This window comes from Equus caballus, unplaced genomic scaffold, assembly GCF_041296265.1.
Source record: "Equus caballus isolate H_3958 breed thoroughbred unplaced genomic scaffold, TB-T2T haplotype2-0000769, whole genome shotgun sequence".
NCBI classification, from domain to species: domain Eukaryota; kingdom Metazoa; phylum Chordata; class Mammalia; order Perissodactyla; family Equidae; genus Equus; species Equus caballus.
The window spans coordinates 1-275,737 of record NW_027221988.1 but is presented as its reverse complement, the minus strand read 5'-3'; the positions used below and the strand labels follow the sequence as shown (position 1 = coordinate 275,737).

General features: G+C 45.2%; 5 protein-coding genes, 3 long non-coding RNA genes and 1 pseudogene across 17 annotated transcripts; 4 read left to right on the top strand and 5 right to left on the bottom strand.

Annotated features, from left to right (window-relative positions):
* Positions 1–20,822: 20,822 nt before the first annotated feature.
* On the top strand, positions 20,823–23,789 carry LOC138922344 (ral guanine nucleotide dissociation stimulator-like). Its single transcript, XM_070259078.1, has 7 exons — positions 20,823–20,984; positions 21,198–21,251; positions 21,670–21,744; positions 22,309–22,341; positions 22,707–22,828; positions 23,035–23,138; positions 23,464–23,789. Exons 1-7 carry the CDS (start codon positions 20,922–20,924, stop codon positions 23,619–23,621), a joined length of 609 nt encoding a protein of 202 aa, XP_070115179.1. The 5' UTR covers positions 20,823–20,921; the 3' UTR covers positions 23,622–23,789.
* An 18,329-nt stretch (positions 23,790–42,118) lies between these two features.
* LOC138922340 (uncharacterized) lies at positions 42,119–44,014 on the bottom strand. 2 transcript variants are annotated; one of them, XR_011435431.1, is made up of 2 exons: positions 43,887–44,014; positions 42,119–43,004 (listed from the first exon to the last, which is right to left on the bottom strand). It is a non-coding gene; the product is annotated as an uncharacterized lncRNA (long non-coding RNA). The 2 variants fall into 2 exon arrangements; XR_011435430.1 differs by having other exon boundaries at positions 43,815–44,004.
* On the top strand, positions 43,788–103,083 carry LOC138922338 (uncharacterized). 8 transcript variants are annotated; one of them, XR_011435425.1, is made up of 6 exons: positions 43,788–44,101; positions 71,581–71,757; positions 100,154–100,214; positions 101,789–101,817; positions 102,141–102,246; positions 102,625–103,083. XR_011435425.1 is itself a non-coding variant. In XM_070259075.1 (3 exons), the coding sequence occupies exons 1-3, from the start codon at positions 43,851–43,853 to the stop codon at positions 100,155–100,157; spliced, it is 432 nt and encodes a 143-aa protein (XP_070115176.1). In that variant the 5' UTR covers positions 43,836–43,850; the 3' UTR covers positions 100,158–100,706. The 8 variants fall into 8 exon arrangements, 2 of the variants coding, with proteins under 2 accessions (XP_070115176.1, XP_070115175.1); XR_011435424.1 differs by lacking the exon at positions 101,789–101,817; XR_011435428.1 differs by lacking the exons at positions 101,789–101,817; positions 102,141–102,246; positions 102,625–103,083 and adding an exon at positions 46,920–47,107 and having other exon boundaries at positions 44,017–44,101; positions 100,154–100,706.
* Positions 80,745–159,858, bottom strand: LOC138922337 (large ribosomal subunit protein uL15m-like). Its single transcript, XM_070259073.1, is given in 10 exon segments — positions 80,745–82,696; positions 83,196–83,319; positions 85,807–85,972; positions 86,573–86,682; positions 86,684–86,731; positions 87,597–88,061; positions 112,799–112,867; positions 144,436–144,561; positions 156,782–156,969; positions 159,789–159,858. Coding segments are annotated over 7 exon segments (1,278 nt in total). The 5' UTR covers positions 112,829–112,867; positions 144,436–144,561; positions 156,782–156,969; positions 159,789–159,858; the 3' UTR covers positions 80,745–82,361.
* Positions 90,211–95,278, bottom strand: LOC138922336 (ligand-dependent nuclear receptor corepressor-like protein pseudogene; annotated as a pseudogene).
* A 20,239-nt stretch (positions 159,859–180,097) lies between the features above and the next one.
* On the bottom strand, positions 180,098–190,101 carry LOC138922343 (ral guanine nucleotide dissociation stimulator-like). Its single transcript, XM_070259077.1, has 14 exons — positions 189,896–190,101; positions 189,341–189,457; positions 188,286–188,476; positions 186,721–186,833; positions 186,226–186,587; positions 185,228–185,443; positions 184,765–184,868; positions 184,221–184,287; positions 182,637–182,690; positions 182,144–182,218; positions 181,547–181,579; positions 181,060–181,181; positions 180,750–180,853; positions 180,098–180,424 (listed from the first exon to the last, which is right to left on the bottom strand). Exons 1-14 carry the CDS (start codon positions 190,028–190,030, stop codon positions 180,267–180,269), a joined length of 1,851 nt encoding a protein of 616 aa, XP_070115178.1. The 5' UTR covers positions 190,031–190,101; the 3' UTR covers positions 180,098–180,266.
* A 21,260-nt stretch (positions 190,102–211,361) lies between these two features.
* On the top strand, positions 211,362–214,197 carry LOC138922339 (ral guanine nucleotide dissociation stimulator-like). The gene is made up of 7 exons (XM_070259076.1): positions 211,362–211,498; positions 211,599–211,652; positions 212,071–212,145; positions 212,710–212,742; positions 213,108–213,229; positions 213,436–213,539; positions 213,865–214,197. The coding sequence occupies exons 2-7, from the start codon at positions 211,611–211,613 to the stop codon at positions 214,020–214,022; spliced, it is 534 nt and encodes a 177-aa protein (XP_070115177.1). The 5' UTR covers positions 211,362–211,498; positions 211,599–211,610; the 3' UTR covers positions 214,023–214,197.
* Positions 214,198–232,513: 18,316 nt separating this feature from the next.
* Positions 232,514–234,409, bottom strand: LOC138922341 (uncharacterized). 2 transcript variants are annotated; one of them, XR_011435433.1, is made up of 2 exons: positions 234,282–234,409; positions 232,514–233,399 (listed from the first exon to the last, which is right to left on the bottom strand). It is a non-coding gene; the product is annotated as an uncharacterized lncRNA (long non-coding RNA). The 2 variants fall into 2 exon arrangements; XR_011435432.1 differs by having other exon boundaries at positions 234,210–234,399.
* A 17,742-nt stretch (positions 234,410–252,151) lies between these two features.
* Positions 252,152–254,722, top strand: LOC138922342 (uncharacterized). The gene is made up of 2 exons (XR_011435434.1): positions 252,152–252,359; positions 254,477–254,722. It is a non-coding gene; the product is annotated as an uncharacterized lncRNA (long non-coding RNA).
* Positions 254,723–275,737: the final 21,015 nt, after the last annotated feature.

Here is a 275,737-nt window from a genome sequence, read left to right as displayed (position 1 = left end):
ATGGGATGGCGCTAGAAACACATTCCCAGGGACGTCTTCGGGTGGACATGTGATAACGCCTCCCATATCTGGGAGGTGGTGCCGCCTGGGTCTGGTCCCCGAACTTAGAGGTGGAAGAATTACAAGAAGGGGTGGATGCAGTCGGGAATACCTCTCCAAACAGGCCTGGATTCCAGCCGTGTGATTTGGGAAAAGTCCCTGCCCCTTGGGGGCTCCTTGTCAGGTCTCTGCACCTTCAAGGGTTGGAAGTTCGAGGAAATTCAGATATTGTCATTCACTAGCATTCAACCTTTCCAGTCTCCTGTTGGCCGTAGAACCAGACCCCAAGCGCCTCATTGTCGGCCTATGTGGTGGGCAGCCTCCACCAAGGGCTCCCAGCGCTCCCTCCCTCCTGCTGTGCACATCCTTGTGGAACCACTACATCCTGAGTAACTGGTTTCTGAGCAATAGAATACAGCCCAGCTGATGGAATGTCACATCCAAGTTTTAATTACAAAAACTCTGTCACTTCCCTCTTGCTTGCTTTCCTGAGTTCCCTCCCTTTATCTCCCCCTCTGTTTCCATCTCTTGCGCTCTCTCTCTGTCACATTTCTGGAAATGAGATAGCAAGTGGCGATGATTTCAGTTGCCCTATGTAGAGGCCAAGGGAGGCGAGATCTGAGGGAGCGCCCAGCCAACAGTCACATGGAGACTCAGACTCTCAGTCCCAATGACTCCTGACACCACCCGTGTGAGTGACTTGGGAGCAAATCCTCCCCTAGTCTAGCCTCAGTTGAGACTGAAGGTCCTGCTTCACGGAGACCTGGAGGCAGAGGCTCCCAGCTAAGCCGTGCCCAATGCCTAGACCACGGAAACCGGGAGAAGTTCAATATTCGTACTTCAGAGGTGCAACTTTTGGGAGCAGTGTTGTGAGAGAGAAACCCAAATGAACGCAGACTACCGGGTTCCCCGGTCTGGCCCCATTAACCGCCGCCCCTGCCGCAGCTCCTGTTGCTTCTCAGGCTCCCTCCAGCCGCCTGGGCAGCTTTCTGACCTCCTCTGCTCACGCTCACTTCTGCCCCAGAGTCTCAGCACCAACAGCGCCTTTCCCCCGACTCCCTGTTCCCGGACCTACGCAGGCGTGGCTCAGTCTTGTCCTTCTGGTCACAGCCTAGGTCACTTCAGTGAGGCCTTTCAGAATCTCCCAGGCACAGTCTCTGCCACCACACATCTCACATCTGGAAGCGTCTTCAATTGTTTCCTCCTTCTTGCTCCCATTTGGATAAAGTGAGCCCAGGACGAGGGGCTGTCTGCTTTGGCTGAAGGAGATGTAATTCCTTCTGGTTACCCCGGGCACACGGCTGTCTCCTCCAGGCTGAGTTTTTCCCACCACCAGTCCGTCGGGAAGGCGCACTAGCCTTCCCTCTCTCCCGTGGGGCAGGTGTCCCAGGAACACGGTGAGCCGTCCTCTCTCCCTGTCATGCAGCACCAGCCCCTCACCCCACGGCCAGAGAACTAGCACCCGGTCTGAGACTCCACCACATCCTGAATTCAGTTACTGCTGAGACCCTCCCATCCATTTGGGGATTCCCTGGTACCTCCTGAGGGCGTCTTTCCCTGAGACCCCACTCCCAGCCTGCCCTTGCTTATTCCAGTAACAATGGCCTTTCCTCAGAGCCCCCCCAGTCTGGAGAAGAAAGGTGTTGAAAGGTTCTCCGTGTTAATTTTCAGGGCCGGGGGAAATTGGTAGAAGTAATTTGGGTGTTTCTGTGCAATAGTTCCCAGGAAGAAGATTCAGCCCTAAAAAGAAATGAACTTCTGACACATGGTACAACGTGGATGAACCTTGCAAACCTTACGCTCAGTGAAATAAACGCAACCCAGAAAGACACCTATGATACGGTTCCCCTTACATGACGTGCCGAGCACAGGCAAATTCATCGAGATGGAAGGAAGAATAGAAGTTCACAGGGGCTGGAGCTGAGGGTCATGGGGAGGCAGTGTTTAATGGGGACAGAGTTTCTGTTTGAGATGATGAAAAGAAGTCTTGGAAATGAACACGGTGATGGTTGCGCAGTATTGTGAATGCATTTGATGCCACTGAATTGTCCACGGAAAAATGGTTCAAATGGCCAAGTCTAGGTTATGCATACTTTGCCACAATCAAAAGGCACTTAAAAATGCAGCGGGGGGTCAAGATGCAGGTTCTGGGGCCCTCAAGTCAGCATATGGGCCAGGTAGGTGTCCAGGGTCTGAGATCTTGGACCCTGGTGAGGCTCTGGAGTGGTCCTGATTGATGCTAGTTTACAAGTTCAAAGTAACAGGATTGGAGCAATTTCACCGATTGGGGGATAAGAAAGGAAACAACTGCATTCAGTCCCATCCAACGTGGAAGAGACCTTTTTCTTAATGGGAAGCAAATGTCAGTCCTTCAAGGAAGTCACTTCTCAACGTCTCTACCCCTCCCCAACCCCACCCGCTACTCCCAGAAAGACGCCGCAGTGCAGAGCTCGGGTACCGTGGTTGTGGCCTCATCCGTGAGTCATGTTTGGGGTCAGATCCCCTGTTTTCCTTCCCCAGCCATGTGACCCTGGGCATGTCACTCAACATGACTGAACCTCCATTTCTTCAACCGTAAAATGGGGAGAATCATCCTGGTAGGGAAATTATGAAGGTCACAAGACTTTCTCAGAGGAGGTAGCACATGGCAGAGGCATTATGCTGAGAGCCGCGCCCCACAGGTCACACGTTTTCTGATTCTGTTGATACGACCTTCTCAAAACAACAGCATTATAAAGATGGAGAACAGATGAGTGAAGGCCAGGGGCTGGCCGGGCAGATGTGACTATGAAAGAGCAGCACGAGGGAGGGCTTGTGGGGATGGGACAGTTCTGTGTGTGGATTGCAGTGGTGGTGGCGCAAATCTGCATGTGTCATAAAATGGCATAGAACCGCGCGCGCGCGCATGCACGCACACGCGCGCACACACACACACACCGCCCAGTGAGCTCATGTCAAACTAGCGACATCAGAAGTCTGCGGTCTGTGGGTTTAACACTGTCAATTCATGTCCTGGTCGTGACACTGTACTAGAGTCCCGCAAGATGTTAACCCCCGGCAGAAGCTGGTGGAAGGGTCCAAGGCACTCTGTACTATTTTTGTTGCAACTTCATGTGCTTTCATATTTATTCAAAGGGAAAAGTTAGCAGTGAAAGACACAACAGGACACAGCCTGGCACGTAGTAAGTGGCAAACAACACGGTTCTCGGTGACAATTCTTTGCGATTGTAATTGCACGTTCATTTCCAGTCTCTCTCCATACACAGTGACCTTGGTGAGGGACGGACACACCTCACTAACGTCGTCTGCCCTCTGCCCAGCACAGAGCACGCGCCCACTCAATATTTGTCCACTAAATCCCCCGTGGTCCCTGCGCCAGGTGTTCTTACGTCCACGTTCACGGACCCTCCACGACAACCTTAGGCAGTGTTATTCTTCGTGCTGGGCAGGTGAGGAAACTGAGGCACAGAGAGGGAAAGTAAATTGTTCCAGGTCAACACACTGGACCGACGAGGAGGTGCCATGCCCTGCTCTGGAGGAGAGCAGAGGCTGTCCATGGCAGCTCCAGGGTCCCTCACGGCGGCTCCTCTCTGCGACTGCCAGGTCCTAACTTTGAGGCCAAATAGCTTGACTTCCTAGAGGGAGCTGGAGAGAGAAGTCACCTACCTGTGGCGCTGGGGGGGGGGGGGGTCGGTGGCACCAGTGGGTTCTGTGGGAGGAGCATGGAGGTCACAGCAGCTGAGGAGAAATGGTCTGGAGTGAGACCGGGGACTCCGAGGGGGGGCATGGAGGCCACCGCGTGCATCTTTCCTATCCAGCCTGAGCCACTGATTGCGGGTCCTCTGGCTTCTTCTCCCGTGGGTGCCCTGGGATGAGGAGATCAGTCGCTCTCCCTAAGGGGCCTGCAGCACACGGTCATCAGAGCCCTGAGGACTCACCGCGGGGAGTGAGGGCTGAGGTCCGCTGTGTAACCTGCTGTGAGAAAAGGAGACAGAATTGGCATGCAAGAGGGGCACGAATGTCCAAAATACAGCCCGAGGACCAGCAGCCCCACCCACAACTGACACTTCCAGTCTACACGGTTCCACATTAGGATTTAGGAGCAACTATCTCTTATTCCTAAAAGGCTGACAAATCAAAGATCCAGTCCCTGTTTTCATGAGTTTGCAATTTATGTGTGAGATCAATGCGCTAACCTTGCTCGAACATGGGTTTGCAAATTGTGCTCTTCAGGTTCCAGAGGTATTTAGAGGTGCTGGCAGGGAGAGAGAGGAATAGCCAGACTCTTGAATGCCCATTGGCTTCAGAGGGATACTCTCTTTCATCTGACTGGAGAAAGGCTTCTGTGCCTCAGGCAAGGGGACGAATCACAGCCCCAGAGTGCAGAGCTGCAAAGGGAAGAGAAGGATTCACAAAGTGCAGGGCCTTGGGGTCCCTGAGCCTTGAGGGAGGTTGCTCAGCTGGAAGACTAGACACACAGGATGGCTCCTGAGGAACACTGGAGAGTGCACATCCTCCTGGGGCCCATCCTTAGCTTCAGTATGGGGTTACTAAATAGATGCTCCCCAACGACGTAGAGGCTGTCGCTGTCCAGGATGAAGGAGCCCAGCTGAGTGCCCCCACAGGTCTCATGTCTCAGCTTCCGTGACAGCCCCTCTTTTTCCAGCTTAAGGCCCACAGTGTCAGGATGGTGAGTGAGGACAGTATCATCTCCGCCGGCTGTTGCAGTTTTCTCAGGCCTGGAGCTGGAGGGACACAGGCATGGGGAGGTGGGGACTCCAGGCAGGGGCGCTGAAACGCCTCCCTGAGGGAGGGGACAGAGACAGCAGGAAGACTGACGGGCAGCTTGGAACAGCCTTGGTGCTGGGGGAGGGTTGTAAGTGAATAGGACAGCCAAGGTCCCTGAACACAGAGGACGTAGCACCTCCAAATGTTGGTGTCGGTGCTCAACTCTGAAAGGACGTTCATGATACGGCAACGCACACCCTAACAACAAAGCATGCGGCAGCGAGCGGAGGAGGACTCTGGGCACAGGACCAGGTGAAGCAAGGCAACATCAAGTTGCTTAAATTGCAGCTCTGCCACTCACTTTCTGCATGCCTCTGGGTAAGTCTCCCAACCCCTCTGGCTCCTTTTCTTCATCTGTCCAGTGAGGTGAGAGTTCAGACCTCACAGCACTTAGCACTAGTAACCGTTCGATGAAAAGCGGCCATTTTCCTTAGGTATTAATAGGGCCCGCATTCTTGGTGTCAATGGACCTGGCAGGGAGAGAGACTGAGCCTTTTGAAGGCAACACTTAGGGCAAGCAGCCGTCCTGGGATGGAGGCGGCGATTGGGCTGTGTGGGATCTCAGAGCCAGAAACATCTCAGGGCCAGTGGAAAGGGAAGACACGCTGCATCACGGCTGCAGGACAATGGCGAGGACCTTTGGAGCTGGGTCGTTTCATCCTCAGACAAACGGGTTCACGACTGGGAGGTTCACACGAGGGCTGAGGCCACCCAAGTGCTCCTGCGGGGGTTCCCACGTGCTGGGGTCCTTCTCACAGTTGGGTGTAAGAAAGGGTGCGAGTCCTTTACCGCTTGTTGTCTACATGTCGGGACCTTTGCTAAGCACTTTTCATTTTCATCCTCACACAAATTCCTCTCCCCAGTGAGAAGCAGAGTCTACTTCCCCATCTCTTGAATCTGGGCTCGGCCACATGACAGGCCTTGGCTAATGGATGTTAGTGAATGTGACGGAAGCAGAGGCTTGGGAAGCACGTGTACACTAGGGCTTGCCATTTCTTGCTGCTCCTGGAACTCGGAGCAGCTCAATGAGCCCAAGGTGCCCACTGGGGGATGAGAGAATGTGCGGGAGACCCGAGGTCCGCCAGCCAGCGGCCGACCGCAGGCACATCAGTGAGCCTCAGCTGAGATCAGCTGAGCCAGCCCCGGCAGGAGAACTTCCCAGCAGCATTCAGAACAAATCACTATCCAGCAGAATGTGGGCTAAATTGGTTCTGCAGAAAAGCAAACTGAGCCCTTCCGATTGACCGATGAGGTGGCCGAGGCACAGAGATGTTTAGCAACTGGTCAGGGACACACAGTCTTGAAGCAGGGAACTAGGATCGGAACACAGGCCTGTCAGACCCCCCAAAAACCATGTGACCACTGTGCTCTACTGCTCAGGAATCCTTCTGGGGGCGCGCAGACATAACTTGGTCTGTAGCACATGTCACATATTTAACATTCTGCTGGAACTAGGCATGTTACACAAATGGTTGAGCTGGTCAGGACGGAGCGGTGAGGAAGTGGAGAGTGTGCATCATGTCTACAGCATGTAGAAAATGTGCAGGGTCTTGACTCACGAAACAAAGAATTCCTGAAGGCGGAATTCAAATTTCAGGACTCCAGTTTATATCCCATGACTCCAGACTCACATGGCAGGATTAAGGGATGGGGAGGCCCAGCCTGGGTCAGGACACAAGCATGAAAAAGACTCATAGACTTGACTTTTTTCTTCTTTTTTTTGAGGAAGATTAACCCTGAGCTAACATGCACTGCCAATCCTCCTTGTGTGCTGAGGAAGATTTGCCCTGAGCTAACATCTGTGCTGATCTTCCTCTATTTTATACGTGGGATGCCTGCCAAAGCGTGGCTTGAGAAGTGGTACATAGGTCCACGCCTGGGAGCTGAGTGGGCCAGTTCACCGGAACCACAGACCGCTGAAGCAGAGTGTGCACACTTAACTGCTACGCCACCGGGCCAGCCCCCATGGACTCAGTTTTAAAAATGAATCTTCAGAGCTGGGGTACGACAGGTTCCACGGCATCAATCAAGCCTCTATATCAGGTTCCTGGAAACTCAGGGGCTCTCAGATCCACACTGGGGCCAGATGAGGAGACAGGGCTAGAGTCAAAGTCATGACTAAGATCCAGAAAGATTTTCTGTCTGTTCAAATAGAACCCACAAATGTGGACACGTACAGACATTGCTACATTCATGCATTCATTCCAGCAAGCAGCATAAAGCGAGTGTCAACTAGGTACTTGGCGCCAAGGTGACAAATGCATAAAGACTGAATACAGCAAATGATAGTAAATTCCATGAAAGAAATACTCAGGGTGATATGGGAAGAGAAAACCTGAGGGCCAGGTGTGTATTCAGAAGTGCTACTTCATAGAAGGTGGTCTGGCAAGGTCTTTCAGAGCAGCTGATGGTTGAGCTGAGATTTGAACGGCAGTGAGGTGCCAGGCATAGCTGCTCTGCAGGAAGAGGCAGGATAAAGGCCTGATAGAGGTTAGGACATTAGTAGAACAGACAAGTGTCTGAAGTGGTTAACGACAGAAAGAAACCGAGAGAAAAGATGAAATGAGACAGCTATGAGGAACAAAGATTGGGAATGTGGAGGTCCTCACACACAGGAGAGACAAGACTGAAATTCTTTTGCTAAACGTTGTTTTCTTTCCTCCTCTTCTTCTTCTCCCCAGTGCCTCCCAGTACATAGCTGTCTATTCTAGTTGCAGATCCTTCTAGTTGCACTATGTGAGACACGGCCTCAGCGTGGCCTGATGAGTGGTGCCAGGTCCGCACCCAGGATCCAAACGGGTGAAACCCTGGGCCACTAAAGCAAACCACATAAACTCAGCCACTTGGCCACGGGGCCGGCCCCCTAGACTGAAACTCTAGCCCAACGCTCAGCAGCCCTGCTATCTCTTCCCTCCAGGGCAAGGGCACCTGCTGAAACGACAAGTGTTAAGCAACCCCAAAAGGACTACGAAGGACAGAGGCATCTCATGAGGAAACAGTGCACAGCTACTGAGCCTCTCCCCACTCTTCTCAGGACAAGAGCATGTTGATCAATCTTTTAGAAGCATTATCTATTGTTTCAACGTGGGAACCCCCGCAGGAGCACTTGGGTGGCCTCAGCCCTCGTGTGAACCTCCCAGTCGTGAACCCGTTTGTCTGAGGATGAAACGACCCAGCTCCAAAGGTCCTCGCCATTGTCCTGCAGCCGTGATGCAGCGTGTCTTCCCTTTCCACTGGCCCTGAGATGTTTCTGGCTCTGAGATCCCACACAGCCCAATCGCCGCCTCCATCCCAGGACGGCTGCTTGCCCTAAGTGTTGCCTTCAAAAGGCTCAGTCTCTCTCCCTGCCAGGTCCATTGACACCAAGAATGCGGGCCCTATTAATACCTAAGGAAAATGGCCGCTTTTCATCGAACGGTTACTAGTGCTAAGTGCTGTGAGGTCTGAACTCTCACCTCACTGGACAGATGAAGAAAAGGAGCCAGAGGGGTTGGGAGACTTACCCAGAGGCATGCAGAAAGTGAGTGGCAGAGCTGCAATTTAAGCAACTTGATGTTGCCTTGCTTCACCTGGTCCTGTGCCCAGAGTCCTCCTCCGCTCGCTGCCGCATGCTTTGTTGTTAGGGTGTGCGTTGCCGTATCATGAACGTCCTTTCAGAGTTGAGCACCGACACCAACATTTGGAGGTGCTACGTCCTCTGTGTTCAGGGACCTTGGCTGTCCTATTCACTTACAACCCTCCCCCAGCACCAAGGCTGTTCCAAGCTGCCCGTCAGTCTTCCTGCTGTCTCTGTCCCCTCCCTCAGGGAGGCGTTTCAGCGCCCCTGCCTGGAGTCCCCACCTCCCCATGCCTGTGTCCCTCCAGCTCCAGGCCTGAGAAAACTGCAACAGCCGGCGGAGATGATACTGTCCTCACTCACCATCCTGACACTGTGGGCCTTAAGCTGGAAAAAGAGGGGCTGTCACGGAAGCTGAGACATGAGACCTGTGGGGGCACTCAGCTGGGCTCCTTCATCCTGGACAGCGACAGCCTCTACGTCGTTGGGGAGCATCTATTTAGTAACCCCATACTGAAGCTAAGGATGGGCCCCAGGAGGATGTGCACTCTCCAGTGTTCCTCAGGAGCCATCCTGTGTGTCTAGTCTTCCAGCTGAGCAACCTCCCTCAAGGCTCAGGGACCCCAAGGCCCTGCACTTTGTGAATCCTTCTCTTCCCTTTGCAGCTCTGCACTCTGGGGCTGTGATTCGTCCCCTTGCCTGAGGCACAGAAGCCTTTCTCCAGTCAGATGAAAGAGAGTATCCCTCTGAAGCCAATGGGCATTCAAGAGTCTGGCTATTCCTCTCTCTCCCTGCCAGCACCTCTAAATACCTCTGGAACCTGAAGAGCACAATTTGCAAACCCATGTTCGAGCAAGGTTAGCGCATTGATCTCACACATAAATTGCAAACTCATGAAAACAGGGACTGGATCTTTGATTTGTCAGCCTTTTAGGAATAAGAGATAGTTGCTCCTAAATCCTAATGTGGAACCGTGTAGACTGGAAGTGTCAGTTGTGGGTGGGGCTGCTGGTCCTCGGGCTGTATTTTGGACATTCGTGCCCCTCTTGCATGCCAATTCTGTCTCCTTTTCTCACAGCAGGTTACACAGCGGACCTCAGCCCTCACTCCCCGCGGTGAGTCCTCAGGGCTCTGATGACCGTGTGCTGCAGGCCCCTTAGGGAGAGCGACTGATCTCCTCATCCCAGGGCACCCACGGGAGAAGAAGCCAGAGGACCCGCAATCAGTGGCTCAGGCTGGATAGGAAAGATGCACGCGGTGGCCTCCATGCCCCCCCTCGGAGTCCCCGGTCTCACTCCAGACCATTTCTCCTCAGCTGCTGTGACCTCCATGCTCCTCCCACAGAACCCACTGGTGCCACCGACCCCCCCCCCCCCCAGCGCCACAGGTAGGTGACTTCTCTCTCCAGCTCCCTCTAGGAAGTCAAGCTATTTGGCCTCAAAGTTAGGACCTGGCAGTCGCAGAGAGGAGCCGCCGTGAGGGACCCTGGAGCTGCCATGGACAGCCTCTGCTCTCCTCCAGAGCAGGGCATGGCACCTCCTCGTCGGTCCAGTGTGTTGACCTGGAACAATTTACTTTCCCTCTCTGTGCCTCAGTTTCCTCACCTGCCCAGCACGAAGAATAACACTGCCTAAGGTTGTCGTGGAGGGTCCGTGAACGTGGACGTAAGAACACCTGGCGCAGGGACCACGGGGGATTTAGTGGACAAATATTGAGTGGGCGCGTGCTCTGTGCTGGGCAGAGGGCAGACGACGTTAGTGAGGTGTGTCCGTCCCTCACCAAGGTCACTGTGTATGGAGAGAGACTGGAAATGAACGTGCAATTACAATCGCAAAGAATTGTCACCGAGAACCGTGTTGTTTGCCACTTACTACGTGCCAGGCTGTGTCCTGTTGTGTCTTTCACTGTTAACTTTTCCCTTTGAATAAATATGAAAGCACATGAAGTTGCAACAAAAATAGTACAGAGTGCCTTGGACCCTTCCACCAGCTTCTGCCGGGGGTTAACATCTTGCGGGACTCTAGTACAGTGTCACGACCAGGACATGAATTGACAGTGTTAAACCCACAGACCGCAGACTTCTGATGTCGCTAGTTTGACATGAGCTCACTGGGCGGTGTGTGTGTGTGTGCGCGCGTGTGCGTGCATGCGCGCGCGCGCGGTTCTATGCCATTTTATGACACATGCAGATTTGCGCCACCACCACTGCAATCCACACACAGAACTGTCCCATCCCCACAAGCCCTCCCTCGTGCTGCTCTTTCATAGTCACATCTGCCCGGCCAGCCCCTGGCCTTCACTCATCTGTTCTCCATCTTTATAATGCTGTTGTTTTGAGAAGGTCGTATCAACAGAATCAGAAAACGTGTGACCTGTGGGGCGCGGCTCTCAGCATAATGCCTCTGCCATGTGCTACCTCCTCTGAGAAAGTCTTGTGACCTTCATAATTTCCCTACCAGGATGATTCTCCCCATTTTACGGTTGAAGAAATGGAGGTTCAGTCATGTTGAGTGACATGCCCAGGGTCACATGGCTGGGGAAGGAAAACAGGGGATCTGACCCCAAACATGACTCACGGATGAGGCCACAACCACGGTACCCGAGCTCTGCACTGCGGCGTCTTTCTGGGAGTAGCGGGTGGGGTTGGGGAGGGGTAGAGACGTTGAGAAGTGACTTCCTTGAAGGACTGACATTTGCTTCCCATTAAGAAAAAGGTCTCTTCCACGTTGGATGGGACTGAATGCAGTTGTTTCCTTTCTTATCCCCCAATCGGTGAAATTGCTCCAATCCTGTTACTTTGAACTTGTAAACTAGCATCAATCAGGACCACTCCAGAGCCTCACCAGGGTCCAAGATCTCAGACCCTGGACACCTACCTGGCCCATATGCTGACTTGAGGGCCCCAGAACCTGCATCTTGACCCCCCGCTGCATTTTTAAGTGCCTTTTGATTGTGGCAAAGTATGCATAACCTAGACTTGGCCATTTGAACCATTTTTCCGTGGACAATTCAGTGGCATCAAATGCATTCACAATACTGCGCAACCATCACCGTGTTCATTTCCAAGACTTCTTTTCATCATCTCAAACAGAAACTCTGTCCCCATTAAACACTGCCTCCCCATGACCCTCAGCTCCAGCCCCTGTGAACTTCTATTCTTCCTTCCATCTCGATGAATTTGCCTGTGCTCGGCACGTCATGTAAGGGGAACCGTATCATAGGTGTCTTTCTGGGTTGCGTTTATTTCACTGAGCGTAAGGTTTGCAAGGTTCATCCACGTTGTACCATGTGTCAGAAGTTCATTTCTTTTTAGGGCTGAATCTTCTTCCTGGGAACTATTGCACAGAAACACCCAAATTACTTCTACCAATTTCCCCCGGCCCTGAAAATTAACACGGAGAACCTTTCAACACCTTTCTTCTCCAGACTGGGGGGGCTCTGAGGAAAGGCCATTGTTACTGGAATAAGCAAGGGCAGGCTGGGAGTGGGGTCTCAGGGAAAGACGCCCTCAGGAGGTACCAGGGAATCCCCAAATGGATGGGAGGGTCTCAGCAGTAACTGAATTCAGGATGTGGTGGAGTCTCAGACCGGGTGCTAGTTCTCTGGCCGTGGGGTGAGGGGCTGGTGCTGCATGACAGGGAGAGAGGACGGCTCACCGTGTTCCTGGGACACCTGCCCCACGGGAGAGAGGGAAGGCTAGTGCGCCTTCCCGACGGACTGGTGGTGGGAAAAACTCAGCCTGGAGGAGACAGCCGTGTGCCCGGGGTAACCAGAAGGAATTACATCTCCTTCAGCCAAAGCAGACAGCCCCTCGTCCTGGGCTCACTTTATCCAAATGGGAGCAAGAAGGAGGAAACAATTGAAGACGCTTCCAGATGTGAGATGTGTGGTGGCAGAGACTGTGCCTGGGAGATTCTGAAAGGCCTCACTGAAGTGACCTAGGCTGTGACCAGAAGGACAAGACTGAGCCACGCCTGCGTAGGTCCGGGAACAGGGAGTCGGGGGAAAGGCGCTGTTGGTGCTGAGACTCTGGGGCAGAAGTGAGCGTGAGCAGAGGAGGTCAGAAAGCTGCCCAGGCGGCTGGAGGGAGCCTGAGAAGCAACAGGAGCTGCGGCAGGGGCGGCGGTTAATGGGGCCAGACCGGGGAACCCGGTAGTCTGCGTTCATTTGGGTTTCTCTCTCACAACACTGCTCCCAAAAGTTGCACCTCTGAAGTACGAATATTGAACTTCTCCCGGTTTCCGTGGTCTAGGCATTGGGCACGGCTTAGCTGGGAGCCTCTGCCTCCAGGTCTCCGTGAAGCAGGACCTTCAGTCTCAACTGAGGCTAGACTAGGGGAGGATTTGCTCCCAAGTCACTCACACGGGTGGTGTCAGGAGTCATTGGGACTGAGAGTCTGAGTCTCCATGTGACTGTTGGCTGGGCGCTCCCTCAGATCTCGCCTCCCTTGGCCTCTACATAGGGCAACTGAAATCATCGCCACTTGCTATCTCATTTCCAGAAATGTGACAGAGAGAGAGCGCAAGAGATGGAAACAGAGGGGGAGATAAAGGGAGGGAACTCAGGAAAGCAAGCAAGAGGGAAGTGACAGAGTTTTTGTAATTAAAACTTGGATGTGACATTCCATCAGCTGGGCTGTATTCTATTGCTCAGAAACCAGTTACTCAGGATGTAGTGGTTCCACAAGGATGTGCACAGCAGGAGGGAGGGAGCGCTGGGAGCCTTGGTGGAGGCTGCCCACCACATAGGCCGACAATGAGGCGCTTGGGTCTGGTTCTACGGCCAACAGGAGACTGGGAAAGGTTGAATGCTAGTGAATGACAATATCTGAATTTCCTCGAACTTCCAACCCTTGAAGGTGCAGAGACCTGACAAGGAGCCCCCAAGGGGCAGGGACTTTTCCCAAATCACACGGCTGGAATCCAGGCCTGTTTGGAGAGGTATTCCCGACTGCATCCACCCCTTCTTGTAATTCTTCCACCTCTAAGTTCGGGGACCAGACCCAGGCGGCACCACCTCCCAGATATGGGAGGCGTTATCACATGTCCACCCGAAGACGTCCCTGGGAATGTGTTTCTAGCGCCATCCCATCGTGCAGGTTGGGAGACTGGGGAGGCCCTGAGAGGCACAGTGGCTTTTCCAGGACACAGAACTGCTAGGAAAAAGGAGATCCGAACTGGGCGCTCTCTCTTCAAAGCTGGGGCGCTGGTTCCGATCCCAAGGAGCTGTGGGGAGGGCTGTGATGGAACTTTCTGTACAGCTCGGGAGATGACACGGGCAAGGAGGGTGAGCGGTCAACAGCCCCGAGGGGGCTTTGGGTGGGTCTGATGGAGGGAAGGGCCCCCCATCCTGGAACCTTGGAGACATGACCTCACTTCCTTGGCGACCGACCCCAACAGAGCTTAGAACTCTGGTCACCAGGCAGCCATTTTGTACACATAGCCCATTTGACCAGAGACACTCGACACAGGAGGATGTGTTCGTGTATCCCCTCTTTGCGAGGCTCTGGCGCACAGAGAGCCAACAATGACAGTCTTCTCCAGCGCTGTCGACATTGGCTGAGACCGCACCTCCAAGACCTCAGGCCATTCGGAAGAAGGAACCCTCAGGTAACACAAGGCAGCCCAGGGCGGGCCACTCCGGGTCAGGCCACAAGTGTGATCCCACCCTCCCATGCGGGCAGCCCCACACCCCTTGACCCTTATTGTGTGTGTGTGTTGGCGGGCATGGAGTGACGGAAGGCAGGGATGAGCGTGGAGCTACCCTGGACGGGAGCAGACGGTTAGGGCTTGGAAGCCTGGCGGTATGTCGTGTTCATATCCCGGGTGGTGGCTGGCAGGATGGAAGGTGAGTGCTGGGAGCCAAGCCGCCCTACCCGTAGGTGAATCCCAAGCCCGTGAGGTGTCATCTCATTCGCTCCCTGTCTGGAGGTCTATGCGGATGCCCCTCTGTCTGTGCTCGGTGTGCGGGAGAGTTTTCCCCCTGTGGGCAAGTGCAGGCAGGCCCCTGCTACCTGCCGCCGCGGCCACCGGACGCTGTCTTTGCAGAGCTCCACCCAGGAGATGGTCCAGGAGCTGGCGCATGGGTCCTACGGCTCCATCTCCCTGGACAGGGGGCAAGTGCAGCAGACCACCGACCTTGCCCGGGGCTGGACTGAGGGGAGAGTGAGTGACACCCGGGGCCCTGAGATCACCGGGGTGTGTCCACAATCCAGAGTCAAATCTGGAGCCCTCCCCTGGACCCGCCCAGGGCTTTCCCACTGGAGTGTCCCAAGGGCCCAGTCCCAAAGGAATCTGGACTTCCACGCCTCCTCACCAGCTACCTAGGAGGGTGGGAAGTCGCTCTTTCCTAACCCTAGGCGGAGTAGACAAAACACTGATGTTTGCGCTTCACACTCGGCCAGGGGCATCTTTGAAATCTGCCATTTTCTGAATCTGAAACCTCTGTAACGAGGGTCTCAAACCTCCCTTTCGTGTAAAAGAAAGAAAAACCAGCGTCCTTTCTTGTAGTCAGCCAGATCCTCACAGCGTCTGTCTGCCCGTGCACTGTCTCCCGACTGGGGAGGGCTGAGGTTCCCACCAGACATTTCCCTTCATGTCAGGAGCACATGAAGCCTCAGGTGGGGGAGCGGGGGAGTCCTGCAGCCCTGGCTTAGGGCGGTTCTCAGTTCCGACGCACAGGACCCTGAGCAGCCACTTGGCAGCCCGAAGCTTCCGTCCTCTCATCTCTAGAATGGGGATGTTTGTGTTGGATTCGCTGGTCAGTGCTCTTAATGCACGCTTTGGTGCGGGGCGGTCTGTCCTTGCCAAGCCAGCCAAGTGTCCTGAGGAACTCATCGTATAATCCTCCCCCCGCCCAAACTCAAATTGGACTTTTCAAGCCTGGAAACCGGTTGGCTGTGGGCAATCCTGTCCCTCCTCTGCACACATCCCTGAGGGGCTCACAGTTCCTGGGGGACCTCCAGACCTTGACTTCCTGGAGGTTCACGCTGGTGCTGGTGACTCTGTGTCCTTCCTCATCTCACCCAGCGCGGAGAGTCACTCGGGCAGCGGAATGAGGCCTGCAGGATGCGGGCCCTCCAGGCAGGCCTGCTGGAGAGGCTGCCGCCGTCCATAGGACCAGCCTTGGCGCCTCGAAACATGGCCAACGTCACCACCATCGTGTTTGACTGCGCGGCTGTCCTCACCTCCCACGGGGTCCTGGACCACCTACTTGCTACGTGAGTGCCCAGCCCCTCCTCAGCACAGTGGTGACTCTGCCCACTGCCAGCTGTGTGTCTTGGAAACGGCCCTCCATCTCTCTGAGCTTCGATTGCTCCTCTGCAAAGTGGAGTGGGAGAGGATAAACTTCATCGGGTTCTGGTGGGCACGAATGGGATGAGCCACGGCAGGTGCTTCCCTGGGGCCTGGCTCTACAGAAGGGGCTGAGAGACGTGCCGTGGTTGTTCCTGGTTATTCTTTCCCTCTCCCCGATGAAGAGCAGTCTGCTCCCCCATCGCTGGGATGGGGCCTTTCTGAGTTTGCAAAGGCACACGGAAAGCACTCTGGCAGGGAGTGTGGGATTCCATGCAGCTGGTCGTGGGGCGGGTCCTTGGAGTAGCCAAGGAGGGGTCTCCGGGGCCGCAGAGGGGCCCCAGGCCCACTCAGCTACCGGGGATGCTTCTGGTTGGAGTTCATTCGAGAACACTGTATATTAAGCACCTGTGACATGCGGGAGCTTTAGAGACACTTGGCACAACGCAGTGAATGAAGCAGACACAGCCCCTGGACCCCCGCAGCAGCCTGAGACTCAGATAGTCACACACCATATCATCCACAGATCCTGTCCCCCGCCTGTCCCAGGGGATGCCCTCCTATGCTCCTTTACGACTGGAGGCCTCTTCCCACGTTCTCATGCATGATGGACCCCAGCGCCAACTAAAGACCTGAGTGTTCTTTGAGTGCCAGACGAGGGCCTCCTGTCTCCACAGAACAGGGCTGGGGGAGAACAAGAGGACAGAGGACTGTGGCTGGGGCGGGCCCGGCACAACTCTGATCTCACTCATCTTTTGATTCCTCTGGGAGGGCTGAGGTCTGATGGCTTCTACTGCAAGGGGATAGGAGTGAAAGAGAGCTGTGGGTGGGGTCCCAGAGCCCCTGGGAACCAGAGGGGAGGCTGGCTTGAGCTGTTCCCTGGCGACCCATCCCCACCACAGTCCCGTCTCCCTCCGCTTCCCCTTCTCCATAGCCACCCCTTCTGACCACCACCAGCAGGCCCAGAAGAGAAGGGGTGTTAGCGAGCCGCTCACACATCGGCCTCAGTCCTCAGTCCACTTGCACAAGGGCGTGGAGGGCTGGGCTGGACTGTGTCCAGCCTCTTTGCGAGAAGAGTGGCAGTGGGAAGAAGAGACTCACACAAACCCCGTGTTCCACCTGCTGGATGAGCAGGCCTGCCACTGCCAGGATGGCCACACAGGAGTCAGCGCCGGGGTGGGACTCCCCCCTGGTGGAAAGGGGCAGGCACAGGGCCCAGACCCAAAGCAGGGTGCCTTGGGAGGACAGTGTGGAAGCGACGGCCAGGCCTCTGGCTCTGTGGCCCAACTGCTTCCGCCCAGTACCGCGTCTTCTATGGTGGGAACCTGGCTGGACCCAATGCAGGATTTCTGGGAGCCCACGCCCTTTCCCTCTTTCAGGATGCGGCTGGCCTCTCTGCGTGTCATCTGGCCTGGGTCGCACCTGGGAGGCCCTGCCTACCTTCCCCAGGTCCAGCTGCAACATCTGGGGCCCAGGAGGGCAGAGCTGGAAGGTGAGGGCACAGCAGTCTGGGAAGACTGTCTGCGGTGGGGTTCACGGGCTGGGGTTCCCTTCAAGACAGCGGAGTCTCTCCTGTCTTGTAAAGTCGGGTACGTAGGTGAAACTTTCTCTTTCTCCCGCTGCAGCGCCAGTTCCAGAGCTCCTGCCGGCTCTAGAGCCAGAGCAAGGGCCAGCTCCGGGGCCAGAGGCAGCTCCAGCTGTAGTTCCACCGTCCGCGCCGGAGCTGGAGGCGGCCTCACCACCAGCAGCCTCACCTCCAGCAGCCTCACCTCCATCGGCCTCTCCAGGGCCGGAGCGAGCGCCATCAGCTTCAGCCCCAGTGCCAGCTTCTGAGCTGGAGCAAGATGCGCCATTGACTTTTGGACGATCTCTGCCTCCAGCTGCCGAAGTCACCGCAGAAGCGAGCGCCGAGCTGAGAGAGGAGAGGCCTAAGCTGCTGGACTTCCCTCCGAAGCTGGTGGCCGAGCAGCTGACCCGGATGGATGCGGTGAGCAGCGGGGCTCTTGGGCTAGGTGGGGCCCGCCTTGGTGGGCCATCAGCTGCCCCAGACCTCCTGTTCCCTCAGCCGCAATCCAACGATGTGGGTGCAAGTCACAGCTCCCCCACTTACCCACCGGGTGACCTGGGCCACCTTCTGGCCCCCAAGTCCTTGCTGTCCCCACATGGACAGTAGAGAGCACACCAAGGGCGGGCACCTGCTGGGCAGAGTGGCTGTGCGGATGGATGAGGTCGAACAGAGAGGAAGCGGGGCAGAGAATAGCCCTCTGGTGGGGGAGGGAAGCTCACTGGAGTGCTGCCAAGTCCTGGGTCACTCACCCATCGGCCCAGGAGGCCTCAACAGCCTCCGTACTTATTAGACACCTAGTGCGTCCTTACCGACATGGAAGACAGGCAAACAAAGCCCATGGTTGTTGCTGCCTCGGGGGAACGTGCAGCTGAAAGGGGAGTGGGACCAGGGGGTGATGAGAACGGGTGGAAGATGCCCCTTGAGATGGGCAGGTGTGAGCCGTGTTCTGGTGCTTGGGGGAAGCAAGACTGGGCTGCGAGCCAATGGGACTTCTCTTCCCCGCCCCTATTGGGTCCTCGGTCATCCTGCGCTGGGCGGCCTCAGCGGACACAGACAAAACCCAGAGACTCCCAGAAGCTTCAGGCCACCTCCTCAGGTTCCTGAGCTGCAGCTGACCAGTGCCTCCTGCCTGGGGCTGCGGGGGCCTGCAGACTCTGAGCTCGGGTGTGGCAGGGTCAGGTGACAGTCCCCATCCTCCCCAGGAGCTGTTCAAGAAGGTGGAGCCCCGCCACTGCCTGGGTTTTGTGTGGTGCCAGCGGCCCAATGGGAGCAAGGAGTACCTGGCTCCCACGGTTCGGGCCACTATCAACCAGTTTCTTCACGTGTCCGGCTGCGTCATCACGACGTGCCTTGGGGACCTCAGCATGACGGCCCAGGACAGGGCCAGAGTCGTCGAGCTGTGGATTCAGGTGGCCAAGGTCAGTAGCGGCAGGGCCCAGGGAGCCCCTCCCTGGAGTCAGGGGGACTGCCCCTTCTCCTCTCGCAGCTTTCAGCCTTGAAGTCGGTGGTCTGGGCCTCGGCAAAGTCCTAGGCCCCTTGCTGCCAAGGGCCTGCTGACCTTGAGTGCTGGTCCCAGTGGTGGGAAGCTCCCTTCCCGCCCTGGGTTGAGCTAAAATCTTCCTGCCCGCGAGCGTTACTCATCAGCTCCCAGGTGTGCCCTCCCTCGCTTCCCTGGGCATCTGCCTCATCCAGGACAGCAGAAGCCCACGAGGGGACACAAGCCAGAGGAAGCAGGGCTCCAGCCCGCCGTCGCAGCTCATTCCCTTCCCTTCCTCAGGAGTGCCGAGTCCTTGGAAATTATGCGTCCCTGCGTGCCATCGTGTCTGCTCTGCAGAGCCCCTCCATCAGCCGTCTGCAAAAGACATGGGGACGAGTTGCCAGGTGGGTAGGCCGTGCTCCATCCAAGCACCACCAGGGCGGACCAGACATCCCCCGTGCGACTGCCATGGACCCCTCATTCAGCTAGGACCATCTGGGAGGCAGCGGACCCTAGGGATGGGGACTGGCCTCCTTGCTCGGGTCTCTGAGACTCTCTGAGACCCTAGGCAGTGGCTCCCCCCTTGTCACATCCTGGATTGAGCCACACTGGAGATTTCCAAGGGTGTACTTCGCAGCAACGGAGCCCTCATCGGCAACCAACGCTGTTAGAAACAATGTGCTCAGTCGGAGTGGGAATGGAGGCCCCAGGTGACCGCAGGAGAGCCTCCACCCGAGTCCCACGGTGACCTCAGAGCTCCGAAGAACCCGGGGAAAACCCTCGTCCAGGCCCCAGGCCCTTTGAACCTTCCGGGTTCTCAGCCAAAGGCATTTCGCCTTCAACCGCCCCGGGTTTTCTTTCCTCCTTTCCTCTCCCCTCAGGAAGAGCTCTCGAAAGTTGAAGAGGTTCATCAAAGACCAGTGGGTGAGCAGGAGGCAGCTGGTGAAGGTAAGACGGAGGCTGCACATCTGGAAGGAGGGGGAGCGAGAGGGGAGGGGACCCGGCAGGATGAGCTTTGGTTCTCCTGTCACGTGAAGTTGGTCAGGAAAAGATGGACAGGAAGAGGGATGTGCTAGCTCCATGGGCAGGTGGGGGCAGTTTGGGACAGGAGGCCAGGGGCATGGGATAGAATGGTGCGGGCTGGACTGTTCCAGGAGGCTGAGGACCTGGCAGAAGGTGCCGGTGTCTGGCTTCCATGCTGCTCCATCAGCTGCCCTGCATCTTCCTCCTGGCCACTGGCTGGAGCGAGTGGGCGGGCTTCCTTTCTTCCGAAGTCAGCCCAGTCTGTGCTCAGGAAGCCAGGGCCCCACTGCTCCTTCTGTCTTCACTGTGCCTCGCAAGAAGGGCACCCTGCCTGCCTGAGGGATGGGCACTGCCGGATCCCACGGGCCGGGGGCACTCAGGGGCTTCCCAGCCTTGGGACGGACACTGGACCTGGGACAGATCTGTGTCCCCTCGGTGACTCCCCACTCTGGCCCCTAAAGTGGGCGCTGCAGACAGTCCCAGTGGGATGCTCACCCAGGTCCTTGTTGGCGATGACATGTGCCCCGGAGGGCAAGGGCAAGTGCCCAGGGAACTGATGGCTTCTTCAGGGATCCTTCCCGCCCAGACGTCAGAAGTTTCCTCGTAAAACAGAAAGGAAATGCCACCCCGCAGTGCCCTGGTCGCCCCCTCCCCTGCTAGTCAGACGTGGCATTCGGGGTCCCCATCCTGAGCGGATGAAGAAAGAATTCTGTGCAGGGGAACTCCCTGAGGGGATCCTAGGGAGCTGAGGGCTTTAGCAAGGCCTTGGCCTCGGCCTGGGATCAGAGACTCCTGGGCGTTGGGGCTGGCAGAAGCCACTTGACCAGGCCTCCTGAGACACCTCATCTCCCTCCATCCGTGGCTCGGCCCAGCTGGGGGCCCGAACACAGCCTGAGAGTCCCGAGGACAGCACTGTGGTCAGCGGCTGGGCAGAGGGTGGTGTGAAGGCAGAGGAGACAGGGCCTGTGGCTGGGAGGGGGAGCAGCCTCTCCTCTGGGGCCCCCTGAGCAAGTCCCTGCCCCTGTGTGGGCCTTGGTCTCCTCATCTGGGAGCCAGAGGGAGATGAGCCGTGGTGCAGGCCTCACAGTGGGTGCCGAGGCTCAAGGGTGGGGAGGAATGTGGGGAGCTTGGACCTGGCTCCAAAGGCAGGCTTGAGCGGAGAGCAGTGATGACGGTCAGATGACGCTTGGGCCTCAGGAGACTGTGGGAGGCAGACAGAGTTCGTCAAACCTTCCAGACGAGGTAACAGGTTCAGGGAGGCCTGGGCGGGCCCAAGGTCACACAGGAGTGAGTGTTGGAGCTGGGATGGCTCTGGAATCAGAGCACCCTGGAGGCGGGAGCCGCAGGGGCACCAGGTGACTGGGGCCACATGTCCAGGGTCCCCGATCTGGGAGGGGTCTGGGAGGACACTTGGAGGGGAGCGTCGGCTCACTGGCCCTGTCAACACCCTGGCAGGAGGCGACCTCTATGTTGACCAGCCTGGAGACGGGCCCCACAGGTGCCCAGAAGGTAAGGGTGCCTGTGGAGGAGGGGCCCAGGAGTCGCAGGAGAGGGGACTCCCCTTCCTAGCCGGAGGTCTCTACCAGCAGAGAGGGAGCCTTTCTCCTCCAGCCCTGCTCCTGGTGCCACAGACCTGAAATGCCTGCATTGGAAGTGACCAGGAGGAGGCCTGGAACGGATGGGCGCACAACGGATTTGGGACAGGGAGGGGCGGGGACCACGTACCCTGGGTTTTGCCAGAGCCGGCTGCTGGGAGGTGCCTGGAGGAGTTTGGGGTTCCTGGAGGAGAGAAGAGGAGGAAATTGGGGGGAGGCCGCCTAGGTGGGTAGCTTGGGCTGGGCAGGAGGCTGGGGTGAGGAGTGGAGGAGAGGTCTTTGACGGCTCCTGAGAGCGGGATCTCATCACCGTCTCCACCCCGCTGGCACAGGGGCTCATCCCCTTCCTTGGCACATTCCTCAATTACCTACTGCTGCTGGACACCAACATGGAGGATTACCTGGAGGTGAGTGAGCCTGGAGGTGGGGCTGGGGATCAGGATTCGGAGATTTGGGAGGAGAGACTTGCACTGAGGCCTGAGCTCACAACCCTTGGCAGAGTCCTCTCGTGAGGGCCTCACAGCCACCCCGGGAGCTGGGTGTCATGGCCATCTTAGTGATGAGTGAATATAGGATCCAGGTGAGCCGCCAGTCCAGGCTGCCTGACTGCGGAGCTGCTGGAGGGTGTGTCTGAGCTGGACTCAGCCTCTCCCTCAGGCCCCGCCCCTGCAGGGAGTGAAGCCAGGCCCCTCCAAGGCAGGAAGCACACGAGTGGCTGAGCATCCCTTCCTGCCTGAGGCCTCAGTCTGTCTGTCTGTCAGAGAGGGCTGTCTTAGAATGTCCCTGAGCCATAGCCCCGTGGCCTCCTTGCTCTGGAGCTCAGAGTCTTGCCCGGGACCCATTCCCGTTTCTGGTAGCGCCTGCTCCCTGGTCGACCCTGCTGGTAGTGCAACCTGAGAAAGGGTGGAGACGGGGGCTAGCTATGGGCTAAGGGGGCTGTTGCTCATGGGCTTTGGCTCTCTGCCTTCCAGGGAAATGAGATCAATTTTGAGAAAAGGAGTGAGGTGAGCAGCTGTGGCCTCCCCGTGCGGAGGGTGGGGCTGTGGCAATCAGAGACTCCTCCGGGGAAGACCTTCTCTGGCCCGATGCCTTGGGCCTTGCTTTCCTTGGGAGAGTTCGGCACCCAGAGCTGGGAAAGCCGTCCCATTGGTGCGTGGGGGAAGGGGCTGGCACCAAGGACACCTTCCTGCAGGAGGAGCTATTTCAAGCCAACTGTGAGAACGAGCAAGTCCTGCACGGAATTGGAGGGAAGGAGGGTTCCCATGTGGGCCAAGACCCCAGACCAGCTCCTTGACCCTCTTCTCACCTGTCTGAGTCCCCAGCACGGTCCCCCACCCAGGCCCCGTCTGCATCATGTCCTTTCTCCCAGGAATTCAAAGTCACTGAGCAGATCTTCCTGCTCCAGGAGGCAGTCCATCTTTACCACATTGAGGCTGAGGAGCGATTTGGGGCCTGGTTCGAGGCCATGGAGCCCCTCAGCGAGGATGAGAGGTGAGGCGGGGCAGGAGTTGGTGAGGGCAAGGCGGACTCTCTCTGATGGCCAGCTCCAGGGAGCCCGTGCCCGTGGCTTCCGGGTCAGTCCCGGGGCTTGTCGCATGGTCACCCGTGGGGCCCTGGGACTCCAACTGCTGGCCCTCTCTGGGAGGGTCACCTGAGGTGTGGCTCCCGGTAGCTGAAAAGTCCCCTCTGTCCTTTAGCTACAGCCTGTCCTGCCACCTGGAGCCCCCACAGGAGAGGGCCGGCAAGATGCGCCGGTTTTTCCTGCCCAAGAAGAACCGCGCGTCTCTCAGCTCAGGGCTCGGTGAGTGTCCAGACAGGCAGGGACTGAAGCCAGGGGCTCCGGAAAGCTTCGGGCTAAGCACGGGCCTAGGGAGATGGACAGCCGGCACGGGGATCCCAGCTCCACTGCTGACCAGGCCTGTGAGGGACAATTCCCTTGACCTTTGTGGGACTCAGCTTCCTCTTCTGTGAAATGGGTGAAGCGAAATGCCAGCTCCCATGTCAGGGACAATGGGGTAGTGTTGACTGAACACTCAGGACAAGGTTTGGAGCAGAATGCAGTGGGGCTGAGGTGTTGGGCTGGGATACTGGTGTGACCCCCCCAATCATCAGTGTCTTCTCTTCAGTCACCAGACCCCTGACGCAGAACCCAGCAACAGTGGCAGATCCCGGTCCTTCCAACAGCTCGAGTGCAGCCTGCTCTTCAGCGGCGGGGACGCGGCTGGGAAACACGCGGGGCCCCAGGCCGGCTCCTCCCATGCTGATGGGGAGAAGAACATTCTAAGCCTTTTCCTGGGAGCCCTGGAGCCCAAGAGGGAGGGGACGACCTCACCCCACAGGCCTGGCAGCTCCACCCCAGCGCCTGTTTACCACTTGGGAAGGGGCCGTATTTCTTTCGTGTTAATAGTTAGTACTAGTTTTGAATTTGATGTTAAAATCCTGTTTCTGTTCCAGCCTGCGAGTCACGGTCTGGTTCTTTCCCCTCCTGTGCTCGTGTCAAGGAGACACAGACTCTCGCGTTCCTCCTGGAATGAAGAAATCTTGCAGGGTCTCGGCTTATTGTATGTGAGAGAAGGGAGAAGGGCCAGGCCCCTCCCTGGATACTGAGGGACACCTCCGCGCCCCCCCTTACTCAGAGGACGGCTTCATTTCAGTGTGGTTCACGTGGGCCAGGAGCAGAGACAGCACCCAGAGCTCCTGGCATTTAGAGGGTGGAGGTACTTTCACAGGCAGAGCAACAACCACTGGAATGCGGGTGTCTTTAAAATGGCACGGGCCAGCACCACGACCTGCCCCAGGACAGTGGCTGCTTTTCCACCCCTTTGGAGGAGAGGCCACGTTTTCGGCTTCTCTTGTGGAGGTTCCTCTTCACCAGATGTTAGGAACTTGTCGTTTTCTAATGAGGCTCTGGACAGCAGCAGCTCTAAGTGCAGAGAACGATGTAAAAGCTCAAAACGTGCATGTGGAGGGTCAAGGCCGGAGAAGGTCATGTGCAGATGGACTAAGGGCAGGCAGGACCCTCCCTCCCCCGGCCCCTCTGGGGGCTCCATGTTCACCCTTCACCTGGATTGGAATCCTCTGGGATCCTGGTCCACGGCTCTGAATTCCTTTCCCTGCAAGTTTGGTATCCAGGGGGACAGATCTGTGATGCAGCTTTGAAGGCTACATCTGGGCATCCTTCCCGACGCATCACTGCTCCTTGTCCACCAGGATTTCCTGCCTCCGTGCACTTCCTTCTGCAATTCTTGGAAGGGCAGAAATTCCCTCGAATGCCTCGGCCTCTCTGTCCCGTACCTCGTGGCCACTCCTCCCTGGCAGGGTCTGACGGATCACGGGTGGAGTCTGCTTTGCAAACATTAGATACCCTAATCCTGGCCAAAGAATGACCTATACTCTCCCTCGCTGCCCAGGGTGACATCTGGGCCCCTGTGGTTCTGAGGTGTGTGGTCTCAGGCAATCACCTGTTCACACACTCAGGCATGTTGTTTCTGACTCATCCTAACGGGGCAGGAGGACCTGAGCCTATAAACCATGCAGCCCCTCGGAGGGCTGTGTTCTCTTGCCCAGCCTTATGCTCCGTTTATGGTGTGGGTGTGAACCTTTCCCGTTGGAAGCTTTCAGAGATGAGTCGTGAGAGGAGGGTGGTTGAGGGGTCCAGCAGGGAACGCAAGCAAACGGATGACGGGTAAACACAGCCTGACAAAATTAAAACACTTAAATGGTTCCAGTCTGGTGGTGAGCAGACACTGCTCCGAGCTCACTCCAAGAACCCACCCGGTGACCAGGAGCTAGAGGGTTACCACCTGGCATTTTGAACGCCCACCCCCCCCACCCCACCCCGGGAAAGACCCTGTAAGACTAGGACCACAGGAAGTGCTTGGCCCTTCTGAGTTCTCCCCTCCTTTCTGATGGCTGCAAGTGTCACCCAGACACACAGCAGCGTGAACCCTGCCAGGGAGGCCTCCTCAGTACGGCCAGCAGCTGAGGAGAAATGCTGGTTCCCAGCAGCCCAGGCCCTTCTTGGTATGGCACAGCCATCCAGGAAGGTGACTTTCTAAATGGAAGCCGGAGCCGGCTGTACCTTCCCGCCACAGAGAAAGAGAAGTGCCAAGTCCCAAGGCTAGTGCAGGCCCAGGAGGAAGACACCGTGTCCAAGGGGTTTCCCTCACAGGGCCGTGAGGCTCCTGAGAGCCGACCCTTTGGTTGCAGCGCTTTGTTTGTCATGAGCCTACCAGACGGCAGAGGACAATAACTCGCTGCCTCTTTGGGCTTCCAATGGCCAAAAATGAACTGATCGCCAGCAAAAAGAGGCCCACATGTGCAGCACCTGTATCTCATCAGTCTTTATGTTACTTTGATATAAATTTTAGAGAGAGAGCTATATATATATGTTCACTCACACACAAATATATCATGCACTCTAACTTATTCCAAACAGAATCAAGAAATAATACTCATACTCCTCAAATGCACGGTTTTGCAGCTGGTTCCCTCTCGGTAGCTGGTATTTATAAGCACCTTCTTCCAGGACCCATTTCATCTTCCCTTCGCCCTCCACAAACCCCGCGGCTGGTCATGGTGCTCTGCCTGGTTAGGGGACCATAACCTGCCTTCCTGAAGGGTCTGGGTCATGGCAGTCCTACCTGGATTGGATTCTGCTCATTCCCTGGGGACTTCAAGCCCAGGACGTGCTAGCCCACAAAACGCGGTCAGGAATCTCCTGAAGTCCACACGTGGGCTTCCTCCTCTCCAGGCTGAGGAGCAGAGGGAAGCCCGAGTCCCAGAGGAACACGAGGGCTCCAGACAGTGTCTGCTTTGCATGTCAAGATGGAGAAAACTCAGGGGAAACTCTGAGGGTGAAGCAAGGCAGTCCGTTGTCATCATTCTCTGCACTGAATCCACCCAGACGGTTCCAGCAGAGGCTCCACAACAAGCAGCCCCAAGCACCCAGGCGGGAGGCCGGCTGCGCTGTCCTGCCTGGGCTTGCCCAGTACATGCATGGTCTACATATTTTGCAAATGACCACAGCTGAAGATGCCCAAGGGCTAAGATTCACCCTGAGCTAACATCCATTGCCAATCTTCCTCGGTTTTTTTTTTTTTTTTCGCTTGAGGAAGACTAGCCTTGGGCTAAGATCTGTGCCCATCTTCCTCTATTTAACACGTGGGATGTCTGCCACAGCATGGCCCGATAAGCGGTGTGAATGTCCACAACCGTGACCCGAACGTGCCAATGCCGGGCCTCCAAAGTGGAGTGGGCCAGTTTAAGCCCTGCGCCACCCTAGGTTATTTTAACACATCACTCTCAGAAACTGATAAATCTGTCACGTGAAGGTAAGCAATTCTAAAGAGGATTTCCATAATACTGCAAGCTCCATCCCTCCAATAGACAATCAAGTCCTAACAAGCAGCGGTTTATTGTCACGTTGCTGATGCCGGAAAAGGTCTCTGTTGACAGCACGATCCCTCAAAGGCCTTGTCCATTTCTGTGAATCCAATTTCCAGCACATAGAGATCTAAAGATTGAGGCAAATGTGGTCTTTCCTCCTTGCAACTCTGAATTAACATGCAATAAAGAGCAGAAAAATGGAGACCTGGAAGCAGACCTCTTATTTGAGAACAGAGATATACCAGCGCTTTTGAAATGATCTTTGGAGTCTACCGGAGTATTGCACAGAAGGAATGATCCATTCCGACTAGGTAGGTTTTACTGTGTCGCTGTGAGGGCGACAACGGAATCATCCCGCGAATCGGTAACTCTCTGTGACTTTCAAGCGCAGATAAATAATATACTTCGGAAAGGAAAATGCGAGAGCACCGTGAAACGGAAAGCCCTCCTTGCTCTACTCAGCTGAAATCCAGTCTCTCCTCCACAAGAAATCCCTGTCTATGCTTCCTACGTCCCACAGAGGAGTTTAATAAAAGAAAAGGATTGGTATGTCTTGAAGTTGCAAGAGCTCAAGCAAGAAAACGTGGGACCCTTCAAGGAGACGTCAGTGAAGTGCCGGGCTCCATCTCAGGGGCACCAGCGTCTCCTCTCTTTCCTGGTGCTGTCAGCACATCCTTCTTGGGCGCTCACTTTCTCTGCCTGGCTGCTGAGCCTGTCCACAATCGCTCTCTCCCGCCCTCTTCCCCGTCCCCTCCTGTTTGCTCAGATCTTCCACAGTCACCAGCAATTGTTGGCCGTGGAGCTATGGGATGCCCAGACCAGTTCCCAGAATCATCTCTGCCAAATCTGAGGAAGGGCAGGGGTGTGTATGGGACTGGACGGGGCACCCCATGCGAGCGCACCCCGCAGGAATTCACCTCTGCTGCAAGGTGCAATTTTGCAAGGCTACGGCAAGTTCCAAAGGGCTTGCCACTTCTCTCCTGCCAGCAGACCTGTTGGGGCTGGTGCCACGTGCTCTCCCAGTGACCCCTCACTGCTGGGTGGGATGGCATTCTAGTAACTGGCCTTCTGAATATGTAACTGCGCATCCTCAAAGAGATGGGAATTCTTAATCCGGGCTTTGGTTTGGGTTGATTCCCACGATCACGCAGCTTCCTCTGCGAAGACTTGACCATCATCACTTCTTTTCCTCTCGTCCTGTAAAAGTAATCATGAAACTGGACCCAAATGAGAAATGAAGCATGGCTTCTTAGGACAATTATCTCAGTTTCCCTGTACTTCCACCCTTCCTCTCTCCCTCTGGAGCTCTTCTGACCTGTGTCCCAGGACATCGTCAAGCAGATTTGGGTCAAGGACAGAAAGCTCAAGGTCAAAACTCAGGACTGCTCCAGATCAGTTTTCCTCCCCCGTCTCGTAACACCCCCTCCTTGTTTCAGTGTGATTTTATTCTCTTTTATTGCTCTTGCCATTCTCATCTGTGCAAGTCCTGGCACTCTCTCTGAGGACACGTGATCCCCCAGCTTACTATAGATCCCAATTCCCAACCTTTCTGTGTTTTCTGACTATTCCTTTGGTTAACCCATTGGCCAGTTGTTGCTCTTAGCCTCTTTAGGGTCTAAATCAATTGTGACATTATCAACTACCCCACTCTTAGCGACTCACTCCCAGGTCCTGACATTTACATAACCCAAACGATCATGTTCACAACTAAATAAGTTAGAGTCCAGCCCCATGGCTGAGTGGTTAAAGTTGCGTGTGTTCTGCTTCAGGGGCCTGAGGTTTGCGGGTTCAGATCCCAGGTGCAGACCTACTCCACTCATCGGCCACGCTGTGGAGGCATCCCACGGACAAAGGAGAGGAAGACTGGCACAGATGTTAGCTCAGGGTAATCTTCCTCCTAAATAAAGAAATAAACCCTTCAGAAAATGTATTCATCCACCACAAATTCCTGATTTCCAATATGTCTTCAAACATTCGTACAGAAGATACCTGTTCCTTCAGATCGGAAGTGATGCCAGATCACCATGTCCTCACTTTAATTTCCTCGTGGACCTGTCAGTCCTACATTCCACGGACTGTGATCTCAATAATTTCCTTGAAATAATCAAAAATTCCTTACCACTCGTCTTATTTGTGTTGTAAAACCCGGGAGATCCTGATTATCTGCTTTGCCATTCTACTGCTAGTCTTATGATAACTGCTGAAGAAAAAGCACACAACACGATATTTTGTCATCACCATAAAGACAAAATCATCTGCATCAACTGGGAAGCATCCATAATGCCTGGACATTTTTTTTCTTTTTTCATCTCTCGGGTCAATAGCAAAAACACCAAGGCACTCAGTTAACAAATGGGCAAAGGAGTAGAATAGCCATTTTTCCAAAGAAGACACACAAATGGCCAACAGCCACATGAAAAGGTGCTCAGCATCACTAATCTTTAGGGAAATGCAAATCAAAACCACAAGGAGATATCACTTGACACCGGTTAGGGCGGCTATTATCAAAAAAAGTAGAGGTGACAAATGTTGGTGAGGTTGTGGAGGAAAAGGAAGCCTTGCAACTGTTGATGGGAATGTAAACTAATACTGCAATGATGGAAAATAGTCTGGAGGTTCCTCTAAAAATTAAACCTAGCGTATAATGTAGCAATCTCACGGTATTGTGTTTTGTACTTCAAATTTCTAACAGAGTATATATTCTGTTAAGTGTTCTTAAAGCAAAATAATGATAATAGTAAAGGGGGTGGGAGGAAACTTTGGTAGATGATGGATATGTTTATGGCCTCGATGGTGGTGATGGTCTCATGGGTGGACACTTATGTTCAAATTCATCAAGTTGCATACGGAAAAGTATGACATCATTACCGATTCTTCTGCACCTTAAAACACAACATGTCCTCATCCAGAAAATGAATATTGACTACGTCTGGGGACAGACGTTAGTTAGACTTATCGTGGTGATTATTTCACGATACATGCAAATCATTATATTGTACAAATGAAACTAATATAAAGTATATGTCAATTATACCTCAATTAACAAGCGCACACATCATACAAGACTATTTGAACACTGTAAACGAGTTCAGTGAATCCCTGAAAAAATCCCATCCCCAAATGTCACAGGAAGCAAGGAGGATGAAGTAAGATGGAAAGTTGTTGTGCAAAGCTGCATGCAAATTAAAATCCTTTAAGTTGCGTTCAGCTGCTGTCACTGCAAACCAAGACAAGCATGGACAGTCCTTGGTGAGTCAGCTTCCGGTCAGCTCTTCCCCAAGGCCCGGCAGTCATGCGCCCCTCCCCTAGTGGGTCACTCTGCTCTGTCCTCCAAAGTGGCCAGCAGGAAACCCTGGTAAGATTCTGGAGGACAGCCGCTTTCTATCCTAGATACTCACGTTTTAACAGACACTCGAGATGAAATGTCAAGACTTAAAAGCATAAGTGTCTATTTGTGTAGTGTAGGGTATAAGGGAAACCATAGGAGGTCTTTTCAGCATCTCTCAACTCATAATGCAAACATAGCCCTGTCTTCAGAAGGACCGTCCTTGGTCTTTGGTGCAGAGTAGGGCATGTCGCAGGTGGCACGAAGGACAGGTTGTAGCAGCACTATCCTCACTCCAACAGAACTATCTCACTGGACATGACCCCGTGGGTCTCCAAAATAAGTTACTGAACATAAAGAAAAAAACCTTTCTTGAGAGGGGCAATTTTACCGATCAAGGGAAAACTTCTGAATTTTCGCATCTTATAACAAATAAATGATATGTCCTATTCTATCCTAATGAGGTAGCATGGGTACTTCCATAATAAATACTTTTCATTTTCAGTTCAAACATGCTCAGCTGCTTTCAAAAACCAAAAAACCAAAACAGAAACCCAGGCATGTAAAATTAAGTGTTTTAACTTGATAAAGTACTAACACAGCAGTGGCTTCTAAGGGAAGAGCTTTCAAACGAAATGATCATTTTTGGTAATGACCGTAGAAGATGGTGCTATCGCTGTGAAAGGATGGAACCAATCCAGAACGAGCCAGCTTTTGATTAAGGACAACGGAATTGAATCAGATGCCAGAAATACTCACTTGGAAATCAAAGTCCCATCATCATCCCTGGAAGCATTTCTGGAACTTTCCCTTTGGACACAAATTTTTGTCTTCCAAAGGAGCAGACATAATACAGAGCAAATAGCAGACAGAGGAAGATGAGTCCCAGTTTGCCAGGCACCAAAAGGGAATTAGTGGCCCTGAGTCACATCTCTAGGAGCCCCACTGGGTGAGGGCTTTCACCAGGACCACACATGTCCACTCAGCAAGGGGAGTCCTCAGGGATGTTCACCTTACTCCCCAGCCCATCGAAACTGAAACAAGACAACCCAGAGAGAGAGAGAGAGAGAGAGAGCACATGTTAAATTCAATGAGTTGGGGGGCCAGCCCCACGGCCACGTGGTGGAGTTCCCGTGCCCCGCTTCAGCAGCCCAGGGTTCGGATCCTGGACAGGGACATGGCATGGCTCATCAGGCCATGCTGAGAGGGCATCCCACGTGGCACAACCAGAAGGTCCTACAACTAGGATACACAACTATGAACTGGGGAGGGGAGGTTGGGGAGAAGAAGAAGGGGAAGAAGAAGAAAAAGATTGGCAACAGATGTTGGTTCAGGCGCCAATCTGGAAAAGAAACAAAAAAAATCAAATGAATTGCTCACGTAGGGCACGCAAAGCGTCTAACTGTGAGGTGAAACAATGGAAAAACAAACTTTCTGGCCTCCTGGCAGGAACCTTGTTCTTTAATGAGCACAGGCCTCGTGCTTCACTGTCTCATCCCCTGGGATGATGCTGTTTGGTGCGACAGAGGATGAACTTTCCCTGCAGAGGTCAACATGCATTTGTTTTTATAAAATCAGGATTCTGCTCTATACTTTCATATCTCGGTTGTCAAATATCCACTGTGATTATAATCATTTTACTATTATTTGAGACAATTTCAAAGGTTACACAATATGCAATCAAAAGAATGTCCTAATTTGTTCCACAGTGGCCTGAAGGGAAAGTCACCAGACAACAGGCGGGGAGGGAAGGCTTACTTCAGCAGCAGTTTGAACAAAGGGATCTCGGAGGACCTGACGTTTTGAACTAAAACGGAGTAGAGAGTAGGAATACGTGTGTGGATCCTGGGGCGGAGATGAAGGGTGACTGCTCAGTGTGCTGGCAGCAGCAGTGCTTGTTCTGTCAGGTGGTTCTGAGAGTTTGCGTTAAACATCACTCCCTGGATGTCAACTGTAGTCATCAGACGAGATCGGAGACCGAGAGGTGAAGGGGTGTCTAGTTGGCGAGGGGGAGTTAACAGCTTCCGTTGGAAATATGTTTGCTTAAGGTGCCTATAACATACACCTGGAGCATTATAGCTCTGAAATAAGATCTGGACGTGGTTTTTAGACATCGTCATCATAGAGATAACAGTGGAAGGCATTGAAGCAATAGAAGAAATGCACAAGAGTACTGAGACAACGTAGGGTCAATGGAGAGAATAGGGCTCACATTGAGTCCTGAGCTTTCGCAATAGTGCTGTGTGAGAAGGACCCTGTGAAGGACACCAGGGAGTGTGAGCTGGTTCACAGGCAGTCAGGAGCCTGAGATGTCGAGAAACGGAGGACAGGGAATCATTCCAAATGAAAATCGTGGCCCGGTTCTGCGTTTGTTCCAAGTAATAGAAAGATGCAGAAACACTCTTTGGATTTAATTATGGGGAGATAGCTGTGATATTATCAAGATTGATTAATACACAGACCATTGTCTGAAGTGTGGGGGAGTGAGGAGCTGGTAATTCCATGAACACTGATCTTTCAGCTTCATTGTGAAGGGGAAGGAAGACGTGGGGCGAGAACTAGAGAGAAATGGGTTCAGGAGAGGCTGTTGTTTCAACAATGAAGAGATTGAATGAGTGAAAGGAATTCGATGGGGGAGGGGAGGGGAGATTGCTAGCAGAGAACATGACGTTTGGAATCAATAATAAAACTTCTCTAGAGAGGAGGAAGAAGGGAGACAATTAGGCTAAACCAAGGATCAAGATGAATTTTCAATGGAATCAGGAGAGGAGTCATTGATGGTTAAGAATGGTGGGATATTTGTAGACTTTGCGGCAGTGAGCTCAAGTATTTCTTGTAATGATCTAACTCATCAACATAGCAGGAGATGACCCCCTTGGTGGAAAGTGAGGGGAAAGGCAAGAAGTTTTTAGATTGGAAAGGCTCGGTGAAGGTCTGAACTGTTTCTGAAGCCCGGAAGGACGCACCAACTATCACGGCGCCGTAGGATGTAAAGGGAAGGAAAAGGAGGACATGTCGCTTCTCTCCTGTCAGGATGTGTGTCTGCTGGCACAGCCTGAGCCAGCAGCTGGGATGGCTGCTTTGTGTCCTGAGAAAACAGGGTCCGAGGTGGAAACCTACACCGAGGACCGGGCCGGGGAGTTCTACGGGAGATGTGCAGTGACATGTGGAGAGCCCGCGCTGCTCAAATCACAGCCTAATGTGCTAATGACATCTGAATCCCCCAATACACAAACACGCACTGTGGTAATGTCTGGTAACACCAGCTAAATTGACAGGAAAAATGTCACAGCTCAGTGTCATAAGATGGACACTGAGCATCCTGGCTGCTAGAGTATTTCGGGTCTTCGTTGTTGTCAATCTGGATGTTTCAGACATGCATCTCTCTTCTCACCACTGAGACTGTGCCTGTCGCCTCCTACTCAACCTCTGAGGCCCCACTGCGATGCCGTCGTCTTCCCTGACGCTTCCTCCTTGGCTGGTTCACCGTGTGCTCTCTGTGCTCCTGACGGTTTGCCCCTCTTTAGAGCTCTTTGCACGTGGACCCAGAGTTATTTCTTTACCCTGCATCTTTCTGGCTGGTTTGTGAGCAGGGTCTGTCTCTTATTCATCTTTGCAGCTCTGTTCTTCCACACAAGAATGCCAGCAGAAGTTGAGGGACATACCCTGAAGGGAAGACTTAGTGATTGTATTATTGGCGGTACTTTGATGTTTTGTTTTGATTTTGGTGAGGGTGCTAGAGGGTGGACTGCCAATCAGTGACAGTCCCAGTCGCTCAGTGCTCAGCTTATTATTTTGACTTGAATTTTACTAATGAGTTTGTGTCATTTACTCAGTATACAACATGCTTGATTGGGCTAAATGAGGAGAATTCCATAACTCAGGACCTGCAGGGAGGCTGATGCATGCACAGCAATCTGCAGTACTGTCCCCAAAGTGGGATTACACAAGTCTGGGCAAAGTCCTCGGAGGACCAGGAGAGGGGGCCCAAGGAGGATGTGGTTGAAAACCAGAACAGTGATGACATCGCTTCACATTTTGCTCCCTTGACACCCTCAGACCTCAGGGCTTTGCTGTCTATGATCATTCTCAGAGTGCTGGGAAGCCCGTTATGTATCGCACTACTGCCGTCCCCACTACTGTAGATTTTGGTAGAGTGTTTACCTTGGCTTTGATTGTGTCTCTACAGAGCCAGCCACCTGGTGGTCTGCTCATGTCGGGTCACACTTGATATTTAGCCTTTTGTGGTCAGAGACAGCGCTGTCCTGTGTATTCATTCCTCTGGGGCCTAGAACACAGCAGGTGTCCAATCACTAGGTGGAAGGCATCCATCCTCATAGAGCCTTCAACTCTGTGCTTTGTAATTATCGACTTTAACAGAAAGATTTGAAAGTACAGTGCTTCGCAGTAATTTTCTGATATTGTCAAGAAAGACTGTCCCATCAAGAATATGAAGCGTATCTTTATGAAGTGTCTTTACTTGAATGGGGATTAAGTTGGCTGCCCTGGAGACATTTTCCTGTCATTTCTGTTCGTCTACTTGCTAGTTGCATTGTATCTTTGATAAGTACTTTCTCAAGATATTGAGCAGTGTTTGCTAAATCTTGACTTCTGTTTCTTTTATAGATAGTCACTGATGATTTTCTCCCATTCCTATCGGTCCAAAACTCTTTCATAAAGAACAGATTTGAGTATCTTCTTATTCACTGTGGAGGCTTTTGTGGTCATGATGTATATCTCATAGACTAGACCTCAGGGATATGATGCTTTTGATTAAAGATGAGTATTTATTATATTATTATGGTGTATGTAGGAGGAGAAAAATTGAGAAGGAATGATGGTTTTCAGTTTCTCAGGTATGTGTATATATATATATATAAACATACATATTGAAAATTTTGGGGGCCGGCCCAGTGGCGCAGTGGTTAAGTTCGCACGTTCTGCTTCTCGGCAGCCCGGGGTTTGCGGGTTTGGATCCCAGGTGCGAACATGGCACCGCTTGGCAAAAGCCATGCTGTGGTAGGCATCCCACGTATAAAGTAGAGGACGATAGGCACAGATGTTAGCTCAGAGCCAGTCTTCCTCAGCAAAAAGAGGACGATTGGCAGTAGTTAGCTCAGGGCTAATCTTCCTCAAAAAAAAAAAAAGTTTCTTAATAATGGACGTGTTACTTTTTAACTCAGGATAAGATAAAATTTAAAAAAAAGAAGCTTGTTTATGATATAAAGGTGGAGTTGAGAACTGGGATATAATGCAGGTAAGTCATACCCAATGGAATTTACTGCAGAGCCGTGTGTTTTCATCCCGCCATTGACAAGGTGGACATTCACGCGGGTCCAAGTCAGGCTGAGTTTGCCTGGTGACCAGCTCTTTCTTCTGACCATCACCTCTGGGATGTGAGTTGCTGTCAGTGGCCCTGCTGTGGGGACCAGGGCCGGTCACAAGGTCTGCTGCAAGCCCAGGAGAGTCCCCAGTGATCCTGCTCCAGGGCCAGAACATCAGCATACCGGTGACTCCGTGTGGCTTTGTTTCCTGGGTGTATCTTGTAGGTAGCCTTGTAGACTCATCGGGTCATATTCTGATCCCTGGAATCTATGACCACGTGGCTCCTCTTACTGAAGAGGAAAAAAAAAATGTACGAAGCCATTGACCTGGACCTAGAAGAATACCGGAATAGCAGCCAGGTTAAGAAATTTCTGTTTGACACCAAGGTATGATCACAAGTTGATGGATAATCTGAACAAAGAATGATGGTAACAAATATTTTCCCAAGGCTTAATTTACTGTGTCCTGTTTATCTGCACATCTTAGAACTGAAAGCAGATGTTAATTCCAAGGGGGACTTTCACTTTCAAGGCCACTTCCCTGTGGTCTAGATCAAGCAGACCTTTATCTGGGGTCCCACTGGCACCGGACTCAGGCACCTAACCGTGGAGCAATTGCTCATTTCACAGATGCGTTTTTCCAAATCAGTTTTCTGGACTCAATCCCAAGCCGGCCTGCAGCCGGTGAGCTGGGCTCCCTAACTGTTTAAAGATTGAGGATAGTCTGAGGTTATTCCAGCTCCATGACCCTAATTGTTCATTTTTCTAGACAAAACCAAGAGACTTAGGGGCTAATCTGTAGACTGCCACGTCACTGCTGCCTTGGTGTAATAAGTAGACCCAAAGCCGAAAGCGTTACTGGCAAATTTAGATTTTTTCCTTTTCCCTTCTCCTCCTCCTCCTCCTCCTTTCTAAAACGCTTGCCTGCTAGGGTGTTTGCTAGCTATGGCTGGTTCCTGGGGGAACAGCCAAGAGAGGGAGAAGCATGCAGAAGAGAGCGATAGAGTTTCTTATCATGAAGTGTAGCTCTTCCTCAGACTAGCTCTACAGCGGCCATAGCAAGATTGAAAACTGGCTCAAACATCTGCAGAGTTCTTTGAAGCCTTCTGAAAAATAAAATACATTTAGCACACAAATTATCATCGCAATGACTGGGATAGAAATTTATAAATGAACCCAAGTTTCTGAAAGGGCCCCTTTGCCATCTAGTAACTGCAAACTTCAGCGACGAGGGGCCCTCGCCAATGGGAGTGGCTTGGGCAGGCGAAGGCAGCAGAGATCTCGTGTCCTGAGGGGAAAGTCCACTTGTACTGTTTGTCCAGACATATCTAAGTGAGGCGATAATTAACTTGCCATTAACCGTGTCACAGATGTACAGAAATTGGTGATGCAAGCAATACAATTCAACTGAGTTTTAATTAAACATTCTTTCATATAATAAAATACTTTTATTTCAATTTAGGAGGAAATTCTAATGCACCTATGGAGGTACCCATCTCTTTCTATTCACGGGATTGAGGGCGCCTTTGAGGAGCCTGGAGCTAAAACAGTCATACCTGGCCGAGTTGTAGGAAAATTTTCAATCCGTCTAGTCCCTCACATGAACATGTCCGTGGTGGAAACACAGGTAACAAACGTGCATTGTTCTTCTGTCCAGCAGCGCCGTTCCTGAGAGCCACATGCCACACAGTAGTGAGCAACTCAGTTGTTAGCATTGAAGTATCACTTTTTTCCAATACAGAAGGGACTGGAACAAATGTCAAGAAACCAACAGGATTTTTGTTCAGTAAAAATCTCTTCCCTCAATTATATGCAATTACAGTCATCAGACAAATAACCATTTGGAGTTGGAGTGATGGGAAATTTTTGAAAACTAAATGGTGCATAAAAAGGCAAGATGGGTTTTACACACAGACGGAGAAGCTACTTGTCTACGGCTGGACTGAGCCGGAAAATCTTTACCCCCAGCGTTGGTTCGTCCATGATGTCTGAAATGAACCCCCTGAAAGCAGCCACCTTAATGAAAATGTTTGTGTCTGGAAGGAGGTGCGTGCCTGAAGTATCGACCTATCATCAGTGTACCTCAAGTTGCACAGAAGGTAGACTCTGAAGAAGGGAGCTCAAGGAATACCTCGGCGCCCTCTCTCCATCCACTGTCCGCTTTTATCGTCGTCTTAGCGCTAATTACATTCTCAAAGATCCTCCTTCCCCTCTGCGTCCCTCCGTCTTTTTGTTTCCATCTTCCTCCCTCCTTCCCTTTCTGGATGGACTGTTCCTCCTCCTCACAGCACACACTTTACATGAGCGCAGGACGGTCTTCGTCTTGCTCACAGCTATGTCCCAGCACCTAGAACAGTTCCTGCCACGTGACAGGTGTGCCTTAAATGTTTGTCGAAGGGATGAATATTTCAGAGTATGGAGTTTTTCTCTGGTGGATTTCCATAATGGCAACCGGAATGGAGCCCAGGGGAGAGAGAAAGATGCTGTCAATGAGCCTCCTTCACAGCTTAGCGTGAAATTGCTCCCACTTTTTGGAAATTTCCAAGTGTGTAATGTTCCCAAAATATTCCTTAAGATACTGATAAGTCCAAAAAGAGGGATATTCAAATTGAGAAGTTCTACTTGTGTTGTGTTTCATAATTACCTCAAACATTCATCATATTTGTATTACCCACAATATCATTCAAGGTTTCATAATTACCCAAATTCATAATAAGCCGACATTAACAGTGAGACACTGTGGTCGGGGAGGGGTGGGGACGGGAGGGGGGATTGGGGGGTCTCGGGAGGGGTGGGAGTGAGAGCAAGCATTCCTCACACTGGGCGCAGCTCTCCGTCCTGGAGACCCGGCTCACTCCGCGTCCTCCCTCTGGAAGAGCTGAGGGAAAATCAGAACGCTTGAATGCGTCAGCTTGGGATTCCAATCAGTTTCTTGATACAAGGCTATGAGAGCTACTCAAAATTTTCTCTTACAACTGAAAATGTTACCTTTAGGTAAAGCAGCATCTTGAATATATATTTTCCCAAAGAAATCGTTCCAACCAGATGGTTGTTTCTATGGCACTAGGACTACACCCATGGATCGCAAATATTAAAGATAATCAGTATCTTGCAGCAAAAAGAGCCATCAAAACAGGTTAGACTTATGCTATTTTGATTGCTGGTTTACACTGGGAACAAGGGGTGGTACCCGGTGGGGCTGTAGATAAAGCAGACACTTTTAAAACTTCACTGTGGACTCTCCTTTTATATGGGCTGCATTACTGACGGTAAACGGTGTGGTTCAGGGCTCTTTACACACACTGTCTCATGAATCCTCCCAACAGCCCTCCCCGGGGTGCAGATTAAGGCGAGAAGAGATTAAATAATTTGCTGGAGGGCACTCAGCTAGAAGTAGCGAAGCCAGGGTTCAAACTCACGTTCTGGAGACCTGAATTTGGGGGAAAATGATGGACTTGGAAACCTCCCAACCCTCCTTCTGCAAAACTCATGGAAATATTGGCCGATACATAAAAACTTTTAAAAGCACAGCTGAACTTGCACGAAAGTAAAGGAAGTCCTCTGGGGTTAAAAATGAAGAAGCTAAACTGTAGTGGAGCGAGCAAGCTGGCACCGGGCTGCCCTGTGGGGACTTGCTCTTCCCGGTCACAGAGCTCTGGGTTTAATGGCCTCCAGACCTCCTTGGAGCACTAACTCTCTGCGTCTATGAGTACAAGGGACACAGACGTCAAAAATTAGAGGACAAGTCCAACACCGAGAGCCATACTTCTCTACACAATCATCCCCACTGCCCTCAATTGTAGCAGTATTTTACCAGTAAAATTTGGGGGTGAAGAAAAGAGGAAGAAGAGTTAGGAAGTTAAATGGAATGCCAGCTGAAGAGAGATGTGTGATTGAAATGTCAAATTCAACAGTAAAGACATGAAATACAGGAAAATGCAGGAATGCATAAGGCACCTTTTTGTCTGTCTGTGTGCTAAACCAGTCCTGCCAACAAAGGACAGTCGTCTGCCACATAATGAGTTTTTCGTCAACAACGGACTGCATGTATGACAGTGGTCCCATAAGATTAGCACCATATCACCTAGGCGTGTGGTAGGCTATACCACCTAGGTTTGTGTGAGTACACAACAATTAAACCATCTAACAACTAAATCACCTAACGATGCATGTCTCAGAATGTATCCTGTCGTTAAGCAATGCACGAGTGTACATCATCTTTATTCACATTCACGCCTTGCTCTGTGGATCCAGAAGACACGGCATGTTCTCTTTTGTGTCTTCATTTATTTTTCATTCCCACTCCATCTCTGGCAACTTTCCCTATAGCCTAGAAGGTTTCAACTCATCTCTTTCTAGACCCCAGGATATCCATTAAAACTGTTTCCTGGGATACCTTGAAAGTTGAGTACAAACACTGCAACATTCAGGTGAAAGTTGAGTACAGCGATTTATTCATATGTTGGTTACAAAAGAAACACAAAACACCAAAGAAATGTGTTCCTAATATTTAATATTAGTGTTTCTAATACTTAATTCGTGAAGCAACCATAAAAGTAGGTAGGTACATCTTCTGTGGTACTCTGGCCAAAAACACATGACCTCTTCCAATCGTGAAAAAACGTCAGATAAACCCAAACTGAGGGACATTTTACAAAACAACTGATCAGTACTCTTCAGCAGGGTCAAGGTCATGAAAGACAAGGGAAGACTGAGAAACAGTCACAGACAAGAGGAGACTAAGGAGCAATGACAAAATGCCGTGTGGGATTCTGCATTGGATCCTGGTACAGCAGAAGGGAAAGAGTGAAATTCAAATAAAGGCTGAGTCTAGTTAATAATATTATCCAATGTTAATTTCCTATTCTTGATAATTGTACAATAGTTATGTAAGATGTTAACATTAGGGAAAGCAGAGTAAGGAATATATGAGAACTCTCTCTGTACTACTTTTGCAACTTTTCTGTAAGTCTAACGTTACTTTAAAATATTATTTAAAAATATTTTTTGAAAGTAGATAATAGTAAATAAGGCAACCACAGTTTTCTTCTTGACTCTATTGACTATTTTAGAATATAAATTGCATGATATCAAGACGCTTACTTATCCCAGCCACCAAATTTCATGGTGGGAAAAAAAAAAAAAAAAGAAAGAAAGATAAAGTGAACACGACATTTGCGGAGATCACTGGGGGTAGTCTTCTCATTAATTTATTCAATGCCTTCTTTTCCTGTGTTTCAGTGTTTGGAACAGAACCAGATATGATCCGGGATGGATCAACCACACCAATTGCCAATATATTCCAGGATGTTATCCAAAAGAGTGTGATGATGCTCCCGCTGGGCACTGTGGACGATGGAGAGCACGCGCAGAAGGAGAAAATCAACAGTGAGCAGGTTCTTGAGGGGGCTTATCTCTCAGTGTGCAAACCACAGGGTGTCCACATCAGTAACCTTCCGACATGCTGCATATTTTAGATTGAATTTATGTCATCAAATCTTCCTGTTTAAATTGTACACTACTTTTCCTCCATTATTTGAATGGAAATAACAGTTTCTCTTTATTTCTTCTTTTGTTAGGTGGAACTACATAGAAGGATCCCAATTATTTGCTGCCTTTTTCCTAGAGACGGCTAAGCTGCATTAACAACGACGGGAACCTTCCAGCTTACATCTGAGCTGCTGACATATCCCCTCTCTCACATCCCTGGACAGGAATAGAATCTAAATATCCAGAGAATTTCTGTCCAGTAAACAATATTTTCCCTCTTTAATACGTCTTTGGACATTTGGACCAGTAATAAACTATTTTAAAGGTAGAGACACTGGAAATGGCTTAATGTCTCTGTTGCACACCTCTCTAAAGTCACAGCTACCTTCAACAACTTGATTTCCCCAAGTCTGGCCCCAGTAGTCCCCGGACTGGACTCATTCTGCCCTTCCAGCACAAGGAGGGTTCTTCGATTAGACTTCTCTTGCCATTTGATTGGTGGAATTGCTCTAGTTTGCTGTGTCCTGAGGTGCTCAGGACACATAATCATTCATCCACTGACTGTCAGTACTTATGTCACCGTTGCTTTCACCACACATTCCTTTTATATTGTTAATAAAAACATTGGTCTACCCCACCGACTACCATGATTTCCCTGGGGGTTCATTTTCAGATGAGTTATTGAAGCGTGATACATATTCACTTCTTGCCTCCCCTTCACTTTTTCCTTTCTTGAAAAGTTTTGAAACAGAAATGACCAATATTCACACTCTTATGCCATTTGGGATTCCTTGTGAGAAGATGCGTCTATCTTTATTCTAAGCCTCTTTACCTTTGCTGTGAGTGACGCCAGCCCACCGCCCCTCCTGCATCCTGTTCTGTCTCACTACCCCATCGGGAGAGGCCACTCTCCCTCTGACACCTGCGCACGTGGAAATTCACCACAGCAGAATCAGCCCTGATGGAATTCTCTCACCCCGTTGGGATTTTACTCAGTGACTACATCTAAATTGTTCAAAGCTTTAAATAGCATCAATTTTAGACAGAGAACTGATCAACCTGACATCAGTAACACATCCCAAATTTGAAGCTGTCAGCTCAGGTTGCATTCATCAGTCATTTCAGTCGACCATCTTGTTTGGCTTGATTGGATTTGATGGTGTAAACAAATAAACAAAAGCACGTAAGTTTTCTACAGCTAAGTATAAGTAAACAAATCACTTCAGTCTTTATGAATTCACTATTTAAATAGCATTAATGGAGAAGAAGTTAAGGGTTTATTAAAAATGTTTCTCTTATGATTCCAAATAAAAACAAAGTGCCACACATTCCATCTCTTTGTGGGTGCTTGAAATGTCAGTTTTAAAGCTTGCTGCGTCATGTCTAAAACGGCTGGATCATGGGGCCAGCTTACCCTGCCTCTTGTCACAGAAACGGGACCCACCTGTGGCATCAGCCTCGCTGAGGCATCCATAAGGAGCCACTTCTTCTCTGGTGCTGGACAACATCAAGTCCTCTTGGTTAAATATTCGCAGGTGTTTGGTACTCGTCACTATTTAAGCACAGTCCATGCTCGCCAGATTTGGTTGAATCTTGTGAGGTTTTCGGATTCCGTGGACCTACCTGATGTATTTGGCAGAGGTCCCAAGGACTAACTGTACACGAGGTTTCTGACGCCAATTTATATTTTAACAAGGGTGTTCATAGTAGTCAATTAACAAAAGTTGGTTGTAAAATATAACCATTTCTGAGCAAGGGAACATCAGTTTTACCAAGTCACTAAATAAGAAGATGTATTTGCTGATCTGCATTCCTGCTGAATCTCTGAGACCTGCAGTGTCTTGGTCAATTATTCAGCTGCCACCAGGTGAGGAGAGGAGGAGGACGAATGAGGTCATTGAATCTAGGAGATTCCAACCCTGGGATGCCTGAGTCCAGAGCCGTGGTTTTCTGCCTCCCCGGGTCATGATGGGTCTCCCCAGCTCTCATTGATGGGTCCACGTTTTCTACCCAAACCCAAGCCATGTGGCTACCTGGGTCTTGCTGTGGTTTGGGAGCCAGATAGGAAGTATTTTCCGGATAGATTACATTCAGAGGGATGACAGAAATCCGCCCAGTGATTAGCCAGAAGACCAATTAACTAGTAATAAGAAGACAAAGAGGTTGGGGATAGAGAAATTTAAGTATTTGCTTTAAAAAATTTTACCAAAGAAGCATATGCACATGGATAAAGATGACCACCCAGTATACTTATTGGGAGTATATAGTGACATGATCAGGAGGGGACGTCATCGTATTGAAGGAGGGCAACATGTCAGGTTTGGGACTGTCCAGGTTTGGACTGTCAGTTAGATTTGGTAGATGCTCTTATGGAAGATAACGAGGACTGGGAATGTTCTTGGTTTTACGTTGTATTCATAAAAATAAACCTTGCGTGAGTGTGTGCTGGACAGTGCAAGAGCCCTGTGGTGACACACGTTCTCTGCACTTGCAGCTGGAGGAAGGCAGTCGGCCACAGACACACAAAGAACCTGGTCTGGGCTTCTTCTCGCTCCACATGTTCATTCCAGCGCATCCCTCCCTCAGCCTCTGTGTTAGCCAGACACCAGCCCAGCCCAGCGCAGCCCAGCCCCCTCTTCTGAGAACTGGACCCCGATCCTCCTGCATTTTTCATTAGAACCCGTTAGAATCCGAATTCGGCTCGTGGCTTCCTAGGGTCTGCGACTCTGAGGACCCCTGCTAGGAGCATCCAGAGGCTGTTCTCCTAACCCGGAGGTGCGCACGCGCCTGGCACAGCAGGAAAACCTCGCTCCGTTAGAGGAGGCCTCAGAGGCGCCGGGCATCGCTTGGGCCGGTGGAGGCGGAGGCCGGCCGCCCGGCCCGCAGGCCTCCGGCTCCCGCCCGGCCCGGGCGCGTCCGTTTCTCCCGCACCGCCCTCGGGGTTCTTTACCGCGGGCGGGCGAGCGAAGGGGTGGAGTGAGGAGGGATGGAGAGGGAGGAGGCGGGATCGCCCGGGGGTTACCCGCTCGGGGAGCCGCTGGAAGTGCCAGGTGGCCTTCCCGGTCAGACGCCGCCAGGCTCTCAGCCTGACGCGCGTCTCCCCTTCCTTAGATTGACTCCTTCGGCTTTCCGTTTTCCTCTTGGGGAGGGGTGGGACTTCCGGTTTCATCACCGGAAGACGACGAGCCGGAGGAGTCCGTCAGAGGGGCCAGCAGGAGCGATTGCGTCGGCAAACGGGTAAGTTATTCTCTGACCGGGCCGGGGGGGGGAGGTTTGGAGGCGGGGACCGTCCAGCGTCTGCGCGGGGCCTGGGGGCGGTGGCTTGAGGGCTCGGGCCGGGCAGCTGGGCGCCGGGAGTCCCGCCAGGGCCCTTCGCTCTTCCTCCTCCCTCCTCCCCCCGCCTCAGCCCCTCCCCCGCTCGCCGGTCCCTCCCGACGCCGCCCAGACTCGCCCGACACCCGCCCGCCGCCCGCGCGGCGTCGCAGCCGCCCTGCCCCCGCCGTCACCTGCTCGCTCCGCGAGCCGGGCTCCCGGGGACCCGGCGGGCCTCCGTTTCCCCGCGGGCCCGGGCTCTCGGCGCGGAAGCGGCGCCCCGGGCGCCCCACGCAGCCCTGCACGCAGTCGGGGCGCTTCCGACCGCCTGGCTTCTCCGACTGGAACGCGGGCGCCCAGGCGGGGAGCTGCCCGGTGGGGGGGGGTTTCTAGTCCGGGCGGTGGTGTCCGTGGCTGCCCGCCCACTCCCTGTTTTCCCCAGCGCACCGATGCGCTGCTGCCACCCTCGCCTCCTTCGGTTGAGGATGCTGGTGCCCGAGAGCACCACGCCTGGAAGTGGACGGTCCTGGCCACTCAGGGTCCAGCTGCTCTCAGCAACTAGCGGGAGACCCCAGGCTGCCGCACGTCGCTGCTGGCAGCAGCGGGATCGTCCCTGGAGATACCCACCTCTTCCTAGTGGGCGAGCACGGCCTGAGTGTGCGTGCCCGCTTTCTGGAGCTTAGTCGGGGGGAGGTGGGTGCCAGGAGCTGCTGACCCCTGCGGTTGCGTTGAGTTTTGAATAGCCTGTTTATTGGGTTGGGGGGTTCTGGACTAGGACATCTTGGCAGGGTTGGCATCTGTGGACACATATGTAGGATTATTTTCTAGGTAATCATAGCCCGAATGGTGATTGTGTCGGGACTTTACAGTCCGTGCCGGTGGAACTAGTTACAGTATGCACCTGGTTTGCGGTGAAGCGTTAGTCCAGATGCAGCACTGCCTGGGGAAGGTCACTAACACGTATTGATTAGAACATCGTTAGGAGAGATTTTGATGCCTTTTGCTTTAATTAGCAAAAGGGAATGAACAGATATAATTGGGTTTTGAAATAAGCCTGTCACTATCAACAAGCATCCTGTTTCCTCCAACTTTGTTAAATGTACTTCTAGAGGCAGAATTCTGTGGAGGGAATGACGTTTTTCTGTTATTGTCCACATTAAAATGTTGCCATATTAACATTAATGCAAATTTTTGAACACTTCAAATAGTTATATTTTAACAGAATTTTGACCTGAAAAAGTCTATAACTTCCGTTCAAAGAGGTGATAATTATTTTGTTTGTTCATGTGAATATACCAAAGATGGAACTTTCACTGCAATTTTGTACTTGTATATTTGTGATAGATTTTTAACCCAGTTTTCAATTAGGAAAGATAAATTTTAACTTTTAAAAGTTTACCAAAATGTATAAACTTTCATGATTTTTGGATATTATGTCTATTTTATTTAATTACTTTGGCTAGTTCTACAGAGTTTACACACATTAATAGAAAAATGAAATTGAAGAAATGGTATAAACTTTTCCAGTGTGGTATGAGATTTCTAATTTTCATTTTTTCTAGTGTAGGAGTATTGATTTTTGTTTCAATATTTTCAATTTAAAATTCTAATTAATTCAGATTTCTCTTACTGAGTAGAAATGTGTAATTATACATTTTCTTCATTTTTTTTTCTAATGATCATATCTAAAATAATTGAATAGTGTAGTTTGGGGAAATGTTATAATGTTTTTACTGAATTTAGGTTTTCCCCCTCTATCCTTAATAGGTACTATTCTTTTTCCCACAGCTATTCAGACAGTGTGAATACTGTCCTCATGGGCCGAGGCAGCTGTACACTTAATAACTTTGGGATTGTCAACATCACCTCTCTTCTCTGAGTGTTATTGAAAAATTTGAGTAATATTTCTGTAACTATACCTCACAGTGATGCTAGCGTCAAATGAGATAATAAGAATGCTTTTTAAGTGGTAAAGAGCTATAAGTTTTACTACTGTATTTTTAGTATCTAATATGTTTACTAATGTTCACTAGCTTACAAGTTGACAATCAAAATGAGTTAGTCATTGTCTTTGAGTTTTGCCCTCTGCATTTTAAATCAATGTAGTGAACCTGAGTGGAGAAGGGAAAAACAGTCTCTGAAAATAAAAGTCAGAGCAGTCAAACTTAGTTGTATAAGAAGGAATAGTTCCAAGTTCAATGAATGTGATAAATCCTTCATTTTACTGGGTAATTGGGCAGAGTCTTTTAAAGTAGCACTCTTGTTATTTTATCTGATGTCCTGTCAGAATTAGACAAGTGGATATGAGTTGTTTCTGTCCATTCCTCATGGACCCATTTCATGGAGAGGGGGCACAAAACTTCAAAATTAAATTTGGATTTTAATTAGTATCCAATTGTAATCTTGCTTATTTTGGTTGGCAGAATAATGCAACTCCTCCTTAGCCCTATCCCTCCCAATACAAAAGATTCCACGTCCTAGTTGCTAGAATCTGTGACTATGTTATGTTACATAGTCTATGGAATATGTAGTAACGTGTAAAATGTAATAATATGTAGTGTTATAATTTAAAGCAAAGTTATTCGTTAAGGTCTATTTCAAAGTGAAATATTTTTTTTGGTAAGGTTGATTGGCCCTGAGCTAATGTCTGTTGCCAATCTTCCTCTTTTTGCTTGTACACTTAATAACTTTGGGATTGTCAACTGACCTAACGTCTGAGCCCATCTTCCTCTATTTTATGTAGGATACTGCGAAAGTGTGGCTTGACAAGTGGTGCTAGATCCGTGCCCAGGATTGGAACCTGCGAACCCCTGGCTGCTGGAGCAGAGTGTATGAACTAACCATTACACCACTGGGACGGCTCCAAAAGTGAACCATTTTATTAATGTTCATTCATTCTGTTTTTTATTGTGAACTTCAGAAGAACGCTAGGTGAGTGGTTTGGCCCTGGCATGCATCATGTATGTGTCCTGGGTTAGTGTTCTGAGGCCTGTATTGGACATCTTTAAAATGTGGTTGTTAGGGAGGCAATGTAGTTAGTGTTAGAATTCTTGGGGGTTCATATTCCAGCCTCTATGTATTAGTTGTAGGAAAATGGCCTTAGTTTCTTCCTCTCCAAGTGGAGAAATGATGTGTCTTTGAGTAGTTGATGAGATAATGTGTGTGAGCGTGGCTTAGAAACTATAAAATGCTGTCTCTGCACAGATTATTAAGACTACTCTACAGTCTTTAAATCCAGCCTTAATACATGCAACGTGAGAGTTCTGCACAACAAGAGGTCGGAAACATGGATTCTGTACCATGGGTTCTGTGGAGCAGGCAGAACCTTACCTTGCTGCCATATTGGTTTTGCCTTCTCTTACTTGAAAAACCAGACAGGCACTTCCTTCCTTCTTTTTAGTCCCATTTGTAAGATTGATTCAGAATGGGAGTATAGGAATTAGTTTGCATTTTTCCAGAACTAATTTGTTACCTTTTTCATTTCTTGTCAAACATTTTAAGTTTAAAGAAAATGATTATTTTCCGTTTATTTAAATTCCCAAAATGCTTTATGTTCCAACAAATTCACTTCATTTAAAATTAATGAAGTTTTTGAAAAGTCTTTGTGCTAGGCACAAAAAGTAAACCATCCCACTTCTTGTCCTTGTAATCTTCAGTAACCCCAGCAGTCAGTCCCAAGATACTGGCTGTAACAGAACATTTGTCAGTGCCAGAGGTGCACGGCGGAGTAATTAGCTTGGCCTGGAGAAGTCACAGAAAATATCACAGCAACGTGGAAGACCCATGGGAGTTTTCTGTGCGGATGTAGGAGGAGAGGGCTTTTTGGGCAAAGAGGGCAGCTTGTTGGAAGGCACACCTGGTTGAGAACCAGTCAGCAGCCTAATGTGGGTCTTAGCAGGGCCTAAAAGAGGGAGAAGCGCCGAAAGAGGACAAGGTTTAGTTTGTCAAGGGCTTTGAATTGAAGGCTGTGTGCTTTACTTGGTACTTTTTCCTATGGTCAAGTTGAAACCGTCAAAGCTGTCAGATCTCCCACCCTCTGGTGTTGTCCCTTTTCCTTAATAGGTACCATTCCCTTTCGCACAGCTATTCAGACACTGAATACTGTCCTCAGGGGCTGTGTGAGAAGCTCGCTTCAGTAACTGAGGCTTTTCTGTGGAGGCCCCATTAGAGGAGGCTCTCTCCCTGGAGCCACTGAGGCACGCGAGAGGCTGGAGTTGATGACGTTCCACATAAGGCAGTAGAAGTAGAGTACAGAGGATAGAGTGGAGAGACATTTTTGATGTGGAAAGGACAGGATTAAGGGCCAGTGAAGGAGGAGGTGAGAGAGGGAGGAACTAAGAATAGTTTAGAGCACTGATCTTTGTGTAGAGAGCTGGCAGACTAGCTCCATGGAAGCAGGTTTGGGAGAGGAGAGCAAGATGAATTTGTTTTTGGTTGTATTGAGTGTTTGATATCTGTAGGTCATCCAGGAAGAGATGCTGAGATTAGAAGTAAGGTAGAGACTGGAAATAAAGGCAATGAGTCCCTGGACCATTTGAGGTGGCTGGAGAGCACGCAGAATGAATGAAGTAGACCAGGGAGGAAGATCGAGGCTGGGCAGGGGAAAGAAAAATACAAATAGCTGGGATTTGAGCATGTTCCTTCTTAGTATATGCCCGATGACGTCTGCAGAGTTTATCATTCCCTTTTAAATAGCAGGGGTCAGAACAAAGAGGACCCGAAAGGCCAGGTATTTGCTTTATTGGTGATTGTGTTTCAGCTCTGTGTGCTTTATGTTTCTCCTGTTGTACGATCAGTGTCTGAGTTGGTGATCTCTAAGCAGACGTGGAACCGTGAAATAGCATATCTCAAATTGCAGTCCAAGTTAGGAAAAAAACACACGAGGGATTTGAAATAAAAGATTTCCAAGATTCTCAAAATTCTAGGACTTTTTATTAAGTCTTGAATATACATTGAGTTGACACCTTCACAAACACAAACCCCTTTAGATTAGGAAATGACGTGGGAACGACGTTACACATTAAAAAAATCGGTCATTATATATTTATTAAAATCCTGAGGAAAACTTCAGATTTATCTAGAGCATTTTAGTATCTTACGTTCCTTTTGTATAATGCAGTGAACATATCCATTTTGTTAGTATTATGTAATTAAAACATAACTTCTATTAAATTTTAAGTCTCTAAGTGATAGAGTTTTTAAAAAAAAATATATTACATAGTTATTTTTTAAATATCCTCCTCCAGTGAGCAGATTTGACCTAGGCATTTGGAAAACTTGGCTCAGGTTGTTTTGTCCTGATAATTAACATTAATCTTTAAATAACTCTTTTGGCTTCAACATGGGGGAAGTTTATTAAAAGGGAAATGTCATTTGCTCTCTTTTAATGAATAAAACAAAACATAATAGCTGCCAAATTTTGTAGTATGTGCACAAAGATACTATATTATAGGGAATAGCCTGTGTTTTAGCAATGTATGATGTCCTACTGTTTTATTACTATTGAGTATGTGACAGTGACCGTCATTGCAAATATTTTAAATTTAAAACAATTTACGCCCTGCGGATAGATTATTGTGCAATAGCCATTTCTTTCTAAATGACGGTTAATGGATTTATCCTTTGAATACTATGTTTAGCATAATATAGCAGAACTAAAAGTAATGATCAAAAGACCAAGGTTAGCATGTGACGTTTCCTAAAGGCTTGAAATAACTTGGCGTTATGTATTAATAACATTCAGAAAACATAGTCATGCCTTAACATATTAATCTGCTTATATATTTCAGCTGAGGTGGTGATTTTTACTTTTGGCCGTCTTATAGAAAAGCTTTTTGAAAAGTTAACTTTCTCACATCAGCTGAAGTCTTTAAAAAATCTGATTAGTATTTTATAGAGAATACTTTCTTGCCTCTTTTGAATAATATAGGCTAATCATAGGCAGTAGCTTCATATATTGTTGGAAGAAGTGTAATTACAAAAATTAACTTGTCATACACCACAGCTCAGCAAAGTAACTTTCTTATAAGTCCATGGTCACAGTATGTTTTTGCAATTCAGCATCTGGCTCTGTGGGATATCGATGGCTTCTATGAAGAAAAGTACCAGGGTGAGCAATTAAATGCAAAATGACAGCATAAAATATGATCATTATGGTTATACAAAAGACGCATTTATGAATTTTGCAGATAACTGTCATTTTTCTGCTCATATTTTTCTGTTGCTTTGTTAGCTTAATAATTTTAGTACAATTTATTTTTTTCTTCTAAAAAATGAACACTGCCATTTTTATTATCCTGGCACTTGTTTATATGTCTTTTTTGTTTGTCAGTTTTGAAGATTAATGATAGTTGTTTCACTGTCTTTTGACACAATACTTTCAACTTGATTTCAAAATTGAAGAATTTAAAAAAATTGCATAGCAGTTGTATTATAAGAGTACCACTTCTTATGATGAGTAGTATTTTATCACGTGTGGTTTGGATAATAATCACCACCCGAAAGTAAGTTTTGCCAGTAGTTTCCTCGTAACATCACGTAGTGTTTTGAAGTATTTTTTATGGTATCAACTCTCTGATTTGGTCCAGGGTAAAACAGTGTTGACATGAGGAATCATATAGCAAAGTTGTTGTCTTTCTTTTGTCTCTTACTTGCAAAATGTATTCTACATGCAATGAAACTGCTGGACGTTGCGGAGAGGGAGTCACTCTGGAGGACTAAGTGTCCGTGTGACCTTTGGAGCATGCCATTGTGTGAAGCTCCGTAATGTTAACCTCCATTTTGTTAAGTTCCATTATGTTAACCCCTCTTGGCTCCTCTGCAGCCCTGCCTGTCTTTCCAGCCTTACCTTTCACTGCTGCCATTTTTGAAAACCTATGTGTTACCCAGTTGCTCTCGTTTTCTTTTACTTGTGCTTATAGTATCCCTGTCTCCCGAAATACAGTAGTCCCCCCTTATGTGGGGGGGATACGTTCTAAGACTCCCAGTGGGTGCTTGAAACTGCATAGTACTGAAGCCTGCATATACGTTTTTTCCGACATGTACACTGCTGTGATAAACTTAGAAATTGGGCAAAGTAAGAGAGTAACAGCAATAACTTCTGTTTGGCATATCCAGATTTCCAGCACGACTGCTCTTACACGTTGGGGAAATTATTAAATAAAATACGGGTGACTTGAACACCAGCACTGTGATACCTTGACAGGCGCTCTGATAACCAAGAGGGCTACTGAGTGACTGACAGGCGGGTATCGTGGATCCGGTGGAGAAAGGGATGATTCACGGCCCCGGTGAGAGGGAGCTAGATGGCACAAGATTTCATCACGCTACCTAGAATGGCGAGAAATTTAAAATTTGTGTATTGTTTATTTCTGGAATTTTCCATCGAATATTTTTAGACCTCTGCTGACTATAAGTAAGTGAAATTGCAGAAAGTGAAACCACAGGTAAGGGGGGGACCATTGTACTTTTTTTAGCCATTTGGTTAAATTCATCCTGAGCTTGAATGTGTGGTTGGAACTCTGTCCATTCTGTGAAGACTTTCTAATCTTAGCAGTCAACAGGAACTTCTTACTTTATGCTCTTGTGGCATATTTTGGGTGTCTGTTGTTATTATCAAAATATGCTTTGCAGATAGAGCATAGCTTAAGTTTTTTTTAATAAGTTTAAAAAAATCGTATTTACTGAAATCCTACTATATGCTGAGTACTGTGCTGGGTTCTGGGATGCTAGTGAAAGAGTTTATTTCTTCTGCTCAAGAAGGTCACATGCCAGTTGTAACGCAGAGTAGTAAGAACTGTGGTCGGGGCAGATGGGAATGTGCAGGCAGAGGGCTAATCCAGTGTCAGGGTTGGCAGTCTGGTTCTTGGAGGAGGCAGCAAGCCTGAGGCCTGAGGACAGCAGAGCACAGCCATGGAGCACGCGCAGGCCTTGCCCACCAGCCATAACTGCTTAGATGGCTTGGTGGATGGACCCGAATCATTGGGGACTTATGTCTCATGATGTTCTTGTTTTTTGTTTTTTTTTTTTTAAATTTAATCATTTTCGTGAGAACCTTTGAAAAAATTAATTTCCTAGTTTTCAACTTTTGGAACCTCTCCATAACCTGATTTAATATTGTCTCAGTGACTTAGGATTATTATTTTGTGCGTTGTCATGTTGGGCTCTAAGAAATCATGTCCTCTGGGCATTTTGACCCAGAGAAGGGTGTTTTTAAATATCTGAATGTTCCCTGATTACTTTTAATTTTTTCTGTCTGCTTTTTCTAGTTTTTCTTCCCTTTTCCCGTTTCACTGCTATCAGTGATCTTGTCTAGAGTAGCACAATTGCTCTCCATTATTTGCCATCGATAAGAAGCCAATGAATCAGGTTTATCAGTAAGTATCAGGAAGGGGTGATGGATCTGAGGAAGGAACTTAGAGACTCACCTTCAATCCCAGTACCTAAATTCAAACATCATCTCTTCAAATATGTTTTGCCGCTCCAAGCCCTTTTGGGCAGGTTTCTTACTTTTAGCTAAGGCTTGGTGGGTGATGTTGCTGCCTTGGTGAGTTTTTGATAGCTGAGGTGTTCGTGTTTCCCTGCATCACGATTCAGGTCATTTTGTTTTCGTTGCTCTCCTGATGTGGTCTAACTGTTTTGTCTGATTTCAGGAATGCTTTTAAATGGTTTATGTTTTAAGAATTAATAGACAAGGCTTATATTATCCATTTGTTCTTATATAACTTACTTCAATTATAGTATCAAAGCAGGCATTTTTTATTGTGATCAATTTTGAAGAAATTAGGTATATCAGTTTTATTTATTCATTATTAATTTCGTTAATAATCAAGTTCATGAATGATGAGTTTAGGAATCAGTGACACCCTCTGAATTAATTGCTTTGTTTATTTGGCAGTAAAGCAAAACTAGGACAGTATTATACATTTGCGATATGTTTCTATATTTAGATAGAGAGAGGTACTATCTGTTGTTATTAATGTTACTGTTATCTTTACCTTTTAAAAACAAATATATATACTAACAAACATGTCTGTGTGTGACTGAGAGAGAGAGTGTGTAAGTGTGTGTTTTTGTGTGTGTCCATACATATCTTTTAGCATTTCCAAATTGGCCCAGGTGATTCTAATCTAACCTTTCTGGTCAGAATTTTAAGTATGTAAAAATTCTGTATGAAAATGGTAATAAAAACGCAGTCATTCAGTTTCATAGTGCAATTACTTATTGTGACAATTCTTGTTCAGGAGGAGTCTGTTTCCACCAGCATTGTTTTGGACAGGGAGATGGCAAGTGTAGACTATACTCTTGAGTCTGTTAGGGAGTGACGCTTTTTCTACTGTAGTGCTGTAATAGCTTTACATTTTGTGATTCTGTGGGCTACGCAGACGTGATGTGTTCAAGATGAATCAGACGATAAAATTGACTTGTTTTCCATCTGATAGCTGGTACTGCTTTCAGCAGTAAAACTGAATTATTTCTACAGATCGAAAAACAATCTATGAGATATGAGGTCATTTTCCTTATATAGCCATAGTTAAATGATTTGTTTCTATGACTGGTTTTTATAGTATAACCTGTTAAGGTTTTATCCCCTTATGCTCAAGACAGATTTAAGACTTAAAACAGACAAATTAGAAGAAACAAAACTAGAGATTTTTTAAAAAGTGTAACTTGTTTACAGAGTTTCCTCACCATTTAAATTTTATTCTTTCCTTTTCAACAGGTGTATAATGCTTATTTGCTTTAAAACCCTTGTTCATTCACTCACTTATTCTTTTGTTTATTTTTTTGCTCAAAAACTTTATTGCAGAATAGTTTACATACAATAAACAGCATCTATATAAAGTGCACAATTTGATGGGTTTTGACAGTTCTATACACCTCTGAAGCCATCTACAGAATCAAGATAAAAGAACATTTCTCTTACCCCCTTAAGTATCCCCATGCCTCTTTGCAGCCCACCACCTCTTCCTGCCTGCCACAGGGAACCCGTGACCTGTTTTCTGTCACTGTAAATTAATTTGCTATATCTTGTCGTATGTGCTGTTGTCTGAGTCTTTGTGTGAACACGTGTTTTCATTTCTCTTGGGTAATTACCTAGGAGGGAAATGACTGGGGTAATGTGATGACTCTGTGTTTAACTTTTTAAGAAACTGCCATCGAGTCTTCTTTAATTTCTCTCAGTCGTGTTCTCTAGTCTTTAGTGCATAGGCCTTGCACATTTTTTGGTTAAATTTATTTTTGCACAATTTTAAATCAAATCGCATGCTGTTAATATTTAAAAGTGCAATTGATTTTTGTTTATTAACCTTTTATCCTTTGAATTTCCTAAATTCATTTAATTGTTCTAGTGTGGGCGTGTGTGTGTGTATGTGTGTATTTTACATCCTGAGGATTTTCTATGTAAACGAGAATGGAAGTAGTTTTACTTGTATTTATCCGGTATTTATGCCTTCACTTCTTTGTTCCTCTTCACTTTTAGTAAGTCTTCTTCCTAAAATCTGTTCTTAGATCTGGCATTCATCTACCCACTCTGGCTGTCCTGTGGTTACAGATTGCATGAGAGTATCATTTCCAGGTTTTATATTTTGAATATATTTGTCTCTGAATGTTAATTGTGTCTTTTATGCTTAGCACATAGTTTTGATCTTTTAATACAATCTGATAATTCTTTTTAACTGTAGTGTTTATTAACATTTAATGTAATGTAGTTGGTTGGATTTATACTATTTTGCTCTTTATTATTCTGCGTCTCCTGTGTTTTCTTTGTCTGTTCCTCCTTTACTGCCTTATTCTGTGTTGACATGAATTCTGTCATCTTCTATTTATCTGGGAATGTCTTTACTGCCCCTTCATTATTAAAGTATAGTTTTGCTGGATATGTGATTCTTTATTGATGGTTTTTCTTTCAGCACTTTGACTGTATTATTATTCTGGCTTTCGGCCTCTGTTATTTCTTCTAAGTCAGCTCTTATTTGTATTTTTTTCTCCTCAGTGTGATGCAAAGTCACCTGTTGAACATGTAGCTGTTCCTTGTATGTGGTGGATTTGATTGCTTTCCAGATTTTCTTATTGTCTTTTTCTTTTTAGTAATTTGACTATGATGTTTGTAGGTGTGACTCTCTTCGTGTTTGTACTTATTCATGTTTGTTAAGCTTCTTGTATCTGTAGATCAATGTATTTCATCAAATTTAGAAAGTTTTCAGCTATTACGTTTTAAAATATTTCTTCTACCCCTTTCCCTCTTTTCTCTGTTATTGGGATTCTTACTGCACATTTGTTGAAATACTTCAAATTGTCCCATAGGTCTCTGAAGCTCTTTTCATTTTCCTTAAAGTTTTCTTTCATTTCCAATCTTCTGAGTCGATAATTAATATCATTCTATCTTTAATTTGACTGATTCTTTCCTCTGCCTTCTCAAATCTGCTGTTTTCCCATGTAATAATTTTTTCATTTCTCTTATAGTGCTTTTCATCTCTAGCATTTGTTTGGTTGTTTTTATCATTCTCATTTCCTTATTCGCATTCCCTATTTGTGGAATCACTGTTATTATATTTTTAAAAAATTTTTGAAAATTTGAAAGAGTTCTTAGAACCTCTTTACAGGAGATACTTGAAGACTTTCTCTGCTACATTGACATCTGGGCCAATTTTCCATTGACGTTTTTCTCTTCCTGAATCTGGACCATAGTTTATATTTTCTTATAAACACAGCTTATGATTTCTTTCTTTGTTGTTGTTGAAAATAAGACATTTTGTATAGTGTGATGTGGAAAGTTTGGATTTTGATGCACTTTTCTAGAATGTCTTTTTTTCCCTTAACTTGCATGGTCTTAAAAGCATAGAATTTTATCTCCCTGTGGTGTACAGACACTGATGTTTATGTTCAGTTTTTAAATGCTTGCTTACTTGTATTTTGCTTTACTCTCTGGGTGTTTCCCCTGTAAATGTAAGAATTAATGGTCACACAATGATTTGGGCAGAATTTGTAGTCAAACACCTTGAGCCCATTATGATCTTTGCCATCTGTCTTTCTGTTTGTGGGTGTACAGGGGGCACATTCAAAGTTTACCTAGTTACCAAGCCTCTGTTCTGGGGCTTTTACTGTCTACCACGTTCCCTCGAAGTTGCTTTGCTTAGTCAACCAGGCATGTGTGGGGAACTTCATCTGGTCCTTTTATTGGCCTTTCATTTATAGGATCTCCTTGCTGAGTTTCTTGCTAGTCTGACAGTTGCCCAGACTGGGCTCATACCTCTGTGGACCAATGTTGTGAGATTTCTTTGGTTGCTTCCCACCAACTTTGGTCCCTTCTGGCTGACAGAGCGATAGAGGTTTGCTGCCTGCTCCAAATAGCTTCCTCCCTCCACCACCTTAGCTCATAGCTCCTCTTTTTGTGCCAGTCATGTGTTGGTAGAGCTAGCATGCTCTCTCACCAAGTCGCGGGGATGGTAGTCTCCCAGGCAAGTGCTCCTTTCTCAGCCTCTTACCTAGGGCTTTGGATAAAGTGCATTTTCCACTCGTTGCCTGAATATGGTTTTCAGAATCATAAAATTGTTGCTTTTGACAGTCCTATGCAGTTTTATACTTGTATCTGCTGAGAAGGTTCACTGACTTCTTTATTTTGCCAAAGCTGGATATTCCTGAGTAAGCCGTTGTTTCTTCAGAAGTGTCTTCTGCTCCGTTTTCTTTCTCTCTCTCTCTTTTCCTCTGGGACTCTAGCTAATTAGTTATACATTAGACCTTTTGTAGTCCTCAGATAGGACCCTGAGAGTCTCTTTTCTTTTTTAAATTTATTTTTTATTTATTTTTCTGAGGAAGAGTGGCCCTGAGCTAATGTCTGTGCCATTCTTTCTCTATTGTGTATGTGGGATGCTGCCACAGCATGGCTTGATGATGGTGTTGTAAGTCCTCATGCGGGGTCTGAACTCATGAACCCTGAGCCGCTGAAGCAGAGTCCGTGAACTTAACCCCTACACCACCAGGCTGGCCCCTCTTTACTTTTTTTTTTAATTCTGTCTTTTTCCTTAGATTCTTTTTGTTAGATGATTGCTGTTGATCTGTCCTCAAACTCACTGATTCTTTACTTTGTCATTTCCATTTTGTTATTAAGCCCCTTTTTTTATTCTAAATATTTTATCTTTTGTTTCTGACATTAACATGTGGCTTTTTAAAGAATAATGTTTATTTCTTTGCTGAAATTTATTATTTTTTTTTCCATTTGTTTCAAACATATTTTCTTTACTTCACTTAATATTGTTGTAACAGCTACTGTATGGTTCTTTTAAAATAATTCCATCATTTTGACCATCATGTTTGCCATACATCTTTTTGCTTGAGATTTGGACACGGTTTTCTGACTCTTCCTAACTCAAGTAATTTTGGTCATTTTGAATTTTATGTTGTGTGGTCTCTGGATTTTGTTGTGTTGCTTTAAATATTGTTGGTGTTTTCATTTTAGCAGGCGGATGACTTGACTACGACCACATCGTTATCTGTCATGTCTGCAGTAGTCAGCCACTCCTATCTCATTCCTGGTGTTTAATTGCAATCTGCTTTCACTCTTGTTCATACATGGTTTATGTTTTCTGGGTTTATTCATAGATTCAGGTGTTCCTTTAGCTCTCTCCTTTATGGTATTTACTTCTTACTCTTCTGTGGCTATCATTGCATTCGGACACTTTCCCTCTGATCCAGAAGTACAACTGGTTTTTCCCTTGTGATTTAGCTGCCTGTCTTTCGTCAGTGGTCTCCGACCCTGGATATCCTCTGGGTAAAGCCTCCCAAAAGGGGAGGCGTGCTGGATTACCTTTTGCCATTTGCTTGCTTTGGGCCTTGACTCCACACTAAAAACTTCCAGCTTTTGTTTAGTCTCCAGAGCCATCACATAGTTATTTTTTTAGTATTTTATCCAGACTTCGTAGCTGTTATTTGTGAAAGGTTTGGTTTGTTAGAAGCTTAGTATTTTGTACCAGAAGTATATGAAGTGAAAGAAAAAAAAACCAAACCTCTTTTTTTTTTTTTTCCAAATTGAGGAAGATCAGCCCTGAGCTAACATCTGCTGCCAATCCTCCTCTTTGTGCTGAGGAAGACTGGCCCTGAGCTAACATCTGTGCCCATCTTCCTCCACTTTATATGTGGGACACCTACCACAGCATGGCTTTTGCCAAGCGGTGCCATATTTGCACCCATGATCCAAACTGGCAAACCCTGGGCCGCCAAAGCAGAACGTGCACAGTTAACTGCTGCACCACCGGGCCAGCCCCCAAACCTCTTTAAAAATAGTTCTAAATTTTGTTGTCAAGGCATTATATGCTCGTTGTAGGAAATTGAGAGGAATTAATAAATTCTAATGAATCTGAAAAAAAATTACCCATATCCACTTTAATATTTTGATTTTTTGGGGGGGTATTACACAACTGAATGTGCTATGCATAATATTTTAAAATCTGCTTTTGGTTAAAATCATGTGAGAAGTGTTTTTCTTTGTCATTAGATATTCTTGGTAGATATTTTTATGGCAGTATAATACTTCGTATGCATGCATATGTTGGTTTATATGACCATTTTTTAATGCTTGTTACGTTGGTTGTTCAGTTTTTTACTTTTATATATGACCCTGTGGTGGACATCTTTTTGTATACATCATTGCAACCTTTTCATATTATTTTCTTAGGACAGGCCCCTAGAAGTAGACATACTGGGTTTCAAAGTGAATGATGAGGTTTTAAAGTTGTTCTTAGATACAACTGAATTGCTTTTCAGAAAGTCTGACCCATTTGACACTTGTGAGTGCTGTCCAGCTTACTGCACCTTCTAACCATTAGCATTAGATTTTTGGTATTTTCTCATTTAATGGATGGAAACTCTCATAATCTGCTTTTGGCAGTTTTTGATGAACTATTTTGGCCAAACTTCTTTATCTAATTTTTAAAAATTTACATCTCTCTGTTTTAAAATGATCCATTCATGTTCTATGCCTATTAAATGTATGTTTCAGTCTATTGTTTAAATAACTGCTTTTAAAACTATTTTAATGGTAGATGAGACAGAACCTAATTTTGTACCTGTAATACTATTAACTATGAAAACAGTTTTTTAGTATATCATTTCTTTTTGACTATCTCTTTGAATATCTTCATGTTTGCGTCTCCCCTTCCTTAGATTGACTCCTTCGGCTTTCCGTTTTCCTCTTGGGGAGGGGTGGGACTTCCGGTTTCATCTCCGGAAGACGACGAGCCGGAGGAGTCCGTCAGAGGGGCCAGCAGGAGCGATTCCGTCGGCAAACGGGGAAGTTATTTTCTGGCCGGGCCTGGGGGGAGGTTTGGAGGCGGGGACCGTCCAGCGTCTGCGCGGGGCCTGGGGGCGGTGGCTTGAGGGCTCGGGCCGGGCAGCTGGGCGCCGGGAGTCCCGCCAGGGCCCTAGGCTCTTCCTCCTCCCTCCTCGCCCCGCCTCCGCCCCTCCCCCGCTCGCCGGTCCCTCCCGGCGCCGCCCCGACTCGCCCAACACCCGCCCGCCGCCCGCGCGGCGTCGCAGCCGCCCTGCCCCCGCCGTCACCTGCTCGCTCCGCGAGCCGGGCTCCCGGGGACCCGGCGGGCCTCCGTTTCCCCGCGGGCCCGGGCTGTCGGCTCGGGAGCGGCTCCCCGGGCGCCCCACGCACCCCTGCACGCAGTCGGGGCGCTTCTGACCGCCTGGCTTCTCCGACTGGAACGCGGGCGCCCAGGCGGGGAGCTGCCCGGTGTGGGTTTCTAGTCCGGGCGGTGGTGTCCGTGGCTGCCCGCCCACGCCCTGTTTTCCCCAGCGCACCGATGCGCTGCTGCCACCCGCGCCTCCTTCGGTTGAGGATGCTGGTGCCCGAGAGCACCACGCCTGGAAGGGGACGGTCCTGGCCACTCAGGGTCCAGCTGCTCTCAGCAACTAGCGGGAGACCCCAGGCTGCCGCACGTCGCTGTTGGCAGCAGCGGGATCGTCCCTGGAGATACCCACCTCTTCCTAGTGGGCGAGCACGGCCTGAGTGTGCGTGCCCGCTTTCTGGAGCTTAGTCGGGGGGAGGTGGGTGCCAGGAGCTGCTGACCCCTGCGCTTGCGTTGAGTTTTGAATAGCCTGTTTATTGGGTTGGGGGGTTCTGGACTAGGACATCTTGGCAGGGTTGGCATCTGTGGACACATATGTAGGATTATTTTCTAGGTAATCATAGCCCGAATGGTGATTGTGTCGGGACTTTACAGTCCGTGCCGGTGGAACTAGTTACAGTATGCACCTGGTTTGCGGTGAAGCGTTAGTCCAGATGCAACACTGCCTGGGGAAGGTCACTAACACGTATTGATTAGAACATCGTTAGGAGAGCTCATTTGATGTATACTCTGTAGACTTCATGTAGCACGGCAGCCGTGTAGGGTCGGAATTACTAGTCCCTTTTCACAAACTGAGACTAAAGTTAAACAGTTTGACCAAAGTTAAGGTCAGGATTAGCGTCTCAAGTGTTTGTTACTCATTGTTTTTCAAGTTTGCTACATGTAAGGTTACTGACTTCTGCTGGCACGTCTGAAAAACACTGAGGCAAGGCTCTCTAGTAGCTGTTGTCTTCTTGCGTGACATGTAAGGCAGGTGTGATTATTACTGATAATACACTGGCTCCTGGTGCCTTTTTTAAAAAACCTGTTTATTTTGGAATAATCTCAGATTTGCAGAAAAGCTGTGAGATAGCACAGAGAGTTCCTCTTGTATTCAGCCAAGCAGAGTGGCTCCACTTGAGCAAACTGCTTCATGCCAGTCACCATTCTAGGTGCTGGAGAGAGTAACACGCTGCCCTAGATGATTTCAAGGTCTGGTGGAAGAGACAGATCCATAAGCAAGTATAGTGCCTTTTGCTCAGTGCTGAAATGGAGAAAGGGGAGCACAGAGTAATTTATGACTGACTGCCTGGGAAGGAGTGGCGCGAGCTTGCAGGATACAGCATTTGAGTTAGGTCTCAAGGATTAGTGGGTATTCACTTGATTGGTGGGACATTTCTGCCCACATTCATGCTACCTAGGTTTGTGTTCGAAGAGAACTCTCTAACCTTTATAAAACGGACTCTTCTTATTTGATTCTCCTCTCTCCCTCTTTCTCACATCTCCCCTGAGAGGTTTTTGTCATAGTTTCCACAGGCTGTGAGAAGAATCGCGGTTTATAAATCCATGACTAGGAGATGAAATTAAGCTGTGTTTCTTAGTAATGGAAGTATCTAGATCTGTACGTTTTAAAATTCTTTCTCTTTCATAGTTGCTGAGTACTTCAGTGGTCTGATCACACACATTCTTTATGCGAGGTTGGAGCACAGTTCTTCTGAACTATGCCCACAGCAGAGGGGTATTTTGAGTGAGTGTGTTGGTCGTTGTGGGCTGCTCTAGGAAAACACCATAACCCCAGGTGGCTGAAACAACAGTCATTTACTTCTCCCAGTTCTGGAGGTTAAGTCCAAGATCAAGGTGCTGATTCCTGGTGAGGGCTCTTCCTTGCTTACAGACAGCCACCTTCTTGCTGTGTCTTCACATGGCAGAGATGGAGAGAGAACTCTGGTCTCTCTTCGTCTTCTTCTAAAGACGCTGATCCCGTCTTGGAGACCCTACCGTTCTGACCTCATCTAAACCTAAGTACCTCTCAAAGACCTCATTTCCAAATACCATCACATTGGTGATTAGGGCTTCGGCATCAAAATTGTGTGTGTGTGTGTGTGTGTGTGTGTGTAGGGGGGGGGTGCACAATTCAGTCTGTAGTAGGTGGGTTTCTTGGAATTTTTGTTATTATGAGGAATTGCTCCAAAATAGGCTTGATAGAGAACTAAATAGGAAACTGTAAAATTAGCGTTTATATGGCTTTTGCTACAGCAAAGTAGTAAACACAATTTTATTTAAAATCAGAAGAAATTATTGTAGCTATGTTAAGTCTGATTCAGAGGCTGGTGGATGCCAAGAAGAAATTTTAATTGTTTCATTTGGATGAAAGAGAGAAATACGTGGTGAAATACTGCAGTGGTGTTTTCACTTTTAGGCCTTATACAAATGAATGCTTTCATGGTTATCAAATTAGGGTGTAAGGACTGTGGTAGTGAGCTATTGCAGTTCCCTCACTGATCAGGAGGCTGAGCCCCACAGAAGCTGAGCGGCTAATGCATTGTAGAGGTGTTAGTGGCAGAGCAAGGATTGGAATCAGGCCTCCGGATTCACGGGGCCAGTCTTTCTGCTGTTCCATCAGTGGTTCTCAAACTGATGGTGCATCAGAGTCAGCTGGGGGGGCTTGTGAAAACGCAGATGCTGGGCTGGGTCTCTGAATCAGCGGGTCTGGACTGGGACTGAGAATTTGCATTTCTGACAAGTTCCTGGGTGATGTTAAAGCTGCTGACTCTGAGGGCACACTTTGAGAACCCCGGCCTTCTGTGATGTTGCCTTTGACCTCTTCTAAGAGGATAGTAAGTAAACGTCTGTGGGTTTATACCAGCTTGACCCTTCCTTGACGTTCAGAGAATCAAGTTCTTTAATTTTGTGTTGTGTACTGTAATGCACCAACAACATAATGATTAGATGGAAAAAAAGTACTAGAAATGGAGTATGTTTTAGAGTCATTTTGGCATCTTCAGGGATAATTTTTGGAGATAATTGTAGAGGTCAGAACCGCTTATGCTGAAGGGGATGCACTTGAGCTCCTAGCAGCAATCACACTAAAAAGGGTGCCGGTATTGATTGCTAGATTGTATGGGAGTGAAAAGTTCCTTCCAGTTTTGTTACTCTCTGTTTTTCTTTCTCATTTTGTGTACTGAAATGTTCTTAATGTATCAAAATCTGATCAGGCCCCAGCACAGTTCCATGCCCATAGTAGATGTTAAATAAATATAAGTTGAATTGAATTAAAAAAGATTAATAGGGAAAATGAGGTAGATTATTTATCTGGAGAGACTTCAGTGCCCTAGGAAAGTTAGTCGGCTCTCTAGATTATCCCAATCACAGGTTTTTAGTGAATACTTACAGATTATTCTGGTTTACGCCTTATTTGCAATTACTGGGTTTTTTTTAGCACAATTATTGGAGGAGGTAGCATAGTTTTTTTTTTCCTTTTTCTCCCCAAAGCCCCCCAGGACATAGTTGTAGATTCTTCGTTGTAGGTCCTTCTAGTTGTGGCATGTGGGACACCACCTCAGCGTGGTTTGGTGAGCAGTGCCATGTCCACGCCCAGGATTCGAAGCAACGAAACACTGGGCCACCTGCAGTGGAGCGCACGAACTTAACCGCTCAGCCACAGGGCCAGCCCCGAGGAGGTAGCATATTTTTATGTAAGAGTTATTGAGTGATCCCCCATATCTCTTTATCATTCATGTGAAGTTACTTTTGCAAACTTTTTACTTTGAAATAATTTTAGAAGTAGAAAAAAATGGCAAAAATAGCCCGGAGAATTCGTATATACCTTACACCCAGCGTCCCTTTGTTAGCCTCTTATGTAACCATAGTGCGGTTATTGAAACCAGGCAGTTGATAGAGTTAATCTAAAGTCTTCTATTCGGGTTTCACCCGTGATGTCTTTTTTCTGGTCGAGGATCCAGTCCAGTAGCCCACACTGCATTTAGTTATGGTGTCTCCTTGGTGTCTTCCAATTTGTGACAGTTTTTTATCTTTCGTGACCTTGGTACTTTTCCAGAGTACCGGTCAGTTATTTTGCAGAATGTCCCTCAGTTTGGATTTATCTGGTGTTCTTTCATGATTAAATTGAGGGTTAAGCATTTGTGACAAGAATACCACAGTGGTGAGGTTGTTCCCTTCTCAGTGCATCATATTGGCACATGTGTGATGTAGATAGGTCTTATCGCTGGTGAATGTTAACTTTTGATCTCTTGGTTGAGGTGTCTGACATGTTTCTGTGCTCCAAAGAAAAAAATTTTCCCTTTGTAATTAATGACTCTCGTAAGTTTACTGATTGTAGTGCAGATGTTTAAATGAAATGGATATAGAATGTCAGAATCCTTTGAGCCTGACCCTAATTATGAGATCTTTCTTATCTTGGAGGCTTCATTATTATTTGTTAGATCCCAACATAGTAGGGAAGGGTAAAGCTGTAGACTTGTAGAAGAACAGTTATTTGTTCAAGAACTTGTACCTGATCTTGGTCAGTCTTAGTCTTGAATTGTCAACAGCGGAAGCTCTTTGTTCCAATTCTTTTTCTGTGGTTCTGCGATCTGTCTCGCATCTGTCTTCCAGTGGATGACTTTCCATAACTACATTGCGTTTCTTAAGATTCTCCCTAGAGCATTTTTGTAGAAGATTTGTGTGCTTCAGTTCATCACAAGGCAGTTGCTCCAAGTATCCTCTTGTTGACCCACTTCCTAGTCCATACAGCTGAGCGTGTGTGTTCTCTTTGTAGACTATGCTGATGAGGTGCTGCAGATATTACATAGATACACAGACACATAGAAATGGTCTGTATTTTCAAAACGTATATCCCTTTAATATGCCAACAGGAGTCAGTTGGAAGATATGTATGTGGCCTGTCTCCCTCCCCCTCATTCCCCTCCAAAGCTTGTAAGCTCCTTAGAAGCAGGGAACAGATCTCTTTTTGTTTACCAGTCACTTGCTTGGTGCTTGGCATACACAAGGCTCTCCATAAATATTTGAGAATAAAAGAATATCATATGTGCATCTTGTTAACTGGTTTTAGAAATTACCAGACTATTAGAAACATCTTTCCACATTAACACAGCTATATAATCATCATAGTATTCCACTATAGTCATGCCTTGCTTAACAATGGGGATACGTTCTGAGAAATGTGTAAGTGATTTTATCATTGTGCAAACATCATAAAGTGTACTTTCACAAACCTAGATGGTCGAGCTGTTGACACGAATAATCAATAGTCATTCTACAGCGGGGAGTTTTATTCGAGCCAAGCTGAGGACTGCAGCCTGGGAGTGCAGCCTTCGTAAGTGCTGTGAAGAAGAGTGATTTTTCAGCACCATTATATACCATTTCCAAACAGACATACATCAAGTGTGACAGGGGTACATTCTCTCAAGGGTTCAAGGAGATACTTTGTTATAGATTAGTACATACACAGTGGGTCAGCATGACCCCAGTGTCATGGGAAAGGACACTTATCTTCAAAAAGTACTGGTGTCATAAGAAGAGAGGCATTGGTTCTTACCTTCAAAGAGTACATTCTGGGGCCGGCTCTGTGGCTGAGTGGCTAAGTTCGCGCACTCTGCTGCGGCGGCCCAGGGTTCGCATCCTGGGTGCGGACATGGCACCGCTCATCAGGCCACGTTGAGGTGGCTTCCCACATCCCACAACTAGAAGCGCCTGCAACTAAGATATACAACTGTGTGCGGGGGGGGCGGGGTTGGGGAGATAAAGCAGAAAAAGAAATATTGAAAAAAAAAGAGTACATTCTTTATTTTGGGACAATATACAACGAACATTTGACAGGCTGTAAGTCAGGCTTCTTTGGTTTAAATAAAATTTAGTCCAAATCGCATTTAAACCAGAACGGCTTCCCCATACACCTCAATATATAAAATTTTCTTCTATCATAGCCTCCTACACATGTAGGCTCTGTGGTACTAATCTCATGGGATGGCCATCATCTACGTGATCTACTGTTGACTGAAACGTCCTTAGGTGGCGCATGACCATATATGGATGTGCTGCAGCAGCTACGTCTGTAACCCATCCTGCGTTGTTGGAGATTAGGCTGTTTCCAATTTTTTCTATTAGAAAGAGTTCCATGGTGAATATTCCTAAATATGTATTTTGTTCAGTTGTTTCCTTAAGATAAGTTCTGTAAAGAGTCATTGATAGCTCAAAGAAGATATGTATTTTAAGGCTTTTGATATATTGCAAATAACCCTCTAGAAAGTTTGTATAGATTTATATTCCAGCCAGTACTGTTGAGAATGCTCATTTTGCCACACTTTCCCCAATGCTCAACTTTCAGTTTTTTAGAATAAGACTAAATTTAGAGTTAAAAAAATTTGTTTTTTGTTTTTACGATTTGCACCTTTGTTTTTCTTCTTCTTCTCCCCAAAGCTCCCCAGTGCATAGCTGTGTATTGTACTTGTAGGCCTTCCTGGTTGTGCTCTGTGGGACGCTGCCTCAGCATGGCCTGATGAGTGGTGCCATGGCCCTGCCTGCAGCCAGGATCCGAACTGGCAAAAGCTGGGGCTGCTGAAGCCGAGTGTGTAAACTTAACCACTTGGCCACAGGGCTGGCCTCTTTTTTTGTGTGTGTGGTATTTTTAAGGATTCTTCCTGGAGTATGGTGGGGTGGGGATCATAGTCTCACTAATTTGCTAATAACCCTCCAAGTTTTCCGTATTGAAATTATCCAGTTTTTGGTTTGCCTCGATGAGAGAGCAGAATAAACCTCAATAAGGTAGGGGTTAACAGGAATCATTATCCTCTCTGAAGTTATAGTTGGTCATATCTGTGGGCCTTAGCCAATAGGAAACTCCTTGAGAGTGGGATACATTTCTAATTCATATCATTCAGAAAAATCAACTACAGGTGAATTAAAGGCTTAAATACAGAAGGCAAAACTATGAAATTTTTGGAAGACAATGTAGGACAGTAATTGTGTGAGTCTAATACAAGGAAGAGCTTCTTAAACAGATCACAGAAGGTGTAGACCATAAAGGAAAAGATTGACTGCTTTGACAGCATTAATTTGACAGCTTGTGGTTATGAAAAGAAACCATCAAGAAAGTGAACAGACAAGTCACAAGTGAGAATAGATATTTTCAGTACGTATTATTGAGAAAGGATTGTATCTAGAAAGGTAAACAGTGACAAATCAGTAAGAACAATAGAAAAATGGGCCTATGACCCAAGTAGGCATCTCACAGAAGAGGAAACCTGCATGCAGAGATTCTCGACTTCGTTAGCAATTAGGGAAAGGCAGTTTAGGACCAACGTGGTGTATAGTTTCATAACATTGGGTTGGCAACAGTGTAAAAATCTGACAATGTCTGCTGTTTAGGAAGGGCGGAAATAACTGGAATGCTTACACACAACTGGTGGGATTGTAAATTGGTACCATAACTTTGGGATTACCTAGTAAAGTTAAAGATGGATGTACACTTTGACCCAGTGATTCTACTCCTGGGTCTTTATCCTGGAGCAGTGCTTCTAAATTGTGTTTTCAGCATCTCACAGGAACTTCTTATAAATGCAAAATTTGGGGCTCCACCCTAGACCTATTGAATCAGAGGCTTTGGGGATGAGCCAGCTTTCAGTCTTAACAAGCCGTTCAGGTGGTTTAATGCATGCTAAAATTGGCAAACTGGTGCCCCAGAGAAACGCATGTATGTGAGTGCCTGAGGACATGACAAAATGCTCACAGTTGCACTGTTTGTAAAAGGCAAAAACTGGAAGCAGTGTCCATCCGAGGAGAATGGATAAATTGTATTCCTATAGGAGTGCAACTGAATGGATTTTAGCCACCTGCACCACTGAGGATTATTGTCAGGAATATCATATTGAGGAAAAAAAGCTACTTCCAGAAGAATGCACATAGTATTTTTCCTTTTTTAAAGTTTTGAAACATGTGAAGCAAAAGTCCATACTGTTAGGAATACAGATATGGCAAAGTAATAAAGCAGATTAATTACAAACACATTCAAATTAGTGGGTAGCTCTATTAGAAGAGAGAAGGTGATAGGGATCCCGAAACGGAACTGAAAGATAGGAATTTAATTTTTTTTTTTTTTTTTTGGTGGGGAAGACTCGTCTTGAGCTAACATCTGTTGCCTGTCTCCCTCTGTTTTGTGTGTGGGATGCCTCCACAGCATGGCTGATGAGTGGAGTAGGTTTGTATCTGGGATGCGAAGCTGTGAACCCAGGCTCCTGAAGCTGAGTGTGCAGAATTTTAACTGCTTGGTCATGGGGCTGGCCCCCTGAATTTAATTTTCTTAAACTGTGATCTGTACTCAGGGTTTTCTTATGTTATGCTTAGTGCCTCGCACATATTCAAATTATTTTTTGTACCTGCCAAATTTTTAAAAAACATACACTTAGGTCTTTTCTTTTTGCGAAGTCTGTCTACACAGGGACTATTCAGTTTGTATGAAAAAGATCTGGTGGGGGTGATGGTGGAGAAGATATGTTCTGGCAGCATTATGGTCTGAAAGTACTTTCAGCAGTAGGGATATCAAACAGAAGATTGTTTTTGATGATGATGATGGTTAATACTTGCTGAGCACTTGCCAGGTGCCAAACACTGGTCTAAGGACATTACGTACTGAGTTTATCCTCAGTTAACTGAGGATTGAGCCTCACAGTGAGCATATGGGGGTTGGTACCACGACTCCTCCTGTTTCCTAGGGGAGGAAAGGTGTGTGTGGATACAGAGGTGAAAACGGTAGAGGCTGGCTGACTCCTAACACTCTGTCAGACCTGGTCAGAGGGAGAGGACAGCCAGACAAGACTGTTATGCCTGAGAGTGTTGGAGTTTCGAGACAAAAAGGAAAAGTCAAAATAGGAATGGGAGTGTGGAAGACTGTGGAGAGGGAAGGCTGTATATACCCGCATTTTTGAAGTTGCTTTCTTTATCTTAGTAGGTTTGTTTCTAAACCAGCGTATATGAGTGTCATTCTAGCAGATGCTGAGTCCCTAAAGCAGAAAAGTAATTGGATTTTGTTTTTAGTTTTAAGGATTGCATCTTCCAGTTCATTAGAAATTGGTAAGATCACACCATAGGATTTGGGAAATCTTACTTCTTTGCTTAGGCAGTTTGGTTGCTAAAAAGGGCACTTTTGGGGACTCTCCCTTTGCCTATTGTTTTCTAGCCTTTGATAATTGTTTTTGTATCATAATTATCTCATATTATGAGGACTATTTCTTAGATAAACATTGGTTATATTGTAAACTTTATTTTAAGCCACCGTAGTATGACAGTCACTCCTTAAAATGAACAAATACAGAAAAAATTAAAAGATGTTCCAGAAGCCATAAGTCAAATGATATGAAACCAAATAGCACTACTGTTTTTGTTTGGTATTCAATTCAGAGTGCTCAAATTGTCTAAACCACATGAACTGTCAAGCATTTGTAATTGTGTAATGTCATGCTTTCCAGCAGAGTCAGCCCCTTACTAAGCTGACAGCCAGGAGAGTCCTTCCATAGCAGGGATGTCTGCATTTGAGACACATGTAGTGCTTGTTGGAGATCCGAACATAGGCTTCTTAAAACAAATTTTAAGTACTTCAGCTCTTCTAGTTTCAGATGCATTTTGCTGAAGCTGGATAATCTCAGTCTTAATTGCCAGTGCTTTTCAATGTGTTTCATGTTCCTATTTCTCTTTTATTTTCTCTTATATGCTTTTTTCCCCCCTTTAAACAGAAACACGAAAAGTTTTAAATAAAAACAAGTAAGGTAATAGGAAGCCTAATAGGAAAAAGATATTTATTGTTTGATGCATTTGGAATAATAGCAGTGTAATCATCAAATGTAGCCAAAGCCCAGCATGCTTGTCAGTTACTAAGGATAATGGAAACTTTGTGTTTTAAACCTAGAGCAAGCAACAAACCACTTCTTTCAAAGTGTGTAATTCACTTGTGATTTCTGCTGATCGTGGATTCCGGACCAGAATTTGATGCGTATTATTGGATCAATTATTCTAGAATGAGAAATCACAGTTATAGAAGTTCATATAACTATAAAACCATTAGAATTTAAACTAAGGTGGTAATCTGCTTTTACAAATAGCTTAGACAATTTAGATCATTCGAGGAGAGGTAGTAGGAATTATAGTCTTTCAAAAAATGAGACCAAATGGTTTTCATTAAGAATCTTCAGGGTCTGTAATCTGGTTTTCCATATGGGTGGTGTTTAACACCCTAGGATTTCAGGGTGGGAGGTGGAGGCAGTGTTTGCTAAAAGTGACATTCCTCAGAGTCATTTTGCATGAGAGATTGTTTTGGAATCCCTGTGTGACATCCCTATTGAGTGCGTTTGTTTACTCTCCTTCCTCATTCACCTTTCTTCTCCTTTTTTCCCCTCTTCTCCACACTTCAGCTCTCTGTCTAGTAAATATATGTTAGGTTTATATTATTTTTTTTTTGAAGTTAGAAGGGACTTTACTCCAGGGGGTCCCAAATCTGGCTCATCAGAATCACTCAGGGAGCTCTCTGAAACTACAGATCCTTGTCCTTACCCCAGACTCTCTTAATCAGGATCTCTCCATGGGTGGGACCAAGGGATTCATGTTTGGCTGATTAGCTAAACTGATAAATGATTGGTATTGTCTGTGGCTCCCTTGTGTTACAGACGTGGAGGTAGTAAGTCCAGGCATGCTCTTCCAGGGACAGTTGCGTTTCTCAGAAAAGGTTGTCGAAGGTCTTGCAAAGCCTTCATTAATGGTAGAGTGACAAGCGATATGATAATTTTTGGGCATTGGTATGTGGCAGAGATGGCTAGCTGTCCATCTAAATCGGTTCTGTCCTTCCATAAGATGCAGTTCTACAGCTCCAGGTTTCACTTTTCAGATTCCCTTGCGGTGAAGCAGGTATGAGTGGAAGTGGTAGATGCCCCTGTCCGGGAGGGGGAAATTTCCCCCTTATTCCTCTTGAGTTCTTGTGGCTGGCCTCATAGTAAAATGAACACAAGACAGATTAAAGAGAAAACTCGAATGTAATGCGTACACGTGGGAGATCCTAAAATTAACGCTCAGAAGTGACCAAAGCAGGCAGCTTTTATACTTTTTACACACAGAAACACTAAATTTGTGAGGATTTGACAGGACAAAGATACTTAGGTTTGGGTGCTTCATTAGTAAGCAATCTAAGCAGAGTTTGGACTTGTGGTGGTAAATTAGTAAAAAAGTAACAAGGTGTGTTTATACAGGCCTCTCCGCCCTGAATTCCACCCCCTCCCAGCCCCACCCTTTTTGCTTGAGGAAGATTGTTCCTGAGCTATCATCTGTGCCAACCTTCCTCTGTTTTATGTGGGATGACGCTGCAGTGTGGCTTGATGAGCGGTGCTAGGTCCGCCCCGGGATCCGGACCTGCAAACCCTGGGCCGCCGAAGCAGAGCACGCCAACTTAACCCTTATGCCGTTGGGTCAGCCTCGTGAGGAAGCTGTTTTTCACATGGGAGATTCGTTTGCTGCTTTCAGGGGGAAATGGAAAGGGTCAAAGTGCAATTTTTGCATCAGCTGCTTCTCAAATAACTAAGTCAAAATAATCAGCGTGCCATTGTAGCATATTTTGGGGGCAGTCTGCCCTGGGTCCCAACACTGCTTTTGAGTCAAGATTGCAAGACTACTGTTAGTTATGTCTGACCAGATACTGAAAGTCAAAGGTCAGCAGATGGAAGCAGAGCTGGTTGGGACATGGAGAATTGTCTCAGAGCACGTCTCGATGATACTTCATCAAGAGTCTGCTGCTTCCAGGCTTGCTTTCTTCAGTCAGCTGAATGCAGGGAACGAGGAAGCTCCAGGGCAGAGCTGCAAGATGGAAGGAGCCAGGATCCCTGAGTCGGCCTGCAACAGACCGCCTGCTGACCAGGAACACCTGCCGTGGAAGTTTACCAGAGCGAGAGAGAGACTTCTGTTGTGCTTTGGCCAGTTGTAAGTGCACGTTTTATACCAGTATGGTATTAGGGCATTATCTTCTTGTTAGATGGATTCTAGCCACTGTATCCAAATCTCAAAGGAAAGGCAGGTTCTGAGTATGTAGAAAATTAGTATTCTGCAGTTTTCCTTCTCCACGTGTATAATTCTGTTATCTGTTCCTCAGAATGTAGACGTGTGATGTGACAGAGTTGGGACGTTTTATTAGGCTGCAGTACTTTCTTAGAGGTGTAATCTGAAGGAGGCTACTACTCAGGTGAAAACTGGTGAATGAGGATTTGTGATGCCAACTGTGAAGGTTGCCAGCAGTGGAGGAGAGACTGATCTTCAGAGCACTCTCGTTTAATAATGATCTTAGGGCTAAGAATTGTTAGTTTTTATTGATTTCCTAGAATTTACATAATTGAAAAATTAGCAAATGTATGAGGTATGTATGATGTGGCATTTTCCAAACTTAAGTCATTTCCCTACTCCTTCATTGTTTTTGCTGTGTTTTATACCACAGCATTTTATCTCACTCTTGTTTTTTGTTTGTTGTTCTGTTTGTTTGGTAACGTCTGTTGCCAAGCTTCCTTTTTTTGCTTGAGGAAGATTCTCCCTGAGCTAACATCTGTGCCAGTCTTCCTCTATTTTGCATGTGGGATGCTGCCACAGCATGGCCGATGAGTGGTGTAGGTCTGCACCTGGGACCCGAACCCACCAACCTGGGCCACTGAAGTGGAGTGTGCCGAACTTAACCACTACACCACAGGGCCGGCCCCTTTCTCACTTTTTTCTTTTTAAACTTAGCATTGTCATAAGAAGTAATACATGTGGAGTCATAGGTTGGTGTGTTATTTTTTCCTAATATCTATTTGAATAATACATACTTATTTAAAAATCCCAACATGTGGTAGATAACTTTATTTTAAACGCCACTAGTGATATTTCTATCATACCTGGGAAATGCTGTTCACATAATGAATATTATTTTTTAGGATCTTCAGTGCTTAATCCATAAAATTCTAATAGAAATAGATGCAGTCACAGGAACTAGCGGACGTACTGTGTCTAACAGGGCTTTGGTTACAGCTTTTTCCTATCACAGATTAGTATTCTGTTTGATTAATATCTACATTTGTTTGTGACTGAGGGACAACGAAAACAGTGTATTTAAATAATTTTTGAACAGTGTTAAGCAGGATGTGCTTCTAAAGTTAGTGAGGAATGGGCCTAAGGAAGTGCTAATGACCGTGACATTAAGATACAAAAATCTTGGAAAATACTGATACTTGTGGTAGAGAAAGAATTGGATAATCCCGTGATCCGAGGGTGAAGAAGATAATGAGGCTTGAACGGCCCGGGGAAGCGTTGTTCCCTGCTCAGGTGAGTGTCAGGGCATCGCTGCTGGTGAACAGATGGGAAGGTCTCGAGCCCCTCCTTCCTGACCCTGACCAGCTCATTCCCTAGAGACCATCACAGACAATAAGAGGCTCGTGTGGTTTCTGAGGCAGCGGCTTGGTCAGAATCTAAAATGTTTTGACTACAAATTACTTCTGGGTACCTGCATTAATTTCCTAGGGTCACTGTAACAAGTTGCCACAAACTGGGTGCCTAAAAAAACCATAAATGTCCTCTCCTCCAGCTCTGGAGGCAAGATTCTCAGATCCAGTTGTCGGCAGGGCCGCGTTCCCTGCAGAGACTGCGGGGAGCATCCACTTCACGCCCCTGTGGCTTCTGGTGGCTGAAGCTTCCTCAGCTGGTGGCCACATCCCTCCAATGTGTCTCTGTCCTCACGTCGCCCCCTCTTCTATGTCTGTCTTCTCTTGTGTGTGTCTTATAAGAACAGCTGTCACTGGATTGAGGGCCCACCTGGATCCTACAGGATGATCTCATCTCAAATCTGTAATTTAACTACAACTGCAAAGGCCCTTTTTCCAAATAAGGTAACAGTCACCAATTTCAGGGGTTAGGATGTGGACATATCTTTTGGGGACCACCGTGCAGCCCACTACAGTATTTGAATAATGTCTATGAAGTTTAGGGCTCATTTTATTACATTTCCCATATTTCCCTAATTCTTAGCTGTTTTTCCTCTTATTTCTTTCATTAATAAAAACAAAAACAAAGAATGCATCCCTCTATGTCAGGCATCTGTTGTCACAATAACGAGCATAATAAACCCACTTCAAAACGTAACTTGGGTAGAACAAAAAACCTGTTACTGACCATTTCTGCACAGTCTCGGGGGTAGCTGGCTGCTTGCGCTGGTCTCGGACGGGCTCTGCCGAGCTCTGTTGGGCTCACTCAGGTGTCCGCATTCAGCTGGCTTGTCAGCTGGGTGCTGGCTGGTCTGGAATGTCCTCTAGGGGGAGTGAGGCATCTCTCCTCCACATGGTTCCTGATCCCCCAACAGGCTACACAGACGTGTTCTCATGATCACGACAGAGGGGAAATCAACTCCACAGGCACACACAGCTTCTGAAGGCCTAGGGTCAGAACTGGCACACTGGCACATTTGCCCACTCTGTTGACCAAAGCAGCTCACAAGTCTAGGCCTGTTTCGAAGGGCTGAGTTGGCAGACGCTGCAAGTCACATGGCGAAGGGCACAGAAACCGAGGGATGTGAAATATTGGAGCCTCCGTGCCACCCAGCCACAGCAACTTCCTACACCCAACCAGGAATCTGCCACTTCTAACAGGGTTCATTGAAACTCTTCCAAATGTCATTTCAGTTAAGATAGAGGATTCAAACTTTATTAGCTTTTTAAATACATATTTTGCATCTCATTTGTGAATGGGTTTCTCCTCTAATTCAGCAAAAATATGTTTTAGTTTTCAAAACCTTGCTGTACTCACCTTACAAGGCTTGAACAGCTGTATAATGAGCATCTTATTACATTTAAATGATAAAGACAAACTCAAGTTGCTCTGTAGTCAACATATTCCACATAATAGCCAAATTCCCAAAGAAAATGTAAACTATTGTAAAATATTGAAATAGTCAACAGCATGAGGAACTGTGGTAGAAGCCTTTACTCCAATGAAAAAAAGGACATGCGCTGCACCTGACGTATTTTGTGACACTGTTGTGTCACAACGGTGCAGGATGAATCAGCACAGTGGAGAGTGGTCATCTTGCTACATCTGTTCTAAATAACTTAATACAGATGTGACTGCAAACCACAAAAATCAGTGCCATTCAGCCAAATTTAGTCATACCCTAAGTCAGCTTTGTCGTTCTCAAGCCTTCTGATACGAGAGAATATGGGATGTAGGGAAAGTTGAGAGTTGGAGACAGGAGTCAATTGCATTTAAAACTATTTCAACGTTACAAAAAAATCTCTGACCAGGTGAACAAACTGCTGGATTTTATCCCAAGGCCCTTAAGGAGTGCAAGCAAGTGTAGGAACCCTGATGGCTGAGCTTCATTAGCTTGATGGAAAATGCTTAAGATCATAGCTTTTATGGATTAATCTAGGATCAGAGTGGCAGCCGCTAAAGGGAATAGTTCCAAATTTGCTTGAAGCAGAGGACCGTCTCTGGACCTCACTGTCACATAGCTGCAACTGGCTGAAGGATCAATAATACAGATGATGATCCCTGGGAGTAAAGACCACACCCTCCCCCAGGCTTTCATATGATTCCTGAAACAGGGTTTTATCTTCTCTCTCTCTTACTTTCGTGATATTTTAACAATTTTAATAACTGTCATTCATTTAAGAATGTCTAAAGTTAGTTATGATTAGTCTCCTCCCAAGATATACAAGATGACGCATATAATTTATAGGTATTCACTTTGGTTCTTTTCCAAATCTGCCTGGTCCTTACTGAAAGAGTTTTTCTTTTTCTTATTTTCAATTCCTTCTTTTATCTGTTTAATCACTTACACATATTTTATAGTTTATTGATTTGTTTAGTGCTAGCTGTTGCTGCAAAAACGCAATCAGTCTCTGTGCCATGTATTCCTTGCAAACAGAAATCAGATCAACAGGTATTTGGGGCTGAGTGGTCTTCCTTGTGCCTATTTGAGTATACATCTTGGATCCTCCTCCTCCAAACCCATACTGTTCTCTCCATTCTGCAAGGTTGAGAATGGAGGATTGTATTTTGGAAGTTTCTATCAAGTAGGCCTGAAAGTGACACATTCCATAGGCCAGAACTTGGTCATATGGCCATAGCCAACCATAAGGGAAACTTGGAGATGTAATGACTCCATCTCTGAATCCGAGAGGAAGATGAAATACATTGAGAGAACAGCTAGCCAGTCTACACCACATAGTCTCCGTCCAATAATTCTATTCTGCTTTTCTTGACAGATTAGTGATGCGATTTGTTTCTGTCTGCTGCTGACATCATGATAGCTTGCTTCCTCTTGTATTTTGTTATTTTAGATTCAAAGTTTCCATTTGGTGCGACTTTATCTCAGAAATCCTGTGTCGTCTGAGTTCCCAGACCTCATAAGTAAAGCAATACAAATATGAGCACAAAAATCCATGTGAATGGAAGCATGTGGTCATAAAATGTTAGGGGGAAAATTTTTTTTCTACCCTTTCCACAGCCAGAACTGAAGCAGACAGTATTTCTTTTCATTTCCTATTGAAGGTGGGCATTTTCTTTTGGTCCACATTTACACGGAGAGCAGAGATCCTTTGCAAGTCCAGGCTTCATGCTCAAATCTGTTGCTCAAATTCCCACATCCTATGTGACCATTAGCACTCAAGCCCTTTGATCACCACTATCAACAATTGCCACAAGCACGGCTGAAGCATCGGTGCTCCCTTTCAGCCCTAGTGTAGAACTTACACGTTGTCTTGTGGACGACTATCAGCCATGCCTTCGGTCACCACTATACAGACGTGCCTCCTGGCACAGCAGCTGTGTCAGCTCTCACTTTCCACTCCAGCTGTCCATTCACTCTTTGTTTTTGGAGCCGAGGTGTTACACTTTCAATCATGAGCATTTCAGTATACCTTTACAATGGTGTTTGCAATATTCTAAGTGCTTTTGTCATGAGAGAATTTTCAAAGTCCCTTCTCTTCTATATTCCTGAAACAGAGTTTTATCTTCTCTCTCTGACTTTTGTGATATTTTAACAATTTTAATAACCGTAATTCATTTAAGAATGTCTAAAGTGAGTTATGATTAGTCTCCTCCCAAGATATACAAGATGCTTATTATCTGTTACTTCCAGTTACTCCACTGCCTCCTGTCTTACACAATTTTCTTTTCCATAATTTTTTATATCTCCAGAACTTGGGTAAACCTTAATTGGACTTACCCATGTATCTAACAGATTCTTCGATCCCCATTGGATCTAGTATCCTATTCCTTCCTAGTGTGGAGACTTCCCTCCTCCTAAATGACACCCTTTGTAAGTTCTTTTATGAATGTCTATAAGTGGTAGACACCTCCTGCCTCGTGGTTTCTCTAGAAAATGTCTATTTCATGCCTACGCTTAATGGTAGTTTACCTGGGCTTGGAATTCTAGAATGATAGTTAATTTTTCTGAGCACCATGAATATATAATATTATCTTTCGACATTTTATTGATGTTAACTTTAACGTCAAGCTTACTGTTTTTTGTAGTTATCCTGTCTTTTTTCCCCAGGCTGCTTGTAAGATCTGACTCTGAAATTTCCTTTAGAATATTTCTAGGTATAGATTTATTGTTACTTATCCTTTTGGGGGGTAATTATACTTCTGGGATCTAACGATTTAAGATAAGTCTGGAATATTTTCAATCATTTTCACATCATATATTGCCTCTTTCCTTTCCTCAAAGACATTCCATTAGATATGTTAGACCATACAGTTTTATCCCACAAGCTCATTAAACCTTACATATTTGTTTTTCACTCTAATCTGCATTCCCTTTAGTCCTTTCTTCTGGTTAACTAATTCTGTCTTCAGTTGTATCTAAACTGTTATTTTACCCGTGTAAGGTGTTTTAAATTTTAATAAAACTTTTGTTTATAAAATTCTACTTTTTTATACCTACCCCTTCGTGGTATCTTATTTTTCAGATTTTAAGATTGTGTCTTAATCATTTAAAATATGCTTTTTATAATTTATCATACCACTTTTATAAATTCTTAGCATTCTAAACCTACTTTCAGTTGATATTAATTACATTCAATCATGTTAGGTTTTTTCATAATGGGCCTTATAACTTGGCATCTTTAGCTCATAATTTGTCATGCTTTATCTATGGAAATACCGTGCAGCTTGTCAGAGTACAGAACCAAGAAACCAGAAGTCAAAGCCAAGCACCATGGGGAAAGCAAAACAAAAGCAAGAAAAAAACCCTCCAGAGAGTAGGGCTGAGCCTACATCAGAGAACTGCCAGCATGCACCTGGGTGTACCTCAGAATTGCTGTGGATACACAGCATATGTATCCGACACTGTATCACTGTTACATAACAAATTTTTTTTTTTGCCATCTTTTTAAGTGGGTATATCAGTAGCAGTTATCCAATGCCTGTATCCCCACAGATGTGTATGTTTGGAAGAGGGGTGTGGCTAGAGGGGGCAGAAAACTTACCTCTTTGCTTCACAGGTCTTCATATCAAGGGTGACTGTATCTGAAGAACTTAATCTGGCCTGGATCTGATTTAGATTATGAGATCCTGGGCCTTGAACCGGACCCAAATGCTGTAATGAAATCAAATTTTTGAGGGGTCTTGGGAGAAGGTAAGTATGTTTTGCAAGTGAGAGGAATTTAAATAATTTGTAGCCCAAATGCAGACTGTGGTGTTTTTAAAATATGTCCATAAATCCTTTAACACTCTTCTCATTGAGGGCAGTTTCCGTGTCCCCTTCCTTCAAATCTCAGCTGATATAAGTAACTCACTTTTAACAAATAGAATATAGCAGATGTGATGCTGCAGGACTCCTGAAGCTATGTCATGAAAGGCAATGTTGATTCTGACTTGTTTGCAAAGACGCTTGCTTTTGGAACCTTGGGGCCACCATGCAGTGGAAATCCCAAGTCACACGGAGAGGCCAAATGCTGGTGCTCCTGTGAACCCTCACTGAGGACCCAGACTACAGCCAAAATCAACTCACAGACATGTGAAGACTCCTCTGATTGATTCCAGCCACCAGCCACGGAGTCACCCTGACCTGTCAAGTCTTCACGAGCCTGTGCCCCAGACACCATGCAACATGTAGAAGCTTCCTCCTATGCTTTTCCTGAATTCTAAACCCACAGAACCCATAAGTATATGGAAAGGTGGTTTTCAGCCAGTAGTTTTGTAAGAATTTGTTATCTAACAATAGAAACCCCAATATAGGATTTGTAAATTTATATTTATACTAGAAGCTAAAACTTCATAATGCTTTATCTTGAAACTGTTGTGTAGCCTGGGTGTAGAGTTTCTCTTGCTACGGAAATGCAATTAATTTAGAATATACTTTTATATTTATTTTTCGGCTAGACTTTTCCTAGGTACAGTTGTGGTGGACACTGAAGCCACACCAACTGGATGGCACACATTTAGTGACAAATTCTTAGAGGAATCCCAGCTGGAGTCCAAGAAAAAAACAAAGACTTGTCTGTCAACTCCCTGTGTTTGTGGGTTTCTATTTCAGCCAAGTTTTTCATTGAGGGTTAGTTTTACTGTAGGGGTTTCATTGTGAAACACGGATCCTTCAGGGTCCCAGTACAGAGTTCCTCTTCCAGTAGGGATAGTAAAACCCAATCCTCTAGGTTCTAGAGAAGCTCCCCACCCATCCTCCCATACCCATCAACTTAGGGAAGCGGTACACCAGCCTCAGCACTGGATGCTCATTGAGCTTGTTCTGAACTCCTCCTCCTTTGTGGAAAACGAGGCATTGTGCTTTCCTTTATATGACCTCAATTTTGCAGGTACAAGAATGCTTGATATAATTTGTCTTGCATATCCAGGCGTTTACAGTGGAAGGTTTTTCAGATTAGCTACTCATGCACAGTGCCATGCCTTATTTTATTTTTTGTTATGAACAAAAAATGGTGCCTTTAGAAAACATAAATAAGCATTTTCAATGTTTTTTACTATGTATTTGTTCAAATAATGATAAATGTTTTTATTTTACCAAAATGAAGTAATATCAGACACAGTGTCTTCTAACTCTTTTTACTTAAAGATACTTCATGGCTATATTATCCATGTTATTAAACACAACATTTATTAAATACTCATAACTTTTATTGCCTCTATTTTGTACTATTGGATTACTTCAAATATTTTCTGTTAGTCTTCTAATATTGGCTGGTTATGTTTCAAATATTTCAAAATTAAAAGCAGATTTGTGATGATTATCTAAATATTTTCTGATGTGTGGTCTATGTTTTGGCTTATGGTACCTGCTTGATTTCTCTCCAAGGGGAGGTGGTTTTGTATTTTAATTAGGCATGCATCTTCATTATGCACATCAATTCATATAGAACTATTTTAACCCACCACCGAACTTGATTGTCACGGTAGCTGTGCTGCTTTAGTCAACTGGAAACAGAGCAGCTAAATCCCAGATACTCTGGAGTTGGACTGTCCAACACAGTAGCCATTAGCCACATGTGGCTATTGAACACTTGAAATGCAGATAGTCTGAATTGAGATATGCTGTAAAAGCCAGATTTTGAAAACTTAGTACAAAAAAAGAAGATCAAATATCTCATTACTAAGTGTACACTACGTACATATTGAAATGACAATACTTGGAAATACTGGCTTAAGTAAAACAAATCATTAAAATTAATTTCACCCGTTTAGTCTTACTTCTATTTTTAGTGCTTAGGGGACTGCTGAAGGGCCAGATGGTGAATGGGAAGTTCCTTTTGATAGCGAAAGTACACAACTTTATTCCAAGTGGAGACAAAGGTTGGGGTTACAAGCTGAACAGGTGAAATCCAGTCACATTCGTCTCTCCATCTGACGTTGGGAATGGATCCAGAGAATGGAGATGATGGTTTCACCCAAGTATTTTCGCAATTAGGAGCTCCTTTATGAAATAAATGCATATCTAGCCAGGAAAATAGTCCATTTTTATTCTGGTCTCACGGATATGTACAGGAGAAGAAATTAATAGTAAAATGGTGTGTTCATACATTGTTGTAGACTTTCAAAATACATTTTTAAAAGAACAATTTAATGAAACACATTTATAGCACTTTTTCCATTCTTGAAACTTCCAAAAGTGACTTTTTTCAGATTGAAAACAAAAATGAATTTGCCTCAACTTTTGTTATACTGTTACTAATGAGCTCAGAGTGAAAATTATGTCTTAAAAACATAATAATAATATCTTAAACATAATAATGATAATCTTGAACATAATAAAGATACTATTAAACAGTTGTCTTAAATTTACCAAATAAATAGATGTGCTATTATAAGATAATACTATTCCTGTTGTTTCTCTATCTCTTTCAGGATCATATATGTAACTTCAAAATTAAATCGCCCCTTTTAATTTTCTCTTTTCCACGGCCCAATATTTTCTCACAGAACACAATGTGTTATTATCATCTACCCTAAGTCTATCCTATTGCGTTAGTAAGAAAAACCAACTTAATAGCAGCAGCAACGGATCAACGAGTATATAAAAGCTACGGTGCCTGGCAGCACATTGTTAAACCCTCTGTCATGTGCATTATGGGTACATCAGCCCTTTATGTTCTCACAGAAACATCTTTATATCTACAAGTTTTTGCTACAACTATTTACTTCTGTTTTCTAGCGTAGTACCATTCAAACTGCAATACCTGTTTTCATTACATTTTCCAGAATGCCTAGGTACGGTTTTTGAAAGCACATTTTAAAAAATGTACATTGAAAACTTCTATTATGATCTTTTTTTGAAGTAGTGCACCTTTTCTAAAGTATTTTTAATTATTTTATATTTATAAAAATATATTTTGTAAATATCAAGTACCCTATAAAATATATGTATATTATGTTATTTAAATAGAACCTAGAATACTTGACATTCAACAAATATATACTGAATGAATAACTTTTTTGATGACGTTGGCAGTCCTTAGTGGTTGGCTAATCAATTTCCATCCCCAAGGATGTTCTGCCTCTCCCATCTACCAACTGTAGAGGCAGGCATAGTTAAGTCTCAGTGCGTCAGCCTCATTGCCCTTAGAGGGAATCAAATGACACAGCTATGGATAATAAGATGTATATGAAAGTCTGCAAGGGGTGGTCATGAGAAAACTTTTGCTTCCTTATGAACAGGGCAGCTATAGCTTGAACCATTCTCCCCGCTTCTTCCTGCCCTTTAAGGTTATTCTTACTGGAGCCATGGTGATCATCTTAGGGTCTTGGGGAGAGGCCATGAGAATTGCAGATACAGAAACTGCAAGATTATTGAACTGCTATGGCTATTACCGTCACTACCAATTCTTCTTAGGTGATAAAAAATAAGAAAAAAACTAATTTGTTTAAGCCATTGCTAGGCAGACTTTCCTTGACAATGACTATGATAAGAAATAATACAATGACCAAGATGAAAGTATTATTGAGAGCCAGGTCGTAGACATCACTCAAACACAGTGACCGCACCAATTCTTTGTTTTATCGCATGGCCTCCTTTTCCAGTCCTCTTTTCCAACTCTGCTTTCTTGGAAGGGAATTCATGAGCTGTAATACTTGAGGACATTCTCCTCTGTAGGTTTCAGGATTTTCTTATCTGCCATATTCACCACCCGTCCAGGAGCAAGACCAAAGAAAATCTGCCTTGGGTCCTTTCGAGTAGTAACTTTGAAGAGTTCATCTTTAGTAACGTCAGGTAAAATATAACCATACTTCTGGGCGAGTTCAAGTCTTGCTTCAGGAAATTTGGCCGGATCCGCCAGGTCACCACGATTCTTTGCATCAGTATAATACGGCACCAGTGCTTCAGGTGCAAGCATTCGTTTTGGAATGGGTTGTCCACGCAGAAAGAATGGAACAGGTTTGCATAGAATTTCTAAAACAATTTTTAAATTAAAAAAAGAGAAAGGCAAATGTTGACTATTTTATTTACATGATGGTTTTCTTTTAATAATGGTATTTTATAATCATTAATTTTTAAATATGACCAAGATGAGAACTTAATTCCAAGAACTCTTTTAATTAAATAAGCTTGTTTTAAGTAAACAAATGGAAATGCTTAATTTTCAAAAGTTTGTATCTTGAAAGTCAGAGTTACTCCTGGGTTACCAACCATTAGTGAGTTTCTAGACATAGGTAACATTGTATTTAAGCCCTGTGTTCAAAAACAAAAACAAAACCTTTTTATGACCTACTGGCTGAGGTCTATCAGAGGACAGAGCCCCACCAGCCACAGCACTAATAAGAAATCCTGAAACAGAAAACAGAGGTGTCCAAACGGCAAGTCAAACAGCCATGAGGACTTTTACAATCCTCACATGCAGCCAGCATGAGACAAAGAGGGAGAGAAGAAAATGACTGCGGAGCAAGCTTACCCAGACTTCTGGGATCACAGAAGGCTGTAGTAACGACACCACCACTCTCTTCGATTGCAGCAATGGCTAGTTCCGAAGCCAACTGTACTTCAATATTAACTTTCGCCTTAAAGGTATCAGCACCCTGTAACACGTCAAAATAGTCTGTGAGTAGCTAGCTTGGCTAAAAGTAAATTAACTATGGCAAGCTTCCTTTTTACACTGTGTTTCCTCCTCCAAAATGCCCACAATGTAACAGCAATTCCTACTTCAAAGACTTCTGCTTCCAGGTCCTATCAAATAACATCAAATTCTTTTACATTTTCTAGGCCCCCTTCTTTTACCAATTTTCCTTCCCTGTGAGCAGAGATGACTATATTTTCACTTGATGTATTTCGTAGACACCAATATAAGCACCCATTCCCAGTACTTCGGTAATAGTTGGCTGTTTAACCCTCATAACAACCCTATGACAGGATTATTGCTAAACCAACTTCACAGATGGGGAAACTGAAGCACAGATAGGTTAAATACCTTGCCCAAAATCACAAAGCTAGGATTCTAACCCAGACAGTCCAGCCACAGTATGTGTTCTTAACCACAACATTATGCTGTAGGATACAGATCATGACTTATCTTCCTATCCCTTAACAAGCAAGAGGCCAAGAGAAGGTTAAAGAGGGGGACGAGTGGGCTAGAATCAGCGAAAGAATAAAATATCTGAGCTTTGGAGGGGTCACCCCCTCTAAGAAAAAAGGGAGCAAAGGACAACAGAAATTCACTTTGCATTCATTATTGACTTTACTACAGCCTCTAAACTGACAGAAAATAAGTTTACCTTTCCCTACCATGGTCAACACTGAAAAATGTAGTCCTGAACTTTTTTAAGTTCTACTTTTGATCACTTTAGTTAGGATGTGCTATATTTTAATTTCAAAACAGATTCTGACAAAAATAAAAAGATGGCATCATTACCATTCTTTTTGTAGTGATAAGAATTTTTTCCTATTTTGGTGTGGTTGAAACAAGCTGGCTCCCAATCAAGTTCCTTTTATTAATTATGAACCTTTAATATATTTAAAAAATATTCCATCAATTCTAAGATACACTTTTTCCATCTATGATACCGACCTGCATTTTAATAATTATGGTACGTTTGACTCAATAAAGTAAGGTCTTGCCATATTATTTGTGATTTTTTTTTTTTTTTCTGCTGAGGAAGATTCACCCTGAGCTAACATCTGTTGCCCGTCTTTCTCTATTTTGTCTGCGGGTTGCTGCCAGAGCATGGCCGTCGACGAGTGGTGTGGGTCTGTACCCAGGAACTGAACCCAGGCCACAGAAGGGGAGGGCGCCAAACTTAACCACTAGGCCACAGGGCCAGCCCCTATAATTTGTGATTTTTAATTACTATTCCATAGATTGCTTGACCACTCCCCATCCTTGGACATTGGGGTTAGTTGCAGTATTTTAAGTATTATAAAAGCATTTTTAGGAATGTCTTTCTATCAGTTAGGTTTATTTTGTTTTTCCTTGAAAACATGTCTTTCCAAATTGGTAATTTTATGCTGAAGGATCAGAAAGTCTTATTATCCACTATTTACTACAAATCTGAAATCAATTTACAGCGCTGTAAACGATGTGGAACTGTACTTACACAACCACTGCCCTGGTGTCGTTTTCAGGATTATTTTTGTTAGTTTAATAGACACATACCTGTGAGTTGCTGGGATGCGCAGTTTAACAGCTGAAGAGGTCACGGATTTTTCCATGTCAATTTACATGTGCATTCCCTTATACACCCAGAGTAGGATACTGAGACTTAATCGCATATTTGGTAATCTATCTTCAAATCATCTTATTTGAAAATCCTTTATCCGTAAGGTTTACTTTTTCAAAGGAATCTAAAAGGTTTTTCCATAAACATATGCCTCCCTCTAGTGGACACTAAGTTACTCACACAGTTACATTACTGACAACAAGGAGGAGGAGCAGTTAATTAACAACACGTTTATTTGCTTATGAAATGCCTGGCCAATGTCTATAAATAGAAAAGTCCTTTACTGCGATTAGAATTGGATTTGATCCCTTTCTTCCATAAATACTGAGTTATTATCATGAGCCAATATTTCCAATATTGCAAACATAGGAATGAATCACAGTACCTGCTCTCAAAGAACTTACATCACACTGAGGAAGACAGTGAAAAATAAATGCATTACTTAGTAATAAATGTCAGGTGTTCATATATTCAAAGAAAAAATACTTCGGGCAGAGTAATGCAGACAGAGTACGACTGTGGGGGAAGCGGGTGGGGGCTGAGTGTTCCTTTATAAAAGAAAATCAAAAAAGACCTTTCTGATATTATCAGATCTGAACAGAGAACCAAAGGGAGGGAGGGAACAAGCTGAACGGACACACGGGAGAAGAGCATTCCCGGACCATGGGAACAGAGGCCCCTCGACGTGATCATGCTGGCTTTCTAAAACCACAACTGAGTATAAACACAATCACCACTATGTAATGGTTATAACAATTCAAAAGGGATAAAAACAAAGGAGGCAGAGTATAGATTATATGAAAATCAGAAATAGCCTCCTATCTAACTCCAAAAATACTAATCCAGACTTACCTCCTCTACCAGCTGGACACCATAATCCCTTTTATATGGCTGGATGGTCACACCTCTCCCATTGACAAGCTGGGTTAAGTCAATAGGCTGAGTAGGATCAACTCGACCCAAATCAATAAGACACTGCAGCCTGTTGAGACTCAAAGGCTGATACCGGCGTCTGAAGCTACAAAACAAGAAAGTAACAGTTGGAAAACTCAACTCTCTTCCTCTTAAGTTCTCCACATCAACTTAAAAGTTTTGTTCTCTATTTTCCTCCAACAATTTAGATGGTAACAAAATAAGACCCTCCTGACTACAACAGAAACGTTATACTGCTTGATTTTTGGTAACGACACAAAACCAGTATTTCCTTTATTTTGCTAAAAATACTTTGCCTCTTAAGCATTTTACTTCACTCATTTACACAAATCAACAAACAAATTTGGGGAAAATTTAACCCACTATCTGAATTATGCATGAATGGAACTCAAAGTAACCATCGTAGTTGTCATTTATTGGGTAATCACAATGAGCCAGGTTTTTATATATATTATTGCTAAGCCTCTAAACAACCAGGAGAGCAGGCATCATTATCTCCATTTTGCAGGCTCAATGTCTGGGCTTTTTTCCCTGCTATTCCAAACTAATTGCACGACTAAAGATGCTTCAGAGGAACAGGGGCAAAAGTTTGCTTCAAAGTGACTATCAATTTCTACCAAGCTATTTTTTAGGTGATTCTCAGCGAAAAACAGGGCTTTCTACTTTAAAAAGCAGAACAACCTACCTATGTCCTTCATTAAACCCGTATTTTGGGATTTGTATGTAAAATGGAGTCTGGCCTCCCTCAAAGCCCAGTCGGGGCCGGGTTCCTCTCTGTCGTTCTCCTTTATCTGTCGCCTCTGCCACATCTTCTACCTCTTCTCCGCCCCCTCGGTCGTCTTTCCTAAAGGAAAGAACAAAGTTTTATGATCTACAGATGCCTTTTTATAAACTGTATCTCATCTTTTCGTTGTATATTTTTTGTTACACCATTTATTCATCCAACCAACCAGTACTAGCTAACACTACCTTGTGCCAAGCACTGTCCTAGCTGCTCTAGCGTCCAAACACTCTAAATCAGCATCTTTGCCTCTGAAGATGTACCTAATTCTTGCAACCAAAGTGCAAGCTGTGTTTCAAAGGCAAACTTCCAAGGATGGGATGGGGATAAGGGTTCTACAACAGGCTCGAACGGAAAAAAACCTAGAGTTAAACATCCACAACAAACAAAGCTTACATGATAGTTAAGAAATTCTATTTTGGAATTGTAAATATGTCATTGCTACCCATACATTATTTTATTTAAAGATTAATTTATAAAGAAAACATTTTTCTTAATTTACTTCCTGTCACTTCACGAAGGCAACGAACTGATTTTCAAAATTACAGTACGTCACCTAACAGCTTTTCTGGCTGTATTTAGTGATTTGAAGAGACATCTAACGGAATAAATCAATTCAACTCTTTCCCATGAAGCTATACTGGAAAAGTCCTTCATTTTAATTCCAATTTTGAACGGGACAATCATTTTGCAGTGCGACTTCGCTCCTACGCCCTAGCATAATTATGCTTTTAAGCATAAACCGTATTACGAGTTGACACCACGCGAGAAGATTTTCCTCTGCAGTTAAGGAGAACAGGGACTCAGAAACCCTACCTCCATCCCAATACCCTCTGGAGTAAGCAGTCCCCGGAAAGCGCGGGCAGTGCAGGGCCGCTTCCATCGCCCCGTGCGCCAGCGCTTGCCCGCAACGCCACCAGCCACTTACCAGTTTCCTGGAGCCCGGATTCGGCTTTAAGTTGGCCAGGCTAACCCGGGGCAGGGTCCGGAGCAGGTCCAGAGCCCTGGACCCACTGCCCTGCACCGAACCTGCCATGACCCCCCAGCAAGAGCCTCCAAGGGCACCGGGCCGCGTCGGAGCCCACGTGGTCTGGGGCGCTGCTTTACGGCTGCGGCCCCGCCCCTGTCGCAGTGCCGCGAGCGCGCCAGCGCCCTGGAATCCGGCAGCGGCTTCGGAAGCTTTAGAAGACTGACATGTCGGTGTTGCTCTGCCTTTTTTTTTTTTTGTAAATTCGCTGCGGATGTCTTCATGGTTTGAGAGATCGTGGCTTGAGCCCGGGCTTGAACGTCCGGTGTTCTCTTCCGCCACAGCAAACGCGCACTGCAAACGCTGCGGTCTGCGGTCCTCAAGAGGCAGCGTCTTCTCTGACCGCGCCGTGGAGAATGAGATAACCTGAGCGCAGAATTACTAATTTTGAATTTGGCTAATCAAACACAGTGAGATTAAACAATACTCAGAGTCCAGCTAGTAAAATGCCTGGCTAATACTAACCTGTGTAATGAAATTCAACCTACGCATTCCCATCAGTGTGCTTCTACGTCTACTGCATTGACCCACCGAGTTGCTGAGATACGAACTTCACTGAGCTGCTCGTGATGACAGGTGCCATAGGAGCGCTTGGCACGTGTCATCGCTGTGTTGTCAGCCTTATTCGATCAATAGCTTGTGGAGGTAGATGTTACTACCTTTTACGGACCGGGACGGTAAGGGTTGGCAAGGTCGGGTAGCTTGACCAAGGTCTCACAACAAGCGGCAGAGCCAGGACTCACACTTACACTGCCTCCTAGTAGAACAGTAGTGTTTCCTAGGATATAAAATTGAATATCTGCAGCATAGAACACATAACATTATTTTCAAGCTAAAAAATAGCTTCCCTATTTTTGTCTTAAGTGAATGTGGTATAGAAAACAAGGTTCCTTTCTTTTTCTTTCTCTTATTCTTTTTATATTTCACTTGTCTCGCTGGGGAGTTTTCTTTCTGGTTCCTCTTAGTGATCACAAATAGTGAAGGAGAGAAATTTTTGGAGGGGAGCTACTTCTATGTTTAATTAAACCCTTTTCAACTTATTTTAAAACAAGTATAAAATACTACAGAAAGAAAAATTTGCATTCATGCTTTATTTAAGCAATATTTATGAGCAAGACACTGAAACCTGTTACTGAAAAATATACGTGGATGAAGTCAAACAAGATCTCGCTCCCACGTTGTTTGAAATCGAGTAGGACAGACTTTCCCAAATTGAGTATTTTATAAAAGTTAAAAAAAAAAAGTACGTCTCTTGTGGACCTAATAATGCAAATTCAAGAAAAATACAGATATATGAGTTCTATAAAACAATGTGAAGATAAAGTCCAGACTCTATTTAGAAGTACAAAAGAAAATACTGAAAAAAAATAAGCTAGTTCCTGCCTTTAAGAGGTTTCACTTCAATATATTTCATAATCTTTTCTTTAGAATTTTCATACTTCTGAGAGGAAAATTACAAAATATGTTGCAAAATGTGCCCTCATCTACAGAAATATATACAATTTTTTTCTCTACCTAGAAAATCGTTTGCATTAAGTAATGAACTTTTGGATGAGTGTTAACACCAATAATGTTTCTCATGGAAAAAATGTGTATTGAATAAATGAGATACAGGAAATAGAAAACAATGTGCTGCATTTCTTGCAAGTAGATGCTCTTTGTTGTGTAGGTTATATAATGCTATTGGTGAACATCCGTTAATAATAGTGGAAATAACTGTTTGTAGTTAATTGTAGGCCGTTTGTTTATCCCATATCCAACATGTTGATGAAGCATATAAAACTGTCAAAATAATTTAATGAGTTTCATCTGTGTTTTAAGAATGTAGTTTAAGGTGTGTGGTGAATAAGTCATCAACCCTTACCTGAAGCCTATAGTTTTACATCATCATTATCATTGCATGATAATACTTACTAAGCACCCACCTGCTTGGGGTGTTGTGCTATACTCTGTTTAAATGATGTTAATGAGACCTTGCCATAAGAAAACATCTCAACAAGAGATTTAAAGTCCATCCTAATTCCAGTCCCAGTTGATAGTGACTACTGAATCATTACGTAAAAAGAATAAAACAAGCCCTGTAAAGATGGTGTAATTTGAAGTTCCTTGGGAAGGCCTCTTTCTCACACACTCCCAAATAATTTTCCCCTACCTATCCCAGTGCCTTAACAGTCTGCCAACAGAGATGAATTCTTTTGAGCTCATTATTTAGAGTTAAAATTCTCAAGGTGGGTAGAGAATGAGAGAGGGGGATGAAAATAAAAGGGGATAAATTTATCACATGAGGTACTTGGTATGAACCATAATACTAATACACCGTGCAGTGAAGCATCTGATCAATTTAACCCTCTGTTTCTGAGATTAAAAAACAAAAACATGCATATAAAACTCTCCCATCTAATCTCCCTAAATGAGATCACACATTAAATAATATTTGGCAGGGATGGGAACAGGAGGAGGAAGGGAATTTCAGTTATTAGATTATTACTGATTTTTACCATGAGCCAAAACCAAATCATTTTTATTTTTTATTTATTTTTTAAATTTAAGTGCAAAAGCACTGAAGAGCTTTACTACAAATTACAACCTAGAAACACGTTAACTGAACAATTAAAATTCATACAATCAGATTTAGATATATAACAACACAAAGTAGGAACAGAATTACAGTACAACACAAGACAGATACATGAATTCATTAGAAAATATTGTAATAAATAATTCATGAATCATAGAGCAATTGATTTATGCATAAATATAACTAATTGCCTAACAATCAGTTTATATTAACAAAATCTGTCAAAATCAAGGCAGCCAGAGTTTTACTAAATTACTGTGACAATGGAAATACTGCAATTAAAAAACAAATACAAGTATTTGTACTGTAAACAACTAAAAAAATCAGTCTCACTAAAGTTAGTATACAATTTAATATAAAATTATCATTAGCTACCAGAAATGGTTTAAACAACTTTACTGAGCAGTAGTTTTCTAAAAACAGAGGCACCGTTTTTTCTTTTCCTTCTTTTTTTTTTAAAATATAAAATACTTGAGGAACATTCAAATAAGTAGAAAGCACATAATGGTTGCTTTCACCTTCATTAAAAGTCTGCTGAAACTGGATTTTTCAGAAAATTGTCAATTAATAAGTAATAACTGGTAACTAAATTTATAAAGTACTTTGAAAGTTTAACATAGAGAATATCTTAATGGAATCACTGGGGGGAAGGGGAAGCCATAAATTTCCCTGCCTTTCCAAGTTTGTATGATCAAAAGTGAACTCAGTAACTAGAAACATTTTGTTTCTTTTAAAAGTTAGGAGTTGGGGGCTGGCCCCGTGGCCGAGTGGTTAAGTTCGCGCGCTCCGCTGCAGGCGACCCAGTGTTTCGTTAGTTCGAATCCTGGGCGCGGACATGGCACTGCTCATCAGACCACGCTGAGGCAGCGTCCCACATGCCACAACTAGAAGAACACACAACGAAGAATATACAACTATGTACCGGGGGGCTTTGGGGAGAAAAAGGAAAAAATAAAAAAATCTTAAAAGTTAGGAGTTGATCATTACCTACAAACTATCAAAAAATATTTAATTTACTATTTCTGACCAAAAATAAATAATACAAGTACTAAAACGCGGCAAATTAACTATAATATTACCTATAAAACTACTGAGCACTGTGAAGTCAATAGCAAAATGATCCCTGATTTTATGAATCCTGTCAAGTTTTTGGTCAGGTCATCTTTTAAATGATATAAAAGTGTTCTGTAAGTATCCCTTTACTATAAACTTCTCAATCAATTTATTAATGTAAATATAGTGTGAGGAATAAAAAAGCTCAATACAATATAAATATTATGTAATGCCTTCAAGCCCCCAAATTTTTGCAAGTAAAATTCTGTATAAAGAGGTCAATAAAATTGTGTTGAAACATTAACTTTGCTTTTCACTGGGGGCGCGGGGGGCGGGGAGGGGAAATACATTAAATCATCCAAGTTCTGGCCCTCACAAAATATGGCTTAATTCTTTAAAAAGAAAGATGACCCTGACATCTGCTGTTTTGCAATCTATTATGTATACTTTCTTGGGGGAATAAAAAAGAGCGAGAGGATTCATACCCTAGCATGCAGGTAACATTAATTGCTGAAGAGGGTTCAGTATAGATCGAAGAGACCAAATATCTACTTGGTTGTGTATTTCCCTCTCTTCAGTTTCCTTATACATATGTAAGCAGTTTTTCAATGTAATAGCTGAAAATCTCTTTAGTATTACATGTATATGTGATTATTAGATACACACAAACACAAGTGTAAAAACACAAGTATTTGACAAGGTGCACTTATTTTTTAAATTCAGCTTTAAGTATTCCTTTTGGACTTAGGAAAACTGGCTTAGAAAAATGATCAGAACCTGACTTTTAACAGAGCAAAGGGGCACTCGGAGAACTGTGAACATATGAAGCAAATCCCCAATCTTTATATGGAGGCACATGCTTTATAACATTTTACCACTAAAACGGCATACTCCATAAATCCAACATGGATACTCTGAACCACATTTTAAAACTGCTATATAAAAATTACTGGTCTCTTTTATGAGGCTAGTAAAAGTTAAAATGCACTGCCCAGCTTCTAACTGCCCAATTAGTAGAGTTTACATTACTGAAAGTTCAAAACAGCTTCAGTGTGAAATATCTGTAAATCCATTTAAGACCCTGAACAAACTGCAAATTTGGTTATTAGCAAAATGATAATGTATCGCCCACCAAAATGAAATCTGTAATTCATTTTTGATAAACTGAAAATGTTTTGAAATGTCACAGCAGCAAATATATTAAAGTTACACTGAGGTTTTTCAATAGTAGGAGTCTATCACAATCCTTAAAATTTAAAGTAGTCATAACATCAACCAACCAGCACATTTAAACCAAAATGATCATTCTCAAGCTTTTTCTGTGCCCATTATAAACATGCTCTAAGTTGCATTCCAACTTTCTTTTCTAATCTTACACATTAGCTTATTTTTCAAATGAAAAACAAAATTAAATTATTTTAATAATTAAATTTAAATTACTTTTTGTTCTTAGTATTCCATCTTATATTAAAGGATTTTATAGCTCCTGGGGTTAACAATGTGTCAGTTTTTTTCAAAAAGTGTATACCTTATAAACTCCAACTTCCTGCTACAACAACTGTTAAATGATAAATATTAAATTTCATTATACATATCATTTAAGGTTTTCTTGTCTATTCCTGGTGGATGCACTTGAGTGCATTTCATATTTCATAGAATGCACTGTAGTGTCCTAATACTGTATATATTAATTTTTCTTAGTATGGAGATAGCTGCGTATTTAAACTCTGATTGGTTGGTTGACGTACTTACAGTAACTCTAAGTATGTTAGGTAAAAATGTTTAAAAACTATTAATATCATATTTCCATTATAAGATGGTTTAACTGAATGGCTGGGGTGGTCTTTCACCTATAAAAATGTTTCACTTGACAATTACTTGTTTTCCCACAACGCTTTATGCTATTGACTACTAAAGAAAACCTCAATCTTTTTCACCTATTTATACAAGGATTAAATACAAACTATCAGAATTAAGTAAGCAACTATATAATTCTGTCCACAGTGAAAACCCTGAATAAAACTTTTTTTCAAAAGGCATGTAAGTGGTTTTTCAACTGCAAAATTTCATGTCTCCTGTCAGAGTGAGCATCTGTAATTCCCACGTGTGTGTATATAGACACACAAACACACACCTGTGCACATACACACACACACACAAACACACGTACAAACATTTTCCTAACAAGTAATCTACACAGGCTTGCTGCTGTTTTTGCAGCTGCCAGTCCCTGAATCTGTCATATTATATAACCCAGTGTCTGGTACTCGGAGTTTCTTCGGAGGAGGAGTCTTCAGTGTTCCAGATCTTTCTTTTACCTTGTATTCTAAAGTGCCGTGAGGTACCCCATAAATTCCTTGTGCTTTGGAAGCACTCATTTTGCCACTCATTACCATTGCAATAGCCTCTTCCATTATTTCATGATCATACTGCCGATAACGGCCACGTTTTTTCCTGGGCTGCTTATTATCTTTTCGATCCAATCCATCTTCAGTATTTTCAGAGGTTCCATCAACTGTTCCATTTTTAGAATTAAGACACAAAGGAGAGAGGTCCCCGGGTAGAAAGTAAGAGTCAACACTTGAGTGAGTTACGGGCCCAGAACATTCTATTTTCTTCTGTTTAGGGAGTATATTTTTCAGTTTTTGGAGAGCTGATCCTTCTAGGACTGGAGAGGTTTTGGAAACTTGATACATAACATCCAGCAGACCAGGACCATCAGGTTGTGGTTTTGAAACAGAACTTACTCGTAGTTGAGGAATTTTTAACTGTACAGTAGGACGTGAAGTTTCATATTGTAGGCTTTCATTTTTTTCTTTAAATTAGATTGAGTTTACTTTTTTCTGTGCGCTCTGCTTGAGCTCTTGCCCACAGGGCTACTTTATGCAGCACTGCACAAGTTTCTTTACTGTCTTTATATGAGTAACTATCACTGAAATCTCGAGCTTTGTTTTTAAAAGATGCAGGCTTCCCTGCTGGTAAGGCTTCTAAGTGGAGAAGTAAAGTTTTTTGAGGTATGCCTGCTTTATTTCTGTCCAGTGCTCCAGACTGAATGTCTTTCAAAGCTTCTGAGAGCAAACCATCTGCAAACTCAGCACTTCTCTCCACATAGTCCTCTCTGTTTCTCTGTAGTCTCCCAGCCATTGAATTTTCAGAAGAAGGATCGCATACGGACGACTCTTCAGATTTTATGCTGGTTTTCTTTGTAGAGAGATCTAACACTCCATCCCCTTGCTGAGTATTTTGTTCTTGCATTCGATTCACAGTGAGGTCTAAGGGGCCTTCCTGTTCTTCCTGAAGGGAGTTTTCTGCTTGATTCATTTGAATACTTTTACATATTAGACTTGGTCCAATTGAACCATTTCTATTCTCTTGAATTTTACCACTTTTTGAAATATACTCAATTGCAAACTGACGTATCATCTTTTTCATTAATTCCTGAGCAACTAGGGGAATGTTAGGATCACAGTTCTGAGGAAGGTCTTTCTTTCGAAAGAGTGCATTTAGCTAATTTTCTGCTTGGCATTCAGTCTTTCAGTGTTGGACTGGCCCTGAGATGACAGTTCCTCTGTTGGTGTTGACTGTGAAGAATCAAGAGATGGTAGACAATCCTTCAAATAAACTCAGGGCTCTTCGTAGCCGTGGTCCATAAAGCCCTTCTAAAATACTCTCAAAACCTACACAGTGCATGAGACGGTGGCGCCAAGAGTCGAGTTCCCGCCGGCATCCTCTCCTCTCCGCCGCGCACCGAGGGCTCCGGCACCGGGCGGCGAGGGCAGCGGCCACTCTCTCTCTTCCCTTGTCCATCCGCGTCCCGCGTCACGCGCCCTCATTTACATACGAGCGGCGCAGGCACGAGGCAGGGGCGCGAGCCCCGGAGCGCCAAAAACAAATCATTTTAAGAATGAGACCAAGAATAGACTCATTTTGTAGTGATCAAAGTTGAGGAGCAGAAAACAACCAGAGATGTGCTTTTCCTCAGTGAAGGCGGCAGGAAGCCAGGGGCAGGAGGGCAGTGAATCCCTTTGATACTGGGAGAAAACCAATTCCGAGAGAGCCAATCAGAGGGCACGGGAAGGGGCTGGAAATAAATGTCACCTCGACAAAACCTACCCAGTTGTATCAAAGCTTGGCCCTGACTTCAAGGCCTTCATTCGCAGCTAAATAGTTTCTGTTTTAATTTTATTAAAGTATACTAACGCATACATTTGTTATGAAAAAAATCAAGTCATACAAAATAATAATGAGGGACAAAAGTTCTCCACAGGCAATTACTTTTCACTTTGTTTTTTATTTCTTCCGGTGACTGCCTCCATATTTATAAATTAAAGGATCTCAATCACTAATTGTTTTATCAATTTTTGACATTGTGGATTCACTTATGACAGGTGAGGATTTAGATAATTTAAACTATTTCCTCTTAGTATTTTAGTTATTTTATGATAAACCGTATAATTTAAATAAGGTAAGTACTTCAAACATCTGTTTTTTTGGATTTTCAACTTTCAAAATTATACATTAGCTCCTCACTCTGTGCGAGATGAAGATACTTACACACCTAACCTCTCACACTTCTTTGCTCCTTCTACTTGCCAACTTCTGTTAGCTATATATTTTCTTTAACATTGTTATAGATTATAATGTACTTATACACTTTAAGTGATCATTTAGGGTAAATAAGAAGCTACAACAATCACTGTATTTGCTCTCTCTAGAACACTTTTCATTATTGCCCTCTTTCCTGGCCACAAAGAACTGGCTTTCAGGTTGACAAGCTTTCTTTAAATTCCTGATCACAAACCTTAAGCTGGTCATCCTTTTCCAGGGTTTTAGAAAACTTACTTTTTCACTCTCCGCGATGACTATTTTGTATGTTCTCTCTTGGCCAATGATTTTCCTTTACACTTCAGAAAAAAGTCACGAGATAGGGAACTTCTCCCACATCCCACCACTAAATGTACAATCCTTCCTACAACTGCATTTATCTTCTGCATCATATTAAAGAGAAGGAAGTGGCTTTTCTTCTGTTAATCTTCAGTCTTTCCAGCTGTGATCTGGACTCCTATGTCTGCTACCCACTTAGGGGTTTAGTTGTTTTCCTTATCCCCTCTCTTTACTGCATCATCAATCTCTCCTCAGGCTGGATGGTCTCTTCATCATAAAAAATGTTGTAATATCGCTCATCTTAAAAAAACAAAGACAAAACACCACTTTTCTTTACCCCGTAATCCCTCTAGCTGAGCCTATTTCTCTGCTTGCTTTCATAGCAAAACTTCTTGAAAGAGTTCTACGTGGACTCTCTTTTCCTCCTCTTTGATTCATACGTTTTCCTATGAATAACCTCCATATTGCCAAATCTGATAAGAAATGCAAATCAAAATCACAATTGAGATATCACCTCACAAATGTTAGGATGACTATTACCAAAAAACAAAAAATGGCAAGTGTTGGCAAGGATGTGGAGAAATTGGAACCCTTGCACACTGTCGATGGGAATGTAAAATCGTGCAGCCACTATGGAAAACAGTATGGAGGTTCCTCAAAAAATTAAAAGTAGGGGCTGGCCCAGTGGTGTAGTGGTTAAGTTCAGCTCTCTCCGCTTCTGCAGCCCAGGTTTGCAGGTTCAGATCCCGGGTGCAGACATACACCGCTTGTCAAGCCATGCTGTGGTAGCAACCCACATATAAAATAGAGGGAGATTGGCACAGACGTTAGTTCAAGGCCACTCTTCCTCAAGCACAAAGGGGAAGATTGGCAGCAGATGTTAGCTTAGGGCCAGTCTTCCTCAAAAAAAAGAAAAATTAAAAATAGAGGCTGGCCTGGTGGTATAGTGGCGAAGTTCATTCGCTCCACTTTGGCGGCTGGGGTTTCATGGGTTCAGATCCCAGGTGTGGGCCGACACACCATTCATCAAGCCACTCTGTGGTGGCATCCCACGTACAAAAAATAGAGGAAGACTGGGGCCAACCCGATGGCATAGTGGTTAAGTTCGTGTGCTCCACTTTGGCGACCTGGGGTTCGGAGGTTCAGATCCTGAGCATGGACCTAGCACCATTCGTCAAGCCACACTGTGAAAGCATCCCACATACAGTAGAGGAAGATTAGCACAGATGTTAGCTCAGCGACAATCTTCCTCAAGCAAAAAGAGGAAGATTGGCAACAGGTGTGTTAGCTCAGGGTCAATCTTCCTCACCAAAATAAACCACATTAAAATAGACTACCACATGATCCTGCAATTCTACTCCTCGGTATATATGCAAAGACTTGAAATTAGGATTGTGAAGAGATATCTACACTCCCACATTTATTGCAGCATTATTCACAATAGTCAAGATATAGAAACAACTCAAATGTCCATCAATAGTCAAGTGGATAAAGAAAATGAGGAAAATGCGAGATAGACACACAATTAAACATTATTCAAACTTAAAAATTAAGGAAATACTACCATTTGTAAAAGCATAGATGGACCCGGAAGATATTATGCTAACTGAATACCATTCACAATCGCAACAAAAAGAATAAAATACCTCGGGGTAAATTTAACCAAGGAAGTGAAGGACCTATATAATGAAAATTGCAAGGCCTTTCTGAGAGAATTGGATGACGACATAAGGAGATGGAAAGACATTCCATGTACATGGATTGGAAGAATAAACATAGTTAAAATGTCCGTTCTACCTCAAGCAATCTACAGATTCAACGCTATCTCATCAGAATCCCAATGACATTCTTTACAGAATTAGAACAAAGAATCCTAAAATTTATATGGGGCCACAAAAGACCCCGAATTGCTAAAGCAATCCTGAGAAAAAAGAACAAAACGGGAGGCATCACAATCCCTGACTTCAAAACTTACTACAAAGCTACAGTAATCAAAACAGCATGGTACTGGTACAAAAACAGGTGAACAGATCAATGGAATAGAATTGAAAGCCCAGAAATAAAACCACACATCTATGGACAGCTTACCTTCGACAAAGGAGCTGAGTGCATACAATGGAGAAAAGAAAGTCTTTTCCAAAAATGGTGCTGGGAAAACTGGAAAGCCACATGTAAAAGAATGAAAACTGACCATTCTTTTTCACCATTCACTAAAATAAACTCAAAATGGATCAAAGACCTAAAGGTGAGACCTGAAACCATAAGGCTTCTAGAAGAAAACGTAGGCAAGTACACTCTCTGACATCAGTATTAAAAGGATCTTTTCGGACACCATGTCTTCTCAGAGAAGGGAAACAACAGAAAGAGTAAACAAATGGGACTTCATCAGACTAAAGAGCTTCTTCAAGGCACATGAAAACAGGATTGAAACAAAAAAAACAACCCACTAACTGGGAAAAAATATTTGCAAGTCATATATCTGACAAAGGCTTGATATCCATAATATATAAGGAACTCTCACAACTCAACAACAAAAAAATCAAACCACCCGATCAAAAAATGGGCTGGAGACATGAACAGACATTTCTCCAAAGAAGATATACAGATGGCTAATAGGCACATGAAAAGACGCTCATCATCGCTGATCATCAGGAAAATGCAAATGAAAACTACACTGAGATATCACCTTACACCCATTAGAATGACAAAAATATCTAAAGCTAATAGTAACAAATGTTGGAGAGGTTGTGGAGAGAATGGAACCCTCATACACTGCTGGTGGGAATGCAAACTACTGCAGCCGCTATGGAAAACAGTATGGAGATTCCTCAAAAAACTAAAAATAGAACTACCATACGATCCAGCCATTCCACTACTGGGTATCTATCCAAAGAGCTTGAAGTCAGCAATCCCAAAAGTCCTATGCACCCCAATGTTCACTGCAGCATTATTTACAATAGCCAAGACATGGAAGCAACCTAAGTGCCCATCAACAGATGAATGGATAAAGAAGTTGTGGTATATATATACAATGGAATACTACTCAGCTGCAAAACAGAACAAAATCATCCCATTTGCAACAACATGGACGGACCTTGAGGGAATTACGTTAAGTGAAATAAGCCAGTTAGAGAAGGATAATCTCTGTATGACTCCACTCATAGGAGGAATTTAAAAATGTGGACAAAGAGAACAGATTAGTGGCTACCAGGGGAAAGGGGGGGGTGGGGGGCGGGCACAAAGGGTGAAATGGTGCACCTACAACACGAATGACAAACATTAATGTACAACTGAAATCACACAAGATTGTAACCTATCATTAACTCAATAAAAAAAAAGATATTATGCTAACTGAAACAAGTCAGTCACAGAATGACAAATATAGCATGATTTCTCCTATAGGAGGTATCTAAAATAGTCAAACTTAGACAAGCAGAAAATAGATTGGTGGTTGCCAGGGGACGGGAGTGGGGAAAATGGAGAGTTGTTGTTCAGCATCAAGTTTTAGTTATGCAGGATACATAAGTTCTAGAGATCTACAACATTATAAACTTAAGAGGATAAGTCTTAGGTTAAATGTTCTTCCCACACACACACACAAAAGCAAAGGGACGTAAGAAATCTTTTGGAGGTGATGGATATATTTATTACCAGGATTGTGGTGATGGTATCATGGGTGTAAGCATATTGTCCAACTTCATCACAATGTATACATTAACTATGTACAATTTTTTAATGTTAATTATACCTCAACAAAGCTGAAAAAAATATAAACTCTCTGTTCTCTTAAATGAGTTCTTAGCAGCATTCAAAGCAGTTGAGCACTTGCTCCTTGAAATACTTTTCTTGTTGGGTTTCTGGATAGCCCATGCTTCTCTCACTTTTAGTGGCTCCTCTTATACTATCTAACCCCTAAATGTTGAAATCTATTTTTCCTATGCAGGTGATGGGGTTCAGGGCATGCCCACACCCCCGCCCCGCCCACCGCAAGATGCACCACTCTGGTATGTGGATTATTTCAAGCTGAAGAAAATAAAGGCTCAGAAGACTCAGGAAGAACATTCCACCTTCTCCCCAACTGACTAAAAGAAATTTAAAATAAAGGCCAGTCCCCAGGACAAGCCATCACCTTAGATAACTCTGGGTATCTGGTAGACTGGGAGGATCCTTGCTAAGCCCATTCTTATCAAAGTTCTATTTACCAAACATTTGCTTTTCCATTTCCAGGAGTTGCCTTCCTCCCCTTTGAAGCTCCAAATCACTACCCCCAACATCCTCCTTTCCTGTAGCTGAAGAAATTTAAACAGGCAGCCTCAGCCAGATGACTGAGTTACTGTTTCTCCTGAGTTTCTCCCATGTATACATGCTATTAAACTTTGTTTGATTTTTCTCCTGCTAACCTGCCTTTTAAATTATTTGACCAGCCATAAGAACCTTAAGAAAAAGGGGTGGGGGAGGAATTCTCCCACTTCCCCAACACAGGTGATCTTAAATGGTTTATAAATTCTCAGGTTTATATCTGCATCCCAAATCTGAGTTCAACTTGTTTGTATTGACAAATAAAAATGGCAAGCAATAGGATATATTGGAGAATATGAGGAAGCCATTTGGTGTAAACCTAATTCGGCCTCACCTTGTCTTTCCAAAAGGGCCTGACCGTGGCTGTTGAGCATGCATTGTATATCTGCTTTAGATATTCCCTATGGCAAGAACAAAGGCCCTTGAGATAAAGGTGCAACTTCCCTCCCTCTCCCAAAGTTGGCATCTCCTTAAGGCTTAAGCGTCTTTCCTTAGGCTAGAAACTGATTGCTGTGCTCACCTGTGACTGCCCAGCTCGAGACAACAGACTTGCCTCCTGCTACGCCCTCTGAGATAGCAGACCCACTACCTGCGGTGTCCATCAAGAGCTGTGCCAACAGGGCAATCTTGTGACTATTGTGGGAGGGACATTTCAATCATATGTGAAACGTCCTGCTTGGCGGTATATAACCACTCTGTACACCTCACTTCTTTGGTGCCCTTTCTTCCTGTGGGAAGAAAGGCCCCGGGCCATGGTCCTCAGATTTCAGCTCAGAACAAATTCACCCAAATTTTCGTTTATAGATTGGTTATAGATTATTTTCATGGACAGTATCTAGCTGTTTAATTGATATCTTGACTAGGATGTCTTCATAACATAGTCAGAAGGAAATTCTAGATATCCAACTCTCTGCCACAGTCCCCCCAAAGTGCTCTTCCCTTATATTCCCCATCTCATTAAATGGCACCTCCATTTATCTAGTTATTAAAGCCAGCAACCTAAGAGTCTTCTTGATGCTTCTCTTCCCTAATTCCCACATAAACAAGACCTATCTTTTTGATCTGCAAACACCATACTTGTTCAACCCCCCTTTATCTTGCCTAGAACAATGCTAGAGTTTACTGACTGATCTACTTTCACTTCCACTGTTGCCCACTTCCAGTCCATTCTCCAAAAGTAGTCAGAGTCTCATTACCCTTCAGTGACTTCACATTGCACTTACCATGGCCTGTAAAAATCAGGCTAATCTGATTCTTTCATGTCTCTCTATACTCAAAGTGCTGGGAATACTGCAGTGAATGAAACAGGCAAGTCTTCTATTCTCATGGAGTATTCTGGGGGCTTTTTTTGGCAGGGGGTGGGGAATAGAATAAAGAAGTGCGGATAAATAAAACCATTTCTGAAAGTAAAGAGTACTATGAAGACAATTAAACAGGGGATTGTGTTAGACAGCAACTGATATTTGCGGTGGGTTTTAGACTGCGTGGTCAAGGATTGCCTCTCTGAAGGGACATTTGAACTGAATGATACAAAGGAATTTTTAGCACTTTCTCAGCAAAGGTTTATTTCTTGATTGTATCATAATCTCATCAAGGATCATCTGGGAACTCTAGTTTTTATCTAATTCCAGGACCCAGGCTGAGAGAGCAGCCACCAAACTGAAACTTGCAGGTTGCTGTGACAAAAGGAAGTAAGATTCTGAAGGGCCTCACACCAGCAATGAAAAGCTCTAGTCTGTAAGTGACACAGATTTCTTCCACCTATACTTTATTAACCAGAACTATTCACATGACCCCACCCAAACCAAGAATCTGGGAATCGCAGTCCTACCACGTCCTGGAAGGCAGAGAATCAGAAATATTCGGAAAACATAATTAACTACTACTATAGTCCTTCATGTTCACAGGGGAAAATATAAAGGAGGGAAAGTCATAGATACATGCATGGTAGTGGCAGGAGTTCTCCTACAACTGTGCAAGGCCATTAGAATTGCTAGTTCTGGTTCCTCTGGGAGGCATATGGTAGAAACAGAAGACAGTTTGGTGAAGCTTTCCGAGTCTTGCTGCTATCTGATCCCTCTAATACTGAGGAAATGGTTTCTTACTGTTTTGCAGACCTGGAAGAATGAATCCACAGAATGTGACCTCATTGTCCCTACTCAGGATTCTAGTTTGCTCACTTCAGTCAAGGTGCCTTAAACTTTTCTAAAAGTCAAGAACAGTCTGGAAATACATATATTCTCCATATCAACTTCTCAGAGCAAAAATCAAAGAAATGGGCACAAGACCGGCTCAATGTTTTTTATGAATGATTGATAATATTAATTTGAAGACTATTTCTTACATATTATACATCCATTTGTAGAGGGAGTAAAAGGTTATAGACACCACTAAGACATACCTGCTTTTTCTTCTAGCATTTTCAGTTTGTCTTTTTAAAAAACTTAATCCTTTGTTCTGTTTGAAATCTTTCAATTGTGAAATATTTCAGGACTGATATTAAATGTGACTAACACTAAGCCAAATACCTATGTGCCCAATACCCAGCTTATGAAATAAAATATTATAAAAATAGTCATAGGTCTTGTTTTTGCACGCTTTTTGGTGAGGAAGATTGGCCCTGAGCTAACATCTGTTGCCAAGCTTCCTCTTTTTTGTCTCCCAAAAGCCCCAGTACATAGTTCTATATCCTAGTTATAAGTCATTCTAGTTCTTCTATGTGGGAGGCTGCCACAGCATGGCTTGATGAGCGGTGTGTAGGTCTATGCCGAGGATCCGAACCAGCGAACCCCAGGCCGTGGAAGTGGAGAGCATGAACTTAACCACTCGGCCATGGGGATGGCCCCCTATAGGTCTCTTTTTATACCTAATCACATTCCTCTTTCTCCCAGCTTCCCCAGAAGTAACCACTATTCTGAATTTAGAATTTATCCTTCTTGTGCTTTTCTTTGTACTTTTACTACATCTGTATGTATCTGTTATCAATATGTAGTATTTTTGAGATTTGGGGTTCTAGCAATGATGGGGTAAACACAACTGGATTAAAAAGAAAACAACAAGACTTATCCTCCCACCACACACAACTAAGAAACCGGACAAAACATACAGTGGTTTCCAGATATTAGACAACAGTCAGTGAAAGATAATGATCTCTGAGAGAAATGAAACAAAAGATGTGAGCCATATTATTGCCCCAGCTTACAGCCTGGAGAGAATTTTTAGGCTATGTGCAGGCAGGAAGTACCCAAACGGAGCCTGCTGGTTCCAGGAGCTAAAGATACAGAGCTCATACAAGGAAATCTTATGAGCATTTATGGGATGAAGTATGAGAGAAGACAGATCTGCGCAGGAAGAGCTCCAAATGAGTACTGATCAATGCAGGTGTGTGAGGAAACTACTCAAGGCCAGTGAAAGACCATGAGAAAGATTCAAGTATAGCCATCCCAGAACTCACACAGGGCTGGTAATACTCTATATTCCCACTAGCCAAATAAAAAAAACCTCCTAATACAAGGACATTCTCAAGAGGGTATCACATCAGTGTTGGGACCAAATTAGTCCTATACTAAAAGTTGTACTGGATCCACCTAACAAAGCAAGAAAGCAAGCCTCAAAATGGCAGAGTTGATTACAAATGGCTTAACTGAATCTCAAAACAAAGCCTGAAAATATTTTAGAAAAAAAATACAGAAACTCCAACAACTAAGAAAATAAAATTCACACTATGTGGCACTTGACAAAAAAAAATTACCAGATATGCAAGAGACAGGAAAATAAGACCTAAAATGAAAAGAAAAATCAATCGATATGAACAGACCCAGAGATGACAGAAATAGTTGGCAAGAATGTTTAAACACTTAGTATAAATATAGTTCATATGTTCAAGAAGGATGAAAGATGAGCATTTTAAGGAGATATGGAAGATGTAAAAGAAATCTATTCCTCAGCAATATGAATTTACTTAACACTACTGAATTGTGCTACACTCATAAATGGTTAAGATGGTATATTTTATATTTTTAGCATGGTAAAAGAACCTTTGTTAATCTAAAAGGAAACAAACAAAACAAACCACAAATAAACATCTAGAAGTGAAAATACAATGTCTGAGAAGAAAAACAGTATGGTTAAAATTATCAACAGGTTAGACACTGTAGAAGAAGATTAATGAACTTAAAGACAACAGAAATCATCTAAAATGAGAGAGAGGAAAGATTGGAAAAAACTAAACATCAGCGAGCTATAGAAAAACATCATGTGCCCTAATACAGATATAACTGCACTCCCAAAAAGGAGGAGACGGATAGGACTGAAAATTTTGAAGGACTGACGGATGAAATTTTTCCAAACTTAATGAAAACCATAAACTCATATTTCCAAGAAGCTCAATGAACCCCAAGCAGAAGAAACAAAGAAAACTACACCAATGCACATCATAATCGTATTGCTTAAAATCAGTGATAAGGAAAAAACGTAAAAGCAGCCCAAAAAAAGACACGTGTACAGAAGAAAAATGAGAATTACAGCAGACTTCTCACTGGATTGAATGAAAGCCAGAAGACAACGGAGCAACACCTTTAAAGAGCTGAAAGAAAAATAATGGTTGCCCAGAATTCTATATCCAGTAAACATACATTTCAGAAATGAAAATGAAATAAATACTATTTCAGACATATCAAAGCTAAAATTCATCACCAGCAGCCCAGTATTATAATACATATTAAAGAAAATCCTCCAGACAGAAGGAAAATGACACCAACTATAATTCTGGATATACACAAGGAAATAAAGAGCACTGGAAACGCAAAGTTTGTGAGTAAATACAAAATACACTTTTCCCTAATTTTTAAACATCTTTAAAACATTACTGACCGGTTAAAACAAAAATGTAACAATGCATGTGGGGTTACTAATATATGTAGAAATAAAATGTATATCCACAATAACCTAAAATCTAGGAAAGGTGAAATGAAAGTAAACTATTGTAATGAGCTTATACTATACATGAAGGATAATAATATGATCAGAAGGTAGAGCGCAATAAGTGGAAGATGTCTAATATAAACCCTAAAACAACTTATAAAATAAAGAAAACAAAGAGTACAGATAACATGAAAAGAATATTGACTTATTCCTAACAAGTCAATAAAGGAGATTAAATGGAATTAGAAAATGTAAAATTTTCTGCCTTCTAAAAGAAGGCAGAAAAAAAATACAAAGAGATCACAAATAAGAGAGAGAATGAATAAATAGCACAATGGTACATTTAACCACTTTAATCACAACAACCAGTAATCATTTTAACTGTGAATGCTGTAAAAAAAAATCAAAAGGCAGAGATTTTTGAAACAGGAAAAGATAGAGACTGTCATGAAAAGGTAGAGACTGTCAAATTGTACGGAAAAGAACAACAACACTAAATACATATTCACCTAATGACAGAACTTCAAGATACATAAAACAGAAAATGATAAAATTAAAAGAACTGCACCAATCCACAATTATAGCCACTATTATAGATGTCAATACCCTTCTCTCAATAAATGACAAATGAAGTAGACAGAAAAATCAGTAAAGGAAGACCCGAATAACTCTATCAACCAACATTCTACCTAACATTTTTCCCAAATACAACTGGATCACTGACCAAGATAGACTGTAAGATTGGCCGTAAAGAAAGTCTCAATAAATGTAAAAGAATTCAAATAATAAAAACTATGCTTTCTGGCCACAATGGTATTACATTAGAAACTAACAACAAGCCAAAGCAATCTCGAGAAAAACCAACAAAGCTGGAGGTATCACAATCTCTGAATTCAAAACATACTACAAAACTACAGTAATCACAACAGCATGGTACTGGTACAAAACACACACACAGCTCAATGGAACAGAACTGAGAGTCCAGAAATAAAACCACACATTTACGGACAGCTAATTTTCGACAAAGGAGCTAAGTACAGACAATAGAGAAAGGAAAGTCTCTTCAATAAATGGTGTTGGCAAAACTGGACAGCCACAGGCAAAAGAATGAAAGTAGACTATTATCTTACACCATACACAAAAATCAACTCAAAATGGATTAAAGAGATGAATGTAAGACATGAAACCATAATACTCCTAGCTGAAAACATAGCCAGTATGCTCTTCAACATTAGTCTTCGCAGTATCTTTTTGAATACCATGTCTCCTCAGGCACTGGAAACAAAGAAAAAAATTAACAAACGGGACTACATCAAACTAAAAGTCTTCCCCATCAACAAAATGAAAAGACAATCCACCAACTAGGAGAAAGTATTTGCAAGTCATATATCCAATAAGGGGTTAATTTCCAAAATATATAAAGAACTCACACAACTCAACAACAACAAAACAAACAATCCAATCAAAAAATGGGCAGAGGATATGAACAGACATTTTTCCAAAGAAGATTTACAGATGGCCAACAGGCACATGAAAAGATGTTCAGGGGACGGCCCATTGGCACAGCGGTTAAGTTCACACCTTCCACTTTGGCAACCTGGGGTCTCCAGTTCAGATCCCGGGGGCAGACCTACACAATGCTTCTCAAGCCATGCTCTGGCAGGCATCCCACATAAAATAGAGGAAGATGGGCACGGATGTTAGCTCAGGGCCAGTCTTCCTCGGCAAAAAAAGGAGGATTGGCAGCAGAAGTTAGCTCAGGGCTAATCTTCTCCAAAAAGGAAAGAAAAGAAAAGATGCTCAACATCACTGATAATTAGAGAAATGCAAACCAAAGCTACAATGAGATATCACCTCACATCCATTGGAATGGCTATTACTAAAATGACATGAAATAACAAGAGTTGCAGAGGATGTGGAGAAAAGGGGAGCCTCATATACTGCTCGTGGGAATGCAAACTGCTACAGCCGCTACGGAAAACAGTATGGGGATTTCTCAAAATATTAAGAATAGAACTACCATACAATCCAGCTATTCCACTTCGGGGTAGATATCCAAAGAAGACGAAAACACTAATTTGAAAAGATACATGTACCCCTATGTTCATTGCAGCATTATTCACAATAGCCACAACCGGGAAGCAACCTAAGTGCCCATCAACAGATGATGGATAAAGATGTGGTATATGCACACAATGGAATACGACCCAGCCATAAAAAAGACGAAATTGTGCCATTTGAGACAACACGGATGGACCTTGAGGGTATTATGCTAAGTGAAATGTTAGACAGAGAAGGACAAATACTGTATGATTTCACTCATGTGGAATATAAACAAACAAACACACAAACACACAGAAACAGAGAACAGATTGGTGGTTACCAAAGGGGAAGAGGGTGGGGGAAGGCCAAAAGGGGTAAAGGGGCACATATATATGGTGACAGACGGAAACTAGACTTTTGGTGGTGGACATGATGTAACTTATACAGAAGCTGAAATATAATGATGTACACCTGAAATTTACACAATATTAAAAACCAACGTGACCTCAATTACAAAAATTTTCAAACTCAGAGAAAACAGTATTTGAAAGAGAACTGAGGGGCTGGCCCCGTGGCCGAGTGGTTAAGATCACACGCTCCGCTGCAGGCGGCCCAGTGTTTCGTTGGTTTGAATCCTGGGCGCGGACTGGGCACTGCTCATCAAACCACGCTGAGGCAGCGTCCCACACGCCACAACTAGAAGGACCCACAACGAAGAATATACAACTATGTACCAGGGGGCTTTGGGGAGAAAAAGGAAAAAAATAAAATCTTAAAAAAGATAACTGAAAAATCCGCATATATATGGAATCTAAACGTATTTCTAAATAACTCATGCATCAAAGAAGAAATCCCAGAAGAAATTTTAAAATATTTTGAATAGAATGGAAATGAAAGCATGACATATCAAAATTTGTGGGGTATACCCAGGCAGTTCTTAGAGGAAAATTTATAGCATTAAAAACTCAGAAGAGAAGAGAAGAAAATTCTCAAAACTATGGTTAAAGCTTAAGAAGCCAGAAAAAGAAGAGCAAAGTAAACCCAAATAAGTAGGAAAAAAGTAAATGAAAGGAAGAAATCAATAAAAATAAAAAACAACCAAAAATGACAAAAAGAGAGAAAACCAATTAAACCAAAAACGATTTGTCTGAGATCAATAAAACTGACAAATCTCAAGCAAGTCCAATAAGGATAAAAAAGAGAAAAGACACAAATAAATAATATCAGGAAAGAGAGAGAAGACATCACTACAGAACCTTCAAACATTAAAAGTGATATGGGAATAGAGTAGACAATTTTACGCCAACAAACTAATGACTTAGATTGAATAGACAAATTCCTTGAAAGACACAAACTAGCCAAGTTGACTCAAGAAGTAATAGAGACAGGACTTCCAGAATGGTGGTATAAGGAGCTCGGCAGAACATTTCCCCATGAAACGATCATTTAAATGATCAAAATTGGAGCCAGCCTGTGGCACAGTGGTTAAGTTCGCACATTGCACTTTGGCGGCCCGGGGTTCGCCGCTTCGGATCCTGGGTGTGGACATGGCACCACTTGGCAAGCCATGCTGTGGTAGGCATCCCACACATAAAGTAGAGCAAGATGGGCACAGACGTTAGCTCAGGGCCAGTCTTCCTCAGCAAAAAAAGAGGAGGATTGGCAGCAGATGTTAGCTCAGGGCTAATCTTCCTCAAAAAAAAAATGGTAAAAATTATTATTATTTTTAAATTTAAATTTTCTGGAAATTGTCCTAATGGCATACAGCAAATTAAAAAACATTTACTCAGGAAAATCTAGTAAATCTGGGTAAGAACAGCAAGTCTGTGCCATTTGAGCCATGTCCCACTCCTACCTCCACCCCTCCTACAAGTCGGAGTGATCCAGCTTTACAAGAAAATGAGACCCTCTCTCTCCTCTTAGCTCGCAGTCTAGGGTGAGAGTTTCTCCCTGGGAGAGCAGGCTGCTGCAGTCTCTAACGTTCTCAGCTTCATGTTGCAGAAGTTCTATTCCAGGCAAATGTAGCCAAGAGGACTGGGGCTCTGTTACCCCAAGTAGCCCCTACTTGGAAGGTGGACCTCTACCACAGGTAGGAGCAGGTTGAAAACACTGGGCCCTGAGCACCCACACCCCAGCTTGCTGACAGGATGCAGGTTCCATACCAGGAAGTATGTCACGGGCTGAAGTGTGTTCCTGAAAAATTCGTATGTTGAAGTCCTAACTCCCAGTACCTCATAATGTGATTGTATTTGGAGAAAAGGTCTTTAATGAGGTCATTAGGATGGGCTCTAATCCAATATGACTGGCGTCCAAACAAGAAGAAGAAATTTGGACAAAGACTCGTCTAAAGGGAAGACCTCGTGAAGACACAGGGAGAAGACGGTAACCTACAAACCACGGAGAGAGGCCTCAGAAGAAACAGCTCTGCCCACAACTTGATCTTGGACTCCTCACCTCCAGAACTGTGAAAAAATTAATTTCCGTAGTTTAAGCCCCCCAGTCTGTGGTAATTTGTTAAGGCAGCCCTAGCAAACTAATACAGATTTTGGTACCAGGATGTAGGGTGCTGCTGTAACAGATACTTAAAATTGTGGAAGTGGCTTTAGAACTGGGGAATGGGTAGAGGCTGGAAGAGTTCTGAGGTGCAAGTTAGAAAAAGAAACCAAAATTGAAGATTTGAAAGTTCTCAACCTATCTACATTACAAAAAAATGAGAAAATCTGTTCTGGAGAGAACATCAAGGGTGTGGCTGGACAATCACTCACTAAAGGAGCCCAACAATAAATCTGAACCGAAAGATGGACAAACCCGAAAACTTAAACACAGACTGATGGAGATTATGCAATCTGAGGAGCAGAGAGAAAAAAGAATGAGGAAAAATGAACAGAGCCTTAGAGAATTGTGGAACACCATTAGGCACACCAACCTATGTGTAATGGAAGTAACAGAAGGAGAGGAGAGAGAGAAAAGAGCAGAAAAATATTGACTATGTAGTGATCGAAAACTTCCCAAATATGATAAAAACAATATATATCCCTGAAGCTCAACAAACTCTAAGTCGGAGAAATGAAAGGAGGGCTACACCAAGACGCATCATGGTCAGATGTTGAAAGCTGAAAGTATATATCCAAAGGAATTCAAAGCAGGGACTCAAACAGATATTTTTATGCCAATGTTCATTGAAGCATTATTCACTAAAACCAAAAGGTGAAAACAATCCAAGTGTCCATCCACAGATGAAAGGATAAGCAAAACGTAGAGTATATGTACAAAGGTATATTATTCAATGATAAAAAGGAATAAAGATCTGATACATGACACAACATGGATGAACACTGAAAACATTATGCTAAATGAAATAAGCCATGCAAATGGACAAATACTGTATGAATCCACTGATATGAAGTATCTAGAATAGGCAAATTCATAGAAATAGAAAGTAGATTAGACATAACCAGGGGTTAGAGAGAGGGTAGGGTGGAGACTTATTGCTTAACAATTACAGACTTTCTGTTGGGGGTGATGAAAAAGTTTTGAAAACAGTGGTGAAGGTTGCACAACATTTTGAATGGAATTAGTGCTACTGAATTGTACACTTAAAAATGGTTAAAATGACAAATTTTATGTTGAATATATTTTACCACAATTTTAAAAAATCAATAATGTAATATATCGAAACCCACTGAATTGTACACTTGTAATGGGTGAGTGGTATGGTATGTAAATTATATCTCAATAAAGCTGTTTTTTACCCTTAATAAAAAGATATAAAGAACATAACTAGCTTTATGCCTACTAAGGAAATTGATTTCCACTTCAGGCCTAGATGACTTTATGGCTGAATTCTACTAAACATTTTTTTTCGAACTTTACAGAAGTATAATTGACAATAAAAATTGCATGTACTTAAGGTGTACAATGCAAACCGTTGATATACACATACATTGTGAAATGATTATTACAGTCAAGTTAACTAACACATCCATCACAGTTACTTTTTTGTTGTGTGTGGTGAGAACACTTCAGATCTACTGTCTTGGGGCTGGCCCAGTGGCATAGCAGTTAAGTTTGCGTGCTCTGCTTTAGCGGCCCAGGGTTCACCGGTTCGGATCCTGGGCACGGACATGGGAACCACTTATCAAGCCATGCTGTGGCAGGCGTCCCACATGTAAAGTAGAGGAAGATGGGCACATATGTCAGCTAAGGGCCAATCTTCCTCAGCAAAAAGAGGAAGATTGGTGGCAGATGCTAGCTCAGAGCTAATCTTCCTCAAACAAAACTACTCTCTTAAAAAATTTCAAGTATACAATACAGTATCATTAACTATAATCACTATGCTGTACAATAGGACCCAAAGGTTATTTGTCTTATAACTACAAGTTTGTACCCTTTGACAAGCATTTCCCTATTCCCCCCCCACCTTCTTCCAAACATCCCAGGAGGGAGTATACCAGTTCTACGCAAAATCTTCCAGACTTTTAAAGAGGAAGGAATACTGTCCAACTCACTTTATGTAGCCAACATTATCCTGATACCAAAACCAGATAAAGACATTACAAGAAAAAAGAACTATAAACCAATATCCCTCATGAAAATAGATGGAAAAATTCTTCACAATTTTTGAACAAACAACTTATCATGAATTGAGTGAAAAAACAAAATATATCATGACCAAGTGGGGTTTAACCCAGGAATGCAAAGTTGACTTAATGTTAAAATCAATTAATATAGTTTACCATATCAACAAACTAAAGAAAAAATAATCATTTTAATATATATATAAAAACATTCGATGCACAAAGATTCATTCAGTACAATAACTCTCAACAAACAAGGAATAAAAGGGAATTCTTTCCACCTGATAAAGAGTATCTACAAAAACCCTACAGTTGACATTATATTTCAGGATGCAAGACTGAATGCTTTTACCCTAAGATCTGGAATGAAGCAACAATGTTTACCTACCACTTCTATTGGAGGTCCTAGACAGTACCGTAAGGCAAAAGAAAAAATCAAACATGCAGATTGGAAAAGAAGTAAAACTGTCTTTATTTTCAAGTGCATAATTGTCTAAGAAAACCCTGAGGAATCTACAAATAAAAGCTACTAGAACTTTTAAGTGAGTCTAGCAACATTGCAGATACGAGGTCAATATGCAAAAATTAGTTACATTTCTATGTCTAGCAAGAAATGGTCAAACTGAAATTTAAAGTACCATTTTCAATAACGTAAACATGGATTTTCTAGGAATAAATTTGAGAAAAGATATTCAGGACTATACACTGAGAAGTGTAAAACATTGCTGACAGAAATCCAAGATTACCTTAATAAATGGAGAGAGATACTGGTTCATGGATCGGAAGACTCAGTTGTCATTTTTCCTCAAATTGACCTGTAGATTTGAGAGAATCTCAATGAAAATCTCAATAGGTTCTTTTGAAGAAATACATTAGTCAACCCTAAAATGAATATGGAACTACAAAGGATATAGAATAGCCAAAACAACTTGGAAATAGAAGAGCAAAGTAGAAGGACTAAAACTACTTGATTCCAAGCTTATCATAAAGAGACAGTAATCCAGACAACGTGGTATTGGAATAGTCACAGGCCAGCGGAACACCATAGAGAGTTCAGAAGTAGACTCACAAATTTATGGACAATAGATTTTTAAAGTAACAGTTTTATTAAGATATAATTCACATACAATACAATTCACGCATTTTAAATGTACGATTAAACGGTTTTTCGTATATTCAGAGAGTTGCGCAACCATCATTACTATTTAATTTTAGAAAATTTAGGTCACCCACAAAAGAAACCCTGTATCAATTAGCAGTCACTCCCCATTTCCTCCTGAATCCTCCTACCCTGGCCCTAGGCAGCCACCAATCTACTTTCTGTTTCAATGGACTCGCCTATTCTAGACATTTCACATAAATGGTATCATACAATATGTGGTCTTTTGTGACTGGATTCTTCACTTAGTTTAATGCTTTCAATGTTGTAGCATGTATCATTTCTTTTCCTTGCTTAGTAATATTTCATTGTATGGATATACCACCTTTTGGTTATTTATTCATGAGTTGATGGACATTTGCTTCCCCTTTGGGGCTTTTACAAATCATTCTGCTATGAGCATTTGTTTACAAGTTTTTGCGAGGACATACGTTTTCAGTTATCTTGGTTATATACTTGGGAGTGAAATTGCTGGGTAACTTTATGCTTAACCTTTTGAAGAACTGCCAGACTTTGGAAAATATCCCAAGCAGTTGCACTATTTTACATTCCCAACAGCATGAATGTTCCAATTTTTCTACACCCTAGCCAACACTTACCTGTCTTTGGTGATTATGGCCATCCAAGCAGATGTGAAGTGGTATCTCATTTGGTTTTAATTTGCATTTCCCTATTAGTTAATTATGTTGAGTATTTTTTCATGTGTTTATTGGCCATTTGTATATCTTCTTTGGAGAAATGTCTATTCAAATCTGAGAAACCATTGCCTAATCCAAGGTCACAAAGATTTAAATCTACGTAGTCTTGTAAGAGTTTATAGGTTTAGCTCTTGCATTTAGCTCTTTGATCCATTTGAGTAAATTTTTGTATATGGTATGAGATAGCTGTACAACTTCATTCTTTTTATGTGGCTATCCTGTGGACAAATGATTTTTGACAAAGAAGCCAAGAGAATTCAAAGAGGAAATGATCATCTTTTCAATAAATGGTGATAGGAAACTGGAGAGCCATACGCAAAAAAAGGTCTTAATCGTTGTTTCACACCATATGGAAGTATTAGTTCAAAATGGATCATAATAAGTGTCTAAATATAAGAGCCAAAATTATAAATTTTCTAGAAGAAAATATAGGAGAAAATCTTAGTGATGTTGGGTTAAGCAAAAATTTCTTAAATAAAGCATAAACTAAAATAAAAGGCATAAACTATAAAAGAAAAGTCAATAAATTTGACTTCATGAAAATTAAAAATTTTTGTTCCTTAAAAGACACATAAGAAAATAGACGATCCAGCCACAGATTGAGAGAAAGTGTTTTCAAAACACGTATCTGACAAAGTAACTGTATCTAGAATAGACATAAAATTCTTACAACTCAATAATAATAAGAGAATCCAGTTTATCACATGGGCAAAAGATTTGATCAGATGTTTAAACTAACTATTTTGGAAAACATTTTGGCAGGTTCTTAAACAGTCAAGACTTCACCTTCCAGTTGATTCAGTACTCCCACTCCTAGAGAAATGTGAACATACATGCACATGAAAACTTGTACAAGATTCTTTATAGCAGCTTTATTTGTAATAGCCCCAAACCGCAAGCAACTCAAAAGCCCATCAGCGGGGGAACAGATAAACAAATTGCGTTATATCTATATAATGGGTGCTACTTAGCAATAAAAGAAATGACAGCTGATACAACAACATGGATGAATCTCTAAACAGTGATGCTGAGAGAAAGAAGTGTTAGAAAATGCAAACAAATCTATTGTGACAAAATAATCAGAGGTCTCCTGGGGATGGGGCACAGAGGGAAGAGACAGGGATAGACTACAAAGGAGCAAGAGAAGTTTTGTGTGTGATGGATATGTTCCTTATTTTGATCGTGGTTATAGTTTGAGTAGTATATAACAAGACAAAACTTATCAAATTGTACACTTTAGGTATGTGCAGTTCATTGTACATCACATATCTTAAAACATCGGAAAGAAACAATATATGGTACTTTAATGTGTTTTCACATATAAATGAATTTATCCGTTTTCTTGTTGATGAGTGTCTAGGTTGTTCTCAGTTTTCAATTTAGAAAGAGCGCTGCAGTTAATATTCTTATATGTCTCTCTGTGTACGTACATGTGAGGGTTTCCAAAGTAGGCCCCCAGAGTAGAGTTGCTGGGTCATAGCTATGCACATCTGCCACTTTACTGGATCTTCCCAAATTGTTCTTCAGGGTCATTCCCTTTTATACCACACACCATTAGCAGTGTACGCAATTTAAGCTTGTTCCACTCTTTCCAATATCATGGATCTAAAGTAATAAATTGTTTTAATTTGTACTTCTTTAATTATTAGAAAAGTTGGGCACTTCCTTGTAAATGCTAGTCATTTGAATTTCTGGATACTGACTAAAATTTGGTGGGAGGAATAATGGAGGAACCACCTGAATTTTCTCCCAAATGTAGCCAATTACTTTAATATCATTTGCTGAAAAATTATCATTTTCCACTGATTTGAAATGCCACCTCTAATATGTACTTATTTCTCCCGTGTGCTTTTTTTTTTTTCCTGGAGTTTTAATTCTGTTCTAGAAATAAATCTGAGTAACTAAGGGCATTCAGTAAATGACCTGATCTGCTTATCCTTTCCTACATTGGTAATTTACTCTTGCAATTTTTGTAATTCTAGATGATGTTGATGAGGAGGAAAAAAATTTTTTCCTTTACTTTCTCAGGTTCAATAACTGGGGTCTTGCAAATTGAACTGACAAAAGACAGATTAACAGGAGAAAAAGGTTTATTTCATATGCATATGGTGGAGGGGCCTCAGAAATGACATGAAAATCCTAAAGAGGCAGACTGTTACCATTTTCACAAAGGGAAATAAATTTGTGAAGAAATGACAAGACAAAGGAAAAGAGGTTTGAGCTTCTAAGGGTGGTAAATTGTGAGGAGGTAAATATAGGGGGAAACTAAGGAAAGATAAAGGTTATTTATTAAAATTTGTTTGTGCAGGCTCATGTTGGTGCCGATTTTCTGTCTTCTTCATAGCCATAAAACTCCCTTAGGAGAAGAGACTTATGGCAGCCCTCAGCTTTTAGAAGTTTCTGCTCTTAGTCAGATAAAGAATCTCCAAGAAGGCTTCTTTCTGTATCTGTTGATTCTCAATGGCCTTACCTCAAAATAATCCATATGGCATATTTTGGGTGGTGCATTCTAATCCCCTTCAATAAACTGCCAATTACTCTATTTCTTTTTTAACATTCCTGGATACTCCTACATGTTTATGAATTTTAGAATTAGTTTTTAAGATTAAAAGAATTTCCAGAACTAAAAGAAACAACTGGGTTCAAGCAGAACAAGAATTAATAACCTGGGACTGAATAAGCTGAGAAGGATAGTTACAATTTTTACGACTTCTTGTTTGAAACATTTCTGGTTCTTTGGTGTTTTGTTTTTCCAGATTTAAGGAAACTTTTTCTCTTAAGCTACCTATGATTTACAATTGGTAAAGTATACCTTTGTAAACAAAGAGGAAACATTTACTTTTTCTCCCTGTATGATCCCTCCAGAATTTAGAAACTCAAGTGTTCTTTTCATGGCAATACAGTAAGTTACTTGCATAATTTCAATAAGAATCTGTTCTCCTTCTAACAGGGTACAATTGAAAACATTGGCTATGTTACCAAGGCTTTGACTGGAATGTCATAGTTGAGAGAGAGATGCATAGATTCAGACATGACCAGACAGCTGTAAGGAACTGCCTGAAACTTGGCTCGGCTTCCTGGCCTCAGAGGCTTTGAAAGAGTCAAATCTGAGATTCCTTATAAAAAGTTCCAGCAAAGCAGTCTTAAAAGAGCTTATGTGGTCAATCACCATTCTTGCTACACTCATGTAAATAATCAGGCCAAGTTTAATACAAACAAATTAGTTTTACTGTGATTATCTTTGGTAAAAAATGGGGTAATTGTAGAGAGAAAAATTATGTTTGCACCTTTGTAGATATTTAGATTCTAACCCTGTTAATTGTCTTTGAGGTTTTGTTATATACCTGTAAACTGAACTGGATCCTAAATTCTTCTAATTTTCTCAAATATCTGGCTACCACTCTCCAACCGAATGTTTCCTATTTCCTCCCATCCTTCTGATTTGGAATCACTGAGACCAAAGACTGTCCTTGAATCTCCTTGGAAAGGAATATACTAGGTCTTCCTCCCGACCCAGATGGCAGCCAAACCTCCAGGACTTAAACCTTGGCTACACATCTCACAGTGGAAGAAAGCTCCTCCTGACCTCTGGTCCTTTACAAACACTGAAGACCTCTGAATCAAACTGATGAGCAGGAGAAGCAGCTGACATTGACGTAGACTGCTTCCACCCAAGACACCAGATCAAGATTTCCCATTTTAACTAAACATGAAACACTGTCTTCCTCTCTTTCTTTCCTTTACTCTGGCATTGGCCTGGCAAGATAATGCCACCATCATATCTCCCAAGCCATTACTAAGGGAGAGCAACCTTTCAGACAGCTGGATTCATCATCAAAAACTCCAATCTGTTCATGATGCTGGAACCCATGAACAATGCCACCTGAGCAGTAATGGTTTACGCCCCAACAGGATTTAATTTCATCGGTGGTGGTGATCATTCTCCTTGGACCTATAAATGCTTAGATGGCTAACACATAACTGGGCAATGCCCCTTAGGTTATCTAACTGTGCCACTCAACTGTTCTCAAATAGGCTAAGACACTTCATTGGTCAACTCCCCTAATCATCCAATTCGAAAAGACCTGCCAGGAGGCCTTCATGATTCAGGATGTGCTTCTTTCGGCAGGTCCCTACTTCCTTTGTTAGGAGTGAGTACAAATGAGGCTGTGATCAGAAATCCCTCCTTAACTCTTGAAAGTATTGCAGAATTCGCTGCTAAAGCAATAGCTGCCCAATGAAAATCTCTAGACTCTCAGCTCAAAGTAGTTCTTGATAATATGACAGCCCTTGATCATTTGTTAGCTGAGCAAGGATGTGTCTGTGCTGTGGCCACCACCCGCTGCACCTGGATTAACACTTCTGGGGAAGCTGAAATTTAGTTACATAAAATCACTGAGTGCGCCACTTGGCTTAAAAAGGTGACTCCTTCAACAGAGTATTTCTTTCACTTATTGGATTTTGATTGGTTTGGGTCTTGGGGACCATGGCTCTGAAGTGCACTCCAGACATGGGAATTATCCTACCAGTAACAGTCATAGTAATCTCCCTGATGCACCGTATTCTCTCAAAAGCTTTAAATGCGTGTTTGCAGCTGCTAACCATCAAGCAAATGAATGTGAAGTCGTGACCTGTGAATACCACAGGATTCGGCAGAAAACCTCATGACCTGTGACTATAACACGGAGAAACAGTAAAAGCTGCGAGACCAACAGAGCGGTAGCTGAGAGTGGCACTAATGCCTTAAATTTTGATCACATCTTTCAAGTTATGCTAAGAGTCTCACGCAAAGGGGGAGAACTGTTAAAAAAGAAAAAACAGGAACAAAATGGTGTCACTTGTGCTAAGTCCCACATCAATAAATCAAGACTTAATTGCACTTTCAGTCTCTCACAGGAATGTGACCTTTAACTAGTCAATCTGGAATTACCTGGTCGGCATGAGTGAGTAATCTGCCTCATAGATCCCCACACTACTCTTCCCCAAAGGAAGGTGATCTTGCCCGAATCTGCTCTTTGCTAGAAACTTCCTTTATTCCGTCCCTTCTGCCCCTAACAGCCTTCCACTTTGCATAGCTCCTTGGACCTCCCTTCTATTTGCTAGCTGGGATGCTGCTCAATTCATGAATTGTTGAATAGAGCCAATTCGATCTTCAAATTTACTCAGTTGGCTTTTGCTTTAAACACCTTAGCATCATCATCCTCTGAAAATAATGCTAATTTTGTCTTTTTTCTATTACTATATTTCTTTCTTTCTCTTATCTGGGGGACAAAGAGATTAATTAGAACACTAAGGTTCCTTAGAGGATGTAAGACTTCGGTGAATCTTGCAGGAATAGCAGCATTTGGACTGGCTAAGAGGGGAGGATGACAGAAATATAGCCACGCATTGCTCAATGATGGGGATACATTCTGAGAAATGTGTTAGGCAGTTTCATCATTGAGCGTACTTACACAATTCATCATAGAGTGTACTCACACAAACCTAGATGGTATAGACTACTACACACCTAGGCTATATGGTACTAATCTTACGGGACCACCCTCCTATATGCCCTCCGTCCTTGACCCAAACGCTGTTATGCTGTGCATGTCTCTAGATAAAATTGAGCTGTCCTACTCCCAACTAACGGAAGTCAGTTGATAGAACCGCTGGTGGCACCTGGAACTCTACATATTACATCACAGAAAAACTCAGACTAGTAGTGTCTTGGAACATGTTTTGTTCATAGTAAGTGTGAAAATAAAGGAAAACCTCTTTTAAAATGGAGTCATGAAACCCTGAAGGGGGACCTCTCACGTACATACCACTCACTGCTGCCTGCCTAACTGGCAGGAAGATGGACGATAAGAATTATTTTAACCAGGCCTATTTGTATAAAATTCTCTCAGTCCCAACTTCTTATCCGTGATGATAAGAATGTAACTTTTCTGCTGGTGCAACGGAGGACATCTTCACCTAGGAATTTCATCTCCTGCTTTTAAGAAAAGGAAGGAAGATCCGTCCCTGCCGCAGCGACAACGCATTGTCACAACCTTACACTCTTGTTCTTCTCCAATGAACTTTTATTCTAAATAACCCTCCTTAATTTCCTCCTAACACCTAATAAAAACTAACTTTCCCCTTGTCTCTTCCAACTTGCCTATGGTTCACCATAGTTTGCACGTCCAGAATTGCAATTCCTCGGCTATTCCCAAATAAACTCATTTTTTGAGCTTGCCCCCCAGACAGCTTCATTTAGGTTGACATAACAGCTAAAGATAGTTTTAGTCTCTATTAACATCACAACCAAATACTTAAATCACAACCAAGTACTTAAAAGCCTGACATAATTGTAGACTCATAAGTGAAATGTCACATTATCATTTTCAATAAATCAGCATCAATTTAACATTTCGGAGAGCCCCCCAAATTCTCAGCACTCAAATCCAAGACAAGAAAGATAAAAAACAGTACGACTGCATTCTGGTTATCCTATGAATTAAAGTGGAGTGAGTGTGAGTGAGTGTGTGTGTGTGTGTGTGTGTGTGTGTGTGTGTGTTTTAAAGCCTTTTGTTCACCAGCTTCTTTCCCTATCTTACACTGTACTCCCTAAGGACTGTGTATATCATTTAACTTTCTCCATTGAACGATAAACTTCAGAAGGTCTGGCCATTTTGGTTCTACGGGGTTTCTATCTCTTGCGCTTTCCCAGATCATACCATGTATTTAATATGCATTGACCCACCTGTGCAGAAAAGGGACCGTCTAGTCTCATGCTTAAATCAGTACTATGTCACTATCCATCGATCAATAAGTTGTGCATTCTCGGTGACAACTGAATGTTTTCTCTTTCAGCTGAAGTTTAAAGGAGGAGGGGAGTCGACTCCAAAACTGCACACTGGTGTAGCCCCAAACGGAAATACAGCGAAAGCTCGAGCGACCTCTCCCAGCGCAAACGAGTCCACCCCAGCTTCAGGAAACGAAGGAGTATGTGGGGTTGCGGATGACTGGCTTTGGGGCTCATTCTTTTCACTACAGCGCCCCAGGAGCGGAAGGCAAGCCCAGGCTCCAGGGACCACGCAGTCCCGCTGGGGCTGAGAGCGTCTCCCCCAGGGTGTCCCGGACGCCCGGCAGGAAAGAGCGCCGCCGGGCCGCCGACACCTGAGCGCGCGCCCGGTGGGGCGGGCCGGGAGCCCTCTCTCCCTTCCGCCTGCGACGCGCGTTGTCGGTCGAGCCGGTGTATGTGCGGTAATAACATGTCTGCCCCGCTTCCCGCCATCATCCCCGCCGCCCGGAAGGCCACTGCTGCGGTGAGTGGCGGCAGCCGGGGCTCGGAGGGGACCCTCGGCCCGCTGCTCACCACTGCCCTTCGCGCAGGGTTGGCGTCGCTGACCGCCTGGCGGCCGGTGGGTGGGTTCCCTCCGCCGGGTCCGGGGTGGGCTGGGTGGGGTGGGGTGGGGTGGGGTGGGGTGGGGTGGGGTGGTCGGTGTCGGGAGGGCTCCGGGGCTGCGGCCGGGCCGGAGGATCAGCGCGCCCGCCCCCGTCAGCCCCGAGCCCTCTGCATTGCGGAGCGAGTCCCCAGCTTGTAGGGACCGGCGTTAGCGGCCAGGCACCCTAACTCGAGGTGGCTCCGTTGCTCGTTTCTCTCTTGTTTGTGGGTGAGGGAAGTCTGAAGTCCTCAAGAAAATGACTTTATTTTCTTACCTTGCACTCGTGTCCTGAATTAAAGAAGTTTGAAGATTGGCAACTTATGACATCACAGGGTGCTGTTTTTTAGAAAACCGTGTACGAGGAGCTCAAATGTCTTTTTAACCCCGGAAGCTCCTTTTTGTGATGGAAAAAGTCTACAGTTTACATGAGACTTGCATGGTTTGACTTGAAACAAACTATTTTTCCTAGAATGTTATTTGCACTTAAGAATGTCTAACTGGGACCTCTTTAAGTGCTAAGGCCGCACATTAATTATCTTCGGAACTACAGTGAGAGAAATTAAGTATTTTTCCCACTGAAGAGAGCTCTATGGAGTTTGATTTGCTGAAGGTAGTGTTCTGAAATTCTGGCATCCAGAATTGACCAACGCTAGTGTGTATCAATTCTGTGTGGGTTTATTTGGGCATTGTTTATTAATTTTTTCTCTTGTAGGTGATTTTCCTTCATGGATTGGGAGATACAGGGTAGGTACCATTATTTTTAATAACAGTAATGAAATGGGGTCATGCAACTCTACTTACATGATCAAAGGTTTAATGTTAATGAACTCTAGGATTGTATGAAAAAAGATTGCTAGTGATATTTCTTACAGTCCAGTAATATGATAGAATCTTTTCTTTTTTAAAAACCTCCAGAATTTCCTCTCATCATCGTGAATTCGTCATTTTTCAACTCCTGTTTCTGGAACGTATTAAAATTGCAAACGCCTCCTTGAGTTGCTGTGGGCATTGGATACCAGAGATGGGTGGAATGTTTGTAGAGAGTGTGCAACTGAGAGCTTTCCGGAGGAGTTAAAATTTCAGGGCAAGTTGAGGAGAACAACTGGTTGATTTTGATAAGAGCAATAATCGCAATGTGAGGTATACGGCATTCTGAATGAAAGCTTAATTATGCCCTTAAGAGAAAAAATCAGTTCAAGGGTCGGGGAGGCAACTCAAAGATTTATTTGGCAGTTTATCAAACACATTTTGTTGTGCTAACTTGAGATGTACAATTTATCTTTCAGTCAGGCTTTTCCTATATTGTGAAGTGTTTGTTTTTAATTTAAATTGTGATTATCTGTTTGAAACTTAGGTAAAACTGTAACAAAATTGCAGAATTAGAGGAAAACTGAAGATAAACAAATTTTGAGTAGGTGGTCAAATAAACTATTAAATAAACTATTAAATCTTCTTTATAAGGGTGTGTTGGGCTAGATTAATTCTTCAAAGTGATTCCTGATATTCTTTTATGCCCTTTAAGTAGAGGTACATGACAACACGGAAAAGATTGTAGGACTCTTTCTGGCAATGAGGTAGTCCTATGAAAATGATAGACTTATATTTTACTATTTATTTTCCTGAACAGGTTTAGAGAAGCTCTCTTTTATAATCAAACCCTTCTTGATACTGAGAGCCGGGGAGGAACTTGCTACCCTGTCACTTGCCCAATAAAGAGAGCTTCTAGGCCTGAAGAATCAGTCCAAGAAAAAAAACTTCAGTGTAGAAAGCTTCTCTGTGGGCCCCCATTTTGACATATTCTGTAGACTGAAGTTAAGAGTGAAAATGAACAATGTGAGATTAAAAATACCAAGAGCATCCAGGACATCTTGACCGAGAATTAAGTTTACATACAAAATTAGCTGGCCAGCCCCATGGCCGATTGGTTAAGTTCACGTGCTCCGCTCCGGTGACTCAGGGTTCACCGGTTCCGATCCTGGGCGCAGACCTGCACGCTGCTCATCAAGCCATTCTGTGGCAGCATCCCACGTGGAAGAACTAGAATGACTTACAACAATTCAGGCGTGAGGAGGGGAGAAGTCCTAAGGCTCTGACATTCATACCGTGTCCCTGGTTCCATTCTAAGCTAGGAAATGCTAACTCTTATGAGGTTCATGTAGAAGAGTGAGCTTCGGGTCTTTTCTCTCAAAATTCTATGACGAGACTAACCAAAGGTGGGAATTCTAATGAGGGAACTTGGCTGAACTTTAGGCTTTGAACACTGAATCTAGGATATCGCTGAGAGTGTAAGTACATGAAGTGGATTAAGTGACGGAGTGATGGCCATAGTGAAGATTAACTGGGCTCCGAAATAGGAGAGAAATCACTGAACATGAGGCTCAACTTATGTCCTACCTACGGAAAGCCCATTAAGGGAAGATCAATTTTAGAAAATGTTAAAGAACAACCAGGTTTAAATTTAGTACCAATACTGAATACTCATTGATTTTAAAGAAAAATATATATGCATATGCTATAATGCTAGTACCCCATTTTAAATAGAAAAATTACCATACCTGACTCACCTTCTCTTCACTGAAAGAGAAATTACTAATCTTAAAAATGAAACTGTCTAATTGCCATTATATTTACATTTCTCTACATTTTATCGGTGCCAAAACATTTAAAATATATCCTTCTAGAAAATAAATATACTACAGAAGATAAAACTAGTTGAAAACACAACCATGTAACGTTTTAAGGCACTGCATTCCATTAGACAGAACCCAAAGTGAACTGAGTACAAAGACACAATGTGAAGTTTATACGTGAGACTCTTCCCTTCTCTCCGATTTTGGACTCCAGTGTTAATCTACATGAAGTCAGCTCCCTAGCTACACAAAACATAACTTCTCAGGATTTATTTGAATTGTTATAAGCAGGTAATTAAGTAAACTAAAAGAAGTCTAACTGAAAATTCAATGTGCAAGTAAGCCGAGATACACTTGATAAGGATTCCATATGCTAATGGCCTTGGTGCCACGCCAGCTCTTTCCTCTGAAGTTCTCAGATTTCATCAATCTTTGTGGACTGGCAGCTCAGCAGCTCCCTCACCTTCACTGAGCCACAAACACGTCTGGGCCATCTGTGTCCTGAAGACAGGGGAGGACATATCAGCATTTCCCCTTCCCCAGGAATTCAGTTGACATTCTTTAGTAAAATACACAAAAGAACAGATTGCGCTTCATCTATAGGGCAATTTCACATTTCGCAAAGCTGTATGGTGCACAAATCTCATCCATACACATCTGAGGTCGTCAATTCATCATCTCATTATAGCAAGAAAGAACAAACATTCAACAAATATATATTGAGTGCCTAGCATACGAAAGGAAGGACACTGATATGAACCCATTCTTTGCCCTCATATTCTATTAGAAGCCATGTGACATATACGCAAAGGAACTCACACAAGGCCAAATAGGATCACGTGTGTGATACACACCAAGATCTATAGCAGTATAATGAGCAAGAGATCCTACTCCCAAGTAGAATAGCTGGCTAAAATAGTAGAAATGTTATTTCAGCTAAACCTTGAAGAAACTAAAACCGTTTTTGTCTTCTGTTGAAGAAGCAGATAGGAAGAGTTAAACATCTCAAGTAGAAGGAAGGGATTAGGCAAAGCCAAAAACACACACAGTGAGTGTGCAAGGCCGTGAGCAGTCCAGACAGCGACAGCACTGGCTGTCTACTGCACAGCAACTTAAAACAAAGGCAAATGACCAGCCCGGACCAGACCACAGAAGGCTCTGACTTCAAAGCTGGGATTTATCCAGTAGCGTCAGTGGGGAGTCACCAAAACACAGCACCGCTTAAGGAAGGTTAATTTTTCAGTACACAGGACATAGTATAGGTCGAGAAAGCCTCGAGACAGAAAAAGTACATTCTAATAGTTTAACTGATAAAGCCCAGAACTAGAATGATGTCAGTAAGCGGGAGTGCAAGGTGATTTAATAAGTATCTTAAAGTGATCTAGAAAAGTATCTTATAGTGATCTACAGAAGATGAAACAGAAATGAGGAAATTTATGCAAATATAAATTAAAAGGAAAAATCTTCATCAGAAAGCTTATTCGAACAAGTACCTTGTAACCAACGGAGACAGGGGATGGGGTCTTTCTTAAAGAAGAATTCAAAAATCACCCAATTGGGACGGACAGTTTAAGGGCTCATTCTTCTGGAGACAGATTTCGTTTACTCATTCAACAAACACTTATTGCAAGCCTACTGTGTACCAGAAAGCATCGTTAATTCCCTCAAGAACAAAGCAAACAACAGAACAAGCAGGGGATTCACTGTTGGCCCTTAAGAAAGGCATCATCTCTGTCCTCTCTGAAAGAACTGGGACTTGTTCCACTGGAGAAAGAAAATGAGCCTCGAATTTCTTCCCATAGTCAGGTTTCAAGACTCACAAGACATAGCAGGTGTTCAGACTACAATAATGAGATATGTTATTCCCAAATCTTAAAGCACATGCTGCCTATGCAAATTCAACAACATCCAACTCCACAAAGATTTTCAAATATGCAATTCCACTTAGACTATCAACTCTTATCCAAATTCTCAACTAGCTGTTCCTTGACTAAAAAGTTACCTGTAACTTGATCTTCAGTGTTACCCATAAAAAATTATTAGCCCAGCAAGAAACTCCCAAAAGAAAGTCCCCGCTCTGACTGAAACAGTCTCTGCTGTGGTTTAAAAAGAAGAAAAAAAAAACACACTTGCAAGAAAGAAATCGAAACACTCCAATACTCTTTAAGAACAAGAACAAAACAAATCAATAGCAGCCCTCTGATGACACCTGGTGGCCGCTTCTCACAGGAAGTTTCTTTCAGCATTTTAAAGAAATTATTCCAGGAAACGTTAACAGTTCTCAACCACTTCACATGCTATCTTGACTATGGGCAGCACACATGAAGTCTCTCCCCTCATTTCCCTCCTTTTTGTTCCAGTTTTCACTTATTTTGTTCCAGTCTTCACTTCTCTTTTCATCTCTTCTCTCTTTTCTAACCAGTAGACATTAAGGCAGCTTGAGCTTGCTTTCTGTCTCTTTCTCACACCCTCTCTCACTCACTCACACACACACACACACACACACACTCACACTCACAGACATCCTCTCTCACTGGTACAAGGCCACCCACACAGGAAACCACCTTCTCCCTGCCTCCGTCCCACGCCATCTCACCCTTCACCCCTCCTAGACTTACCCAAATTAGTGGTGCAAGCAGTGTGCAGTTAGCACGTGTTGGCACCAGGCCCATGGTAAAGTCACAACAGGGGATAGTGTGCAGCATGGCTGGCGTGCACACACGTGCATTTATAAAAGCTCCCAATGCTCTTTTGCCCTTTCCCTTTGAGGAGGTCAAAAAAGGACGAACTCCAGAAGTTGTGGAGATCCTACAGCACAGTCTCCTCCTGGAAGGGCAAGGTAGGACACGTAAGACTTCCTACAAGCCTATTGCGAGCTGAGCAAGACAGGAATAAACGGAAATTAGCGGACTGCTCAGATCTCTTTCTTAATCTACCATTTTCAATTGGACCTTTTATCGAAAGTATATGTCTTATACGATTACCTGATTTAATAAAGTACCACCAAGTCCATATATAGTCTGTTCAGGAGAAAACTGTAGTATTCGTTGTCGTTACAAAACACCATGTGCATAACCTAAGGGGAACCAAAGGGAGCTGTGCTTTATGTAATCCTCCTCTCACCACACTCTCCCATCAGAAACATCACTTTGTAACAGAGACCACAAAATAAAGTATCTGATCCTACAAAGAAAAAAATCACTCTTCTATGAAAATGCTAACAGTCACAAGTTGAATAACTTCTTCCATGACAAAAGAGTAAAATTTAACACCCTAAAAACCATTTATTGGTAACATCAGAAGCAATTTTACCACAAATGGATGTGTAACATAGTTGTTTATTCACAATGGGATCAGCTCCTGAACACTCGGGTCCAGCCAAACCCACCTCCTCAACGTGCCAGGGACAGGCTGCATTGCATTCCTAAGGGTAAGTCTGTTAACTCTACCTTCCCCCACTAGGAAAATGCCTGTGGCGATTCAGAATGAGTCCACAAATTCTCTGACACTCCCTTCAAAAGGTGGAGCCTAATTCCCTCCCCTTGGTGTGGGCTGGCCTTGGTGACCAAGTGCTTGCAAGGGACAGAAAACAGTGGCAGTGAGGGTTTTCGGCTCTGGAGACACAGTCACAGAGGTGCCGGTATCCTGCTTGCCCCCTCTCTTGATCACTCCGCCCAAGGAAGTGGGGGACCTGTCGCAAGAACACTTCTGCAGCCTGTGCACATGGAGGCCCAGGGGGCAAGGAACCGAAGCCTCCTACCAAGAGCCAAAGAGGAACTGGGGCCTCCTGCCAACAGCCATGGGAGTGAGCTGCCTGGAGAGCAGCTCCTCCAGCCCCAGGCAAGCCTTCAGATGATTGCAGCCCCTACAAAATCCTGACTGCAGCCACGACCAACTGGGTAATGAGCCTACTCCACACCCTGACCCACAGAAACTGGGGGATAATAAATGCTTATTTGCTTTAAGCCACTAAGTTCTGACATAATTTGTTACACATCGGTAGATAACTAATATAATGCCCTCTCTCTCCTTTGCACCTTGGCAAGAGTAGATAGGGCTCAAGTTCACCCCTCGTTTGTATATATTTTACATAGATTTCCTTTCCTATACCCTCCAACCTTTAACAAGAATGTTCTATACTATCACAATAGTATTAAGGTACACGGGAGGAGGTCCACGAAGTATACTGGTTGAAGAGAAGAATTCCCATCAAACTTCTGAAAGATTTCAAAACTTAATAAACTGACATTTACATTTATGCCTCTCCCACTACCAAAACCAGACTTGACACGGCTTACAATGAAAAACTGGGATACTAAAATCAAGAATTATTAAAGAGCTAACTAACAAAGACATGAGGTAGAGAGTTTCAAATTTAGATTTGTATGGAATAAAAGAAATGTCTTCATGTTTCCTGAAAAACCTCATTTTGGATGAAGGCATTCATTCTTATTGGCCCCTAGAATCATTTATAGCAAACAACTTGCCTCAAAGATAACAGTAGCCATGAGTTCCTGTCCAGCTAAGCTCAGAAATGTTAGCAACCTCTATTTCTACTCTTCCCCAAACCTGATGGGGCAGCCCATGCAGTAAACACCTATACAGCCACATGCCACTGGGGCTGAATGAGTCACAATCCTTTTGGCCACACAGAATACAAAACTTCCTCACCCTCACCTAGCAGGAGGCATTCAAACTTCGGAGATGTAGGGGCCTCTGGTCACAGGACTCACATCTGATTAAGTTCCACCTCCAAAGCATCTCACATGCCATGTCTAGCCTACTTCTAAAAATAACCTTCCCCAGCCAGAGTCCAAGGACAAACCCAAGACAAGCTAGAACTATGTGCTCTTAAGCCCAAATGGTCAGAGTAAATAAAACTATCGACAGAGAGAAAAAAATTCGCACTCAAGTCAGAAGAGAATACTGTTCCTATTCCAGGGGATACCCATGTTCTGTTTCAAATACCTAATTTGATTCTGCCTGCAAGTTAAAAATTAGAATATTTGCTTAGTGCTTAAGTTAGAGCTAAAACAATCATTAAAAAGCCATACTAATAGGGATCAAGCCATGGTGACTGTAACAGAATAAACAGACCTCACCCCTTTCATTATCAAAGAGTCTCCCCTTCCCAACACTACTCGTGAGGATGTAGTAACAGCAACATAACGTGACAAGTCATGGGACAAAAATAAACTGTAACATTAGCCCAGTTTTCTTACTTGGCTGTTTCTTTTATTAAAATGTTCCTACACTTCAAGTACTATTTTCCAAATACATTAAATTGATCCAGTAATAAAGTCAATTTTATGGCGATCTTAACCACCTCTGACAAAGCTATCTTGTGTAGTAGGAAAGATTTTACACAAAAAGTTAAAATCCAATATATCTCCTTTCAAAATGTATTTTTAAAATTAATGCTTTGTTAATATTTCCATCTAATTGTTTTGATTTTTCTCAAAAGGAAGAAAATTCTTATTGGAACAGGAAAACAGCATAAAAAAAGGAAAATTCTATGAGTAAAACAGAAAATGAAAAATTTCAATGCCATTAAAAGCAGACACACACGATCATTCGTGTCGTATGCCATTTGAAAAGGTTGTTTTATCATCAATGTAACTAATCACAATGAAACCATCTCTTACAACTAAAGACATTATAACGAATTTTCTTCACAGCTACAGAGAGACGGGATTTGCTGTTTCACATCAAATAGAACAGGCTACATAAATTCTTCTTCCTATTTATTGTAAAATATAATTTCATCTATAAAATCAGTCATGAAATATTAAAACAAACAACAGACTTTATATCCTTTTCTTAATTTAGTTTGAACGGTCTATTCGCTCAAAAAGGGGGGAGGTTTGCAATCACACACATCTCTAGACTCTTTCACCATCTCAGCAGGTTCTCTCTATAAACGTTATGCCATTCATTCGAGAATGCTATCATTTTTCTGTAACTTTCCTGATCCCCTTTTCCTTAGTTTTCACCTAGCAAAACTGCATTTCCATTTTCAAGTTTTCCCTCTAAATTCTCCTTCTGAATTCCATTTTGCTGCTTTTCACTAAAGCTCTGTCAGTGTCTCTCACATCTCACTGTCAATTAATTGTTCTAAGTGAGAAAAGGGCAAAAAATCTCCAAAGTTTAAACGATTGTTCTTTGACTATTTTAACATACTCCTGTTTTAACTGATCTAACACAAATTACAAAATTAACTCATCTGAAGTTCTATCACTTTTCCTTTATTTACCTTGCCTGCTTTTACTATCCTGCCTGCTGGTATAGGGTGTTAATGATTCAAATCATAAAAAATGGGTAAAGGAAGTCAGGAGCGAAAACAGGACTATATATGAAGTTAGACTCTTCAAAAGGAAAACCAAAAAGACTAAGTTTCAATGTGCTCACTGTCTATAGTGTATAAGACTCATCTACAAAGTTCTGGAACACCTGAAATAAGCAACTTGCTTTTCAACTTTAAACACAGATGTTTTAGAACAAATTTAAAGTATTAATTTATACACCAAGGGACAAACTTACCAAAATGACGGAAGAAGTTAACATTTAAATTATATATAAATCCAATGGTTTAGGCAAATTCTAGAACTTTAAAACCATTTGAGAGGGGAGAGAAGCAGCACGTGGGTACTTCCTCAGCTACCAAGGATCGCCAGGGCACCCCTCCAACAAAGTACTCTTTCCTGCTGACACTGATAGGAAATGTCCCCAGGACAACATCTTACATACTCTCAAGTGAACAAAAAGATATGGGCAAATAAAAGGAGAAGAAGAGGAAAATGCGAAAAACTTCCCTACTGGAATTCTTTCCTCAATACCTGAAATTTAAGTCACTAATCTAACAACGCTTCCCCGGGGCCGGTCAAGCCTCATTATCTTCTTCACCCTCGGATCACGGGATTATCAAATTCTTTCTCTACCACAAGTATCAGTATTTTCCAAGATTTTTGTATCTTAATGTCACGGTCATTAGCACTTCCTTAGGCCCATTCCTCACTAACTTTAGAAGCACATCCTGCTTAACACTGTTCAAAAATTATTTAAATACACTGTTTTCGTTGTCCCTCAGTCACAAACAAATGTAGATATTAATCAAATAGAATACTAATCTGTGATAGGAAAAAGCTGTAACCAAAGCCCTGTTAGACACAGTACGTCCGCTAGTTCCTGTGACTGCATCTATTTCTATTAGAATTTTATGGATTAAGCACTGAAGATCCTAAAAAATAATATTCATTATGTGAACAGCATTTCCCAGGTATGATAGAAATATCACTAGTGGCGTTTAAAATAAAGTTATCTACCACATGTTGGGATTTTTAAATAAGTATGTATTATTCAAATAGATATTAGGAAAAAATAACACACCAACCTATGACTCCACATGTATTACTTCTTATGACAATGCTAAGTTTAAAAAGAAAAAAGTGAGAAAGGGGCCGGCCCTGTGGTGTAGTGGTTAAGTTCGGCACACTCCACTTCAGTGGCCCAGGTTGGTGGGTTCGGGTCCCAGGTGCAGACCTACACCACTCATCGGCCATGCTGTGGCAGCATCCCACATGCAAAATAGAGGAAGACTGGCACAGATGTTAGCTCAGGGAGAATCTTCCTCAAGCAAAAAAAGGAAGCTTGGCAACAGACGTTACCAAACAAACAGAACAACAAACAAAAAACAAGAGTGAGATAAAATGCTGTGGTATAAAACACAGCAAAAACAATGAAGGAGTAGGGAAATGACTTAAGTTTGGAAAATGCCACATCATACATACCTTATACATTTGCTAATTTTTCAATTATGTAAATTCTAGGAAATCAATAAAAACTAATAATTCTTAGCCCTAAGATCATTATTAAACGAGAGTGCTCTGAAGATCAGTCTCTCCTCCACTGCTGGCAACCTTCACAGTTGGCATCACAAATCCTCAATCACCAGTTTTCACATGAGTAGTAGCCTCCTTCAGATTACACCTCTAAGAAAGTACTGCAGCCTAATAAAACGTCCCAACTCTGTCACATCACACGTCTACATTCTGAGGAACAGATAACAGAATTATACACGTGGAGAAGGAAAACTGCAGAATACTAATTTTCTACATACTCAGAACCTGCCTTTCCTTTGAGATTTGGATACAGTGGCTAGAATCCATCTAACAAGAAGATAATGCCCTAATACCATACTGGTATAAAACGTGCACTTACAACTGGCCAAAGCACAACAGAAGTCTCTCTCTCGCTCTGGTAAACTTCCACGGCAGGTGTTCCTGGTCAGCAGGCGGTCTGTTGCAGGCCGACTCAGGGATCCTGGCTCCTTCCATCTTGCAGCTCTGCCCTGGAGCTTCCTCGTTCCCTGCATTCAGCTGACTGAAGAAAGCAAGCCTGGAAGCAGCAGACTCTTGATGAAGTATCATCGAGACGTGCTCTGAGACAATTCTCCATGTCCCAACCAGCTCTGCTTCCATCTGCTGACCTTTGACTTTCAGTATCTGGTCAGACATAACTAACAGTAGTCTTGCAATCTTGACTCAAAAGCAGTGTTGGGACCCAGGGCAGACTGCCCCCAAAATATGCTACAATGGCACGCTGATTATTTTGACTTAGTTATTTGAGAAGCAGCTGATGCAAAAATTGCACTTTGACCCTTTCCATTTCCCCCTGAAAGCAGCAAACGAATCTCCCATGTGAAAAACAGCTTCCTCACGAGGCTGACCCAACGGCATAAGGGTTAAGTTGGCGTGCTCTGCTTCGGCGGCCCAGGGTTTGCAGGTCCGGATCCCAGGGCGGACCTAGCACCGCTCATCAAGCCACACTGCAGCGTCATCCCACATAAAACAGAGGAAGGTTGGCACAGATGATAGCTCAGGAACAATCTTCCTCAAGCAAAAAGGGTGGGGCTGGGAGGGGGTGGAATTCAGGGCGGAGAGGCCTGTATAAACACACCTTGTTACTTTTTTACTAATTTACCACCACAAGTCCAAACTCTGCTTAGATTGCTTACTAATGAAGCACCCAAACCTAAGTATCTTTGTCCTGTCAAATCCTCACAAATTTAGTGTTTCTGTGTGTAAAAAGTATAAAAGCTGCCTGCTTTGGTCACTTCTGAGCGTTAATTTTATGATCTCCCACGTGTACGCATTACATTCGAGTTTTCTCTTTAATCTGTCTTGTGTTCATTTTACTATGAGGCCAGCCACAAGAACTCAAGAGGAATAAGGGGGAAATTTCCCCCTCCCGGACAGGGGCATCTACCACTTCCACTCATACCTGCTTCGCCGCAAGGGAATATGAAAAGTGAAACCTGGAGCTGTAGAACTGTATCTTATGGAAGGACAGAACTGATTTAGATGGACAGCTAGCCATCTCTGCCACATACCAATGGCCAAAAATTATCATATCGCTTGTCACTCTACCATTAATGAAGGCTTTTCGAGACCTTCGACAACCTTTTCTGAGAAATGCAACTGTCCCTGGAAGAGCATGCCTGGACTTACTACCTCCACGTCTGTAACACAAGGGAACCACAGACAATACCAATCATTTATCAGTTTAGCTAATCAGCCAAACATGAATCCCTTGGTCCCACCCATGGAGAGATCCTGATTAACAGAGTCTGGGGTAAGGACAAGGATCTGTAGTTTCAGAGAGCTCCCTGAGTGATTCTGATGAGCCAGATTTGGGACCCCATGGAGTAAAGTCCCTTCTAACTTCAAAAGAAATAATATAAACCTAACATATATTTACTAGACAGAGAGCTGAAGTGTGGAGAAGAGGGGAAAAAAGGAGAAGAAAGGTGAATCAGGAAGGAGAGTAAACAAAGTGCACTCAATAGGGATGTCAACAATCTGTCATGCAAAATGACTCTGAGGAATGTCACTTTTAGCAAACACTGCCTCCACCTCCCACCCTGAAATCCTAGGGTGTTAAACACCACCCATATGGAAAACCAGATTACAGACCCTGAAGATTCTTAATGAAAACCATTTGGTCTCATTTTTTGAAAGACTATAATTCCTACTACCTCTCCTCGAATGATCTAAATTGTCTAAGCTATTTGTAAAAGTAGATTACCACCTTAGTTTAAATTCTAATGGTTTTATAGTTATATGAACTTCTATAACTGTGATTTCTCATTCTAGAATAATTGATCCAATAATACGCATCAAATTCTGGTCCGGAATCCACGATCAGCAGAAATCACAAGTGAATTACACACTTTGAAAGAAGTGGTTTGTTGCTTGCTCTAGGTTTAAAACACAAAGTTTCCATTATCCTTAGTAACTGACAAGCATGCTGGGCTTTGGCTACATTTGATGATTACACTGCTATTATTCCAAATGCATCAAACAATAAATATCTTTTTCCTATTAGGCTTCCTATTACCTTACTTGCTTTTATTTAAAACTTTTTGTGTTTTTGTTTAAAGGGGGGAAAAGCATATAAGAGAAAATAAAAGAGAAATAGGAACATGAAACACATTGAAAAGCACTGGCAATTAAGACTGAGATTATCCAGCTTCAGCAAAATGCATCTGAAACTAGAAGAGCTGAAGTACTTAAAATTTGTTTTAAGAAGCCTATGTTCGGATCTCCAACAAGCACTACATGTGTCTCAAATGCAGACATCCCTGCTATGGAAGGACTCTCCTGGCTGTCAGCTTAGTAAGGGGCTGACTCTGCTGGAAAGCATGACATTACACAATTACAAATGCTTGACAGTTCATGTGGTTTAGACAATTTGAGCACTCTGAATTGAATACCAAACAAAAACAGTAGTGCTATTTGGTTTCATATCATTTGACTTATGGCTTCTGGAACATCTTTTAATTTTTTCTGTATTTGTTAATTTTAAGGAGTGACTGTCATACTACGGTGGCTTAAAATAAAGTTTACAATATAACCAATGTGTATCTAAGAAATAGTCCTCATAATATGAGATAATCATGATACAAAAACAATTATCAAAGGCTAGAAAACAATAGGCAAAGGGAGAGTCCCCAAAAGTGCCCTTTTTAGCAACCAAACTGCCTAAGCAAAGAAGTAAGATTTCCCAAATCCTATGGTGTGATCTTACCAATTCCTAATGAACTGGAAGATGCAATCCTTAAAACTAAAAACAAAATGCAATTACTTTTCTGCTTTAGGGACTCAGCATCTGCTAGAATGACACTCATATACGCTGGTTTAGAAACAAACCTACTAAGATAAAGAAAGCAACTTCAAAAATGCGGGTATATACAGCCTTCCCTCTCCACAGTCTTCCACACTCCCATTCCTATTTTGACTTTTCCTTTTTGTCTCGAAACTCCAACACTCTCAGGCATAACAGACTTGTCTGGCTGTCCTCTCCCTCTGACCAGGTCTGACAGAGTGTTAGGAGTCAGCCAGCCTCTACCGTTTTCACCTCTGTATCCACACACACCTTTCCTCCCCTAGGAAACAGGAGTCGTGGGACCAACCCCCAAATGCTCACTGTGAGGCTCAATCCTCAGTTAACTGAGGATAAACTCAGTACGTAATGTCCTTAGACCAGTGTTTGGCACCTGGCAAGTGCTCAGCAAGTATTAACCATCATCATCATCAAAAACAATCTTCTGTTTGATATCCCTACTGCTGAAAGTACTTTCAGACCATAATGCTGCCAGAACATATCTTCTCCACCATCACCCCCACCAGATCTTTTTCATACAAACTGAATAGTCCCTGTGTAGACAGACTTCGCAAAAAGAAAAGACATAAGTGTATGTTTTTTAAAAATTTGGCAGGTACAAAAAATAATTTGAATATGTGCGAGGCACTAAGCATAACATAAGAAAACCCTGAGTACAGATCACAGTTTAAGAAAATTAAATTCAGGGGGCCAGCCCCATGACCAAGCAGTTAAAATTCTGCACACTCAGCTTCAGGAGCCTGGGTTCACAGCTTCGCATCCCAGATACAAACCTACTCCACTCATCAGCCATGCTGTGGAGGCATCCCACACACAAAACAGAGGGAGACAGGCAACAGATGTTAGCTCAAGACGAGTCTTCCCCACCAAAAAAAAAAAAAAAAAATTAAATTCCTATCTTTCAGTTCCGTTTCGGGATCCCTATCACCTTCTCTCTTCTAATAGAGCTACCCACTAATTTGAATGTGTTTGTAATTAATCTGCTTTATTACTTTGCCATATCTGTATTCCTAACAGTATGGACTTTTGCTTCACATGTTTCAAAACTTTAAAAAAGGAAAAATACTATGTGCATTCTTCTGGAAGTAGCTTTTTTTCCTCAATATGATATTCCTGACAATAATCCTCAGTGGTGCAGGTGGCTAAAATCCATTCAGTTGCACTCCTATAGGAATACAATTTATCCATTCTCCTCGGATGGACACTGCTTCCAGTTTTTGCCTTTTACAAACAGTGCAACTGTGAGCATTCTTGTCATGTCCTCAGGCACTCACATACATGCGTTTCTCTGGGGCAGCAGTTTGCCAATTTTAGCATGCATTAAACCACCTGAACGGCTTGTTAAGACTGAAAGCTGGCTCATCCCCAAAGCTTCTGATTCAATAGGTCTAGGGTGGAGCCCCAAATTTTGCATTTATAATAAGTTCCTGTGAGATGCTGAAAACACAATTTAGAAGCACTGCTCCAGGATAAAGACCCAGGAGTAGAATCACTGGGTCAAAGTGTACATCCATCTTTAACTTTACTAGGTAATCCCAAAGTTATGGTACCAATTTACAATCCCACCAGTTGTGTGTAAGCATTCCAGTTATTTCCAACCTTCCTAAACAGCAGACATTGTCAGATTTTTACACTGTTGCCAACCCAATGTTATGAAACTATACACCACGTTGGTCCTAAACTGCCTTTCCCTAATTGCTAATGAAGTCGAGAATCTCTGCATGCAGGTTTCCTCTTCTGTGAGATGCCTACTTGGGTCATAGGCCCATTTTTCTATTGTTCTTACTGATTTGTCACTGTTTACCTTTCTAGATACAATCCTTTCTCAATAATATGTACTGAAAATATCTATTCTCACTTGTGACTTGTCTGCTCACTTTCTTGATGGTTTCTTTTCATAAACACAAGCTGTCAAATTAATGCTGTCAAAGCGGTCAATCTTTTCCTTTATGGTCTACACCTTCTGTGAACTGTTTAAGAAGCTCTTCCTTGTATTAGACTCACACAATTACTGTCCTACATTGTCTTCCAAAAATTTCATAGTTTTGCCTTCTGTATTTAAGCCTTTAATTCACCTGTAGTTGATTTTTCTGAACGATATGAATTAGAAATGTATCCCACTCTCAAGAAGTTTCCTATTGGCTAAGGCCCACAGATATGACCAACTATAACTTCAGAGAGGATAATGATTCCTGTTAACCCCTACCTTATTGAGGTTTATTCTGCTCTCTCATCGAGGCAAACCAAAAACTGGATAATTTCAATACGGAAAACTTGGAGGGTTATTAGCAAATTAGTCAGACGATGATCCCCACCCCACCATACTCCAGGAAGAATCCTTAAAAATACCACACACACAAAAAAAGAGGCCAGCCCTGTGGCCAAGTGGTTAAGTTTACACACTCGGCTTCAGCAGCCCCAGCTTTTGCCAGTTCGGATCCTGGCTGCAGGCAGAGCCATGGCACCGCTCATCAGGCCATGCTGAGGCAGCATCCCACAGAGCACAACCAGGAAGGCCTACAAGTACAATACACAGCTATGCACTGGGGAGCTTTGGGGAGAAGAAGAAGAAAAACAAAGGTGCAAATCGTAAAAACAAAAAACAAATCTTTTTAACTCTAAATTTAGTCTTATTCTAAAAAACTGAAAGTTGAGCATTGGGGAAAGTGTGGCAAAATGAGCATTCTCAACAGTACCGGCTGGAATATAAATCTATACAAACTTTCTAGAGGGTTATTTGCAATATATCAAAAGCCTTAAAATACATATCTTCTTTGAGCTATCAATGACTCTTTACAGAACTTATCTTAAGGAAACAACTGAACAAAACACATATTTAGGAATATTCACCATGGAACTCTTTCTAATAGAAAAAATTGGAAACAGCCTAATCTCCAACAACGAAGGATGGGTTACAGACGTAGCTGCTGCAGCACATCCATATATGGTCATGCGCCATCTAAGGACGTTTCAGTCAACAGTAGATCACGTAGATGATGGCCATCCCATGAGATTAGTACCACAGAGCCTACATGTGTAGGAGGCTATGATAGAAGAAAATTTTATATATTGAGGTGTACGGGGAAGCCGTTCTGGATTAAATGCGATTTGGACTAAATTTTATTTAAACCAAAGAAGCCTGACTTACAGCCTGTCAAATGTTCGTTGTATATTGTCCCAAAATAAAGAATGTACTCTTTTTTTTTCAATATTTCTTTTTCTGCGTTATCTCTCCAACCCCCCCCCCCCCCGCCCCCCGCACACAGTTGTATATCTTAGTTGCAGGCGCTTCTAGTTGTGGGATGTGGGAAGCCGCCTCAACGTGGCCTGATGAGCGGTGCCATGTCTGCACCCAGGATCCGAACCCTGGGCCGTGGCAGCAGAGTGCGCGAACTTAGCCACTCAGCCACAGAGCCGGCCCCAGAATGTACTCTTTGAAGGTAAGAACCAATGCCTCTCTTCTTATGACACCAGTACTTTTTGAAGGTAAGTGTCCTTTCCCATGACACTGGGGTCATGCTGACCCACTGTGTATGTACTCATCTATAACAAAGTATCTCCTTGAACCCTTGAAAGAATGTACCCCTGTCACACTTGATGTATGTCTGTTTGGAAATGGTATATAATGGTGCTGAAAAATCACTCTTCTTCACAGCACTTACGAAGGCTGCACTCCCAGGCTGCAGTCCTCAGCTTGGCTCGAATAAAACTCCCCGCTGTAGAATGATTATTGATTATTCGTGTCAACAGCTCGACCATCTAGGTTTGTGAAAGTACACTTTATGATGATTGCACAATGATAAAATCACTGACACATTTCTCAGAACGTATCCCCATTGTTAAGCAAGGCATGACTATAGTGGAATACTATGATGATTACATAGCTGTGTTAACGTGGAAAGATGTTTCCAATAGTCTGGTAATTTCTAAAACCAGTTAACAAGATGCACATATGATATTCTTTTATTCTCAAATATTTATGGAGAGCCTTGTGTATGCCAAGCACCAAGCAAGTGACTGGTAAACAAAAAGAGATCTGTTCCCTGCTTCTAAGGAGCTTACAAGCTTTGGAGGAGGATGAGGGGTGGGAGACAGGCCACATACATATCTTCCAACTGACTCCTGTTGGGATATTAAAGGGATATACGTTTTGAAAATACAGACCATTTATATGTGTCTGTGTGTCTATGTAATATCTGCAGCACCTCATCAGCATAGTCTACAAAGAGAACACACACACTCAGCCGTATGGACTAGGAAGTGGGTCAACAAGAGGATACTTGGAGCAACTGCCTTGTGATGAACTGAAGCACACAAATCTTCTACAAAAATGCTCTAGGGAGAATCTTAAGAAACGCAATGTAGTTATGGAAAGTCATCCACTGGAAGACAGATGCGAGACAGATCGCAGAACCACAGAAAAAGAATTGGAACAAAGAGCTTCCGCTGTTGACAATTCAAGACTAAGACTGACCAAGATCAGGTACAAGTTCTTGAACAAATAACTGTTCTTCTACAAGTCTACAGCTTTACCCTTCCCTACTATGTTGGGATCTAACAAATAATAATGAAGCCTCCAAGATAAGAAAGATCTCATAATTAGGGTCAGGCTCAAAGGATTCTGACATTCTATATTCATTTCATTTAAACATCTGCACTACAATCAGTAAACTTACGAGAGTCATTAATTACAAAGGGAAAATTTTTTTCTTTGGAGCACAGAAACATGTCAGACACCTCAACCAAGAGATCAAAAGTTAACATTCACCAGCGATAAGACCTATCTACATCACACATGTGCCAATATGATGCACTGAGAAGGGAACAACCTCACCACTGTGGTATTCTTGTCACAAATGCTTAACCCTCAATTTAATCATGAAAGAACACCAGATAAATCCAAACTGAGGGACATTCTGCAAAATAACTGACCGGTACTCTGGAAAAGTACCAAGGTCACGAAAGATAAAAAACTGTCACAAATTGGAAGACACCAAGGAGACACCATAACTAAATGCAGTGTGGGCTACTGGACTGGATCCTCGACCAGAAAAAAGACATCAGGGGTGAAACCCGAATAGAAGACTTTAGATTAACTCTATCAACTGCCTGGTTTCAATAACCGCACTATGGTTACATAAGAGGCTAACAAAGGGACGCTGGGTGTAAGGTATATACGAATTCTCCGGGCTATTTTTGCCATTTTTTTCTACTTCTAAAATTATTTCAAAGTAAAAAGTTTGTAAAAGTAACTTCAGACGAATGATAAAGAGATATGGGGGATCACTCAATAACTCTTACATAAAAATATGCTACCTCCTCGGGGCTGGCCCTGTGGCTGAGCGGTTAAGTTCGTGCGCTCCACTGCAGGTGGCCCAGTGTTTCGTTGCTTCGAATCCTGGGCGTGGACATGGCACTGCTCACCAAACCACGCTGAGGTGGTGTCCCACATGCCACAACTAGAAGGACCTACAACGAAGAATCTACAACTATGTCCTGGGGGGCTTTGGGGAGAAAAAGGAAAAAAAAAATATGCTACCTCCTCCAATAATTGTGCTAAAAAAAACCCAGTAATTGCAAATAAGGCGTAAACCAGAATAATCTGTAAGTATTCACTAAAAACCTGTGATTGGGATAATCTAGAGAGCCGACTAACTTTCCTAGGGCACTGAAGTCTCTCCAGATAAATAATCTACCTCATTTTCCCTATTAATCTTTTTTAATTCAATTCAACTTATATTTATTTAACATCTACTATGGGCATGGAACTGTGCTGGGGCCTGATCAGATTTTGATACATTAAGAACATTTCAGTACACAAAATGAGAAAGAAAAACAGAGAGTAACAAAACTGGAAGGAACTTTTCACTCCCATACAATCTAGCAATCAATACCGGCACCCTTTTTAGTGTGATTGCTGCTAGGAGCTCAAGTGCATCCCCTTCAGCATAAGCGGTTCTGACCTCTACAATTATCTCCAAAAATTATCCCTGAAGATGCCAAAATGACTCTAAAACATACTCCATTTCTAGTACTTTTTTTCCATCTAATCATTATGTTGTTGGTGCATTACAGTACACAACACAAAATTAAAGAACTTGATTCTCTGAACGTCAAGGAAGGGTCAAGCTGGTATAAACCCACAGACGTTTACTTACTATCCTCTTAGAAGAGGTCAAAGGCAACATCACAGAAGGCAGGGGTTCTCAAAGTGTGCCCTCAGAGTCAGCAGCTTTAACATCACCCAGGAACTTGTCAGAAATGCAAATTCTCAGTCCCAGTCCAGACCCGCTGATTCAGAGACCCAGCCCAGCATCTGCGTTTTCACAAGCCCCCCCAGCTGACTCTGATGCACCATCAGTTTGAGAACCACTGATGGAACAGCAGAAAGACTGGCCCCGTGAATCCGGAGGCCTGATTCCAATCCTTGCTCTGCCACTAACACCTCTACAATGCATTAGCCGCTCAGCTTCTGTGGGGCTCAGCCTCCTGATCAGTGAGGGAACTGCAATAGCTCACTACCACAGTCCTTACACCCTAATTTGATAACCATGAAAGCATTCATTTGTATAAGGCCTAAAAGTGAAAACACCACTGCAGTATTTCACCACGTATTTCTCTCTTTCATCCAAATGAAACAATTAAAATTTCTTCTTGGCATCCACCAGCCTCTGAATCAGACTTAACATATCTACAATAATTTCTTCTGATTTTAAATAAAATTGTGTTCACTACTTTGCTGTAGCAAAAGCCATATAAATGCTAATTTTACAGTTTCCTATTTAGTTCTCTATCAAGCCTATTTTGGAGCAATTCCTCATAATAACAAAAATTCCAAGAAACCCACCTACTACAGACTGAATTGTGCACCCCCCCCCCCACACACACACACAATTTTGATGCCGAAGCCCTAATCACCAATGTGATGGTATTTGGAAATGAGGTCTCTGAGAGGTACTTAGGTTTAGATGAGGTCAGAACGGTAGGGTCTCCAAGACGGGATCAGCGTCTTTAGAAGAAGACGAAGAGAGACCAGAGTTCTCTCTCCATCTCTGCCATGTGAAGACACAGCAAGAAGGTGGCTGTCTGTAAGCAAGGAAGAGCCCTCACCAGGAATCAGCACCTTGATCTTGGACTTAACCTCCAGAACTGGGAGAAGTAAATGACTGTTGTTTCAGCCACCTGGGGTTATGGTGTTTTCCTAGAGCAGCCCACAACGACCAACACACTCACTCAAAATACCCCTCTGCTGTGGGCATAGTTCAGAAGAACTGTGCTCCAACCTCGCATAAAGAATGTGTGTGATCAGACCACTGAAGTACTCAGCAACTATGAAAGAGAAAGAATTTTAAAACGTACAGATCTAGATGCTTCCATTACTAAGAAACACAGCTTAATTTCATCTCCTAGTCATGGATTTATAAACCGCGATTCTTCTCACAGCCTGTGGAAACTATGACAAAAACCTCTCAGAGGAGATGTGAGAAAGAGGGAGAGAGGAGAATCAAATAAGAAGAGTCCGTTTTATAAAGGTTAGAGAGTTCTCTTCGAACACAAACCTAGGTAGCACGAATGTGGGCAGAAATGTCCCATCAATCAAGTGAATACCCACTAATCCTTGAGACCTAACTCAAATGCTGTATCCTGCAAGCTCGCGCCACTCCTTCCCGGGCAGTCAGACATAAATCACTCTGTGCTCCCCTTTCTCCATTTCAGCACTGAGCAAAAGGCACTATACTTGCTTATGGATCTGTCTCTTCCACCAGACCTTGGAATCATCTAGGGCAGCGTGTTACTCTCTCCAGCACCTAGAATGGTGACTGGCATGAAGCAGTTTGCTCAAGTGGAGCCACTCTGCTTTGCTGAATACAAGAGGAACTCTCTGTGCTATCTCACAGCTTTTCTGCAAATCTGAGATTATTCCAAAATACACAGGTTTTTTAAAAAAGGCACCAGGAGCCAGTGTATTATCAGTAATAATCACACCTGCCTTACATGTCACGCAAGAAGACACCAGCTACTAGAGAGCCTTGCCTCAGTGTTTTTCAGACGTGCCAGCAGGAGTCAGTAACCTTACATGTAGCAAACTTGAAAAACAATGAGTAACAAACACTTGAGACGCTAATCCTGACCTTAACTTTGGTCAAACTGTTTAACTTTAGTCTCAGTTTGTGAAAAGGGACTAGTATTTCCGACCCTACACGGCTGCCGTGCTACATGAAGTCTACAGAGTATACATCAAATGAGCTCTCCTAACGATGTTCTAATCAATACGTGTTAGTGACCTTCCCCAGGCAGTGTTGCATCTGGACTAACGCTTCACCGCAAACCAGGTGCGTACTGTAACTAGTTCCACCGGCACGGACTGTAAAGTCCCGACACAATCACCATTCGGGCTATGATTACCTAGAAAATAATCCTACATATGTGTCCACCGATGCCAACCCTGCCAAGATGTCCTAGTCCAGAACCCCCCAACCCAATAAACAGGCTATTCAAAACTCAACGCAACCGCAGGGGTCAGCAGCTCCTGGCACCCACCTCCCCCCGACTAAGCTCCAGAAAGCGGGCACGCACACTCAGGCCGTGCTCGCCCACTAGGAAGAGGTGGGTATCTCCAGGGACGATCCCGCTGCTGCCAACAGCGACGTGCGGCAGCCTGGGGTCTCCCGCTAGTTGCTGAGAGCAGCTGGACCCTGAGTGGCCAGGACCGTCCACTTCCAGGCGTGGTGCTCTCGGGCACCAGCATCCTCAACCGAAGGAGGCGCGGGTGGCAGCAGCGCATCGGTGCGCTGGGGAAAACAGGGAGTGGGCGGGCAGCCACGGACACCACCGCCCGGACTAGAAACCCACACCGGGCAGCTCCCCGCCTGGGCGCCCGCGTTCCAGTCGGAGAAGCCAGGCGGTCGGAAGCGCCCCGACTGCGTGCAGGGCTGCGTGGGGCGCCCGGGGAGCCGCTCCCGAGCCGACAGCCCGGGCCCGCGGGGAAACGGAGGCCCGCCGGGTCCCCGGGCGCCCGGCTCGCGGAGCGAGCAGGTGACGGCGGGGGCAGGGCGGCTGCGACGCAGCGCAGGCGGCGGGCGGGTGTCGGGCGAGTCGGGGCGGCGCCGGGAGGGACCGGCGAGCGGGGGAGGGGCGGAGGCGGGGGGAGGAGGGAGGAGGAAGAGCCTAGGGCCCTGGCGGGACTCCCGGCGCCCAGCTGCCCGGCCCGAGCCCTCAAGCCACCGCCCCCAGGCCCCGCGCAGACGCTGGACGGTCCCCGCCTCCAAACCTCCCCCCAGGCCCGGCCAGAGAATAACTTACCCGTTTGCCGACGGAATCGCTCCTGCTGGCCCCTCTGACTGACTCCTCCGGCTCGTCGTCTTCCGGAGATGAAACCGGAAGTCCCACCCCTCCCCAAGAGGAAAACGGAAAGCCGAAGGAGTCAATCTAAGGAAGGGGAGACGCAAACATGAAGATATTCAAAGAGATAGTCAAAAAGAAATGATATACTAAAAAACTGTTTTCATAGTTAATAGTATTACAGGTACAAAATTAGGTTCTGTCTCATCTACCATTAAAATAGTTTTAAAAGCAGTTATTTAAACAATAGACTGAAACATACATTTAATAGGCATAGAACATGAATGGATCATTTTAAAACAGAGAGATGTAAATTTTTAAAAATTAGATAAAGAAGTTTGGCCAAAATAGTTCATCAAAAACTGCCAAAAGCAGATTATGAGAGTTTCCATCCATTAAATGAGAAAATACCAAAAATCTAATGCTAATGGTTAGAAGGTGCAGTAAGCTGGACAGCACTCACAAGTGTCAAATGGGTCAGACTTTCTGAAAAGCAATTCAGTTGTATCTAAGAACAACTTTAAAACCTCATCATTCACTTTGAAACCCAGTATGTCTACTTCTAGGGGCCTGTCCTAAGAAAATAATACGAAAAGGTTGCAATGATGTATACAAAAAGATGTCCACCACAGGGTCATATATAAAAGTAAAAAACTGAACAACCAACGTAACAAGCATTAAAAAATGGTCATATAAACCAACATATGCATGCATACGAAGTATTATACTGCCATAAAAATATCTACCAAGAATATCTAATGACAAAGAAAAACACTTCTCACATGATTTTAACCAAAAGCAGATTTTAAAATATTATGCATAGCACATTCAGTTGTGTAATACCCCCCCAAAAAATCAAAATATTAAAGTGGATATGGGTAATTTTTTTTCAGATTCATTAGAATTTATTAATTCCTCTCAATTTCCTACAACGAGCATATAATGCCTTGACAACAAAATTTAGAACTATTTTTAAAGAGGTTTGGGGGCTGGCCCGGTGGTGCAGCAGTTAACTGTGCACGTTCTGCTTTGGCGGCCCAGGGTTTGCCAGTTTGGATCATGGGTGCAAATATGGCACCGCTTGGCAAAAGCCATGCTGTGGTAGGTGTCCCACATATAAAGTGGAGGAAGATGGGCACAGATGTTAGCTCAGGGCCAGTCTTCCTCAGCACAAAGAGGAGGATTGGCAGCAGATGTTAGCTCAGGGCTGATCTTCCTCAATTTGGAAAAAAAAAAAAAAGAGGTTTGGTTTTTTTTTCTTTCACTTCATATACTTCTGGTACAAAATACTAAGCTTCTAACAAACCAAACCTTTCACAAATAACAGCTACGAAGTCTGGATAAAATACTAAAAAAATAACTATGCGATGGCTCTGGAGACTAAACAAAAGCTGGAAGTTTTTAGTGTGGAGTCAAGGCCCAAAGCAAGCAAATGGCAAAAGGTAATCCAGCACGCCTCCCCTTTTGGGAGGCTTTACCCAGAGGATATCCAGGGTCGGAGACCACTGACGAAAGACAGGCAGCTAAATCACAAGGGAAAAACCAGTTGTACTTCTGGATCAGCGGGAAAGTGTCCGAATGCAATGATAGCCACAGAAGAGTAAGAAGTAAATACCATAAAGGAGAGAGCTAAAGGAACACCTGAATCTATGAATAAACCCAGAAAACATAAACCATGTATGAACAAGAGTGAAAGCAGATTGCAATTAAACACCAGGAATGAGATAGGAGTGGCTGACTACTGCAGACATGACAGATAACGATGTGGTCGTAGTCAAGTCATCCGCCTGCTAAAATGAAAACACCAACAATATTTAAAGCAACACAACAAAATCCAGAGACCACACAACATAAAATTCAAAATGACCAAAATTACTTGAGTTAGGAAGAGTCAGAAAACCGTGTCCAAATCTCAAGCAAAAAGATGTATGGCAAACATGATGGTCAAAATGATGGAATTATTTTAAAAGAACCATACAGTAGCTGTTACAACAATATTAAGTGAAGTAAAGAAAATATGTTTGAAACAAATGGAAAAAAAAATAATAAATTTCAGCAAAGAAATAAACATTATTCTTTAAAAAGCCACATGTTAATGTCAGAAACAAAAGATAAAATATTTAGAATAAAAAAAGGGGCTTAATAACAAAATGGAAATGACAAAGTAAAGAATCAGTGAGTTTGAGGACAGATCAACAGCAATCATCTAACAAAAAGAATCTAAGGAAAAAGACAGAATTAAAAAAAAAAGTAAAGAGGGGCCAGCCTGGTGGTGTAGGGGTTAAGTTCACGGACTCTGCTTCAGCGGCTCAGGGTTCATGAGTTCAGACCCCGCATGAGGACTTACAACACCATCATCAAGCCATGCTGTGGCAGCATCCCACATACACAATAGAGAAAGAATGGCACAGACATTAGCTCAGGGCCACTCTTCCTCAGAAAAATAAATAAAAAATAAATTTAAAAAAGAAAAGAGACTCTCAGGGTCCTATCTGAGGACTACAAAAGGTCTAATGTATAACTAATTAGCTAGAGTCCCAGAGGAAAAGAGAGAGAGAGAAAGAAAACGGAGCAGAAGACACTTCTGAAGAAACAACGGCTTACTCAGGAATATCCAGCTTTGGCAAAATAAAGAAGTCAGTGAACCTTCTCAGCAGATACAAGTATAAAACTGCATAGGACTGTCAAAAGCAACAATTTTATGATTCTGAAAACCATATTCAGGCAACGAGTGGAAAATGCACTTTATCCAAAGCCCTAGGTAAGAGGCTGAGAAAGGAGCACTTGCCTGGGAGACTACCATCCCCGCGACTTGGTGAGAGAGCATGCTAGCTCTACCAACACATGACTGGCACAAAAAGAGGAGCTATGAGCTAAGGTGGTGGAGGGAGGAAGCTATTTGGAGCAGGCAGCAAACCTCTATCGCTCTGTCAGCCAGAAGGGACCAAAGTTGGTGGGAAGCAACCAAAGAAATCTCACAACATTGGTCCACAGAGGTATGAGCCCAGTCTGGGCAACTGTCAGACTAGCAAGAAACTCAGCAAGGAGATCCTATAAATGAAAGGCCAATAAAAGGACCAGATGAAGTTCCCCACACATGCCTGGTTGACTAAGCAAAGCAACTTCGAGGGAACGTGGTAGACAGTAAAAGCCCCAGAACAGAGGCTTGGTAACTAGGTAAACTTTGAATGTGCCCCCTGTACACCCACAAACAGAAAGACAGATGGCAAAGATCATAATGGGCTCAAGGTGTTTGACTACAAATTCTGCCCAAATCATTGTGTGACCATTAATTCTTACATTTACAGGGGAAACACCCAGAGAGTAAAGCAAAATACAAGTAAGCAAGCATTTAAAAACTGAACATAAACATCAGTGTCTGTACACCACAGGGAGATAAAATTCTATGCTTTTAAGACCATGCAAGTTAAGGGAAAAAAAGACATTCTAGAAAAGTGCATCAAAATCCAAACTTTCCACATCACACTATACAAAATGTCTTATTTTCAACAACAACAAAGAAAGAAATCATAAGCTGTGTTTATAAGAAAATATAAACTATGGTCCAGATTCAGGAAGAGAAAAACGTCAATGGAAAATTGGCCCAGATGTCAATGTAGCAGAGAAAGTCTTCAAGTATCTCCTGTAAAGAGGTTCTAAGAACTCTTTCAAATTTTCAAAAATTTTTTAAAAATATAATAACAGTGATTCCACAAATAGGGAATGCGAATAAGGAAATGAGAATGATAAAAACAACCAAACAAATGCTAGAGATGAAAAGCACTATAAGAGAAATGAAAAAATTATTACATGGGAAAACAGCAGATTTGAGAAGGCAGAGGAAAGAATCAGTCAAATTAAAGATAGAATGATATTAATTATCGACTCAGAAGATTGGAAATGAAAGAAAACTTTAAGGAAAATGAAAAGAGCTTCAGAGACCTATGGGACAATTTGAAGTATTTCAACAAATGTGCAGTAAGAATCCCAATAACAGAGAAAAGAGGGAAAGGGGTAGAAGAAATATTTTAAAACGTAATAGCTGAAAACTTTCTAAATTTGATGAAATACATTGATCTACAGATACAAGAAGCTTAACAAACATGAATAAGTACAAACACGAAGAGAGTCACACCTACAAACATCATAGTCAAATTACTAAAAAGAAAAAGACAATAAGAAAATCTGGAAAGCAATCAAATCCACCACATACAAGGAACAGCTACATGTTCAACAGGTGACTTTGCATCACACTGAGGAGAAAAAAATACAAATAAGAGCTGACTTAGAAGAAATAACAGAGGCCGAAAGCCAGAATAATAATACAGTCAAAGTGCTGAAAGAAAAACCATCAATAAAGAATCACATATCCAGCAAAACTATACTTTAATAATGAAGGGGCAGTAAAGACATTCCCAGATAAATAGAAGATGACAGAATTCATGTCAACACAGAATAAGGCAGTAAAGGAGGAACAGACAAAGAAAACACAGGAGACGCAGAATAATAAAGAGCAAAATAGTATAAATCCAACCAACTACATTACATTAAATGTTAATAAACACTACAGTTAAAAAGAATTATCAGATTGTATTAAAAGATCAAAACTATGTGCTAAGCATAAAAGACACAATTAACATTCAGAGACAAAAATATTCAAAATATAAAACCTGGAAATGATACTCTCATGCAATCTGTAACCACAGGACAGCCACAGTGGGTAGATGAATGCCAGATCTAAGAACAGATTTTAGGAAGAAGACTTACTAAAAGTGAAGAGGAACAAAGAAGTGAAGGCATAAATACCGGATAAATACAAGTAAAACTACTTCCATTCTCGTTTACATAGAAAATCCTCAGGATGCAAAATACACACATACACACACACACGCCCACACTAGAACAATTAAATGAATTTAGGAAATTCAAAGGATAATAAACAAAAATCAACTGCACTTTTAAATATTAACAGCATGCGATTTGATTTAAAATTGTGCAAAAATAAATTTAACCAAAAAATGTGCAAGGCCTATGCACTAAAGACTAGAGAACACGACTGAGAGAAATTAAAGAAGACTCGATGGCAGTTTCTTAAAAAGTTAAACACAGAGTCATCACATTACCCCAGTCATTTCCCTCCTAGGTAATTACCCAAGAGAAATGAAAACACGTGTTCACACAAAGACTCAGACAACAGCACATACGACAAGATATAGCAAATTAATTTACAGTGACAGAAAACAGGTCACGGGTTCCCTGTGGCAGGCAGGAAGAGGTGGTGGGCTGCAAAGAGGCATGGGGATACTTAAGGGGGTAAGAGAAATGTTCTTTTATCTTGATTCTGTAGATGGCTTCAGAGGTGTATAGAACTGTCAAAACCCATCAAATTGTGCACTTTATATAGATGCTGTTTATTGTATGTAAACTATTCTGCAATAAAGTTTTTGAGCAAAAAAATAAACAAAAGAATAAGTGAGTGAATGAACAAGGGTTTTAAAGCAAATAAGCATTATACACCTGTTGAAAAGGAAAGAATAAAATTTAAATGGTGAGGAAACTCTGTAAACAAGTTACACTTTTTAAAAAATCTCTAGTTTTGTTTCTTCTAATTTGTCTGTTTTAAGTCTTAAATCTGTCTTGAGCATAAGGGGATAAAACCTTAACAGGTTATACTATAAAAACCAGTCATAGAAACAAATCATTTAACTATGGCTATATAAGGAAAATGACCTCATATCTCATAGATTGTTTTTCGATCTGTAGAAATAATTCAGTTTTACTGCTGAAAGCAGTACCAGCTATCAGATGGAAAACAAGTCAATTTTATCGTCTGATTCATCTTGAACACATCACGTCTGCGTAGCCCACAGAATCACAAAATGTAAAGCTATTACAGCACTACAGTAGAAAAAGCGTCACTCCCTAACAGACTCAAGAGTATAGTCTACACTTGCCATCTCCCTGTCCAAAACAATGCTGGTGGAAACAGACTCCTCCTGAACAAGAATTGTCACAATAAGTAATTGCACTATGAAACTGAATGACTGCGTTTTTATTACCATTTTCATACAGAATTTTTACATACTTAAAATTCTGACCAGAAAGGTTAGATTAGAATCACCTGGGCCAATTTGGAAATGCTAAAAGATATGTATGGACACACACAAAAACACACACTTACACACTCTCTCTCTCAGTCACACACAGACATGTTTGTTAGTATATATATTTGTTTTTAAAAGGTAAAGATAACAGTAACATTAATAACAACAGATAGTACCTCTCTCTATCTAAATATAGAAACATATCGCAAATGTATAATACTGTCCTAGTTTTGCTTTACTGCCAAATAAACAAAGCAATTAATTCAGAGGGTGTCACTGATTCCTAAACTCATCATTCATGAACTTGATTATTAACGAAATTAATAATGAATAAATAAAACTGATATACCTAATTTCTTCAAAATTGATCACAATAAAAAATGCCTGCTTTGATACTATAATTGAAGTAAGTTATATAAGAACAAATGGATAATATAAGCCTTGTCTATTAATTCTTAAAACATAAACCATTTAAAAGCATTCCTGAAATCAGACAAAACAGTTAGACCACATCAGGAGAGCAACGAAAACAAAATGACCTGAATCGTGATGCAGGGAAACACGAACACCTCAGCTATCAAAAACTCACCAAGGCAGCAACATCACCCACCAAGCCTTAGCTAAAAGTAAGAAACCTGCCCAAAAGGGCTTGGAGCGGCAAAACATATTTGAAGAGATGATGTTTGAATTTAGGTACTGGGATTGAAGGTGAGTCTCTAAGTTCCTTCCTCAGATCCATCACCCCTTCCTGATACTTACTGATAAACCTGATTCATTGGCTTCTTATCGATGGCAAATAATGGAGAGCAATTGTGCTACTCTAGACAAGATCACTGATAGCAGTGAAACGGGAAAAGGGAAGAAAAACTAGAAAAAGCAGACAGAAAAAATTAAAAGTAATCAGGGAACATTCAGATATTTAAAAACACCCTTCTCTGGGTCAAAATGCCCAGAGGACATGATTTCTTAGAGCCCAACATGACAACGCACAAAATAATAATCCTAAGTCACTGAGACAATATTAAATCAGGTTATGGAGAGGTTCCAAAAGTTGAAAACTAGGAAATTAATTTTTTCAAAGGTTCTCACGAAAATGATTAAATTTAAAAAAAAAAAAAAAAAAAACAAGAACATCATGAGACATAAGTCCCCAATGATTCGGGTCCATCCACCAAGCCATCTAAGCAGTTATGGCTGGTGGGCAAGGCCTGCGCGTGCTCCATGGCTGTGCTCTGCTGTCCTCAGGCCTCAGGCTTGCTGCCTCCTCCAAGAACCAGACTGCCAACCCTGACACTGGATTAGCCCTCTGCCTGCACATTCCCATCTGCCCCCACCACAGTTCTTACTACTCTGCGTTACAACTGGCATGTGACCTTCTTGAGCAGAAGAAATAAACTCTTTCACTAGCATCCCAGAACCCAGCACAGTACTCAGCATATAGTAGGATTTCAGTAAATACGATTTTTTTAAACTTATTAAAAAAAACTTAAGCTATGCTCTATCTGCAAAGCATATTTTGATAATAACAACAGACACCCAAAATATGCCACAAGAGCATAAAGTAAGAAGTTCCTGTTGACTGCTAAGATTAGAAAGTCTTCACAGAATGGACAGAGTTCCAACCACACATTCAAGCTCAGGATGAATTTAACCAAATGGCTAAAAAAAGTACAATGGTCCCCCCCTTACCTGTGGTTTCACTTTCTGCAATTTCACTTACTTATAGTCAGCAGAGGTCTAAAAATATTCGATGGAAAATTCCAGAAATAAACAATACACAAATTTTAAATTTCTCGCCATTCTAGGTAGCGTGATGAAATCTTGTGCCATCTAGCTCCCTCTCACCGGGGCCGTGAATCATCCCTTTCTCCACCGGATCCACGATACCCGCCTGTCAGTCACTCAGTAGCCCTCTTGGTTATCAGAGCGCCTGTCAAGGTATCACAGTGCTGGTGTTCAAGTCACCCGTATTTTATTTAATAATTTCCCCAACGTGTAAGAGCAGTCGTGCTGGAAATCTGGATATGCCAAACAGAAGTTATTGCTGTTACTCTCTTACTTTGCCCAATTTCTAAGTTTATCACAGCAGTGTACATGTCGGAAAAAACGTATATGCAGGCTTCAGTACTATGCAGTTTCAAGCACCCACTGGGAGTCTTAGAACGTATCCCCCCCACATAAGGGGGGACTACTGTATTTCGGGAGACAGGGATACTATAAGCACAAGTAAAAGAAAACGAGAGCAACTGGGTAACACATAGGTTTTCAAAAATGGCAGCAGTGAAAGGTAAGGCTGGAAAGACAGGCAGGGCTGCAGAGGAGCCAAGAGGGGTTAACATAATGGAACTTAACAAAATGGAGGTTAACATTACGGAGCTTCACACAATGGCATGCTCCAAAGGTCACACGGACACTTAGTCCTCCAGAGTGACTCCCTCTCCGCAACGTCCAGCAGTTTCATTGCATGTAGAATACATTTTGCAAGTAAGAGACAAAAGAAAGACAACAACTTTGCTATATGATTCCTCATGTCAACACTGTTTTACCCTGGACCAAATCAGAGAGTTGATACCATAAAAAATACTTCAAAACACTACGTGATGTTACGAGGAAACTACTGGCAAAACTTACTTTCGGGTGGTGATTATTATCCAAACCACACGTGATAAAATACTACTCATCATAAGAAGTGGTACTCTTATAATACAACTGCTATGCAATTTTTTTAAATTCTTCAATTTTGAAATCAAGTTGAAAGTATTGTGTCAAAAGACAGTGAAACAACTATCATTAATCTTCAAAACTGACAAACAAAAAAGACATATAAACAAGTGCCAGGATAATAAAAATGGCAGTGTTCATTTTTTAGAAGAAAAAAATAAATTGTACTAAAATTATTAAGCTAACAAAGCAACAGAAAAATATGAGCAGAAAAATGACAGTTATCTGCAAAATTCATAAATGCGTCTTTTGTATAACCATAATGATCATATTTTATGCTGTCATTTTGCATTTAATTGCTCACCCTGGTACTTTTCTTCATAGAAGCCATCGATATCCCACAGAGCCAGATGCTGAATTGCAAAAACATACTGTGACCATGGACTTATAAGAAAGTTACTTTGCTGAGCTGTGGTGTATGACAAGTTAATTTTTGTAATTACACTTCTTCCAACAATATATGAAGCTACTGCCTATGATTAGCCTATATTATTCAAAAGAGGCAAGAAAGTATTCTCTATAAAATACTAATCAGATTTTTTAAAGACTTCAGCTGATGTGAGAAAGTTAACTTTTCAAAAAGCTTTTCTATAAGACGGCCAAAAGTAAAAATCACCACCTCAGCTGAAATATATAAGCAGATTAATATGTTAAGGCATGACTATGTTTTCTGAATGTTATTAATACATAACGCCAAGTTATTTCAAGCCTTTAGGAAACGTCACATGCTAACCTTGGTCTTTTGATCATTACTTTTAGTTCTGCTATATTATGCTAAACATAGTATTCAAAGGATAAATCCATTAACCGTCATTTAGAAAGAAATGGCTATTGCACAATAATCTATCCGCAGGGCGTAAATTGTTTTAAATTTAAAATATTTGCAATGACGGTCACTGTCACATACTCAATAGTAATAAAACAGTAGGACATCATACATTGCTAAAACACAGGCTATTCCCTATAATATAGTATCTTTGTGCACATACTACAAAATTTGGCAGCTATTATGTTTTGTTTTATTCATTAAAAGAGAGCAAATGACATTTCCCTTTTAATAAACTTCCCCCATGTTGAAGCCAAAAGAGTTATTTAAAGATTAATGTTAATTATCAGGACAAAACAACCTGAGCCAAGTTTTCCAAATGCCTAGGTCAAATCTGCTCACTGGAGGAGGATATTTAAAAAATAACTATGTAATATATTTTTTTTTAAAAACTCTATCACTTAGAGACTTAAAATTTAATAGAAGTTATGTTTTAATTACATAATACTAACAAAATGGATATGTTCACTGCATTATACAAAAGGAACGTAAGATACTAAAATGCTCTAGATAAATCTGAAGTTTTCCTCAGGATTTTAATAAATATATAATGACCGATTTTTTTAATGTGTAACGTCGTTCCCACGTCATTTCCTAATCTAAAGGGGTTTGTGTTTGTGAAGGTGTCAACTCAATGTATATTCAAGACTTAATAAAAAGTCCTAGAATTTTGAGAATCTTGGAAATCTTTTATTTCAAATCCCTCGTGTGTTTTTTTCCTAACTTGGACTGCAATTTGAGATATGCTATTTCACGGTTCCACGTCTGCTTAGAGATCACCAACTCAGACACTGATCGTACAACAGGAGAAACATAAAGCACACAGAGCTGAAACACAATCACCAATAAAGCAAATACCTGGCCTTTCGGGTCCTCTTTGTTCTGACCCCTGCTATTTAAAAGGGAATGATAAACTCTGCAGACGTCATCGGGCATATACTAAGAAGGAACATGCTCAAATCCCAGCTATTTGTATTTTTCTTTCCCCTGCCCAGCCTCGATCTTCCTCCCTGGTCTACTTCATTCATTCTGCGTGCTCTCCAGCCACCTCAAATGGTCCAGGGACTCATTGCCTTTATTTCCAGTCTCTACCTTACTTCTAATCTCAGCATCTCTTCCTGGATGACCTACAGATATCAAACACTCAATACAACCAAAAACAAATTCATCTTGCTCTCCTCTCCCAAACCTGCTTCCATGGAGCTAGTCTGCCAGCTCTCTACACAAAGATCAGTGCTCTAAACTATTCTTAGTTCCTCCCTCTCTCACCTCCTCCTTCACTGGCCCTTAATCCTGTCCTTTCCACATCAAAAATGTCTCTCCACTCTATCCTCTGTACTCTACTTCTACTGCCTTATGTGGAACGTCATCAACTCCAGCCTCTCGCGTGCCTCAGTGGCTCCAGGGAGAGAGCCTCCTCTAATGGGGCCTCCACAGAAAAGCCTCAGTTACTGAAGCGAGCTTCTCACACAGCCCCTGAGGACAGTATTCAGTGTCTGAATAGCTGTGCGAAAGGGAATGGTACCTATTAAGGAAAAGGGACAACACCAGAGGGTGGGAGATCTGACAGCTTTGACGGTTTCAACTTGACCATAGGAAAAAGTACCAAGTAAAGCACACAGCCTTCAATTCAAAGCCCTTGACAAACTAAACCTTGTCCTCTTTCGGCGCTTCTCCCTCTTTTAGGCCCTGCTAAGACCCACATTAGGCTGCTGACTGGTTCTCAACCAGGTGTGCCTTCCAACAAGCTGCCCTCTTTGCCTAAAAAGCCCTCTCCTCCTACATCCGCACAGAAAACTCCCATGGGTCTTCCACGTTGCTGTGATATTTTCTGTGACTTCTCCAGGCCAAGCTAATTACTCCGCCGTGCACCTCTGGCACTGACAAATGTTCTGTTACAGCCAGTATCTTGGGACTGACTGCTGGGGTTACTGAAGATTACAAGGACAAGAAGTGGGATGGTTTACTTTTTGTGCCTAGCACAAAGACTTTTCAAAAACTTCATTAATTTTAAATGAAGTGAATTTGTTGGAACATAAAGCATTTTGGGAATTTAAATAAACGGAAAATAATCATTTTCTTTAAACTTAAAATGTTTGACAAGAAATGAAAAAGGTAACAAATTAGTTCTGGAAAAATGCAAACTAATTCCTATACTCCCATTCTGAATCAATCTTACAAATGGGACTAAAAAGAAGGAAGGAAGCGCCTGTCTGGTTTTTCAAGTAAGAGAAGGCAAAACCAATATGGCAGCAAGGTAAGGTTCTGCCTGCTCCACAGAACCCATGGTACAGAATCCATGTTTCCGACCTCTTGTTGTGCAGAACTCTCACGTTGCATGTATTAAGGCTGGATTTAAAGACTGTAGAGTAGTCTTAATAATCTGTGCAGAGACAGCATTTTATAGTTTCTAAGCCACGCTCACACACATTATCTCATCAACTACTCAAAGACACATCATTTCTCCACTTGGAGAGGAAGAAACTAAGGCCATTTTCCTACAACTAATACATAGAGGCTGGAATATGAACCCCCAAGAATTCTAACACTAACTACATTGCCTCCCTAACAACCACATTTTAAAGATGTCCAATACAGGCCTCAGAACACTAACCCAGGACACATACATGATGCATGCCAGGGCCAAACCACTCACCTAGCGTTCTTCTGAAGTTCACAATAAAAAACAGAATGAATGAACATTAATAAAATGGTTCACTTTTGGAGCCGTCCCAGTGGTGTAATGGTTAGTTCATACACTCTGCTCCAGCAGCCAGGGGTTCGCAGGTTCCAATCCTGGGCACGGATCTAGCACCACTTGTCAAGCCACACTTTCGCAGTATCCTACATAAAATAGAGGAAGATGGGCTCAGACGTTAGGTCAGTTGACAATCCCAAAGTTATTAAGTGTACAAGCAAAAAGAGGAAGATTGGCAACAGACATTAGCTCAGGGCCAATCAACCTTACCAAAAAAAATATTTCACTTTGAAATAGACCTTAACGAATAACTTTGCTTTAAATTATAACACTACATATTATTACATTTTACACGTTACTACATATTCCATAGACTATGTAACATAACATAGTCACAGATTCTAGCAACTAGGACGTGGAATCTTTTGTATTGGGAGGGATAGGGCTAAGGAGGAGTTGCATTATTCTGCCAACCAAAATAAGCAAGATTACAATTGGATACTAATTAAAATCCAAATTTAATTTTGAAGTTTTGTGCCCCCTCTCCATGAAATGGGTCCATGAGGAATGGACAGAAACAACTCATATCCACTTGTCTAATTCTGACAGGACATCAGATAAAATAACAAGAGTGCTACTTTAAAAGACTCTGCCCAATTACCCAGTAAAATGAAGGATTTATCACATTCATTGAACTTGGAACTATTCCTTCTTATACAACTAAGTTTGACTGCTCTGACTTTTATTTTCAGAGACTGTTTTTCCCTTCTCCACTCAGGTTCACTACATTGATTTAAAATGCAGAGGGCAAAACTCAAAGACAATGACTAACTCATTTTGATTGTCAACTTGTAAGCTAGTGAACATTAGTAAACATATTAGATACTAAAAATACAGTAGTAAAACTTATAGCTCTTTACCACTTAAAAAGCATTCTTATTATCTCATTTGACGCTAGCATCACTGTGAGGTATAGTTACAGAAATATTACTCAAATTTTTCAATAACACTCAGAGAAGAGAGGTGATGTTGACAATCCCAAAGTTATTAAGTGTACAGCTGCCTCGGCCCATGAGGACAGTATTCACACTGTCTGAATAGCTGTGGGAAAAAGAATAGTACCTATTAAGGATAGAGGGGGAAAACCTAAATTCAGTAAAAACATTATAACATTTCCCCAAACTACACTATTCAATTATTTTAGATATGATCATTAGAAAAAAAAATGAAGAAAATGTATAATTACACATTTCTACTCAGTAAGAGAAATCTGAATTAATTAGAATTTTAAATTGAAAATATTAAAACAAAAATCAATACTCCTACACTAGAAAAAATGAAAATTAGAAATCTCATACCACACTGGAAAAGTTTATACCATTTCTTCAATTTCATTTTTCTATTAATGTGTGTAAACTCTGTAGAACTAGCCAAAGTAATTAAATAAAATAGACATAATATCCAAAAATCATGAAAGTTTATACATTTTGGTAAACTTTTAAAAGTTAAAATTTATCTTTCCTAATTGAAAACTGGGTTAAAAATCTATCACAAATATACAAGTACAAAATTGCAGTGAAAGTTCCATCTTTGGTATATTCACATGAACAAACAAAATAATTATCACCTCTTTGAACGGAAGTTACAGACTTTTTCAGGTCAAAATTCTGTTAAAATATAACTATTTGAAGTGTTCAAAAATTTGCATTAATGTTAATATGGCAACATTTTAATGTGGACAATAACAGAAAAACGTCATTCCCTCCACAGAATTCTGCCTCTAGAAGTACATTTAACAAAGTTGGAGGAAACAGGATGCTTGTTGATAGTGACAGGCTTATTTCAAAACCCAATTATATCTGTTCATTCCCTTTTGCTAATTAAAGCAAAAGGCATCAAAATCTCTCCTAACGATGTTCTAATCAATACGTGTTAGTGACCTTCCCCAGGCAGTGCTGCATCTGGACTAACGCTTCACCGCAAACCAGGTGCATACTGTAACTAGTTCCACCGGCACGGACTGTAAAGTCCCGACACAATCACCATTCGGGCTATGATTACCTAGAAAATAATCCTACATATGTGTCCACAGATGCCAACCCTGCCAAGATGTCCTAGTCCAGAACCCCCCAACCCAATAAACAGGCTATTCAAAACTCAACGCAACCGCAGGGGTCAGCAGCTCCTGGCACCCACCTCCCCCCGACTAAGCTCCAGAAAGCGGGCACGCACACTCAGGCCGTGCTCGCCCACTAGGAAGAGGTGGGTATCTCCAGGGACGATCCCGCTGCTGCCAGCAGCGACGTGCGGCAGCCTGGGGTCTCCCGCTAGTTGCTGAGAGCAGCTGGACCCTGAGTGGCCAGGACCGTCCACTTCCAGGCGTGGTGCTCTCGGGCACCAGCATCCTCAACCGAAGGAGGCGAGGGTGGCAGCAGCGCATCGGTGCGCTGGGGAAAACAGGGAGTGGGCGGGCAGCCACGGACACCACCGCCCGGACTAGAAACCCCCCCCCACCGGGCAGCTCCCCGCCTGGGCGCCCGCGTTCCAGTCGGAGAAGCCAGGCGGTCGGAAGCGCCCCGACTGCGTGCAGGGCTGCGTGGGGCGCCCGGGGCGCCGCTTCCGCGCCGAGAGCCCGGGCCCGCGGGGAAACGGAGGCCCGCCGGGTCCCCGGGAGCCCGGCTCGCGGAGCGAGCAGGTGACGGCGGGGGCAGGGCGGCTGCGACGCCGCGCGGGCGGCGGGCGGGTGTCGGGCGAGTCTGGGCGGCGTCGGGAGGGACCGGCGAGCGGGGGAGGGGCTGAGGCGGGGGGAGGAGGGAGGAGGAAGAGCGAAGGGCCCTGGCGGGACTCCCGGCGCCCAGCTGCCCGGCCCGAGCCCTCAAGCCACCGCCCCCAGGCCCCGCGCAGACGCTGGACGGTCCCCGCCTCCAAACCTCCCCCCCCCCGGCCCGGTCAGAGAATAACTTACCCGTTTGCCGACGCAATCGCTCCTGCTGGCCCCTCTGACGGACTCCTCCGGCTCGTCGTCTTCCGGTGATGAAACCGGAAGTCCCACCCCTCCCCAAGAGGAAAACGGAAAGCCGAAGGAGTCAATCTAAGGAAGGGGAGACGCGCGTCAGGCTGAGAGCCTGGCGGCGTCTGACCGGGAAGGCCACCTGGCACTTCCAGCGGCTCCCCGAGCGGGTAACCCCCGGGCGATCCCGCCTCCTCCCTCTCCATCCCTCCTCACTCCACCCCTTCGCTCGCCCGCCCGCGGTAAAGAACCCCGAGGGCGGTGCGGGAGAAACGGACGCGCCCGGGCCGGGCGGGAGCCGGAGGCCTGCGGGCCGGGCGGCCGGCCTCCGCCTCCACCGGCCCAAGCGATGCCCGGCGCCTCTGAGGCCTCCTCTAACGGAGCGAGGTTTTCCTGCTGTGCCAGGCGCGTGCGCACCTCCGGGTTAGGAGAACAGCCTCTGGATGCTCCTAGCAGGGGTCCTCAGAGTCGCAGACCCTAGGAAGCCACGAGCCGAATTCGGATTCTAACGGGTTCTAATGAAAAATGCAGGAGGATCGGGGTCCAGTTCTCAGAAGAGGGGGCTGGGCTGCGCTGGGCTGGGCTGGTGTCTGGCTAACACAGAGGCTGAGGGAGGGATGCGCTGGAATGAACATGTGGAGCGAGAAGAAGCCCAGACCAGGTTCTTTGTGTGTCTGTGGCCGACTGCCTTCCTCCAGCTGCAAGTGCAGAGAACGTGTGTCACCACAGGGCTCTTGCACTGTCCAGCACACACTCACGCAAGGTTTATTTTTATGAATACAACGTAAAACCAAGAACATTCCCAGTCCTCGTTATCTTCCATAAGAGCATCTACCAAATCTAACTGACAGTCCAAACCTGGACAGTCCCAAACCTGACATGTTGCCCTCCTTCAATACGATGACGTCCCCTCCTGATCATGTCACTATATACTCCCAATAAGTATACTGGGTGGTCATCTTTATCCATGTGCATATGCTTCTTTGGTAAAATTTTTTAAAGCAAATACTTAAATTTCTCTATCCCCAACCTCTTTGTCTTCTTATTACTAGTTAATTGGTCTTCTGGCTAATCACTGGGCGGATTTCTGTCATCCCTCTGAATGTAATCTATCCGGAAAATACTTCCTATCTGGCTCCCAAACCACAGCAAGACCCAGGTAGCCACATGGCTTGGGTTTGGGTAGAAAACGTGGACCCATCAATGAGAGCTGGGGAGACCCATCATGACCCGGGGAGGCAGAAAACCACGGCTCTGGACTCAGGCATCCCAGGGTTGGAATCTCCTAGATTCAATGACCTCATTCGTCCTCCTCCTCTCCTCACCTGGTGGCAGCTGAATAATTGACCAAGACACTGCAGGTCTCAGAGATTCAGCAGGAATGCAGATCAGCAAATACATCTTCTTATTTAGTGACTTGGTAAAACTGATGTTCCCTTGCTCAGAAATGGTTATATTTTACAACCAACTTTTGTTAATTGACTACTATGAACACCCTTGTTAAAATATAAATTGGCGTCAGAAACCTCGTGTACAGTTAGTCCTTGGGACCTCTGCCAAATACATCAGGTAGGTCCACGGAATCCGAAAACCTCACAAGATTCAACCAAATCTGGCGAGCATGGACTGTGCTTAAATAGTGACGAGTACCAAACACCTGCGAATATTTAACCAAGAGGACTTGATGTTGTCCAGCACCAGAGAAGAAGTGGCTCCTTATGGATGCCTCAGCGAGGCTGATGCCACAGGTGGGTCCCGTTTCTGTGACAAGAGGCAGGGTAAGCTGGCCCCATGATCCAGCCGTTTTAGACATGACGCAGCAAGCTTTAAAACTGACATTTCAAGCACCCACAAAGAGATGGAATGTGTGGCACTTTGTTTTTATTTGGAATCATAAGAGAAACATTTTTAATAAACCCTTAACTTCTTCTCCATTAATGCTATTTAAATAGTGAATTCATAAAGACTGAAGTGATTTGTTTACTTATACTTAGCTGTAGAAAACTTACGTGCTTTTGTTTATTTGTTTACACCATCAAATCCAATCAAGCCAAACAAGATGGTCGACTGAAATGACTGATGAATGCAACCTGAGCTGACAGCTTCAAATTTGGGATGTGTTACTGATGTCAGGTTGATCAGTTCTCTGTCTAAAATTGATGCTATTTAAAGCTTTGAACAATTTAGATGTAGTCACTGAGTAAAATCCCAACGGGGTGAGAGAATTCCATCAGGGCTGATTCTGCTGTGGTGAATTTCCATGTGCGCAGGTGTCAGAGGGAGAGTGGCCTCTCCCGATGGGGTAGTGAGACAGAACAGGATGCAGGAGGGGCGGTGGGCTGGCGTCACTCACAGCAAAGGTAAAGAGGCTTAGAATAAAGATAGACGCATCTTCTCACAAGGAATCCCAAATGGCATAAGAGTGTGAATATTGGTCATTTCTGTTTCAAAACTTTTCAAGAAAGGAAAAAGTGAAGGGGAGGCAAGAAGTGAATATGTATCACGCTTCAATAACTCATCTGAAAATGAACCCCCAGGGAAATCATGGTAGCCGGTGGGGTAGACCAATGTTTTTATTAACAATATAAAAGGAATGTGTGGTGAAAGCAACGGTGACATAAGTACTGACAGTCAGTGGATGAATGATTATGTGTCCTGAGCACCTCAGGACACAGCAAACTAGAGCAATTCCACCAATCAAATGGCAAGAGAAGTCTAATCGAAGAACCATCCTTGTGCTGGAAGGGCAGAATGAGTCCAGTCCGGGGACTACTGGGGCCAGACTTGGGGAAATCAAGTTGTTGAAGGTAGCTGTGACTTTAGAGAGGTGTGCAACAGAGACATTAAGCCATTTCCAGTGTCTCTACCTTTAAAATAGTTTATTACTGGTCCAAATGTCCAAAGACGTATTAAAGAGGGAAAATATTGTTTACTGGACAGAAATTCTCTGGATATTTAGATTCTATTCCTGTCCAGGGATGTGAGAGAGGGGATATGTCAGCAGCTCAGATGTAAGCTGGAAGGTTCCCGTCGTTGTTAATGCAGCTTAGCCGTCTCTAGGAAAAAGGCAGCAAATAATTGGGATCCTTCTATGTAGTTCCACCTAACAAAAGAAGAAATAAAGAGAAACTGTTATTTCCATTCAAATAATGGAGGAAAAGTAGTGTACAATTTAAACAGGAAGATTTGATGACATAAATTCAATCTAAAATATGCAGCATGTCGGAAGGTTACTGATGTGGACACCCTGTGGTTTGCACACTGAGAGATCAGCCCCCTCAAGAACCTGCTCACTGTTGATTTTCTCCTTCTGCGCGTGCTCTCCATCGTCCACAGTGCCCAGCGGGAGCATCATCACACTCTTTTGGATAACATCCTGGAATATATTGGCAATTGGTGTGGTTGATCCATCCCGGATCATATCTGGTTCTGTTCCAAACACTGAAACACAGGAAAAGAAGGCATTGAATAAATTAATGAGAAGACTACCCCCAGTGATCTCCGCAAATGTCGTGTTCACTTTATCTTTCTTTCTTTTTTTTTTTTTTTCCCACCATGAAATTTGGTGGCTGGGATAAGTAAGCGTCTTGATATCATGCAATTTATATTCTAAAATAGTCAATAGAGTCAAGAAGAAAACTGTGGTTGCCTTATTTACTATTATCTACTTTCAAAAAATATTTTTAAATAATATTTTAAAGTAACGTTAGACTTACAGAAAAGTTGCAAAAGTAGTACAGAGAGAGTTCTCATATATTCCTTACTCTGCTTTCCCTAATGTTAACATCTTACATAACTATTGTACAATTATCAAGAATAGGAAATTAACATTGGATAATATTATTAACTAGACTCAGCCTTTATTTGAATTTCACTCTTTCCCTTCTGCTGTACCAGGATCCAATGCAGAATCCCACACGGCATTTTGTCATTGCTCCTTAGTCTCCTCTTGTCTGTGACTGTTTCTCAGTCTTCCCTTGTCTTTCATGACCTTGACCCTGCTGAAGAGTACTGATCAGTTGTTTTGTAAAATGTCCCTCAGTTTGGGTTTATCTGACGTTTTTTCACGATTGGAAGAGGTCATGTGTTTTTGGCCAGAGTACCACAGAAGATGTACCTACCTACTTTTATGGTTGCTTCACGAATTAAGTATTAGAAACACTAATATTAAATATTAGGAACACATTTCTTTGGTGTTTTGTGTTTCTTTTGTAACCAACATATGAATAAATCGCTGTACTCAACTTTCACCTGAATGTTGCAGTGTTTGTACTCAACTTTCAAGGTATCCCAGGAAACAGTTTTAATGGATATCCTGGGGTCTAGAAAGAGATGAGTTGAAACCTTCTAGGCTATAGGGAAAGTTGCCAGAGATGGAGTGGGAATGAAAAATAAATGAAGACACAAAAGAGAACATGCCGTGTCTTCTGGATCCACAGAGCAAGGCGTGAATGTGAATAAAGATGATGTACACTCGTGCATTGCTTAACGACAGGATACATTCTGAGACATGCATCGTTAGGTGATTTAATTGTTAGATGGTTTAATTGTTGTGTACTCACACAAACCTAGGTGGTATAGCCTACCACACGCCTAGGTGATATGGTGCTAATCTTATGGGACCACTGTCATACATGCAGTCCGTTGTTGACGAAAAACTCATTATGTGGCAGACGACTGTCCTTTGTTGGCAGGACTGGTTTAGCACACAGACAGACAAAAAGGTGCCTTATGCATTCCTGCATTTTCCTGTATTTCATGTCTTTACTGTTGAATTTGACATTTCAATCACACATCTCTCTTCAGCTGGCATTCCATTTAACTTCCTAACTCTTCTTCCTCTTTTCTTCACCCCCAAATTTTACTGGTAAAATACTGCTACAATTGAGGGCAGTGGGGATGATTGTGTAGAGAAGTATGGCTCTCGGTGTTGGACTTGTCCTCTAATTTTTGACGTCTGTGTCCCTTGTACTCATAGACGCAGAGAGTTAGTGCTCCAAGGAGGTCTGGAGGCCATTAAACCCAGAGCTCTGTGACCGGGAAGAGCAAGTCCCCACAGGGCAGCCCGGTGCCAGCTTGCTCGCTCCACTACAGTTTAGCTTCTTCATTTTTAACCCCAGAGGACTTCCTTTACTTTCGTGCAAGTTCAGCTGTGCTTTTAAAAGTTTTTATGTATCGGCCAATATTTCCATGAGTTTTGCAGAAGGAGGGTTGGGAGGTTTCCAAGTCCATCATTTTCCCCCAAATTCAGGTCTCCAGAACGTGAGTTTGAACCCTGGCTTCGCTACTTCTAGCTGAGTGCCCTCCAGCAAATTATTTAATCTCTTCTCGCCTTAATCTGCACCCCGGGGAGGGCTGTTGGGAGGATTCATGAGACAGTGTGTGTAAAGAGCCCTGAACCACACCGTTTACCGTCAGTAATGCAGCCCATATAAAAGGAGAGTCCACAGTGAAGTTTTAAAAGTGTCTGCTTTATCTACAGCCCCACCGGGTACCACCCCTTGTTCCCAGTGTAAACCAGCAATCAAAATAGCATAAGTCTAACCTGTTTTGATGGCTCTTTTTGCTGCAAGATACTGATTATCTTTAATATTTGCGATCCATGGGTGTAGTCCTAGTGCCATAGAAACAACCATCTGGTTGGAACGATTTCTTTGGGAAAATATATATTCAAGATGCTGCTTTACCTAAAGGTAACATTTTCAGTTGTAAGAGAAAATTTTGAGTAGCTCTCATAGCCTTGTATCAAGAAACTGATTGGAATCCCAAGCTGACGCATTCAAGCGTTCTGATTTTCCCTCAGCTCTTCCAGAGGGAGGACGCGGAGTGAGCCGGGTCTCCAGGACGGAGAGCTGCGCCCAGTGTGAGGAATGCTTGCTCTCACTCCCACCCCTCCCGAGACCCCCCAATCCCCCCTCCCGTCCCCACCCCTCCCCGACCACAGTGTCTCACTGTTAATGTCGGCTTATTATGAATTTGGGTAATTATGAAACCTTGAATGATATTGTGGGTAATACAAATATGATGAATGTTTGAGGTAATTATGAAACACAACACAAGTAGAACTTCTCAATTTGAATATCCCTCTTTTTGGACTTATCAGTATCTTAAGGAATATTTTGGGAACATTACACACTTGGAAATTTCCAAAAAGTGGGAGCAATTTCACGCTAAGCTGTGAAGGAGGCTCATTGACAGCATCTTTCTCTCTCCCCTGGGCTCCATTCCGGTTGCCATTATGGAAATCCACCAGAGAAAAACTCCATACTCTGAAATATTCATCCCTTCGACAAACATTTAAGGCACACCTGTCACGTGGCAGGAACTGTTCTAGGTGCTGGGACATAGCTGTGAGCAAGACGAAGACCGTCCTGCGCTCATGTAAAGTGTGTGCTGTGAGGAGGAGGAACAGTCCATCCAGAAAGGGAAGGAGGGAGGAAGATGGAAACAAAAAGACGGAGGGACGCAGAGGGGAAGGAGGATCTTTGAGAATGTAATTAGCGCTAAGACGACGATAAAAGCGGACAGTGGATGGAGAGAGGGCGCCGAGGTATTCCTTGAGCTCCCTTCTTCAGAGTCTACCTTCTGTGCAACTTGAGGTACACTGATGATAGGTCGATACTTCAGGCACGCACCTCCTTCCAGACACAAACATTTTCATTAAGGTGGCTGCTTTCAGGGGGTTCATTTCAGACATCATGGACGAACCAACGCTGGGGGTAAAGATTTTCCGGCTCAGTCCAGCCGTAGACAAGTAGCTTCTCCGTCTGTGTGTAAAACCCATCTTGCCTTTTTATGCACCATTTAGTTTTCAAAAATTTCCCATCACTCCAACTCCAAATGGTTATTTGTCTGATGACTGTAATTGCATATAATTGAGGGAAGAGATTTTTACTGAACAAAAATCCTGTTGGTTTCTTGACATTTGTTCCAGTCCCTTCTGTATTGGAAAAAAGTGATACTTCAATGCTAACAACTGAGTTGCTCACTACTGTGTGGCATGTGGCTCTCAGGAACGGCGCTGCTGGACAGAAGAACAATGCACGTTTGTTACCTGTGTTTCCACCACGGACATGTTCATGTGAGGGACTAGACGGATTGAAAATTTTCCTACAACTCGGCCAGGTATGACTGTTTTAGCTCCAGGCTCCTCAAAGGCGCCCTCAATCCCGTGAATAGAAAGAGATGGGTACCTCCATAGGTGCATTAGAATTTCCTCCTAAATTGAAATAAAAGTATTTTATTATATGAAAGAATGTTTAATTAAAACTCAGTTGAATTGTATTGCTTGCATCACCAATTTCTGTACATCTGTGACACGGTTAATGGCAAGTTAATTATCGCCTCACTTAGATATGTCTGGACAAACAGTACAAGTGGACTTTCCCCTCAGGACACGAGATCTCTGCTGCCTTCGCCTGCCCAAGCCACTCCCATTGGCGAGGGCCCCTCGTCGCTGAAGTTTGCAGTTACTAGATGGCAAAGGGGCCCTTTCAGAAACTTGGGTTCATTTATAAATTTCTATCCCAGTCATTGCGATGATAATTTGTGTGCTAAATGTATTTTATTTTTCAGAAGGCTTCAAAGAACTCTGCAGATGTGTGAGCCAGTTTTCAATCTTGCTATGGCCGCTGTAGAGCTAGTCTGAGGAAGAGCTACACTTCATGATAAGAAACTCTATCGCTCTCTTCTGCATGCTTCTCCCTCTCTTGGCTGTTCCCCCAGGAACCAGCCATAGCTAGCAAACACCCTAGCAGGCAAGCGTTTTAGAAAGGAGGAGGAGGAGGAGGAGAAGGGAAAAGGAAAAAATCTAAATTTGCCAGTAACGCTTTCGGCTTTGGGTCTACTTATTACACCAAGGCAGCAGTGACGTGGCAGTCTACAGATTAGCCCCTAAGTCTCTTGGTTTTGTCTAGAAAAATGAACAATTAGGGTCATGGAGCTGGAATAACCTCAGACTATCCTCAATCTTTAAACAGTTAGGGAGCCCAGCTCACCGGCTGCAGGCCGGCTTGGGATTGAGTCCAGAAAACTGATTTGGAAAAACGCATCTGTGAAATGAGCAATTGCTCCACGGTTAGGTGCCTGAGTCCGGTGCCAGTGGGACCCCAGATAAAGGTCTGCTTGATCTAGACCACAGGGAAGTGGCCTTGAAAGTGAAAGTCCCCCTTGGAATTAACATCTGCTTTCAGTTCTAAGATGTGCAGATAAACAGGACACAGTAAATTAAGCCTTGGGAAAATATTTGTTACCATCATTCTTTGTTCAGATTATCCATCAACTTGTGATCATACCTTGGTGTCAAACAGAAATTTCTTAACCTGGCTGCTATTCCGGTATTCTTCTAGGTCCAGGTCAATGGCTTCGTACATTTTTTTTTTCCTCTTCAGTAAGAGGAGCCACGTGGTCATAGATTCCAGGGATCAGAATATGACCCGATGAGTCTACAAGGCTACCTACAAGATACACCCAGGAAACAAAGCCACACGGAGTCACCGGTATGCTGATGTTCTGGCCCTGGAGCAGGATCACTGGGGACTCTCCTGGGCTTGCAGCAGACCTTGTGACCGGCCCTGGTCCCCACAGCAGGGCCACTGACAGCAACTCACATCCCAGAGGTGATGGTCAGAAGAAAGAGCTGGTCACCAGGCAAACTCAGCCTGACTTGGACCCGCGTGAATGTCCACCTTGTCAATGGAGGGATGAAAACACACGGCTCTGCAGTAAATTCCATTGGGTATGACTTACCTGCATTATATCCCAGTTCTCAACTCCACCTTTATATCATAAACAAGCTTCTTTTTTTTAAATTTTATCTTATCCTGAGTTAAAAAGTAACACGTCCATTATTAAGAAACTTTTTTTTTTTTTGAGGAAGATTAGCCCTGAGCTAACTACTGCCAATCGTCCTCTTTTTGCTGAGGAAGACTGGCTCTGAGCTAACATCTGTGCCTATCGTCCTCTACTTTATACGTGGGATGCCTACCACAGCATGGCTTTTGCCAAGCGGTGCCATGTTCGCACCTGGGATCCAAACCCGCAAACCCCGGGCTGCCGAGAAGCAGAACGTGCGAACTTAACCACTGCGCCACTGGGCCGGCCCCCAAAATTTTCAATATATATGTTTATATATATATATATACACATACCTGAGAAACTGAAAACCATCATTCCTTCTCAATTTTTCTCCTCCTACATACACCATAATAATATAATAAATACTCATCTTTAATCAAAAGCATCATATCCCTGAGGTCTAGTCTATGAGATATACATCATGACCACAAAAGCCTCCACAGTGAATAAGAAGATACTCAAATCTGTTCTTTATGAAAGAGTTTTGGACCGATAGGAATGGGAGAAAATCATCAGTGACTATCTATAAAAGAAACAGAAGTCAAGATTTAGCAAACACTGCTCAATATCTTGAGAAAGTACTTATCAAAGATACAATGCAACTAGCAAGTAGACGAACAGAAATGACAGGAAAATGTCTCCAGGGCAGCCAACTTAATCCCCATTCAAGTAAAGACACTTCATAAAGATACGCTTCATATTCTTGATGGGACAGTCTTTCTTGACAATATCAGAAAATTACTGCGAAGCACTGTACTTTCAAATCTTTCTGTTAAAGTCGATAATTACAAAGCACAGAGTTGAAGGCTCTATGAGGATGGATGCCTTCCACCTAGTGATTGGACACCTGCTGTGTTCTAGGCCCCAGAGGAATGAATACACAGGACAGCGCTGTCTCTGACCACAAAAGGCTAAATATCAAGTGTGACCCGACATGAGCAGACCACCAGGTGGCTGGCTCTGTAGAGACACAATCAAAGCCAAGGTAAACACTCTACCAAAATCTACAGTAGTGGGGACGGCAGTAGTGCGATACATAACGGGCTTCCCAGCACTCTGAGAATGATCATAGACAGCAAAGCCCTGAGGTCTGAGGGTGTCAAGGGAGCAAAATGTGAAGCGATGTCATCACTGTTCTGGTTTTCAACCACATCCTCCTTGGGCCCCCTCTCCTGGTCCTCCGAGGACTTTGCCCAGACTTGTGTAATCCCACTTTGGGGACAGTACTGCAGATTGCTGTGCATGCATCAGCCTCCCTGCAGGTCCTGAGTTATGGAATTCTCCTCATTTAGCCCAATCAAGCATGTTGTATACTGAGTAAATGACACAAACTCATTAGTAAAATTCAAGTCAAAATAATAAGCTGAGCACTGAGCGACTGGGACTGTCACTGATTGGCAGTCCACCCTCTAGCACCCTCACCAAAATCAAAACAAAACATCAAAGTACCGCCAATAATACAATCACTAAGTCTTCCCTTTAGGGTATGTCCCTCAACTTCTGCTGGCATTCTTGTGTGGAAGAACAGAGCTGCAAAGATGAATAAGAGACAGACCCTGCTCACAAACCAGCCAGAAAGATGCAGGGTAAAGAAATAACTCTGGGTCCACGTGCAAAGAGCTCTAAAGAGGGGCAAACCGTCAGGAGCACAGAGAGCACACGGTGAACCAGCCAAGGAGGAAGCGTCAGGGAAGACGACGGCATCGCAGTGGGGCCTCAGAGGTTGAGTAGGAGGCGACAGGCACAGTCTCAGTGGTGAGAAGAGAGATGCATGTCTGAAACATCCAGATTGACAACAACGAAGACCCGAAATACTCTAGCAGCCAGGATGCTCAGTGTCCATCTTATGACACTGAGCTGTGACATTTTTCCTGTCAATTTAGCTGGTGTTACCAGACATTACCACAGTGCGTGTTTGTGTATTGGGGGATTCAGATGTCATTAGCACATTAGGCTGTGATTTGAGCAGCACGGGCTCTCCACATGTCACTGCACATCTCCCGTAGAACTGCCCGGCCCGGTCCTCGGTGTAGGTTTCCACCTCGGACCCTGTTTTCTCAGGACACAAAGCAGCCATCCCAGCTGCTGGCTCAGGCTGTGCCAGCAGACACACATCCTGACAGGAGAGAAGCGACATGTCCTCCTTTTCCTTCCCTTTACATCCTACGGCGCCGTGATAGTTGGTGCGTCCTTCCGGGCTTCAGAAACAGTTCAGACCTTCACCGAGCCTTTCCAATCTAAAAACTTCTTGCCTTTCCCCTCACTTTCCACCAAGGGGGTCATCTCCTGCTATGTTGATGAGTTAGATCATTACAAGAAATACTTGAGCTCACTGCCGCAAAGTCTACAAATATCCCACCATTCTTAACCATCAATGACTCCTCTCCTGATTCCATTGAAAATTCATCTTGATCCTTGGTTTAGCCTAATTGTCTCCCTTCTTCCTCCTCTCTAGAGAAGTTTTATTATTGATTCCAAACGTCATGTTCTCTGCTAGCAATCTCCCCTCCCCTCCCCCATCGAATTCCTTTCACTCATTCAATCTCTTCATTGTTGAAACAACAGCCTCTCCTGAACCCATTTCTCTCTAGTTCTCGCCCCACGTCTTCCTTCCCCTTCACAATGAAGCTGAAAGATCAGTGTTCATGGAATTACCAGCTCCTCACTCCCCCACACTTCAGACAATGGTCTGTGTATTAATCAATCTTGATAATATCACAGCTATCTCCCCATAATTAAATCCAAAGAGTGTTTCTGCATCTTTCTATTACTTGGAACAAACGCAGAACCGGGCCACGATTTTCATTTGGAATGATTCCCTGTCCTCCGTTTCTCGACATCTCAGGCTCCTGACTGCCTGTGAACCAGCTCACACTCCCTGGTGTCCTTCACAGGGTCCTTCTCACACAGCACTATTGCGAAAGCTCAGGACTCAATGTGAGCCCTATTCTCTCCATTGACCCTACGTTGTCTCAGTACTCTTGTGCATTTCTTCTATTGCTTCAATGCCTTCCACTGTTATCTCTATGATGACGATGTCTAAAAACCACGTCCAGATCTTATTTCAGAGCTATAATGCTCCAGGTGTATGTTATAGGCACCTTAAGCAAACATATTTCCAACGGAAGCTGTTAACTCCCCCTCGCCAACTAGACACCCCTTCACCTCTCGGTCTCCGATCTCGTCTGATGACTACAGTTGACATCCAGGGAGTGATGTTTAACGCAAACTCTCAGAACCACCTGACAGAACAAGCACTGCTGCTGCCAGCACACTGAGCAGTCACCCTTCATCTCCGCCCCAGGATCCACACACGTATTCCTACTCTCTACTCCGTTTTAGTTCAAAACGTCAGGTCCTCCGAGATCCCTTTGTTCAAACTGCTGCTGAAGTAAGCCTTCCCTCCCCGCCTGTTGTCTGGTGACTTTCCCTTCAGGCCACTGTGGAACAAATTAGGACATTCTTTTGATTGCATATTGTGTAACCTTTGAAATTGTCTCAAATAATAGTAAAATGATTATAATCACAGTGGATATTTGACAACCGAGATATGAAAGTATAGAGCAGAATCCTGATTTTATAAAAACAAATGCATGTTGACCTCTGCAGGGAAAGTTCATCCTCTGTCGCACCAAACAGCATCATCCCAGGGGATGAGACAGTGAAGCACGAGGCCTGTGCTCATTAAAGAACAAGGTTCCTGCCAGGAGGCCAGTAAGTTTGTTTTTCCATTGTTTCACCTCACAGTTAGACGCTTTGCGTGCCCTACGTGAGCAATTCATTTGATTTTTTTTGTTTCTTTTCCAGATTGGCGCCTGAACCAACATCTGTTGCCAATCTTTTTCTTCTTCTTCCCCTTCTTCTTCTCCCCAACCTCCCCTCCCCAGTTCATAGTTGTGTATCCTAGTTGTAGGACCTTCTGGTTGTGCCATGTGGGATGCCCTCTCAGCATGGCCTGATGAGCCGTGCCATGTCCCTGCCCAGGATCCGAACCCTGGGCTGCTGAAGCGGGGCACGGGAACTCCACCACGTGGCCGTGGGGCTGGCCCCCCAACTCATTGAATTTAACATGTGCTCTCTCTCTCTCTCTCTCTCTCTGGGTTGTCTTGTTTCAGTTTCGATGGGCTGGGGAGTAAGGTGAACATCCCTGAGGACTCCCCTTGCTGAGTGGACATGTGTGGTCCTGGTGAAAGCCCTCACCCAGTGGGGCTCCTAGAGATGTGACTCAGGGCCACTAATTCCCTTTTGGTGCCTGGCAAACTGGGACTCATCTTCCTCTGTCTGCTATTTGCTCTGTATTATGTCTGCTCCTTTGGAAGACAAAAATTTGTGTCCAAAGGGAAAGTTCCAGAAATGCTTCCAGGGATGATGATGGGACTTTGATTTCCAAGTGAGTATTTCTGGCATCTGATTCAATTCCGTTGTCCTTAATCAAAAGCTGGCTCGTTCTGGATTGGTTCCATCCTTTCACAGCGATAGCACCATCTTCTACGGTCATTACCAAAAATGATCATTTCGTTTGAAAGCTCTTCCCTTAGAAGCCACTGCTGTGCTAGTACTTTATCAAGTTAAAACACTTAATTTTACATGCCTGGGTTTCTGTTTTGGTTTTTTGGTTTTTGAAAGCAGCTGAGCATGTTTGAACTGAAAATGAAAAGTATTTATTATGGAAGTACCCATGCTACCTCATTAGGATAGAATAGGACATATCATTTATTTGTTATAAGATGCGAAAATTCAGAAGTTTTCCCTTGATCGGTAAAATTGCCCCTCTCAAGAAAGGTTTTTTTCTTTATGTTCAGTAACTTATTTTGGAGACCCACGGGGTCATGTCCAGTGAGATAGTTCTGTTGGAGTGAGGATAGTGCTGCTACAACCTGTCCTTCGTGCCACCTGCGACATGCCCTACTCTGCACCAAAGACCAAGGACGGTCCTTCTGAAGACAGGGCTATGTTTGCATTATGAGTTGAGAGATGCTGAAAAGACCTCCTATGGTTTCCCTTATACCCTACACTACACAAATAGACACTTATGCTTTTAAGTCTTGACATTTCATCTCGAGTGTCTGTTAAAACGTGAGTATCTAGGATAGAAAGCGGCTGTCCTCCAGAATCTTACCAGGGTTTCCTGCTGGCCACTTTGGAGGACAGAGCAGAGTGACCCACTAGGGGAGGGGCGCATGACTGCCGGGCCTTGGGGAAGAGCTGACCGGAAGCTGACTCACCAAGGACTGTCCATGCTTGTCTTGGTTTGCAGTGACAGCAGCTGAACGCAACTTAAAGGATTTTAATTTGCATGCAGCTTTGCACAACAACTTTCCATCTTACTTCATCCTCCTTGCTTCCTGTGACATTTGGGGATGGGATAGTTTCAGGGATTCACTGAACTCGTTTACAGTGTTCAAATAGTCTTGTATGATGTGTGCGCTTGTTAATTGAGGTATAATTGACATATACTTTATATTAGTTTCATTTGTACAATATAATGATTTGCATGTATCGTGAAATAATCACCACGATAAGTCTAACTAACGTCTGTCCCCAGACGTAGTCAATATTCATTTTCTGGATGAGGACATGTTGTGTTTTAAGGTGCAGAAGAATCGGTAATGATGTCATACTTTTCCGTATGCAACTTGATGAATTTGAACATAAGTGTCCACCCATGAGACCATCACCACCATCGAGGCCATAAACATATCCATCATCTACCAAAGTTTTCTCCCACCCCCTTTACTATTATCATTATTTTGCTTTAAGAACACTTAACAGAATATATACTCTGTTAGAAATTCGAAGTACAAAACACAATACCGTGAGATTGCTGCATTATACGCTAGGTTTAATTTTTAGAGGAACCTCCAGACTATTTTCCATCATTACAGTATTAGTTTACGTTCCCATCAACAGTTGCAAGGCTTCCTTTTCCTCCACAACCTCACCAACATTTGTCACCTCTACTTTTTTTGATAATAGCCGCCCTAACCGGTGTCAAGTGATATCTCCTTGTGGTTTTGATTTGCATTTCCCTAAAGATTAGTGATGCTGAGCACCTTTTCATGTGGCTGTTGGCCATTTGTGTGTCTTCTTTGGAAAAATGGCTATTCTACTCCTTTGCCCATTTGTTAACTGAGTGCCTTGGTGTTTTTGCTATTGACCCGAGAGATGAAAAAAGAAAAAAAATGTCCAGGCATTATGGATGCTTCCCAGTTGATGCAGATGATTTTGTCTTTATGGTGATGACAAAATATCGTGTTGTGTGCTTTTTCTTCAGCAGTTATCATAAGACTAGCAGTAGAATGGCAAAGCAGATAATCAGGATCTCCCGGGTTTTACAACACAAATAAGACGAGTGGTAAGGAATTTTTGATTATTTCAAGGAAATTATTGAGATCACAGTCCGTGGAATGTAGGACTGACAGGTCCACGAGGAAATTAAAGTGAGGACATGGTGATCTGGCATCACTTCCGATCTGAAGGAACAGGTATCTTCTGTACGAATGTTTGAAGACATATTGGAAATCAGGAATTTGTGGTGGATGAATACATTTTCTGAAGGGTTTATTTCTTTATTTAGGAGGAAGATTACCCTGAGCTAACATCTGTGCCAGTCTTCCTCTCCTTTGTCCGTGGGATGCCTCCACAGCGTGGCCGATGAGTGGAGTAGGTCTGCACCTGGGATCTGAACCCGCAAACCTCAGGCCCCTGAAGCAGAACACACGCAACTTTAACCACTCAGCCATGGGGCTGGACTCTAACTTATTTAGTTGTGAACATGATCGTTTGGGTTATGTAAATGTCAGGACCTGGGAGTGAGTCGCTAAGAGTGGGGTAGTTGATAATGTCACAATTGATTTAGACCCTAAAGAGGCTAAGAGCAACAACTGGCCAATGGGTTAACCAAAGGAATAGTCAGAAAACACAGAAAGGTTGGGAATTGGGATCTATAGTAAGCTGGGGGATCACGTGTCCTCAGAGAGAGTGCCAGGACTTGCACAGATGAGAATGGCAAGAGCAATAAAAGAGAATAAAATCACACTGAAACAAGGAGGGGGTGTTACGAGACGGGGGAGGAAAACTGATCTGGAGCAGTCCTGAGTTTTGACCTTGAGCTTTCTGTCCTTGACCCAAATCTGCTTGACGATGTCCTGGGACACAGGTCAGAAGAGCTCCAGAGGGAGAGAGGAAGGGTGGAAGTACAGGGAAACTGAGATAATTGTCCTAAGAAGCCATGCTTCATTTCTCATTTGGGTCCAGTTTCATGATTACTTTTACAGGACGAGAGGAAAAGAAGTGATGATGGTCAAGTCTTCGCAGAGGAAGCTGCGTGATCGTGGGAATCAACCCAAACCAAAGCCCGGATTAAGAATTCCCATCTCTTTGAGGATGCGCAGTTACATATTCAGAAGGCCAGTTACTAGAATGCCATCCCACCCAGCAGTGAGGGGTCACTGGGAGAGCACGTGGCACCAGCCCCAACAGGTCTGCTGGCAGGAGAGAAGTGGCAAGCCCTTTGGAACTTGCCGTAGCCTTGCAAAATTGCACCTTGCAGCAGAGGTGAATTCCTGCGGGGTGCGCTCGCATGGGGTGCCCCGTCCAGTCCCATACACACCCCTGCCCTTCCTCAGATTTGGCAGAGATGATTCTGGGAACTGGTCTGGGCATCCCATAGCTCCACGGCCAACAATTGCTGGTGACTGTGGAAGATCTGAGCAAACAGGAGGGGACGGGGAAGAGGGCGGGAGAGAGCGATTGTGGACAGGCTCAGCAGCCAGGCAGAGAAAGTGAGCGCCCAAGAAGGATGTGCTGACAGCACCAGGAAAGAGAGGAGACGCTGGTGCCCCTGAGATGGAGCCCGGCACTTCACTGACGTCTCCTTGAAGGGTCCCACGTTTTCTTGCTTGAGCTCTTGCAACTTCAAGACATACCAATCCTTTTCTTTTATTAAACTCCTCTGTGGGACGTAGGAAGCATAGACAGGGATTTCTTGTGGAGGAGAGACTGGATTTCAGCTGAGTAGAGCAAGGAGGGCTTTCCGTTTCACGGTGCTCTCGCATTTTCCTTTCCGAAGTATATTATTTATCTGCGCTTGAAAGTCACAGAGAGTTACCGATTCGCGGGATGATTCCGTTGTCGCCCTCACAGCGACACAGTAAAACCTACCTAGTCGGAATGGATCATTCCTTCTGTGCAATACTCCGGTAGACTCCAAAGATCATTTCAAAAGCGCTGGTATATCTCTGTTCTCAAATAAGAGGTCTGCTTCCAGGTCTCCATTTTTCTGCTCTTTATTGCATGTTAATTCAGAGTTGCAAGGAGGAAAGACCACATTTGCCTCAATCTTTAGATCTCTATGTGCTGGAAATTGGATTCACAGAAATGGACAAGGCCTTTGAGGGATCGTGCTGTCAACAGAGACCTTTTCCGGCATCAGCAACGTGACAATAAACCGCTGCTTGTTAGGACTTGATTGTCTATTGGAGGGATGGAGCTTGCAGTATTACGGAAATCCTCTTTAGAATTGCTTACCTTCACGTGACAGATTTATCAGTTTCTGAGAGTGATGTGTTAAAATAACCTAGGGTGGCGCAGGGCTTAAACTGGCCCACTCCACTTTGGAGGCCCGGCATTGGCACGTTCGGGTCACGGTTGTGGACATTCACACCGCTTATCGGGCCATGCTGTGGCAGACATCCCACGTGTTAAATAGAGGAAGATGGGCACAGATCTTAGCCCAAGGCTAGTCTTCCTCAAGGGAAAAAAAAAAAAAAAACCGAGGAAGATTGGCAATGGATGTTAGCTCAGGGTGAATCTTAGCCCTTGGGCATCTTCAGCTGTGGTCATTTGCAAAATATGTAGACCATGCATGTACTGGGCAAGCCCAGGCAGGACAGCGCAGCCGGCCTCCCGCCTGGGTGCTTGGGGCTGCTTGTTGTGGAGCCTCTGCTGGAACCGTCTGGGTGGATTCAGTGCAGAGAATGATGACAACGGACTGCCTTGCTTCACCCTCAGAGTTTCCCCTGAGTTTTCTCCATCTTGACATGCAAAGCAGACACTGTCTGGAGCCCTCGTGTTCCTCTGGGACTCGGGCTTCCCTCTGCTCCTCAGCCTGGAGAGGAGGAAGCCCACGTGTGGACTTCAGGAGATTCCTGACCGCGTTTTGTGGGCTAGCACGTCCTGGGCTTGAAGTCCCCAGGGAATGAGCAGAATCCAATCCAGGTAGGACTGCCATGACCCAGACCCTTCAGGAAGGCAGGTTATGGTCCCCTAACCAGGCAGAGCACCATGACCAGCCGCGGGGTTTGTGGAGGGCGAAGGGAAGATGAAATGGGTCCTGGAAGAAGGTGCTTATAAATACCAGCTACCGAGAGGGAACCAGCTGCAAAACCGTGCATTTGAGGAGTATGAGTATTATTTCTTGATTCTGTTTGGAATAAGTTAGAGTGCATGATATATTTGTGTGTGAGTGAACATATATATATAGCTCTCTCTCTAAAATTTATATCAAAGTAACATAAAGACTGATGAGATACAGGTGCTGCACATGTGGGCCTCTTTTTGCTGGCGATCAGTTCATTTTTGGCCATTGGAAGCCCAAAGAGGCAGCGAGTTATTGTCCTCTGCCGTCTGGTAGGCTCATGACAAACAAAGCGCTGCAACCAAAGGGTCGGCTCTCAGGAGCCTCACGGCCCTGTGAGGGAAACCCCTTGGACACGGTGTCTTCCTCCTGGGCCTGGACTAGCCTTGGGACTTGGCACTTCTCTTTCTCTGTGGCGGGAAGGTACAGCCGGCTCCGGCTTCCATTTAGAAAGTCACCTTCCTGGATGGCTGTGCCATACCAAGAAGGGCCTGGGCTGCTGGGAACCAGCATTTCTCCTCAGCTGCTGGCCGTACTGAGGAGGCCTCCCTGGCAGGGTTCACGCTGCTGTGTGTCTGGGTGACACTTGCAGCCATCAGAAAGGAGGGGAGAACTCAGAAGGGCCAAGCACTTCCTGTGGTCCTAGTCTTACAGGGTCTTTCCCGGGGTGGGGTGGGGGGGGGGGCGTTCAAAATGCCAGGTGGTAACCCTCTAGCTCCTGGTCACCGGGTGGGTTCTTGGAGTGAGCTCGGAGCAGTGTCTGCTCACCACCAGACTGGAACCATTTAAGTGTTTTAATTTTGTCAGGCTGTGTTTACCCGTCATCCGTTTGCTTGCGTTCCCTGCTGGACCCCTCAACCACCCTCCTCTCACGACTCATCTCTGAAAGCTTCCAACGGGAAAGGTTCACACCCACACCATAAACGGAGCATAAGGCTGGGCAAGAGAACACAGCCCTCCGAGGGGCTGCATGGTTTATAGGCTCAGGTCCTCCTGCCCCGTTAGGATGAGTCAGAAACAACATGCCTGAGTGTGTGAACAGGTGATTGCCTGAGACCACACACCTCAGAACCACAGGGGCCCAGATGTCACCCTGGGCAGCGAGGGAGAGTATAGGTCATTCTTTGGCCAGGATTAGGGTATCTAATGTTTGCAAAGCAGACTCCACCCGTGATCCGTCAGACCCTGCCAGGGAGGAGTGGCCACGAGGTACGGGACAGAGAGGCCGAGGCATTCGAGGGAATTTCTGCCCTTCCAAGAATTGCAGAAGGAAGTGCACGGAGGCAGGAAATCCTGGTGGACAAGGAGCAGTGATGCGTCGGGAAGGATGCCCAGATGTAGCCTTCAAAGCTGCATCACAGATCTGTCCCCCTGGATACCAAACTTGCAGGGAAAGGAATTCAGAGCCGTGGACCAGGATCCCAGAGGATTCCAATCCAGGTGAAGGGTGAACATGGAGCCCCCAGAGGGGCCGGGGGAGGGAGGGTCCTGCCTGCCCTTAGTCCATCTGCACATGACCTTCTCCGGCCTTGACCCTCCACATGCACGTTTTGAGCTTTTACATCGTTCTCTGCACTTAGAGCTGCTGCTGTCCAGAGCCTCATTAGAAAACGACAAGTTCCTAACATCTGGTGAAGAGGAACCTCCACAAGAGAAGCCGAAAACGTGGCCTCTCCTCCAAAGGGGTGGAAAAGCAGCCACTGTCCTGGGGCAGGTCGTGGTGCTGGCCCGTGCCATTTTAAAGACACCCGCATTCCAGTGGTTGTTGCTCTGCCTGTGAAAGTACCTCCACCCTCTAAATGCCAGGAGCTCTGGGTGCTGTCTCTGCTCCTGGCCCACGTGAACCACACTGAAATGAAGCCGTCCTCTGAGTAAGGGGGGGCGCGGAGGTGTCCCTCAGTATCCAGGGAGGGGCCTGGCCCTTCTCCCTTCTCTCACATACAATAAGCCGAGACCCTGCAAGATTTCTTCATTCCAGGAGGAACGCGAGAGTCTGTGTCTCCTTGACACGAGCACAGGAGGGGAAAGAACCAGACCGTGACTCGCAGGCTGGAACAGAAACAGGATTTTAACATCAAATTCAAAACTAGCACTAACTACTAACACGAAAGAAATACGGCCCCTTCCCAAGTGGTAAACAGGCGCTGGGGTGGAGCTGCCAGGCCTGTGGGGTGGGGTCGTCCCCTCCCTCTTGGGCTCCAGGGCTCCCAGGAAAAGGCTTAGAATGTTCTTCTCCCCATCAGCATGGGAGGAGCCGGCCTGGGGCCCCGCGTGTTTCCCAGCCGCGTCCCCGCCGCTGAAGAGCAGGCTGCACTCGAGCTGTTGGAAGGACCGGGATCTGCCACTGTTGCTGGGTTCTGCGTCAGGGGTCTGGTGACTGAAGAGAAGACACTGATGATTGGGGGGGTCACACCAGTATCCCAGCCCAACACCTCAGCCCCACTGCATTCTGCTCCAAACCTTGTCCTGAGTGTTCAGTCAACACTACCCCATTGTCCCTGACATGGGAGCTGGCATTTCGCTTCACCCATTTCACAGAAGAGGAAGCTGAGTCCCACAAAGGTCAAGGGAATTGTCCCTCACAGGCCTGGTCAGCAGTGGAGCTGGGATCCCCGTGCCGGCTGTCCATCTCCCTAGGCCCGTGCTTAGCCCGAAGCTTTCCGGAGCCCCTGGCTTCAGTCCCTGCCTGTCTGGACACTCACCGAGCCCTGAGCTGAGAGACGCGCGGTTCTTCTTGGGCAGGAAAAACCGGCGCATCTTGCCGGCCCTCTCCTGTGGGGGCTCCAGGTGGCAGGACAGGCTGTAGCTAAAGGACAGAGGGGACTTTTCAGCTACCGGGAGCCACACCTCAGGTGACCCTCCCAGAGACGGCCAGCAGTTGGAGTCCCAGGGCCCCACGGGTGACCATGCGACAAGCCCCGGGACTGACCCGGAAGCCACGGGCACGGGCTCCCTGGAGCTGGCCATCAGAGAGAGTCCGCCTTGCCCTCACCAACTCCTGCCCCGCCTCACCTCTCATCCTCGCTGAGGGGCTCCATGGCCTCGAACCAGGCCCCAAATCGCTCCTCAGCCTCAATGTGGTAAAGATGGACTGCCTCCTGGAGCAGGAAGATCTGCTCGGTGACTTTGAATTCCTGGGAGAAAGGACATGATGCAGACGGGGCCTGGGTGGGGGACCGTGCTGGGGACTCAGACAGGTGAGAAGAGGGTCAAGGAGCTGGTCTGGGGTCTTGGCCCACATGGGAACCCTCCTTCCCTCCAATTCCGTGCAGGACTTGCTCGTTCTCACAGTTGGCTTGAAATAGCTCCTCCTGCAGGAAGGTGTCCTTGGTGCCAGCCCCTTCCCCCACGCACCAATGGGACGGCTTTCCCAGCTCTGGGTGCCGAACTCTCCCAAGGAAAGCAAGGCCCAAGGCATCGGGCCAGAGAAGGTCTTCCCCGGAGGAGTCTCTGATTGCCACAGCCCCACCCTCCGCACGGGGAGGCCACAGCTGCTCACCTCACTCCTTTTCTCAAAATTGATCTCATTTCCCTGGAAGGCAGAGAGCCAAAGCCCATGAGCAACAGCCCCCTTAGCCCATAGCTAGCCCCCGTCTCCACCCTTTCTCAGGTTGCTCTACCAGCAGGGTCGACCAGGGAGCAGGCGCTACCAGAAACGGGAATGGGTCCCGGGCAAGACTCTGAGCTCCAGAGCAAGGAGGCCACGGGGCTATGGCTCAGGGACATTCTAAGACAGCCCTCTCTGACAGACAGACAGACTGAGGCCTCAGGCAGGAAGGGATGCTCAGCCACTCGTGTGCTTCCTGCCTTGGAGGGGCCTGGCTTCACTCCCTGCAGGGGCGGGGCCTGAGGGAGAGGCTGAGTCCAGCTCAGACACACCCTCCAGCAGCTCCGCAGTCAGGCAGCCTGGACTGGCGGCTCACCTGGATCCTATATTCACTCATCACTAAGATGGCCATGACACCCAGCTCCCGGGGTGGCTGTGAGGCCCTCACGAGAGGACTCTGCCAAGGGTTGTGAGCTCAGGCCTCAGTGCAAGTCTCTCCTCCCAAATCTCCGAATCCTGATCCCCAGCTCCACCTCCAGGCTCACTCACCTCCAGGTAATCCTCCATGTTGGTGTCCAGCAGCAGTAGGTAATTGAGGAATGTGCCAAGGAAGGGGATGAGCCCCTGTGCCAGCGGGGTGGAGACGGTGATGAGATCCCGCTCTCAGGAGCCGTCAAAGACCTCTCCTCCACTCCTCACCCCAGCCTCCTGCCCAGCCCAAGCTACCCACCTAGGCGGCCTCCCCCCAATTTCCTCCTCTTCTCTCCTCCAGGAACCCCAAACTCCTCCAGGCACCTCCCAGCAGCCGGCTCTGGCAAAACCCAGGGTACGTGGTCCCCGCCCCTCCCTGTCCCAAATCCGTTGTGCGCCCATCCGTTCCAGGCCTCCTCCTGGTCACTTCCAATGCAGGCATTTCAGGTCTGTGGCACCAGGAGCAGGGCTGGAGGAGAAAGGCTCCCTCTCTGCTGGTAGAGACCTCCGGCTAGGAAGGGGAGTCCCCTCTCCTGCGACTCCTGGGCCCCTCCTCCACAGGCACCCTTACCTTCTGGGCACCTGTGGGGCCCGTCTCCAGGCTGGTCAACATAGAGGTCGCCTCCTGCCAGGGTGTTGACAGGGCCAGTGAGCCGACGCTCCCCTCCAAGTGTCCTCCCAGACCCCTCCCAGATCGGGGACCCTGGACATGTGGCCCCAGTCACCTGGTGCCCCTGCGGCTCCCGCCTCCAGGGTGCTCTGATTCCAGAGCCATCCCAGCTCCAACACTCACTCCTGTGTGACCTTGGGCCCGCCCAGGCCTCCCTGAACCTGTTACCTCGTCTGGAAGGTTTGACGAACTCTGTCTGCCTCCCACAGTCTCCTGAGGCCCAAGCGTCATCTGACCGTCATCACTGCTCTCCGCTCAAGCCTGCCTCTGGAGCCAGGTCCAAGCTCCCCACATTCCTCCCCACCCTTGAGCCTCGGCACCCACTGTGAGGCCTGCACCACGGCTCATCTCCCTCTGGCTCCCAGATGAGGAGACCAAGGCCCACACAGGGGCAGGGACTTGCTCAGGGGGCCCCAGAGGAGAGGCTGCTCCCCCTCCCAGCCACAGGCCCTGTCTCCTCTGCCTTCACACCACCCTCTGCCCAGCCGCTGACCACAGTGCTGTCCTCGGGACTCTCAGGCTGTGTTCGGGCCCCCAGCTGGGCCGAGCCACGGATGGAGGGAGATGAGGTGTCTCAGGAGGCCTGGTCAAGAGGCTTCTGCCAGCCCCAACGCCCAGGAGTCTCTGATCCCAGGCCGAGGCCAAGGCCTTGCTAAAGCCCTCAGCTCCCTAGGATCCCCTCAGGGAGTTCCCCTGCACAGAATTCTTTCTTCATCCGCTCAGGATGGGGACCCCGAATGCCACGTCTGACTAGCAGGGGAGGGGGCGACCAGGGCACTGCGGGGTGGCATTTCCTTTCTGTTTTACGAGGAAACTTCTGACGTCTGGGCGGGAAGGATCCCTGAAGAAGCCATCAGTTCCCTGGGCACTTGCCCTTGCCCTCCGGGGCACATGTCATCGCCAACAAGGACCTGGGTGAGCATCCCACTGGGACTGTCTGCAGCGCCCACTTTAGGGGCCAGAGTGGGGAGTCACCGAGGGGACACAGATCTGTCCCAGGTCCAGTGTCCGTCCCAAGGCTGGGAAGCCCCTGAGTGCCCCCGGCCCGTGGGATCCGGCAGTGCCCATCCCTCAGGCAGGCAGGGTGCCCTTCTTGCGAGGCACAGTGAAGACAGAAGGAGCAGTGGGGCCCTGGCTTCCTGAGCACAGACTGGGCTGACTTCGGAAGAAAGGAAGCCCGCCCACTCGCTCCAGCCAGTGGCCAGGAGGAAGATGCAGGGCAGCTGATGGAGCAGCATGGAAGCCAGACACCGGCACCTTCTGCCAGGTCCTCAGCCTCCTGGAACAGTCCAGCCCGCACCATTCTATCCCATGCCCCTGGCCTCCTGTCCCAAACTGCCCCCACCTGCCCATGGAGCTAGCACATCCCTCTTCCTGTCCATCTTTTCCTGACCAACTTCACGTGACAGGAGAACCAAAGCTCATCCTGCCGGGTCCCCTCCCCTCTCGCTCCCCCTCCTTCCAGATGTGCAGCCTCCGTCTTACCTTCACCAGCTGCCTCCTGCTCACCCACTGGTCTTTGATGAACCTCTTCAACTTTCGAGAGCTCTTCCTGAGGGGAGAGGAAAGGAGGAAAGAAAACCCGGGGCGGTTGAAGGCGAAATGCCTTTGGCTGAGAACCCGGAAGGTTCAAAGGGCCTGGGGCCTGGACGAGGGTTTTCCCCGGGTTCTTCGGAGCTCTGAGGTCACCGTGGGACTCGGGTGGAGGCTCTCCTGCGGTCACCTGGGGCCTCCATTCCCACTCCGACTGAGCACATTGTTTCTAACAGCGTTGGTTGCCGATGAGGGCTCCGTTGCTGCGAAGTACACCCTTGGAAATCTCCAGTGTGGCTCAATCCAGGATGTGACAAGGGGGGAGCCACTGCCTAGGGTCTCAGAGAGTCTCAGAGACCCGAGCAAGGAGGCCAGTCCCCATCCCTAGGGTCCGCTGCCTCCCAGATGGTCCTAGCTGAATGAGGGGTCCATGGCAGTCGCACGGGGGATGTCTGGTCCGCCCTGGTGGTGCTTGGATGGAGCACGGCCTACCCACCTGGCAACTCGTCCCCATGTCTTTTGCAGACGGCTGATGGAGGGGCTCTGCAGAGCAGACACGATGGCACGCAGGGACGCATAATTTCCAAGGACTCGGCACTCCTGAGGAAGGGAAGGGAATGAGCTGCGACGGCGGGCTGGAGCCCTGCTTCCTCTGGCTTGTGTCCCCTCGTGGGCTTCTGCTGTCCTGGATGAGGCAGATGCCCAGGGAAGCGAGGGAGGGCACACCTGGGAGCTGATGAGTAACGCTCGCGGGCAGGAAGATTTTAGCTCAACCCAGGGCGGGAAGGGAGCTTCCCACCACTGGGACCAGCACTCAAGGTCAGCAGGCCCTTGGCAGCAAGGGGCCTAGGACTTTGCCGAGGCCCAGACCACCGACTTCAAGGCTGAAAGCTGCGAGAGGAGAAGGGGCAGTCCCCCTGACTCCAGGGAGGGGCTCCCTGGGCCCTGCCACTACTGACCTTGGCCACCTGAATCCACAGCTCGACGACTCTGGCCCTGTCCTGGGCCGTCATGCTGAGGTCCCCAAGGCACGTCGTGATGACGCAGCCGGACACGTGAAGAAACTGGTTGATAGTGGCCCGAACCGTGGGAGCCAGGTACTCCTTGCTCCCATTGGGCCGCTGGCACCACACAAAACCCAGGCAGTGGCGGGGCTCCACCTTCTTGAACAGCTCCTGGGGAGGATGGGGACTGTCACCTGACCCTGCCACACCCGAGCTCAGAGTCTGCAGGCCCCCGCAGCCCCAGGCAGGAGGCACTGGTCAGCTGCAGCTCAGGAACCTGAGGAGGTGGCCTGAAGCTTCTGGGAGTCTCTGGGTTTTGTCTGTGTCCGCTGAGGCCGCCCAGCGCAGGATGACCGAGGACCCAATAGGGGCGGGGAAGAGAAGTCCCATTGGCTCGCAGCCCAGTCTTGCTTCCCCCAAGCACCAGAACACGGCTCACACCTGCCCATCTCAAGGGGCATCTTCCACCCGTTCTCATCACCCCCTGGTCCCACTCCCCTTTCAGCTGCACGTTCCCCCGAGGCAGCAACAACCATGGGCTTTGTTTGCCTGTCTTCCATGTAGGTAAGGACGCACTAGGTGTCTAATAAGTACGGAGGCTGTTGAGGCCTCCTGGGCCGATGGGTGAGTGACCCAGGACTTGGCAGCACTCCAGTGAGCTTCCCTCCCCCACCAGAGGGCTATTCTCTGCCCCGCTTCCTCTCTGTTTGACCTCATCCATCCGCACAGCCACTCTGCCCAGCAGGTGCCCGCCCTTGGTGTGCTCTCTACTGTCCATGTGGGGACAGCAAGGACTTGGGGGCCAGAAGGTGGCCCAGGTCACCCGGTGGGTGAGTGGGGGAGCTGTGACTTGCACCCACATCGTTGGATTGCGGCTGAGGGAACAGGAGGTCTGGGGCAGCTGATGGCCCACCAAGGCGGGCCCCACCTAGCCCAAGAGCCCCGCTGCTCACCGCATCCATCCGGGTCAGCTGCTCGGCCACCAGCTTCGGAGGGAAGTCCAGCAGCTTAGGCCTCTCCTCTCTCAGCTCGGCGCTCGCTTCTGCGGTGACTTCGGCAGCTGGAGGCAGAGATCGTCCAAAAGTCAATGGCGCATCTTGCTCCAGCTCAGAAGCTGGCACTGGGGCTGAAGCTGATGGCGCTCGCTCCGGCCCTGGAGAGGCCGATGGAGGTGAGGCTGCTGGAGGTGAGGCTGCTGGTGGTGAGGCCGCCTCCAGCTCCGGCGCGGACGGTGGAACTACAGCTGGAGCTGCCTCTGGCCCCGGAGCTGGCCCTTGCTCTGGCTCTAGAGCCGGCAGGAGCTCTGGAACTGGCGCTGCAGCGGGAGAAAGAGAAAGTTTCACCTACGTACCCGACTTTACAAGACAGGAGAGACTCCGCTGTCTTGAAGGGAACCCCAGCCCGTGAACCCCACCGCAGACAGTCTTCCCAGACTGCTGTGCCCTCACCTTCCAGCTCTGCCCTCCTGGGCCCCAGATGTTGCAGCTGGACCTGGGGAAGGTAGGCAGGGCCTCCCAGGTGCGACCCAGGCCAGATGACACGCAGAGAGGCCAGCCGCATCCTGAAAGAGGGAAAGGGCGTGGGCTCCCAGAAATCCTGCATTGGGTCCAGCCAGGTTCCCACCATAGAAGACGCGGTACTGGGCGGAAGCAGTTGGGCCACAGAGCCAGAGGCCTGGCCGTCGCTTCCACACTGTCCTCCCAAGGCACCCTGCTTTGGGTCTGGGCCCTGTGCCTGCCCCTTTCCACCAGGGGGGAGTCCCACCCCGGCGCTGACTCCTGTGTGGCCATCCTGGCAGTGGCAGGCCTGCTCATCCAGCAGGTGGAACACGGGGTTTGTGTGAGTCTCTTCTTCCCACTGCCACTCTTCTCGCAAAGAGGCTGGACACAGTCCAGCCCAGCCCTCCACGCCCTTGTGCAAGTGGACTGAGGACTGAGGCCGATGTGTGAGCGGCTCGCTAACACCCCTTCTCTTCTGGGCCTGCTGGTGGTGGTCAGAAGGGGTGGATATGGAGAAGGGGAAGCGGAGGGAGACGGGACTGTGGTGGGGATGGGTCGCCAGGGAACAGCTCAAGCCAGCCTCCCCTCTGGTTCCCAGGGGCTCTGGGACCCCACCCACAGCTCTCTTTCACTCCTATCCCCTTGCAGTAGAAGCCATCAGACCTCAGCCCTCCCAGAGGAATCAAAAGATGAGTGAGATCAGAGTTGTGCCGGGCCCGCCCCAGCCACAGTCCTCTGTCCTCTTGTTCTCCCCCAGCCCTGTTCTGTGGAGACAGGAGGCCCTCGTCTGGCACTCAAAGAACACTCAGGTCTTTAGTTGGCGCTGGGGTCCATCATGCATGAGAACGTGGGAAGAGGCCTCCAGTCGTAAAGGAGCATAGGAGGGCATCCCCTGGGACAGGCGGGGGACAGGATCTGTGGATGATATGGTGTGTGACTATCTGAGTCTCAGGCTGCTGCGGGGGTCCAGGGGCTGTGTCTGCTTCATTCACTGCGTTGTGCCAAGTGTCTCTAAAGCTCCCGCATGTCACAGGTGCTTAATATACAGTGTTCTCGAATGAACTCCAACCAGAAGCATCCCCGGTAGCTGAGTGGGCCTGGGGCCCCTCTGCGGCCCCGGAGACCCCTCCTTGGCTACTCCAAGGACCCGCCCCACGACCAGCTGCATGGAATCCCACACTCCCTGCCAGAGTGCTTTCCGTGTGCCTTTGCAAACTCAGAAAGGCCCCATCCCAGCGATGGGGGAGCAGACTGCTCTTCATCGGGGAGAGGGAAAGAATAACCAGGAACAACCACGGCACGTCTCTCAGCCCCTTCTGTAGAGCCAGGCCCCAGGGAAGCACCTGCCGTGGCTCATCCCATTCGTGCCCACCAGAACCCGATGAAGTTTATCCTCTCCCACTCCACTTTGCAGAGGAGCAATCGAAGCTCAGAGAGATGGAGGGCCGTTTCCAAGACACACAGCTGGCAGTGGGCAGAGTCACCACTGTGCTGAGGAGGGGCTGGGCACTCACGTAGCAAGTAGGTGGTCCAGGACCCCGTGGGAGGTGAGGACAGCCGCGCAGTCAAACACGATGGTGGTGACGTTGGCCATGTTTCGAGGCGCCAAGGCTGGTCCTATGGACGGCGGCAGCCTCTCCAGCAGGCCTGCCTGGAGGGCCCGCATCCTGCAGGCCTCATTCCGCTGCCCGAGTGACTCTCCGCGCTGGGTGAGATGAGGAAGGACACAGAGTCACCAGCACCAGCGTGAACCTCCAGGAAGTCAAGGTCTGGAGGTCCCCCAGGAACTGTGAGCCCCTCAGGGATGTGTGCAGAGGAGGGACAGGATTGCCCACAGCCAACCGGTTTCCAGGCTTGAAAAGTCCAATTTGAGTTTGGGCGGGGGGAGGATTATACGATGAGTTCCTCAGGACACTTGGCTGGCTTGGCAAGGACAGACCGCCCCGCACCAAAGCGTGCATTAAGAGCACTGACCAGCGAATCCAACACAAACATCCCCATTCTAGAGATGAGAGGACGGAAGCTTCGGGCTGCCAAGTGGCTGCTCAGGGTCCTGTGCGTCGGAACTGAGAACCGCCCTAAGCCAGGGCTGCAGGACTCCCCCGCTCCCCCACCTGAGGCTTCATGTGCTCCTGACATGAAGGGAAATGTCTGGTGGGAACCTCAGCCCTCCCCAGTCGGGAGACAGTGCACGGGCAGACAGACGCTGTGAGGATCTGGCTGACTACAAGAAAGGACGCTGGTTTTTCTTTCTTTTACACGAAAGGGAGGTTTGAGACCCTCGTTACAGAGGTTTCAGATTCAGAAAATGGCAGATTTCAAAGATGCCCCTGGCCGAGTGTGAAGCGCAAACATCAGTGTTTTGTCTACTCCGCCTAGGGTTAGGAAAGAGCGACTTCCCACCCTCCTAGGTAGCTGGTGAGGAGGCGTGGAAGTCCAGATTCCTTTGGGACTGGGCCCTTGGGACACTCCAGTGGGAAAGCCCTGGGCGGGTCCAGGGGAGGGCTCCAGATTTGACTCTGGATTGTGGACACACCCCGGTGATCTCAGGGCCCCGGGTGTCACTCACTCTCCCCTCAGTCCAGCCCCGGGCAAGGTCGGTGGTCTGCTGCACTTGCCCCCTGTCCAGGGAGATGGAGCCGTAGGACCCATGCGCCAGCTCCTGGACCATCTCCTGGGTGGAGCTCTGCAAAGACAGCGTCCGGTGGCCGCGGCGGCAGGTAGCAGGGGCCTGCCTGCACTTGCCCACAGGGGGAAAACTCTCCCGCACACCGAGCACAGACAGAGGGGCATCCGCATAGACCTCCAGACAGGGAGCGAATGAGATGACACCTCACGGGCTTGGGATTCACCTACGGGTAGGGCAGCTTGGCTCCCAGCACTCACCTTCCATCCTGCCAGCCACCACCCGGGATATGAACACGACATACCGCCAGGCTTCCAAGCCCTAACCGTCTGCTCCCGTCCAGGGTAGCTCCACGCTCATCCCTGCCTTCCGTCACTCCATGCCCGCCAACACACACACACAATAAGGGTCAAGGGGTGTGGGGCTGCCCGCATGGGAGGGTGGGATCACACTTGTGGCCTGACCCGGAGTGGCCCGCCCTGGGCTGCCTTGTGTTACCTGAGGGTTCCTTCTTCCGAATGGCCTGAGGTCTTGGAGGTGCGGTCTCAGCCAATGTCGACAGCGCTGGAGAAGACTGTCATTGTTGGCTCTCTGTGCGCCAGAGCCTCGCAAAGAGGGGATACACGAACACATCCTCCTGTGTCGAGTGTCTCTGGTCAAATGGGCTATGTGTACAAAATGGCTGCCTGGTGACCAGAGTTCTAAGCTCTGTTGGGGTCGGTCGCCAAGGAAGTGAGGTCATGTCTCCAAGGTTCCAGGATGGGGGGCCCTTCCCTCCATCAGACCCACCCAAAGCCCCCTCGGGGCTGTTGACCGCTCACCCTCCTTGCCCGTGTCATCTCCCGAGCTGTACAGAAAGTTCCATCACAGCCCTCCCCACAGCTCCTTGGGATCGGAACCAGCGCCCCAGCTTTGAAGAGAGAGCGCCCAGTTCGGATCTCCTTTTTCCTAGCAGTTCTGTGTCCTGGAAAAGCCACTGTGCCTCTCAGGGCCTCCCCAGTCTCCCAACCTGCACGATGGGATGGCGCTAGAAACACATTCCCAGGGACGTCTTCGGGTGGACATGTGATAACGCCTCCCATATCTGGGAGGTGGTGCCGCCTGGGTCTGGTCCCCGAACTTAGAGGTGGAAGAATTACAAGAAGGGGTGGATGCAGTCGGGAATACCTCTCCAAACAGGCCTGGATTCCAGCCGTGTGATTTGGGAAAAGTCCCTGCCCCTTGGGGGCTCCTTGTCAGGTCTGCACCTTCAAGGGTTGGAAGTTCGAGGAAATTCAGATATTGTCATTCACTAGCATTCAACCTTTCCCAGTCTCCTGTTGGCCTTAGAACCAGACCCAAGCGCCTCATTGTCGGCCTATGTGGTGGGCAGCCTCCACCAAGGCTCCCAGCGCTCCCTCCCTCCTGCTGTGCACATCCTTGTGGAACCACTACATCCTGAGTAACTGGTTTCTGAGCAATAGAATACAGCCCAGCTGATGGAATGTCACATCCAAGTTTTAATTACAAAAACTCTGTCACTTCCCTCTTGCTTGCTTTCCTGAGTTCCCTCCCTTTATCTCCCCCTCTGTTTCCATCTCTTGCGCTCTCTCTCTGTCACATTTCTGGAAATGAGATAGCAAGTGGCGATGATTTCAGTTGCCCTATGTAGAGGCCAAGGGAGGCGAGATCTGAGGGAGCGCCCAGCCAACAGTCACATGGAGACTCAGACTCTCAGTCCCAATGACTCCTGACACCACCCGTGTGAGTGACTTGGGAGCAAATCCTCCCCTAGTCTAGCCTCAGTTGAGACTGAAGGTCCTGCTTCACGGAGACCTGGAGGCAGAGGCTCCCAGCTAAGCCGTGCCCAATGCCTAGACCACGGAAACCGGGAGAAGTTCAATATTCGTACTTCAGAGGTGCAACTTTTGGGAGCAGTGTTGTGAGAGAGAAACCCAAATGAACGCAGACTACCGGGTTCCCCGGTCTGGCCCCATTAACCGCCGCCCCTGCCGCAGCTCCTGTTGCTTCTCAGGCTCCCTCCAGCCGCCTGGGCAGCTTTCTGACCTCCTCTGCTCACGCTCACTTCTGCCCCAGAGTCTCAGCACCAACAGCGCCTTTCCCCCGACTCCCTGTTCCCGGACCTACGCAGGCGTGGCTCAGTCTTGTCCTTCTGGTCACAGCCTAGGTCACTTCAGTGAGGCCTTTCAGAATCTCCCAGGCACAGTCTCTGCCACCACACATCTCACATCTGGAAGCGTCTTCAATTGTTTCCTCCTTCTTGCTCCCATTTGGATAAAGTGAGCCCAGGACGAGGGGCTGTCTGCTTTGGCTGAAGGAGACGTAATTCCTTCTGGTTACCCCGGGCACACGGCTGTCTCCTCCAGGCTGAGTTTTTCCCACCACCAGTCCGTCGGGAAGGCGCACTAGCCTTCCCTCTCTCCCGTGGGGCTGGTGTCCCAGGAACACGGTGAGCCGTCCTCTCTCCCTGTCATGCAGCACCAGCCCCTCACCCCACGGCCAGAGAACTAGCACCCGGTCTGAGACTCCACCACATCCTGAATTCAGTTACTGCTGAGACCCTCCCATCCATTTGGGGATTCCCTGGTACCTCCTGAGGGCGTCTTTCCCTGAGACCCCACTCCCAGCCTGCCCTTGCTTATTCCAGTAACAATGGCCTTTCCTCAGAGCCCCCCCAGTCTGGAGAAGAAAGGTGTTGAAAGGTTCTCCGTGTTAATTTTCAGGGCCGGGGGAAATTGGTAGAAGTAATTTGGGTGTTTCTGTGCAATAGTTCCCAGGAAGAAGATTCAGCCCTAAAAAGAAATGAACTTCTGACACATGGTACAACGTGGATGAACCTTGCAAACCTTACGCTCAGTGAAATAAACGCAACCCAGAAAGACACCTATGATACGGTTCCCCTTACATGACGTGCCGAGCACAGGCAAATTCATCGAGATGGAAGGAAGAATAGAAGTTCACAGGGGCTGGAGCTGAGGGTCATGGGGAGGCAGTGTTTAATGGGGACAGAGTTTCTGTTTGAGATGATGAAAAGAAGTCTTGGAAATGAACACGGTGATGGTTGCGCAGTATTGTGAATGCATTTGATGCCACTGAATTGTCCACGGAAAAATGGTTCAAATGGCCAAGTCTAGGTTATGCATACTTTGCCACAATCAAAAGGCACTTAAAAATGCAGCGGGGGGTCAAGATGCAGGTTCTGGGGCCCTCAAGTCAGCATATGGGCCAGGTAGGTGTCCAGGGTCTGAGATCTTGGACCCTGGTGAGGCTCTGGAGTGGTCCTGATTGATGCTAGTTTACAAGTTCAAAGTAACAGGATTGGAGCAATTTCACCGATTGGGGGATAAGAAAGGAAACAACTGCATTCAGTCCCATCCAACGTGGAAGAGACCTTTTTCTTAATGGGAAGCAAATGTCAGTCCTTCAAGGAAGTCACTTCTCAACGTCTCTACCCCTCCCCAACCCCACCCGCTACTCCCAGAAAGACGCCGCAGTGCAGAGCTCGGGTACCGTGGTTGTGGCCTCATCCGTGAGTCATGTTTGGGGTCAGATCCCCTGTTTTCCTTCCCCAGCCATGTGACCCTGGGCATGTCACTCAACATGACTGAACCTCCATTTCTTCAACCGTAAAATGGGGAGAATCATCCTGGTAGGGAAATTATGAAGGTCACAAGACTTTCTCAGAGGAGGTAGCACATGGCAGAGGCATTATGCTGAGAGCCGCGCCCCACAGGTCACACGTTTTCTGATTCTGTTGATACGACCTTCTCAAAACAACAGCATTATAAAGATGGAGAACAGATGAGTGAAGGCCAGGGGCTGGCCGGGCAGATGTGACTACGAAAGAGCAGCACGAGGGAGGGCTTGTGGGGATGGGACAGTTCTGTGTGTGGATTGCAGTGGTGGTGGCGCAAATCTGCATGTGTCATAAAATGGCATTGAACCGCGCGCGCGCGCATACACGCACACGCACACACACACACACCCCCCAGTGAGCTCACGTCAAACTAGCAACATCAGAAGTCTGCGGTCTGTGGGTTTAACACTGCCAATTCATGTCCTGGTCGTGACACTGTACTAGAGTCCCGCAAGATGTTAACCCCCGGCGGAAGCTGGTGGAAGGGTCCAAGGCACTCTGTACTATTTTTGTTGCAACTTCATGTGCTTTCATATTTATTCAAAGGGAAAAGTTAACAGTGAAAGACACAACAGGACACAGCCTGGCACGTAGTAAGTGGCAAACAACACGGTTCTCGGTGACAATTCTTTGCGATTGTAATTGCACGTTCATTTCCAGTCTCTCTCCATACACAGTGACCTTGGTGAGGGACGGACACACCTCACTAACGTCGTCTGCCCTCTGCCCAGCACAGAGCACGCGCCCACTCAATATTTGTCCACTAAATCCCCCATGGTCCCTGCGCCAGGTGTTCTTACGTCCACGTTCACGGACCCTCCACGACAACCTTAGGCAGTGTTATTCTTCGTGCTGGGCAGGTGAGGAAACTGAGGCACAGAGAGGGAAAGTAAATTGTTCCAGGTCAACACACTGGACCGACGAGGAGGTGCCATGCCCTGCTCTGGAGGAGAGCAGAGGCTGTCCATGGCAGCTCCAGGGTCCCTCACGGCGGCTCCTCTCTGCGACTGCCAGGTCCTAACTTTGAGGCCAAATAGCTTGACTTCCTAGAGGGAGCTGGAGAGAGAAGTCACCTACCTGTGGCGCTGGGGGGGGGGGGGTCGGTGGCACCAGTGGGTTCTGTGGGAGGAGCATGGAGGTCACAGCAGCTGAGGAGAAATGGTCTGGAGTGAGACCGGGGACTCCGAGGGGGAGCATGGAGGCCACCGCGTGCATCTTTCCTATCCAGCCTGAGCCACTGATTGCGGGTCCTCTGGCTTCTTCTCCCGTGGGTGCCCTGGGATGAGGAGATCAGTCGCTCTCCCTAAGGGGCCTGCAGCACACGGTCATCAGAGCCCTGAGGACTCACCGCGGGGAGTGAGGGCTGAGGTCCGATGTGTAACCTGCTGTGAGAAAAGGAGACAGAATTGGCATGCAAGAGGGGCACGAATGTCCAAAATACAGCCCGAGGACCAGCAGCCCCACCCACAACTGACACTTCCAGTCTACACGGTTCCACATTAGGATTTAGGAGCAACTATCTCTTATTCCTAAAAGGCTGACAAATCAAAGATCCAGTCCCTGTTTTCATGAGTTTACAATTTATGTGTGAGATCAATGCGCTAACCTTGCTCGAACATGGGTTTGCAAATTGTGCTCTTCAGGTTCCAGAGGTATTTAGAGGTGCTGGCAGGGAGAGAGAGGAATAGCCAGACTCTTGAATGCCCATTGGCTTCAGAGGGATACTCTCTTTCATCTGACTGGAGAAAGGCTTCTGTGCCTCAGGCAAGGGGACGAATCACAGCCCCAGAGTGCAGAGCTGCAAAGGGAAGAGAAGGATTCACAAAGTGCAGGGCCTTGGGGTCCCTGAGCCTTGAGGGAGGTTGCTCAGCTGGAAGACTAGACACACAGGATGGCTCCTGAGGAACACTGGAGAGTGCACATCCTCCTGGGGCCCATCCTTAGCTTCAGTATGGGGTTACTAAATAGATGCTCCCCAACGACGTAGAGGCTGTCGCTGTCCAGGATGAAGGAGCCCAGCTGAGTGCCCCCACAGGTCTCATGTCTCAGCTTCCGTGACAGCCCCTCTTTTTCCAGCTTAAGGCCCACAGTGTCAGGATGGTGAGTGAGGACAGTATCATCTCCGCCGGCTGTTGCAGTTTTCTCAGGCCTGGAGCTGGAGGGACACAGGCATGGGGAGGTGGGGACTCCAGGCAGGGGCGCTGAAACGCCTCCCTGAGGGAGGGGACAGAGACAGCAGGAAGACTGACGGGCAGCTTGGAACAGCCTTGGTGCTGGGGGAGGGTTGTAAGTGAATAGGACAGCCAAGGTCCCTGAACACAGAGGACGTAGCACCTCCAAATGTTGGTGTCGGTGCTCAACTCTGAAAGGACGTTCATGATACGGCAACGCACACCCTAACAACAAAGCATGCGGCAGCGAGCGGAGGAGGACTCTGGGCACAGGACCAGGTGAAGCAAGGCAACATCAAGTTGCTTAAATTGCAGCTCTGCCACTCACTTTCTGCATGCCTCTGGGTAAGTCTCCCAACCCCTCTGGCTCCTTTTCTTCATCTGTCCAGTGAGGTGAGAGTTCAGACCTCACAGCACTTAGCACTAGTAACTGTTCGATGAAAAGCGGCCATTTTCCTTAGGTATTAATAGGGCCCGCATTCTTGGTGTCAATGGACCTGGCAGGGAGAGAGACTGAGCCTTTTGAAGGCAACACTTAGGGCAAGCAGCCGTCCTGGGATGGAGGCGGCGATTGGGCTGTGTGGGATCTCAGAGCCAGAAACATCTCAGGGCCAGTGGAAAGGGAAGACACGCTGCATCACGGCTGCAGGACAATGGCGAGGACCTTTGGAGCTGGGTCGTTTCATCCTCAGACAAACGGGTTCACGACTGGGAGGTTCACACGAGGGCTGAGGCCACCCAAGTGCTCCTGCGGGGGTTCCCACGTGCTGGGGTCCTTCTCACAGTTGGGTGTAAGAAAGGGTGCGAGTCCTTTACCGCTTGTTGTCTACATGTCGGGACCTTTGCTAAGCACTTTTCATTTTCATCCTCACACAAATTCCTCTCCCCAGTGAGAAGCAGAGTCTACTTCCCCATCTCTTGAATCTGGGCTCGGCCACATGACAGGCCTTGGCTAATGGATGTTAGTGAATGTGACGGAAGCAGAGGCTTGGGAAGCACGTGTACACTAGGGCTTGCCATTTCTTGCTGCTCCTGGAACTCGGAGCAGCTCAATGAGCCCAAGGTGCCCACTGGGGGATGAGAGAATGTGCGGGAGACCCGAGGTCCGCCAGCCAGCGGCCGACCGCAGGCACATCAGTGAGCCTCAGCTGAGATCAGCTGAGCCAGCCCCGGCAGGAGAACTTCCCAGCAGCATTCAGAACAAAGCACTATCCAGCAGAATGTGGGCTAAATTGGTTCTGCAGAAAAGCAAACTGAGCCCTTCCGATTGACCGATGAGGTGGCCGAGGCACAGAGATGTTTAGCAACTGGTCAGGGACACACAGTCTTGAAGCAGGGAACTAGGATCGGAACACAGGCCTGTCAGACCCCCCAAAAACCATGTGACCACTGTGCTCTACTGCTCAGGAATCCTTCTGGGGGCGCGCAGACATAACTTGGTCTGTAGCACATGTCACATATTTAACATTCTGCTGGAACTAGGCATGTTACACAAATGGTTGAGCTGGTCAGGACGGAGCGGTGAGGAAGTGGAGAGTGTGCATCATGTCTACAGCATGTAGAAAATGTGCAGGGTCTTGACTCACGAAACAAAGAATTCCTGAAGGCGGAATTCAAATTTCAGGACTCCGGTTTATATCCCATGACTCCAGACTCACATGGCAGGATTAAGGGATGGGGAGGCCCAGCCTGGGTCAGGACACAAGCATGAAAAAGACTCATAGACTTGACTTTTTTCTTCTTTTTTTTGAGGAAGATTAACCCTGAGCTAACATGCACTGCCAATCCTCCTTGTGTGCTGAGGAAGATTTGCCCTGAGCTAACATCTGTGCTGATCTTCCTCTATTTTATACGTGGGATGCCTGCCAAAGCGTGGCTTGAGAAGTGGTACATAGGTCCACGCCTGGGAGCTGAGTGGGCCAGTTCACCGGAACCACAGACCGCTGAAGCAGAGTGTGCACACTTAACTGCTACGCCACCGGGCCAGCCCCCATGGACTCAGTTTTAAAAATGAATCTTCAGAGCTGGGGTACGACAGGTTCCACGGCATCAATCAAGCCTCTATATCAGGTTCCTGGAAACTCAGGGGCTCTCAGATCCACACTGGGGCCAGATGAGGAGACAGGGCTAGAGTCAAAGTCATGACTAAGATCCAGAAAGATTTTCTGTCTGTTCAAATAGAACCCACAAATGTGGACACGTACAGACATTGCTACATTCATGCATTCATTCCAGCAAGCAGCATAAAGCGAGTGTCAACTAGGTACTCGGCGCCAAGGTGACAAATGCATAAAGACTGAATACAGCAAATGATAGTAAATTCCATGAAAGAAATACTCAGGGTGATATGGGAAGAGAAAACCTGAGGGCCAGGTGTGTATTCAGAAGTGCTACTTCATAGAAGGTGGTCTGGCAAGGTCTTTCAGAGCAGCTGATGGTTGAGCTGAGATTTGAACGGCAGTGAGGTGCCAGGCATAGCTGCTCTGCAGGAAGAGGCAGGATAAAGGCCTGATAGAGGTTAGGACATTAGTAGAACAGACAAGTGTCTGAAGTGGTTAACGACAGAAAGAAACCGAGAGAAAAGATGAAATGAGACAGCTATGAGGAACAAAGATTGGGAATGTGGAGGTCCTCACACACAGGAGAGACAAGACTGAAATTCTTTTGCTAAACGTTGTTTTCTTTCCTCCTCTTCTTCTTCTCCCCAGTGCCTCCCAGTACATAGCTGTCTATTCTAGTTGCAGATCCTTCTAGTTGCACTATGTGAGACACGGCCTCAGCGTGGCCTGATGAGTGGTGCCAGGTCCGCACCCAGGCTCCAAACGGGTGAAACCCTGGGCCACTAAAGCAAACCACATAAACTCAGCCACTTGGCCACGGGGCCGGCCCCCTAGACTGAAACTCTAGCCCAACGCTCAGCAGCCCTGCTATCTCTTCCCTCCAGGGCAAGGGCACCTGCTGAAACGACAAGTGTTAAGCAACCCCAAAAGGACTACGAAGGACAGAGGCATCTCATGAGGAAACAGTGCACAGCTACTGAGCCTCTCCCCACTCTTCTCAGGACAAGAGCATGTTGATCAATCTTTTAGAAGCATTATCTATTGTTTCAACGTGGGAACCCCCGCAGGAGCACTTGGGTGGCCTCAGCCCTCGTGTGAACCTCCCAGTCGTGAACCCGTTTGTCTGAGGATGAAACGACCCAGCTCCAAAGGTCCTCGCCATTGTCCTGCAGCCGTGATGCAGCGTGTCTTCCCTTTCCACTGGCCCTGAGATGTTTCTGGCTCTGAGATCCCACACAGCCCAATCGCCGCCTCCATCCCAGGACGGCTGCTTGCCCTAAGTGTTGCCTTCAAAAGGCTCAGTCTCTCTCCCTGCCAGGTCCATTGACACCAAGAATGCGGGCCCTATTAATACCTAAGGAAAATGGCCGCTTTTCATCGAACGGTTACTAGTGCTAAGTGCTGTGAGGTCTGAACTCTCACCTCACTGGACAGATGAAGAAAAGGAGCCAGAGGGGTTGGGAGACTTACCCAGAGGCATGCAGAAAGTGAGTGGCAGAGCTGCAATTTAAGCAACTTGATGTTGCCTTGCTTCACCTGGTCCTGTGCCCAGAGTCCTCCTCCGCGCTCGCTGCCGCATGCTTTGTTGTTAGGGTGTGCGTTGCCGTATCATGAACGTCCTTTCAGAGTTGAGCACCGACACCAACATTTGGAGGTGCTACGTCCTCTGTGTTCAGGGACCTTGGCTGTCCTATTCACTTACAACCCTCCCCCAGCACCAAGGCTGTTCCAAGCTGCCCGTCAGTCTTCCTGCTGTCTCTGTCCCCTCCCTCAGGGAGGCGTTTCAGCGCCCCTGCCTGGAGTCCCCACCTCCCCATGCCTGTGTCCCTCCAGCTCCAGGCCTGAGAAAACTGCAACAGCCGGCGGAGATGATACTGTCCTCACTCACCATCCTGACACTGTGGGCCTTAAGCTGGAAAAAGAGGGGCTGTCACGGAAGCTGAGACATGAGACCTGTGGGGGCACTCAGCTGGGCTCCTTCATCCTGGACAGCGACAGCCTCTACGTCGTTGGGGAGCATCTATTTAGTAACCCCATACTGAAGCTAAGGATGGGCCCCAGGAGGATGTGCACTCTCCAGTGTTCCTCAGGAGCCATCCTGTGTGTCTAGTCTTCCAGCTGAGCAACCTCCCTCAAGGCTCAGGGACCCCAAGGCCCTGCACTTTGTGAATCCTTCTCTTCCCTTTGCAGCTCTGCACTCTGGGGCTGTGATTCGTCCCCTTGCCTGAGGCACAGAAGCCTTTCTCCAGTCAGATGAAAGAGAGTATCCCTCTGAAGCCAATGGGCATTCAAGAGTCTGGCTATTCCTCTCTCTCCCTGCCAGCACCTCTAAATACCTCTGGAACCTGAAGAGCACAATTTGCAAACCCATGTTCGAGCAAGGTTAGCGCATTGATCTCACACATAAATTGTAAACTCATGAAAACAGGGACTGGATCTTTGATTTGTCAGCCTTTTAGGAATAAGAGATAGTTGCTCCTAAATCCTAATGTGGAACCGTGTAGACTGGAAGTGTCAGTTGTGGGTGGGGCTGCTGGTCCTCGGGCTGTATTTTGGACATTCGTGCCCCTCTTGCATGCCAATTCTGTCTCCTTTTCTCACAGCAGGTTACACATCGGACCTCAGCCCTCACTCCCCGCGGTGAGTCCTCAGGGCTCTGATGACCGTGTGCTGCAGGCCCCTTAGGGAGAGCGACTGATCTCCTCATCCCAGGGCACCCACGGGAGAAGAAGCCAGAGGACCCGCAATCAGTGGCTCAGGCTGGATAGGAAAGATGCACGCGGTGGCCTCCATGCCCCCCCTCGGAGTCCCCGGTCTCACTCCAGACCATTTCTCCTCAGCTGCTGTGACCTCCATGCTCCTCCCACAGAACCCACTGGTGCCACCGACCCCCCCCCCCCCAGCGCCACAGGTAGGTGACTTCTCTCTCCAGCTCCCTCTAGGAAGTCAAGCTATTTGGCCTCAAAGTTAGGACCTGGCAGTCGCAGAGAGGAGCCGCCGTGAGGGACCCTGGAGCTGCCATGGACAGCCTCTGCTCTCCTCCAGAGCAGGGCATGGCACCTCCTCGTCGGTCCAGTGTGTTGACCTGGAACAATTTACTTTCCCTCTCTGTGCCTCAGTTTCCTCACCTGCCCAGCACGAAGAATAACACTGCCTAAGGTTGTCGTGGAGGGTCCGTGAACGTGGACGTAAGAACACCTGGCGCAGGGACCATGGGGGATTTAGTGGACAAATATTGAGTGGGCGCGTGCTCTGTGCTGGGCAGAGGGCAGACGACGTTAGTGAGGTGTGTCCGTCCCTCACCAAGGTCACTGTGTATGGAGAGAGACTGGAAATGAACGTGCAATTACAATCGCAAAGAATTGTCACCGAGAACCGTGTTGTTTGCCACTTACTACGTGCCAGGCTGTGTCCTGTTGTGTCTTTCACTGTTAACTTTTCCCTTTGAATAAATATGAAAGCACATGAAGTTGCAACAAAAATAGTACAGAGTGCCTTGGACCCTTCCACCAGCTTCCGCCGGGGGTTAACATCTTGCGGGACTCTAGTACAGTGTCACGACCAGGACATGAATTGGCAGTGTTAAACCCACAGACCGCAGACTTCTGATGTTGCTAGTTTGACGTGAGCTCACTGGGGGGTGTGTGTGTGTGTGCGTGTGCGTGTATGCGCGCGCGCGCGGTTCAATGCCATTTTATGACACATGCAGATTTGCGCCACCACCACTGCAATCCACACACAGAACTGTCCCATCCCCACAAGCCCTCCCTCGTGCTGCTCTTTCGTAGTCACATCTGCCCGGCCAGCCCCTGGCCTTCACTCATCTGTTCTCCATCTTTATAATGCTGTTGTTTTGAGAAGGTCGTATCAACAGAATCAGAAAACGTGTGACCTGTGGGGCGCGGCTCTCAGCATAATGCCTCTGCCATGTGCTACCTCCTCTGAGAAAGTCTTGTGACCTTCATAATTTCCCTACCAGGATGATTCTCCCCATTTTACGGTTGAAGAAATGGAGGTTCAGTCATGTTGAGTGACATGCCCAGGGTCACATGGCTGGGGAAGGAAAACAGGGGATCTGACCCCAAACATGACTCACGGATGAGGCCACAACCACGGTACCCGAGCTCTGCACTGCGGCGTCTTTCTGGGAGTAGCGGGTGGGGTTGGGGAGGGGTAGAGACGTTGAGAAGTGACTTCCTTGAAGGACTGACATTTGCTTCCCATTAAGAAAAAGGTCTCTTCCACGTTGCATGGGACTGAATGCAGTTGTTTCCTTTCTTATCCCCCAATCGGTGAAATTGCTCCAATCCTGTTACTTTGAACTTGTAAACTAGCATCAATCAGGACCACTCCAGAGCCTCACCAGGGTCCAAGATCTCAGACCCTGGACACCTACCTGGCCCATATGCTGACTTGAGGGCCCCAGAACCTGCATCTTGACCCCCCGCTGCATTTTTAAGTGCCTTTTGATTGTGGCAAAGTATGCATAACCTAGACTTGGCCATTTGAACCATTTTTCCGTGGACAATTCAGTGGCATCAAATGCATTCACAATACTGCGCAACCATCACCGTGTTCATTTCCAAGACTTCTTTTCATCATCTCAAACAGAAACTCTGTCCCCATTAAACACTGCCTCCCCATGACCCTCAGCTCCAGCCCCTGTGAACTTCTATTCTTCCTTCCATCTCGATGAATTTGCCTGTGCTCGGCACGTCATGTAAGGGGAACCGTATCATAGGTGTCTTTCTGGGTTGCGTTTATTTCACTGAGCGTAAGGTTTGCAAGGTTCATCCACGTTGTACCATGTGTCAGAAGTTCATTTGTTTTTAGGGCTGAATCTTCTTCCTGGGAACTATTGCACAGAAACACCCAAATTACTTCTACCAATTTCCCCCGGCCCTGAAAATTAACACGGAGAACCTTTCAACACCTTTCTTCTCCAGACTGGGGGGGCTCTGAGGAAAGGCCATTGTTACTGGAATAAGCAAGGGCAGGCTGGGAGTGGGGTCTCAGGGAAAGACGCCCTCAGGAGGTACCAGGGAATCCCCAAATGGATGGGAGGGTCTCAGCAGTAACTGAATTCAGGATGTGGTGGAGTCTCAGACCGGGTGCTAGTTCTCTGGCCGTGGGGTGAGGGGCTGGTGCTGCATGACAGGGAGAGAGGACGGCTCACCGTGTTCCTGGGACACCAGCCCCACGGGAGAGAGGGAAGGCTAGTGCGCCTTCCCGACGGACTGGTGGTGGGAAAAACTCAGCCTGGAGGAGACAGCCGTGTGCCCGGGGTAACCAGAAGGAATTACGTCTCCTTCAGCCAAAGCAGACAGCCCCTCGTCCTGGGCTCACTTTATCCAAATGGGAGCAAGAAGGAGGAAACAATTGAAGACGCTTCCAGATGTGAGATGTGTGGTGGCAGAGACTGTGCCTGGGAGATTCTGAAAGGCCTCACTGAAGTGACCTAGGCTGTGACCAGAAGGACAAGACTGAGCCACGCCTGCGTAGGTCCGGGAACAGGGAGTCGGGGGAAAGGCGCTGTTGGTGCTGAGACTCTGGGGCAGAAGTGAGCGTGAGCAGAGGAGGTCAGAAAGCTGCCCAGGCGGCTGGAGGGAGCCTGAGAAGCAACAGGAGCTGCGGCAGGGGCGGCGGTTAATGGGGCCAGACCGGGGAACCCGGTAGTCTGCGTTCATTTGGGTTTCTCTCTCACAACACTGCTCCCAAAAGTTGCACCTCTGAAGTACGAATATTGAACTTCTCCCGGTTTCCGTGGTCTAGGCATTGGGCACGGCTTAGCTGGGAGCCTCTGCCTCCAGGTCTCCGTGAAGCAGGACCTTCAGTCTCAACTGAGGCTAGACTAGGGGAGGATTTGCTCCCAAGTCACTCACACGGGTGGTGTCAGGAGTCATTGGGACTGAGAGTCTGAGTCTCCATGTGACTGTTGGCTGGGCGCTCCCTCAGATCTCGCCTCCCTTGGCCTCTACATAGGGCAACTGAAATCATCGCCACTTGCTATCTCATTTCCAGAAATGTGACAGAGAGAGAGCGCAAGAGATGGAAACAGAGGGGGAGATAAAGGGAGGGAACTCAGGAAAGCAAGCAAGAGGGAAGTGACAGAGTTTTTGTAATTAAAACTTGGATGTGACATTCCATCAGCTGGGCTGTATTCTATTGCTCAGAAACCAGTTACTCAGGATGTAGTGGTTCCACAAGGATGTGCACAGCAGGAGGGAGGGAGCGCTGGGAGCCTTGGTGGAGGCTGCCCACCACATAGGCCGACAATGAGGCGCTTGGGTCTGGTTCTAAGGCCAACAGGAGACTGGGAAAGGTTGAATGCTAGTGAATGACAATATCTGAATTTCCTCGAACTTCCAACCCTTGAAGGTGCAGACCTGACAAGGAGCCCCCAAGGGGCAGGGACTTTTCCCAAATCACACGGCTGGAATCCAGGCCTGTTTGGAGAGGTATTCCCGACTGCATCCACCCCTTCTTGTAATTCTTCCACCTCTAAGTTCGGGGACCAGACCCAGGCGGCACCACCTCCCAGATATGGGAGGCGTTATCACATGTCCACCCGAAGACGTCCCTGGGAATGTGTTTCTAGCGCCATCCCATCGTGCAGGTTGGGAGACTGGGGAGGCCCTGAGAGGCACAGTGGCTTTTCCAGGACACAGAACTGCTAGGAAAAAGGAGATCCGAACTGGGCGCTCTCTCTTCAAAGCTGGGGCGCTGGTTCCGATCCCAAGGAGCTGTGGGGAGGGCTGTGATGGAACTTTCTGTACAGCTCGGGAGATGACACGGGCAAGGAGGGTGAGCGGTCAACAGCCCCGAGGGGGCTTTGGGTGGGTCTGATGGAGGGAAGGGCCCCCCATCCTGGAACCTTGGAGACATGACCTCACTTCCTTGGCGACCGACCCCAACAGAGCTTAGAACTCTGGTCACCAGGCAGCCATTTTGTACACATAGCCCATTTGACCAGAGACACTCGACACAGGAGGATGTGTTCGTGTATCCCCTCTTTGCGAGGCTCTGGCGCACAGAGAGCCAACAATGACAGTCTTCTCCAGCGCTGTCGACATTGGCTGAGACCGCACCTCCAAGACCTCAGGCCATTCGGAAGAAGGAACCCTCAGGTAACACAAGGCAGCCCAGGGCGGGCCACTCCGGGTCAGGCCACAAGTGTGATCCCACCCTCCCATGCGGGCAGCCCCACACCCCTTGACCCTTATTGTGTGTGTGTGTTGGCGGGCATGGAGTGACGGAAGGCAGGGATGAGCGTGGAGCTACCCTGGACGGGAGCAGACGGTTAGGGCTTGGAAGCCTGGCGGTATGTCGTGTTCATATCCCGGGTGGTGGCTGGCAGGATGGAAGGTGAGTGCTGGGAGCCAAGCTGCCCTACCCGTAGGTGAATCCCAAGCCCGTGAGGTGTCATCTCATTCGCTCCCTGTCTGGAGGTCTATGCGGATGCCCCTCTGTCTGTGCTCGGTGTGCGGGAGAGTTTTCCCCCTGTGGGCAAGTGCAGGCAGGCCCCTGCTACCTGCCGCCGCGGCCACCGGACGCTGTCTTTGCAGAGCTCCACCCAGGAGATGGTCCAGGAGCTGGCGCATGGGTCCTACGGCTCCATCTCCCTGGACAGGGGGCAAGTGCAGCAGACCACCGACCTTGCCCGGGGCTGGACTGAGGGGAGAGTGAGTGACACCCGGGGCCCTGAGATCACCGGGGTGTGTCCACAATCCAGAGTCAAATCTGGAGCCCTCCCCTGGACCCGCCCAGGGCTTTCCCACTGGAGTGTCCCAAGGGCCCAGTCCCAAAGGAATCTGGACTTCCACGCCTCCTCACCAGCTACCTAGGAGGGTGGGAAGTCGCTCTTTCCTAACCCTAGGCGGAGTAGACAAAACACTGATGTTTGCGCTTCACACTCGGCCAGGGGCATCTTTGAAATCTGCCATTTTCTGAATCTGAAACCTCTGTAACGAGGGTCTCAAACCTCCCTTTCGTGTAAAAGAAAGAAAAACCAGCGTCCTTTCTTGTAGTCAGCCAGATCCTCACAGCGTCTGTCTGCCCGTGCACTGTCTCCCGACTGGGGAGGGCTGAGGTTCCCACCAGACATTTCCCTTCATGTCAGGAGCACATGAAGCCTCAGGTGGGGGAGCGGGGGAGTCCTGCAGCCCTGGCTTAGGGCGGTTCTCAGTTCCGACGCACAGGACCCTGAGCAGCCACTTGGCAGCCCGAAGCTTCCGTCCTCTCATCTCTAGAATGGGGATGTTTGTGTTGGATTCGCTGGTCAGTGCTCTTAATGCACGCTTTGGTGCGGGGCGGTCTGTCCTTGCCAAGCCAGCCAAGTGTCCTGAGGAACTCATCGTATAATCCTCCCCCCGCCCAAACTCAAATTGGACTTTTCAAGCCTGGAAACCGGTTGGCTGTGGGCAATCCTGTCCCTCCTCTGCACACATCCCTGAGGGGCTCACAGTTCCTGGGGGACCTCCAGACCTTGACTTCCTGGAGGTTCACGCTGGTGCTGGTGACTCTGTGTCCTTCCTCATCTCACCCAGCGCGGAGAGTCACTCGGGCAGCGGAATGAGGCCTGCAGGATGCGGGCCCTCCAGGCAGGCCTGCTGGAGAGGCTGCCGCCGTCCATAGGACCAGCCTTGGCGCCTCGAAACATGGCCAACGTCACCACCATCGTGTTTGACTGCGCGGCTGTCCTCACCTCCCACGGGGTCCTGGACCACCTACTTGCTACGTGAGTGCCCAGCCCCTCCTCAGCACAGTGGTGACTCTGCCCACTGCCAGCTGTGTGTCTTGGAAACGGCCCTCCATCTCTCTGAGCTTCGATTGCTCCTCTGCAAAGTGGAGTGGGAGAGGATAAACTTCATCGGGTTCTGGTGGGCACGAATGGGATGAGCCACGGCAGGTGCTTCCCTGGGGCCTGGCTCTACAGAAGGGGCTGAGAGACGTGCCGTGGTTGTTCCTGGTTATTCTTTCCCTCTCCCCGATGAAGAGCAGTCTGCTCCCCCATCGCTGGGATGGGGCCTTTCTGAGTTTGCAAAGGCACACGGAAAGCACTCTGGCAGGGAGTGTGGGATTCCATCCAGCTGGTCGTGGGGCGGGTCCTTGGAGTAGCCAAGGAGGGGTCTCCGGGGCCGCAGAGGGGCCCCAGGCCCACTCAGCTACCGGGGATGCTTCTGGTTGGAGTTCATTCGAGAACACTGTATATTAAGCACCTGTGACATGCGGGAGCTTTAGAGACACTTGGCACAACGCAGTGAATGAAGCAGACACAGCCCCTGGACCCCCGCAGCAGCCTGAGACTCAGATAGTCACACACCATATCATCCACAGATCCTGTCCCCCGCCTGTCCCAGGGGATGCCCTCCTATGCTCCTTTACGACTGGAGGCCTCTTCCCACGTTCTCATGCATGATGGACCCCAGCGCCAACTAAAGACCTGAGTGTTCTTTGAGTGCCAGACGAGGGCCTCCTGTCTCCACAGAACAGGGCTGGGGGAGAACAAGAGGACAGAGGACTGTGGCTGGGGCGGGCCCGGCACAACTCTGATCTCACTCATCTTTTGATTCCTCTGGGAGGGCTGAGGTCTGATGGCTTCTACTGCAAGGGGATAGGAGTGAAAGAGAGCTGTGGGTGGGGTCCCAGAGCCCCTGGGAACCAGAGGGGAGGCTGGCTTGAGCTGTTCCCTGGCGACCCATCCCCACCACAGTCCCGTCTCCCTCCGCTTCCCCTTCTCCATATCCACCCCTTCTGACCACCACCAGCAGGCCCAGAAGAGAAGGGGTGTTAGCGAGCCGCTCACACATCGGCCTCAGTCCTCAGTCCACTTGCACAAGGGCGTGGAGGGCTGGGCTGGACTGTGTCCAGCCTCTTTGCGAGAAGAGTGGCAGTGGGAAGAAGAGACTCACACAAACCCCGTGTTCCACCTGCTGGATGAGCAGGCCTGCCACTGCCAGGATGGCCACACAGGAGTCAGCGCCGGGGTGGGACTCCCCCCTGGTGGAAAGGGGCAGGCACAGGGCCCAGACCCAAAGCAGGGTGCCTTGGGAGGACAGTGTGGAAGCGACGGCCAGGCCTCTGGCTCTGTGGCCCAACTGCTTCCGCCCAGTACCGCGTCTTCTATGGTGGGAACCTGGCTGGACCCAATGCAGGATTTCTGGGAGCCCACGCCCTTTCCCTCTTTCAGGATGCGGCTGGCCTCTCTGCGTGTCATCTGGCCTGGGTCGCACCTGGGAGGCCCTGCCTACCTTCCCCAGGTCCAGCTGCAACATCTGGGGCCCAGGAGGGCAGAGCTGGAAGGTGAGGGCACAGCAGTCTGGGAAGACTGTCTGCGGTGGGGTTCACGGGCTGGGGTTCCCTTCAAGACAGCGGAGTCTCTCCTGTCTTGTAAAGTCGGGTACGTAGGTGAAACTTTCTCTTTCTCCCGCTGCAGCGCCAGTTCCAGAGCTCCTGCCGGCTCTAGAGCCAGAGCAAGGGCCAGCTCCGGGGCCAGAGGCAGCTCCAGCTGTAGTTCCACCGTCCGCGCCGGAGCTGGAGGCGGCCTCACCACCAGCAGCCTCACCTCCAGCAGCCTCACCTCCATCGGCCTCTCCAGGGCCGGAGCGAGCGCCATCAGCTTCAGCCCCAGTGCCAGCTTCTGAGCTGGAGCAAGATGCGCCATTGACTTTTGGACGATCTCTGCCTCCAGCTGCCGAAGTCACCGCAGAAGCGAGCGCCGAGCTGAGAGAGGAGAGGCCTAAGCTGCTGGACTTCCCTCCGAAGCTGGTGGCCGAGCAGCTGACCCGGATGGATGCGGTGAGCAGCGGGGCTCTTGGGCTAGGTGGGGCCCGCCTTGGTGGGCCATCAGCTGCCCCAGACCTCCTGTTCCCTCAGCCGCAATCCAACGATGTGGGTGCAAGTCACAGCTCCCCCACTCACCCACCGGGTGACCTGGGCCACCTTCTGGCCCCCAAGTCCTTGCTGTCCCCACATGGACAGTAGAGAGCACACCAAGGGCGGGCACCTGCTGGGCAGAGTGGCTGTGCGGATGGATGAGGTCGAACAGAGAGGAAGCGGGGCAGAGAATAGCCCTCTGGTGGGGGAGGGAAGCTCACTGGAGTGCTGCCAAGTCCTGGGTCACTCACCCATCGGCCCAGGAGGCCTCAACAGCCTCCGTACTTATTAGACACCTAGTGCGTCCTTACCTACATGGAAGACAGGCAAACAAAGCCCATGGTTGTTGCTGCCTCGGGGGAACGTGCAGCTGAAAGGGGAGTGGGACCAGGGGGTGATGAGAACGGGTGGAAGATGCCCCTTGAGATGGGCAGGTGTGAGCCGTGTTCTGGTGCTTGGGGGAAGCAAGACTGGGCTGCGAGCCAATGGGACTTCTCTTCCCCGCCCCTATTGGGTCCTCGGTCATCCTGCGCTGGGCGGCCTCAGCGGACACAGACAAAACCCAGAGACTCCCAGAAGCTTCAGGCCACCTCCTCAGGTTCCTGAGCTGCAGCTGACCAGTGCCTCCTGCCTGGGGCTGCGGGGGCCTGCAGACTCTGAGCTCGGGTGTGGCAGGGTCAGGTGACAGTCCCCATCCTCCCCAGGAGCTGTTCAAGAAGGTGGAGCCCCGCCACTGCCTGGGTTTTGTGTGGTGCCAGCGGCCCAATGGGAGCAAGGAGTACCTGGCTCCCACGGTTCGGGCCACTATCAACCAGTTTCTTCACGTGTCCGGCTGCGTCATCACGACGTGCCTTGGGGACCTCAGCATGATGGCCCAGGACAGGGCCAGAGTCGTCGAGCTGTGGATTCAGGTGGCCAAGGTCAGTAGCGGCAGGGCCCAGGGAGCCCCTCCCTGGAGTCAGGGGGACTGCCCCTTCTCCTCTCGCAGCTTTCAGCCTTGAAGTCGGTGGTCTGGGCCTCGGCAAAGTCCTAGGCCCCTTGCTGCCAAGGGCCTGCTGACCTTGAGTGCTGGTCCCAGTGGTGGGAAGCTCCCTTCCCGCCCTGGGTTGAGCTAAAATCTTCCTGCCCGCGAGCGTTACTCATCAGCTCCCAGGTGTGCCCTCCCTCGCTTCCCTGGGCATCTGCCTCATCCAGGACAGCAGAAGCCCACGAGGGGACACAAGCCAGAGGAAGCAGGGCTCCAGCCCGCCGTCGCAGCTCATTCCCTTCCCTTCCTCAGGAGTGCCGAGTCCTTGGAAATTATGCGTCCCTGCGTGCCATCGTGTCTGCTCTGCAGAGCCCCTCCATCAGCCGTCTGCAAAAGACATGGGGACGAGTTGCCAGGTGGGTAGGCCGTGCTCCATCCAAGCACCACCAGGGCGGACCAGACATCCCCCGTGCGACTGCCATGGACCCCTCATTCAGCTAGGACCATCTGGGAGGCAGCGGACCCTAGGGATGGGGACTGGCCTCCTTGCTCGGGTCTCTGAGACTCTCTGAGACCCTAGGCAGTGGCTCCCCCCTTGTCACATCCTGGATTGAGCCACACTGGAGATTTCCAAGGGTGTACTTCGCAGCAACGGAGCCCTCATCGGCAACCAACGCTGTTAGAAACAATGTGCTCAGTCGGAGTGGGAATGGAGGCCCCAGGTGACCGCAGGAGAGCCTCCACCCGAGTCCCACGGTGACCTCAGAGCTCCGAAGAACCCGGGGAAAACCCTCGTCCAGGCCCCAGGCCCTTTGAACCTTCCGGGTTCTCAGCCAAAGGCATTTCGCCTTCAACCGCCCCGGGTTTTCTTTCCTCCTTTCCTCTCCCCTCAGGAAGAGCTCTCGAAAGTTGAAGAGGTTCATCAAAGACCAGTGGGTGAGCAGGAGGCAGCTGGTGAAGGTAAGACGGAGGCTGCACATCTGGAAGGAGGGGGAGCGAGAGGGGAGGGGACCCGGCAGGATGAGCTTTGGTTCTCCTGTCACGTGAAGTTGGTCAGGAAAAGATGGACAGGAAGAGGGATGTGCTAGCTCCATGGGCAGGTGGGGGCAGTTTGGGACAGGAGGCCAGGGGCATGGGATAGAATGGTGCGGGCTGGACTGTTCCAGGAGGCTGAGGACCTGGCAGAAGGTGCCGGTGTCTGGCTTCCATGCTGCTCCATCAGCTGCCCTGCATCTTCCTCCTGGCCACTGGCTGGAGCGAGTGGGCGGGCTTCCTTTCTTCCGAAGTCAGCCCAGTCTGTGCTCAGGAAGCCAGGGCCCCACTGCTCCTTCTGTCTTCACTGTGCCTCGCAAGAAGGGCACCCTGCCTGCCTGAGGGATGGGCACTGCCGGATCCCACGGGCCGGGGGCACTCAGGGGCTTCCCAGCCTTGGGACGGACACTGGACCTGGGACAGATCTGTGTCCCCTCGGTGACTCCCCACTCTGGCCCCTAAAGTGGGCGCTGCAGACAGTCCCAGTGGGATGCTCACCCAGGTCCTTGTTGGCGATGACATGTGCCCCGGAGGGCAAGGGCAAGTGCCCAGGGAACTGATGGCTTCTTCAGGGATCCTTCCCGCCCAGACGTCAGAAGTTTCCTCGTAAAACAGAAAGGAAATGCCACCCCGCAGTGCCCTGGTCGCCCCCTCCCCTGCTAGTCAGACGTGGCATTCGGGGTCCCCATCCTGAGCGGATGAAGAAAGAATTCTGTGCAGGGGAACTCCCTGAGGGGATCCTAGGGAGCTGAGGGCTTTAGCAAGGCCTTGGCCTCGGCCTGGGATCAGAGACTCCTGGGCGTTGGGGCTGGCAGAAGCCACTTGACCAGGCCTCCTGAGACACCTCATCTCCCTCCATCCGTGGCTCGGCCCAGCTGGGGGCCCGAACACAGCCTGAGAGTCCCGAGGACAGCACTGTGGTCAGCGGCTGGGCAGAGGGTGGTGTGAAGGCAGAGGAGACAGGGGCCTGTGGCTGGGAGGGGGAGCAGCCTCTCCTCTGGGGCCCCCTGAGCAAGTCCCTGCCCCTGTGTGGGCCTTGGTCTCCTCATCTGGGAGCCAGAGGGAGATGAGCCGTGGTGCAGGCCTCACAGTGGGTGCCGAGGCTCAAGGGTGGGGAGGAATGTGGGGAGCTTGGACCTGGCTCCAGAGGCAGGCTTGAGCGGAGAGCAGTGATGACGGTCAGATGACGCTTGGGCCTCAGGAGACTGTGGGAGGCAGACAGAGTTCGTCAAACCTTCCAGACGAGGTAACAGGTTCAGGGAGGCCTGGGCGGGCCCAAGGTCACACAGGAGTGAGTGTTGGAGCTGGGATGGCTCTGGAATCAGAGCACCCTGGAGGCGGGAGCCGCAGGGGCACCAGGTGACTGGGGCCACATGTCCAGGGTCCCCGATCTGGGAGGGGTCTGGGAGGACACTTGGAGGGGAGCGTCGGCTCACTGGCCCTGTCAACACCCTGGCAGGAGGCGACCTCTATGTTGACCAGCCTGGAGACGGGCCCCACAGGTGCCCAGAAGGTAAGGGTGCCTGTGGAGGAGGGGCCCAGGAGTCGCAGGAGAGGGGACTCCCCTTCCTAGCCGGAGGTCTCTACCAGCAGAGAGGGAGCCTTTCTCCTCCAGCCCTGCTCCTGGTGCCACAGACCTGAAATGCCTGCATTGGAAGTGACCAGGAGGAGGCCTGGAACGGATGGGCGCACAACGGATTTGGGACAGGGAGGGGCGGGGACCACGTACCCTGGGTTTTGCCAGAGCCGGCTGCTGGGAGGTGCCTGGAGGAGTTTGGGGTTCCTGGAGGAGAGAAGAGGAGGAAATTGGGGGGAGGCCGCCTAGGTGGGTAGCTTGGGCTGGGCAGGAGGCTGGGGTGAGGAGTGGAGGAGAGGTCTTTGACGGCTCCTGAGAGCGGGATCTCATCACCGTCTCCACCCCGCTGGCACAGGGGCTCATCCCCTTCCTTGGCACATTCCTCAATTACCTACTGCTGCTGGACACCAACATGGAGGATTACCTGGAGGTGAGTGAGCCTGGAGGTGGAGCTGGGGATCAGGATTCGGAGATTTGGGAGGAGAGACTTGCACTGAGGCCTGAGCTCACAACCCTTGGCAGAGTCCTCTCGTGAGGGCCTCACAGCCACCCCGGGAGCTGGGTGTCATGGCCATCTTAGTGATGAGTGAATATAGGATCCAGGTGAGCCGCCAGTCCAGGCTGCCTGACTGCGGAGCTGCTGGAGGGTGTGTCTGAGCTGGACTCAGCCTCTCCCTCAGGCCCCGCCCCTGCAGGGAGTGAAGCCAGGCCCCTCCAAGGCAGGAAGCACACGAGTGGCTGAGCATCCCTTCCTGCCTGAGGCCTCAGTCTGTCTGTCTGTCAGAGAGGGCTGTCTTAGAATGTCCCTGAGCCATAGCCCCGTGGCCTCCTTGCTCTGGAGCTCAGAGTCTTGCCCGGGACCCATTCCCGTTTCTGGTAGCGCCTGCTCCCTGGTCGACCCTGCTGGTAGAGCAACCTGAGAAAGGGTGGAGACGGGGGCTAGCTATGGGCTAAGGGGGCTGTTGCTCATGGGCTTTGGCTCTCTGCCTTCCAGGGAAATGAGATCAATTTTGAGAAAAGGAGTGAGGTGAGCAGCTGTGGCCTCCCCGTGCGGAGGGTGGGGCTGTGGCAATCAGAGACTCCTCCGGGGAAGACCTTCTCTGGCCCGATGCCTTGGGCCTTGCTTTCCTTGGGAGAGTTCGGCACCCAGAGCTGGGAAAGCCGTCCCATTGGTGCGTGGGGGAAGGGGCTGGCACCAAGGACACCTTCCTGCAGGAGGAGCTATTTCAAGCCAACTGTGAGAACGAGCAAGTCCTGCACGGAATTGGAGGGAAGGAGGGTTCCCATGTGGGCCAAGACCCCAGACCAGCTCCTTGACCCTCTTCTCACCTGTCTGAGTCCCCAGCACGGTCCCCCACCCAGGCCCCGTCTGCATCATGTCCTTTCTCCCAGGAATTCAAAGTCACCGAGCAGATCTTCCTGCTCCAGGAGGCAGTCCATCTTTACCACATTGAGGCTGAGGAGCGATTTGGGGCCTGGTTCGAGGCCATGGAGCCCCTCAGCGAGGATGAGAGGTGAGGCGGGGCAGGAGTTGGTGAGGGCAAGGCGGACTCTCTCTGATGGCCAGCTCCAGGGAGCCCGTGCCCGTGGCTTCCGGGTCAGTCCCGGGGCTTGTCGCATGGTCACCCGTGGGGCCCTGGGACTCCAACTGCTGGCCGTCTCTGGGAGGGTCACCTGAGGTGTGGCTCCCGGTAGCTGAAAAGTCCCCTCTGTCCTTTAGCTACAGCCTGTCCTGCCACCTGGAGCCCCCACAGGAGAGGGCCGGCAAGATGCGCCGGTTTTTCCTGCCCAAGAAGAACCGCGCGTCTCTCAGCTCAGGGCTCGGTGAGTGTCCAGACAGGCAGGGACTGAAGCCAGGGGCTCCGGAAAGCTTCGGGCTAAGCACGGGCCTAGGGAGATGGACAGCCGGCACGGGGATCCCAGCTCCACTGCTGACCAGGCCTGTGAGGGACAATTCCCTTGACCTTTGTGGGACTCAGCTTCCTCTTCTGTGAAATGGGTGAAGCGAAATGCCAGCTCCCATGTCAGGGACAATGGGGTAGTGTTGACTGAACACTCAGGACAAGGTTTGGAGCAGAATGCAGTGGGGCTGAGGTGTTGGGCTGGGATACTGGTGTGACCCCCCCAATCATCAGTGTCTTCTCTTCAGTCACCAGACCCCTGACGCAGAACCCAGCAACAGTGGCAGATCCCGGTCCTTCCAACAGCTCGAGTGCAGCCTGCTCTTCAGCGGCGGGGACGCGGCTGGGAAACACGCGGGGCCCCAGGCCGGCTCCTCCCATGCTGATGGGGAGAAGAACATTCTAAGCCTTTTCCTGGGAGCCCTGGAGCCCAAGAGGGAGGGGACGACCCCACCCCACAGGCCTGGCAGCTCCACCCCAGCGCCTGTTTACCACTTGGGAAGGGGCCGTATTTCTTTCGTGTTAATAGTTAGTGCTAGTTTTGAATTTGATGTTAAAATCCTGTTTCTGTTCCAGCCTGCGAGTCACGGTCTGGTTCTTTCCCCTCCTGTGCTCGTGTCAAGGAGACACAGACTCTCGCGTTCCTCCTGGAATGAAGAAATCTTGCAGGGTCTCGGCTTATTGTATGTGAGAGAAGGGAGAAGGGCCAGGCCCCTCCCTGGATACTGAGGGACACCTCCGCGCCCCCCCTTACTCAGAGGACGGCTTCATTTCAGTGTGGTTCACGTGGGCCAGGAGCAGAGACAGCACCCAGAGCTCCTGGCATTTAGAGGGTGGAGGTACTTTCACAGGCAGAGCAACAACCACTGGAATGCGGGTGTCTTTAAAATGGCACGGGCCAGCACCACGACCTGCCCCAGGACAGTGGCTGCTTTTCCACCCCTTTGGAGGAGAGGCCACGTTTTCGGCTTCTCTTGTGGAGGTTCCTCTTCACCAGATGTTAGGAACTTGTCGTTTTCTAATGAGGCTCTGGACAGCAGCAGCTCTAAGTGCAGAGAACGATGTAAAAGCTCAAAACGTGCATGTGGAGGGTCAAGGCCGGAGAAGGTCATGTGCAGATGGACTAAGGGCAGGCAGGACCCTCCCTCCCCCGGCCCCTCTGGGGGCTCCATGTTCACCCTTCACCTGGATTGGAATCCTCTGGGATCCTGGTCCACGGCTCTGAATTCCTTTCCCTGCAAGTTTGGTATCCAGGGGGACAGATCTGTGATGCAGCTTTGAAGGCTACATCTGGGCATCCTTCCCGACGCATCACTGCTCCTTGTCCACCAGGATTTCCTGCCTCCGTGCACTTCCTTCTGCAATTCTTGGAAGGGCAGAAATTCCCTCGAATGCCTCGGCCTCTCTGTCCCGTACCTCGTGGCCACTCCTCCCTGGCAGGGTCTGACGGATCACGGGTGGAGTCTGCTTTGCAAACATTAGATACCCTAATCCTGGCCAAAGAATGACCTATACTCTCCCTCGCTGCCCAGGGTGACATCTGGGCCCCTGTGGTTCTGAGGTGTGTGGTCTCAGGCAATCACCTGTTCACACACTCAGGCATGTTGTTTCTGACTCATCCTAACGGGGCAGGAGGACCTGAGCCTATAAACCATGCAGCCCCTCGGAGGGCTGTGTTCTCTTGCCCAGCCTTATGCTCCGTTTATGGTGTGGGTGTGAACCTTTCCCGTTGGAAGCTTTCAGAGATGAGTCGTGAGAGGAGGGTGGTTGAGGGGTCCAGCAGGGAACGCAAGCAAACGGATGACGGGTAAACACAGCCTGACAAAATTAAAACACTTAAATGGTTCCAGTCTGGTGGTGAGCAGACACTGCTCCGAGCTCACTCCAAGAACCCACCCGGTGACCAGGAGCTAGAGGGTTACCACCTGGCATTTTGAACGCCCCCCCCCCCCACCCCACCCCGGGAAAGACCCTGTAAGACTAGGACCACAGGAAGTGCTTGGCCCTTCTGAGTTCTCCCCTCCTTTCTGATGGCTGCAAGTGTCACCCAGACACACAGCAGCGTGAACCCTGCCAGGGAGGCCTCCTCAGTACGGCCAGCAGCTGAGGAGAAATGCTGGTTCCCAGCAGCCCAGGCCCTTCTTGGTATGGCACAGCCATCCAGGAAGGTGACTTTCTAAATGGAAGCCGGAGCCGGCTGTACCTTCCCGCCACAGAGAAAGAGAAGTGCCAAGTCCCAAGGCTAGTCCAGGCCCAGGAGGAAGACACCGTGTCCAAGGGGTTTCCCTCACAGGGCCGTGAGGCTCCTGAGAGCCGACCCTTTGGTTGCAGCGCTTTGTTTGTCATGAGCCTACCAGACGGCAGAGGACAATAACTCGCTGCCTCTTTGGGCTTCCAATGGCCAAAAATGAACTGATCGCCAGCAAAAAGAGGCCCACATGTGCAGCACCTGTATCTCATCAGTCTTTATGTTACTTTGATATAAATTTTAGAGAGAGAGCTATATATATATGTTCACTCACACACAAATATATCATGCACTCTAACTTATTCCAAACAGAATCAAGAAATAATACTCATACTCCTCAAATGCACGGTTTTGCAGCTGGTTCCCTCTCGGTAGCTGGTATTTATAAGCACCTTCTTCCAGGACCCATTTCATCTTCCCTTCGCCCTCCACAAACCCCGCGGCTGGTCATGGTGCTCTGCCTGGTTAGGGGACCATAACCTGCCTTCCTGAAGGGTCTGGGTCATGGCAGTCCTACCTGGATTGGATTCTGCTCATTCCCTGGGGACTTCAAGCCCAGGACGTGCTAGCCCACAAAACGCGGTCAGGAATCTCCTGAAGTCCACACGTGGGCTTCCTCCTCTCCAGGCTGAGGAGCAGAGGGAAGCCCGAGTCCCAGAGGAACACGAGGGCTCCAGACAGTGTCTGCTTTGCATGTCAAGATGGAGAAAACTCAGGGGAAACTCTGAGGGTGAAGCAAGGCAGTCCGTTGTCATCATTCTCTGCACTGAATCCACCCAGACGGTTCCAGCAGAGGCTCCACAACAAGCAGCCCCAAGCACCCAGGCGGGAGGCCGGCTGCGCTGTCCTGCCTGGGCTTGCCCAGTACATGCATGGTCTACATATTTTGCAAATGACCACAGCTGAAGATGCCCAAGGGCTAAGATTCACCCTGAGCTAACATCCATTGCCAATCTTCCTCGGTTTTTTTTTTTTTTCCCTTGAGGAAGACTAGCCTTGGGCTAAGATCTGTGCCCATCTTCCTCTATTTAACACGTGGGATGTCTGCCACAGCATGGCCCGATAAGCGGTGTGAATGTCCACAACCGTGACCCGAACGTGCCAATGCCGGGCCTCCAAAGTGGAGTGGGCCAGTTTAAGCCCTGCGCCACCCTAGGTTATTTTAACACATCACTCTCAGAAACTGATAAATCTGTCACGTGAAGGTAAGCAATTCTAAAGAGGATTTCCATAATACTGCAAGCTCCATCCCTCCAATAGACAATCAAGTCCTAACAAGCAGCGGTTTATTGTCACGTTGCTGATGCCGGAAAAGGTCTCTGTTGACAGCACGATCCCTCAAAGGCCTTGTCCATTTCTGTGAATCCAATTTCCAGCACATAGAGATCTAAAGATTGAGGCAAATGTGGTCTTTCCTCCTTGCAACTCTGAATTAACATGCAATAAAGAGCAGAAAAATGGAGACCTGGAAGCAGACCTCTTATTTGAGAACAGAGATATACCAGCGCTTTTGAAATGATCTTTGGAGTCTACCGGAGTATTGCACAGAAGGAATGATCCATTCCGACTAGGTAGGTTTTACTGTGTCGCTGTGAGGGCGACAACGGAATCATCCCGCGAATCGGTAACTCTCTGTGACTTTCAAGCGCAGATAAATAATATACTTCGGAAAGGAAAATGCGAGAGCACCGTGAAACGGAAAGCCCTCCTTGCTCTACTCAGCTGAAATCCAGTCTCTCCTCCACAAGAAATCCCTGTCTATGCTTCCTACGTCCCACAGAGGAGTTTAATAAAAGAAAAGGATTGGTATGTCTTGAAGTTGCAAGAGCTCAAGCAAGAAAACGTGGGACCCTTCAAGGAGACGTCAGTGAAGTGCCGGGCTCCATCTCAGGGGCACCAGCGTCTCCTCTCTTTCCTGGTGCTGTCAGCACATCCTTCTTGGGCGCTCACTTTCTCTGCCTGGCTGCTGAGCCTGTCCACAATCGCTCTCTCCCGCCCTCTTCCCCGTCCCCTCCTGTTTGCTCAGATCTTCCACAGTCACCAGCAATTGTTGGCCGTGGAGCTATGGGATGCCCAGACCAGTTCCCAGAATCATCTCTGCCAAATCTGAGGAAGGGCAGGGGTGTGTATGGGACTGGACGGGGCACCCCATGCGAGCGCACCCCGCAGGAATTCACCTCTGCTGCAAGGTGCAATTTTGCAAGGCTACGGCAAGTTCCAAAGGGCTTGCCACTTCTCTCCTGCCAGCAGACCTGTTGGGGCTGGTGCCACGTGCTCTCCCAGTGACCCCTCACTGCTGGGTGGGATGGCATTCTAGTAACTGGCCTTCTGAATATGTAACTGCGCATCCTCAAAGAGATGGGAATTCTTAATCCGGGCTTTGGTTTGGGTTGATTCCCACGATCACGCAGCTTCCTCTGCGAAGACTTGACCATCATCACTTCTTTTCCTCTCGTCCTGTAAAAGTAATCATGAAACTGGACCCAAATGAGAAATGAAGCATGGCTTCTTAGGACAATTATCTCAGTTTCCCTGTACTTCCACCCTTCCTCTCTCCCTCTGGAGCTCTTCTGACCTGTGTCCCAGGACATCGTCAAGCAGATTTGGGTCAAGGACAGAAAGCTCAAGGTCAAAACTCAGGACTGCTCCAGATCAGTTTTCCTCCCCCGTCTCGTAACACCCCCTCCTTGTTTCAGTGTGATTTTATTCTCTTTTATTGCTCTTGCCATTCTCATCTGTGCAAGTCCTGGCACTCTCTCTGAGGACACGTGATCCCCCAGCTTACTATAGATCCCAATTCCCATCCTTTCTGTGTTTTCTGACTATTCCTTTGGTTAACCCATTGGCCAGTTGTTGCTCTTAGCCTCTTTAGGGTCTAAATCAATTGTGACATTATCAACTACCCCACTCTTAGCGACTCACTCCCAGGTCCTGACATTTACATAACCCAAACGATCATGTTCACAACTAAATAAGTTAGAGTCCAGCCCCATGGCTGAGTGGTTAAAGTTGCGTGTGTTCTGCTTCAGGGGCCTGAGGTTTGCGGGTTCAGATCCCAGGTGCAGACCTACTCCACTCATCGGCCACGCTGTGGAGGCATCCCACGGACAAAGGAGAGGAAGACTGGCACAGATGTTAGCTCAGGGTAATCTTCCTCCTAAATAAAGAAATAAACCCTTCAGAAAATGTATTCATCCACCACAAATTCCTGATTTCCAATATGTCTTCAAACATTCATACAGAAGATACCTGTTCCTTCAGATCGGAAGTGATGCCAGATCACCATGTCCTCACTTTAATTTCCTCGTGGACCTGTCAGTCCTACATTCCACGGACTGTGATCTCAATAATTTCCTTGAAATAATCAAGAATTCCTTACCACTCGTCTTATTTGTGTTGTAAAACTGGAAACCCGGGAGATCCTGATTATCTGCTTTGCCATTCTACTGCTAGTCTTATGATAACTGCTGAAGAAAAAGCACACAACACGATATTTTGTCATCACCATAAAGACAAAATCATCTGCATCAACTGGGAAGCATCCATAATGCCTGGACATTTTTTTTCTTTTTTCATCTCTCGGGTCAATAGCAAAAACACCAAGGCACTCAGTTAACAAATGGGCAAAGGAGTAGAATAGCCATTTTTCCAAAGAAGACACACAAATGGCCAACAGCCACATGAAAAGGTGCTCAGCATCACTAATCTTTAGGGAAATGCAAATCAAAACCACAAGGAGATATCACTTGACACCGGTTAGGGCGGCTATTATCAAAAAAAGTAGAGGTGACAAATGTTGGTGAGGTTGTGGAGGAAAAGGAAGCCTTGCAACTGTTGATGGGAACGTAAACTAATACTGTAATGATGGAAAATAGTCTGGAGGTTCCTCTAAAAATTAAACCTAGCGTATAATGCAGCAATCTCACGGTATTGTGTTTTGTACTTCGAATTTCTAACAGAGTATATATTCTGTTAAGTGTTCTTAAAGCAAAATAATGATAATAGTAAAGGGGGTGGGAGAAAACTTTGGTAGATGATGGATATGTTTATGGCCTCGATGGTGGTGATGGTCTCATGGGTGGACACTTATGTTCAAATTCATCAAGTTGCATACGGAAAAGTATGACATCATTACCGATTCTTCTGCACCTTAAAACACAACATGTCCTCATCCAGAAAATGAATATTGACTACGTCTGGGGACAGACGTTAGTTAGACTTATCGTGGTGATTATTTCACGATACATGCAAATCATTATATTGTACAAATGAAACTAATATAAAGTATATGTCAATTATACCTCAATTAACAAGCGCACACATCATACAAGACTATTTGAACACTGTAAACGAGTTCAGTGAATCCCTGAAACTATCCTATCCCCAAATGTCACAGGAAGCAAGGAGGATGAAGTAAGATGGAAAGTTGTTGTGCAAAGCTGCATGCAAATTAAAATCCTTTAAGTTGCGTTCAGCTGCTGTCACTGCAAACCAAGACAAGCATGGACAGTCCTTGGTGAGTCAGCTTCCGGTCAGCTCTTCCCCAAGGCCCGGCAGTCATGCGCCCCTCCCCTAGTGGGTCACTCTGCTCTGTCCTCCAAAGTGGCCAGCAGGAAACCCTGGTAAGATTCTGGAGGACAGCCGCTTTCTATCCTAGATACTCACGTTTTAACAGACACTCGAGATGAAATGTCAAGACTTAAAAGCATAAGTGTCTATTTGTGTAGTGTAGGGTATAAGGGAAACCATAGGAGGTCTTTTCAGCATCTCTCAACTCATAATGCAAACATAGCCCTGTCTTCAGAAGGACCGTCCTTGGTCTTTGGTGCAGAGTAGGGCATGTCGCAGGTGGCACGAAGGACAGGTTGTAGCAGCACTATCCTCACTCCAACAGAACTATCTCACTGGACATGACCCCGTGGGTCTCCAAAATAAGCTACTGAACATAAAGAAAAAAACCTTTCTTGAGAGGGGCAATTTTACCGATCAAGGGAAAACTTCTGAATTTTCGCATCTTATAACAAATAAATGATATGTCCTATTCTATCCTAATGAGGTAGCATGGGTACTTCCATAATAAATACTTTTCATTTTCAGTTCAAACATGCTCAGCTGCTTTCAAAAACCAAAAAACCAAAACAGAAACCCAGGCATGTAAAATTAAGTGTTTTAACTTGATAAAGTACTAACACAGCAGTGGCTTCTAAGGGAAGAGCTTTCAAACGAAATGATCATTTTTGGTAATGACCGTAGAAGATGGTGCTATCGCTGTGAAAGGATGGAACCAATCCAGAACGAGCCAGCTTTTGATTAAGGACAACGGAATTGAATCAGATGCCAGAAATACTCACTTGGAAATCAAAGTCCCATCATCATCCCTGGAAGCATTTCTGGAACTTTCCCTTTGGACACAAATTTTTGTCTTCCAAAGGAGCAGACATAATACAGAGCAAATAGCAGACAGAGGAAGATGAGTCCCAGTTTGCCAGGCACCAAAAGGGAATTAGTGGCCCTGAGTCACATCTCTAGGAGCCCCACTGGGTGAGGGCTTTCACCAGGACCACACATGTCCACTCAGCAAGGGGAGTCCTCAGGGATGTTCACCTTACTCCCCAGCCCATCGAAACTGAAACAAGACAACCCAGAGAGAGAGAGAGCACATGTTAAATTCAATGAGTTGGGGGGCCAGCCCCACGGCCACGTGGTGGAGTTCCCGTGCCCCGCTTCAGCAGCCCAGGGTTCGGATCCTGGACAGGGACATGGCACGGCTCATCAGGCCATGCTGAGAGGGCATCCCACATGGCACAACCAGAAGGTCCTACAACTAGGATACACAACTATGAACTGGGGAGGGGAGGTTGGGGAGAAGAAGAAGGGGAAGAAGAAGAAAAAGATTGGCAACAGATGTTGGTTCAGGCGCCAATCTGGAAAAGAAACAAAAAAAATCAAATGAATTGCTCACGTAGGGCACGCAAAGCGTCTAACTGTGAGGTGAAACAATGGAAAAACAAACTTACTGGCCTCCTGGCAGGAACCTTGTTCTTTAATGAGCACAGGCCTCGTGCTTCACTGTCTCATCCCCTGGGATGATGCTGTTTGGTGCGACAGAGGATGAACTTTCCCTGCAGAGGTCAACATGCATTTGTTTTTATAAAATCAGGATTCTGCTCTCTACTTTCATATCTCGGTTGTCAAATATCCACTGTGATTATAATCATTTTACTATTATTTGAGACAATTTCAAAGGTTACACAATATGCAATCAAAAGAATGTCCTAATTTGTTCCACAGTGGCCTGAAGGGAAAGTCACCAGACAACAGGCGGGGAGGGAAGGCTTACTTCAGCAGCAGTTTGAACAAAGGGATCTCGGAGGACCTGACGTTTTGAACTGAAACGGAGTATAGAGTAGGAATACGTGTGTGGATCCTGGGGCGGAGATGAAGGGTGACTGCTCAGTGTGCTGGCAGCAGCAGTGCTTGTTCTGTCAGGTGGTTCTGAGAGTTTGCGTTAAACATCACTCCCTGGATGTCAACTGTAGTCATCAGACGAGATCGGAGACCGAGAGGTGAAGGGGTGTCTAGTTGGCGAGGGGGAGTTAACAGCTTCCGTTGGAAATATGTTTGCTTAAGGTGCCTATAACATACACCTGGAGCATTATAGCTCAGAAATAAGATCTGGACGTGGTTTTTAGACATCGTCATCGTAGAGATAACAGTGGAAGGCATTGAAGCAATAGAAGAAATGCACAAGAGTACTGAGACAACGTAGGGTCAATGGAGAGAATAGGGCTCACATTGAGTCCTGAGCTTTCGCAATAGTGCTGTGTGAGAAGGACCCTGTGAAGGACACCAGGGAGTGTGAGCTGGTTCACAGGCAGTCAGGAGCCTGAGATGTCGAGAAACGGAGGACAGGGAATCATTCCAAAAGAAAATCGTGGCCCGGTTCTGCGTTTGTTCCAAGTAATAGAAAGATGCAGAAACACTCTTTGGATTTAATTATGGGGAGATAGCTGTGATATTATCAAGATTGATTAATACACAGACCATTGTCTGAAGTGTGGGGGAGTGAGGAGCTGGTAATTCCATGAACACTGATCTTTCAGCTTCATTGTGAAGGGGAAGGAAGACGTGGGGCGAGAACTAGAGAGAAATGGGTTCAGGAGAGGCTGTTGTTTCAACAATGAAGAGATTGAATGAGTGAAAGGAATTCGATGGGGGAGGGGAGGGGAGATTGCTAGCAGAGAACATGACGTTTGGAATCAATAATAAAACTTCTCTAGAGAGGAGGAAGAAGGGAGACAATTAGGCTAAACCAAGGATCAAGATGAATTTTCAATGGAATCAGGAGAGGAGTCATTGATGGTTAAGAATGGTGGGATATTTGTAGACTTTGCGGCAGTGAGCTCAAGTATTTCTTGTAATGATCTAACTCATCAACATAGCAGGAGATGACCCCCTTGGTGGAAAGTGAGGGGAAAGGCAAGAAGTTTTTAGATTGGAAAGGCTCGGTGAAGGTCTGAACTGTTTCTGAAGCCCGGAAGGACGCACCAACTATCACGGCGCCGTAGGATGTAAAGGGAAGGAAAAGGAGGACATGTCGCTTCTCTCCTGTCAGGATGCGTGTCTGCTGGCACAGCCTGAGCCAGCAGCTGGGATGGCTGCTTTGTGTCCTGAGAAAACAGGGTCCGAGGTGGAAACCTACACCGAGGACCGGGCCGGGCAGTTCTACGGGAGATGTGCAGTGACATGTGGAGAGCCCGCGCTGCTCAAATCACAGCCTAATGTGCTAATGACATCTGAATCCCCCAATACACAAACACGCACTGTGGTAATGTCTGGTAACACCAGCTAAATTGACAGGAAAAATGTCACAGCTCAGTGTCATAAGATGGACACTGAGCATCCTGGCTGCTAGAGTATTTCGGGTCTTCGTTGTTGTCAATCTGGATGTTTCAGACATGCATCTCTCTTCTCACCACTGAGACTGTGCCTGTCGCCTCCTACTCAACCTCTGAGGCCCCACTGCGATGCCGTCGTCTTCCCTGACGCTTCCTCCTTGGCTGGTTCACCGTGTGCTCTCTGTGCTCCTGACGGTTTGCCCCTCTTTAGAGCTCTTTGCACGTGGACCCAGAGTTATTTCTTTACCCTGCATCTTTCTGGCTGGTTTGTGAGCAGGGTCTGTCTCTTATTCATCTTTGCAGCTCTGTTCTTCCACACAAGAATGCCAGCAGAAGTTGAGGGACATACCCTAAAGGGAAGACTTAGTGATTGTATTATTGGCGGTACTTTGATGTTTTGTTTTGATTTTGGTGAGGGTGCTAGAGGGTGGACTGCCAATCAGTGACAGTCCCAATCGCTCAGTGCTCAGCTTATTATTTTGACTTGAATTTTACTAATGAGTTTGTGTCATTTACTCAGTATACAACATGCTTGATTGGGCTAAATGAGGAGAATTCCATAACTCAGGACCTGCAGGCAGGCTGATGCATGCACAGCAATCTGCAGTACTGTCCCCAAAGTGGGATTACACAAGTCTGGGCAAAGTCCTCGGAGGACCAGGAGAGGGGGCCCAAGGAGGATGTGGTTGAAAACCAGAACAGTGATGACATCGCTTCACATTTTGCTCCCTTGACACCCTCAGACCTCAGGGCTTTGCTGTCTATGATCATTCTCAGAGTGCTGGGAAGCCCGGTATGTATCGCACTACTGCCGTCCCCACTACTGTAGATTTTGGTAGAGTGTTTACCTTGGCTTTAATTGCGTCTCTACAGAGCCAGCCACCTGGTGGTCTGCTCATGTCGGGTCACACTTGATATTTAGCCTTTTGTGGTCAGAGACAGCGCTGTCCTGTGTATTCATTCCTCTGGGGCCTAGAACACAGCAGGTGTCCAATCACTAGGTGGAAGGCATCCATCCTCATAGAGCCTTCAACTCTGTGCTTTGTAATTATCGACTTTAACAGAAAGATTTGAAAGTACAGTGCTTCGCAGTAATTTTCTGATATTGTCAAGAAAGACTGTCCCATCAAGAATATGAAGCGTATCTTTATGAAGTGTCTTTACTTGAATGGGGATTAAGTTGGCTGCCCTGGAGACATTTTCCTGTCATTTCTGTTCGTCTACTTGCTAGTTGCATTGTATCTTTGATAAGTACTTTCTCAAGATATTGAGCAGTGTTTGCTAAATCTTGACTTCTGTTTCTTTTATAGATAGTCACTGATGATTTTCTCCCATTCCTATCGGTCCAAAACTCTTTCATAAAGAACAGATTTGAGTATCTTCTTATTCACTGTGGAGGCTTTTGTGGTCATGATGTATATCTCATAGACTAGACCTCAGGGATATGATGCTTTTGATTAAAGATGAGTATTTATTATATTATTATGGTGTATGTAGGAGGAGAAAAATTGAGAAGGAGTGATGGTTTTCAGTTTCTCAGGTATGTGTATATATATACATATAAACATATATATTGAAAATTTTGGGGGCCGGCCCAGTGGCGCAGTGGTTAAGTTTGCACGTTCTGCTTCTCGGCAGCCTGGGGTTTGCTGGTTTGGATCCCAGGTGCGGACATGGTACCGCTTGGCAAAAGCCATGCTGTGGTAGGCATCCCACGTATAAAGTAGAGGACGATAGGCACGGATGTTAGCTCAGAGCCAGTCTTCCTCAGCAAAAAGAGGAGGATTGGCAGTAGTTAGCTCAGGGCTAATCTTCCTCAAAAAAAAAAAAGTTTCTTAATAATGAACGTGTTACTTTTTAACTCAGGATAAGATAAAATTTAAAAAAAAGAAGCTTGTTTATGATATAAAGGTGGAGTTGAGAACTGGGATATAATGCAGGTAAGTCATACCCAATGGAATTTACTGCAGAGCCGTGTGTTTTCATCCCTCCATTGACAAGGTGGACATTCACGCGGGTCCAAGTCAGGCTGAGTTTGCCTGGTGACCAGCTCTTTCTTCTGACCATCACCTCTGGGATGTGAGTTGCTGTCAGTGGCCCTGCTGTGGGGACCAGGGCCGGTCACAAGGTCTGCTGCAAGCCCAGGAGAGTCCCCAGTGATCCTGCTCCAGGGCCAGAACATCAGCATACCGGTGACTCCGTGTGGCTTTGTTTCCTGGGTGTATCTTGTAGGTAGCCTTGTAGACTCATCGGGTCATATTCTGATCCCTGGAATCTATGACCACGTGGCTCCTCTTACTGAAGAGGAAAAAAAAAATGTACGAAGCCATTGACCTGGACCTAGAAGAATACCGGAATAGCAGCCAGGTTAAGAAATTTCTGTTTGACACCAAGGTATGATCACAAGTTGATGGATAATCTGAACAAAGAATGATGGTAACAAATATTTTCCCAAGGCTTAATTTACTGTGTCCTGTTTATCTGCACATCTTAGAACTGAAAGCAGATGTTAATTCCAAGGGGGACTTTCACTTTCAAGGCCACTTCCCTGTGGTCTAGATCAAGCAGACCTTTATCTGGGGTCCCACTGGCACCGGACTCAGGCACCTAACCGTGGAGCAATTGCTCATTTCACAGATGCGTTTTTCCAAATCAGTTTTCTGGACTCAATCCCAAGCCGGCCTGCAGCCGGTGAGCTGGGCTCCCTAACTGTTTAAAGATTGAGGATAGTCTGAGGTTATTCCAGCTCCATGACCCTAATTGTTCATTTTTCTAGACAAAACCAAGAGACTTAGGGGCTAATCTGTAGACTGCCACGTCACTGCTGCCTTGGTGTAATAAGTAGACCCAAAGCCGAAAGCGTTACTGGCAAATTTAGATTTTTTCCTTTTCCCTTCTCCTCCTCCTCCTCCTCCTTTCTAAAACGCTTGCCTGCTAGGGTGTTTGCTAGCTATGGCTGGTTCCTGGGGGAACAGCCAAGAGAGGGAGAAGCATGCAGAAGAGAGCGATAGAGTTTCTTATCATGAAGTGTAGCTCTTCCTCAGACTAGCTCTACAGCGGCCATAGCAAGATTGAAAACTGGCTCAAACATCTGCAGAGTTCTTTGAAGCCTTCTGAAAAATAAAATACATTTAGCACACAAATTATCATCGCAATGACTGGGATAGAAATTTATAAATGAACCCAAGTTTCTGAAAGGGCCCCTTTGCCATCTAGTAACTGCAAACTTCAGCGACGAGGGGCCCTCGCCAATGGGAGTGGCTTGGGCAGGCGAAGGCAGCAGAGATCTCGTGTCCTGAGGGGAAAGTCCACTTGTACTGTTTGTCCAGACATATCTAAGTGAGGCGATAATTAGCTTGCCATTAACCGTGTCACAGATGTACAGAAATTGGTGATGCAAGCAATACAATTCAACTGAGTTTTAATTAAACATTCTTTCATATAATAAAATACTTTTATTTCAATTTAGGAGGAAATTCTAATGCACCTATGGAGGTACCCATCTCTTTCTATTCACGGGATTGAGGGCGCCTTTGAGGAGCCTGGAGCTAAAACAGTCATACCTGGCCGAGTTGTAGGAAAATTTTCAATCCGTCTAGTCCCTCACGTGAACATGTCCGTGGTGGAAACACAGGTAACAAACGTGCATTGTTCTTCTGTCCAGCAGCGCCGTTCCTGAGAGCCACATGCCACACAGTAGTGAGCAACTCAGTTGTCAGCATTGAAGTATCACTTTTTTCCAATACAGAAGGGACTGGAACAAATGTCAAGAAACCAACAGGATTTTTGTTCAGTAAAAATCTCTTCCCTCAATTATATGCAATTACAGTCATCAGACAAATAACCATTTGGAGTTGGAGTGATGGGAAATTTTTGAAAACTAAATGGTGCATAAAAAGGCAAGATGGGTTTTACACACAGACGGAGAAGCTACTTGTCTACGGCTGGACTGAGCCGGAAAATCTTTACCCCCAGCGTTGGTTCGTCCATGATGTCTGAAATGAACCCCCTGAAAGCAGCCACCTTAATGAAAATGTTTGTGTCTGGAAGGAGGTGCGTGCCTGAAGTATCGACCTATCATCAGTGTACCTCAAGTTGCACAGAAGGTAGACTCTGAAGAAGGGAGCTCAAGGAATACCTCGGCGCCCTCTCTCCATCCACTGTCCGCTTTTATCGTCGTCTTAGCGCTAATTACATTCTCAAAGATCCTCCTTCCCCTCTGCGTCCCTCCGTCTTTTTGTTTCCATCTTCCTCCCTCCTTCCCTTTCTGGATGGACTGTTCCTCCTCCTCACAGCACACACTTTACATGAGCGCAGGACGGTCTTCGTCTTGCTCACAGCTATGTCCCAGCACCTAGAACAGTTCCTGCCACGTGACAGGTGTGCCTTAAATGTTTGTCGAAGGGATGAATATTTCAGAGTATGGAGTTTTTCTCTGGTGGATTTCCATAATGGCAACCGGAATGGAGCCCAGGGGAGAGAGAAAGATGCTGTCAATGAGCCTCCTTCACAGCTTAGCGTGAAATTGCTCCCACTTTTTGGAAATTTCCAAGTGTGTAATGTTCCCAAAATATTCCTTAAGATACTGATAAGTCCAAAAAGAGGGATATTCAAATTGAGAAGTTCTACTTGTGTTGTGTTTCATAATTACCTCAAACATTCATCATATTTGTATTACCCACAATATCATTCAAGGTTTCATAATTACCCAAATTCATAATAAGCCGACATTAACAGTGAGACACTGTGGTCGGGGAGGGGTGGGGACGGGAGGGGGGATTGGGGGGTCTCGGGAGGGGTGGGAGTGAGAGCAAGCATTCCTCACACTGGGCGCAGCTCTCCGTCCTGGAGACCCGGCTCACTCCGCGTCCTCCCTCTGGAAGAGCTGAGGGAAAATCAGAACGCTTGAATGCGTCAGCTTGGGATTCCAATCAGTTTCTTGATACAAGGCTATGAGAGCTACTCAAAATTTTCTCTTACAACTGAAAATGTTACCTTTAGGTAAAGCAGCATCTTGAATATATATTTTCCCAAAGAAATCGTTCCAACCAGATGGTTGTTTCTATGGCACTAGGACTACACCCATGGATCGCAAATATTAAAGATAATCAGTATCTTGCAGCAAAAAGAGCCATCAAAACAGGTTAGACTTATGCTATTTTGATTGCTGGTTTACACTGGGAACAAGGGGTGGTACCCGGTGGGGCTGTAGATAAAGCAGACACTTTTAAAACTTCACTGTGGACTCTCCTTTTATATGGGCTGCATTACTGACGGTAAACGGTGTGGTTCAGGGCTCTTTACACACACTGTCTCATGAATCCTCCCAACAGCCCTCCCCGGGGTGCAGATTAAGGCGAGAAGAGATTAAATAATTTGCTGGAGGGCACTCAGCTAGAAGTAGCGAAGCCAGGGTTCAAACTCACGTTCTGGAGACCTGAATTTGGGGGAAAATGATGGACTTGGAAACCTCCCAACCCTCCTTCTGCAAAACTCATGGAAATATTGGCCGATACATAAAAACTTTTAAAAGCACAGCTGAACTTGCACGAAAGTAAAGGAAGTCCTCTGGGGTTAAAAATGAAGAAGCTAAACTGTAGTGGAGCGAGCAAGCTGGCACCGGGCTGCCCTGTGGGGACTTGCTCTTCCCGGTCACAGAGCTCTGGGTTTAATGGCCTCCAGACCTCCTTGGAGCACTAACTCTCTGCGTCTATGAGTACAAGGGACACAGACGTCAAAAATTAGAGGACAAGTCCAACACCGAGAGCCATACTTCTCTACACAATCATCCCCACTGCCCTCAATTGTAGCAGTATTTTACCAGTAAAATTTGGGGGTGAAGAAAAGAGGAAGAAGAGTTAGGAAGTTAAATGGAATGCCAGCTGAAGAGAGATGTGTGATTGAAATGTCAAATTCAACAGTAAAGACATGAAATACAGGAAAATGCAGGAATGCATAAGGCACCTTTTTGTCTGTCTGTGTGCTAAACCAGTCCTGCCAACAAAGGACAGTCGTCTGCCACATAATGAGTTTTTCGTCAACAACGGACTGCATGTATGACAGTGGTCCCATAAGATTAGCACCATATCACCTAGGCGTGTGGTAGGCTATACCACCTAGGTTTGTGTGAGTACACAACAATTAAACCATCTAACAATTAAATCACCTAACGATGCATGTCTCAGAATGTATCCTGTCGTTAAGCAATGCACGAGTGTACATCATCTTTATTCACATTCACGCCTTGCTCTGTGGATCCAGAAGACACGGCATGTTCTCTTTTGTGTCTTCATTTATTTTTCATTCCCACTCCATCTCTGGCAACTTTCCCTATAGCCTAGAAGGTTTCAACTCATCTCTTTCTAGACCCCAGGATATCCATTAAAACTGTTTCCTGGGATACCTTGAAAGTTGAGTACAAACACTGCAACATTCAGGTGAAAGTTGAGTACAGCGATTTATTCATATGTTGGTTACAAAAGAAACACAAAACACCAAAGAAATGTGTTCCTAATATTTAATATTAGTGTTTCTAATACTTAATTCGTGAAGCAACCATAAAAGTAGGTAGGTACATCTTCTGTGGTACTCTGGCCAAAAACACATGACCTCTTCCAATCGTGAAAAAACGTCAGATAAACCCAAACTGAGGGACATTTTACAAAACAACTGATCAGTACTCTTCAGCAGGGTCAAGGTCATGAAAGACAAGGGAAGACTGAGAAACAGTCACAGACAAGAGGAGACTAAGGAGCAATGACAAAATGCCGTGTGGGATTCTGCATTGGATCCTGGTACAGCAGAAGGGAAAGAGTGAAATTCAAATAAAGGCTGAGTCTAGTTAATAATATTATCCAATGTTAATTTCCTATTCTTGATAATTGTACAATAGTTATGTAAGATGTTAACATTAGGGAAAGCAGAGTAAGGAATATATGAGAACTCTCTCTGTACTACTTTTGCAACTTTTCTGTAAGTCTAACGTTACTTTAAAATATTATTTAAAAATATTTTTTAAAAGTAGATAATAGTAAATAAGGCAACCACAGTTTTCTTCTTGACTCTATTGACTATTTTAGAATATAAATTGCATGATATCAAGACGCTTACTTATCCCAGCCACCAAATTTCATGGTGGGAAAAAAAAAAAAAAAAGAAAGAAAGATAAAGTGAACACGACATTTGCGGAGATCACTGGGGGTAGTCTTCTCATTAATTTATTCAATGCCTTCTTTTCCTGTGTTTCAGTGTTTGGAACAGAACCAGATATGATCCGGGATGGATCAACCACACCAATTGCCAATATATTCCAGGATGTTATCCAAAAGAGTGTGATGATGCTCCCGCTGGGCACTGTGGACGATGGAGAGCACGCGCAGAAGGAGAAAATCAACAGTGAGCAGGTTCTTGAGGGGGCTGATCTCTCAGTGTGCAAACCACAGGGTGTCCACATCAGTAACCTTCCGACATGCTGCATATTTTAGATTGAATTTATGTCATCAAATCTTCCTGTTTAAATTGTAGACTACTTTTCCTCCATTATTTGAATGGAAATAACAGTTTCTCTTTATTTCTTCTTTTGTTAGGTGGAACTACATAGAAGGATCCCAATTATTTGCTGCCTTTTTCCTAGAGACGGCTAAGCTGCATTAACAACGACGGGAACCTTCCAGCTTACATCTGAGCTGCTGACATATCCCCTCTCTCACATCCCTGGACAGGAATAGAATCTAAATATCCAGAGAATTTCTGTCCAGTAAATAATATTTTCCCTCTTTAATACGTCTTTGGACATTTGGACCAGTAATAAACTATTTTAAAGGTAGAGACACTGGAAATGGCTTAATGTCTCTGTTGCACACCTCTCTAAAGTCACAGCTACCTTCAACAACTTGATTTCCCCAAGTCTGGCCCCAGTAGTCCCCGGACTGGACTCATTCTGCCCTTCCAGCACAAGGAGGGTTCTTCGATTAGACTTCTCTTGCCATTTGATTGGTGGAATTGCTCTAGTTTGCTGTGTCCTGAGGTGCTCAGGACACATAATCATTCATCCACTGACTGTCAGTACTTATGTCACCGTTGCTTTCACCACACATTCCTTTTATATTGTTAATAAAAACATTGGTCTACCCCACCGACTACCATGATTTCCCTGGGGGTTCATTTTCAGATGAGTTATTGAAGCGTGATACATATTCACTTCTTGCCTCCCCTTCACTTTTTCCTTTCTTGAAAAGTTTTGAAACAGAAATGACCAATATTCACACTCTTATGCCATTTGGGATTCCTTGTGAGAAGATGCGTCTATCTTTATTCTAAGCCTCTTTACCTTTGCTGTGAGTGACGCCAGCCCACCGCCCCTCCTGCATCCTGTTCTGTCTCACTACCCCATCGGGAGAGGCCACTCTCCCTCTGACACCTGCGCACGTGGAAATTCACCACAGCAGAATCAGCCCTGATGGAATTCTCTCACCCCGTTGGGATTTTACTCAGTGACTACATCTAAATTGTTCAAAGCTTTAAATAGCATCAATTTTAGACAGAGAACTGATCAACCTGACATCAGTAACACATCCCAAATTTGAAGCTGTCAGCTCAGGTTGCATTCATCAGTCATTTCAGTCGACCATCTTGTTTGGCTTGATTGGATTTGATGGTGTAAACAAATAAACAAAAGCACGTAAGTTTTCTACAGCTAAGTATAAGTAAACAAATCACTTCAGTCTTTATGAATTCACTATTTAAATAGCATTAATGGAGAAGAAGTTAAGGGTTTATTAAAAATGTTTCTCTTATGATTCCAAATAAAAACAAAGTGCCACACATTCCATCTCTTTGTGGGTGCTTGAAATGTCAGTTTTAAAGCTTGCTGCGTCATGTCTAAAACGGCTGGATCATGGGGCCAGCTTACCCTGCCTCTTGTCACAGAAACGGGACCCACCTGTGGCATCAGCCTCGCTGAGGCATCCATAAGGAGCCACTTCTTCTCTGGTGCTGGACAACATCAAGTCCTCTTGGTTAAATATTCGCAGGTGTTTGGTACTCGTCACTATTTAAGCACAGTCCATGCTCGCCAGATTTGGTTGAATCTTGTGAGGTTTTCGGATTCCGTGGACCTACCTGATGTATTTGGCAGAGGTCCCAAGGACTAACTGTACACGAGGTTTCTGACGCCAATTTATATTTTAACAAGGGTGTTCATAGTAGTCAATTAACAAAAGTTGGTTGTAAAATATAACCATTTCTGAGCAAGGGAACATCAGTTTTACCAAGTCACTAAATAAGAAGATGTATTTGCTGATCTGCATTCCTGCTGAATCTCTGAGACCTGCAGTGTCTTGGTCAATTATTCAGCTGCCACCAGGTGAGGAGAGGAGGAGGACGAATGAGGTCATTGAATCTAGGAGATTCCAACCCTGGGATGCCTGAGTCCAGAGCCGTGGTTTTCTGCCTCCCCGGGTCATGATGGGTCTCCCCAGCTCTCATTGATGGGTCCACGTTTTCTACCCAAACCCAAGCCATGTGGCTACCTGGGTCTTGCTGTGGTTTGGGAGCCAGATAGGAAGTATTTTCCGGATAGATTACATTCAGAGGGATGACAGAAATCCGCCCAGTGATTAGCCAGAAGACCAATTAACTAGTAATAAGAAGACAAAGAGGTTGGGGATAGAGAAATTTAAGTATTTGCTTTAAAAAATTTTACCAAAGAAGCATATGCACATGGATAAAGATGACCACCCAGTATACTTATTGGGAGTATATAGTGACATGATCAGGAGGGGACGTCATCGTATTGAAGGAGGGCAACATGTCAGGTTTGGGACTGTCCAGGTTTGGACTGTCAGTTAGATTTGGTAGATGCTCTTATGGAAGATAACGAGGACTGGGAATGTTCTTGGTTTTACGTTGTATTCATAAAAATAAACCTTGCGTGAGTGTGTGCTGGACAGTGCAAGAGCCCTGTGGTGACACACGTTCTCTGCACTTGCAGCTGGAGGAAGGCAGTCGGCCACAGACACACAAAGAACCTGGTCTGGGCTTCTTCTCGCTCCACATGTTCATTCCAGCGCATCCCTCCCTCAGCCTCTGTGTTAGCCAGACACCAGCCCAGCCCAGCGCAGCCCAGCCCCCTCTTCTGAGAACTGGACCCCGATCCTCCTGCATTTTTCATTAGAACCCGTTAGAATCCGAATTCGGCTCGTGGCTTCCTAGGGTCTGCGACTCTGAGGACCCCTGCTAGGAGCATCCAGAGGCTGTTCTCCTAACCCGGAGGTGCGCACGCGCCTGGCACAGCAGGAAAACCTCGCTCCGTTAGAGGAGGCCTCAGAGGCGCCGGGCATCGCTTGGGCCGTTGGAGGCGGAGGCCGGCCGCCCGGCCCGCAGGCCTCCGGCTCCCGCCCGGCCCGGGCGCGTTGGTTTCTCCCGCACCGCCCTCGGGGTTCTTTACCGCGGGCGGGCGAGCGAAGGGGTGGAGTGAGGAGGGATGGAGAGGGAGGAGGCGGGATCGCCCGGGGGTTACCCGCTCGGGGAGCCGCTGGAAGTGCCAGGTGGCCTTCCCGGTCAGACGCCGCCAGGCTCTCAGCCTGACGCGCGTCTCCCCTTCCTTAGATTGACTCCTTCGGCTTTCCGTTTTCCTCTTGGGGAGGGGTGGGACTTCCGGTTTCATCACCGGAAGACGACGAGCCGGAGGAGTCCGTCAGAGGGGCCAGCAGGAGCGATTGCGTCGGCAAACGGGTAAGTTATTCTCTGACCGGGCCGGGGGGGGGAGGTTTGGAGGCGGGGACCGTCCAGCGTCTGCGCGGGGCCTGGGGGCGGTGGCTTGAGGGCTCGGGCCGGGCAGCTGGGCGCCGGGAGTCCCGCCAGGGCCCTTCGCTCTTCCTCCTCCGTCCTCCCCCCGCCTCAGCCCCTCCCCCGCTCGCCGGTCCCTCCCGACGCCGCCCAGACTCGCCCGACACCCGCCCGCCGCCCGCGCGGCGTCGCAGCCGCCCTGCCCCCGCCGTCACCTGCTCGCTCCGCGAGCCGGGCTCCCGGGGACCCGGCGGGCCTCCGTTTCCCCGCGGGCCCGGGCTCTTGGCGCGGAAGCGGCGCCCCGAGCGCCCCACGCACCCCTGCACGCAGTCGGGGCGCTTCCGACCGCCTGGCTTCTCCGACTGGAACGCGGGCGCCCAGGCGGGGAGCTGCCCGGTGTGGGTTTCTAGTCCGGGCGGTGGTGTCCGTGGCTGCCCGCCCACTCCCTGTTTTCCCCAGCGCACCGATGCGCTGCTGCCACCCTCGCCTCCTTCGGTTGAGGATGCTGGTACCCGAGAGCACCACGCCTGGAAGTGGACGGTCCTGGCCACTCAGGGTCCAGCTGCTCTCAGCAACTAGCGGGAGACCCCAGGCTGCCGCACGTCGCTGTTGGCAGCAGCGGGATCGTCCCTGGAGATACCCACCTCTTCCTAGTGGGCGAGCACGGCCTGAGTGTGCGTGCCCGCTTTCTGGAGCTTAGTCGGGGGGAGGTGGGTGCCAGGAGCTGTTGACCCCTGCGCTTGCGTTGAGTTTTGAATAGCCTGTTTATTGGGTTGGGGGGTTCTGGACTAGGACATCTTGGCAGGGTTGGCATCTGTGGACACATATGTAGGATTATTTTCTAGGTAATCATAGCCCGAATGGTGATTGTGTCGGGACTTTACAGTCCGTGCCGGTGGAACTAGTTACAGTATGCACCTGGTTTGCGGTGAAGCGTTAGTCCAGATGCAGCACTGCCTGGGGAAGGTCACTAACACGTATTGATTAGAACATCGTTAGGAGAGCTCATTTGATGTATACTCTGTAGACTTCATGTAGCACGGCAGCCGTGTAGGGTCGGAATTACTATTCCCTTTTAACAAACTGAGACTAAAGTTAAACAGTTTGACCAAAGTTAAGGTCAGGATTAGCGTCTCAAGTGTTTGTTACTCATTGTTTTTCAAGTTTGCTACATGTAAGGTTACTGACTTCTGCTGGCACGTCTGAAAAACACTGAGGCAAGGCTCTCTAGTAGCTGTTGTCTTCTTGCGTGACATGTAAGGCAGGTGTGATTATTACTGATAATACAGTGGCTCCTGGTGCCTTTTTTAAAAAACCTGTTTATTTCGGAATAATCTCAGATTTGCAGAAAAGCTGTGAGATAGCACAGAGAGTTCCTCTTGTATTCAGCAAACCAGAGTGGCTCCACTTGAGCAAACTGCTTCATGCCAGTCACCATTCTAGGTGCTGGAGAGAGTAACACGCTGCCCTAGATGATTTCAAGGTCTGGTGGAAGAGACAGATCCATAAGCAAGTATAGTGCCTTTTGCTCAGTGCTGAAATGGAGAAAGGGGAGCACAGAGTAATTTATGAATGACTGCCTGGGAAGGAGTGGCGCGAGCTTGCAGGATACAGCATTTGAGTTAGGTCTCAAGGATTAGTGGGTATTCACTTGATTGGTGGGACATTTCTGCCCACATTCATGCTACCTAGGTTTGTGTTCGAAGAGAACTCTCTAACCTTTATAAAACGGACTCTTCTTATTTGATTCTCCTCTCTCCCTCTTTCTCACATCTCCCCTGAGAGGTTTTTGTCATAGTTTCCACAGGCTGTGAGAAGAATCGCGGTTTATAAATCCATGACTAGGAGATGAAATTAAGCTGTGTTTCTTAGTAATGGAAGTATCTAGATCTGTACGTTTTAAAATTCTTTCTCTTTCATAGTTGCTGAGTACTTCAGTGGTCTGATCACACACATTCTTTATGCGAGGTTGGAGCACAGTTCTTCTGAACTATGCCCACAGCAGAGGGGTATTTTGAGTGAGTGTGTTGGTCGTTGTGGGCTGCTCTAGGAAAACACCATAACCCCAGGTGGCTGAAACAACAGTCATTTACTTCTCCCAGTTCTGGAGGTTAAGTCCAAGATCAAGGTGCTGATTCCTGGTGAGGGCTCTTCCTTGCTTACAGACAGCCACCTTCTTGCTGTGTCTTCACATGGCAGAGATGGAGAGAGAACTCTGGTCTCTCTTCGTCTTCTTCTAAAGACGCTGATCCCGTCTTGGAGACCCTACCGTTCTGACCTCATCTAAACCTAAGTACCTCTCAAAGACCTCATTTCCAAATACCATCACATTGGTGATTAGGGCTTCGGCATCAAAATTGGGTGTGTGTGTGGGGGGGGGGGTGCACAATTCAGTCTGTAGTAGGTGGGTTTCTTGGAATTTTTGTTATTATGAGGAATTGCTCCAAAATAGGCTTGATAGAGAACTAAATAGGAAACTGTAAAATTAGCGTTTATATGGCTTTTGCTACAGCAAAGTAGTAAACACAATTTTATTTAAAATCAGAAGAAATTATTGTAGCTATGTTAAGTCTGATTCAGAGGCTGGTGGATGCCAAGAAGAAATTTTAATTGTTTCATTTGGATGAAAGAGAGAAATACGTGGTGAAATACTGCAGTGGTGTTTTCACTTTTAGGCCTTATACAAATGAATGCTTTCATGGTTATCAAATTAGGGTGTAAGGACTGTGGTAGTGAGCTATTGCAGTTCCCTCACTGATCAGGAGGCTGAGCCCCACAGAAGCTGAGCGGCTAATGCATTGTAGAGGTGTTAGTGGCAGAGCAAGGATTGGAATCAGGCCTCCGGATTCACGGGGCCAGTCTTTCTGCTGTTCCATCAGTGGTTCTCAAACTGATGGTGCATCAGAGTCAGCTGGGGGGGCTTGTGAAAACGCAGATGCTGGGCTGGGTCTCTGAATCAGCGGGTCTGGACTGGGACTGAGAATTTGCATTTCTGACAAGTTCCTGGGTGATGTTAAAGCTGCTGACTCTGAGGGCACACTTTGAGAACCCCGGCCTTCTGTGATGTTGCCTTTGACCTCTTCTAAGAGGATAGTAAGTAAACGTCTGTGGGTTTATACCAGCTTGACCCTTCCTTGACGTTCAGAGAATCAAGTTCTTTAATTTTGTGTTGTGTACTGTAATGCACCAACAACATAATGATTAGATGGAAAAAAAGTACTAGAAATGGAGTATGTTTTAGAGTCATTTTGGCATCTTCAGGGATAATTTTTGGAGATAATTGTAGAGGTCAGAACCGCTTATGCTGAAGGGGATGCACTTGAGCTCCTAGCAGCAATCACACTAAAAAGGGTGCCGGTATTGATTGCTAGATTGTATGGGAGTGAAAAGTTCCTTCCAGTTTTGTTACTCTCTGTTTTTCTTTCTCATTTTGTGTACTGAAATGTTCTTAATGTATCAAAATCTGATCAGGCCCCAGCACAGTTCCATGCCCATAGTAGATGTTAAATAAATATAAGTTGAATTGAATTAAAAAAGATTAATAGGGAAAATGAGGTAGATTATTTATCTGGAGAGACTTCAGTGCCCTAGGAAAGTTAGTCGGCTCTCTAGATTATCCCAATCACAGGTTTTTAGTGAATACTTACAGATTATTCTGGTTTACGCCTTATTTGCAATTACTGGGTTTTTTTTAGCACAATTATTGGAGGAGGTAGCATAGTTTTTTTTTTCCTTTTTCTCCCCAAAGCCCCCCAGGACATAGTTGTAGATTCTTCGTTGTAGGTCCTTCTAGTTGTGGCATGTGGGACACCACCTCAGCGTGGTTTGGTGAGCAGTGCCATGTCCACGCCCAGGATTCGAAGCAACGAAACACTGGGCCACCTGCAGTGGAGCGCACGAACTTAACCGCTCAGCCACAGGGCCAGCCCCGAGGAGGTAGCATATTTTTATGTAAGAGTTATTGAGTGATCCCCCATATCTCTTTATCATTCATCTGAAGTTACTTTTGCAAACTTTTTACTTTGAAATAATTTTAGAAGTAGAAAAAAATGGCAAAAATAGCCCGGAGAATTCGTATATACCTTACACCCAGCGTCCCTTTGTTAGCCTCTTATGTAACCATAGTGCGGTTATTGAAACCAGGCAGTTGATAGAGTTAATCTAAAGTCTTCTATTCGGGTTTCACCCCTGGTGTCTTTTTTCTGGTCGAGGATCCAGTCCAGTAGCCCACACTGCATTTAGTTATGGTGTCTCCTTGGTGTCTTCCAATTTGTGACAGTTTTTTATCTTTCGTGACCTTGGTACTTTTCCAGAGTACCGGTCAGTTATTTTGCAGAATGTCCCTCAGTTTGGATTTATCTGGTGTTCTTTCATGATTAAATTGAGGGTTAAGCATTTGTGACAAGAATACCACAGTGGTGAGGTTGTTCCCTTCTCAGTGCATCATATTGGCACATGTGTGATGTAGATAGGTCTTATCGCTGGTGAATGTTAACTTTTGATCTCTTGGTTGAGGTGTCTGACATGTTTCTGTGCTCCAAAGAAAAAAATTTTCCCTTTGTAATTAATGACTCTCGTAAGTTTACTGATTGTAGTGCAGATGTTTAAATGAAATGGATATAGAATGTCAGAATCCTTTGAGCCTGACCCTAATTATGAGATCTTTCTTATCTTGGAGGCTTCATTATTATTTGTTAGATCCCAACATAGTAGGGAAGGGTAAAGCTGTAGACTTGTAGAAGAACAGTTATTTGTTCAAGAACTTGTACCTGATCTTGGTCAGTCTTAGTCTTGAATTGTCAACAGCGGAAGCTCTTTGTTCCAATTCTTTTTCTGTGGTTCTGCGATCTGTCTCGCATCTGTCTTCCAGTGGATGACTTTCCATAACTACATTGCGTTTCTTAAGATTCTCCCTAGAGCATTTTTGTAGAAGATTTGTGTGCTTCAGTTCATCACAAGGCAGTTGCTCCAAGTATCCTCTTGTTGACCCACTTCCTAGTCCATACAGCTGAGCGTGTGTGTTCTCTTTGTAGACTATGCTGATGAGGTGCTGCAGATATTACATAGATACACAGACACATAGAAATGGTCTGTATTTTCAAAACGTATATCCCTTTAATATGCCAACAGGAGTCAGTTGGAAGATATGTATGTGGCCTGTCTCCCTCCCCCTCATTCCCCTCCAAAGCTTGTAAGCTCCTTAGAAGCAGGGAACAGATCTCTTTTTGTTTACCAGTCACTTGCTTGGTGCTTGGCATACACAAGGCTCTCCATAAATATTTGAGAATAAAAGAATATCATATGTGCATCTTGTTAACTGGTTTTAGAAATTACCAGACTATTAGAAACATCTTTCCACATTAACACAGCTATATAATCATCATAGTATTCCACTATAGTCATGCCTTGCTTAACAATGGGGATACGTTCTGAGAAATGTGTAAGTGATTTTATCATTGTGCAAACATCATAAAGTGTACTTTCACAAACCTAGATGGTCGAGCTGTTGACACGAATAATCAATAGTCATTCTACAGCGGGGAGTTTTATTCGAGCCAAGCTGAGGACTGCAGCCTGGGAGTGCAGCCTTCGTAAGTGCTGTGAAGAAGAGTGATTTTTCAGCACCATTATATACCATTTCCAAACAGACATACATCAAGTGTGACAGGGGTACATTCTCTCAAGGGTTCAAGGAGATACTTTGTTATAGATTAGTACATACACAGTGGGTCAGCATGACCCCAGTGTCATGGGAAAGGACACTTATCTTCAAAAAGTACTGGTGTCATAAGAAGAGAGGCATTGGTTCTTACCTTCAAAGAGTACATTCTGGGGCCGGCTCTGTGGCTGAGTGGCTAAGTTCGCGCACTCTGCTGCGGCGGCCCAGGGTTCGCATCCTGGGTGCGGACATGGCACCGCTCATCAGGCCACGTTGAGGTGGCTTCCCACATCCCACAACTAGAAGCGCCTGCAACTAAGATATACAACTGTGTGCGGGGGGGGCGGGGTTGGGGAGATAAAGCAGAAAAAGAAATATTGAAAAAAAAAGAGTACATTCTTTATTTTGGGACAATATACAACGAACATTTGACAGGCTGTAAGTCAGGCTTCTTTGGTTTAAATAAAATTTAGTCCAAATCGCATTTAAACCAGAACGGCTTCCCCATACACCTCAATATATAAAATTTTCTTCTATCATAGCCTCCTACACATGTAGGCTCTGTGGTACTAATCTCATGGGATGGCCATCATCTACGTGATCTACTGTTGACTGAAACGTCCTTAGATGGCGCATGACCATATATGGATGTGCTGCAGCAGCTACGTCTGTAACCCATCCTTCGTTGTTGGAGATTAGGCTGTTTCCAATTTTTTCTATTAGAAAGAGTTCCATGGTGAATATTCCTAAATATGTGTTTTGTTCAGTTGTTTCCTTAAGATAAGTTCTGTAAAGAGTCATTGATAGCTCAAAGAAGATATGTATTTTAAGGCTTTTGATATATTGCAAATAACCCTCTAGAAAGTTTGTATAGATTTATATTCCAGCCGGTACTGTTGAGAATGCTCATTTTGCCACACTTTCCCCAATGCTCAACTTTCAGTTTTTTAGAATAAGACTAAATTTAGAGTTTAAAAGATTTGTTTTTTGTTTTTACGATTTGCACCTTTGTTTTTCTTCTTCTTCTCCCCAAAGCTCCCCAGTGCATAGCTGTGTATTGTACTTGTAGGCCTTCCTGGTTGTGCTCTGTGGGATGCTGCCTCAGCATGGCCTGATGAGCGGTGCCATGGCTCTGCCTGCAGCCAGGATCCGAACTGGCAAAAGCTGGGGCTGCTGAAGCCGAGTGTGTAAACTTAACCACTTGGCCACAGGGCTGGCCTCTTTTTTTGTGTGTGTGGTACTTTTAAGGATTCTTCCTGGAGTATGGTGGGGTGGGGATCATCGTCTGACTAATTTGCTAATAACCCTCCAAGTTTTCCGTATTGAAATTATCCAGTTTTTGGTTTGCCTCGATGAGAGAGCAGAATAAACCTCAATAAGGTAGGGGTTAACAGGAATCATTATCCTCTCTGAAGTTATAGTTGGTCATATCTGTGGGCCTTAGCCAATAGGAAACTTCTTGAGAGTGGGATACATTTCTAATTCATATCGTTCAGAAAAATCAACTACAGGTGAATTAAAGGCTTAAATACAGAAGGCAAAACTATGAAATTTTTGGAAGACAATGTAGGACAGTAATTGTGTGAGTCTAATACAAGGAAGAGCTTCTTAAACAGTTCACAGAAGGTGTAGACCATAAAGGAAAAGATTGACCGCTTTGACAGCATTAATTTGACAGCTTGTGTTTATGAAAAGAAACCATCAAGAAAGTGAGCAGACAAGTCACAAGTGAGAATAGATATTTTCAGTACATATTATTGAGAAAGGATTGTATCTAGAAAGGTAAACAGTGACAAATCAGTAAGAACAATAGAAAAATGGGCCTATGACCCAAGTAGGCATCTCACAGAAGAGGAAACCTGCATGCAGAGATTCTCGACTTCATTAGCAATTAGGGAAAGGCAGTTTAGGACCAACGTGGTGTATAGTTTCATAACATTGGGTTGGCAACAGTGTAAAAATCTGACAATGTCTGCTGTTTAGGAAGGTTGGAAATAACTGGAATGCTTACACACAACTGGTGGGATTGTAAATTGGTACCATAACTTTGGGATTACCTAGTAAAGTTAAAGATGGATGTACACTTTGACCCAGTGATTCTACTCCTGGGTCTTTATCCTGGAGCAGTGCTTCTAAATTGTGTTTTCAGCATCTCACAGGAACTTATTATAAATGCAAAATTTGGGGCTCCACCCTAGACCTATTGAATCAGAAGCTTTGGGGATGAGCCAGCTTTCAGTCTTAACAAGCCGTTCAGGTGGTTTAATGCATGCTAAAATTGGCAAACTGCTGCCCCAGAGAAACGCATGTATGTGAGTGCCTGAGGACATGACAAGAATGCTCACAGTTGCACTGTTTGTAAAAGGCAAAAACTGGAAGCAGTGTCCATCCGAGGAGAATGGATAAATTGTATTCCTATAGGAGTGCAACTGAATGGATTTTAGCCACCTGCACCACTGAGGATTATTGTCAGGAATATCATATTGAGGAAAAAAAGCTACTTCCAGAAGAATGCACATAGTATTTTTCCTTTTTTAAAGTTTTGAAACATGTGAAGCAAAAGTCCATACTGTTAGGAATACAGATATGGCAAAGTAATAAAGCAGATTAATTACAAACACATTCAAATTAGTGGGTAGCTCTATTAGAAGAGAGAAGGTGATAGGGATCCCGAAACGGAACTGAAAGATAGGAATTTAATTTTTTTTTTTTTTTTTTGGTGGGGAAGACTCGTCTTGAGCTAACATCTGTTGCCTGTCTCCCTCTGTTTTGTGTGTGGGATGCCTCCACAGCATGGCTGATGAGTGGAGTAGGTTTGTATCTGGGATGCGAAGCTGTGAACCCAGGCTCCTGAAGCTGAGTGTGCAGAATTTTAACTGCTTGGTCATGGGGCTGGCCCCCTGAATTTAATTTTCTTAAACTGTGATCTGTACTCAGGGTTTTCTTATGTTATGCTTAGTGCCTCGCACATATTCAAATTATTTTTTGTACCTGCCAAATTTTTAAAAAACATACACTTATGTCTTTTCTTTTTGCGAAGTCTGTCTACACAGGGACTATTCAGTTTGTATGAAAAAGATCTGGTGGGGGTGATGGTGGAGAAGATATGTTCTGGCAGCATTATGGTCTGAAAGTACTTTCAGCAGTAGGGATATCAAACAGAAGATTGTTTTTGATGATGATGATGGTTAATACTTGCTGAGCACTTGCCAGGTGCCAAACACTGGTCTAAGGACATTACGTACTGAGTTTATCCTCAGTTAACTGAGGATTGAGCCTCACAGTGAGCATTTGGGGGTTGGTCCCACGACTCCTGTTTCCTAGGGGAGGAAAGGTGTGTGTGGATACAGAGGTGAAAACGGTAGAGGCTGGCTGACTCCTAACACTCTGTCAGACCTGGTCAGAGGGAGAGGACAGCCAGACAAGTCTGTTATGCCTGAGAGTGTTGGAGTTTCGAGACAAAAAGGAAAAGTCAAAATAGGAATGGGAGTGTGGAAGACTGTGGAGAGGGAAGGCTGTATATACCCGCATTTTTGAAGTTGCTTTCTTTATCTTAGTAGGTTTGTTTCTAAACCAGCGTATATGAGTGTCATTCTAGCAGATGCTGAGTCCCTAAAGCAGAAAAGTAATTGCATTTTGTTTTTAGTTTTAAGGATTGCATCTTCCAGTTCATTAGAAATTGGTAAGATCACACCATAGGATTTGGGAAATCTTACTTCTTTGCTTAGGCAGTTTGGTTGCTAAAAAGGGCACTTTTGGGGACTCTCCCTTTGCCTATTGTTTTCTAGCCTTTGATAATTGTTTTTGTATCATGATTATCTCATATTATGAGGACTATTTCTTAGATACACATTGGTTATATTGTAAACTTTATTTTAAGCCACCGTAGTATGACAGTCACTCCTTAAAATTAACAAATACAGAAAAAATTAAAAGATGTTCCAGAAGCCATAAGTCAAATGATATGAAACCAAATAGCACTACTGTTTTTGTTTGGTATTCAATTCAGAGTGCTCAAATTGTCTAAACCACATGAACTGTCAAGCATTTGTAATTGTGTAATGTCATGCTTTCCAGCAGAGTCAGCCCCTTACTAAGCTGACAGCCAGGAGAGTCCTTCCATAGCAGGGATGTCTGCATTTGAGACACATGTAGTGCTTGTTGGAGATCCGAACATAGGCTTCTTAAAACAAATTTTAAGTACTTCAGCTCTTCTAGTTTCAGATGCATTTTGCTGAAGCTGGATAATCTCAGTCTTAATTGCCAGTGCTTTTCAATGTGTTTCATGTTCCTATTTCTCTTTTATTTTCTCTTATATGCTTTTCCCCCCTTTAAACAAAAACACAAAAAGTTTTAAATAAAAGCAAGTAAGGTAATAGGAAGCCTAATAGGAAAAAGATATTTATTGTTTGATGCATTTGGAATAATAGCAGTGTAATCATCAAATGTAGCCAAAGCCCAGCATGCTTGTCAGTTACTAAGGATAATGGAAACTTTGTGTTTTAAACCTAGAGCAAGCAACAAACCACTTCTTTCAAAGTGTGTAATTCACTTGTGATTTCTGCTGATCGTGGATTCCGGACCAGAATTTGATGCGTATTATTGGATCAATTATTCTAGAATGAGAAATCACAGTTATAGAAGTTCATATAACTATAAAACCATTAGAATTTAAACTAAGGTGGTAATCTACTTTTACAAATAGCTTAGACAATTTAGATCATTCGAGGAGAGGTAGTAGGAATTATAGTCTTTCAAAAAATGAGACCAAATGGTTTTCATTAAGAATCTTCAGGGTCTGTAATCTGGTTTTCCATATGGGTGGTGTTTAACACCCTAGGATTTCAGGGTGGGAGGTGGAGGCAGTGTTTGCTAAAAGTGACATTCCTCAGAGTCATTTTGCATGACAGATTGTTGACATCCCTATTGAGTGCACTTTGTTTACTCTCCTTCCTGATTCACCTTTCTTCTCCTTTTTTCCCCTCTTCTCCACACTTCAGCTCTCTGTCTAGTAAATATATGTTAGGTTTATATTATTTCTTTTGAAGTTAGAAGGGACTTTACTCCATGGGGTCCCAAATCTGGCTCATCAGAATCACTCAGGGAGCTCTCTGAAACTACAGATCCTTGTCCTTACCCCAGACTCTCTTAATCAGGATCTCTCCATGGGTGGGACCAAGGGATTCATGTTTGGCTGATTAGCTAAACTGATAAATGATTGGTATTGTCTGTGGTTCCCTTGTGTTACAGACGTGGAGGTAGTAAGTCCAGGCATGCTCTTCCAGGGACAGTTGCATTTCTCAGAAAAGGTTGTCGAAGATCTCGAAAAGCCTTCATTAATGGTAGAGTGACAAGCGATATGATAATTTTTGGCCATTGGTATGTGGCAGAGATGGCTAGCTGTCCATCTAAATCAGTTCTGTCCTTCCATAAGATACAGTTCTACAGCTCCAGGTTTCACTTTTCATATTCCCTTGCGGCGAAGCAGGTATGAGTGGAAGTGGTAGATGCCCCTGTCCGGGAGGGGGAAATTTCCCCCTTATTCCTCTTGAGTTCTTGTGGCTGGCCTCATAGTAAAATGAACACAAGACAGATTAAAGAGAAAACTCGAATGTAATGCGTACACGTGGGAGATCCTAAAATTAACGCTCAGAAGTGACCAAAGCAGGCAGCTTTTATACTTTTTACACACAGAAACACTAAATTTGTGAGGATTTGACAGGACAAAGATACTTAGGTTTGGGTGCTTCATTAGTAAGCAATCTAAGCAGAGTTTGGACTTGTGGTGGTAAATTAGTAAAAAAGTAACAAGGTGTGTTTATACAGGCCTCTCCGCCCTGAATTCCACCCCCTCCCAGCCCCACCCTTTTTGCTTGAGGAAGATTGTTCCTGAGCTATCATCTGTGCCAACCTTCCTCTGTTTTATGTGGGATGACGCTGCAGTGTGGCTTGATGAGCGGTGCTAGGTCCGCCCTGGGATCCGGACCTGCAAACCCTGGGCCGCCGAAGCAGAGCACGCCAACTTAACCCTTATGCCGTTGGGTCAGCCTCGTGAGGAAGCTGTTTTTCACATGGGAGATTCGTTTGCTGCTTTCAGGGGGAAATGGAAAGGGTCAAAGTGCAATTTTTGCATCAGCTGCTTCTCAAATAACTAAGTCAAAATAATCAGCGTGCCATTGTAGCATATTTTGGGGGCAGTCTGCCCTGGGTCCCAACACTGCTTTTGAGTCAAGATTGCAAGACTACTGTTAGTTATGTCTGACCAGATACTGAAAGTCAAAGGTCAGCAGATGGAAGCAGAGCTGGTTGGGACATGGAGAATTGTCTCAGAGCACGTCTCGATGATACTTCATCAAGAGTCTGCTGCTTCCAGGCTTGCTTTCTTCAGTCAGCTGAATGCAGGGAACGAGGAAGCTCCAGGGCAGAGCTGCAAGATGGAAGGAGCCAGGATCCCTGAGTCGGCCTGCAACAGACCGCCTGCTGACCAGGAACACCTGCCGTGGAAGTTTACCAGAGCGAGAGAGAGACTTCTGTTGTGCTTTGGCCAGTTGTAAGTGCACGTTTTATACCAGTATGGTATTAGGGCATTATCTTCTTGTTAGATGGATTCTAGCCACTGTATCCAAATCTCAAAGGAAAGGCAGGTTCTGAGTATGTAGAAAATTAGTATTCTGCAGTTTTCCTTCTCCACGTGTATAATTCTGTTATCTGTTCCTCAGAATGTAGACGTGTGATGTGACAGAGTTGGGACGTTTTATTAGGCTGCAGTACTTTCTTAGAGGTGTAATCTGAAGGAGGCTACTACTCATGTGAAAACTGGTGATTGAGGATTTGTGATGCCAACTGTGAAGGTTGCCATCACTGGAGGAGAGACTGATCTTCAGAGCACTCTCGTTTAATAATGATCTTAGGGCTAAGAATTATTAGTTTTTATTGATTTCCTAGAATTTACATAATTGAAAAATTAGCAAATGTATAAGGTATGTATGATGTGGCATTTTCCAAACTTAAGTCATTTCCCTACTCCTTCATTGTTTTTGCTGTGTTTTATACCACAGCATTTTATCTCACTCTTGTTTTTTGTTTGTTGTTCTGTTTGTTTGGTAACGTCTGTTGCCAAGCTTCCTTTTTTTGCTTGAGGAAGATTCTCCCTGAGCTAACATCTGTGCCAGTCTTCCTCTATTTTGCATGTGGGATGCTGCCACAGCATGGCCGATGAGTGGTGTAGGTCTGCACCTGGGACCCGAACCCACCAACCTGGGCCACTGAAGTGGAGTGTGCCGAACTTAACCACTACACCACAGGGCCGGCCCCTTTCTCACTTTTTTCTTTTTAAACTTAGCATTGTCATAAGAAGTAATACATGTGGAGTCATAGGTTGGTGTGTTATTTTTTCCTAATATCTATTTGAATAATACATACTTATTTAAAAATCCCAACATGTGGTAGATAACTTTATTTTAAACGCCACTAGTGATATTTCTATCATACCTGAGAAATGCTGTTCACATAATGAATATTATTTTTTAGGATCTTCAGTGCTTAATCCATAAAATTCTAATAGAAATAGATGCAGTCACAGGAACTAGCGGACGTACTGTGTCTAACAGGGCTTTGGTTACAGCTTTTTCCTATCACAGATTAGTATTCTATTTGATTAATATCTACATTTGTTTGTGACTGAGGGACAACGAAAACAGTGTATTTAAATAATTTTTGAACAGTGTTAAGCAGGATGTGCTTCTAAAGTTAGTGAGGAATGGGCCTAAGGAAGTGCTAATGACCGTGACATTAAGATACAAAAATCTTGGAAAATACTGATACTTGTGGTAGAGAAAGAATTTGATAATCCCGTGATCCGAGGGTGAAGAAGATAATGAGGCTTGACCGGCCCCGGGGAAGCGTTGTTAGATTAGTGACTTAAATTTCAGGTATTGAGGAAAGAATTCCAGTAGGGAAGTTTTTCGCATTTTCCTCTTCTTCTCCTTTTATTTGCCCATATCTTTTTGTTCACTTGAGAGTATGTAAGATGTTGTCCTGGGGACATTTCCTATCAGTGTCAGCAGGAAAGAGTACTTTGTTGGAGGGGTGCCCTGGCGATCCTTGGTAGCTGAGGAAGTACCCACGTGCTGCTTCTCTCCCCTCTCAAATGGTTTTAAAGTTCTAGAATTTGCCTAAACCATTGGATTTATATATAATTTAAATGTTAACTTCTTCCGTCATTTTGGTAAGTTTGTCCCTTGGTGTATAAATTAATACTTTAAATTTGTTCTAAAACATCTGTGTTTAAAGTTGAAAAGCAAGTTGCTTATTTCAGGTGTTCCAGAACTTTGTAGATGAGTCTTATACACTATAGACAGTGAGCACATTGAAACTTAGTCTTTTTGGTTTTCCTTTTGAAGAGTCTAACTTCATATATAGTCCTGTTTTCGCTCCTGACTTCCTTTACCCATTTTTTATGATTTGAATCATTAACACCCTATACCAGCAGGCAGGATAGTAAAAGCAGGCAAGGTAAATAAAGGAAAAGTGATAGAACTTCAGATGAGTTAATTTTGTAATTTGTGTTAGATCAGTTAAAACAGGAGTATGTTAAAATAGTCAAAGAACAATCGTTTAAACTTTGGAGATTTTTTGCCCTTTTCTCACTTAGAACAATTAATTGACAGTGAGATGTGAGAGACACTGACAGAGCTTTAGTGAAAAGCAGCAAAATGGAATTCAGAAGGAGAATTTAGAGGGAAAACTTGAAAATGGAAATGCAGTTTTGCTAGGTGAAAACTAAGGAAAAGGGGATCAGGAAAGTTACAGAAAAATGATAGCATTCTCGAATGAATGGCATAACGTTTATAGAGAGAACCTGCTGAGATGGTGAAAGAGTCTAGAGATGTGTGTGATTGCAAACCTCCCCCCTTTTTGAGCGAATAGACCGTTCAAACTAAATTAAGAAAAGGATATAAAGTCTGTTGTTTGTTTTAATATTTCATGACTGATTTTATAGATGAAATTATATTTTACAATAAATAGGAAGAAGAATTTATGTAGCCTGTTCTATTTGATGTGAAACAGCAAATCCCGTCTCTCTGTAGCTGTGAAGAAAATTCGTTATAATGTCTTTAGTTGTAAGAGATGGTTTCATTGTGATTAGTTACATTGATGATAAAACAACCTTTTCAAATGGCATACGACACGAATGATCGTGTGTGTCTGCTTTTAATGGCATTGAAATTTTTCATTTTCTGTTTTACTCATAGAATTTTCCTTTTTTTATGCTGTTTTCCTGTTCCAATAAGAATTTTCTTCCTTTTGAGAAAAATGAAAACAATTAGATGGAAATATTAACAAAGCATTAATTTTAAAAATACATTTTGAAAGGAGATATATTGGATTTTAACTTTTTGTGTAAAATCTTTCCTACTACACAAGATAGCTTTGTCAGAGGTGGTTAAGATCGCCATAAAATTGACTTTATTACTGGATCAATTTAATGTATTTGGAAAATAGTACTTGAAGTGTAGGAACATTTTAATAAAAGAAACAGCCAAGTAAGAAAACTGGGCTAATGTTACAGTTTATTTTTGTCCCATGACTTGTCACGTTATGTTGCTGTTACTACATCCTCACGAGTAGTGTTGGGAAGGGGAGACTCTTTGATAATGAAAGGGGTGAGGTCTGTTTATTCTGTTACAGTCACCATGGCTTGATCCCTATTAGTATGGCTTTTTAATGATTGTTTTAGCTCTAACTTAAGCACTAAGCAAATATTCTAATTTTTAACTTGCAGGCAGAATCAAATTAGGTATTTGAAACAGAACATGGGTATCCCCTGGAATAGGAACAGTATTCTCTTCTGACTTGAGTGCGAATTTTTTTCTCTCTGTCGATAGTTTTATTTACTCTGACCATTTGGGCTTAAGAGCACATAGTTCTAGCTTGTCTTGGGTTTGTCCTTGGACTCTGGCTGGGGAAGGTTATTTTTAGAAGTAGGCTAGACATGGCATGTGAGATGCTTTGGAGGTGGAACTTAATCAGATGTGAGTCCTGTGACCAGAGGCCCCTACATCTCCGAAGTTTGAATGCCTCCTGCTAGGTGAGGGTGAGGAAGTTTTGTATTCTGTGTGGCCAAAAGGATTGTGACTCATTCAGCCCCAGTGGCATGTGGCTGTATAGGTGTTTACTGCATGGGCTGCCCCATCAGGTTTGGGGAAGAGTAGAAATAGAGGTTGCTAACATTTCTGAGCTTAGCTGGACAGGAACTCATGGCTACTGTTATCTTTGAGGCAAGTTGTTTGCTATAAATGATTCTAGGGGCCAATAAGAATGAATGCCTTCATCCAAAATGAGGTTTTTCAGGAAACATGAAGACATTTCTTTTATTCCATACAAATCTAAATTTGAAACTCTCTACCTCATGTCTTTGTTAGTTAGCTCTTTAATAATTCTTGATTTTAGTATCCCAGTTTTTCATTGTAAGCCGTGTCAAGTCTGGTTTTGGTAGTGGGAGAGGCATAAATGTAAATGTCAGTTTATTAAGTTTTGAAATCTTTCAGAAGTTTGATGGGAATTCTTCTCTTCAACCAGTATACTTCGTGGACCTCCTCCCGTGTACCTTAATACTATTGTGATAGTATAGAACATTCTTGTTAAAGGTTGGAGGGTATAGGAAAGGAAATCTATGTAAAATATATACAAACGAGGGGTGAACTTGAGCCCTATCTACTCTTGCCAAGGTGCAAAGGAGAGAGAGGGCATTATATTAGTTATCTACCGATGTGTAACAAATTATGTCAGAACTTAGTGGCTTAAAGCAAATAAGCATTTATTATCCCCCAGTTTCTGTGGGTCAGGGTGTGGAGTAGGCTCATTACCCAGTTGGTCGTGGCTGCAGTCAGGATTTTGTAGGGGCTGCAATCATCTGAAGGCTTGCCTGGGGCTGGAGGAGCTGCTCTCCAGGCAGCTCACTCCCATGGCTGTTGGCAGGAGGCCCCAGTTCCTCTTTGGCTCTTGGTAGGAGGCTTCGGTTCCTTGCCCCCTGGGCCTCCATGTGCACAGGCTGCAGAAGTGTTCTTGCGACAGGTCCCCCACTTCCTTGGGCGGAGTGATCAAGAGAGGGGGCAAGCAGGATACCGGCACCTCTGTGACTGTGTCTCCAGAGCCGAAAACCCTCACTGCCACTGTTTTCTGTCCCTTGCAAGCACTTGGTCACCAAGGCCAGCCCACACCAAGGGGAGGGAATTAGGCTCCACCTTTTGAAGGGAGTGTCAGAGAATTTGTGGACTCATTCTGAATCGCCACAGGCATTTTCCTAGTGGGGGAAGGTAGAGTTAACAGACTTACCCTTAGGAATGCAATGCAGCCTGTCCCTGGCACGTTGATGGAGGTGGGTTTGGCTGGACCCGAGTGTTCAGGAGCTGATCCCATTGTGAATAAACAACTATGTTACACATCCATTTGTGGTAAAATTGCTTCTGATGTTACCAATAAATGGTTTTTAGGGTGTTAAATTTTACTCTTTTGTCATGGAAGAAGTTATTCAACTTGTGACTGTTAGCATTTTCATAGAAGAGTGATTTTTTTCTTTGTAGGATCAGATACTTTATTTTGTGGTCTCTGTTACAAAGTGATGTTTCTGATGGGAGAGTGTGGTGAGAGGAGGATTACATAAAGCACAGCTCCCTTTGGTTCCCCTTAGGTTATGCACATGGTGTTTTGTAACGACAACGAATACTACAGTTTTCTCCTGAACAGACTATATATGGACTTGGTGGTACTTTATTAAATCAGGTAATCGTATAAGACATATACTTTCGATAAAAGGTCCAATTGAAAATGGTAGATTAAGAAAGAGATCTGAGCAGTCCGCTAATTTCCGTTTATTCCTGTCTTGCTCAGCTCGCAATAGGCTTGTAGGAAGTCTTACGTGTCCTACCTTGCCCTTCCAGGAGGAGACTGTGCTGTAGGATCTCCACAACTTCTGGAGTTCGTCCTTTTTTGACCTCCTCAAAGGGAAAGGGCAAAAGAGCATTGGGAGCTTTTATAAATGCACGTGTGTGCACGCCAGCCATGCTGCACACTATCCCCTGTTGTGACTTTACCATGGGCCTGGTGCCAACACGTGCTAACTGCACACTGCTTGCACCACTAATTTGGGTAAGTCTAGGAGGGGTGAAGGGTGAGATGGCGTGGGACGGAGGCAGGGAGAAGGTGGTTTCCTGTGTGGGTGGCCTTGTACCAGTGAGAGAGGATGTCTGTGAGTGTGAGTGTGTGTGTGTGTGTGTGTGTGTGAGTGAGTGAGAGAGGGTGTGAGAAAGAGACAGAAAGCAAGCTCAAGCTGCCTTAATGTCTACTGGTTAGAAAAGAGAGAAGAGATGAAAAGAGAAGTGAAGACTGGAACAAAATAAGTGAAAACTGGAACAAAAAGGAGGGAAATGAGGGGAGAGACTTCATGTGTGCTGCCCATAGTCAAGATAGCATGTGAAGTGGTTGAGAACTGTTAACGTTTCCTGGAATAATTTCTTTAAAATGCTGAAAGAAACTTCCTGTGAGAAGCGGCCACCAGGTGTCATCAGAGGGCTGCTATTGATTTGTTTTGTTCTTGTTCTTAAAGAGTATTGGAGTGTTTCGATTTCTTTCTTGCAAGTGTGTTTTTTTTTTCTTCTTTTTAAACCACAGCAGAGACTGTTTCAGTCAGAGCGGGGACTTTCTTTTGGGAGTTTCTTGCTGGGCTAATAATTTTTTATGGGTAACACTGAAGATCAAGTTACAGGTAACTTTTTAGTCAAGGAACAGCTAGTTGAGAATTTGGATAAGAGTTGATAGTCTAAGTGGAATTGCATATTTGAAAATCTTTGTGGAGTTGGATGTTGTTGAATTTGCATAGGCAGCATGTGCTTTAAGATTTGGGAATAACATATCTCATTATTGTAGTCTGAACACCTGCTATGTCTTGTGAGTCTTGAAACCTGACTATGGGAAGAAATTCGAGGCTCATTTTCTTTCTCCAGTGGAACAAGTCCCAGTTCTTTCAGAGAGGACAGAGATGATGCCTTTCTTAAGGGCCAACAGTGAATCCCCTGCTTGTTCTGTTGTTTGCTTTGTTCTTGAGGGAATTAACGATGCTTTCTGGTACACAGTAGGCTTGCAATAAGTGTTTGTTGAATGAGTAAACGAAATCTGTCTCCAGAAGAATGAGCCCTTAAACTGTCCGTCCCAATTGGGTGATTTTTGAATTCTTCTTTAAGAAAGACCCCATCCCCTGTCTCCGTTGGTTACAAGGTACTTGTTCGAATAAGCTTTCTGATGAAGATTTTTCCTTTTAATTTATATTTGCATAAATTTCCTCATTTCTGTTTCATCTTCTGTAGATCACTATAAGATACTTTTCTAGATCACTTTAAGATACTTATTAAATCACCTTGCACTCCCGCTTACTGACATCATTCTAGTTCTGGGCTTTATCAGTTAAACTATTAGAATGTACTTTTTCTGTCTCGAGGCTTTCTCGACCTATACTATGTCCTGTGTACTGAAAAATTAACCTTCCTTAAGCGGTGCTGTGTTTTGGTGACTCCCCACTGACGCTACTGGATAAATCCCAGCTTTGAAGTCAGAGCCTTCTGTGGTCTGGTCCGGGCTGGTCATTTGCCTTTGTTTTAAGTTGCTGTGCAGTAGACAGCCAGTGCTGTCGCTGTCTGGACTGCTCACGGCCTTGCACACTCACTGTGTGTGTTTTTGGCTTTGCCTAATCCCTTCCTTCTACTTGAGATGTTTAACTCTTCCTATCTGCTTCTTCAACAGAAGACAAAAACGGTTTTAGTTTCTTCAAGGTTTAGCTGAAATAACATTTCTACTATTTTAGCCAGCTATTCTACTTGGGAGTAGGATCTCTTGCTCATTATACTGCTATAGATCTTGGTGTGTATCACACACGTGATCCTATTTGGCCTTGTGTGAGTTCCTTTGCGTATATGTCACATGGCTTCTAATAGAATATGAGGGCAAAGAATGGGTTCATATCAGTGTCCTTCCTTTCGTATGCTAGGCACTCAATATATATTTGTTGAATGTTTGTTCTTTCTTGCTATAATGAGATGATGAATTGACGACCTCAGATGTGTATGGATGAGATTTGTGCACCATACAGCTTTGCGAAATGTGAAATTGCCCTATAGATGAAGCGCAATCTGTTCTTTTGTGTATTTTACTAAAGAATGTCAACTGAATTCCTGGGGAAGGGGAAATGCTGATATGTCCTCCCCTGTCTTCAGGACACAGATGGCCCAGACGTGTTTGTGGCTCAGTGAAGGTGAGGGAGCTGCTGAGCTGCCAGTCCACAAAGATTGATGAAATCTGAGAACTTCAGAGGAAAGAGCTGGCGTGGCACCAAGGCCATTAGCATATGGAATCCTTATCAAGTGTATCTCGGCTTACTTGCACATTGAATTTTCAGTTAGACTTCTTTTAGTTTACTTAATTACCTGCTTATAACAATTCAAATAAATCCTGAGAAGTTATGTTTTGTGTAGCTAGGGAGCTGACTTCATGTAGATTAACACTGGAGTCCAAAATCGGAGAGAAGGGAAGAGTCTCACGTATAAACTTCACATTGTGTCTTTGTACTCAGTTCACTTTGGGTTCTGTCTAATGGAATGCAGTGCCTTAAAACGTTACATGGTTGTGTTTTCAACTAGTTTTATCTTCTGTAGTATATTTATTTTCTAGAAGGATATATTTTAAATGTTTTGGCACTGATAAAATGTAGAGAAATGTAAATATAATGGCAATTAGACAGTTTCATTTTTAAGATTAGTAATTTCTCTTTCAGTGAAGAGAAGGTGAGTCAGGTATGGTAATTTTTCTATTTAAAATGGGGTACTAGCATTATAGCATATGCATATATATTTTTCTTTAAAATCAATGAGTATTCAGTATTGGTACTAAATTTAAACCTGGTTGTTCTTTAACATTTTCTAAAATTGATCTTCCCTTAATGGGCTTTCCGTAGGTAGGACATAAGTTGAGCCTCATGTTCAGTGATTTCTCTCCTATTTCGGAGCCCAGTTAATCTTCACTATGGCCATCACTCCGTCACTTAATCCACTTCATGTACTTACACTCTCAGCGATATCCTAGATTCAGTGTTCAAAGCCTAAAGTTCAGCCAAGTTCCCTCATTAGAATTCCCACCTTTGGTTAGTCTCGTCATAGAATTTTGAGAGAAAAGACCCGAAGCTCACTCTTCTACATGAACCTCATAAGAGTTAGCATTTCCTAGCTTAGAATGGAACCAGGGACACGGTATGAATGTCAGAGCCTTAGGACTTCTCCCCTCCTCACGCCTGAATTGTTGTAAGTCATTCTAGTTCTTCCACGTGGGATGCTGCCACAGAATGGCTTGATGAGCAGCGTGCAGGTCTGCGCCCAGGATCGGAACCGGTGAACCCTGAGTCACCGGAGCGGAGCACGTGAACTTAACCAATCGGCCATGGGGCTGGCCAGCTAATTTTGTATGTAAACTTAATTCTCGGTCAAGATGTCCTGGATGCTCTTGGTATTTTTAATCTCACATTGTTCATTTTCACTCTTAACTTCAGTCTACAGAATATGTCAAAATGGGGGCCCACAGAGAAGCTTTCTACACTGAAGTTTTTTTTCTTGGACTGATTCTTCAGGCCTAGAAGCTCTCTTTATTGGGCAAGTGACAGGGTAGCAAGTTCCTCCCCGGCTCTCAGTATCAAGAAGGGTTTGATTATAAAAGAGAGCTTCTCTAAACCTGTTCAGGAAAATAAATAGTAAAATATAAGTCTATCATTTTCATAGGACTACCTCATTGCCAGAAAGAGTCCTACAATCTTTTCCGTGTTGTCATGTACCTCTACTTAAAGGGCATAAAAGAATATCAGGAATCACTTTGAAGAATTAATCTAGCCCAACACACCCTTATAAAGAAGATTTAATAGTTTATTTAATAGTTTATTTGACCACCTACTCAAAATTTGTTTATCTTCAGTTTTCCTCTAATTCTGCAATTTTGTTACAGTTTTACCTAAGTTTCAAACAGATAATCACAATTTAAATTAAAAACAAACACTTCACAATATAGGAAAAGCCTGACTGAAAGATAAATTGTACATCTCAAGTTAGCACAACAAAATGTGTTTGATAAACTGCCAAATAAATCTTTGAGTTGCCTCCCCGACCCTTGAACTGATTTTTTCTCTTAAGGGCATAATTAAGCTTTCATTCAGAATGCCGTATACCTCACATTGCGATTATTGCTCTTATCAAAATCAACCAGTTGTTCTCCTCAACTTGCCCTGAAATTTTAACTCCTCCGGAAAGCTCTCAGTTGCACACTCTCTACAAACATTCCACCCATCTCTGGTATCCAATGCCCACAGCAACTCAAGGAGGCGTTTGCAATTTTAATACGTTCCAGAAACAGGAGTTGAAAAATGACGAATTCACGATGATGAGAGGAAATTCTGGAGGTTTTTAAAAAAGAAAAGATTCTATCATATTACTGGACTGTAAGAAATATCACTAGCAATCTTTTTTCATACAATCCTAGAGTTCATTAACATTAAACCTTTGATCATGTAAGTAGAGTTGCATGACCCCATTTCATTACTGTTATTAAAAATAATGGTACCTACCCTGTATCTCCCAATCCATGAAGGAAAATCACCTACAAGAGAAAAAATTAATAAACAATGCCCAAATAAACCCACACAGAATTGATACACACTAGCGTTGGTCAATTCTGGATGCCAGAATTTCAGAACACTACCTTCAGCAAATCAAACTCCATAGAGCTCTCTTCAGTGGGAAAAATACTTAATTTCTCTCACTGTAGTTCCGAAGATAATTAATGTGCGGCCTTAGCACTTAAAGAGGTCCCAGTTAGACATTCTTAAGTGCAAATAACATTCTAGGAAAAATAGTTTGTTTCAAGTCAAACCATGCAAGTCTCATGTAAACTGTAGACTTTTTCCATCACAAAAAGGAGCTTCCGGGGTTAAAAAGACATTTGAGCTCCTCGTACACGGTTTTCTAAAAAACAGCACCCTGTGATGTCATAAGTTGCCAATCTTCAAACTTCTTTAATTCAGGACACGAGTGCAAGGTAAGAAAATAAAGTCATTTTCTTGAGGACTTCAGACTTCCCTCACCCACAAACAAGAGAGAAACGAGCAACGGAGCCACCTCGAGTTAGGGTGCCTGGCCGCTAACGCCGGTCCTTACAAGCTGGGGACTCGCTCCGCAATGCAGAGGGCTCGGGGCTGACGGGGGCGGGCGCGCTGATCCTCCGGCCCGGCCGCAGCCCCGGCGCCCTCCCGACACCGACCACCCCACCCCACCCCACCCAGCCCACCCCGGACCCGGCGGAGGGAACCCACCCACCGGCCGCCAGGCGGTCAGCGACGCCAACCCTGCGCGAAGGGCAGTGGTGAGCAGCGGGCCGAGGGTCCCCTCCGAGCCCCGGCTGCCGCCACTCACCGCAGCAGTGGCCTTCCGGGCGGCGGGGATGATGGCGGGAAGCGGGGCAGACATGTTATTACCGCACATACACCGGCTCGACCGACAACGCGCGTCGCAGGCGGAAGGGAGAGAGGGCTCCCGGCCCGCCCCACCGGGCGCGCGCTCAGGTGTCGGCGGCCCGGCGGCGCTCTTTCCTGCCGGGCGTCCGGGACACCCTGGGGGAGACGCTCTCAGCCCCAGCGGGACTGCGTGGTCCCTGGAGCCTGGGCTTGCCTTCCGCTCCTGGGGCGCTGTAGTGAAAAGAATGAGCCCCAAAGCCAGTCATCCGCAACCCCACATACTCCTTCGTTTCCTGAAGCTGGGGTGGACTCGTTTGCGCTGGGAGAGGTCGCTCGAGCTTTCGCTGTATTTCCGTTTGGGGCTACACCAGTGTGCAGTTTTGGAGTCGACTCCCCTCCTCCTTTAAACTTCAGCTGAAAGAGAAAACATTCAGTTGTCACCGAGAATGCACAACTTATTGATCGATGGATAGTGACATAGTACTGATTTAAGCATGAGACTAGACGGTCCCTTTTCTGCACAGGTGGGTCAATGCATATTAAATACATGGTATGATCTGGGAAAGCGCAAGAGATAGAAACCCCGTAGAACCAAAATGGCCAGACCTTCTGAAGTTTATCGTTCAATGGAGAAAGTTAAATGATATACACAGTCCTTAGGGAGTACAGTGTAAGATAGGGAAAGAAGCTGGTGAACAAAAGGCTTTAAAACACACACACACACACACACACACACACACTCACTCACACTCACTCCACTTTAATTCATAGGATAACCAGAATGCAGTCGTACTGTTTTTTATCTTTCTTGTCTTGGATTTGAGTGCTGAGAATTTGGGGGGCTCTCCGAAATGTTAAATTGATGCTGATTTATTGAAAATGATAATGTGACATTTCACTTATGAGTCTACAATTATGTCAGGCTTTTAAGTACTTGGTTGTGATTTAAGTATTTGGTTGTGATGTTAATAGAGACTAAAACTATCTTTAGCTGTTATGTCAACCTAAATGAAGCTGTCTGGGGGGCAAGCTCAAAAAATGAGTTTATTTGGGAATAGCCGAGGAATTGCAATTCTGGACGTGCAAACTATGGTGAACCATAGGCAAGTTGGAAGAGACAAGGGGAAAGTTAGTTTTTATTAGGTGTTAGGAGGAAATTAAGGAGGGTTATTTAGAATAAAAGTTCATTGGAGAAGAACAAGAGTGTAAGGTTGTGACAATGCGTTGTCGCTGCGGCAGGGACGGATCTTCCTTCCTTTTCTTAAAAGCAGGAGATGAAATTCCTAGGTGAAGATGTCCTCCGTTGCACCAGCAGAAAAGTTACATTCTTATCATCACGGATAAGAAGTTGGGACTGAGAGAATTTTATACAAATAGGCCTGGTTAAAATAATTCTTATCGTCCATCTTCCTGCCAGTTAGGCAGGCAGCAGTGAGTGGTATGTACGTGAGAGGTCCCCCTTCAGGGTTTCATGACTCCATTTTAAAAGAGGTTTTCCTTTATTTTCACACTTACTATGAACAAAACATGTTCCAAGACACTACTAGTCTGAGTTTTTCTGTGATGTAATATGTAGAGTTCCAGGTGCCACCAGCGGTTCTATCAACTGACTTCCGTTAGTTGGGAGTAGGACAGCTCAATTTTATCTAGAGACATGCACAGCATAACAGCGTTTGGGTCAAGGACGGAGGGCATATAGGAGGGTGGTCCCGTAAGATTAGTACCATATAGCCTAGGTGTGTAGTAGTCTATACCATCTAGGTTTGTGTGAGTACACTCTATGATGAATTGTGTAAGTACGCTCAATGATGAAACTGCCTAACACATTTCTCAGAATGTATCCCCATCATTGAGCAATGCGTGGCTATATTTCTGTCATCCTCCCCTCTTAGCCAGTCCAATTGCTGCTATTCCTGCAAGATTCACCGAAGTCTTACATCCTCTAAGGAACCTTAGTGTTCTAATTAATCTCTTTGTCCCCCAGATAAGAGAAAGAAAGAAATATAGTAATAGAAAAAAGACAAAATTAGCATTATTTTCAGAGGATGATGATGCTAAGGTGTTTAAAGCAAAAGCCAACTGAGTAAATTTGAAGATCGAATTGGCTCTATCCAACAATTCATGAATTGAGCAGCATCCCAGCTAGCAAATAGAAGGGAGGTCCAAGGAGCTATGCAAAGTGGAAGGCTGTTATGGGCAGAAGGGACGGAATAAAGGAAGTTTCTAGCAAAGAGCAGATTCGGGCAAGATCACCTTCCTTTGGGGAAGAGTAGTGTGGGGATCTATGAGGCAGATTACTCACTCATGCCGACCAGGTAATTCCAGATTGACTAGTTAAAGGTCACATTCCTGTGAGAGACTGAAAGTGCAATTAAGTCTTGATTTATTGATGTGGGACTTAGCACAAGTGACACCATTTTGTTCCTGTTTTTTCTTTTTTAACAGTTCTCCCCCTTTGCATGAGACTCTTAGCATAACTTGAAAGATGTGATCAAAATTTAAGGCATTAGTGCCACTCTCAGCTACCGCTCTGTTGGTCTCACAGCTTTTACTGTTTCTCCGTGTTATAGTCACAGGTCATGAGGTTTTCTGCTGAATCCTGTGGTATTCACAGGTCACGACTTCACATTCATTTGCTTGATGGTTAGCAGCTGCAAACACGCATTTAAAGCTTTTGAGAGAATACAGTGCATCAGGGAGATTACTATGACTGTTACTGGTAGGATAATTCCCATGTCTGGAGTGCACTTCAGAGCCATGGTCCCCAAGACCCAAACCAATCAAAATCCAATAAGTGAAAGAAATACTCTGTTGAAGGAGTCACCTTTTTAAGCCAAGTGGCGCACTCAGTGATTTTATGTAACTAAATTTCAGCTTCCCCAGAAGTGTTAATCCAGGTGCAGCGGGTGGTGGCCACAGCACAGACACATCCTTGCTCAGCTAACAAATGATCAAGGGCTGTCATATTATCAAGAACTACTTTGAGCTGAGAGTCTAGAGATTTTCATTGGGCAGCTATTGCTTTAGCAGCGAATTCTGCAATACTTTCAAGAGTTAAGGAGGGATTTCTGATCACAGCCTCATTTGTACTCACTCCTAACAAAGGAAGTAGGGACCTGCCGAAAGAAGCACATCCTGAATCATGAAGGCCTCCTGGCAGGTCTTTTCGAATTGGATGATTAGGGGAGTTGACCAATGAAGTGTCTTAGCCTATTTGAGAACAGTTGAGTGGCACAGTTAGATAACCTAAGGGGCATTGCCCAGTTATGTGTTAGCCATCTAAGCATTTATAGGTCCAAGGAGAATGATCACCACCACCGATGAAATTAAATCCTGTTGGGGCGTAAACCATTACTGCTCAGGTGGCATTGTTCATGGGTTCCAGCATCATGAACAGATTGGAGTTTTTGATGATGAATCCAGCTGTCTGAAAGGTTGCTCGCCCTTAGTAATGGCTTGGGAGATATGATGGTGGCATTATCTTGCCAGGCCAATGCCAGAGTAAAGGAAAGAAAGAGAGGAAGACAGTGTTTCATGTTTAGTTAAAATGGGAAATCTTGATCTGGTGTCTTGGGTGGAAGCAGTCTACGTCAATGTCAGCTGCTTCTCCTGCTCATCAGTTTGATTCAGAGGTCTTCAGTGTTTGTAAAGGACCAGAGGTCAGGAGGAGCTTTCTTCCACTGTGAGATGTGTAGCCAAGGTTTAAGTCCTGGAGGTTTGGCTGCCATCTGGGTCGGGAGGAAGACCTAGTATATTCCTTTCCAAGGAGATTCAAGGACAGTCTTTGGTCTCAGTGATTCCAAATCAGAAGGATGGGAGGCAATAGGAAACATTCGGTTGGAGAGTGGTAGCCAGATATTTGAGAAAATTAGAAGAATTTAGGATCCAGTTCAGTTTACAGGTATATAACAAAACCTCAAAGACAATTAACAGGGTTAGAATCTAAATATCTACAAAGGTGCAAACATAATTTTTCTCTCTACAATTACCCCATTTTTTACCAAAGATAATCACAGTAAAACTAATTTGTTTGTATTAAACTTGGCCTGATTATTTACATGAGTGTAGCAAGAATGGTGATTGACCACATAAGCTCTTTTAAGACTGCTTTGCTGGAACTTTTTATAAGGAATCTCAGATTTGACTCTTTCAAAGCCTCTGAGGCCAGGAAGCCGAGCCAAGTTTCAGGCAGTTCCTTACAGCTGTCTGGTCATGTCTGAATCTATGCATCTCTCTCTCAACTATGACATTCCAGTCAAAGCCTTGGTAACATAGCCAATGTTTTCAATTGTACCCTGTTAGAAGGAGAACAGATTCTTATTGAAATTATGCAAGTAACTTACTGTATTGCCATGAAAAGAACACTTGAGTTTCTAAATTCTGGAGGGATCATACAGGGAGAAAAAGTAAATGTTTCCTCTTTGTTTACAAAGGTATACTTTACCAATTGTAAATCATAGGTAGCTTAAGAGAAAAAGTTTCCTTAAATCTGGAAAAACAAAACACCAAAGAACCAGAAATGTTTCAAACAAGAAGTCGTAAAAATTGTAACTATCCTTCTCAGCTTATTCAGTCCCAGGTTATTAATTCTTGTTCTGCTTGAACCCAGTTGTTTCTTTTAGTTCTGGAAATTCTTTTAATCTTAAAAACTAATTCTAAAATTCATAAACATGTAGGAGTATCCAGGAATGTTAAAAAAGAAATAGAGTAATTGGCAGTTTATTGAAGGGGATTAGAATGCACCACCCAAAATATGCCATATGGATTATTTTGAGGTAAGGCCATTGAGAATCAACAGATACAGAAAGAAGCCTTCTTGGAGATTCTTTATCTGACTAAGAGCAGAAACTTCTAAAAACTGAGGGCTGCCATAAGTCTCTTCTCCTAAGGGAGTTTTATGGCTATGAAGAAGACAGAAAATCGGCACCAACATGAGCCTGCACAAACAAATTTTAATAAATAACCTTTATCTTTCCTTAGTTTCCCCCTATATTTACCTCCTCACAATTTACCACCCTTAGAAGCTCAAACCTCTTTTCCTTTGTCTTGTCATTTCTTCACAAATTTATTTCCCTTTGTGAAAATGGTAACAGTCTGCCTCTTTAGGATTTTCATGTCATTTCTGAGGCCCCTCCACCATATGCATATGAAATAAACCTTTTTCTCCTGTTAATCTGTCTTTTGTCAGTTCAATTTGCAAGACCCCAGTTATTGAACCTGAGAAAGTAAAGGAAAAAATTTTTTTCCTCCTCATCAACATCATCTAGAATTACAAAAATTGCAAGAGTAAATTACCAATGTAGGAAAGGATAAGCAGATCAGGTCATTTACTGAATGCCCTTAGTTACTCAGATTTATTTCTAGAACAGAATTAAAACTCCAGGAAAAAAAAAAAGCACACGGGAGAAATAAGTACATATTAGAGGTGGCATTTCAAATCAGTGGAAAATGATAATTTTTCAGCAAATGATATTAAAGTAATTGGCTACATTTGGGAGAAAATTCAGGTGGTTCCTCCATTATTCCTCCCACCAAATTTTAGTCAGTATCCAGAAATTCAAATGACTAGCATTTACAAGGAAGTGCCCAACTTTTCTAATAATTAAAGAAGTACAAATTAAAACAATTTATTACTTTAGATCCATGATATTGGAAAGATTGGAACAAGCTTAAATTGCGTACACTGCTAATGGTGTGTGGTATAAAAGGGAATGACCCTGAAGAACAATTTGGGAAGATCCAGTAAAGTGGCAGATGTGCATAGCTATGACCCAGCAACTCTACTCTGGGGGCCTACTTTGGAAACCCTCACATGTACGTACACAGAGAGACATATAAGAATATTAACTGCAGCGCTCTTTCTAAATTGAAAACTGAGAACAACCTAGACACTCATCAACAAGAAAACGGATAAATTCATTTATATGTGAAAACACATTAAAGTACCATATATTGTTTCTTTCCGATGTTTTAAGATATGTGATGTACAATGAACTGCACATACCTAAAGTGTACAATTTGATAAGTTTTGTCTTGTTATATACTACTCAAACTATAACCACGATCAAAATAAGGAACATATCCATCACACACAAAACTTCTCTTGCTCCTTTGTAGTCTATCCCTGTCTCTTCCCTCTGTGCCCCATCCCCAGGAGACCTCTGATTATTTTGTCACAATAGATTTGTTTGCATTTTCTAACACTTCTTTCTCTCAGCATCACTGTTTAGAGATTCATCCATGTTGTTGTATCAGTTGTCATTTCTTTTATTGCTAAGTAGCACCCATTATATAGATATAACGCAATTTGTTTATCTGTTCCCCCGCTGATGGGCTTTTGAGTTGTTTGCGGTTTGGGGCTATTACAAATAAAGCTGCTGTAAAGAATCTTGTACAAGTTTTCATGTGCATGTATGTTCACATTTCTCTAGGAGTGGGAGTACTGAATCAACTGGAAGGTGAAGTCTTGACTGTTTAAGAACCTGCCAAAATGTTTTCCAAAATAGTTAGTTTAAACATCTGATCAAATCTTTTGCCCATGTGATAAACTGGATTCTCTTATTATTATTGAGTTGTAAGAATTTTATGTCTATTCTAGATACAGTTACTTTGTCAGATACGTGTTTTGAAAACACTTTCTCTCAATCTGTGGCTGGATCGTCTATTTTCTTATGTGTCTTTTAAGGAACAAAAATTTTTAATTTTCATGAAGTCAAATTTATTGACTTTTCTTTTATAGTTTATGCCTTTTATTTTAGTTTATGCTTTATTTAAGAAATTTTTGCTTAACCCAACATCACTAAGATTTTCTCCTATATTTTCTTCTAGAAAATTTATAATTTTGGCTCTTATATTTAGACACTTATTATGATCCATTTTGAACTAATATTTCCATATGGTGTGAAACAACGATTAAGACTTTTTTTTGCGTATATGGCTCTCCAATTTCCTATCACCATTTATTGAAAAGATGATCATTTCCTCTTTGAATTCTCTTGGCTTCTTTGTCAAAAATCATTTGTCCACAGGATAGCCACATAAAAAGAATGAAGTTGTACAGCTATCTCATACCATATACAAAAATTTACTCAAATGGATCAAAGAGCTAAATGCAAGAGCTAAACCTATAAACTCTTACAAGACTACGTAGATTTAAATCTTTGTGACCTTGGATTAGGCAATGGTTTCTCAGATTTGAATAGACATTTCTCCAAAGAAGATATACAAATGGCCAATAAACACATGAAAAAATACTCAACATAATTAACTAATAGGGAAATGCAAATTAAAACCAAATGAGATACCACTTCACATCTGCTTGGATGGCCATAATCACCAAAGACAGGTAAGTGTTGGCTAGGGTGTAGAAAAATTGGAACATTCATGCTGTTGGGAATGTAAAATAGTGCAACTGCTTGGGATATTTTCCAAAGTCTGGCAGTTCTTCAAAAGGTTAAGCATAAAGTTACTCAGCAATTTCACTCCCAAGTATATAACCAAGATAACTGAAAACGTATGTCCTCGCAAAAACTTGTAAACAAATGCTCATAGCAGAATGATTTGTAAAAGCCCCAAAGGGGAAGCAAATGTCCATCAACTCATGAATAAATAACCAAAAAGGTGGTATATCCATACAATGAAATATTACTAAGCAAGGAAAAGAAATGATACATGCTACAACATTGAAAGCATTAAACTAAGTGAAGAATCCAGTCACAAAAGACCACATATTGTATGATACCATTTATGTGAAATGTCTAGAATAGGCGAGTCCATTGAAACAGAAAGTAGATTGGTGGCTGCCTAGGGCCAGGGTAGGAGGATTCAGGAGGAAATGGGGAGTGACTGCTAATTGATACAGGGTTTCTTTTGTGGGTGACCTAAATTTTCTAAAATTAAATAGTAATGATGGTTGCGCAACTCTCTGAATATACGAAAAACCATTTAATCGTACATTTAAAATGCGTGAATTGTATTGTATGTGAATTATATCTTAATAAAACTGTTACTTTAAAAATCTATTGTCCATAAATTTGTGAGTCTACTTCTGAACTCTCTATGGTGTTCCGCTGGCCTGTGACTATTCCAATACCACGTTGTCTGGATTACTGTCTCTTTATGATAAGCTTGGAATCAAGTAGTTTTAGTCCTTCTACTTTGCTCTTCTATTTCCAAGTTGTTTTGGCTATTCTATATCCTTTGTAGTTCCATATTCATTTTAGGGTTGACTAATGTATTTCTTCAAAAGAACCTATTGAGATTTTCATTGAGATTCTCTCAAATCTACAGGTCAATTTGAGGAAAAATGACAACTGAGTCTTCCGATCCATGAACCAGTATCTCTCTCCATTTATTAAGGTAATCTTGGATTTCTGTCAGCAATGTTTTACACTTCTCAGTGTATAGTCCTGAATATCTTTTCTCAAATTTATTCCTAGAAAATCCATGTTTACGTTATTGAAAATGGTACTTTAAATTTCAGTTTGACCATTTCTTGCTAGACATAGAAATGTAACTAATTTTTGCATATTGACCTCGTATCTGCAATGTTGCTAGACTCACTTAAAAGTTCTAGTAGCTTTTATTTGTAGATTCCTCAGGGTTTTCTTAGACAATTATGCACTTGAAAATAAAGACAGTTTTACTTCTTTTCCAATCTGCATGTTTGATTTTTTCTTTTGCCTTACGGTACTGTCTAGGACCTCCAATAGAAGTGGTAGGTAAACATTGTTGCTTCATTCCAGATCTTAGGGTAAAAGCATTCAGTCTTGCATCCTGAAATATAATGTCAACTGTAGGGTTTTTGTAGATACTCTTTATCAGGTGGAAAGAATTCCCTTTTATTCCTTGTTTGTTGAGAGTTATTGTACTGAATGAATCTTTGTGCATCGAATGTTTTTATATATATATTAAAATGATTATTTTTTCTTTAGTTTGTTGATATGGTAAACTATATTAATTGATTTTAACATTAAGTCAACTTTGCATTCCTGGGTTAAACCCCACTTGGTCATGATATATTTTGTTTTTTCACTCAATTCATGATAAGTTGTTTGTTCAAAAATTGTGAAGAATTTTTCCATCTATTTTCATGAGGGATATTGGTTTATAGTTCTTTTTTCTTGTAATGTCTTTATCTGGTTTTGGTATCAGGATAATGTTGGCTACATAAAGTGAGTTGGACAGTATTCCTTCCTCTTTAAAAGTCTGGAAGATTTTGCGTAGAACTGGTATACTCCCTCCTGGGATGTTTGGAAGAAGGTGGGGGGGGAATAGGGAAATGCTTGTCAAAGGGTACAAACTTGTAGTTATAAGACAAATAACCTTTGGGTCCTATTGTACAGCATAGTGATTATAGTTAATGATACTGTATTGTATACTTGAAATTTTTTAAGAGAGTAGTTTTGTTTGAGGAAGATTAGCTCTGAGCTATCATCTGCCACCAATCTTCCTCTTTTTGCTGAGGAAGATTGGCCCTTAGCTAACATATGTGCCCATCTTCCTCTACTTTACATGTGGGACGCCTGCCACAGCATGGCTTGATAAGTGGTTCCCATGTCCGTGCCCAGGATCCGAACCGGTGAACCCTGGGCCGCTAAAGCAGAGCACGCAAACTTAACTGCTATGCCACTGGGCCAGCCCCAAGACAGTAGATCTGAAGTGTTCTCACCACACACAACAAAAAAGTAACTGTGATGGATGTGTTAGTTAACTTGACTGTAATAATCATTTCACAATGTATGTGTATATCAACGGTTTGCATTGTACACCTTAAGTACATGCAATTTTTATTGTCAATTATACTTCTGTAAAGTTCGAAAAAAAATGTTTAGTAGAATTCAGCCATAAAGTCATCTAGGCCTGAAGTGGAAATCAATTTCCTTAGTAGGCATAAAGCTAGTTATGTTCTTTATATCTTTTTATTAAGGGTAAAAAACAGCTTTATTGAGATATAATTTACATACCATACCACTCACCCATTACAAGTGTACAATTCAGTGGGTTTCGATATATTACATTATTGATTTTTTAAAATTGTGGTAAAATATATTCAACATAAAATTTGTCATTTTAACCATTTTTAAGTGTACAATTCAGTAGCACTAATTCCATTCAAAATGTTGTGCAACCTTCACCACTGTTTTCAAAACTTTTTCATCACCCCCAACAGAAAGTCTGTAATTGTTAAGCAATAAGTCTCCACCCTACCCTCTCTCTAACCCCTGGTTATGTCTAATCTACTTTCTATTTCTATGAATTTGCCTATTCTAGATACTTCATATCAGTGGATTCATACAGTATTTGTCCATTTGCATGGCTTATTTCATTTAGCATAATGTTTTCAGTGTTCATCCATGTTGTGTCATGTATCAGATCTTTATTCCTTTTTATCATTGAATAATATACCTTTGTACATATACACTACGTTTTGCTTATCCTTTCATCTGTGGATGGACACTTGGATTGTTTTCACCTTTTGGTTTTAGTGAATAATGCTTCAATGAACATTGGCATAAAAATATCTGTTTGAGTCCCTGCTTTGAATTCCTTTGGATATATACTTTCAGCTTTCAACATCTGACCATGATGCGTCTTGGTGTAGCCCTCCTTTCATTTCTCCGACTTAGAGTTTGTTGAGCTTCAGGGATATATATTGTTTTTATCATATTTGGGAAGTTTTCGATCACTACATAGTCAATATTTTTCTGCTCTTTTCTCTCTCTCCTCTCCTTCTGTTACTTCCATTACACATAGGTTGGTGTGCCTAATGGTGTTCCACAATTCTCTAAGGCTCTGTTCATTTTTCCTCATTCTTTTTTCTCTCTGCTCCTCAGATTGCATAATCTCCATCAGTCTGTGTTTAAGTTTTCGGGTTTGTCCATCTTTCGGTTCAGATTTATTGTTGGGCTCCTTTAGTGAGTGATTGTCCAGCCACACCCTTGATGTTCTCTCCAGAACAGATTTTCTCATTTTTTTGTAATGTAGATAGGTTGAGAACTTTCAAATCTTCAATTTTGGTTTCTTTTTCTAACTTGCACCTCAGAACTCTTCCAGCCTCTACCCATTCCCCAGTTCTAAAGCCACTTCCACAATTTTAAGTATCTGTTACAGCAGCACCCTACATCCTGGTACCAAAATCTGTATTAGTTTGCTAGGGCTGCCTTAACAAATTACCACAGACTGGGGGGCTTAAACTACGGAAATTAATTTTTTCACAGTTCTGGAGGTGAGGAGTCCAAGATCAAGTTGTGGGCAGAGCTGTTTCTTCTGAGGCCTCTCTCCGTGGTTTGTAGGTTACCGTCTTCTCCCTGTGTCTTCACGAGGTCTTCCCTTTAGACGAGTCTTTGTCCAAATTTCTTCTTCTTGTTTGGACGCCAGTCATATTGGATTAGAGCCCATCCTAATGACCTCATTAAAGACCTTTTCTCCAAATACAATCACATTATGAGGTACTGGGAGTTAGGACTTCAACATACGAATTTTTCAGGAACACACTTCAGCCCGTGACATACTTCCTGGTATGGAACCTGCATCCTGTCAGCAAGCTGGGGTGTGGGTGCTCAGGGCCCAGTGTTTTCAACCTGCTCCTACCTGTGGTAGAGGTCCACCTTCCAAGTAGGGGCTACTTGGGGTAACAGAGCCCCAGTCCTCTTGGCTACATTTGCCTGGAATAGAACTTCTGCAACATGAAGCTGAGAACGTTAGAGACTGCAGCAGCCTGCTCTCCCAGGGAGAAACTCTCACCCTAGACTGCGAGCTAAGAGGAGAGAGAGGGTCTCATTTTCTTGTAAAGCTGGATCACTCCGACTTGTAGGAGGGGTGGAGGTAGGAGTGGGACATGGCTCAAATGGCACAGACTTGCTGTTCTTACCCAGATTTACTAGATTTTCCTGAGTAAATGTTTTTTAATTTGCTGTATGCCATTAGGACAATTTCCAGAAAATTTAAATTTAAAAATAATAATAATTTTTACCATTTTTTTTTTGAGGAAGATTAGCCCTGAGCTAACATCTGCTGCCAATCCTCCTCTTTTTTTGCTGAGGAAGACTGGCCCTGAGCTAACGTCTGTGCCCATCTTGCTCTACTTTATGTGTGGGATGCCTACCACAGCATGGCTTGCCAAGTGGTGCCATGTCCACACCCAGGATCCGAAGCGGCGAACCCCGGGCCGCCAAAGTGCAATGTGCGAACTTAACCACTGTGCCACAGGCTGGCTCCAATTTTGATCATTTAAATGATCGTTTCATGGGGAAATGTTCTGCCGAGCTCCTTATACCACCATTCTGGAAGTCCTGTCTCTATTACTTCTTGAGTCAACTTGGCTAGTTTGTGTCTTTCAAGGAATTTGTCTATTCAATCTAAGTCATTAGTTTGTTGGCGTAAAATTGTCTACTCTATTCCCATATCACTTTTAATGTTTGAAGGTTCTGTAGTGATGTCTTCTCTCTCTTTCCTGATATTATTTATTTGTGTCTTTTCTCTTTTTTATCCTTATTGGACTTGCTTGAGATTTGTCAGTTTTATTGATCTCAGACAAATCGTTTTTGGTTTAATTGGTTTTCTCTCTTTTTGTCATTTTTGGTTGTTTTTTATTTTTATTGATTTCTTCCTTTCATTTACTTTTTTCCTACTTATTTGGGTTTACTTTGCTCTTCTTTTTCTGGCTTCTTAAGCTTTAACCATAGTTTTGAGAATTTTCTTCTCTTCTCTTCTGAGTTTTTAATGCTATAAATTTTCCTCTAAGAACTGCCTGGGTATACCCCACAAATTTTGATATGTCATGCTTTCATTTCCATTCTATTCAAAATATTTTAAAATTTCTTCTGGGATTTCTTCTTTGATGCATGAGTTATTTAGAAATACGTTTAGATTCCATATATATGCGGATTTTTCAGTTATCTTTTTTAAGATTTTATTTTTTTCCTTTTTCTCCCCAAAGCCCCCTGGTACATAGTTGTATATTCTTCGTTGTGGGTCCTTCTAGTTGTGGCGTGTGGGACGCTGCCTCAGCGTGGTTTGATGAGCAGTGCCCAGTCCGCGCCCAGGATTCAAACCAACGAAACACTGGGCCGCCTGCAGCGGAGCGCGTGATCTTAACCACTCGGCCACGGGGCCAGCCCCTCAGTTCTCTTTCAAATACTGTTTTCTCTGAGTTTGAAAATTTTTGTAATTGAGGTCACGTTGGTTTTTAATATTGTGTAAATTTCAGGTGTACATCATTATATTTCAGCTTCTGTATAAGTTACATCATGTCCACCACCAAAAGTCTAGTTTCCGTCTGTCACCATATATATGTGCCCCTTTACCCCTTTTGGCCTTCCCCCACCCTCTTCCCCTTTGGTAACCACCAATCTGTTCTCTGTTTCTGTGTGTTTGTGTGTTTGTTTGTTTATATTCCACATGAGTGAAATCATACAGTATTTGTCCTTCTCTGTCTAACATTTCACTTAGCATAATACCCTCAAGGTCCATCCGTGTTGTCTCAAATGGCACAATTTCGTCTTTTTTATGGCTGGGTCGTATTCCATTGTGTGCATATACCACATCTTTATCCATCATCTGTTGATGGGCACTTAGGTTGCTTCCCGGTTGTGGCTATTGTGAATAATGCTGCAATGAACATAGGGGTACATGTATCTTTTCAAATTAGTGTTTTCGTCTTCTTTGGATATCTACCCCGAAGTGGAATAGCTGGATTGTATGGTAGTTCTATTCTTAATATTTTGAGAAATCCCCATACTGTTTTCCGTAGCGGCTGTAGCAGTTTGCATTCCCACGAGCAGTATATGAGGCTCCCCTTTTCTCCACATCCTCTGCAACTCTTGTTATTTCATGTCATTTTAGTAATAGCCATTCCAATGGATGTGAGGTGATATCTCATTGTAGCTTTGGTTTGCATTTCTCTAATTATCAGTGATGTTGAGCATCTTTTCTTTTCTTTCCTTTTTGGAGAAGATTAGCCCTGAGCTAACTTCTGCTGCCAATCCTCCTTTTTTTGCCGAGGAAGACTGGCCCTGAGCTAACATCCGTGCCCATCTTCCTCTATTTTATGTGGGATGCCTGCCAGAGCATGGCTTGAGAAGCATTGTGTAGGTCTGCCCCCGGGATCTGAACTGGAGACCCCAGGTTGCCAAAGTGGAAGGTGTGAACTTAACCGCTGTGCCAACGGGCCGTCCCCTGAACATCTTTTCATGTGCCTGTTGGCCATCTGTAAATCTTCTTTGGAAAAATGTCTGTTCATATCCTCTGCCCATTTTTTGATTGGATTGTTTGTTTTGTTGTTGTTGAGTTGTGTGAGTTCTTTATATATTTTGGAAATTAACCCCTTATTGGATATATGACTTGCAAATACTTTCTCCTAGTTGGTGGATTGTCTTTTCATTTTGTTGATGGGGAAGACTTTTAGTTTGATGTAGTCCCGTTTGTTAATTTTTTTCTTTGTTTCCAGTGCCTGAGGAGACATGGTATTCAAAAAGATACTGCGAAGACTAATGTTGAAGAGCATACTGGCTATGTTTTCAGCTAGGAGTATTATGGTTTCATGTCTTACATTCATCTCTTTAATCCATTTTGAGTTGATTTTTGTGTATGGTGTAAGATAATAGTCTACTTTCATTCTTTTGCCTGTGGCTGTCCAGTTTTGCCAACACCATTTATTGAAGAGACTTTCCTTTCTCTATTGTCTGTACTTAGCTCCTTTGTCGAAAATTAGCTGTCCGTAAATGTGTGGTTTTATTTCTGGACTCTCAGTTCTGTTCCATTGAGCTGTGTGTGTGTTTTGTACCAGTACCACGCTGTTGTGATTACTGTAGTTTTGTAGTATGTTTTGAATTCAGAGATTGTGATACCTCCAGCTTTGTTGGTTTTTCTCGAGATTGCTTTGGCTTGTTGTTAGTTTCTAATGTAATACCATTGTGGCCAGAAAGCATAGTTTTTATTATTTGAATTCTTTTACATTTATTGAGACTTTCTTTACGGCCAATCTTACAGTCTATCTTGGTCAGTGATCCAGTTGTATTTGGGAAAAATGTTAGGTAGAATGTTGGTTGATAGAGTTATTCAGGTCTTCCTTTACTGATTTTTCTGTCTACTTCATTTGTCATTTATTGAGAGAAGGGTATTGACATCTATAATAGTGGCTATAATTGTGGATTGGTGCAGTTCTTTTAATTTTATCATTTTCTGTTTTATGTATCTTGAAGTTCTGTCATTAGGTGAATATGTATTTAGTGTTGTTGTTCTTTTCCGTACAATTTGACAGTCTCTACCTTTTCATGACAGTCTCTATCTTTTCCTGTTTCAAAAATCTCTGCCTTTTGATTTTTTTTACAGCATTCACAGTTAAAATGATTACTGGTTGTTGTGATTAAAGTGGTTAAATGTACCATTGTGCTATTTATTCATTCTCTCTCTTATTTGTGATCTCTTTGTATTTTTTTTCTGCCTTCTTTTAGAAGGCAGAAAATTTTACATTTTCTAATTCCATTTAATCTCCTTTATTGACTTGTTAGGAATAAGTCAATATTCTTTTCATGTTATCTGTACTCTTTGTTTTCTTTATTTTATAAGTTGTTTTAGGGTTTATATTAGACATCTTCCACTTATTGCGCTCTACCTTCTGATCATATTATTATCCTTCATGTATAGTATAAGCTCATTACAATAGTTTACTTTCATTTCACCTTTCCTAGATTTTAGGTTATTGTGGATATACATTTTATTTCTACATATATTAGTAACCCCACATGCATTGTTACATTTTTGTTTTAACCGGTCAGTAATGTTTTAAAGATGTTTAAAAATTAGGGAAAAGTGTATTTTGTATTTACTCACAAACTTTGCGTTTCCAGTGCTCTTTATTTCCTTGTGTATATCCAGAATTATAGTTGGTGTCATTTTCCTTCTGTCTGGAGGATTTTCTTTAATATGTATTATATTGCTGGGCTGCTGGTGATGAATTTTAGCTTTGATATGTCTGAAATAGTATTTATTTCATTTTCATTTCTGAAATGTATGTTTACTGTATATAGAATTCTGGGCAACCATTATTTTTCTTTCAGCTCTTTAAAGGTGTTGCTCCGTTTTCTTCTGGCTTTCATTCAATCCAGTGAGAAGTCTGCTGTAATTCTCATTTTTCTTCTGTACACGTGTCTTTTTTTGGGCTGCTTTTACGTTTTTTCCTTATCACTGATTTTAAGCAATACGATTATGATGTGCATTGGTGTAGTTTTCTTTGTTTCTTCTGCTTGGGGTTCATTGAGCTTCTTGGAAATATGAGTTTATGGTTTTCATTAAATTTGGAAAAATTTCATCCGTAAGTCCTTCAAAATTTTCAGTCCTATCTGTCTCCTCCTTTTTGGGAGTGCAGTTATATCTGTATTAGGGCACATGATGTTTTTCTATAGCTCGCTGATGTTTAGTTTTTTCCAATCTTTCCTCTCTCTCATTTTAGATGATTTCTGTTGTCTTTAAGTTCATTAATCTTCTTCTACAGTGTCTAACCTGTTGATAATTTTAACCATACTGTTTTTCTTCTCAGACATTGTATTTTCACTTCTAGATGTTTATTTGTGGTTTGTTTTGTTTGTTTCCTTTTAGATTAACAAAGGTTCTTTTACCATGCTAAAAATATAAAATATACCATCTTAACCATTTATGAGTGTAGCACAATTCAGTAGTGTTAAGTAAATTCATATTGCTGAGGAATAGATTTCTTTTACATCTTCCATATCTCCTTAAAATGCTCATCTTTCATCCTTCTTGAACATATGAACTATATTTATACTAAGTGTTTAAACATTCTTGCCAACTATTTCTGTCATCTCTGGGTCTGTTCATATCGATTGATTTTTCTTTTCATTTTAGGTCTTATTTTCCTGTCTCTTGCATATCTGGTAATTTTTTTTTGTCAAGTGCCACATAGTGTGAATTTTATTTTCTTAGTTGTTGGAGTTTCTGTATTTTTTTTCTAAAATATTTTCAGGCTTTGTTTTGAGATTCAGTTAAGCCATTTGTAATCAACTCTGCCATTTTGAGGCTTGCTTTCTTGCTTTGTTAGGTGGATCCAGTACAACTTTTAGTATAGGACTAATTTGGTCCCAACACTGATGTGATACCCTCTTGAGAATGTCCTTGTATTAGGAGGTTTTTTTTATTTGGCTAGTGGGAATATAGAGTATTACCAGCCCTGTGTGAGTTCTGGGATGGCTATACTTGAATCTTTCTCATGGTCTTTCACTGGCCTTGAGTAGTTTCCTCACACACCTGCATTGATCAGTACTCATTTGGAGCTCTTCCTGCGCAGATCTGTCTTCTCTCATACTTCATCCCATAAATGCTCATAAGATTTCCTTGTATGAGCTCTGTATCTTTAGCTCCTGGAACCAGCAGGCTCCGTTTGGGTACTTCCTGCCTGCACATAGCCTAAAAATTCTCTCCAGGCTGTAAGCTGGGGCAATAATATGGCTCACATCTTTTGTTTCATTTCTCTCAGAGATCATTATCTTTCACTGACTGTTGTCTAATATCTGGAAACCACTGTATGTTTTGTCCGGTTTCTTAGTTGTGTGTGGTGGGAGGATAAGTCTTGTTGTTTTCTTTTTAATCCAGTTGTGTTTACCCCATCATTGCTAGAACCCCAAATCTCAAAAATACTACATATTGATAACAGATACATACAGATGTAGTAAAAGTACAAAGAAAAGCACAAGAAGGATAAATTCTAAATTCAGAATAGTGGTTACTTCTGGGGAAGCTGGGAGAAAGAGGAATGTGATTAGGTATAAAAAGAGACCTATAGGGGGCCATCCCCATGGCCGAGTGGTTAAGTTCATGCTCTCCACTTCCACGGCCTGGGGTTCGCTGGTTCGGATCCTCGGCATAGACCTACACACCGCTCATCAAGCCATGCTGTGGCAGCCTCCCACATAGAAGAACTAGAATGACTTATAACTAGGATATAGAACTATGTACTGGGGCTTTTGGGAGA

What these genes read in the sequence shown, in the direction of transcription:
- LOC138922344 (XM_070259078.1), top strand. Translation starts at nt 20,922, where the DNA reads ATGACGCTTGGGCCTCAGGAGACTGTGGGAGGCAGACAGAGTTCGTCA. An exon ending in CGTCAAACCTTCCAGACGAG is followed by an intron (nt 20,985 to 21,197) that starts GTAACAGGTTCA and finishes ACACCCTGGCAG; the next exon opens with GAGGCGACCTCTATGTTGAC. An exon ending in ACATGGAGGATTACCTGGAG is followed by an intron (nt 21,745 to 22,308) that starts GTGAGTGAGCCT and finishes TCTGCCTTCCAG; the next exon opens with GGAAATGAGATCAATTTTGA.
- LOC138922338 (XM_070259074.1), top strand. Translation starts at nt 47,061, where the DNA reads ATGTTCATTCATTCTGTTTTTTATTGTGAACTTCAGAAGAACGCTAG. An exon ending in GAACTTCAGAAGAACGCTAG is followed by an intron (nt 47,108 to 59,335) that starts GTGAGTGGTTTG and finishes CCCCTTCCTTAG; the next exon opens with ATTGACTCCTTCGGCTTTCC.
- LOC138922343 (XM_070259077.1), bottom strand. Translation starts at nt 190,030, where the DNA reads ATGTGTTCGTGTATCCCCTCTTTGCGAGGCTCTGGCGCACAGAGAGCC. An exon ending in ACATGGGGACGAGTTGCCAG is followed by an intron (nt 184,288 to 184,764) that starts GTGGGTAGGCCG and finishes CTCTCCCCTCAG; the next exon opens with GAAGAGCTCTCGAAAGTTGA. An exon ending in CCCCTCAGCGAGGATGAGAG is followed by an intron (nt 180,854 to 181,059) that starts GTGAGGCGGGGC and finishes TCTGTCCTTTAG; the next exon opens with CTACAGCCTGTCCTGCCACC.
- LOC138922339 (XM_070259076.1), top strand. Translation starts at nt 211,611, where the DNA reads ATGTTGACCAGCCTGGAGACGGGCCCCACAGGTGCCCAGAAG. An exon ending in ATTTTGAGAAAAGGAGTGAG is followed by an intron (nt 212,743 to 213,107) that starts GTGAGCAGCTGT and finishes CCTTTCTCCCAG; the next exon opens with GAATTCAAAGTCACCGAGCA. An exon ending in GTCTCTCAGCTCAGGGCTCG is followed by an intron (nt 213,540 to 213,864) that starts GTGAGTGTCCAG and finishes TCTTCTCTTCAG; the next exon opens with TCACCAGACCCCTGACGCAG.